Here is a 226,447-nt window from a genome sequence, read left to right as displayed (position 1 = left end):
CCATGTTGCAGGTCCTGTATGGGTCTCTCTGGATACAGAAAATGTTCAACTGCTGCCCTGGCCAGCACATTCCTCAGATCTCTCCCTAATTGAAAACGTCTGGTCAATGGTGGCCGAGCAACTGGCTCGTCACAATACGCCAGTCACTACTCTTGAAGAACTGTGGTATCGTGTTGAAGCTGCATGGGCAGCTGTACCTGTAAACGCCATCCAAGCTCTGTTTGACTCAATGCCCAGGCGTATCAAGGCTGTTTCATGCTTCCCACTGTTGAAGAGCAATTCGGGGATGGCAATTTCATCTTTCAGCAGGATCAAGCACCTGTTCATAATGCACGGCCTGTGGCGGAGTGGTTACATGATAGTAACATCCCTGTAATGGACTGCCTTGCACAGAGTCCTGACCTGAATCCTGTAGAACACATTTGGGATGTTCTGGAACGCCGACTTCGTGCCAGGCCTCACTGGCCGATATCAATACCTCTCCTTAGTGCATGAAGAACGGGCTGCCATTCCCCAAGAAACGTATGCCTGCGAGAGTGGAAGCTGTCATCAAGGCTAAGGGTGGGCCAACATAATATTGAATTCCAGCATTACCGATGGAGGGCGACACGAACTTGTTAGTCATTTTCAGCAAGATGTCCGGATATTCTCGTAAGTTCACACATTGCTGCACCTCCTCAGCCGTCCTATACTGACACCGCAGTTCGTCAGGATTCCACTATAACGCCAGATCGCACTCGTATCCGAACGTGGCGGCTGCGTCTAAGCCTGTGGCCCTTACAGTATGCAACAAATGTTACAGAGTAGTATATAAGACCCACGATAAATCGTACAGAAGGAGCCAGAACGGTGTGAGATTTTGAATTACAATGTGACATAACATCAAATAAAGTTGTGTACACCTGAATCTTTCTTTAACTTTTCACATTATTAGAGAACCATGGTGTTCTCTGGTCCGTTATCACATAAGAAATTTACAGGAAGACAAAACTGCAGCGGAGCAACGAAAATGCTAACATTTTTTTGAATATTTGATATATAAAGTATCCAGTTTATTTTAAGTCCATTCTCCAATTTATGCGGGTTTATGATGCATGGGTTATATATCCTGATAGTTTTACATGACCTGATGATGTCCCAAAAGTGTGGAACATGTTATTAGGCCTAAGTCTGAGGAAACTATTTCTGTTCTGAAATAATTCAAAACCGGTTGCTGTGGCACCCCGTCACAATGGAATGGAAATGGGTTACTCTTGTTTGACAGTTATTATCCCCAGCCATGTGGTTGCACAACTACAGTCAAACACAAGCCTGGCAAGTTAAATCGAAATGGAGTTGCCTTGAAGAGGAAAATTAAGGTATCGCAAGTAGACGAGGTGCTTACTGACGAATTAAAAAGGTCATTAAGACTCCAATGCTAGGTGTACGAAATGTGCTACCTCATCAAATTTTGCTACAAAAGATGACGTTTAATATAAGAAAACACCTCTTGGAGAATAGATAATAGTGCCAAAAGCTAACCGAAAATGCAACAGTCTCACGATAGCATACTGGCATGTCATAATCGGCAAAGCGCTACGTGAGCACCCATCGCAGGCCGTTATTGATGGTCACAGAAAAAGACAGATTTTGAAGAATACGTTCAAAACTGCCTCCCGTGCACTAAGAGAGCGCAAGGACGAAGACCAAAAATACTTCTTCGAACGTTGCCTGAGGCAACAGGCCATAAGGCCTTTTCAATTCATGTCACTCAATTTAATTTCACTTTCCCCTGTAACGGCCCAAAATAACAGTATGTTTCATCTATCTTTGACATCTTCTCTTGGTACATTATTATGATATCTAGTGAAGACATGACCACTGAGACAGCTGTGAAAGCATTCGTCAGTTATTTAGTTGTACCACTTGGAAGTCCAGAAGCTATTATAACACATCAAGGGGCAAACTTTATGTCCAAACTTATTGTACAGGTGTGTCAACTACTCAAAATAAAGAAGTGCGAACTACTCATTTCAACCTAAGAGTATTGGGAGGGTTGAACGGATTCCTAAAACAGCTGTAATAATTTTGTCTTATTATGTAAACAGCCACACTCATACACTACGTTTACATGCAACACATCTTCCGAAAGACGAAAACCGAATTTCGGACCGTTTCTCACTTTCGTGTTAAAATGTTAAGATCTGAAGCGGATTTGCTAGCCCAGTTAAATATGGTGCCTGAAAAATTGCTGTTACAGTTTTGAATTAGTCACTACAATCGTTATTTCTATTCAATTAGACGAGATGTAAGCAGCTTTCGTTTAATATTTCCACTGTGCAAAATGCCACTCCGTCCATATTTAAACGGAAAATGTTTAAAAACAAGACAAAATGTGACAGCCCAAGCACGTTTTAAAACTGGTTGCATTTCAATGGAAAGGAAAATCGATTGCGGAATTGGAGGACTGCAACTAGAAGCGGATTTCCAGAATCGATTTTGAAGGGTTCACATGCCCACCCAGAGCCAATATGTGGAAATCGCTTTACGAAATCCTCATGTAAACAAAGTTGTACCATAATGTTTGCTCCTTGGTATGATATACACTGAAGCGTCAAAAAACTTGTATAGGCACGAGTATTCAAATACATAGCACACTAAGATATGGTATCATATTTTGGGAGAATATCAGTTTGGCAAAATACTTGTTTATGCTTCAAAAGAGGCCAAAAAGGATAATCAGGGGTATGACACCCAGAGAATCATGTAAAAAAGTTTTCAAGGAACTAAAAATCATGACTCTACCACGTATCTATATTGATGAAAGTATATGCTTTATGAAGGCACACCAGGAACATTCTTTGCTAAACAGTCAAGTGCATAACTAGAAAACGAGTAATAGAGATGACTTTCATAGAGAAAGTCACACAAAAGCTATGTATCAAAAAAGTGTTCATTATCAGCCAAAAATTTTATTTAGTCACTACCAAAGGAAATTAATAGTATGCCAAAATTCCGCATATTCAAAAAAAGAACTTAAAAAAATGTTAATCAGCAAGAGTTTTTTATAGTGTCAAGGAATACTTAAATCACCAGCATTCAATATAGAGTAGCTTATTTCCTTCATCATAATGACCCAAAATGCTCATTGAAAATTAAATTGTATTAATCTATTATTCTTATTTAGCATATTATGAATGTTGTTATGAGTATGGTTTCATGTTATATGTAATAATATTTTATTGATGGACATATAATCTTAAATCTTTTCATGTCCCATTTTCTATGTAAGGCAATATATGGCAAATCCAATATCATTTTTATAATGATGAGATACAAGAATGCTCAGTAAATAAATAAAAAATTTAAGCAGGCAGCATACGGCTCTGCTGTCGGAAACGCCTATATAAGAGGCGAAGTGTATGGCGCAGTTGTTAGATCGGTTACTGCTGCAACAATGGTAGGTTATCAAGACTTAAGTGAGTTTGAATATGGTCTTATAGTCGGTGCACGAGCGGTGGGACACAGCGATGAAGTGGGGAGTTTCTCGTACGACCATTTCAGGAGTGTATTGTGACAATCAGGAATCTGGTGAAACATCAAATCTCTGACATCGCTGCGGCCGGATAAAGATCCTGCGAGGACGGAACCAACGACGACAGAAGAGAACCGTTCAACGTGACAGAAGTGCAATCCTTCCGCAAATTGCTGCAGATATCAATGCTGGGCCATCAACAAGTGTCATTGTGCAAACCATTCAACGAAACATCATCCATATGGGCTTTCGTAGCTGAAGGCCCACTTGTGTACCTTGATGACTGCACGACACAAAGCCTTACGCCTCGCCTGGGCCCGTCAGCACCGACATTGGACTGTTGGTAACTGGAAACATGTTGCCTGGTCGGACGAATCTCGTTTCAAATTTTATCGAGCGGATGGCCATGTATGGGTTTGGAGACAACTTCATGAATCCATGGACCCTGCATGTCAGCACGGCACTGTTCAGGCTGGTGGAGGCTCTTTAATGCTGTAGGGCATATGCAGTTGGAGCGATATGGACCCCTGATACGTCTAAATACGACTCTGACAGGTGACACTTACGTAAGCATACTCTTGATCATCTGCACCTATTCAAGTCCATTGTGCATTCCGACAGACATGGAAATGCGACACCCCACACGTCCAGAATTGCTACAGAGTGGCACCAGGAACTCTCTTCTGAGTTTAAACACTTCTGTTGGCCACCAAACTCCCCAGAAATGAACATTTTTGAGCATATCTGGGATGCCTTGCAATGTGCTGTTCAGAAGCGATCTCCACCCCTTCGAACTCTTATGGATTTATGGACAGCCCTGCAAGATTCATGGTGTCAATTCCCTCCAGCACTACTTCAGACATTAGTCGAGTCCATGCCATGTCATGTTGAGGCACTCCTGCGTGCTCGTGGGGCCCCTACATGATATTAGGCAGGTGTACCAGTTTCTTTGGCTCTTCAGTGTAATAGCCTCTGGACTTCCAAGCGGTACTACTAAATGACTGATGAATGCTTTCACAACTATCTTCAATAAGTATCATGATCAGGTACCAAGAGAAACTGTCAATGATACATGAAACTTGGCGGGTCAGTTTCCCTCTGCCATGCACAGTACGATCGCTTGCGGAGTGTCTATGTACATTCAGATGTAGATGTAAATAGGTTGACACACTACGTTTACATGTGGCACATGTTCTGGAAGACGAAAACCGAATTTTAGAAACAGTTTTTCACTGTCACATTTACATGTTAACGCCTGAAGCTGATTTGCTAACCCAGTCAAATATGGCATCTGGAATTCAGCTGTTCCAGTTTCTGTTTTAGTCGACACAACTGCTGCTATTTCTCTTCAGTTTAATATTAGAAGTAGACACCTTAATGCTCAGTGTAATACTTCTACTTCTCCTTCACTGTGCAAAGAATCACTCCGTCTACATTAGCCGAAATTTCTTTAAAACAAGTCGCAACCTGACAGCCCAAGTACATTTAAAAAACAGTTGTGGGTTTAAATGATAGCGAAAATCGATTGTGGAGGTGGAAAACCGATAGCAAGAGGCGGATTTCCAGAATAGATTTTGGAATGTTTAGATGACCAGCCAAAAACGGTAATGGGAAATCGGTTTACGAAATCCGGTAAACATAGTGACAAACACCCAGAAGCAGTATTGGGAAATCGGTTTACGAAATCCGGTTTTGGGAGCCATATATAAGTGGGGTGAGATTGGGATAGGCTACTGCCATTTGTAATGTCATCGTACAACAACATGATAAATGAAGCAACAGGGTTGAATTCCTTTGACGTTTTCACGTACTGCGTTCCACGTCGCCTGCCAATCCCGAATTACAGATCCCAGGTAAGGTTGTGGTCCATTTTGTTCGCTTAACCAAGTATAAAGGCAGCGATGTACCATCAACTGTTGTCAATCCATCAAATCTCAGAAAGATTCGTTGGGTAAAAAAGTTAATGCACACTATGACTGTTACACAGCAACCGACGATTTCACCGTCGCTATTATTTACTTTCCGTCCCACCATACAATTTACGGTCTAGGGATTGATAACGAATTTTGTCGTAAGTCTTAGGTGGGAATAGAGTTGGTGTTTTTGTGTCAACCTACTGTTTAGCCATGTTGATGACTGTGTTGTGTTTTCGCCTCAGCCAGGCCCCGAAAGCTAGAATATTCTGCGTAAGTGTTGCATTTAGGCCATTCTTGTAAATTATCCTCTGTGCCTTATCGTTCTTTAAACATGTTCGTTTGTTATCACTACTGCCAGTACAACACTTCTTCTCCATTGTGTTGTTGCTATGGACAATAGCCTGTCCATTATGGACATCTGGACAAACGATTCTAGCCACACAGCCGAGGGCATTTTGTCCACTGCGTGCCACTGTGTGTTCTAATGTGGTTGTACCTCGATTCCACATGTGCTAATAATGCGTCACTACCTACATATTTTTATGTTACACACACTATGGTATCACAAAATTAACCAGTGTGCCCTTTTCAGACACGTTTTGCTCTTTTTCTTATCCCTCTATCTGCATCTACAACTGAATAGTATTGTCACATGTCATATACTCCAGCCAGTGTAAAATTAATGTGCTCAACGCAAAATACTGAACGCGAAAATCAAGATCTGGCCCTATCTAACTACCCCCTGAAGCAGATATTAGGATGTCTTAATTGTGATATTATTTCCTCCTTCTTGCTCTTTAACATATAAATTACAACCTAAACGTAAATGAATGATTAAGGGAACTAGTAACTACTAAATGATAAATGTTGCCTCTGCTTATACATTCATTGTAGATTTTTAAAAAAACTTTTTATTACAAATGTTTATATTTCATAACTAATATTACTGATCAGTTGCCCAAATCTGCCACTTTTGTGGCTATGCGATCTAATACAAATAACGCTAGATGACTGACATCATCTACGTACCAAACAGTAGAAGACACTACTTTCAAAGATGATCTACAGTGGAAATAAAACTTACGTAATCACAGCTGATTAGCTTTATAGCCCTAATAAGCCGACGCATTTAGCAATATCACCACCGTATTTACTGCTTCCGGTGCGCCAGAGTGATGGTTCTCATACAAGTCTGCGACAATGGAGGAACTCCAGAACAAAATAAACTCTTTCAAACACTAGAACGGCAGAAGGTGGTTCTCTGACTAGTATAATCTAATACTGTCTTCTCCTCTCTGTGTTCTACATCCAAAAAATGCGAACTCCTAGCCACAAGGACGGAATTCAAATAACGCCTCTACGTGCGTATAGACAGAAGAAGTGCTCTCTATCACTGAACTCTGCGTACTCAACGACGACTCCCTACCTGGAGGCGAAGTCCAGAATCGTAGAAATTCGCAACAGCACAGTGCCTAACCGTTCTAACTATAAAATCTCCTGAGAGCAAAGACAGCATGTTCGTCTGTTCCAACAAAAGCTGATACTGAGCGACCGTCAAACATGGGCGCTCAAAACGGAAGATCTCTTCTTTCCACTGCTGGCTTCCCAGAAAGCTCGGCTCCCCTCCCGCGTAACTACAGAAAACGAATCATCTTCTCGAAACCACTGAATATTATCTCTCTACAGATTCTTCCGAACGCAGACCAACCATATTTTGGTCTTTTGTCGTCCAGCACGGAAAGTTTGTGAGGAAATACTTATCCCTGTTAATTAGGAAGGCATACAATGGCACGCTTCTCAGAGTAAAAATCCTCGGAAATAACCCAGCCTGCATGATTTCCGAAGTAACGCTTCCTTGTTCCTCTCTGCTGCATCCAAGATTTTTAGAGTTTCCAGTTATCCTTCTGGCCTAGCTGCAAAATCGCCCAGTCGCGACTCTATTGTACTTCAGCGCTCAGGTGCCCTGACTGTCCGTCTTGGAATATTTCCTGTGTTATAGCTGACCAACATGCCTTTCCCGTCTTTTCCACCCAAGCCTTGAGTCAAGCCTGCTGTTTCATTTCCACTGGTGTATAGACAATAATTCATTATAATAATGAATGTTTTGATAATAAAGACAATCCATCGCCATTCATGCATTAACAACTATTTACGAGGTATATGTCACAATATCTGCCTTCTTCAAATATTTATATATATAAGTTGTACAACCTATCAAATGATACCTAATTCCGGCTGTAAATCACAGCAAAGTATGTAGATGACTGCTTGTAAGGTGAGAAATTATAGCCACCTTACAAGTTTTCACCACTGTCTGGTTCCACGAAGTTATGTTCAGACCTTATTGAAATTTGAAATTTGCGTTGCAAAGGTGCAGATCACAAGCCATCTTCATGGAGAAAGCTACAACGTTGTTTGAGGGATTCTGCAGAAACAACTGCTGCTAAATAAAAGCAATCCAGCACCATTCCACATGCCCAGTCTCCAAGCAGACATGGCCACACAGATCAGTGTGTTTTGTGGACTCCATTCCTATTTGGAATATATTGAAGACAATTTCTCATACATAACAAATTCAACGAGTCTACAAATTAACTGGTTTAATTAACACAACAATGGTTCCAGGACATAACAATCATCCCACATCCCGTTGAGGTTCCACCTGTGTATTTAAATCGGAATTTCATTCCTCACCCATACTGAGTAATGTCATATAATAGTAAATTTCTATTCCAAGCGTACCATTACTATTTCATGGGACCTGAATTTCGGTTCTCCATACAGCTGAAAGAAACTTTAAATGCCAATATTGAACCATTCCTGTGATTCATCCTGGAAATTGACTTCTCTCTCAATGTTCATTCTACCTTATCAGTTCTTCCAGATACTAACAACACTGAATTGTTCAGGTACCTGGATTACATAGTTGATGGCACAGGAGCGCCAAAAACTTTCTCTAGACGAAGTTGCCGCTCATATTATGGCATTGTACAGTATTTTGCATATTATAACTGTTCTCGCAGTTCTACCGCCCTGTTTGCTTTTCCAATACTGTGCATAACTATATGCTGACGTTTTACACGCCATTTATGTAGTAGAACACATACAGCCACTACATCTGATCACGTGCCTTGGCGTAGTTCCAGCTCAAACGTTACGACGACTTTTATTTCCCTATTCTCATGAAGTGTAATTTTGTAATCTCACTGTGGATTGTTTTGTATTTGTCTTACAAACTGTTTGCTTTTACGACTGTCAAACAGTAGCCTTTTATCATTGTGCTGATTTGTTCATGAGATTTTGTCTTATTGCCATGGGTTGTTTTTACAATCTGCCTAATCGGTTTAACTGGACTTAATTACCCATGGAGGTAAAAAAAGAAGGGAGGTGGCCCACACAAACTGGGTTCTCACACGCATATAATATGACGCCACAGCTTGTGGCTTTCTCTAGTGGCATTGTCAGCTACCGTTCACACAGGGTGCAACAAATTTTACATAGTTCCACAATAAAATCAAATGAGCGGATATGAATGTTACAGTGCAGGTTATGGCTATTTAGATCTGCGACAAGAGTTGAACACAAGAAAGACGAAACCCAAATGTAGTATCCTAAACTATATTTCGCTTAGGGATAAATTTGGGGCCACGAACACCTTTATATTAAAAATAACATTTGGAGACGAAAATGCTGTCTGCAGTGACGAACTAACCAAAAGCTGGCATGTAAATATCATCTATAGACATGCCACTCTTCGAAAATTTTAGTATCTTGTTGCATTCGTTGATACGGGCATTTTCAATAGCTAATTTTTAGTCTAACAGCTGCCACATTACATTCTGGAGCTATTTCCTCCATTTAATCCACAATATATAGAATGTTTGGGCTCACAAATAACGAAGTTTATACTACTCGCTTTTTTGGTTACATATATTAAGTTTATTTATTTATTCACTTATCCAAAAATATTTTAAAATTAGTCATTAGTTTGCACACACACACGCACACACCCACTGCTGCTGTTCTTGAAGTTCCAGAAGCTGCGAAAGTGTATCTGCCGACCACTGTTGTCTATCACTTTTTTCAGAAATAAAATGAAAACAAATTGAAAGCGAATGGAGCAAAGCTGCAATTGCTCCACGATAACTGCGACAACATGCTCGTGCTTCGAAACACTGTCACCAGGGAGCAGTGCTGGTAGGAAAGTGACGGAACAAAGTACAACCAAGGCGAACTTCTTGCGGCGTGACCAAAGTTGCGTCTCTTATGTTGCGCCACTAACAACTGGGAATTCACACATGCAGCAGCAGTATGCTATTAGTTGTGGCGACATTTCTATTGCGTGTGTGAACCTGGTTTTACGCTGTACGTTGTTTTGGAGCCAGTGTGGGCGTTGCTTTCTGCCATTTTAAGTAGCCGAAAAAAATTAGTAGAGTACTGTTTACGATTGCCTCTTGTTCATTATTTCCGTCGTTTGCGCGCAACGATTGTTTTGAATACTAAAAATTATACAGCTTGCTTGAATAACATAGTGTCAGGAAGACAATTTCGAACGTTTTACTGTTCTTGAAACCGTATTTGTAGTAATACGTCACATTTGGCCTCATTAACCCTTTCAAACCTGATTTTTTATTTACTTATTAAAAAATATCTGACATCATTTTTACATTCAGGTGACTCTCCTGACAACATTTTTCTAAGAAAAAATTTCAACTGATCTCTAGTTTTCTAGATTTTTAATGTACACAATTGTGTTCATCAGGTCTCGAGCTTTATGTCATACATTACGGAAGTTAACACTATGAATCAAGTATGCCACTCTTTATTTCCATTTAAAACAGAAGAAACAATAAAAATAATTCCCAATTACAGTTCTTATTTAAACAACAATGGTCAAAACACTGATTTTAAAGTTTCGCATGAAACTGCAAAAAAAATTTCTGTCCTTTTTGGAGACATAAATGTACTTTACATTTTCTGCACTGAATTCTAGAACGCCCTGTACATTTTGGAAATTTGTAGCGAATTGGAGCTCCTACATCATGCAAAGGCAAATGATCAATGGAATCAAACTGTATCTCTGTAGCTGCTCATAATTCTTCTCTTCTTCTTGGTATGACTCTCATGTCTGAAGCCAGTTCTTCATAAGACAGACGCCCCCTCTTCTTTTCAGTCACTTTCTTCTGGCACAGTATCAATCCATCTGCTACCCTGATATGAAATGAAAGAAGGTCCATTTGCTTCTTCTTTTGGATAGACAGGTTGTCTGCATCTTGTCTGTATGCCAACCAACTTTGCACGATGGAAAAGTGTACAGCATGAAAAATTATATGGAAAGCCCATTTTCGAGATCTGATGAAAACTCTGTAGTAGCTTGTCAATTGATCAAATAGTTCCACACCATCCATTGCATGATTATATCTTCTCACTATTTCAGGTCTTTCTACTGTCACATATTTATGGTGTTTTTTGTCCCAACACTCAACTTTATCCACTGAGCCTTTACCAACAAAGTTTCAACACAATACAACTGGCCTATAGTCTAACCACTTACACATGGTAATGTCATCAGCACTAGTGATTTCTTCCCAGTAACCTCTGGTTTGTTTCATTATTGTTTTATCATCTGAAAAAGGCAAGTTCTTTCTAGATCTGTTTTGATGGACAGTACCTTATGCATTGATATCTTGATACAAAAGGAAATCTTGCACTATTCCACTCTTTTCACATGAAGACTTTGATTCCCCATGGACTTGGTTTCCCTTTGACATACTGCTTTGCAGAAAACTTCCCAGTGAAAGGAATATTTCCTTCACTGACACCAACATTCTCTTCTATAGGCAGCATTTTCGAATGGCTGAGTAAATTGGCCTGACTTTGTAAAATTTATACTTACACTCCTGGAAATGGAAAAAAGAACACATTGACACCGGTGTGTCAGACCCACCATACTTGCTCTGGACACTGTGAGAGGGCTGTACAAGCAATGATCACACGCACGGCACAGCGTACACACCGGGAACCGCGGTGTTGGCCGTCGATTGGCGCTAGCTGCGCAGCATTTGTGCACCGCCGCCGTCAGTGTCAGCCAGTTTGCCATGGCATACGGAGTTCCATCGCAGTCTTTAATACTGGTAGCATGCCGCGACAGCGTGGACGTGAACCGTATGTGCAGTTGACGGACTTTGAGCGAGGGCGTATAGTGGGCATGCGGGAGGCCGGGTGGACATACCGCCGAATTGCTCAACACGTGGGGCGTGAGGTCTCCACAGTACATCGATGTTGTCGCCAGTGGTCGGCGGAAGGTGCACGTGCCCGTCGACCTGGGACCGGACCGCAGCGACGCACGGATGCACGCCAAGACCGTAGGATCCTACGCAGTGCCGTAGGGGACCACACCGCCACTTCCCAGCAAATTAGGGACACTGTTGCTCCTGGGGTATCGGCGAGGACCATTCGCAACCGTCTCCATGAAGCTGGGCTACGGTCCCGCACACCGTTAGGCCGTCTTCCGCTCACGCCCCAACATCGTGCAGCCCGCCTCCAGTGGTGTCGCAACAGGCGTGAATGGAGGGACGAATGGAGACGTGTCGTCTTCAGCGATGAGAGTCGCTTCTGCCTTGGTGCCAATGATGGTCGTATGCGTGTTTGGCGCCGTGCAGGTGAGCGCCACAATCAGGACTGCATACGACCGAGGCACACAGGGCCAACACCCGGCATCATGGTGTGGGGAGCGATCTCCTACACTGGCCATACACCACTGGTGATCGTCGAGGGGACGCTGAATAGTGCACGGTACATCCAAACCGTCATCGAACCCATCGTTCTACCATTCCTAGGCCGGCAAGGGAACGTGCTGTTCCAACAGGACAATGCACGTCCGCATGTATCCCGTGCCACCCAACGTGCTCTAGAAGGTGTAAGTCAACTACCCTGGCCAGCAAGATCTCCGGATCTGTCCCCCATTGAGCATGTTTGGGACTGGATGAAGCGTCGTCTCACGCGGTCTGCACGTCCAGCACAAACGCTGGTCCAACTGAGGCGCCAGGTGGAAATGGCATGGCAAGCCATTCCACAGGACTACATCCAGCATCTCTACGATTGTCTCCATGGGAGAATAGCAGCCTGCATTGCTGCGAAAGGTGGATATACACTGTACTAGTGCCGACATTGTGCATGCTCTGTTGCCTGTGTCTATGTGCCTGTGGTTCTGTCAGTGTGATCATGTGATGTATCTGACCCCAGGAATGTGTCAATAAAGTTTCCCCTTCCTGGGACAATGAATTCACGGTGTTCTTATTTCAATTTCCAGGAGTGTATTTTCAGGTGGCTTTTCCAGATTGTTCACCAAGTGTAAATTTGTTCATAATTCTAAAAATCTGTCTCGTGACATGTTTTCCCAAAATACATTTACCTTCATGCTTGTATCCCAATACATTTATAATCTGGAAATTTCAATGTGCCAGTCAATATATGCAAACCAAATAGCATCTCTTATGCTTGAGGAGTTGTCTGTTTGAATGAGGTTTTGCCTCGTTGTAATGCATAAATATGAGTATGTGCTGCCATGCTAGTGAACAAATCATCTTTTATATATCTTTTGAAGTATTGCATTGGAGAACACAAGAGAGACTCTTCGAAATTTGGAGCTTTCTATGTTTCTGCAATGGTACTTAGAGGCTTGCGTTTCCATTTTATGGATTCTTTAGGTGTCACCATCATGTTGTCACACAGGTTATTCAATTCTGGGTTGTTTTCAGTGCATAAGAAGTTCATTTCATCATCCACCACCTCACTATCATCTTCATCTTCAGATATGGTGTCTCTACGCACATCATTCACGCCCACTTTATTTGCTCAAACACGTCTTACTATTTGTGGAGCCTGTCTTTCAATACGTGGTACACTGTCATCCTCATCTCCTTTCAAACTAATGTCAGAAACGCCACCATTTTCAATTATGTCCATAATCAAGTCCCAATATTTCTCCACAGAAAGATATTCCTTATCCATATTTGTAAGACAAAAGCCAGCAATATAAAATAAAATCATATGTACAGGTCAGTTATTCTCCTTTATTGCTGCTGATACTGAAATTAATTGAAATATTTCCATACATAACTACTATAACCATGCAAATATAGCTGACACACATTTTAGGTTATTTTTCCTATTTTACACCATTAAGGACCTGTTGTACACAAATGTGTACATTAGTCTTACCTGATACATAACACAAATATGAAGTGAATAAAATTGCTGAAAATTACACTGAAAGAATATCTAATGTTTCCAAAAGAAGGAAATCACACAAAACATTCATAAACAAAACCCACAACATGACTATTATAGCAATAAAGTCAATGAGTAATGGCTTCCCACAGAGAGACAACACCAGAGAGTATATTTTGCTATGTGGTTCACAGACTGCTCACAAGAGAGCAGCAGCTGCTGGAGCATGGCTAAAAGAAACATACACAAATGTGAAAAGTGGGTTTGGATGCACCTGACATTTCTTGTCAGCGAAATATTAGTGAACAAACTTTATGTACACAATTGTGACTACCAGGTCTGAAAGGGTTAACATAACTTGATTTTTGCTGATATATTTCGGATAACCAGAAACAGAAGGAGATAATGTGAAAGGCACGCTTTCCATTTAATTCCACTTTCACTGTCTTATCAATAGCATATGAAACTGGAAATCCAAAACTAATGCTTGTTTGCATAGTAGTATCGATACTGCTTCTTGTTGGTTACCTTTTCAGATTTCAACTCGTACGCACAACGTTTTTAGTGTTCGCGTTTGCAAAAAACCTACCTAGTCGTTCTTTGCTAGCCCATAAATGTATAGAATGAGGAAAGAAGCAAGGCATGTTATCGTATCTTGTGCATGTCAACGTTGTGAATGATTATTGAAGTGTCAACGAAACAGAACTACATAGCGATGTATATCCGTGCAGAACAAAGTTCCTGTTTTATTAGATTGTCAGTGTATTAATCTCACTGAAGTTTATCCATCTTCTCACTTTGAAATCTTATCAATGACGCGTCATTCAGTGTGTGGTCAACAATAGCAAGTTATAGAGTAAAAAGAACAATATAATTTTGTATACATCTTCCAGGATTGTGGAATGTATAAACTGATTAAGGGAATGGTCTCAAACGCTTAAACCCCTTAAAATTGATATTTTTCTTTTTAACATATATGTGAGTAACTTGTTAGTAATGACAGCCTAACCTGTGTAAGATGTCGGCATGCCTTTCGAAAAGTAGCCTGTTTGCATCTTTTCCCAGAATATTTTTTCATGTCAGTTTTTCAGGGATAACCAAACATAGCATATCTGAAATATATGTATACTTGATCATCTGCTTGATTTTACTTTTGAATTTCATCTGGTGGGTTTCAAAGTCTATACCATACTTTGTAATAAGCCAATAGCTAGTTATGTATATTCATGTTCCATAATTATACCATTTGCATGACATATCGTAATGATATGGAAAGAGTCATTATATACTGACATCTGATTTTTTTTGTAAAGATGTGTCCATGCTGACTATTTATTAGGTTTTTACGTTTTTTTAATTAAACACAGACAGATGTTAGACATTAATTCCTACCCATCACCATTTACACATTACAGTAATAGATACTCTTCTGTGGAATAGCAGGAGTTATCAAAGAGAAACATTTTCAGATTAGTCTCAAATTTTACTTTGTTGTGTGTCAGGCATTTTATGGGAAAGTGATAAAAACTTGTGGTTGCAGCATTGTGAACCCCTGTTTGTGTTACAGACTTACGAGGTGTAATGAATGTCGTTTTTGCTACTGGTATTGTAATTATGTACATCATTGTTCCTGTTGAAGTGTAGTGGATTCTTTACAACAAACTTCTTGAAGAAATAATGTATTGTTAAGTGAATAGATTGTTACTCACACGCCGAGCACAGGGCAGGCACGACGAAAAGTATATTCATATAAATGTTCAGGCAAAGCCTTCTTCAGAAATGAAGCACAGCACATACACACAGTTATGCAATAGTACACACAAAAAACAGGCACCCTGACCGCTGTCTCTCGCTGTTCTAGCTAAACTCTTTTCAAAATGAGGAGGAATGTGAACAATGAATAATAATTATCGGCGAGAGGAATTTAGAGCATCAGATGCTGCCCCAATAATAGCACGATCACGTAGCAGTGTGTTGTTTGGGTGGGAGAGCCCAGTGTGGCTCGGATATCGGAGCGTCTGAGACATGGAAGGCAATGAGAAACACAGGAAAGAAGAGAAAGAACGGACACTGGCTAAAGTAAGGAAAATCTAAAGTCAAATGACAGAAATAAAACCATTGCAATAAAAATAAACAGTGCAACAATAATTCATATATACAAAAGGAAATACCGCTTACGAACCTGTAGATTACGTTCAGATCGATTACTACACCTGACAACAATTGAAGCACTCAACACAGTCGAAACTGGGCACAGATACATCAGAGTGACGTCACAGGGATATATCAAAGCGGTGAACCACGGAGATATGAATGCGGTAAACCCAATGTTTTGGGCTAGTGAAGATGGCTGACATCGGTTTCAAGTTTGTGAAATAATGACAACTTGCGAGGTGCCGGGGCTAGCAGTGTATTTAACACTAAATTCTTCTAGAATCTACCTATGTAAATGATGCTCTAAGCCCCCCCTATTCTAACTCCGACTTTTGCTGTTGCACATGGATTAAAAAGATACGCAAACTGACTGTGATCAACCCTGCAAGTGGAGTAGAAAAGAGTTTGGCACCTGCAATAATTTAATTTGATAATAAGTGAGAAATGATAGGGTTGTTCTACCGATTAACAGAATGAAAGTTCTGTCCAAAATAACAATATGATTTATTAAGACTAAACACAAAATAATAAACAAAAACACATGAAACATTTATAATACATCAAATTGGCTCATATTGGATACTCAAACAAACGCTATGAAGGTGAAGTTGCCCTAAACTAGATTGTGAGGTTTATGACGAAGTGGTTTGTGGAGCCAATTCCTTGCCACTCAAATCTTAAGAGAGACACACAGCTAACCCAACATTAATTGCTGCTACTCAAGACAGAACAAAGTTAGAAAAAGACGAACAGGCGCGCTCTGCTGAGCTCTGATTATCACCTAGGAAAATCCCTATCTGCCGGTGCTGCGGACATACATTACCAAACTGTCTTCTTAACTGCCAGAACACGATCTGGCGTACCGGAGGCGATGGCTGGTTGCTTCGACGTCCTCGACCGAAAGGCGAGAGCCGACTAATCCCAAGAGCACCCGTACAAAACCGAACACAGTACATTCCCGCCCCCACGACAGTGGCCGTGGTTAACCGTTCCAATCAGCAACTCGAAAACCGGCGGAAAATTCCACTCCATTGCCGGAACACTACCATTCCACCAATGGAGATTCTTGGCGCCAATTTCTGCGCCGATTTTGCTACGTCACGGAGCTATGCCCTGAGTTAGTCAATCACAGTTACGATTTTGCAGAAAGCGTGGGAATTTGCCCGCGACAACTGCATAGGTACATAAGTCATTCCCACGCCTCGCTGGTAGCCCGCCAGAAAGTGTTTTCGCTAAGTTTCTGGGAAGTAACGGAACCTCTAGCCCAGCCGCTACTTCAGGCCCTTGCGGGCGTGCCTCTTGACAATGTCGGCGTCTGGAAAGCATTCACTCGACTCTCTCACACCCGTCGGCTTACCTTTTCAAAGTCATCAGAGCCCGCCTGTCACCGGACCACCCGGGTGACAAGAGACGCTGCGTGGGAAGTCCGCGTGTGAAGGAATAGCAACTTTCCACTGCATGCAATTAGAGAGCAGAATCGTAAGATAGAAATATGAGAGGGGGCTCATGCCACCTCTCATAGCCCCTACGCCATTTTAGATTGTAATTGGTGAGCGGTTGGCTCACTTAGGAGCAAGGTAGTGAGTCAATCGCCCAAGAACAATCTCGCAAACTGGCTGCACATGCCGCACTCTATAAAGAAAATCACTGCAACTGAAAAATGCAGCTCATAGAGGGAGGATTATTTATGATGTAGCCAACTTCACCTTCTTAATATGGAACACTAACACTCACATCACACATCCATACCCAGGGAGCCCCTTCCAAACACCGATTCACACAGACATTCACTCTCTAAATATGGCCTGGGCATGTGAGCCAAATATGGAGCAATTTATTCTTTACAATCAGAGTTGGAGTGCTCCGCAATTAAATGCCCAAGATGTTACAATTTTAATCATTAAACTAACCTGAACTCACTCACACATGATACTATTTAAGTTAACAATCTCTTTGTGAGCTTTCAGAATCTAATTACAACGTCCGATTCATTCTGTCTCCCTGCAGCAAGAATAACCTTTACAAAATGTTCCCTGAACTGATGGTCCATTCACAATGACAGTGGTGGTATCTGCTTCGGTTTATGGGGACTTCAGACACACTGTTTGCATACACACAACAATAAATACAAAATACAAAAAAAACATGATGTGGAGAACAATACAGTAATTTGTAATAAGAATTACAGTGTAAAACACAAACACATACAAGGTATAACATACATTACAAAAACAACACTAGAGAAAGGAATTTAAGAAAAAAAACAAGGTTCATGGGGCATCAAGTTGTGCGTGCACATTGCACAAAGTTCACGACTGTGCTGAGAATGAGGCACTAAATCACATTGTTAGAAATATTCGAAGCACTTCACAAATTCCACAGTACTGACATCACATAGGGCTAAACGTCGGGTGTTGTTGCTACGTTGTTGCAACGGCAATAGGGTGTGCTGGAGCATCTGCAGTACTCTGTTGAGATTGCACCAAGACCTACGCATATGATCACGGCAGTTCGGTAGGAAGACACAGTGATAGGCTCTCCTCACGTCGATTAATTGTCTCTGAGGTCTACTTGTTGGGATGCATCACTAGTCTAGGTCTCTTCTCTCGCTGGACAGTACTTTACGTTTCCCAATATTGCAGTTCGACGAGGGATGATGGCACGTGGAGTGACTCCACAAGTGTGTGAGGTCATCCATACAGGATTGAACTAGGAGCGACGATTGTTAAAACTGCTCTCTAATAGAGAGGAGAAGGTAGAAATGAGACCATACATTTGTTAGTGTGGCACAATATTGCTTTGTGTATGTAGATCAGCCAATGCTAGTGAGTTGTAAAAACCCAAACAGGTGAGTATATAGCGTCCCTTTCTGTCCTGAGGCACATGAGGCGCAGGTTCTGACACGATATGTGATCTTCTTCGTGTACTCACGACAACGTGGTCTGCCGCAGGGAATCCCTCCAAACGGCTGCCGCGTCCGGAGAGCTAGCAGGCTGTCGCATGTGGGTCACGTGTCAGTGTCAACGGCCAGCCTCACTTTCGCTTGTGGCCCGGCGAGGATCCCGCCTAATCCCTCAGGTATACGGCCCAGTGACTGTCAGCTTGCAGGACCGGACGCTCGCCTTCTGGCAGGTAGCCGAAGACCTCTTGTTTTCGCGCTGGCTGGCCTCTGCATTGCCACGATACCCGTCATCTGCACAGTTCTGACAAAAATCTTATGCCTAACGTTTTCCCATGACCTTCTATGTTATAATAAATTTACATAATGACACATTGATGGTCTGTCATTTCAGACACTCTTATTTTACTTTTATAGCTATTAATCTATGGCTATCATTATAACAAAATAGAGACCGGTCTCACTACTGTACATGGTGTGTGACACTACACTGGATGAACAGCTAAATGTGCGGGCCCGCACCAATATTACTATTAATTATATAGATCGACAGTAGACATGCTCAAGAATTAACTACCATTTGCCAACGATCTACATTCTATGTCTTTTAACTAAATTATGTTGTTATGCAGGTCTAAGTTTTACTGTGCTATAAAGAACATGCAACTATGCTACTTTCGCTCGCCCGTCGTCCCTCCATCTCGGGTCTGTGGTTTGGTGACCTGAAAAATAGCATCTTAACAGGCGCGCTCTGCCGAACACTTGTGGCAGAAAACCGCCACACTATTAAGGATCTGGTTATTGTAAAATCCTAAAGTTTAATTTATCCTAGTATATGGTACTCTCTCTATTATTGTTTTTTTTACCTTATACAACACTCTTACATAATTCCTGTTACGCTGAGATGTCTCGCTGCTCGCCGCTATTGACGACAGTGATGTGCGCGCCGTCCGACATGGCCTCCGAGTTCTCACTACGCCTCACTGAAACTCCAGAGACTGGGTTAGCCATGGCTATACAAGACAATAAATTTATAGTTGCAACTTCTTTTTCTATGTTATGCAGTATTCGCGATCAAAGCACACCTTTCCAGAGGCAATGTAATATGACCAAGCCAGGACTGGTTCCTGTTGAGGATTCCGTCGCCCACCACACATCAGCTACACAGTATGTCACGAATTTCCAAGTATAATTTCTTGGTTATTCATCTGTGACAGTCACAAGCAGCACGCTAAATCCCCAACCAGCCCATTGGCATGGTAGGCTTTATGCCCGCATTTCTACCGTCTGGGCCCTAGGGCACCATTGGAGTCAAACGCTCACAGTTTCACCCCGACTTGCAAGACAACGATGCTGGCGCATCACTGTAAAAACTATACTGCACATGTTCATCCTCGAAATCACGCAATATACCACAATCTTGCAGTGCACTGACGCGTGCCTGCAAGCATTGGTATGAACGTCTCACGAATTGGTTGTGGCCGCTATAGAGCGTATCACGACTTCTCAGAATGCTTCTAAAAGCACGTTCTTGTATGCGCCCGTTTGTCCGACGTCTACTCACTCATCATTATCCCTGAACATGGACACCAGACAGGAAAGGATAAAAACATTGCTCATGAAAAGGTAGTGTCTCCTACTCCATCGACATTGGAAGTCGCGAACATAAACAAAAAAGAGGATAGCAGCAGTAAATTCTTATGCAAGACAACGCAGCGTGTTAACACTTTAGCAATCTTAATCTATTAATGCAACGATTATCGTTCCCCGAAGAAAGGTTCAATATTTGCCTATTTTACTATGTACACCACTTAAACTACTATTATTCCACGAACTTCTTTGTGTGAGAGATGTGGTGGAATCCTATGGACTAGCGCCAATCCCTTGTTAGACTCCCCCTCCTCTGACGTGCATTAGGATTTGCAGGTCTAATTTCAATCTCCTGGTTCTCCTGTTGTCCTCGATTTCGTTCTCTCCAATTACGGTCGCTTTGTCGTTCGTTATTCCTCCTGTCCCAGATTCCTTGTCTAGATTGACCCTGTTCCCTGACGTTCTGGTTTCCGTGTCTCTGGTTTCCATAACCTTGAAAAGCGTAACCTTGATTTCCGTAACCCTGGTTTCCTAACTGACGAGTGCGATTATGCGATCTGTTGTCGTCTTCCCTTGCTGGCCCGTGGTATTTGTTATTTTGCGCCTTCTCCCTGTCCTTTGCGTCTTGTTTATGAAGACTACTTCGAGTTCGCGCAATAGACTCTTGAATGCTTCTATGTCAGATCCACACTTCCCGACAAGTGTCTGTTGATACCTAACAGGCAATTTGGAAAAACAAAATTTAATGATTTCTCCGTTGCTATATGGACTATCTAAAAACTGATTCTTCTTGAGTAAATCATCAAAAAATTTGGTTGCGCTTCTATGCCCGGACACTTCCAGTTAAGGACAAAATATTATTTCCTCTTTAATCCCGTCTTGCGTTTGCTTTGACCAGTAGGTCCGCAGGAATGCACCAACAAATTCCTGATAAGTCCGACACGTCGCTGCCACGCCCCGCATCTTTTCCGCAGCTTGGCCTTCGATGTGTCCACACATGAATTCTAATTTGGCCTGGGTTGGCCATGACGACGGTAATGAATTTGTAAATTGCATCACCCAGCTCTTCGGATGCATCGACCCTCCATTATCTTTGAATTTCTGGAATTTTAGTATCGACAGAAAGTGATTGTGATGAAAATTCTGTCCGATCCTCGCACTGGTGTTGTCACTCGTTTCCGATACTTGCACGTCTGCTGAGTGTCCTGATCTATCTTGCTGATAACTGTGATGTGCTACGTCTGTATCACAGTGGAAGTGGCATTCAGCATTCACTCTTCTAAGTGGGCTGCAATTATTGGAGCTATTACTCGCTGTTTCTGCGTGTGCATTGTTCGTTCCGCACGCTGTCACTGGGCTAGAGCACAGCGGGCTTTTCCTCGGAGGCACAATTCTGTGTACTCCATCATTGGTATCCGAACACGCAGTGCTCTGTGCCCGTTTCGCTCTAGTTTTGCTATCCGACTCTCTACTTCTTTCATTCGTTTCGTGATGTTCGTAACCAAATACCTTGAGTCTTTAAGACCGCTAGGGATTTTGAGTGTGCTTGTGTCGCACGTCTCAAGCGCCCTGCGAGTTGAGAAGTTACTTTTGCGATTTTCATTGCCCCTGTTGCTGCCGTTTTGGCTAGGCCTGCTACTTTTTGTGCTACCATTGACATTTGTTTTGCTTCTTCACATTCTTTCTTTATTGTTAGTAATTCCCCACGAATTTCCCCTATATGCGAAATTATTGCCTCAGTGTCCTTCTTACGCTGTTCGTCAGCTTCTTCCTTCTCCTTCTTACGTTGTTTCTCCTCTTCTTCCTTCTCCCTCTTACGCTGTTCGTCAGCTTCTTCCTTCTCCTTCTTACGTTGTTTCTCCTCTTCTTCCTTCTCCCTCTTACGCTGTTCGTCAGCTTCTTCCTTCTCCTTCTTACGTTGTTTCTCATCTTCTTCCTTCTCCTTCTTACGTTGTTTCTCCTCTTCTTCCTTCTCCCTCTTACGCTGTTCGTCAGCTTCTTCCTTCTCCTTCTTACGTTGTTTGTCAGCTTCTTCTTTCATTGATCGTAGGAAGCTCAGTATTGTGTTTATGTCATCTTTTTGATCCTCTTCAAACGAGGGAGATGTAACTCTGGACACCTGGGCGCTAGAGCTCTGACGTGGCCGAGCTAGCCCCTGTCTGCTCTCGTTAGTTTGATTATAAACTTCTGCTACCGTCTCGACCTGTGTACCTGTCTCTGTTTCATCCTCTACTTCACTATCATAATCACGGCCGCAACGCTGCTCTGAGATCGCGTCCAAATCACCTTCCTCATCACTGACCCTGGCGTCCTGTCCTGCTAAAAATGTGCCCATCTCATCTCCGAACCTATTCCCGTCAGTAAACTGCCCCTTATCCATTATGCTATCCTCTTTTGTTTTAGCTATGCTCGATAATAGTCGTGCCTTCCTTCTCGTGATCACTCATGAAAAACAAATTTATCTAAGAATGCACAATAAAAATAGTCTACTCCCAATATTTTTACACATAAACATAAAATTTCAAAAACGTCGTTCGACCGCTATAACTACATGCACTATTTGTTGTGGTACAGAAACCGCACACGAACCCGACAAAGTGTGATGTGGTACAGGCACAACATAAAAGAAACACAAAAAAGCAATGAACGAACAAAAATATATATACACTGAAAACAAAAACTGTAATCATGTGCAGCTAATAAAAACTAATCGCGGAACTATAAGAAAAAGAACTTGGGTACTAATAATAAAAGTAGAAGAGAAAAAAAATTGAATGTTCCTACTAAGAATACTGTTTGTTAATCAGTGATTCACAGGAAAGATCCGAGGCTATGGGTCGCCATTTTATGCGAGGTGCCGTGGCTAGCAGTGTATTTAACACTAAATTCTTCTAGAATCTACCTATGTAAATGATGCTCTAAGCCCCCCCCCTATTCTAACTCCGACTTTTGCTGTTGCACATGGATTAAAAAGATACGCAAACTGACTGTGATCAACCCTGCAAGTGGAGTAGAAAAGAGTTTGGCACCTGCAATAATTTAATTTGATAATAAGTGAGAAATGATAGGGTTGTTCTACCGATTAACAGAATGAAAGTTCTGTCCAAAATAACAATATGATTTATTAAGACTAAACACAAAATAATAAACAAAAACACATGAAACATTTATAATACATCAAATTGGCTCATATTGGATACTCAAACAAACGCTATGAAGGTGAAGTTGCCCTAAACTAGATTGTGAGGTTTATGACGAAGTGGTTTGTGGAGCCAATTCCTTGCCACTCAAATCTTAAGAGAGACACACAGCTAACCCAACATTAATTGCTGCTACTCAAGACAGAACAAAGTTAGAAAAAGACGAACAGGCGCGCTCTGCTGAGCTCTGATTATCACCTAGGAAAATCCCTATCTGCCGGTGCTGCGGACATACATTACCAAACTGTCTTCTTAACTGCCAGAACACGATCTGGCGTACCGGAGGCGATGACTGGTTGCTTCGACTACTCCTAAGAGCACCCATACAAAACCGAACACAGAACATTCCCGCCCCCACGACAGTGGCCGTGGTTAACCGTTCCAATCAGCAACTCGAAAATCGGCGGAAAATTCCACTCCATTGCCGGAACACTACCATTCCACCAATGGAGATTCTTGGCGCCAATTTCTGCGCCGATTTTGCTACGTCACGGAGCTACGCCCTGAGTAAGCCAATCACAGTTACGATTTTGCAGAAAGCGCGGGAATTTGCCTGCCACAACTGCATGGGTACACAAGTCATTCCCACGCCTCGCTGGTAGCCCGCCAGAAAGTGTTTTCGCTAAGTTTCTGGGAAGTAACGGAACCTCTAGCCCAGCCGCTACTTCAGGCCCTTGTGGGCGTGCCTCTTGACAATGTCGGCGTCTGGAAAGCATTCACTCGACTCTCTCACACCCGTCGGCTTACCTTTTCAAAGTCATCAGAGCCCGCCTGTCACCGGACCACCCGGGTGACGAGAGACGCTGCGTGGGAAGTCCGCGTGTGAAGGAATAGCAACTTTCCACCGCATGCAATTAGAGAGGAGAATCGTAAGATAGAAATATGATAGGGGGCTCATGCCACCTCTCAAACTCCCTCCTTTTTTTTACCTCAATGTAAATTACCTTGCTTTTGCAAACACTAAATTTGGATCAAAGGACTCGTCCTTCAGGTGTTTGTTGTAAATGATTTGTCCTTTGTTTATAAGAAGCATCAATACAGTGAGAAGCATTATATTTTGCAGTTGTCATTTTATGGTTTTATTAGTCAAATATTTAATTGCCTACGTCATTCTGGCTGAAGCCCAGAAAGACTTAATCAAGTAGTTGACTTGGTGCCCTACACACAACAATATAATTTCAGTTTGTTTCACTTTTATTGGGTCATTTACATAATTATATAGAGAATGTAATAGCTAGTGATAGCGAACTCTAAATATATCTGACTTATAATGTTCCCCTCCTCCCTGATTACAGTTAAAACGAACTGCCATGTTTCAAAATTCTGTTCTGTGGTTTTGGTTTGCCTTATCGCTGGGTTGGTAAACAAATGGTGCCAACTTGGTGGTTACCCAGTCATAGTGAGGACACTGGGCACTGTGTGGTCATGTCATTCTAAAGCAGATCAACCACAGTCTGATGAGGAGGCCTTTCAATGTCAAGCAGTTACTATTCTTTTACAAACTACATTAGGTTGTATACCTCCTCTAATAAAGCTAGAAACCAATCATTCATTTCATTCATTAACAAAAAAGAGTAAAAAATTTTTAAAAAACCATCGTATAAGCACGTATTGCTTATTTTTACGTTATATCCTCATCCTTGCCATATGAGTGTTTCAGCTGTTGATACTTCTCAAAACTGTCTCTGAATCCAGCTTTCCATCATAGTCTTGTGTTGACAATTGCAGTCACCCAGTCACCACATGGTCAAGTAACAATTAGACTCGCATTCCAAGATTTGAAATGTCAAAGGAAATTAAAATATTGGATCAGTAAATCAAAATCAAATATCGATAGCCCCCATATTTATGGTCCCATTGAGATTGTAGAGTTCACCCATAGGATGTACAGGTGGTGACAGACCCTGAATATGAGTAATCCTTATTATTTAAATTTTACAAAGAGTCCGCCTATTTCGTCCATCGCCTCTACACTGATGCTACAACAATCGACAGGTTCACGCCGGAATAGTACAAATCGTAGTCAGCAAAGCCACTTTCGCAATCAAATCACATCGCCAGATTATCTGACTGGTGAGACTGTGGGCTATTGGAGCCAAGACCAGAAAAATCTCTCTTCTGTTCCGAACTACCGTGTAGAACTGATGCTTAGTTCCTTCATATTTGAATTTTTCCATCTCCTTCAAGATGGGTCTGGGGCTGCTAAAGTTCTTCTCTCATCTTCCGGGAATCATCGCCTTATAGTCCCTCCCCTCCCCCCCCCCCCCCACTTGCAAATAAACTGATGGTTTTTTTCTAAACCTGTGCACTGTGCATTAATTACAAGACCACACCACTTCCCAGTTGTGAACACACCTCTGAAAGGGTATACAGGGCAGATACAGGGCAGGGGCGTAGCTACCGCCATATAAATGATATGGGGTCCCCGGTCTACAGTGGTTCTGACGTGTAGAAGCGAAAATTCGTAAAATCTTTTCCACAGTCTTACTCAAGGTTAACGCTGAAGTCTTAGGCCGTACCCTAAGCGCTTAATTAACTGGACATCCAAATGTTGGCAACACTGAACATCTCAGATTTCCTGCAGCACAAATCAGTGAACAACAATGATTATGGTATTTCTCCATTTCAGTTGAATGAGAACAATTTATACACATTTATTTCAGTCTGCCCACACAGTTCATGACATTGAAATGTTCTAAATCTAAGTGACTATTTTGTGGTTGATACGTTTAGTTGTGAAAGAAATGAGTGAAATAAAAAGTGATTACTCCAATGGAGCTAAGAAAATAAGAAATAAACAGTAGAAGGAGGGAGTTATAAGGAAATTGCCACAATTTCTTCATTTTTCCAGCAATCAGATTCTGTGAGTGGTTTACTTTGCAATGATAAATATTAATAACTTATCTCTTACCTCAGGAAAAATACTTCTTGTTTATAATTTAGGTCACATTATGTACGGTTATGTACATTCTACGATGTGTAATGTAGATTTCATAAGTATTATTACACCTCATCGCGAACCTGTAAAACATACATAGTTTTGTTTGAATTATGATATCAAACCATAAGGTTAGGTGAAAGGTGCGCATGCGATGCCTGTCGCTTGAGAGCAGTGGCGTGTGAAAAGTTTCATCCAAGTCTATTGTCTAGTCGAACAAATTCCACTACGTAAACACATGTTAGCAGAGTGTTTGTATACAAACATTATGCACCTTTATAGGAAAATACATTCTGTAATTTTATATACACAAGTTTTCCCATACTGTATGTACATGGATGTTTAATTTTACGTGCTTCGTGCAGTGTATATTAATTAAACAAATTTTTTATTATACACAATGAAACATTAAATTTGTTTACAACAATGAGCTTATGTCAGGAAAAGGTCTCTTCCAGCCAACACATCTGGCATGGAAAGGGGATGAAAAATAAAATCAGTCAATGTAGATTTTATTAAGTACACATTTAATAAAATAAAATTTTAATTAATATAGTATAGCATTACTGTTTAACCTCGTTAGCTCGAAATTGTTCAAGACGAACTCCTGGTTAACATGAAAAAAAAATTTGTCCAAACAGAAATACATTAGTTCTAATAGCAAATTTTAATGGTTGACACGAATTTCAGGTAAGACGAATTTTGCTCTTTTTCAGTCCCAAACGTAATTAAATTTCATTTTAACACAAACTTTCAATATTACAATTTTTTTCCTAACTGAATGCAAGAAATGTAACTACAGAGCTACCTACCCATTGTTGAATAGATTCAAACGTATCGGTATTGTGGGTGGGAAGCGCCAATTAGCAGCCCATATGGTATGTTTTACAGATATTTGCACTTTGTCACACATAATAAAAACACAAGAAGAACTGATACCTCCAATAGCAAAAAAAAAAAAAAAATAGTTCCTTGAGAGAACTGGTTGATGGAAAATTTGTTGTAATTAAGGACGATAATCGAATTTTTGGAGAAAGATCGATGAATTTGTGAATTATTGGTTAGATGGAAACGTCTGTATCAGCAATATAAATTCCAGGATGCTATTTTAGATGTGCTGACTTTGCTGGTTACATACTCCCCAAGGCCATTAGTTTCGTGTTTTTGCTGCCACAAATATTTGTTTTTAATGTTGATGAGCCTTGGTAAACATCATAGGTGAATATGCTCACATTTTTCACGAATGGAGACTATGGAAAAATAGCTCACCAAAGAAACGAAAGGCACATTTTATATCGAAAAAGAATGGGAACATTACAGTATACATACATAAGTAACACTTTGCAAAAGTGTAACGTGAAGGAACAGAAATATCTCTCAATATACACCAAATTCACAGAGGAGTACAAATGGGAAGACCACAAATACAGAGAGGTCAGTCAACGCAAATTGCAGTTTTGCAGCTATTTCAAATTGATATATGTGTGAAATGTTTTTGGAAACAAATCGCTAAAACTCTTTCGTAACACACAGGCCAATCACTGTTACATTCACCGGTGCCTGCGAAGTGGCGAATTGTGTTTTACATTACGTTTAAAAATAAGTGTACTACTTTCAGTCGCTGGTGCGGACTTGGTCCTCTCTGTTCCAAAAAAATCTTCCCTCGGAGGTGCCGAAATACCGTTCCGGCGGATTCCCATCCAAATTAAGCCCAATACTCCACTATTTTGTTCACATATTGACGATCCCCCTACGTTCTGAAGGAATCTCGCCTGTGATGCTTAAATCTTTTCGTGGCGCCTTGAATAATCAGCAAGTCTATGCAGCGATCATTTGTCTTGTGTTACAGTATCAGTTACGCCGTATATGTTTTATTCTTGTTATTATCGCTTTGTTGGGGGCTAAGTTGGATTTATAATATTACTAGGTGGGCGTGGAAACTTTTCCTGGCACATTATCTATTACTTTTTCGAGGTCTCAAGGGCACGTAACAGGATTTTATAAGCTTTATAAGTACTGTATTTTAAATATCAGTCTTCTCTTACTTTACTCATGAAATATCTGTATGCAAACGGTCTTACTTCAATGTCATATTCTTTGGTAGAAAAATGTATCACATACGAGTATTAATGACTCTGCAAAGAAAGTGCTTCCTTGAAATATCACTTGATGTAGTCGAATCTGCACCACAACAGCCATGCGGGAGGACAATTTCACTTCTTCCACCTCACCGTCGTTCATCCACCTTTTGCACCTTGTACCCCCCTCCATAGTGATCTTAAGACTCAACAATGTCTAAAATGTGGCCCACTTGGAGTTGTATGTCATCAAGGAGGCTCATGAAACAATTTGTGTTTGCCAAGCTTGGTTTAAAGATTAATTAAAAAATTAAAGTTATGTTTAATTAACATTTTTAGCCCTACAGTTTTGAATAATTTCAAAAAATTCTCAATATTAATTTAACTTCGTTTTATTTTTAGAGTCATTTGGAACACATTGGCTACCAGAGGTTTGGGAAATAGAAGAAACCCATACTGAAGATCTTAATAAGTCTCAGGAATCTCATAATATATCTTTGTCAGATAGAGGAAATTTTGGTGACAGCCTTGCTGAATGCAAACGAAAAATAATTTTTAAATTGGGCTTATTTAAACCAAAAGGATCGTTTCCAAAGGAGCATGAAACTAAGCAATGTCTTTCAGCCTATCATTTCTCATATTTCAATAAGGCTGGTATAAAAATTTCAAAGCCATGGCTACGTTACTCTAATAGTTTAAACAAATGCCATTGTCGCTTCTGTTGGTTGTCTGCAGATGGTCAAAGCGAATCATACCCCTCCATATGGGGTAGCGGTTTTCTGTTAGAAGCAATTTTACAGAATATATATCTGACCATGAAAACTCGCAACAGCATATTAAATCGACTTTATCTTTTAATAGTTGGTTACAAGGTAGTACCATCGATACTTTACTACAAAGTGAAATCAATAGTAAAATTACTTTCTGGTGAGATGTATTGCATCATGTTATTAATATCATAATTACTTTAGATTCATGTAATTTTCCTTGAAGAGGCCATAATTCTGAATTTGAAATTTCATCGCAATTTTATGTTTACTATCGAATTATGATCCTATTTTAAAAGAACTTCTTTCAAAGCAAAAATATGAAATAAATTACATAAGCCCCACGATTCAAAATGAGATTCTTAATTTACTTGCTGCTGCACTTAGAGAAAATATTGTTTTAGAAATTAAATAAACTCCACTTCTAGCCATTATTTTGGATATAACTCAAGACGTGTCAAAAACTGATACATGTCAGTATCATAAAAGATGATAGTGTGCCTAAAGTAATAAAAATTTGCAAGTCCCTTTTGGGATTTGTATATCAGTAGCTGATTGTAGTGCAGAAGAGCTTAAAACTGAAATTTTAATACTATAAAAGAATATGGAATTGATTTGTCCAAATGTAGAAGGCAGGGCTACGATGGAGCAAATGTTGTGTCAGATGTATATGGAAGATTACAAGCCCTTATAAAAGAACTTGCACCAAATGCCGATTATATTCCTTGTGTGGCACATGCATTAAATTTAGTTTCAAATAATGCAAAATGTGTTCCTGAAGTGTCAATTTTTTTCGATAATTTAGAAAAAATGTATACCTTTTTTGGCAATAGTATAAAATGCTGGTCAATGCTGAGTAACAATAAATATTTAAAATATAAAATTATCCTTAAGACGGTATGCTCTAATAGATGGTCTTGAAGACACGACACTTCATTGGCTATAAAGAAAACTTATTCATTAATAATGAAAACTTTGTAGCAGAGAAATTTAATTTCCACTAAAAAAGACGAATGTGACGAATGCAAAAGTGTAATTAATATTTTAGAGAACTTCCATTTCATAGTGCTTGTCACCTTTTTTAATTCATTATTTGAAATCATTTATCCAGTTTCTAAGACACTGCAACATGAAAATAATGACTTACAGAAAGCTTGTATTTTACTGAGTAATCTTTTGAATACACTGAGCAAAATAAGAAATGAAGATACATTTCATTGTTTGCCAAACGAGTCCATGGACCTAGCAAAAGAGTGAGAGGTAACAACTGTTTTCAAAAACAAAAGACAGAAAATGATTAAGCGATATTTATCAGAAGATGGGAGAATTTCGGACCCAGAATCATACTTCAGAGTAAATGTGTACTATTACTGTTTAGATATATTAATTACTCAAATTAGAACAAAGATTTAAAAGCCTCTGTGGCCTTATTAATACACTTGAAGTATTGCAAGTGGGGAAACTCTTATCATTTTCAAATTAAATAGTAAAAAAGGAAATGGGAAAACTGACTGCTAAAAACAATAAAGACATGTAATTTGATCTGTATGAACAATTAATTTCTTTGAAAATGTGCTTAAAAACCGAAACTCGGAAAATCCATTCTATTAAGGAACATATGGAATTATTAATGATTAAAATCAGTAGCCTAGCACCCAGTTTTCTGGAGGTAATAACAGCATGGTTCCCTTTTTTGACTCTCCCTGTAACAACTGCAATAGCTGAAAGAAGTTTTTCTTAGGACCTCTATGAGCAAGAGCAGCTTTCAGACTTGTCAGTGCTGTTTATAGAGGCAGAACCTCTCGAAAAACTAAAATCGTCTTCGGCTATGGATGATTTAACAAGTAAGTCTGCCGAAAAAAGGTGGGAAAAGTATGTATTTGAACTGTTTACCTAACGTGGCTCCTAGGACCAGTAATTGTAAATAATTACTTACCTATATAGCCTATAGGTAATCAATAAATATTCGTTTTATTCAAAGTGAGAGTTTTTGTTTCTTTTGTGAAAAATCTTTACCCTCCATTTCGGCTTCGCCACAGTAGAGTAAAATGGCGTGCAGCAAATTTTGATACAGGGTCCATCTGAGGCAAGCTACGCCACTGTTACAGAGGGTCTCAACCAAAGGCTTCATTGACTTTGTGATGGTCTTGGCTGCAGATTTTTGGAGATGCATTATCATATGGGGAATTGTAGGACTCCTTTTGCAGCTACCTGAGTAACAGAGTACTTGTGGAGAACATGTGGGGGCATTTTATGCTGTGCAATAGTTTGAGGTACTCTGATGAATACTCACCAGTCGATATACAGACAGTGGATTCAGACTGCATTCCGAAAAGACACTTAGACTCTCAAAAATTTATCATGAAATTGCTGAAATATTCGTAACAAAGTTCCTGAATTTACTGCCATCCAGGAAATTTCTCACATTCAGATTGTTGTTGGGACCGAGTGCTGGCTGAAACCTGAAACAGAAAGCTCTGACTATTTAGATATATAAGATATATATCGGACAGATATATTAGATAGCTTAGGAGGGGAAGTGTTCACTGCAGCTGACGAGAGTATCGTCTCTATTGAGGTTCAAACTGTGTGACAGTGAAGTTATCTGGTCTTGTGTAAGAGGTCTCGATGAAACCAAGTTAATTGTTAAATTTTTTACCAGCCCCCAGATACCGCTGCGACAGTTTCAGCGTCATTCAAAAAAAGTCTTTTCTGGTAACTGTCATAAGCAACTAGTTCAGCAGCCCACACACAGTGGAAATATCTTACGCTTTGTAGCGAGAAACAGGCTGGACCTTATCGATGGCACCAATATAAAGACAGGGATTAGTGATCATGATGTTACCATAGCGACAATGGTTACGAAAATCAATAAATCAATCAAGAAGGGTAGGAGAGGCTAGAAAGAGCAGATAAGCAGTAGTTAGCATTTCTCTTAGACAATGAATGACTTAATTTAATTCCAGTGTGATGGATGTAGAGGAATTACGGGTGATGCTTTGGAGAATGCTTTGGAGAAGTATGTATCGAGTAAATGGATTAAGGACAGATAAGACCTATCATGGTTTAACAACGAAATTCGGAAAATTCTGAGGAAGCAAAGTCTGTTGCACTCTCGGTCCAAAACAGAGCGAGCAAATGACACAGGCAAAGAGTAGTAGACATCAGTGTGTCTGTGGAAAGATCTGAGCGAGAAGCATACAACTACCTCCGTCATACTTTAGCAACGATACGGCTGAGAACCTGAAAAAATTCTGGTGCTATGTAAAATCGCTAATCAGGTCTAAGGCTTCCTTCCATCCACTAGTTGACCAGTCAGGCGTAACAGTTGAAGACACCAAAACGAAAGCTGAAGTTTTAAATTTCGCAGTTAAGAAATCGCTTACACGGGAGAATCATACAAACATATCGTCGTTTGACCAACGCACAGAGTCTCATATGGATGACATAGTAATACGCATCCCTAGTGTAGAGAAACAACTGAGTTGAAAATAGGCAGATTCCATATTCCTAGATTTCTGGAAAGCATTCGCCATGATACACCACTGCAGATTGTTAACGAAAGTACGAACATGCGAAACAGGCTCCCAGATATGTTACCGGCTCGAACACTTCGTAAGTAACAGACCCCAGTTTTCATCGGAGACAGGCGTAACATCAAGGGTGTCCCAGAGAAGTGTGATAGTTGTTTGCTGATGATGCAGTGGCGTAGAGGAATGTGTCGAAGATCATTAACTGTGTGATGATTCAAGATGAACTTGACAAAATTTCTAGTTGGTTTGATGAATGACAGCTGGCTCTAAATGCTAAAACGAAGTAAGTTAATGCCGACGACTAGCAAACACAAACCCTTAATGTGCAGAAACGCGTTAGTAGTGTCAGATAAATATCCCTAATATTGGTTTTCTGCAGAATTCTTGAACGTATTTTCAGTTCGAATATAATAAATTTCCTAGAGAACAGAAAGCGCAAATCCACGAATCAGCACAGGTTTAAAAGCACCACTCACACGTAACTCAGCTAACCCTTTTCTCACATGATATACTGTGAACTGTGGATGAAGGGCAACAGGCAAATTCCATGTTTATACACTCCTGGAAATGGAAAAAAGAACACATTGACACCGGTGTGTCAGACCCACCATACTTGCTCCGGACACTGCGAGAGGGCTGTACAAGCAATGATCACACGCACGGCACAGCGGACACACCAGGAACCGCGGTGTTGGCCGTCGAATGGCGCTAGCTGCGCAGCATTTGTGCACCGCCGCCGTCAGTGTCAGCCAGTTTGCCGTGGCATACGGAGCTCCATCGCAGTCTTTAACACTGGTAGCATGCCGCGACAGCGTGGACGTGAACCGTATGTGCAGTTGACGGACTTTGAGCGAGGGCGTATAGTGGGCATGCGGGAGGCCGGGTGGACGTACTGCCGAATTGCTCAACACGTGGGGCGTGAGGTCTCCACAGTACATCGATGTTGTCGCCAGTGGTCGGCGGAAGGTGCACGTGCCCGTCGACCTGGGACCGGACCGCAGCGACGCACGGATGCACGCCAAGACCGTAGGATCCTACGCAGCGCCGTAGGGGACCGCACCGCCACTTCCCAGCAAATTAGGGACACTGTTGCTCCTGGGGTATCGGCGAGGACCATTCGCAACCGTCTCCATGAAGATGGGCTACGGTCCCGCACACCGTTAGGCCGTCTTCCGCTCACGCCCCAACATCGTGCAGCCCGCCTCCAGTGGTGTCGCGACAGGCGTGAATGGAGGGACGAATGGAGACGTGTCGTCTTCAGCGATGAGAGTCGCTTCTGCCTTGGTGCCAATGATGGTCGTATGCGTGTTTGGCGCCGTGCAGGTGAGCGCCACAATCAGGACTGCATACGACCGAGGCACACAGGGCCAACACCCGGCATCATGGTGTGGGGAGCGATCTCCTACACTGGCCGTACACCACTGGTGATCGTCGAGGGGACACTGAATAGTGCACGGTACATCCAAACCGTCATCGAACCCATCGTTCTACCATTCCTAGACCGGCAAGGGAACTTGCTGTTCCAACAGGACAATGCACGTCCGCATGTATCCCGTGCCACCCAACGTGCTCTAGAAGGTGTAAGTCAACTACCCTGGCCAGCAAGATCTCCGGATCTGTCCCCCATTGAGCATGTCTGGGACTGGATGAAGCGTCGTCTCACGCGGTCTGCACGTCCAGCACGAACGCTGGTCCAACTGAGGCGCCAGGTGGAAATGGCATGGCAAGCCGTTCCACAGGACTACATCCAGCATCTCTACGATCGTCTCCATGGGAGAATAGCAGCCTGCATTGCTGCGAAAGGTGGATATACACTGTACTAGTGCCGACATTGTGCATGCTCTGTTGCCTGTGTCTATGTGCCTGTGGTTCTGTCAGTGTGATCATGTGATGTATCTGACCCCAGGAATGTGTCAATAAAGTTTCCCCTTCCTGGGACAATGAATTCACGGTGTTCTTATTTCAATTTCCAGGAGTGTAGATTTCCGAAAAGCGTTTGACACAGTGTCCCACAGCTGTTGTTAACGAAGGCACAAGCATATGGAATAGGTTCCCAGATATATGAGTGGCTCAAGGACTTCTTTAGCAATAGAACCCAGTATGTTGTCCTCGATGGTGAATGTTCATCGGAGACAAGATATAGTCAGGAGTGCCCAAGGTTAAGCGATAGGACCGCTGTTATTTTCTACATACATAAATGATCTGGCATACGTGGTGGACAGCAATCTGCAGTTATTTGCTGATGATACTGTGATGTACGGGAAAGTGCCGAAGTTTATCGGCAAAAAAGCCATTATTACACTCATGGGTTGCATGAGTGCCTCTAAATGCTATGTGAATTGAGAAAAGCGCCACAGACGTGGTAGCGCTTTATGGGCAGAGTGCTTTTCGAGATCAGTTGCTACTAAGTGTACCCTTATGAAATTTTAGATTTATCTGCAGACTTCTACAGTCATGGGCGATACCTTGAGCTCGTTCTCTCCATGATGCAGGGGTGGTAGTTAAAGGCCAGTTCACACTGGCCATCATTGCACCATCACATCACGGCACTGCCACGTCAAGGTGTATTCACACAGTCCGTCATGTTATGGCACGTCAAGTCAATTCAAGTCACGTGACATCAACTCGCACGGCTGTCCTCAACTGTATTTTCGCCGGAATTGCGATCTACACAAGATGACTTTCAACTCTTTTTATGAGCGAAATGTACATACCTAACAGGGCTTATATGCGTGTGTGGCGTCTCTGGCCCAGAGTGCCCTATCCTTGGCACCTTCCTTCTTTGGACTAGTGTTCTTGTGTGAACTTTCGGTGCACAGATGTGTAACAGCCATTCTTTGTTATATGTGTGAGTGACCAATAAATGTATATTCAATATTAAGTGTGTTATCTCTCAACTAATCTTCTGTGATAAACACAGTGGTGACCCCAACACCGTCGTCGTCTCATCCAGCGTTATTTGTGATTGTTTTCGTCATTCACCCACATTGTGTGCCAGACTGCATTGTTTCCACCATAGTGGATCTACCAGTGTCTTTTGGTGCAAGTGTAACAGGCCCCATCAACTCTGCCACTTGCAACCACGAGTGGACAAGTGTACCGCCTTCGAACTTGGTTATAAGTGAACAGTTATTTATGCCCAGAACCTTGCCCAGTACGACATGGCGGCCGCGTAGCGTGGCAGCACAGCAATAGCCACAACATGGACAGTGCACACTTTCTAACCACAACATGCAGGACCTTCCAGTTAAAGACATTGAGGTTTATCCTTCATGTACATTCTTACCTTCAGGATGGCTTGACATGCCAGCAAAGTTGTAGGACTGTGAATCGAACATTTCTATGCACAGGGTAGCACATTCTCATTTACACAGTGTCGCAGCACCCCCCCCCCCTCCTCCACATGCACCGGCCATTCCACCCGCGCCATTTACCGTGTCAGCACCCCATGGCACTGCCACAACCATCCTCCACCCGTTGTTGCAACGGCATCAGCCATTACACCAGTACTGCATTCTTCATCGGGCTTGCCGACTGGACACGCCTTGCCGGCTTATATGCCCGCCACCTCTGTATTGTGTTCTGCATATGGCCACAGCGCCACCCAGACCTTGGGCAATGCACTGTTTACTGCTACCACACTTCAAACGTAGGAGGCATTCTGCACTGCCCACACTGATCTCTATCTGCCGCTGCTGCCTCAACACGTGTTACCAGGCAGGTTCCCTAATTTACCTGCACTGCAAAAAAGACAACCCAAAAACTTGGTTTGCTTTAGTGGACCACCTCCTGGATATCCACAGCATTTCCAACAACGGCGCCTGTTTTGTCTGCCTGGTGAGCCATCTCCACACACATACGGACCTCATCAGCGACTTACTCCTCTCGCCGCGTGCCTCACAGAAATATTCCACACCCAAATCAATGCTTATCGAGTGCCTTTCCTACCCTCCGGTGGAGGCTGTCTATCACATTATTCATGAGGAGCATGTTGATGACTGCACCCCTCTGCTACTTTGGTGGTGCCTACATGCATTAATCGATGACGAAGCATTGCCTGGCGGCGCCCTTTGCAGGTTATGGATGGTCAAAATGCCTTCGGGTTGGCAGCTACATATACCGTCTCATGTCGCTGACCAACACGAGATTCGATTACACACGGCGGATTGGGCTTATGCTATCATTTGTCACCGACACTGCCTATCACGAACGACATCTCCACTATCCTCAGTTGGCACATCTGCAACTATGGTTCCGCACCCTGTCAGCAGAGGCCGATGCGCTTGCCTCGCGGCCTAGCGGCCTACACTTTCTCATTGACACTGGTGCCGACGTTAGCATCATCCCAGACAAGCATGCTGATGATGCGCTATCCCCCTCTACCCTCGCCTTGATCGCCGCCAACCGTTCTCCCATTGTGGTCCATGGCTCCACCAAGATGTTGCTTGACTTCTCACGTGTTAACACCTTCCCTTGGACCTTCGATGCTGCCGACGTGGATGAACCTGTGATCTGATTGGATATTCTACACCATTACGAACTTTCACCAGACCTGCAGGCCGCCGCACTCTGCCACACATCTACCTCTGCAGTTACTTGCACACCCGAGTTCAGCAGCACATCACTCTCTGCCTCCTTGGCTACGCTTTCCCTTGTCGAGTGCATAACCACACGGCTCTCTGATCTGTCGTACGTGCCCTCCCAGATCGACGAACCCCACACCCAGAACATTGACTTACGCACCCGCCTCACCTCTGCCTCCCTCAAATTGTCACATGCACGGCATAATATACATCGCCTATCCACAGCCCTGCAGCAAGATGGCCCAGCACACGCCTCTGCAGCGTCTTCTCGCCAACCTGCTCCAGTGTCGAGCAGTCTACCACCTGCTGCTTTTTTCGCATCACCACAGACGAATCTCCAAGACGCACCAGCCTGCACCTCTCCAGATTCTTCACGCCACTTCACTCTTGCATCGCGCCTTCCGTCGCCGACTGCAGCCGACGCCCCACCTACATTGCCCCAGTTCATCAAGGTCAGTGAACCGACATTGTCTGTGGATACCTTCTTGGCCCCTCATGCTGACTTCCCTAATCGAGTATCGGCCATCAGTAATGGCACTTGCCGTAAGATTCGCACCACCAGTGGCCCACCCGTTCGTTATAAGGCCAGGCACCTTAACACTTCCAAACTTCTGTGCCCTAAGGAGATCGTTCAGGATCTGTTGGCTTCAGGCGTCCTCCACCCCCTCTGATAGCAACTGGTTTTCCCCTATTCACCTTGTTCCCAAAAAGGACGGCTCCTTATGCATGTGCGGGGCCCAATATTTCATGCCGTTGCTTCATGGTCCTATCTTTTTCTCCATATTAGATTGGTCCAAAGCGTATCACCAGATTTCTAAGCATATTCTGAAGGTGACAATCATCAAACCCTTCATCCTCTTTGAATACTGTTACCTGCCTTATGGATTGAAAAATGCTGCGCAGTCATGTCAACGGTTCATTGATTCCATTTTGCTTCATCTGCCTTCTGCTTACTCTTTCTTAGACGATATCCTTATATTTTCTTCCTTTGCTGAGGAGCATCAAGTCCACCTCGCTTCAGTCCATTCGGTCCTTGCTGCCAATGGTGTGGTAAATAAATGTCGTGTGACGCAGGCTCCCGTCAGGTACGCTGTTCGCCGGGTGCAAGTCTGTCGATTTGATGACACTTCGGCGACTTGCGCGTCGATGGGGATGAAATGATGATGATTAGGACAACACAACACCCTGTCCCTGCGTGGAGAAAATCTCCGACCCAGCCGGGAATCGAACCCGGGCCCTTAGGATTGACATTCTGTCGCGCTGACCACTCAGCTACCGGGGGCGGACAATGGTGTGGTGATCAACCATGATAAATCTCAACTATGTTCCATATCTGTTACCTTCCTCAGCCATTCCGACTCTACCGATGGCCTCTGACTGACGAGTTCTCGTGTCTAAATCATACTTAAACTTCCTCTTCCTGAGGATTATGCTCAGCACCATCGTTTTCTGGGTATGGCAAACTTTTACTGCCACCATATTCCTCAAGCTGCCTCCTTCCAAATTGGCGGTCATCGATGCTCTCTGGTAAGAAAACCACTGGAAAACAGAAGTTGGAGTGGACCCACTATGCTTGACACTTTTGGTAACCTTAAAACTGCCCTAGCCAAAGCCATCACATTCACCCACTCTGACCCTGTGGCCCATATCTCGATCATGACTGATGCCAATGGCTTAGCTGTTGGCGCTGTTATACAGCAGCACACCACCGACTCCAACCAGCCCCTCTGCTTCTTTTCCAAGAAACTAGCTACAAGCCTCTGCAAGTGGTCGGCATTCAACTGTGATCTGCTCGCAGTGTATGAAATGATTAAACATTTTCGTAGTGACCTCGAAGGGCGATGCTTCACGATCTCTACCGATCACAAGCCACTCTTGGACGCTATTCAAAATCCCGCTAAAGACCTTCTACGCAGGCGTTTCCGCCATATGAGCTACGTTTGTCAGCACTCTTCCAATGCATGCTATACCCGTGGTGCAGAGAATGTTGTGGCAGACTACCTTTCCCACATCTGTGTGCTAACCGCACTGCTAGACTTGGGGGAGCTACCCCAACTAAAAGCCAACAATGACGATATACAGCAACATAGATCAGACAATGGCTCATCACTCTCTGTCCAGCCCCATATACTACTTGGTTTGGCACTCCCTGTCCTTTGTGACACCTCTACGGGCACACTTCACCCCCTGGTCCCCACTGCCCTTCGTCATAGCATCTTTACCGCCTTGTATGGCTTAGCTCACCCTGGGACGTGGGCCATGACAAGGCTGGTTACGGAGTACTTTGTCTGGCATGATGTGAAGCACGACTGTTGCACTTGGAGCCATGCATGCATTCTGTGCCAATGCAGCAAGGTCGGCAAGCACGCCCAACGTCCTTTGGGCAAGTCTGACATCCTGAAGGGGCGTTCCCAGCACGTCGATATCGACGTCGTTCGTCCCCTTCCTCCATCCGAGAGCTAGATATATCTTATCAGTCATCGACCATGTGACCCACTGGGTTGAAGCGGTCCCCCTTACTGACATCATAGCCGAGACCGTCGCCTGTTCCTTCATCTCAGGGTGGGTTGCTCGCTTCGTCTGACCCCTGTCTCTCACTACCGACCAGGGACGCCAATCTGCGTCTGCCTTTTTCGCACGACTCCGCGAACTCTGCGATGTCGCCAAGTTTCATACCCTCAGGCGAATGGCCTCATCGAGCGGTGGTACCACACAATCAAGACCGCCCTAATGTGCCATGGAGGCCTATGGTTGGAAGCCCTCCTGTGGGTCTTGCTGGGTATTCATGCGGCTCATAAAGAAGATCTTAATGCCTTGCTCGCTGAGGTTCTGTACAGTGAGCCTCTCCTTCTCTCCATCGAGTTCATCGAGGATCACCTTCCACCACATACGAGGATCTCCCAGCCCTGGTCGAGCATGTCTGCAAGCATGTCACACACCTCTGCACCAACATGTCCCGCCCCCACACCACCACCCTCCTGTGTTAATCCACAAGTACTAGGACCTAGCTATGTGCGACTTTGTTATGCTGAGGGATGACACTGTGTGGGCAGCCCTTCAGACGCCCTATTTGAGCCCTCACCTTGTGATACATCGGGGTACCAACACGTTCGTAACCCATCTCCATGGACAGACACATATACTGTGTTTACATGGGCTCCCAAAACCGGAATTCGTAAATCGATTTCCCAGTTCCGCTTCTGGTTGGTCATGTAAACACTCCACAATCGAATCTGGAAATCCGCTTCTAGTTGGTGGTTTTCCAGTTCCGCAAGCTGTTTTTGCACCCATGTAAACGATCAACCGATTTTGAAGCGGTATTAGGCTGTCAGATTGCTTGGATTTCTTGTTATCTGTGAAATGTTGGGACCGACGGAGGTTCGAGTCCTCCCTTGGGCATGGGTGTGTGTGTTTGTTCTTAGGATAATTTAGGTTAAGTAGTGTGTAGGCTTAGGGACTGATGACTTTTTATTTATTTATTGTATTTTTTTTGCATGGAGACACCAACTGGTGTCTTTTGCAAATGTCATAGCATTTTTTTACAAGTTTAGTACTATATATATATATATATATATATATATATATATATATACAATAATTTATTTTAGTTTAATATTAATATTCACTTAAAGAGTATAAACACTTGTCAATCAAGAAATGTTTCAGTTTCACTTTGAATAAGTTCCCTTTGTGGCACCTTATAGAGCTCAGTAATCTGTTGTACCATATTTGACCACTAATGCATGGACTATGGTCTGTTGTTTTTAATTTTGTTCTTTGTCTGTAGTAGCAGTCTTTATTTCTTGTATTATAGGCATGCATATCAGAGCACTTTGTTTCTTTGATTTGACGTGTCACAAAAAATATAATTAATTTGTAAAGATACAGTGAGTAGACTGTGAGGTATTTATGATGAACAAAGATTTCCCTGCATGAATCTCTATACCCTAATCCATGGATAATTCTGATTGCTCTTTTCTGTAGGGTTAGTATTAGGTTAATATGTATGTCGGCAGCACAACTCCATATCTCTATCCCGTAATTAATCTGTGCAAAAATGGTTCTATAATAAATTGTTTTTAATGTCTGATGTGGAACTACTTTTGATAACTGGCTGACCTTAGCAGTTAAGTCCCATAAGATTTAACACACATTCGAACAAATGTCGCGAAATATGGCCGAAGCAAACGCATCTTCAGCGAAGAAGAAATGCTGGACAGAGCAGGAGGTGATCCATATGCTCTATCTAATAGACGAAAAGCACATATTACATTTGTTGGATGGCAAGAGATTCAGGAATGCGGATATTTTTGCTGAGCTAGCAAAAGCCATGGCTGACGGCGACGGTTGATTTACTTTTTAGATAATAATAATATGCATGATTTAAAACTAAAAATTTTATTTGCGTTTAAATTGGATGTAACTCGAAATGTTACTGTATTTCAGATCGAAGTGGAAATCTCTGAAGAGAGACTTCAACGACGCCAAGAAGCGAAATACCATAAGTGGTAATGATCGTTCAGATTTTCCGTTCTACGATGAAATGGCATGTCTCCTTGACGAGAGGCCGTCAGCTTTATTGCTAGAACGTGGTGTAGATTCTACATCATGTGGAGAAGGTAAAAGTTTGGCTATGGTAAGGATTCAGCAGTTTCGTTACTTTTATATTTATGATATTAAATTGAACGCTACGTCTTACATTTCTCTACTGCACAGAATCTGCAGAAACACAAAAACCGAAACTTCAACATCAGAACCGCAACATGAGGTTGTATTTACAGTTTCTCCAGATGACTCGCCGAATTTTACGGTTTCTGCAACCAGCAGACCAGCAAAAAGTGAGTGCTGCTTACATTTGAAAGCTTGCCTGTTGAAAATGAGTTTTGTGAGTGATAGACAGTAGTGGATGTCTTCATGGCGTCACTGTATATCTGTTGGTTGTAGTGGCTTATTATAATTACACAATGCTCATACTATATTACTTTGCGATCACCCCCTCCCCTCAACTTGCATTTTTCGTTGTTTCTGAATAGTGTATGTGTATAATAAGCATAAAATGCTCATAATTTACGTGACCGTTGTCTATCATAATTTTTCTGTTGACAATATTATAAATTTATTTCACTAACTCAAAGCCAAATTCACACATTCTGAACTAACCTAGATCTCGGGCTACATTACCGGCTACACTGGTTTCAAAACTAAGATTTCAGTGGGACAGGTTGAGGTGGATTCGGATATCACATTCCAGGTGTCATGCTTGCTTAATACTCATTGATATTTTGGTTCAAAGCCATGCTATTGGTCTCACAAAAAATTATATATATATTCAACATCATACTTCTTATTCAGGACGAAAATCTGATACTGACAAACCAGGTTATGCTGGGGCTCTTGCAGCATTGCAAAGGATGTCCGTGCAAACCATCTGGAAATCCAAAAGTATCGGCAAAAAGCGTAAGTCTTTTTCTTTTAATCAATATGTGACTGTTAAAATTGTGTACAACTCAAGTAATCGGAATCCTTTGGCAGACAACCCCCTTTTCATTACAATTAATTCTACAAAGCATTAATGTAGTGAAAAACTGGCATGAATGTGTATTTAACTTACATGGCACAAATCTATGAAGGGAATACCTATGTGGAATTTCACCATCACAGTCAGGACAGTTACACCACATTTTTCAACAGTCAAAAGGTGAAAAATAAAAAGTAAACATAGAAATAAATAATTTCATTGATGCTCCTTCTGTTAAAATATAAATATCAAAAGTTTTCAAAGTGAGTTGTTAATCATCATTAAAACTTTGTCACAGAAGGGACAGTATACATTTTACAAGAACTCTGAATTTTGCACACATTTTATTTTGAAAACATTTCATCTTCATGATGAAAATATCTATGAATGTTACTTCTTCTTCTGTTTCAACATCCTTGGGGTATGTTGACTCGCACTTCTTTGTGTGATGTTCTTTCCCTAGTGCCCAGTATCTCTCCATTCTTGTATTGTGACTGTGCATATCACAATACCGCTAGAAAAGATCTTTATCATCAGCAACAAAGCCCATTGTGGAGTAAATGTACTGGGAAGTGAGTGTAAGTATTCCTAGGACCTTAAAAAGACTTCTGCAAGATGTACAGTTATCCACTTTACGCAATATTCTTACCGCTCGCTTCTGTTGCAAAAAAACTTTATTTACTTTAGGTGCACTTCCCCAGAAGATAATTCCATATGGCGAAAATATGCAAAACAAGCCAACACTCTTGTCTTTAGGTCAACACAATGGGAGATGCTTCTAAGAGCATATCATGCTGAACTAAGTTTCTTGATTAGTTTATCTATGTGTTGACTCCACTTTAACTTGTTATCCAGCTGTACCCCAAGGAATTTTACACACTGTGGTTCATTCAATGTTTGACCATTAAAGTCTGCTTCTGGTGTTACTATGTTGTTTGTCTGAAATTGCATAATGTGTCTTTGTGAGGTTAAGACTTAAACTGTTAGCTGTAAATCACCTATAGGCCTGTTCAGCTTGCTAAGGTTCAATCTAGGATATAGCTGGATCTTCAATTCGGAACACATCTGCTGAGTTCTCTATATAACTCATACACAAAATCTTTTCCCTGTTTCCTTCTGTCTAGTTATCTTTCTTTCAGTCTATTTGCAGTCATCCTCCTTAGTTTTCCCATATGATCCAGTGACATCTTCAACATTTAAACATGGTCATTTACATATTACCTATTGTTTTATTGGTAACTGGATGTTTTTATTGGTTTTCCTTATTTGTAACCTAAAATAAACACAACTAATATTGTTGAGATAGAGAACAAACTTTCTCATGTTTTGTGTCACAGGTGAAAAACTAAATTAAGTGCATAGTCATTTTTGTGAATTTGCTGCATATTTAATACTTCCCTTTTTTTTAAACTGAAGTTCAAGTGAAAGATAAACTTTCGAATTGAAATAACTATGACTGCAATGTAAAAGCCAATTGTATTCTCCACCCTCATCTACAGAAGTACCAAGTGTAACTACATTACAAGAAATTTAGTGACTTTAATAATTTTTGCAGTACAGTAAAATATAACTTTTGTAGATTGAGAAAACAAGTTAAATTTAGAAAACTTATGGCTGTTTGATGAGGAATTGTCCCTTTACACACTCCAAATTGCTTACAAAATAAGTAAAATTTTATTTTGTTTATTACCAGCATAACTGTGCATTTGTTTATAATACAAATTTAACATTAAAAGTTCGTCATCAATACTGTGCTAATTTCTGTAAAATGTTACAGGTTATCAGAGGAATTTGAGAAAGGCAGATAGTGTGAGAAACAGCTGTTGGAGAATATCCAAAGTTGGCATGCGGAAGAGACAAAAGAATTAGTAAACTCATTTTTAGTGGCCTTCACGCCATTAGTGGGCAGAACACTCAACCCCACTGCATGCCCTACCAGCAAACACCACCGTTCTTTCCACAGACTGTTTTCTTTCTACCCAACCATCCTTTCTCCAACTCGATCCCGTTCCCCATCCACCTCCAAAGTCAAGTCCACCTCCGGTGCCCACTCCACATCTGGTGCCCCATCCACCTCCAGTGCCCCAACCACCTCCAGTTACAGACAGTGAGCTTTTTGTACACTGTAAATTGAAGTACAGCAAATAAAAAAGTTATTGAAATTGTACGTTTTCATTTTATAGCTACCAAATTTGATATGATTTACAAGTATTTATACAATCTTAATTACAATGTGCTTATTGAAATTGTAATCAAGATCTCCTTAATGGATAACTGGAAACGCAATATGTCTTTAGACAGTCTCTTATCTTTTCAGCATCATGGTTAGCTTCTGAGCAAGTATATTCAGTGGGTTGAAGGAACATTTCATTTCCCCTGTCCACATCATTTAGCCAGTTTTCCCTGAAGTTATCTTTGTGCAGAACACTCAATCCCACTTCATACCCTACCAGCAAACACCACCGTTCTTTCCACAGACTGTTTTTTGTTATGGAGTACACAACATGTAGCAAGAAGTTGAGGCACAAATTGATTGTTTATATCTACACTTTGTAAGACGTATGCGTTGCCGGCGATGGGCGAGGCATGGCAGAGTCTCTGACCAGAGAGTAGTATGTAGTTAGTTGTTGCTTGTCGCTAGTCGGCATTAGTCTTCAGAAGTCTTCAGTAGTCTGCGTGAGTCAGCGGTAGTCGACAGTAGTCGGCGCATGCCTGCGCATGTCGGCAGTCTGCTCTGGTCGGGACTCTGGAGGATGAGTATTATTGTAGAAGGTAAAGAAGCAGCCTTGCGCATATCTAGTAATGTATATTAACTGTCATTAATTTCTTTAAAAAATGCCCCAATAATAATTTTTATAATATAAAGTAATTTTTTTAAGAAAAGCATTCATTTCAATTTAAAGAATATTTCCAATGCATGATCATTCATTCCAAGAATCAAAAACCAATATAGCCCAGCATTGCACGAAGCTGTGGCAAAAAGTTTTTACGTAAGAGTAGATATATTTGCAGTTTTTATTGAGGTAAGAATTTTTGCTTTTTTTCATTCAGAGTACAGGGCCTAGGCGCAGCGCTGCTGTCATCATAAAATTTACCAGGTTACTGAATTTTTTTTATTATTTCCGGGTTTAGGAATTGAATTTTGTGGTTACATTAAATGTGAATGCATTTCTGCACAGAGATTATAAATGGGAGCCAATTTTGTTCAGAGGTTACAATATATAAAATTCATTTAATTATTATTTTTGTGCAGGGGTTACACTTGGTTCATGGTTACTCATTTAAAATATTTTTGTGGGGAGGTTACACTTGGTTCATGATTACTATAACTAGGTGAATTATGTTACTACTATGCCATTCGTTTGCTCCTGTTTTGAATGATGACTTTTGATGGTTTGTAACTGGCCAATGAGTGCCAATGATTACTATAACTAAGTGAATTATGTTAATACTATGCCATTCATTAACTCCTGTTTTCAATGATGACTTCTGATGTTTTGTAACTGGCTAATGATTACTATAACTAAGTGAATTATGTTAATACTATGCCATTCATTAGCTCCTGTTTTCAATGATGACTTCTGATGTTTTGTAACTGGCCAATGAGTGCCAATGATTACTATAGCTAAGTGAATTATGTTAATACTATGCCATTCATTAGCTCCTGTTTTCAATGATGACTTCTGATGTTTTGTAACTGGCCAATGAGTGCCAATGATTACTATAACTAAGTGAATTATGTTAATACTATGCCATTCATTAGCTCCTGTTTTGAATGATGACTTCTGATGTTTTGTAACTGGTCAATGAGTGCCAATGATTACTATAACTAAGCGAATTATGTTAATACTATGCCATTCATTAGCTCCTGTTTTGAATGATGACTTCTGATGGTTTGTAACTGGCCAATGATTACTATAACTAAGTGAATTATGTTAATACTATGCCATTCATTAGCTCCTATTTTCAATGATGACTTCTGATGGTTTGTAACTGGCCAATGATTGCCAATGTTCACTGTAATCAGATGATTTATGAACATTATTCTGTAATACTTCATACATGGTACAGAAATGTTCAGTAACTGGGCGATGAGTGCCACCAATTACTCAAATCAGTTGTTAGACTAGTGTAATTCTCAATGAAGACTAGTATGTGACTTAATGTCCTTCACCTTCTGACCTAATTACCAGAAATTACTGCAATATCCGTTTGTCCTGTCTATCCTCATGATAATGGAGCACTATATTTGGTTTTTGCACTAATTCTACGTTGGTGTACCTTACAAGAACGTGGTGTTGACACGACATGCTGTCCACCACCTTGAGCGATGGAGATGTTATTATGGTCCCACTGTTTGGTGTACCTAATGTACTACCAAAATGATAACATGGAATATTACTACGACATTTCAGAGTCTTGGCTACACTGATTAATACTTCAAGGAAAAGAACTTCAGATTGTCTCAATTGGTGTTGTGCTTCTGTAGAAAGATATGGACTTTCAGTGCACCTGCGTGCAACCTAAAGTGCTACAACCATGATGCACTCCTTCCCTTTCCTATCCTAGTTCTTGTAAAACAGTAAAAAAAAAAAGGTATATACAGTGCGTGTGCACTTTTGTCATTTTGTTAACATGATTTGTATTCATTGCATATACATTTTGTGATTTGCTGATATGTTCTGAACTACAGTGCGTGTGCACTTTTGTCATTTTGTTAACATGATGTGTACTCATTGCATATACATTTTGTGATTTGGTGATATGTTTTGAACTACAGTGCGTGTGCACTTTTGTCATTTTGTTAACATGATTTGTATTCATTACATATACATTTTGTGATTAGCTGATATGTTCTGAACTACAGTGCGTATGCACTTTTTGTCAGTTGTTAATATGATTTGTACTCATTACCTACACATTTGTGATTTCCTGATATGTTCAGTACTACAGTGCGTGTGCACTTTATGTCATTTGTTACTATGATTTGTACTCATTGTGTATACATTTTGTCTTTGCTTGGTATGTTCTGTACTCAGTGCACGTGCACTATATTTTATTTCATGTTCTGCACTTATATATATGTATATATTATGTGATTGTAAACTTAGTTAATTAAGAAAAAATTGTTGCTCATGGCAAGTCCAATTGACTCACCATCGTTGCCAAATTTTTGCCCCCCAGAGGAGGGTTATGTAAGACGTATGCATTGCTGGCGATGGGCGAGGCATGGCAGAGTCTCTGGCCAGAGAGTAGTATGTAGTTAGTTGTTGCTTGTCGCTAGTCGGCATTAGTCTTCAGTAGTCTTCAGTAGTCTGCGTGAGTCGGCGGTAGTCGACAGTAGTCGGCGCGTGCCTGCGCGTGTCGGCAGTCTGCTCTGATCGGGACTCTGGAGGATGAGTATTATTGTAGAAGGTAAAGAAGCAGCCTTGCACATATCTAGTAATGTATATTAACTGTCATTAATTTCTTTAAAAAAAATAAACACCAAAACTTTCTTCTTCAGGTGATACAGTCCCTATATACAGTTTCATGAGCCATGGCAGGAAGGTATATGCTGCATCTCCAAGCAGGAATTTTGGCACAACAGTCCCATTGATTGTGAATGGTGTCTAAGGAAAAAAAGTTACATTAATAGACAATATTACAATAGAGATTGTTTAAATACTTCAAAAAAGTAATAACTTTCAACTTAGCATAAATTATCATGTTGTTGCATGTGAAAAATAACTACTTGGTATATACTGAATTACTGATATAACACGTATTACTTCTATTTGGAATATACATTAGGCAATCCACGAGTGAGCCTGCCTATGAGTGAAATTTCAAAATACGAAAGTCGTGGCTGTGAGTAATTTTAATGAAATCCTAAGGCACTGCGATTACATATAGAGGACAAACATTGGGTAATCTTTTTATTTCTTTTGTTTATCACCATGATCTTAGGCAAGTTACACTTGTGATAGCTGGTAGAATGTGTTTTTCAAGTTAGCAATGATTTTCCACCATTGAGGAACTGTTCATTGTTAAGACTTGTTTACAGTAGAGCAGTCGTTATAATAACACTCTAGAAAATCTGAAAGCTGGTAAGAATTTCTATTTCACATTAGATTTCTCTTTTACATTCCAAGTTGTCTTGCCTGTCACTAAAATCTTACATTAATTTTGTGTGTATGCTCAATTTTTTTGGAAAGAAAAGAAATACGTTAATTTCATTGCGTCATGCTCGAGAAATACATGCAGCACTCCATCTGCAGGCCACAAGTGGCCCATCGGGACCATCTGACTGCCGTGTCATCCTCAGCTGAGGATGCGGATAGGAGGGGCGTGTGGTCAGCACACCGCTATCCCAGTCGTTGTGATGGTATTCTTTGACCAGAGCCGGAGTAGCTCCTCACGAGACTGAGTGCACCCCGAAAAATGACAACAGCACATGGCGACCTGGATGGTTACCCATCCAAGCGCCATCCACGCCCGACAGGACTTAACTTCGGTGATCTAACGGGAACCGGTGTATCCACTGCAGCAAGGCCGTTGCCCTTTAGAACTACAGAAGTCCACAAAATAAATTTTAATTCAAATTGTTTGTATATGAAAAAATGCTGACTGATGGGACAATTTAAACGAAATGATAAAGCTACAACCTAACCACTAAAGCACAGAAACAAGACATATCTCTTCATCTCTTCTGCACTTTTATCTTTGAAGAATGTTTTCTGAAGTGTTCAAAGTGTATTAAGTTAAATTTGACATTTATTTTTCACTATATTTTGTTTTTATGGCGTTACTATGGAACTGCCTGTGAAACATTAGTCAAAAATGTCAGTAGGTTTGCTGATTTAAAAGTTAATAGTTTCACTGTTGCTATTTGGAATTGCAAATGCTTTAGGCCTATATGTAACAACTGCTGCTACTTTATATGGGATTACTGTAAATTATCTATGCTCAAGACATGCACTTCTTTTTACTATTTTATTTTTGAACAAGTTCTCTGGGACCTATAACTACACTTTTTTTTACTTACCAAAAAAATTAGTTCCAATTTGATATGAAATAATTCATGACTTAATATTTATATGATTTGGAAACATGCAATAGAATCTTATCACTTGACTGAACAAATGTAAATCATTCACAAGGAAGTAAGTGCATGAAACTGCATGTTATAGCCACTGAGGAAATTACACTGATTGCTACATTAACTATTGGGTATGTACAAAACTATATCTTACTTCTGGCATCAACCTGTTGGCTATTTTATACGGTTGTGAATCCTTCAGTACTGATGCATCATGAACATTTCTGGTATGGCTGATATTGATGCTCCTAAACCTGTACAAAGACAAAATTTTGTATATTGCTTTTAGACAACTGTAATATCAATTTCATTTACATTAGTTCACATTCATTTACCAATTTGACAGTCAACAACTGCTCAAAGAACAAGTGATGTCCATCCCTTCCTGTTCACAAAATCTGAATATACCTCCTGAGGAGCTAATACAGTCAGTGCCATCGATTGCTCCTGCGACCTGTTGGAAGCCTGTCATTTTGGAAAACTCATTACTGAATCTCTCAGCTCCCTCAGCATCTGGCATTTTTATAATTTTTGTCAGCAAAGCAGTATTCACAGCCTTAATAAACGAATACAAGCGTTGTGCTCAGAGATTTTATGCACACCAAACTGATTTGCAACTACTCTGTACTCTACACTGCTATTGCCACTCTCTTCTCTAGTGTCAGCGGTTCACGAATTAAATCCGCAGCAGGCGATAATGCACTTGATAATTCGAAGTAAAGGCATCGGAATGTTTCTTTCGTCATGCGGAAATTTTCAAGCCACTCGGACTCCCCAAAATGCTGCAATACAGTTACGTTCCACCAGTGATCACTTCGCACTTTCTTCCACACACTGCGCGATCTCTGTGAGTGAAAAAAATATAAATTCTGGTGGAATATATTGTGTTGATAATATTCGGAGGCATCGCCTTTTAAACAACCTCCTCCTCTTCCGGAAAAGTTTACTTGCGTTTATTTGATATTCATATTCCCTCTTTATCAAAAACATAACAAATACGCTGATCATATCAGTTACGAACACTGAAGCTGTCATCCAGCTTTCATACTAGTACAAGCAACAAACGCAACAGCTGACTGCCAGCGGCCAGTCGTATAAAACAAATGACGATCGGAAATCCGATTTTCGACAGGGACAGCAAAATAAATTCAACCCGCACATGTAAACGCGACACCGAAAAACGGATTACGAGATTTGGTTTTCGTCTTCCGGAAGATGTGCCACATGTAAACGTAGCAACACAGTCTCAGTTAAAAGACTTAAACGGGCGTAGCCCCTCAATGACGACCTTCCTCCCAAAGCAGCCGCCTTGCCTTCATCCAATTCGTCTCCACACGCCATCTCCTCTCACGTGCAGCAGTTGGAACAACCGGGCTGCAGCACTGCTGACACTACTGACCTCACTTACCGCGCCAGTCGCCACCTACACCCGCCATGTTGGCAATAAGATTACAACTTCATCTCGTGAGCCTTCTCTCCATGGAGGTAAAAATAAGAGGAGTTGTCATGACGTCACAAACTTAAAGCCGACCCAAGTGAAGATCTGCCATGTTAGCTACCCCAAAACATTCGCTTCTGGTGGTTTGGTTCTGTGTAGCCGTGAAGTGTTTTGATAAAAAATGCCAGCTTGCGCCGCTTACGGGTGTACTAATTGTTCTGATTGTAGTCTAAAGTTTAAACAATTCACATTTCATTCATAAATGGACTTATTTAAGCTCTATTTTCTTATATATACTTGAAATTCTGATATGCTGTAAAGTTTTGCAGTATGGTTTTATTTATGTGATTTGACTGTAGATTACCAATCAATCCAACGCAAAAGAGCTCTCTGGAGGTGAGCAATACACTCAGTTTTCATTGTTTGGTTATTCCCAAGTAACTGGAAAGTCCTGGCAACGAATATCCTGGAAATGGGGACTAATGTTTTAAAATGCGATGATTTAATATAAAAGTAATGTAACTACATGTAGTTAATTAAGTCTTCAGTAAAATTTGTGGAACACCTGTTACAGTGGTTAAATTGTAAGTACTTAAAGGGTTACAAATATTTTGTTAAAGCAAAGTTCCCTATCCCTATTTAGATCATTTCATTAATCACTGTGTTGTCGTGTTACCCTGTAAATTGCTGTTATTTGCCACACTAATTGTCACTTGGTAGGTACAATTTAAAAACAAAGCAGATGTGTAAACTACAGTGGGCCTGACAATCTTAAATTCCATTCTTTTCCTTCGTAATTTAACGAATCTTTCACTTTGTTGACATGACGGCTGGCTTGTTTATATCATCCCTGCATACATCTATGGGACACCAAAGGAAATAAGGTAAATTTCATGCAAACCTGAACATTTAAAATTTGCATTTGATGTGGAAATGCAACGAATACTAATCTGTGCCTCCAAACTATCAATAATTGATTTTGGAGTTCGGGCTTTATCAATTATCGACACAAACACAAGCGAAAAAAAATGGTTCAAATGGCTCTGAGCACTATGGGACTCAACATCTTAGGTCATAAGTCCCCTAGAACTTAGAACTACTTAAACCTAACTAACCTAAGGACATCACGCACACCCATGCCCGAGGCAGGATTCGAACCTGCGACCGTAGCAGTCCCGCGGTTTCGGACTGCAGCGCCAGAACCGCTAGACCACCGCGGCCGGCAACACAAGCGAATGAAAGTGAATAGAAATGGATTACGAAAGCACGCTTTTCATAGCACATACTTCTCTTATCGGTTATTCGAAGTGTATAAACAAAAAGGAATTACATTCAATACTGAGGCCAGAAGCGTCACATTTTCGTGTCGTATTACTGTATCGATACGCATTTTAAGACCATAAAAACGTTTGAACTCGCGTTCCTTATGCTGTGCTGTTCACTAAAAATTGTAATATTTACTATATAAAATAAATATCGCGTGCATACGACAGAAATAACGAACAAGAAGCATTGTAAACAATCGTCTGCTAATGTTTTGGGGGATCCAAGATGGCGGCAGGCCCCGCCCACTGGCTTCAAAACAACGTACCGCCATCTCCCCTTATTCTAACTCCATGCTTCTATCCGCCATGCTCCGCACTACCGTTGCCTTACCTATCTTTCGCACCTTCCTTCTTTCAGCTATTGTTCTTGTGTGAATTTTCTGTTCGCAGGTGTGTAACAGCCATTCTCTGTTATATGAGTATGTACGAGTGAGCAATAAATGTGTATTCAATATTAAGTGTGTTATCTCTCAAATAATCTTCTGTGATAACCACATGTGGATACTGGATTCTACATTTGTAGGAAATGGCATTTTTGGACTGAAATGGTTTGCAGTTTGCAGGAATAGTTTGTATGTTAGAGAAGGAAGACACAAAAAGAAAACAGTGCAAAAAATAGTGTGTGTCCGAAGAATGTCATTACGTGGTAGAGAAGGGAAATTTCACACACTATACAAGGAGCTTGAAGAAGAGGGCATTTTATATTTTAGAAAGTCAGAGCATCAGTTGTTTTTCGTTTGTTACATCAAATTGCTCTCAGAATTACTGAAAGGAACACAGTGTGATGAACTGCTATTATATTCCACGAAAAACTGTTTTGTTGAGGTTAAGTTTAGTCGCCAGTCCAGTGAAAATTTTTGAGCAATAGTCATATCTCCATCAACATATTTCACTTCAAGATTTATAGTTTTTTTTTTACATCTTGTATTTTGCTTTCAATAGTTCAAGTGCCTTATTTGTATTGAGATTAGCTGGTGAAATTACATAAATATTGGCCACTGATGGTTGCAAAATTGTTTTGCCCATAGTCCAGAGAACTACTTAGCAATAAATAAGCCTGCCATAAACACATATTTAAACAAACAACTCCAATATATTACTTCGTTTATAGTTTGGAAATAATACATTTTGCCACTATTGCCGCATGAGAAGGTTTCAGTCTACTTCTTTATCAGACATCACAACTGCCTGACAACATGCAAATAAATTCCACCCACTAATCAATCTCATTCTACGCCCAGCAGTTTCTTCGCTTCAAGTCGCAACTATATTGCAGTCCATTTCATTGTAAAATACTAAATACAGTACCAGTATGTTAAAAATACACTTTATAAATGTTATATAGGACCATCTAATTTAGTGTGATATGGTTCCGATTGCTGCCTCACTGCTCCAGTTAATCTTTTGTCATTTATTATAGATTTTACCAAAATAAATAACAAAAGGGAACAATTTATAAGAAATAACAGCCAACAAACAATTGATATCAATGACAAAAACCATGAAGAAACGAAATATGATCTGTGCATGGCTGTGTGTTAGGAGGAATCGAACTTGAGAACTACATCATCAACATCGGATGGACGACTTCGGGTCTCAGATCCTTCTTCCCAAGAAACCTTGTTGGTGCCATGACGTGACGTGACATGACGTGATGGGCTGACTAGTCACAATGCCGCCATTTGAAATGTGCTGCAGAACGTCTTAGCGGGATGTGCCATGATGTGATGTAATAGCCAGTGTGAACTGGCCTTAATAGTGACAATTCACAATTACAGAATCAGGAAGCTACATTTCTTGGACACAATCTCGATGCAGAGGGGATCAAGCGAACACCAGCCCATGCTGAATTTGTTCACCAGTTGTCACCACCACGAGCTTATCATGACATTCGCAGGTTCGTTGATACCTCGAATTTCTACTGACGAACTACATGCAGCAAAAGTCGAGGTAGCCCTGATTGACACTCTGGAGGACCCACACATACAACGAAAATGAACGCTAGTATGGAGCACAGACACGCAAATGGTTTTCAGTCACTCTACAGAATGTCTTGCAATGGCAGATTCAGTGGCACACCCTATACCAAACACTCAGATTACCATCCCTTAGTTGCTGGCGCAGACCTCCAGCAAGGAGTGGCAAGTGCTAGACCTTTCAGATTCCTTCCAGCAAATAACAGCATCTGAAACAAGCAGCATTCAAATACAGTTAGCCATATACAAGCCCCTGTCATTCTTTTGGGATGATATAGATGGGAGCTACATCGTGATCTCTGGCTCTGAGCACTACGGGACTTATTAGCTGAGGTCATCAGTCGCCTAGAACTAAGAACTACTTAAACCTAACTAACCTGAGGAAATCACACACATCCAGGCAGGATTCGAACCTGTGACTGAAGCGATTGCACGGTTCCAGACTGAAGTGCCTAGATCCGCTCGCCCACATCATAATCTACAACGATCACAAACTGCTGGTAGATGCCATGCATCAGCCATCAGTGCTTGTCAACCCCTTGCAATTCTGTCACCTTGACCTAATCGCCCATTAACCTACCGACATCTGGCATCTGCATGGGGAGGATAACATTGTCACAAATGACCCTTCATGAGTGCAGACCACCTCCCTCACACGGGATTATAGCAGATTAGCAGACGAACTAGAGCAGGACCCAACTATTCAAGCTTTACTCATGCACAGTTCTTCCAACCAGAGAATCGAATGGCGGTTGACCCTGGGGTTGGAGGCCAGTGTCCTTTGCGACATGTCACAGCATAGATCTGACAGATCCTACAGATGTCAGTGTGATGGACAATCTTTGATTGTCTAAACTACCTCACACACCCAGGAGTTCGCCTATGATCCAGCTTGTCACTGAGCACTTTGCTTGACTGGGCATTTGATGCAACTGCCATGAATAATACACACTTGCCTTTATTTTCGGTGAAGCAAGTTGGATCGACGCGTGCAGACGCCCCTTGCTAGTTTAGAAATACGTCATGGACACTTCCACTATGTACACTTCGACATCACTGAACCTCTGCCAAAGTGAGAAGGGTACAAGTACCTTCTCTTCACGGTAGACTGGGTTTCATGTGGGGCGGAAGCTGTTCCACTAACAGAAAGCATGGCAGAATCCATGACCAACACCTTCATAATGGCATGGTTATCATGTTTTGGTTGCCTGGTGTGTTATAATAATAAAGAGAAAAACATGTATGGATGGACAGAAGTTTAAAGGATAATATAATTGCATTGTTAAAAATGTTCTGCTTGTATGAATTTAGCCTAATCGGACTTCCTCTCTCACATTTCAATTGTAGACGCAGGCAGCCGACTTCAAGGACACCAGTGCATGTCAAAAATTAAAAACAAATCGTCCTTACTTTCTCCTCAATTTTTGCCTTTTTGCTTTATGTGTTCCCCATCATGATTCATGTAAACAGAAAAATACAGACAATTAGTTTTTATGACTCATAACAATGTCATAGAAATTTCTTACTATAACAATAGTTAACAAACACTACTTACAACTGGTGCCCAGAAGTCCTGGCACTCAGGTCGCCAGTTGTGTTATAATCATAAAAAAATGGAAAAAAATTATTTAAAGTATATTACAAATGTATTATTAGAAATGCTCTGCTAGTACAAATTTAGGCTGATCGGACTTTCTCTCTTACATTTCAATTTTAGATGCAGGCAGCCGATTTCAAGAACACGAGTGCACATTAAAAATAAGAAAATCCTCCTTGCTTTGTTCCACTTCACTTCTATAAAAAATACTTAATACTGATATCAAGTCTTCTCTTATTTCGAAACATATATGATACAAAACACTCGTAGCTCTTCATTATTCGAGCAGCACGTCTTAACAGAACTTCTACATACCAGAGAGTGAGAAACAGAAACATGTACAACGAAAATTGAATGATGAGTTTTTTTTGTTTTGATTTGTCCGTACCTTATTGCGTATTCATAATTAATGTCTTTCACAATGCTTATGGTCGAACGCTGTTTCATTTTTTTGTTTTTAATAAATTTCAACTTTACCATATCCGGGGCGTTTTTCGCCATGTACCTACACACTGGCTGCTGTCACCACAGTCGTACCAAGGCAAATCATTGCCAGAGCAATGGCATGGTGGAACAAAGGCACCACACAATGAAGACAGCATTCATATGCCGTGGTGCCACATGGACTAAGGCTCTTCCATGGATACTTCTCGGTGTCTGCATGGCACTCAGTGACGACCTAAAAGCCTCACTGTATGATGGTCTTCATTAACGGACTAAAACGTGTGTGGACCCTCAGCATTGCAGAGGATGTGAATGACCTTCAAGACGACAACAGTCCAGAGTCTCACATATGACCAGATCGTGACCCACTGGACTGTTGATGTCCGAGACTTTCAACCAGAAGAAGTCGCAGTCAAACTGCTCGACACACATGCAGCTCTAGACGCTACGATCGAGACAATCGCTACTGGTCTCATAAGAATGTTCCACCAACTGACAACAATGGATTTCACTGCAGCGTCTTCATGAATCTCAATGGCATGTGAACTCACGATACCCTGCCAGTTACCTCTCCAAGCAGCTCGCTTCCGCATCTGCCACCACTCACAGACGATGCAGCATTGTTGTCAGCAGAGGCAGAACAACACAGCTCCCACTACCTCACGCTACGATTAGCCACATCCCCTCCACCATGACTCAGGCTGTACATTATGTGGTTGAAAAAAAATGCTGAAATTTGTAAAACTTGTGTTCGATAATTATAGGTAAATTTCTTTCCACCACACAAAGAAAGGTTAACTGCATATAGTTAATGGAAAAAATATACAAATCGTCATGTAACATTCGCAATTTGCCACGAAAACAAAGCACAATTATAAAACAAAGATTAAGGAGACACACAAACATGAAACCCTCTACTAGAACATGAGTGAGTGCAGCGGAAATACGTTAACTTTCGACGATAGCCGTAGAGTATGATGTTAGCAGACTAGGACACTCAAAATTTTCTGCCTGACACACCTTGACATGACGTTATGTAACGTGAATGTCCGTTGATGGCCATTGTGAATGCATTGTGAAATGCATTGTGAGATGTTTAGAGGTGACGTGACAAAGGCTAGTGTGAAGAAGCCTTTACGCACAATGTGGTCATCAGGTCTTTTCTGTTATAGTAAATTCTAAATAACTGTTCAACTTGAGATACTTGACCTCGCCTGCGGAAGAACATACAGTGGTAAAAAACCAAGTTTTCATGGAACATTTGCAGATTGCCATGAAAACCAACCACAGTAATAAAACAAATATTTAAAAAATTCACAAACGCTTGTGAACGCTACCTAAACAGCTTAATTTTCGATGTTAACCGATGACGACACAGTCAAAACTTTCTGCCCAACACACCTTGAAGCGACATGACGGTCCATTGGTGTCCTGTTTGAACGCTGCCATTTGTAATGCATTGTGGAATTTTTCGAAGTGTTCTGACGTGGTGGCCAGTGTGAATTGACCTATACTGGATGTAATTACAATACGTCAAGGTTTCGATGGTATCTTGTTCATGCTGGATCTTGTAGAGCTCCACACCGTCACTGCAGTGTCACGTCAACATGTATTTAGACTGCCATGTTAGGTCACGTCAAATCAATTCAAGACGCTTGATTTCAATTTGAATGGCTGTGGTCACCTATTTTCTATCGATAAAAAATAACACAGAACCAATAAGCAGGAACGGTAAACAAGCAGGAAAACAATACGTAGAGACCCCAACCTAATAAAAGCACGACGAAACCAAGTATTGGAGACGAGAGCATGGCTATTTGTATGAAGGAGACTTAGGGGTTACGTGGTCAACAACGAAAAATGACGTCAGCCGTCAGCTTCATCGCTCCGCGACGTGACACGACTGACAATGTGAATTCCACCATTTGAAATACATTGTGTAATATTTTGACATGGCGTGACGTGACGAGACATCACGTGACGTGACGGCAAGTGTGAACTGGGATAAATGTCGGTGCCGTGACGTGCGTAACGGGCAGTTTGAATGCGGCTATTCCGAATACCTTATGGAATATTTTGAAGTGTATGATGTGACGTGACGTGACGACCAGTTCAGAATGAATTGGCCTCGACCCGCTATCGATAAAGAACTATCGAAATATCGATGATTGAAATTCGTATTGGCATGGTCTTGTCGATAACCGTTTGTTTGCGATTTGTGGTGAACGTCATAAGTCTTGTTATCGTGTAGAAGAGTCACTTTTTCGAATTCAAAGATGTCCTTGGAAATGGTACAGATTGTTTTTGTTTACTTGAACCCTTACGTACTAGCCAGTAAGGGTGTATATTTATGATTGTCGTACTTTAATAAGAGAAATTATACCAAAGTATATCGTACGTCAGCGAGATGGTGCAGTAGACAGGACTCGCATTCGGGAGGACAATCTACAAACTCGCGTCCGGCCATAATGCTTTAGGATTACTATGATTTCCTTAAATCGCTTAATGCAGGAAAATGTCGGGGTGGTTCTTTTGAAAGAGCACGGCCGACTTCCTTCTCCGTCGTTCCCTAATCCGATGAGACCGATACTTTGCTGTTTGGTCCCCTCCTTCAAATCAACTATCAGTAGCTAGGCTCGCCAGGCTTTTTTAAAAAGCGTGTTTTTATAATTTTCTCTTTTTTTTTCGGGGAGAGCGTTTAGCACCATTGAACCATATGCTAAGACTCGTATTTTCCTTTATTTTGCCATGGATCTTATCTAATCTGCCATTTCGTGATACTTTAAAACAAAAAGTTGTAAAATTTTTTCTACTGTTTTGTCTGCAAGTTATCATTTTTCATAATAGTACCTACTTTCTCAGCTGTAATGTTTCATAATGCTTCACTAATCGCCTGATTTGTGTATCAGTACTGAATTCACACATTATAACCTACTTTTGTTGCAATAAGTACCATTGTAATAAACCATTATATGTTTTTTTGCAGTTAGTCTCATTCACAGATAGTGTGAGGCAAAGAAAGTAGTTCTTTTTTATTTATAAGTGAGCCAGACATTTTCTAAATACACTATCATCCAGAAATTTTCTAAATACACTATCATTTTGCCTAAAGTTATGCATTGGTCTCCCTTCCCCCCCCCCCCCCCCCCCCCCCCTCCCACCTCCATGAAATCTTGGTTGTGGTGACAATCTGATCTGTAGTGCAGCCCGAGGTCTAGATTAGCTTGCAAAATGGCAATCTGGTTGTCAACTGGCAAAGCCAATGAATGGGAAAGCAACAAATCTGGTTGTGGTCACAAATTGACCAGTAGGGAAGCCTAATGTTCTCAACATTCAGGCCATTTTAAAAATGCAAGGGGGTTCCAGTCTTTAACTTTTACTGTCATTGGATGTAATAGGCGTAGAGCTCCCTCTGCCATCTCCTAGAATTTAAAAGTGACCTCCACGTTATGAACATACTCTCTGCAAACCACTGTATAGTGCATGGTGGTGGTAGTTTGTACCATTGCTGGTCATTTCCTTTCTTGTCCCACTTTCAAATGGAGTTAGGAAAACAACTGCCTGTGCATAAGTCCTACCCTCCCACAGTTGTGCTGGTGGCCCGTACATGTGATGTGTTGTAGGCAGTAGAATCATTCTGAAGTTTTTTTCAGATATGCTGCTTCACTAAACCTTGTAAATATTTTGACAGAGTACCTGTTCATCAAGCTCTACGTGTACACATATGCTCTGCAGCTAAATCATAGAGATATATATGGCTGTGAGTACTTTTTATTGTGTCACATTTTTACGTTTCTCCTCATTCCATCACATATATAATTCACGATAAATGGTTGCTTATACCCCCTCCATGTGTTAGGTTGTTATTAATTCTGATATTATTCTCACGGTCTAATTCAGAATTGTATGTCAGTGGCTAAAGAATCTCAACAGATTCTGCTCCATATTCTTGCAATTTTATTAACTTGTTTCAGTAAAGCATCATCTTTGCTCTTACCTTGAAGGGTATGTTGGTAATGTGTGCCGGGACTGACGAAGAAAAGCTTAGATGGAAGGACAACTGATTTGTGAAGCCAGTAAGAACAGTGTTTTAGTTTCAGTCATGGGATAAACAAATATTGCATTTTAACATAACATCCTTTGGCATAGTGTGTATCATAGGGGGGGGGGGGGGGGGAGTGGTGAGATTTAATCCATTTTATTGTCACGGTCTAACTCAGAACCGTATGTCAGGGCTAAAGAATCTCAACAGATTCTGCTCCATATTCTTGCAATTTATTCAGTTTTACAAAGGGCTGTCAGTGCTCTTACCTTGTAGTGTTTGTTGGTAAGATTTTATTTTTTTAAACAGGAGGTGTAAACTTCAGAGAGGAACTAAAATTTCTAATAAATAATCAGGTTTTAACTCTTTCTGACCATATTTTTAATTCAGTCCTTTGCCATTTAGTATCATAAAAAATTGAAAATTGAAAGTTATGCTTAGTGGATCAAGTCTCACTATGTGCTAGACACTTGGAGAGACTTGATCTGCCACTTTATTGTGGTAAATAAAACAATTCATTATTAAAACCAAATTTTATTTTGACAGTAAGATATAAAAGAAGGAACTGAGTTTTATAAATGAAAGAAATTAACATAAAAAACTTAAAAAACATAATTATCCATGATCTCATTGATTGAAGTGCAATTTGTAGCCTACAAAACATGTTATGAGATCTTCAAAAAGTCTCTAAGTTATCAAATATGTGCATTAAATACTTGAAGTGACTGACAATAAAATTAGAATTAGAATGTTTAGTGTATCCAAGCTGATATAAAAGACAAAGTACCTTCATACAAAGAAAAGAAGTACACTTCTTGAAATGATCAATAATAGTTGCCTCTGTTTCAAATATTTAACATGACAAAATTATAAACAAACATGCTAATATTGAATATTAAAGTCCCTGAACTGGGCACTGTTAAAAGTGAAACTTGTAGCTCTGTCATTCTTTGAAGAAAGTGCTGGAGATGGAATCACTCACTTCTTTCAGTGTCACATGTATATCTTCAGCTTCTGTCCTTTTGAACCATTGGGCCTCTATCTTTCTCACACATTTTACAGTGAAGTTCTCTTCATCAGGAACATTAATAATCTCTCCAACTTAATGTTTTTCAGTTTTCTTTGCTTGGAAGGTTGCAATGATAGATTTTCCAATGCCTGGTTCATCATCTAATAATTCAGTAGAATCACTGCTACTCAAACTCTCCAAGTCATTATCAGACTCACGTGAAGAGAGTTTTCACTTTCAGAAGTTTTTACTTTAGGCTTATTCTTTTGTTTCTCATTTTCTAAATTCAGTCTCTTAGGTCGCCCCACAGGTTTCAGTCTTCATGCATTTCGTGCTTTGAGTTGTTCTTCAAGTTTATGTTTTATCAGAGTGGTCATTAGGATCACTGTAGATGCTTGTTTCCTTCCGTATCTAGCTGCAATGCGACCTGCTGCCTTGAGGTGTGGTCTAATTCTGGAAGATGAATGTGTTCATACTGAAACATACTCTCTTGGAAAATCACAGATTTCCACGGATTCTAAGTGGTCTGTTGTGTATACAGACAAAAATTCATCATCTGTAAATACATCAGAGTTAAAGGGGCATATGCCTGAAACCCAAAAATCACTGATCCTTTTGCTTGGGTGTAAAAGCTTTGGGGAAAGCTCTACCAAACATCTCTGATGTCATAGAGAGAGATCGTTTTCCCTGGTTGTGCTGTCATCTAGTCTCCTGCAGTGGAATTATAATATGTCTTCATTGGACCATACACCGACCTATCAGGAGGTTGCATTTTATGCGATGTGTGGGGACGAATTGTCAAAAGGGTAATTCCATTTTCTTTCACAAAATGTAAAGATTCCAAACTAATATGACTATCATGATTGTCGATGTTCATGACTTCATGTTCAGCAGTGCACCTCACATATTTTTGAAAATGTTTTAAAAACAGAACAAAATTATCAGCCCTCATCCAACTGCTGGAATGAGTAGAACCATTGGTTCCAGGAAGAGCTCCATGCAGCATCCTATCCTGCCAGTTCACACGTGGAAAGATCACGAGTGGGGGGATGTGGCATCCTATAGCATTTATTGCACAGCATTCATTTACAAGTTTGCCTCGCTCGGCAGAAGTCACTTTTCCTACCTGTTTCCCTCCTCTTACAGACACAATTTTTCCTGCTTTGTGGACTGTAGTAAAATCCATTTCATCTATGTTCCAAATAGGTTCTGGTCCAAGGACTTCCCCAGTGATAATCTGGTGAAGATTATCAAAAAACTGTGTTAACATTGTGTCTATTAAAGCTTCTTCCTTTGTTTAAACTGGTTCCTTCTGGTGTATGAAGAGAGAGTTCAGAATGCCTTCTCATGAAACCTCTGAACCAGTTATTTTGAACTTTGCTGTCTCTCTCTCTTCCAATTTTTAGGAATTTTCTTTTTGTTTTCAGAAGGAAATTCATATGCAAGTTCACACATCTCTTTTTGCACTCAGGCCCTATTGTAATTTGCTTGCTGTTTTCAAATATTCACGTGAAGAATATATTGTTCCTCAGTGGAAAACGCTTGAGACTTACGTAATGTGGGACAATAAGAAATTTCAGTATCTTGATTTAATTGCTTCCTAACGTAATATTTTAATGTCATCAGTTAGCCTTGAAATTACTTTGATGCTTTTCTCTCCAAGGCAAGCCATGACTGCAAATTCCATAATTCTAGAGTCAATTTTTTTCCTAGCTTTGGCTCCCTCTTTTCATTTTATATATGAGACAAGTGTTTCTGCAATATGAAGAAAAATTATGATAATTTTTGTTTTAATTTACTAGGCCTAAGTTTCATTTTCATAATTTAAAGCATTATATTACAATAAAATGTCTATATAATGTGATTTGTTGGGTGTTATAAGCCTCAGTGTAATGTGATGGCAGGAAAACAATTAAATCTTTGGGAAACATATGAAGAGGGTCACATCAATCCCTGGATCACTATGTTCTTGAAGGTCAAGCCTTGCTACAAGACATGAGTAAACAAAATTGCTTCTGAGTGCTCCCTAACCTACAGTTAGCTTTTATTTTTTGTTATACTTTGTGTCTTAAAATATTAAATTCGATAAGAAACAGTTACCACCATCATTGCTTATGGAATTAATATGTATAAATATATGGATTCAACAGCAAAAATGTTTAATTTCCCAAAATGGCCAAAGTAATGGGAGGAACAAGTCTTCCCACTGATCAAGTCTCACCACTCTCCCCTAATGTGATAGAACTGAAATTTTGCAGAAAAACAGGTATACACAGAAACATATATGAAATTATTTAACACAAGTATTATCATTATTATATTCTTGCAGTTATGATCTGTCTAAGCAACAAAATGAGAATTACGGTACACAGGTTTCGCTTCCTTGTATTTATGAAACGTCGTGTATTACAGACTGCTATTGATGCTTCATAAATGAAAGGAAGTGAAATGTGTATCAGATGTAAACAAATGGCCTTTTGCCCAGTCACGCAAGCAGACCACATCTCCAAGAAAATAAAAATATAGAAGCAACTAAGGAATTCCAGAAAACATAAAAATGATGGTAACACCAACATTTTATTGAAAACATCTCATCACACCAGGGCTTATGCACTGTTGGTGCATTCTTCATAAAATTGTAAATAAATCCTCCTTTTGACTGTGTCTTCTGTGCAACATGTATTCAAACAAATAACTGTCAAAAAGTTTTTTTGCATTGTCTGGTTCCATGAAGAGATCTTATGGCTGACCAGGGGCCTTCTGCATTATTTGAGTGTACAGCCATTTTGGGAAACTTAAATGTCACTTTGTGATGAACAGAAAATGCTTGAACCCTTCATCATTTAAGCATTTGTATGACCAACAGCATTCAGAAATTACTGTTGTTCCTAGAAGAATGTACTCTTTGACAATACTGAGCAGCACATCGTTTGTACATCTTCGAACAACTTCGAAGAAACACTTGTTGGTTCCTCTTCAGATTCCTTCAAAAACCTAGATCCTATTTTTGTGCCTCTGCCATTTTTTTGTCCTTCAAACACAGACTTGTACCACCATATTTCCTGCTTTCTTTGAAACACATTCAGAGGCAAACACATTCGGAGCCCATGGCTGAAAATGCAATTGAGTGAAATCGAATTGTCTGTTCAAAAGAGAGTGCTTTCTCAGGCTGAAGTAATCTGTTCAATATTTCTCACTGGCTGCTTACAAGAACATCAAATGCAGCATAAAAGTCTGTGGTAGTCATTTAAGATGATTAGAGATTGAGAAACTCAGGTCAGAAAATTAGAAGGCAATGTCTGTGAAAGTATACATGATGTTAGTAATTTATTTATTTATTTTGGGTTGGTGGGTCATAAACCCCAGTACACTGCTCTTGCTCTATCCCTTTTCCATGTGCTCTGGTTAGAAGAATATCTGCAGCACACAAGAGTGGTATTAATTGAACTTACATTAATACATATCTTTCACTGCCAATACTGCCATAGGTTGAGACACATCACACTTACGTAGACCTTGGCCTCTGCTACAGATCAGTCTTACACTAGAACTAGTTTTCTTGTTTCACATTTATTGGCTTAGCCATCTAGCAGCCAAACTCTTGTCTTCCCACCTAATCTAGACTTTGCTAGGCTACAGATCATAATAGAAATGTCAGTATGCTGTATAGCAAAAACTGAAGAAAGGGCTGTTTACCCAATGCATGTAATTTGTTCATGTCAGTCACCAGAAGTGAAATAGCATATTCTGATGTTTATTTATATCATGAACACCAGTTTCTGGCCAAAACAGTGTGTGTAGAAGTAAGGCGAGTTATTCATTTGTATGGCTAACAGCTCACAATTCCCTCTACAGACGCCTGTCTCCATTTGGGTACCACCAACCATACAAGTACAAATATTGCCAACATTTGCACTGTGCCACAAACGAGCAGTACATTGATGGGCCATATTATAATTTAGCCCTTGTTTGTGAGAGATATGTACTGAGCTCTTTCAGCATTTCTGCTTCTATTAGGTGATTTTACACAGCTGTTTTCTGAATCTCTGTTGTAGACAAACTGTAGTTTCCCAGTTTCTATCCAATGAGCTGAAGACTTCATTTCCTTTATCTGTCACTGAGTCTCTAATATCACTACACTTCAGATCTGCACACTTTGCTATTCCCCATATGACACGATTGACTCTAATTGTGACTCATTGACCATGTAGTTAAATGCTATTACATTTTGTAGTTACCTGTATTTCTTAGTCCTCAGGAATGACTTGTCAAGTTGTTTAAACCTGTCTGTTGTTACATTGTCATTTTTTTAAGTGCACTGCTTTACATTTCTCTTCTTCAGGTGATGTAGTAGGCTTCTGTTAGTAAACCCAAGCAGGTGTAAACTGTTATGAAACATGAGTGTGAATGTGCCAATCAACAGTTTCTGTGTCAGGCACCCAGATAACAGTGCGTTCTATTGATAGGTAGCAAACAAAACTAGTGGGTGCTCTGCCAAATCCGAATACAGGGAATTCTGAATTCGTCAGTCTCTTGGTCAGTGTTCCATGCAGCAGTGTCATCAGCCCTCATCATGAGGTATGATGGGAAGCAAGAGGGCATTTCAGCTGCTGGGTCTATGCAGTCAGTGAGAGAGCAGTAGACATATGAAATCTTTCGAAGTGATGGTGTCACGTTTTCGTGTTATTATGTCACTACCTCTGAAATAGTCACATGTTTGGAAGAAACGGAAAATATTTTGACAACAAAGATTATTAATATAATTTAAGCCACCATATAGCGGAGATGCTGAGTCACAGATAGGCACAACAAAAATACTCTCACAATTAAACTTTACACACACACACACACACACACACACACACACACACACACACACACACACGGAACTGCAGTCTCAGGCAACTGAAACCACACAGCGAGCAGCAGCACCAGTTCATGATGGGAGTGGTGACTAGGTGGGGGTAAGGAGGAGGCTGGGGTGGTGAGGGGGAGGGATAGTATGGTAAGGGTGGCAGACAGTGAAGTGCAGCAGGTTAGGCAGGGTAGAGGTGGGGATGGGGGGGGGGGATAGTCACTGTCCTCATCCATCCAGCCCCTTCCTTGTTCCCATTCCAGCACTACACAGCTGTCATTCCACCGCCACACCCTGTCTTTTTATTTCTCTCCTTTTCCACTACTTCCTTCCCCGTCCCCTCCCCACCTCTCCCCTGCCCTCTGTCTAACCTGCTGCACTTCACTGTTCGCCACCCCACCATACTACCCCTCCCCTCCTCACCCAGTCTGCTCTTTACCCCTACCCAGTCGCCACTCCCATCATGCACTGGTGCTGCTGCTCGCAGTGTGGTTTCAGTTGCCTGAGACTACAGGTGTGTGTGTGTGTGTGTGTGTGTGTGTGTGTGGTTGACGAAGGCGTTAATGGCCAAAAGCTTAAATTATGAGGGTCTTTTTGTTGTGCCTATCTGCAACTCAGCATATCCGCTATATTTTGCAAAAACAGACATAATATCTGCAGGGATACCGCAATCACTTTTTTATGCAGTGTTACTTACAATCCGTCTTGATTGCAAAATATTTATTCACATGACCGGTTTCGGTTCCTCTAGAACCATCTTCAGATTTCGGTTACAGGAGTAACCCGTCCGCACACAGCAACCTTCACATGCTGCTACATGTGACGCAGCATGTGAAGGTTGCTGAGTGTGGAGGGGTTACTCCTGTAACCAAAATTTGCAGATCTGAAGATGGTTCTAGAGGAACCAAAACCGGTCATGTGAATAAATAATTTGCAATCAAGACGGATTACAAGTAACATTGCGTATCCGCTATATGGTGAGTAGCATTTTTCCTTCTCATAATATTGTTACATTCTATCCTGAATTTTCCATTATTTGACATTCCAACCTAACATAGCCTTGGGCTAAGCTACAGATCAGTCTGTCACTGCAAAAAGGTATTTTAGCTTTCACATTTGTTGGTTTCACCACATTGCAACCAAACTGTCACAATCCAACTTAACCTAAACCTCATGGTAAGCTACAGATCAGCTTGTCACCACAACCAGCTTTCACATTTGTTGGCTTCACAACTTGCAACCAAATTATCACACTTCAACCTAACCACGTCTGAATTCATGACATACTCTGAAAAAAAAGGTCAAGCATTTGTGACAACGAATATTATAAATGTAATTACTGCTTGGGTCACAATAATTTACAATTGAAGCTGTGCTATTGGGTCCATCCCCAATCACAACCTCACAATTCGTGACATATTCGGGGGGGGGGGGGGCGGACAGTCAAATATTTATTATGACAGCAAAGAAGATGGTGGTTTCTAGTTTGGCACTAGAAATTCATTTTATTGCCTTTCATTGATTGTATGAAAGTATCATCACATTTTCTATGCGAAACTGATGTGGGACCAGCTTACAAGCAGTAGCGAAACACTGCTGTGACTGTTGCTGGCTCTGTTGTAGATTTTAGCCCTCTTGCTGTCAACCAATGTGCCCATCACTGGGAACTATTCCTTGCTTTGTGTACATTTTGTATCTCATTTAGTTAAATTTTCTTTTGTGTGTGTTTGGCAGCATGACCACAGAAAGGGAAAGCAATAGCAAGGGCCATAGCATTTTTGGACTCCATCCTATGTCCTGTATTCAGGCAGTGCTCAGCAACTTCAGAGTTCAAACTCTGTGTACAAGTGCCCTCATACACTGCTGAAGTGAGTAATGACAAATGGTTTCACAGTATGCATTGGCCTTAGCGATATTAGAAAAATCTTCAGCAGAACTCTTTCTTTTGTTTAAAAGTATTTTTAGACTGACCTTGTGTGATGTAAACAAGTCTAGATACTTGAAAATAGCCTAAGGCCGAAATTTTACATTTGTACACCAAATAAAGAGAATGGCAGCAGAATGCTGCACAAATCATTCAAAAAATTTATCACAGTTGCAGACTGTATCTCTATGAAGATCATAGAATCACTGCCCTACAAGACACAGGGTAAAGTCCTGCAGTATCAATACTTCAAAGTGAAGATATTGAACACCACAGAAGCCATCAAGTTTAAATGCTTCCTTTTTGGACATTTAAAATGGCCTAAGACTGAAATTGTACATTCATATATCAAATAAAGAAATGGCAGTTGAAGGCGGCATGAAATCATTCAAAAAATCTGCAGACCTTCTCACTATGAACATTATAGATTCATCATAGTTGGGCATCTGCTCTTCCAACCTTTTTAATCTCTCTAATTAATTTGATTTGGCAAGATACCAAGGCTGTGTGGATCAAATAATGCCCTTTTGAGCTTCCTCCTCTACATGAGTCTGTTTTCAAATTTCGTATCGTTATTCTCAGTTGCTGTTTGTGTCCCCTGTTACTTGATTTACACTGACAAGCCAAAAAATTATGACCATTGCCCACTGCACTAAGGAAAGTACATAAGCAGAACACAGACAAATGGGGAATGATTCTAGTGATGATTGTGACAAAGGATGGATTGCTGTGGACCAGCACTAGGAAATGAGAATCTTATCAATGGTGATTCTGGTTGGCTGTTTATGTACTGATGTTGTGAGCAGCTATAGAAAATGATAAAAAGATAGTGAAACCACGATTAGGTAACAAGGTGCTGGGTGTCCATACTTCATCACAGAACATGAAGGTTGGAGGATAGGCAACAGTCTGTGACAGATTCAATGTCAGAGTACAATGCTAGTGTAGGCAGAAGTGTTTTGAAACACACAGTTCAGTGCACATTGTTGAACTGGAGATGCACAGCAGGGGACTCCTATATGTTCTTTTGTTGGCCCAGTGACATTGTATTTTTAATTGCAATGGGTGTGGGATCATAGACTGGACTTTGCATCGGTGGAAACATGTAGTCCAGACAGATAAACCACTGGATCAGTGGCTGAGCCTGGATATGGTGTCATCCAGCAGAATGGTTGCTCCAGGCATGCACCACTACACGAACACAGGCCAGTGAGGTCAATATTGTACTATGGGGCACATTCATCTGCACTTCTGTGGAACCTGTGGTAGGCTACTAATCGAAGGTAGTATGACAGCTGTGTACTGCAGTTACATTATTGCAGACCACATGTATCCATCACATTTGATATATTCCTCGGTGGCAGTGGAATCTTTCAGCAGGATAACTGCCTGCATCACAAGGCCGAAACTGTGCTTCAGTAGTTTTTAGGAGCATGATAGTGAACTCGTGTTAATATCTTGGCCATCAAATTCACTTGACCTGAACCTGATGGAACACATCTGGGATAATATCGGGAGCCAGTTGCATGCCCACAAACCAGTGGGCTGTAATATATAGGAACTGTGTGATGTGTGCATAATCTTGTGCCACATATCTCTGGAAACTTACTGAGGTGTTATCGAATCCATACTGTGTGGGATGGCTGCTTATTGTATTCTGAGGGTGAACCAGCACACTATTAAGCAGGTGGTCCCAGTATTTTGGTTTATCAATGTATATAGTCATTCTATATTAAATTATTTTCACACCCTAAATATTGATTATTGCCTCTAACACAAAAGTTTTTTGCTTGTATATAAGTATTATTGCAAAAGATGTTTTTGTCCATATGTGACATTATATACTGAAATGATGAAAGCCATGGGATCCCTTCTAATATCATGTAGACCTCCTTTTGTCAGGCGTAGTGCAGCAACTCAATTTGGCATGGACTTAACAAGTAGTTGGAAGTTCTCTGCAGAAATATTTAGCCATGCTCCACCATAGCTGTTCATAATTGTGAAAGTGTTGCCAGTGCCAGATTTTGTGCATGAACTGACTCTTGATTGTATCCTGTAAATGTTCGATGGAATTCATGTTGGGTGATCTGGGATTGTCATCTGGTGATGTGGCACATTGTCATCCAAACAAATTGCATCGCTCATTTGGGAAATGAAGTCCATGAATGGCTGTAAATGGTCTCCAATTAGCCGAACATAAGCATTTCCAGTCAGCGATTGATTCAGTTAGACCAGATGGCCCAGTCAATTCCATCTAAACACAGCCCATACCATTATGGAGCATTCACCAGCTAGCAGTGCCTCGTTGACAACTTGGGTCCATGTTTTTGTGGGGTCTGTGTTACATTCGAGCTCTTCCATCAGCTCTTACCAAATGAAATTGGGACTCATCTGACCAGGCCATCATTTTCCAGTCATTGAGGGTCGAACCAATATTCTCAATAAGCTCAGGAAAGGCGTTGCAGGTGATATCGTGCTGTTAGCTAATGCACTCATATCAGGTGTCTGCTACTATAGCTCATTACCCCATATTTTGACACACTGTCCTAACAGATGCATTTGTTGTGCATCCCACATTGATTTTTATAGTAATTTCATACACTGTTGCTTGTCAGTTAGCACTGACAACTCTATGCAAACATTCTGCTGCTCTTGGTCATTAAGTGAAGGCTGTAGGCCACTGCATTGTCTATGCCAAGAGGTAATACCTGAAATTTGTTATTCTCGGCACACACTTGTCATTGTGAATATCAGAATATTGAATTCCCTAATTATTTCCAAAATGGAATGTCCCATGCATCTAGCTCCAACTACCATTCTGTGTTAAAGTCTGTTAATCCCACCGTGTGGCCATAATCATATTGGAAACCTTTTCATACGAATCAACTGAGTACAAATAACTGCTCTGCCAGTTGCCCTTTTATACCTTGTGTGGGTGATACTACCACTGTCTGTGTATGTGTATATCGCTATCCCATGTTTTTTTTATCAACTCAGTGTATATTAATTATTTACAAACTCATGAGAAATGGAATTAGATCCAGGTACAAAGTAGTATGATCCAGTTTTGCCCTGGTGTTGTTTGCAAGGGATTGCAGTACTGACTACATGAGGCTCGACAGTGTCAGAAACCGTCTTAAAATATAACTCGTCATGTGCTGCCCACAACTTGTGGAAATTGACTGTAGTTCTGCCCATGGCAAGCACACCCTGCACAATGATTTCTTAGATATACTCAGTGAAATTGAAGCCAGCTGACCAAATAAGAATCTGCATGTCTGTTGAGTGTTTCTCAAACCATTCTGACAGAGGTTGTAAGCAATAGGACAGCATTGTCTTACCAAAGCTATGGGTTATCTGCAATGGAGCTGCAAGTCAACAAACATATGCACATGATTGGAGAATGGGTTACTGTGTTATTCATCTATCATAGACAATAACAGATTTCTTAGTGTGCCATTCACATCCCACATAAATATCCTCCACATTTGAAATATTGACCTCCTGCCTGAATAGTACCCTTTTGTAAAGCAGAGCACATCCCCTTATGTCATTTTAAATAATATTCAAAGTCCCCCATTGGTTGAGTTGACCTTTTTGCATTGTTTGAGTATCTAATGACAGTGTTCCTACACTCATGCTAATCTCTGCTAAAAGTCTAGAATAGAGTGAGCGGTGTACTTACGTGTTTGGTGCAGGAATGTTGTCAGTGCTTTCCATGAGATATGATGGGAAAGGAGGTGTGTCAGCCGTTTTTGTTACACAGCCAATGAGAGAGCAGCAGGCAGAGGACGTATTTTGAAGTAATACATTTGGAAGACAGGGTGAAACATTGCTGCAAATGAGGATTATAAATGTAACTGCTTGTTATTTCAGCTGCAGCTGTTGAAACTGTGCTAGTATCTGCAGACTATGACAGCTTCAGAACCCATGATATATTTAAAAAAAAAAGTAGTGAAATATTTCTCTGCTCTGTGTTGCTACGCAAACAATCGTGTGAGCACACTAAGTGTATTAATGTTTCTTGATTAAATCATGGAAGGAGGTAGCTGGATCAATGTTTTCAACTAAATCATGAGAAAAGGTGGATGGATCAATGTTTTTAATTAAATTGTGGGAGAAGGTGGGTGGATCAGTGTTTATTGATATATAGGTCCACCTGCTTTCAGACGATTTGATTAAAAGCCATTGATCATGTACTTACTCAGTGTATTTGCATAGATCGGTTGTGTAATAATTTCACCACTACATTTGATACATTTTTGTGTCTCTGCAATTTATCCATGAGACGTTAACCAACGACCTTACACTTATAGGATTTGCTGCCATAATCACAAAATATTTCTCTCCAAACTCACTAATACATCAAAACACAGCATACAGGACAATGGTTTCAATTTTGGCACTAGAAATACATTGCCTCTGTTCTTGTCTCTCATTGGTTATGTCAAAGAATCATCCAATTGGCTACGCAAAACTGACACATTGCCAACCTATGAGCAGCAGATAAGAACTGCCCTGACTGCTGCTGGCCTTGATCTAGACTTTATCCCTAAACCCTGGCCCGGTAATGAGCTGAGCTTTTTTGCCCTTTAATGGGGAGCTGGTTGTGGTTGCTATGTATGCTCACTGAGTGTTGTTGTTGGTCTGGTATTGCTTTGGCTTCTCTGTTCACTATTACAAGCCATGACAGCCATCAGTAATCTCTACCATCAACACCTTATTGCTTACAGCAACTGACTGTGGCAACAGCAGTTTGCCTCAAATCCAAGTAATCACAGTAGATCCATGATACAGTTCATTGTGAAAACCCCAGTGCTTGCACAACCTCAGAGATGAAGTGTCCCATGTGTTGGACACACACAAACTGAGTGTAATCAGTTTTGTTGCTGTCACACTTCTTACTCATCCTGTACGTAATGTCACATAGATGGGTAGGATAAGCAGTCACTACAAAAAAACTATAGATCTGAATTTCAGCGATGTTTCGCATGGTGTGCTCTTTATAATTGGCCACGTTTTCAAATTTCATTAATAAGGAATGTCTTCCAAAACAAACAATCCCAGCTGATGCGTAATGAATGCATGTGGCTCATTTTTATGAGAATGCTGAAATGATTGATGTGTAAAATTATAGCTCAGTATTCTTAACATATTGAAAAGTTGTCAAGTTACCAGTCGGGTGACAATGTTGAAAAACTGCAGTGTTTCAATGAGTGTCTTCTTGTGAAGATGATGTGTATGGAAGTTGTCTAAATGCTGCAGTTTTCCAACACTGCTGCTAAGCAGGACTAGTGTGCTTTTCATCAACAGTGTATGCTGGCAAAGTCTACATGCATACCAGTATCCTCAACAGCTGATACTGGAACATATTCAAAGCTGAAATACATTGATTTTCGTTGGTAAAGAAAAATAAATTCTATAACAATCTGCTTGAATCTGGGGAAAATATTAATTGTAGCTCACATTCTGTACACACAATTCAGGAAGTGCATGAATCAGGTCTGTATTTTAGTGCTCAGTATCTTGTAAGCTGTGGATGCAGAAGTAGATGTAAGCTTATATTTTCCTGTGTTTGCTGAAGATTCACTCTGTGAAGTGATAACAGAAGTACCATTATTCTCAGTTTCTTCCTAATCAAAGAACTGTGCAAAATCCTTAGCCGAGAGGAATCATAAAAACTGAGGATCACATTTTGCATACTGCAAGAAAATCCTATAAAAAAGATTATTGGAGAAATTTGGTGATGATGTGAATAACATGTGCAGATCTATAATTATAGATCTTATGCCAAAATTATAATTTCTTTGCCACAGTTTTTTATTTTATTTTTGATTGGAAGGTTGTTATGTTACTATGGCTGCGAGTATATGTTCTTTGTTTATCTGATTTTCAGTTCATCATGAAATGTTTAAAATATGATAAGTCAGCAGACATGTGCAAAATAATTGACGCAAAAGTCAAGAAATATTATCATGCGTGTAATGCTGCTTATACATCGTCTGAAACCTTCAAGAAGCTTCTGCAAACAAGAATGGAACTCATAGACAAGGATCCTAAGAATCTTTATGTGTATATCAAAGAAGTTGTCGATGAACTGAAACTGAGAGTTAAGAAAGATCCACCAAGGAAAAAAATAAAACTTGAAACAGATTCACCGGAGAGTAGCAACCTAGAAAAGCCAACTGACGAAGTAAAGACAGTTAAAGAAGAACCACATTTTCAAGAGAGAGCTGCAAAGAAATTGAGCAAAATGCTGCATGTAAGTAATTTTATAAATACTATAAGAAAAAAAAGAAACAGTAAAACTGTTTTAACAGTAATAATACCCATACCCTGCCCCCCTCTCTCCCCATCATATAGCATATTTTAAAGCCTTGTTTCATAAGCTGCCCATTTGTGAACGGTTCCAGAAAGCAATGGGAAGTACCACTATTCAAACATCACAGTTCTACTTGCTTGCACTTTCAATGCGTTTCTGTGTAGCTGGTCATCTATTTTGGTTTTATGATCAATCAGCCACATACAGCTACTTTAGTCCTCTCTTATCATTAGCTTTTCTATTTCTTATCTTAAATTTTAAAACTCACATAGTGCTAACTTTTGTGTGTGTGGGGAGAGGGGAAGGTGGTGTTAAAGAAAAAGTTGCATGTCTATTCTAGCAAAAAGGTTTTACTTTTTATCGTTTATAACATGCATGATAAGCTCTTCAGATGATACAAATCTTGACTTTTATGCTCAAAGAATTTATCATTATATTGCCCTAAAACAATTTCAACACAGCAGAAAAAAGTGGCATTTTTAACGAGTTGACTGCTGGCTATAAGACATGAAACTCATAGCAAATATATGTGTCTTACATGTTGTAACAGTTTCCTGCCTTTCTGACTGTGTTTCAATGCTACAATATTTAACAACGTTTAAGGCAAGATCCAGTGACACTGTCCACTAAGATATTGTGTTTTATTGCAGATCATGTTAAGGTTTGGTTTCATGCCATTAAAAACTTTCTCATTTTCGTAGTTTTAATATATATATATTCTCTAGGGAGATTGCAGTCTGCAGCTTCAGCACATGATACATTGTGGCTGCTTGAGTGGCCTTTCACAGCTGTCCCAGGGCTGCTTTGGCAGCCTATCCCACCCACACTTTTATTTACGAGCTACCCCGCCCCCGCCTCCCTTTCTGCAGCACCTTAACAGACCTGCTGATGGGTGCCTTGTGTCGCTCCTCGCCATACAGAGTTCTACATAAGCTGCAAGTTTTGGATAGCCCATAATAACAACAAACCAAGTCCCTTCGCAGATTGGGATGTTATATGAAAATTAAATCAGGCAGCGTCACTATGAAATCCAATATATCCAGACAGGCAAGATGGGCAACAATGCCCTAAAGCAATTTTCAAACTTCAGAAAGGATGGCATCTTGTACATCAAGTGAAAGGTTATTGCACTTCTACCAAAGACTATTTTATTCTACTGAAGTTAAAAGCATTCCAGTTGTAGTGCTATACTAGCATTACAGTAGTGGTTAGTTTGCTGACAAAGTGGCCTTTTCATTAAGACTACAGTGAAGTCAACGTATAGGGTTATTCTAAATGATGGACCCATTTTCAAAACTTTATATTTATTCAAGTACAAATCCAAAATGAACAAGCTTTATACCAACGAAAAGAGGAAGTTTCAAAGTCTTTTTGGTAATGTTTGATATCAATTTAATAAATTTAATAATTTGTAATTAATTCATTTTTAATAATTATTTAATAATTAGAAATGTGATAAATCTTCAGTGTGGCCACCGTTGGCTGCACGCCTAACATCAAAATGGTAGCCAAATGCATCCCACACACGAGAAAGCGTATCTGCTGTTACTGAGTACAAGGCAGCAGTGGTCAGGTTCCGCAGATCGTTCAGAGTGCTTGGTAGAGGTGGGACGTAAACAGCTTCCTTCACATAACCCCATAAGAAATAGCTGCAGGGTGTGAGGTCAGTAGAGCTTGGTGGCCAGAAGTGCAGAGCCAGGTCCTCAAGCCCCTGCAACTGATCCAGTGTTGAGGAAGGTAGTCATTCAAAAAGCCTCATACATCACAGTGCCAATGGGGCAGAGCTCCACCCTATTGGAAAATGAAGTCCGGAGAATCTTCCATAACTTAAGGAAACAACCATTGTTCTGACATGTCCAGGTACATGATTCCCTTTACAGTTCTTTCAGCAAAGAAAAATGGTTCATTAACCTTTGTATGGGATACAGCACCGAACACATTGATCTTCAATGAGTCTCTTTCAAGTTGCAATAGTGAATGTGGATTTTCCAAACCCCATATGTAAACATTGTGTCTGTTGACTTTTCTTCTAAGGTGGAATGTCGCTTCATCACTAAAAATTACATGCTGTGGAAATGCATCATCCTCCATCTTTGCTGGCACATAATCACAAAATATAAGACATCATTGGGGTTGAGAGCCTACACAAGTTGTAATTGGTAGGACTTGTACAGCAAACACCGTCTCAGAACTTTCCATACAGTTGGTTTTCCAAGTTCTCAACTGGCTCTGTTGGTAGACATACTGGGACTGCACACAAAACTTCATGAATCCATTGGACATCATACTCTGACATACACGGTCGGCCTGTGCTTTTTCCAGTGCACACACTCCCAGTCTGTTTAAATTGCTTAAACCAACGGCTAATGCTTTTGCGAGTTGTTGGTTGAATACTGAATTTGGTCCAAAATGCCTGATGCACTACAATTTGCAACTCAATTTTCACGAACTGAAGAATGCAGAAAACCTTGTGCTTCACAGTCACCATCTCACTCACAACTGACAGTGAAACGGAACATGGCCCTATTGCCACATGAACTCTACAAGCTGCTTCTGAAACCATCACTGCCTGCCTGCCAAAAGCTTTGAAACATCCTCTTTTCATTGGTATAAAACTTGTTTGTTTTGGATTTGTACTTAAATATGTAGGAATTTTCGAAAATGGGTCCATCATTTACAATAACCCTGTATATCCAAGTGGACCATGAAATTTCCTGAGCCAAGCTGACCCACAACTGTCGTAACTTCTCTGGGATATCCTGGATACCAGTGCTGGGATGGAGTGTATGTCCAAGCTGGTCCCACACATGTTCTAGTGGGAACAGTTCTGGGGATCTTGCTGGTCATGGCAGAACCTCAAACAACACATAGACATTTCATAGATACATGTACCATGTGTGGAAATTGTCCTAGGACAGTCATTGCCCTATTGAAAAATTGCACCATGATACTGTTGCACAAGACATGACATATGAGTAAACAGGATATCTGTGATTACTGTTATGCCATCTGAGATCATTTAATAATTACCAGCCATCACCTGAAGTTACACCCGAAGATCCCCCACATTGTGATACCAGGAGTAATTCTGTTGTCTCTCCAAAACCTTAGAAGGTTGATATCTCTCCCAAGTCTCCACTGTACTCACTGACAAGGGTCATCTGGGGTAGTGCAGAACCACGATTCATTGCTGAATACATTGCAACACCATTCATGAGCAGTTCAGGCTTCCTAGTCACAGCACCACTTCCAGACAGCTATTCATGGTGTGGTGTTGATGACAGCCTGTGCATGGAGTGGTGATTCCCTACTTTGTCGAATGCTAGTCTCTAACCAATGGTGTGGAGTGACTACACACTTGCAGGAAGTCCATTGCTTGCTCTCGGATTTCAGGTGCGTACATGAAGGCGTTTCAGTGTGCTTTATGCAAAATATGGTGATACTCCCTTGTGATGTTCACTTATGACTGGAGTCTTGATGATGAGTATGCCTGCCCAACATTCCCATGTAGCCCAACATTGGACCACTCATCACAGCCAAACGCCCCACAAATCTGATAACCACACTATTCAACCAGCTGACTGGAGACCCACAGTGAGGCTGCTTCCAAACTCTGTCAGATACTGATAGTGCTGTCTCACCAGAGTACACAGCACCTCCATTTCCTTCACAGTGATTATTCACGATCTTGGGCTGTTCATCACCCTGTATCCCTACAAGGTCTGGTAATGCCACTAAAATTAAATAACACTAATTCACACTGGTGGATGTTCTACCTGTTGCAGAGAATTGCAACTCTAAATCATTTACATAATTTAAACTACCAACCACTGGCTCACAGGGCACTTGTGTGAGTCGTTTTATGCGGCTGTAATGGTGTTCACATTCCGATGTTAACAATGGATGTGCTCCTCTGTTCATCTGTCTTCAGAAGCATCCTTCATTCTGTAGATTTTATTCCTCTCCCATTCTGGAACTAATCAGTCTTGAAGGGTCTCGGCTGGAATAAAAGGAATTATAGACAGCAGTTCAAGTCAGCTTTCCTTGGTATTGGGGTAGGTCTTGTAGCAAAAAACCAAATACGCTCACAAGTTCAAGAAATGTGTTGACCCATTTAAGAAGTTCATTATGGGTTATCAGAATTTTATTAATTGTTGATGATTTGGAAGTTTACCACCCACTGACTTACTGGATTCAATGTGAGAACTAGATTCCATTCAATAGTTTTTCTACCACAGTAATGATTAAAACATCATCACAGTTGTTGTTCCATATACACTGGTCACTTTTTTCTTTCAGAAGCCGCTTTCACCATCCACAAAGTTATTTATACAGTAAATAGCCCCCATAGTCCAAATTTGAATGGTACAACCTTGATATAGTGCAGACTGTATATATACATATACTGTTATTGTCACCAACACTTCTTCGCTGTCTTTACACTATGAAACAACTTGTTCTGTTCTGGCCAGTGTAACATCCACAGAAAAAAATCAGTTTGTTGAATTGTTGCTGACATTTTGACACAAAAAAAAAAAAAAAAAACTGCGCAGTTACACACGCCATTACATCTGCAGCCCCCCTCAGCGCTCGTGACTCTTTTGTGAATATATGCGTTTGGCCCCAAGCTATTGCAGCATCTACTTCCTTTTCTGTGCTGCAATCTCTCAACTCTGTAGTGCCTTCCTTCTCTTGCTCTCTATGTCTTGGTGGCAGCCTTTGATGTCAGCCCAGCTATTCCCTAGGTTCTGTTTTCCTTTCTTGTAACATTCTTTCAAACACCACCTTTTGGCCGGAGTAGTCTGTGTTCCTCTTTTGGGTTTGACCTTCATTTCCCAAATTTTTCTGTAGTGTGGACCGATTGTGGAAGAACACCTTAAATAGCTTGCATTTGGGAGGATGATAGTTCAAACCCGCGTCCGGCCATCCTGATTTAGGTTTTCTGTGATTTCCCTAAATTGCTTCAGGCAATTGCTGGGATGGTTCCTTTGAAAGGGCTCAGTGAGCTTCCTCCCCATCATTCCTGATTAGACGGAAGACCTCGCTGCTTGGTCTCATTCCCCAAATAAATCAACCAACCAACCAACCAACCTTAAATAGCACCTACAACATGCAGTGTTAAAGACCTGCTGTGCACAGCTCCTGTGTAGGCTATTATTGGCACTTCATAGCCAACACGGTAGCCAATTCGACATGGTGGGGTAGTTATGTGCCCTTGTGGTTGAGCCCCCTAACTGCTGATGCCTAAGCTGCTAGCTCCTCACTCACACCAAGGAGTAGATACCCATCTTTGTGAAGCATCAGGACTCCCAGCAGCAGCCTTTGTGCCAGATGGCCTTTGCTGTGGCTAGGCAGTGTCCTTGGGTAGAGCCCTTGATTGGAGTAGTTGGCATCAGGGTGGATGTTTCGCACATGAAACGTTAAATTTTATGAAAAAAATGGCCATTCTGACCTGGCTGTCTCTTCAGATAGGAATTGAAACTTCAATGCAGTCCGTAATCCTCTAATCAACAACTTTTCCAGGTTTGAAGGTGTTCCTAGCAAAGGGTCAGTTGCTGCTGAACACCTGGCTAACCACTTTTCCACAGAATTGATGTCCTCTTTTTATCTGGCTATCTTTGTACTGCGGAAACGACAAGTTGAAGAAATCCTCGTATGTTTCAATGTTTCATGTTCATCCTCCCCCTCCCCCCCCCCCCCCTCCCCCTGCCAGCCAAGCCAAATCTTATAATAAACCTTTCGTTGACTGGGAACTGCTTCAAGCTTTTGCCTCATCTCAAGATACTGCCCCAGGCCCATATCCAGTTCGTAATCAGATAATCCAACATGGCAAGGTAGTATTGTCATCCCATTCCTTAAACCAGGCAAAAATCCAATGCCTCTGTGCAGCTACCAATTGGTTAGCCTTACCAATGTGTTCTGTAAACTGCTTGAAAGGATGGTTGCCCACAGATTATGTCGGGTTCTTCAGTCTCGGGGCCTTTTGTCCCCATATTAGTGTGGTTTCCAGGAGGGACAATCCATAGCTGACCATCTGGCCCACCTGGGAACAGCAATCAAACAGGCTTTTTCTAAATGCCAACACATCATTGCAGTATTTCTGACCTACATAAAGTGTATGACAGTGTGTGGCATCATCACAGTGTACCTACCCTCCATGACTGGGGTTTTGAGGCTCGCTATGAATTTTTATTCATCAGTTTTTACCCCAACAGTTGTTCTGGGTTGGAGATGGTGCTTCACTAGCTCTCCATGGGCCCAAGAGAATGGTGTCCCACAGGGCTCTGTCCTGAGTATCCCACTCTACCGCATCATCATCAATGGACTAGTGCCCTCTATTGGATCACTGCTCACCCCTGTGCTGTATGCCAATGACTTTTACATTTGGTACAGATACCAGTCAGTAGCTCCAACTGAACACAGATTCCAAGGCGCCATCTTATGAGCTTCTGTTTGGGCCATTTCCAAGGCTTCCAGTTCTCTCACAAAAACGCATGTCATGCATTTATGTTGTCCTACCACAGTCCATCTTGACCCAGAACTTACTTAGATAATCAGTCTTGGGAAGTTGTTGCACAGTCCAATTTCTTGGGCCTCCTTTTTAATAAAAAGCTGACTTGAATCAGTCTTGGGAAGTTGTTGCACAGTCCAATTTCTTGGGCCTCCTTTTTAATAAAAAGCTGACTTGACTGCATCATCGTCATCAGTTGAAGACTAATTGTATACAGAAACTTAACACTCTCTGCTTCCCTGCCCATACCTTTTGGGATGTGAATTATGCCATTCTTCTCCATATTTACCAGGCCATGATCTTATTCTGACCGGACTGTGATGCCAGATTTGTGACTTAGTGGCATCTTTGGCTTTGAAATTATTAGATCCAGTCCATTGCATGGAGTTCATATGGCCACTGGAGCCATCTGGACTAGTCTTGTAGGCAGTCTCCTTGCCGAAGCAGGGATATTATATCTTCAGTTCTGATTGTACCAACTCATACTCTCCTATGCAGTCACCATTTGACAATTCCATAATTGTCCAATGTATCTCACTCTTTGCTTATGAGGGGCGTCGACGTTGTGATACCCATCGTCAGGTGGGATTACCAGTTGGAATGTGCCTAGCAGCCGTCTTGTCAGCATTTTTGCCTCTCCTTCACCTGCTTCTGCCTGCTCTCCCATCCCTTTCTTATTGTGTTTTAATGGCTCTTGGATGGAGTTTGTGTTCTTTTCTGCTGCACCCTATTTCCTATTTCAGACCTAGTACTTTGCTGAACAGTGGGTGCTTACTTGACTTAGAAGGAAACAGTCTTGGGACAGAATTGGATGCAATAAAAAATATTGCCATAAAAATGGCTATACAACCAAAGCAACTGATAATTTAGACACACAAATACATAAATATAAGACAACAAATTGCCATTTTAAGAAAGAAGAGAAAATATTTGACATCACCCCACACCCATGCCCTGTATCACAAAATTGTTAACCTCTTCAAAAAAACCAACAGTTGCATTCTCCACTAATAATAAATTTGGACATTCACTAGTCTACAACATAACAACAGAAAACCAAAAGTTCAACTGTAATGGGGTGTATAAAGTATCATGCTCCACTTGTCCTGCCTACTACGTGGGGAAAACAGACAGACATTTCAAAATATTTTTCCAAGAACATACAAATGTTTATTTGTTGACTTTTTTGGTATCGGATGATGGCACCACAAATTTGTTTAGTCTGGATGTTTTCAATGTATTTGCTTTTTCCGTTGTGGATATGGTGCACCTCTTGTCCAACCAGCTCCTTTGCCATTAGTTAGATTTTCTGTGTTCTGAATTCCCATCTCTTTTCTCGGATGAGTTAGGTTGTGCCATTAATTTTGCAGCTCACATTACTCTGAAATGTATGGCACACACTTTCCACGTGCTAGCCCTATTGATGAAGTGAAGTCAGAATTGGACAGGCCGACATCATTGGGGGTTGTACAGCCTATTGCATTGAGTGAATGGTCAATCCCCATCATGTTTCCTAAAAAACTGAATGGTCAGCTTCATCTCTGCGGCAACTTTTGAAGTTTTGGTTAATGCTCAGTCTATCATTGACGCCTACCCTTTGCCTCATCCAGATGATTTATTGGCTGCTTTGCCGGGGACCAATTTTTCTTCAGTATTTATCTATCTTAAGTCTGTTTACAGGTTCCAGTGGATGAGGGCTCTAAACAGCTCCTTGTGATTAGCAAGCCCGTGTGTCCCATTCAGAGTGGCTAGTGCCCTGTCGATATTTCAGCGTTCTTAAGAACAATTGATTTTTCCGTTCCAGGATGCATCAACTATCTCGATGACATTGTAGTGTTGGGTGCGTCCATGGAAGAGCATTTTCATATTTTACACACCTTGTTCATGGTCAACATACAACAGTGTTGAAATACGGTTTGGCCAAGTCATACTTTTTTCAGTTGTCTATTGTGTATTTGGGGTTTGAGGTTTCCTGAGATAGTGTTAAACCATTACATCATCATGTCATTGCAGCCACAGCTCTGCCTCACCCTACAAATGTCAAAGAACTCCAAGCATGTTTAAGTGACATTGCTTACTATCACAAATTTATGCTGGGTATAGCCGTATTGGCCCACTTGTTCTGTAAGTTGCTCCACAAGAACATTCCATTTCAGTGGATGCTTGCCTGTGAGTGCTTTTGAAATCTAAATTACATTCTGCTTCTTGTTTGGCTACTTTCTATCCTGGCCATCATCTGGTTGTGGCTATGGACGCCTCTTAGTATGGACATGAGGCAGGACAGTTCCGAATGCCCGAAAGCTTATGCTTCAAAAATGCTCAACTCTACTCCCAAGTTGAAAATGAAGCACTTGCTAATAAGCCCTGAGAAGTTCCATGTGCTCTTGTATGGGTCTGAGTTTGTTTAGGTTTAACCTTAGTACTGACCGCAAGCCCTTGGTTTCATTGTTTAATCCTTCTGCTTCATTGCCTGACAAAGCAGCACATAGTCTTCAGCGGTGGTTGTTGTTTCTGTCTTGCTACAACAATGAAATACATTTTCAGTCTTCTGTGCAACATGCTGATGCCAGTACACTGTCCTGGCTTCTGGTGGGGCAGGATCCTCCTTTTGATCAGGATGCACTCCTTTGTTTTCACTTTGGTGTTGAGGTGCAACATACAGTGGAAGGGTTTCCTATTACGGGCTCGCATATCGCAGCTGCCATCACTGTTGATCCAATTTTGTGCATGTTGTTCACCTCATTCAGCATGGTTGGCTAGACATGCCTCAGGACAGGGCTTTTGATCCTTTGCAGAACTGTTTTGCCCTACGTCACTCCCTTTCAGTGTTTGACGATGCTGTTCTCTTAGCTACATAGGGCCTGTTGGCTGAGGTTGTGATCCCGGCTGCCTGCAGAGGGATGTGCTTCAGCTCTCACATCAGGTACATTGGGTGCTCTTTGCATACCAAGTTATTGGCCATTTGGCATGTGTTTTGGCCCTGCATCGATGGTGGGATTGTACATCATGTTTTGGTGTGTTCTCAGTGTGCTCCCCAACAGGCTGCACAGCAGGTGACACGCTCTCTGCTATGATTCAGACCCTCTCCAACATTTCTTTTAGGGATGGATTGCCTTATGTGCCTGAGATGGATAACAATCTGCAGTTTGTGTCTCAGGCCTTCCATGATTTCCGCGTCCATCAAGGCATTCACCACGTGACTTCTGCTCCTTTTCACCCCCAATTTAATGCAAGGTGGAATATCTCATCTACAGGTTGAAGGTTCAGATGTAGAAGAACGTCACGGACTTCTCCACAGGCAGTGGAGACAGGGGCTTTGACTATTGACTGTTCCAGGAACCATTGAAAATTCGCAGGAGTTGAAGCACTTCCAAATAGCAATCTTTGAAATTAGAACAAACCTAAGTGAGTGTTTATCACAAAGTATCACTTGGACTGTTCGTCATCGGTAACTGTACGTAAGCCTCTCACAAATCTTTGTTTGAAAAGTATCTGCCCTATCCTAGTCTGTCCATCACTTTTACCATGTAAGGAAGAGGAAAAGAATCCACTACAGTTTGTGGGTTTACTGTTGCCTTAAAGTCAGAACACAGATGTAAAACACCTGATGGCTTCTTCAGAATGACAGTCTGATGCTCATTGGCTTGCAGAAACTGGTTGGATAATCCCATTGTCTTGCCATCTTTGCAATTCCTGATCAACTTGCTCACGTATTGCATGGGGACAGGTCGTACATAAAAAAAGTCATGGCTCTGTGTTTTCCTTCACAGCGATGTGTGCCTCAACGTCTTTTGCCCCGCGCTACAGCTGATTCAGATAGTTCCTTGTAGTTGCTACACAAGTCAGAAACGTTAGTGTTGGACACAACAACACTGATTTGTAACACATTGTACTGAATCCATAAATTGAACAAACTGAGTATGTTTGCACTGTTTCTAGAAATGAGTGCATGAAAAGAAACACATTTAGTCACTCCCTGAAAAGTTGCTGTCAAACTACAAATGCCAAGGACAGGTATTTCTTGTCAGTTTTAGGCAGGCAAAACATAAGTAGGCTGCTGTAGTGGCGAGCTACCAATTCTGGCATAAGTGTCATTATTTATCAGGGAAATAGAAGTACCAGTGTCCATCTGTAACTTTATTATCTGTTCTTTCATCTTTTAATGAAAAAAAAAAAAAATTGGGGAAACATCTGACAATTTTGCTAGCTATGGCAGTACCTCAACATCTTGCAACAGTTCATAGAGCTAAGTGCCACGTGAGAATGACCACTGTCATTTTGAAAAGCGGTACCATGATATTGTCATATGGGAGTAAAATGTGAAGACATGGAGTGTTTGTAACAAATCATTGTGCCATCATGGTTCCCACAGACACTACCGTCCATGATCAGAAGTCATACCCCATGGCTCCCCATAGCATGATAGCTACAGTAACACCACTTTGCCTCTCCTAAATGTTGGAAGAACTGCGCCCTCTGCCCAAGTCACTGCTGTTCTTGCTGATGATCATCATCAGGTGTACAGCAGAATTGTGATTCATCGCTGAACACAGTGCTACACCATACATCAGTAGTCCATGCTTCTCAGTCATGACACCACTGTAAATGCAGCTGTTTGTGTGCTGATGTTAACAGCACCCTACTACATGTGGGACAGTAAGTCCTTAGACCCATTGCTGCCAGACTCCAACCAATGGTGCAGCATGGCACAGCCTGTTGCAGGGAGTCAGTTGCTTGTTGTCAGATGGTAGGCACAGATGAGAAGGGGTTACGATGGGTTCTGTGCGCACTATATCGATCCTACCTTGTGGTAGTCAGACACGGTCAGTTTGAAGCTTGACAATGAGTATGCTTGGCGACATGTTCCCATGCAGCCCAATAGGGCAACACTGTCACATCCAAATGCTGCCAAAATCTGGATCCAGTCGACCAACAGGATCCCCATGATTAAACCCCTTTTAAACTCTAACACATACTGACAACACAAGAGTACAAAGCACCTCTGCATCCTTCAGAGTTCAGCTTTTCTCTGTGTTCATCACACTTATACATGACGTCCCAGAAGAAATGGTCAATATTGAAGGATATGACAGAAATGATCATTTGAAGCAAAAAGTGTAGTGAATGTGGGCTCTAGAATGAATACCTTAAGAGCTATGAGCATTACTTCATCTTCAATACTGTGAATGAAACATATTCTCTTGTACTGCAGGCTTTTTGCTTTCCACACTTTGAGAGGTGGTAGTATGGAAAAAAACTGCAGTAAATGGGACTCTAAAATACATACCTTAATATCAGTGAGCATTTGTTCATCTGTGTTCCATCAAACACATCTCTTCTACTGAACAATTGTTAATTGCTCTCAAGGATGCATTTTAGAGCCCATGTTAACTACACATTTCTTTCTTGTTTTGGTCCATACTACTACTGCCAAAATACAGAAAGCTAAGGGCTTGCAGTAGAATAGATTTGTTTCACATTATTGAAGATGAAGAAATGCTCAAAGCTCTCTAGGTGTGCACTTTAGAACCCATATGTACTAGACAGTTTAGCATTGAATGACCATTCATTTATTACCCCTGAATATTGACCATTCCTCTTGGGATACCCATGTACCGTACCAGACCTGGTAATGACACTAAACACAAACGAAACTAATGAACTCTGGTGGCCACAGAGAGCTGTGACTCTCAATCATTTACATATCCACCGATGGTGTGTAATGTATGAAGTTACACTGACACTTGACCATGTCCTCTGGGTGCTTCACATTCTTGTTAGGCAGTGTATTTGTAATGATCCACTTGTTCTTTTGGCATTGAAACACTATAGAAGCTGAATATTCAGTGCGCATTTCTTAGATTTTATTTATCTTCTTATCTCTGCTTGTGACTACAATAATTAGCATTGTATTTGCTGATCCAAAGATGTAAGTGAAATCTGAGCAGATGGTGTTTACAACCCCTCTCCCGTTCTGTAACACTTTTCAGCTGTCCTTACTTTCTGAGACCATGCACTCAGTTCAGTTGATAGCACATATTTTGAGACCTCAAGAAGTCACTAAATTCCTATTGGAGGGAAATGTGTAGGGTAAAAGTCATAGAGGGTGATCAAGAGATGAATACAGTAAACAGATTCCAAAGGATGTAGGTTGCAGTAGTTATTCAGACATTAAGAGGCCTGCACAGGATAGAGTAGCATGGAGAGCTGCATGAAACTAGTCTTCGGACTGAAGACCATGCACATGCTTGCTCTCGCACTTGCATGTCGCCCTCCCTCCCCACCACACACACACACACACACACACACACACACACACACACACACAGTCTTCCCCTATTTCTGTTTCTTAGATGTTAAGTTTCACTTTGCGTTTTCCTTTGCTCTTGTAGTATCATCAGTTTCTTATTTTGGCTGGCAGATTGTTCTGCCAATTTCACAAAATTCTCAATTTCTTGTTTGGCTGGCAGATTTGTTCTGCCAATTTCACAAAATTCACCCACAGGCTCTGAGTCAATAGTGTTCAGATCAAGAAAGATTATCCTCATTCACCTAGCATTGACACAGATGTAACTACCATCCATTCACATGCAGTTTACTTACTTTAAGTTTTTGCTTGCTGGGAAATTGATGATTGGATTATATGCAATTGCAGGCATAATTTTGATGAAATTTCTCTTCTTACATTTTACAGTGCCTTCAGAGAAGAATCACAAAACTAGAACAAAAAGAAGTAGACTGGGATGAAGAAAACGACTCCACGTACATACAGTTGCAAAGGTGAGTTTTATGTTTTTTTTTTTGGGGGGGGGGGGGAGGTAGGGGGCCAAGCAGTGAGCTCATCGGTCCTGTCAGATCAGGGAAGGCATATGAGACGGAGAGGGAGAGGGGGGGGGGGGAGAGAGAGAGAGAGAGAGAGAGAGAGAGAGAGAGAAGGTTGGGATATGTTTTAACACAGCATATGTAAAAAAAATTTTAATGGCTTTTGCGGCCACTTGATGATGTATTACCTGTTGGATTTGTCTCAGGATCTTTGGCCTGTGTTTGTACAATGATTTTTCTAATGTTTTGTCAGCATGAATGGCAAGAATTGTCGGGGATTCACCCCCTGCCATCAGCAATGGCAGGTAGGCGCCACATTATACTGCATTAGGGAGCTTTGTTTCACACTTCAGTCTGTAAATATGAAGTGTGTAATCAGTTACAAAGGCTGGGTAGCTAAGTGGGTAACTGTCTGGTTAGACTCCAAAGATTTATGATATAATACTCAGTTGATCTTGGGACTTTTTTCTGTCAGTTAGTGCCTTGTTCATGTCTAACAGCAATTTGTGTATGAGAGAAGTAAATTTCCAGTCACCATTAATCAATAATTCTGACCTCTTTTGTTTAAATTGCGAAGTCAGAATAACCATGTATGTCTTTGTTGATGTAGAATTTGTTTCCTTCTGCAACTTCTTCTGTGCTGGAAGCTGAATAGATCTGTCATAAAATTCAATCTTCCAAGAAATGATGTAGAGCGTTTCTTCTTTAAGAAAAATATATTGGCCACCTCTTTACAGTACTGGCACCTCATACAGTATTTTCTGGCAAACAAGCTGTATCTATTAAAATTTCATATGATATTAATTGACATTCATTCTCACTTGAATGACAATTACAGAAAAGTGACAGCAGAAACTGCTTGTGCTCTTCCTGTGGTGTCATTGTTATTGTCACAGCAGTTCTTCTTTCATGGCACACACCATACCTCCAAGGCAGGACCCAAAAACAAGAAATAAACGACCCAAACAGCAGGTTCTACGAAATGGTAGTGAAAGTGCTATCATCATCCCAGCTTCCGGATACACACATCTATCTGCTCCAGAATACATGCACATAAAGGAAATAATTTTCTGAACAGCATACTATACTATATTATTACTTAAATGAAACTTTTATGGTGGCGCTCATTATTTGTTGTTTTAGTAGTTACTGTGCAATGTACAACTTCACCAACCTGCATTGTTGCAATGAGCCGGAACATTTGTGACTGAGTAACAATTAATCCACAGTTCATCTCAAATACATTGAGATATATTCAGAACATTAGCACATATACACACTTGCACATTTAAAATAGTTCACTGACATAATAGTTTTCATTACTATAGCACCCCAGCGAAAGGAGGAGCAGCTATGAGCTGGATTGGTGCAAGTGCGTAGTGAGGTGAGGGAGAGCCTGGGAGGCTCCAGAGAAAGGTGGCTGCAAAGTTAACAGTTTGTGTATGGAAGCATCTTTGCTGTGTGCTACACCAAATCAGTGGCCATGTGGCCACAGAGTTCCGCTGCTTGCACACCCTAGTTGCTAATGCAGAGTCTCCATTGTATGCTCATTACGCAAACCAGCAGCATAGCCTCCATGCCAGTGGTGTCTACCCTCGACACTGCTGTACCTGCTGCAGCCCTGGATGGTGCCTCAGTTGTGTCACAGTGTGGGGAAGCCCACCACGATGAGATACCCATCCTGGGATGGGGGAAGATGGCTGGTGTGTCTCCTGGACAGGTGTTAGATGTGCTGCTGGAGCAGGGGTGGATTGGCCTCTGTGTCATGGCACTAAGTCTGGGAGGGACCTGCTGTATAGAGCTGTTGCCTTGCCATGGCTTTTAATGGGCTGCTTCTACTGGCACTTCCATCTGACAGCCTCGATGGGCACAGTCTCATTGTCCAGGTAGAGCTGTGAGATGAATAATTTCATTACAAAATGTCCATTACTTATAGTCGGCAGCGTGTGCTTGTTGTGCATATGTGCCGCTAGCAGTCATGAGCCCTAAAACACCACTGCTACTGCCATGGTGGAAAACTGCCTTGTCTCTTGCTGCACGAGTATGTGCAATACCAGTGAGTCCGCTGCTTCAGACAACCTGCCTCACAACGTTGTGTCAGCCTTGTTGAATTATTGCAGCAACAATATCCCGTGCCCGTCTGTTGTCGCTGCTGCTGCAATACACTGCTCTAGCTCACACTCATATGTCCATATATAGTCGGCACACTGCATTACATATGTAGCCAAGACATTACTTGTATCTGCCCAATTGATGTACTACAAAGTTACACAGTTGTGAGTCAGAATGATTGTTTGATCACCACTATAGTATTTTGTGATAGTACAGGGTGCAACGATGTTCTTGGTGCGTTAAGCACATTGCATAGTAAAGCAATACTTTTCACAGTAACAAATGTCCAGTCACTAATGACAAAGTAAAGCACTCAGTGTAAGAGAGTTCACCATGAATGATACATTCCTTGACTCAAAAAACCACATCCCAAGCCAAACTTGACCTAGGTTAATACCAACAATTTAAACTGCATGACAGGCATTCTGCAGCCCCATTGCACTTAACTGTGTACCATTCGTTACAACATTCTTGTCTCAGAAACACCAACAACAGTGCCCACTCACCTGGGTAGTGATGTTGTACATTCCAAAAGGTAAGCAAAGTAAAATTGGGGACTGACTGACTGCTTACGAAATTAGAAATGGAAAGCCAAACTCCCATTGTTAAAAATAAATCTGCTCTTATGGTGTGTGCCTTCAACAAGCTGAAGAACATTCCTTTCAAGAATTACCAGTAAGTGCAACAAATACTGCATCTCATTGTGTTTATGTCCTTATTTTTTATGTGATTAAAAAAATTAAAACATCTTAGAGACCACTGAACTCATTTAAATAACAAATAAAAACAAACATATGGAAATATTTAATACAAAACAAAACCTTTCCTGTGTAACACCATCAGTACTAAAAATTTAGTGATGATTTTTAATATGTCAAATGAATTATAATTTGGGCATGTGTTTTTTACACCGATAATCCTATAAGTTTCCTCCTGCAAAGGATGAAACCATTTCCTTTACCATGAAACTGCTTTTGCCTTTAATAGACTTTCTTACTCAAGAGTAAAAAATGAAGAAAAGAATCACACTTTCGTAGTGGTGTAATATGGGGCTCTGCAGAATAACATGTTACATTTTTATCCTCTTATGCTGATGCACATGTAAACTGCAAATGTAGTCTGGGTAAACTGAAAATGTAGTCTGGGTAAACTGAAACTGTAGTCTGGGTATTTGTAAGTGTGGAACATCCCACTGTGTGCACTTTGGTTTAGCATATGTGCAAATGAGGTGTAAAAGCCGCCAGCTCCGGAGATTGACAAGGCGCTACGGTGATTACATGTCTCCACCTACTGGAGAGGCTTGCTTATCCTTTGGTGTTGCCTTGGTAGTCCCAGAGAATAGGGGCCACTGGCAAGAATGTAAACGTTTGAACAGTTGAGTGTCAGATTTGTGAACTGTAATTCCGACTTGGCTGTCAGATGTCAAAGCGTCAGAGATATGCCACAGCTTATGAAACATCTGCATCACTCATCATTGTAAAAGTAAAAGTACTGTATAAATATTGCTCTTACAATACAGAAGAGTTATTGAAAAATAGTTTACACCATTTAGTACTTTGGACAGAGAGAAGTGTTCTTCCAGCATACACCCCCACTACAGAAGGTGAAGAAATTACATGCACCGTATACCATGAAGGGAGCAAACTTCTAGAATGGTGCTTCACACACACACACACACACACACACACACACACACACACACACACACACACACACTGGCCACTGGCAGACCCTTTAGAAGTGGAATACACCACATCACGTCTTTCCATTAACATCTTGTGAAATGACCACAGAAGGAAAATGAATGAAATTTGAATTCGTATAGAATCTTACTGTCACACATCCCTCCCACGTACTATGAGAACTATTTGTGAAGTTGTAATTATCACCTTGAAACAATCAAGTTGTCACAATGAAACTAAGTGATGTTGTCAGCCCTTGTCTACATATTCACCCTTGCTGTGTCACATTTTTCCCAGTGGTAGATGACTTGGGAGAGATCTGGTTGTAGAAGTCTACATTTTGGCTGTTCTGGAAGGGTTACACCTTGAAAATCATGTTGTTATCTTTCAGGAAATGACATGCATACCATGGTTTCATCATCCTAGGAAAGAGCAAGAAATCTGCGAATGCCATTTCAGGATGTGAATGAGGCAGAATGCAAAATTTGGTAGCCCAGGCAAAATGCAAAATTTGGTAGCCCAAAGAAGTAGCAGGTGTAACTGAATCCAGTACATAATGATCTGGAGCATCAAGGCAAAATGCAAAATTTGGTAGCCCAAAGAAGTAGCAGGTGTAACTGAATCCAGTACATAATGATCTGGAACATCATCATGGAATAAAAATTGCTCCGTTGATAGCTTCCTGTGAAGATTCAGCTTGACAGCCCCCCCTGAAATGTCATTGGGAGATTTCTGCAGTATGCTTCTGTGTTGGTTTGCCCCTTATGAGCGTAATCTGTTAGCACCACACCATGCTACTCCCATAAAACACTTAATATCATGTTGCACATTGATGGTTGGATCTTCACCCTTGTCACAGTAGTGAATCCACAGTTTTCCATTGCTTGCATGACCCATTTTTATAGGGTGGTCATACCGATACAATCAACACTTATACATTATGTTTACATGGCTAAAGAAGTCATCTGGATTGAGCTACCACCATTGCAGTATGTTTGTTCCTGCCTCGGTTCAATAGATTTTTTGAATGGATGTGAACAATCAAACAGCTCAGTGGGCAATGACTTTTCTTATGTTCAAAATGCCCGGCAAGATGTTGAAAACTGATCAGTGACTGATTTTCACTATTTTTACTACCACCGCAAGTGCAATACACCAGTATTGGAGCATTTGTGTCTCCATTTCCCTTGCAATTCCCAGTTATTCACAGAGGGATGGTCTGCCACATTGTTATTCATCATTCAGGCTCCTTTGACTGCACTGGAAATGTCTGTGCCACCTAAATACTGTACAATATGATGGTACATTGCTGAAGTACATTGCCATCGGAATTGTTGCAATGTCGTTCTCCAAATTCAGAGAATTAATTATTCCACAGTACTCCAGTTTATGAATGGCTTGTGCTGTTTTGTTTTGACTCGTCTGGTGGCAAGCCAGTGTACTGTGTTAGTGAATAGAAAAGGAAAGGAAGAACATTTTAGTGGTATTTGAAATACCCTCTATTTGTAGAGTTTAGACATACGTGTAGATACAGATATCATTGTTACATGTAGATATAGATTTCACTGTTACTATGTCAAATGAATGCACGCTCTTGGGATTTCGAGCATATTGATCTGTGCTGTACAATATCTTTCTGTATATTATCTTACTGGGGACTGTTGAGTATTATTGTGAGACTGTCCTGCTGACTAAAGAAATATGAGATGAATTGTATGGCTTGCCTGTGAGACTTCTGTGTAGGTAGCCACTTTGGTAAAGGTCCACACTGACAACAATTATGAAGAACCATTCAGATTTATTTTGCTTGGAGCTTCCTTTGTGGATGAACTACTTTTTGTGGTACTCTTCCAGTAATTGTAATGTACCTACCTCAAAAATAAATTTACTCGCAGGAAAATTAAAGAGACCTTTAAAGAGACCTTTGGAGAGAAGAGAACCACTTGTATGAATATCAAGAGCTCAGATGGCAACCCAGTTCTAAGCAAAGAAGGGAAGGCAGAAAGGTGGAAGGAGTATATAGAGGGTTTATACAAGGGCGATGTACTTGAGGACAATATTATGGAAATGGAAGAGGATGTAGATGAAGACGAAATGGGAGATAAGATACTGCGTGAAGAGTTTGACAGAGCACTGAAAGACCTGAGTCGAAACAAGGCCCCGGGAGTAGACAACATTCCATTTGAACTACTGATGGCCTCGGGAGAGCCAGTCATGACAAAACTCTACCATCTGGTGAGCACGATGTATGAGACAGGCGAAATACCCTCAGACTTCAAGAAGAATATAATAATTCCAATCCCAAAGAAAGCAGGTGTTGACAGATGTGAAAATTACCGAACTATCAGTTTAATAAGTCACAGCTGCAAAATACTAACGCGAATTCTTTACAGACGAATGGAAAAACTGGTAGAAGCCGACCTCGGGGAAGATCAGTTTGGATTCCGTAGAAATGTTGGAACACGTGAGGCAATACTGACCTTACGACTTATCTTAGAAGAAAGATTAAGAAAAGGCAAACCTACGTTTCTAGCATTTGTAGACTTAGAGAAAGCTTTTGACAATGTTAACTGGAATACTCTCTTTCAAATTCTGAAGGTGGCGGGGGTAAAATATAGGGAACGAAAGGCTATTTACAGTTTGTACAGAAACCAGATGGCAGTTATAAGAGTCGAGGGGCACGAAAGGGAAGCAGTGGTTGGGAAAGGAGTAAGACAGGGTTGTAGCCTCTCCCCGATGTTATTCAATCTGTATATTGAGCAAGCAGTAAAGGAAACAAAAGAAAAATTCGGAGTAGGTATTAAAATTCATGGAGAAGAAGTAAAAACTTTGAGGTTCACCGATGACATTGTAATTCTGTCAGAGACAGCAAAGGACTTGGAAGAGCAGTTGAACGGAATGGACAGTGTCTTGAAAGGAGGATATAAGATGAACATCAACAAAAGCAAAACGAGGATAATGGAATGTAGTCAAATTAAGTCGGGTGATGCTGAGGGAATTAGATTAGGAAATGAGACACTTAAAGTAGTAAAGGAGTTTTGCTATTTAGGGAGTAAAATAACCGATGATGGTCGAAGTAGAGAGGATATAAAATGTAGACTGGCAATGGCAAGGAAAGCGTTTCTCAAGAAGAGGAATTTGTTAACATCGAGTATAGATTTAAGTGTCAGGAAGTCGTTTCTGAAAGTATTTGTATGGAGTGTAGCCATGTATGGAAGTGAAACATGGACGATAACTAGTTTGGACAAGAAGAGAATAGAAGCTTTCGAAATGTGGTGCTACAGAAGAATGCTGAAGATAAGGTGGGTAGATCACGTAACTAATGAGGAGGTATTGAATAGGATTGGGGAGAAGAGAAGTTTGTGGCACAACTTGACTAGAAGAAGGGATCGGTTGGTAGGACATGTTTTGAGGCATCAAGGGATCACAAATTTAGCATTGGAGGGCAGTGTGGAGGGTAAAAATCGTAGAGGGAGACCAAGAGATGAATACACTAAGCAGATTCAGAAGGATGTAGGTTGCAGTAGATACTGGGAGATGAAGAAGCTTGCACAGGATAGAGTAGCATGGAGAGCTGCATCAAACCAGTCTCAGGACTGAAGACCACAGCAACAACAACAACCTCATTGTCTCAACCCTTCAGATAGTTGTGATAGACACCAGTGATTAACGAAAAGTCATGTAACCAAAGATTGTTAAATGTTTTTGCCTGTCTCTAAGTGTACTTTATTTGTTTATGTAGGTCATCAGCTTCTTTGTTGAGGATATCTGTTTCTGCAGTTTGTCTTACATCTTTCAGCAATTTTCTAATCATGTGATCCCCTGTGCATTAACTGCATTGTGTGCTGTCCAGTGAAATAAATGTGACCACCCGTCAAAAGCCTAAATAACCACCTTTTGCAGTGCAAGACATGCAAGAAGAGAGTCAGTGAGGTTCTGGAAGATACCAACAGGGATGTGGAATCACACTAACCCCAATGCCGTGGCCAGGTGCTGTAGGTTTCATGTTTGAGGAGCCACGGCATGAAAGCCTGATTGGGGTGGCCCCAAAAATCCTTGATTGGGTTTAAATCTGGGGAGTTTGGTGGCCAGAGGATTATGGTAAACTGATCCTAGTGCTCTTGGAACTGCACACGTACATTGCGGGCTGTGTGACATGTTGCATTGTCCTGCTGGTAGATGCCATCATGCCGAGGAAAAATAAACTGCAAGTGGGGTTGGACACGGTCCCCAAGGATAGATTTATACTTATGTTGATCCATTGTGCCTTCCACGATGACAAGACCGCCCAGGCAACACCATGAAAACATTTCCCAGACCATAACACTCGCTCCTGGTTGTAGGTTGTGTGCTATTAGACATTTCATGCAGTACACACCAACAGTCATCTGTTCAGTGGAGCATAAAATGTGATTCATGTGAAAAGGCCACCGGTTGCCACTCTGTGGATGTCCAGTTGTGATATTGGCTGTCACCAGTGAACAACAGTCACCGTGGATGCGTGAACCAGGCACCTGCTGTGGAGGCCCAATGCAGCAATGTTTGCTGAACGGTTCTTGAGGAGACAGTTGGTAGCCTCTTGGTTCATCTGGGCAATCAGCTGTTCAACTGTCACACGTTTGTTCACCCATACACATCTCCTCAGCTATCATCTGCCCTTGTCCTCTACGGTATCTAGTGCACCACAATTGCCTTAGTGCCAGTTTTGGATAGTGCCATTTTGTCGTGCACAGTATACCTTAACCATGGCGACAAGTGAACAGTTTACAAACTTAGCCATTTCAGAAATGCTTCCACCCTCGGCCAGAAAGCCATTGATAATACCCTTTTGGACATCAGCTAAATTGCTCCATTTCTTCATTATGACAATGGCTGCACTGTTATGGCATCCCTCTGACACGCTTTATGTACTCTTCACTGGAAGTGCTATCATCTTTCGTCTGTGAGTGGTTATTGCATGTTGATGTTGAAAGTAGACATTGGTCATGTTACTGTGACTAGACCATGTATGTGAACAGCTACAGTTAGAGAAACAGATGTTATACACGAGTTGATACATAAAACGCCTATAAACTATGAAAATCTTTCAGATTTTTGGAACTTTGTGTGGCTATGAATTGTCATACAGGATTCAACAGCATTATGAAGTAATACAAAAAACATGATACTGTAATGTTCCTCTTTTCAACTCCACTTTGGCTGAAGTGAAGACACTCTCATTCCTTGTAACAGTTACTCATTATTAAAACTTGCAACATGAAATTAGACTGGTTGCTGTTTTTGTGTATTTTTTGGAAAGCACAACAATGGTTCACAACCTAGCCATTCGCAAAGCTCTTACAGATTAACATGATCTCTCTCTCTCTCTCTCTCTCTCTCTCTCTTGCTTCTTCATCTGTGTGTTTGGTGATGTATTCACTTACTGTAAAGAAAGTTTACATAGCTATTTTCTTCCCATCCCCTGTTCTCTTTAATTGTGGTGAATGAACTTCATTGATGAAGAGCCATGTGTTTAACCACTGCCATCAAATTGTTCCAGCCATTTTCTATGACTATATCGATGTTGCATGTCATTTAAGAGTCTGCCTCCCCAGCTGAATGGTCAGCATAGGTGGTTGTCATGCAGAGGACCCATGTTTGATTCCTGATACTGCCAAGGAGTTTTTCTTGGTGGGAGGATGGTACAGGGTACACTGAGTCTCGTGATATCAATTGAGTAGCTACTTGATTGAGTAGTAGTAGCACCATTGTCTGGAAAGTTTGCAAAACAGCTAGAAGAGCAGTTTGCTAACCACATGCCTCACCATACCTCATCTGCATGATGCCACAAAGCACAGGATAAATAGTGGTTGGTACACATTCCTTGGGCCTTCAAGGTTGGACGAGGAGCTCATTTTTATATCAATTGTGACCTACTAGGACTATTCAGAAAATAAGAAATTCAGCCTTCAGTTGCAAGGTAAAATTTTTTTAGTTTACCTAGGTTTCGATGCCAATAATGATAACTTCTTCAGAACAAAAAGTAAATTATTTTGAGTGCCAAACATTGCCCATGTCACAGAATAAAACTAATACAGAATGAAGATGCATAATCATAAGATTATGTCTGTCAGTACTAAAAACAATAAGAAAAATGTAGATGGAGCTACACCGGGCCATCCTCTGACCAATTTAAGGCAAGCATAATTTGAGATATCTTGGCGTCCTTCTTCAACTCAGCAAAGAGATCCTGGAGTGCAGTGAGACAGTCACTATCTTCATCAAAGTCTTGATGGTCTTGCACAGGGTTTCTTGAGAGACAGTCGGCATCTTGGTGTTTTCTCCCACTTTTTTACACTATGGTAATGTCATACTCTTGAAGACGTAGTGCCCACCTGACAAGTCATCCTGTTGGATCCTTAAGACCTGTCAACCAACAGAGTGAAAGATGGTCTGTAACAACTGTGAACGGCTGTCCATAGAGATAATGTCGAAATCTGCATGTGGCCCAGATCACAGCAAGACATTCTCTTTCTGTAGTTGAATAGTTCCTCTCAGCGTTTGTAAGTGTCCTAGAAGCATAGGCTATAACCTTCTCTTTTCCATCTGAAATTTGCACCAGAGCAACACCGATCTCATACCCATTGGCATCTGTGTGTAGTTCTGTAAGTGCTCTCTCATCATACAGACCAAGTACAGGGTCAGTCGTCAGAGCTTTTCACAGCACATTGAAAGAATCTTGTTGAGCACCACCCCAGATAAATTTAGTATCGGCTTTAAGAACTCTTGGAGTGGCCTGGCTTTGATACAAAAGTCTTTGATAAAACGACGGTAATAACAATATAATCCGAGGAAACTTCTCACATCTCTAATACTTTTAGGAATAGGAAATTCTGTTACAGCTCTCACCTTTTCTGGGTCTGACTGCACACCTTCGTTTGACACAAGGTGTTCAAGTATTTTGATTTCTTGTGTGGCAAAGAGACACTTTCTTGGATTAAGTTTCAGTCCACCTTGTTGGAGACTCTTAAGAATGGGCTCAGTCTTTTTATATGTTCATCAAAGGTCTCTGAGAACACTATAATGTCATCTAAATAACAAAGACACATTGTCCACTTCAGGTGACATAGAAGATTATCCATCATCCATTCAAAAGTTGCTGGTGAATTACTGAAACCAAACGGCATTACCTTAAACTCATACAGGCCCTCAGGGGTGATGAATGCAGTTTTCTCATGATCAACCTCATCTACTTCGATTTGCCAGTATCTTGAGTACATGTCCATGGTTGAGAAAAACTTAGCTCCCTTCAGACAATCTAGTGTATCGTCAATTCGTGGGAGAGGGTAAAAGTCCTTTTCAGTTATCTTATTAAGCTTCCTGTAATCAACACAAAAGCACCAACTGCCATCCTTTCTTCTGATGAGGACCAATGGTGATGATCATGGGCTCTGGAAAGGCTGAATGATGTCACTTTTCATCATTTTCTCTACCTCATCATGAATTATCTGACACTCCGTTGCTGACACATGGTATGCTCTCTGGCTTATTGGTTGATGGTCTCCAGTGCTAATCCGGTGCTTCACCGTCGATTTGTCTAATTTGTTCTTCACCTGTGGACTGAAACATTCAGAGAACTTTTGAAGAATAGCAAGTAGCTTCTCCTGTTGTTCCTTAGTGAGATCTGGTGATCGTCGAGCTAGAAGATCTTGTCCCATAGTGCCCACAGACTCGGCATGGGAGGTTTCTATGACACTCAGCTGTTCTTCAATTAATGGCTAAGTGTTTGCTTCGCACATGCGTCTTGGAAGGATCTGTGGTTCTCAGTGACAATTAACTATCCACAAATCACCGAATCCGTTCTTAACTAAGATGACAGAGGCTGGGATGACCAAGTTATTCATCAGTGGTATGCTTCTCTTACATTCCACTACAAGCTCCTTGGGTTGATGCATGGCATGACACATGACAGCTACCTTTCTAGCACTGACTGCAGGGATAATCACTTCAGCCAGCACACATAGTCTCCACACTCTCAGATGCGAATCTTCCTGTCCACAGCATCTCATCTCATCTAGCATAATCTTCGAGCAAACACAATCTACAATTGCCTGATAAGCTTTCAAAAAGTCTCATCCGAGAATGACATCATGACTACACTCTTGTAAGACGATGAATTCTAAGGGCCTTCTATGGCCACTTATACCCACACCAATGATACATCTTCCTGTAGGTTTTACATGTTTCCCGTTAGTCACCTTCAGCAGAGATGTTTTGTTGTCGATGAATATGGTTTTCTGCAACTGGCGACGGTACTTCTCCGAAATGACTGAATATGATGCTCCAAGGTCCACAAGAGCTTGGGCTGGTCGGCCATCCAAGAAGATATCGACCTAGTTACTTATCATTTTTGTAGCGATCGATGGCGGAGAATTTTCTCTTTGGTGGCCTCACTTCCAAGGAAGGTTGCACCCTTTAGTTTTCCAGGTTGCAGCGGCTAGATGATCAGCTGGAGCTTCTGAACGGCGATGGAGACCTGGATAGGTGTGTTGGGGAGCATCGTCTCCAGCGGTCAGCTTGCAGCAATGGTGACCTACGTTGTCCTGCAGCCACATCTTCTTGTTCGTCTTCGTCGTCCTGGAGTTGGTGTCAGCTAAGATTGGTCTGCTGTCTTGTGGTGCGGGTGTCATCAAATATCTGCCACCTTTCTCGACAATAGTGCACCATATGTCCCGGTCGTCCACAGTGGAAACATACTGGTTGGTTATCCTGGGTCCTCCAGACATCCGTCTTCCTTGGTGCCCAAACAGGTTCCTCACATAACTTCACCTGGGACTTGACTTTTTCACTGTTTTAAAGGGAAATGAAGGACGAGAGATTGGGTTCAATGTATGTTTGACTTCCTCCCTTATGACCTCTTGAAGCGTCTTGGTTTTGTGCTCACCGTGCAATTCAAGTACCTTTTGAACTTCCTCTCTCACTATCTGACGAAGAACACTTGTGAAATCAGTTTCTTCCTCCAACACAGACATCGATACAACGTTTGGAAGCCATTCAAACTTCTTGCGTTTAATTCTTTTTTGATGCATTGTCTCGATATACTGGCACCATTTTATGAAGTCGTCTGCTGTCGAAATGTCCTTCATGAGTAGGGCTTGATACATGTCCTCAGCAACACCCTTCATGAGATGTGCAATCTTATCTTCCTCCTTCATTCTAGGATCCACTACTTTACACAGCGCCAAGACGTCTTGAATGTAGGATGTTGTACTTTCTCCTGGACGCTGTGCCCAGCACTTAAATTTATCTTCAGCCTTGCACTTCTATTGTTGTGTGTCTAAATACTTGCGCAATTCAGACTGGAATACTTCCCAGCTGAACTTCTCCTCATTGTTCTCATACCCTTGCTTGGCAGTGCCCTCAAAGTAGACAAATACGTTAGCCAAACACATAGTGGCATCCCATTTGTTAAATTTGGCTATACGCTCATATACCTTCAGCCATTTGTTTGGATCTTGGCCATCATCACCAGAGAACCTGGAAGGATGTCTCATGTGGTGGCACACAGTTGCTGTCATTGCAACGTTCTCTTCTTCTTCGATCTCCGATAGATTGCAATCTGTTGAATATGGCTCGAACTTGGGTTTCTCGTCACGTAAACGGCGGTTCTGTCATAGCCTGATGGGAGCCATTGTGTGGTCGATAGTGTGCGGAATCATAAGTTCCAGTACCCAGCGCCTCCACCAGAATAATGTCACATAGAAAAAGGTGTAATTGGACAAGTGATGAACACTAACTTCACTCAACGAAGGTTTATGCAGCACTTGCACATACAAGAGTGCGGAGTGAACTGACTCCGGCCCGAACACACACAGTATATATACAGTTACAGAACATTCCAGCACAATGATTCTTGACATTTGTGGATACTTCTAGAATGTACTCGAACTGAATATAGAAATTAAAATTTTACAGTCCAGATGAGTTTCGAACTCACGACCCTGCATGCAACAGTTTAGTATCATAACCAGTACACCTCTGTGCTACTTAGCTTCTTCTGCGACAATTTTATATATCAAACATATGACACTTATTGTGAAACCCAGTTCTATTTTTACAGTTACTATAATGTCCTTGTATCCCTAAGTTGATAAGAAACATTCATGTAGCAATCTTTTATGGATAAGTGTAGATAAATGAAAAAATAAAATAAAATAAATAAAAACCATAATCAGGTTTCTAACACTGGACGCGGAAGTGACAGACCGCAGTGATAGCCGCTAGGCCTCCATTTGGGTTGAGCATATCGCATGCTAAAAGACTTCTAAATTACATCAAAAATTTTGGTGATCTTTTCTCAGAAATGAATGAATATATACAGATAAACAGACACACATGTTCACTTATTTTGGCCCCTGTTCCGCTGAGGGAAGCTGATTGGAAGTTGGGTTATGGCACTGGTCATGTTCTCTTCATGAAATTGCCTTACTTAAATTGTGTGTCATCACCTTAATAAAATAATGGCAGATAGTGGAAGGAAACTGTGTCAAATTTTTTGGTTGACACTACAGCTGCATAACATGGAGCCTGGTAGTACTATAGAACCACATTCATAGTCGTGCAAACATCACTATCACTACATGTACATGTAGCACACAAAATGAGGTACAACAAATAATTACAGTGATAATAGCAGTAATAATAATAATAATAATAATAATAATAGTCTTTAAAAATATGATAATACTTTAAAACAACTATGGTGGCATTTTGATTGAAGTCAAAGTAATACTCAACTGTGTGAAAAGAATTTAGTGTGTTGTTCAGTGTTATTCCGGAGCCAGCAGCAGCAGCAATTTTATATGGAATGTAACATTCTACTCTCAGAATTACTAACTGATTACATTGTCATTCATATTAAATTCATTCACAGATTTTGAGAAGGTTTATGCAGTTACTGACCTATTTTCACATCATCAAAGCTCACATGGAAGACAGTATTAATCAAGTTTAGCCCCCTCTGCTTGAAGTGTTATATTTGATTAGATAAGGTAATTGGTTGTCTTTAGTTGTGGCGTTCATTACTGTTGTAACTATAAAATACCTACTGTTGGTGTAGGCTTTTCGTTATATTGATTATTTGGGAATGCCAACATTAACATTAAAGTTAATGTTTACTTTGTTTAGAATTAAAAGGAAGAGAGTTAAGTGTACTACATACAAAGTACTTAGCTCTGATTCTGCAGTTATCCATTGTTAGATCCAGGCACTCTCACCAGAGGCAGTTGACAGTAGATGGCACCTCAGCAGGATGGCACCTCAGCAGGAAGCCAGCAGATCCTTGTGGGCAAATGCCCTTTTGTATTTTATTGCACAGACTCTGGCCAACCTCTCTCATACATATTACCAGTCTGTAACATTCTGATTATGTTACACATGTCACACCATGACTCAAATGTTTTTGGGTTTTCATAACTGTGTTTCTTATTGTGTTTTGAGTTAGAACACAAGTGTCAATGAGAATAAGTTCTGTATTCAATTTCAGTGACTGTTTTATCATGTAATTTCTCCATGGTGGTGGTACTTTAGTCACTTCTACACCAGCAGCAACTTACTATGACCACTTTGGAAAAACTCGAGGCTATGTTGTCTGTTTAGGCTCCACTGTCTCAGGTGCATCTGCTGCTGTTTCTGCCTTATGTGAACCCTGCTGAAGATGGGAAGCTTATGAAAAATGGTTCCACAGGTACTTTGTTGCATTTAGGGTGACAATGATGATACTTGTAACGCATTGTTTTTGCCATGGATTCCTCCTCGCATGTATCTGTTGTCATGTTAGTTGGTCCCCCTTGCAGTAACTGTTTTCCCTTTCCTTTGATGAAATGTGTAATTTGTTGTCTTCCTGTCTTTGCAAGCACAGTCATGGAACTGCTACTCACATAGAGTTTTACCAGTGCCTCAAGCAGCCACATCAATCTTATTGGGTTTGGGCAGTGTAGCTACAGGATCTGATCCGCTTTATTGCTAAAACCTCAAAGAGTCCTATGCCAACTCCATGGTTCACAATGTGATCACCACCTTGCACCCAACTGGAATTTCATCAGAAGGCCCTTCAATGTGAAGATCTGTCCTTGGAAGTTTTCAACATTGCTCAATCCTTCGAGGTCTCCCATTCAGCGGGCCACCAAATGAAAGTGTGGGGGAACATTATGTCATTGATAGTGAACAACAACTGCACATAGCAACAGGCTCACCAAGCTAAGAGGGAGTCGATGCCATGCAAACCAGGAAATGTGGTCGCCCCAGACAAACACAGTGTGCATTGTATGATAAAGTGTCACAAGAAAGGCAACATTGCACCAGTTTGCCATTTTCAGCCTTCCTCTGAACCAATGGACATGAACAGTCATACTATCTCATTGTTACCTGCAGGTAAAGATAAGCCCTTTATCGAAATGTCTCTGGCGAACAAACCATTGTTGCTACAAATGGACACCAGAGTGGCTGTTTTGTTCCTCATATCTCAAATGTGTGCATGGCTGGGCTTCCCACAGTTGGCTCTCATCACATGCTGTCTGGTAAACTACAGTAAACAGCATAGTCCTGTTCTTGGTCTATTTGCTTGTTAGTGATCCCTGTACTGAGAATTAGTTTGGATTTGATGCATTTTTTGCTTTTGAATTTTCTATTACTGACTGTGCATCATGTGTCAGCTCACATTCATGATCAAGAGTTGGATTCATTGTGCTTTGAATTTTTGGACTTGTTTACTGAGATTTAGGGGTGTGTGAACAATTTAACAGCACATATCAAGCTTAAACCTTCAGCTCAGCTTTTTCTGGGCACAGCCTATACCTGCATCCTTATGAGAACAAGTTAAGTCTGTGCAAACAAGTTAAGTTTGAATAGATCTGCTGATAACGCTTGGCGTCATTCGACCTGTTTCAACAAGTGAATGGGCTACACTATTAGTTCTGGAGAAAAAACTGACTTTTGGCATCTTCGAAGGTACCATAAATACACAGTCTGTTATTGACCCTGTGCCTTGAACTGATAAGTTACTTGCAAAATTGGCTGAGGGCCAATTCTTTTCTAAAACTGACTTAGTTGAAGCCTTCCTGTAGGTTCCATTAGATAATACACCGAAACAGCTGCTTGTTGTGAACACGTCTTTTGGGCTTTATTACTATCAGTGTTTAATGTGTGGGGTGGCTAGTGCCCCGGTTGTATTTCACTGCTTTTTGAAGCGACTTACGGCTGATATTCCTTGCTGCGTCAGATACCTTGATGATATTGTCATCACTGGTGCTACATTACCTCTATTGTCTCTTTATGATTTTGCACAATGCAACTCAAGAACAAGTTATGCTCCACGCTTTGCCTTATGGCTTTCCAACCTGGTAAGTATTTAGTCTTGTCCACGGATGCATCCCAGTATGGGGTGGAAGCAGTTGTGGCTCATCATCATGCAAATGACTCTGAGAAAGCACTTTTGTGTCCAAAATGCTCATTGCAGCTCAACTGCATTATAGGAATTTTTAAAGAGAAGCCCTTGTGATTGTTTATGCCATACTTGTGGAAGATGCTCTTACATTCTTCTTCAGTTCTTACTGAACGGGGACAAAAACCTGCCAAACTCTTCCACAGTCAGCAGCTGTGAACACTGCTCCATCTCTTGTTGCTGGACAGATGTCCTGCAGTGCTACCACCATCATCATGGTGTGCACCTGGTACTCCAGTTTTGGCCTGACTGTTCAGATGACACATGCGTTGGCTTGCAGGCATTGTCCACAGGCAGTGCAGATATGGTGCACCTTGATTAGTGCCTTTGGTGTGCCACTCCAATCAGCTGAAGCCTCAAGGTGACCCACCTCACTAGCACCTCTTCCACCAGCATGGCCATATGCTGTGGGCAGCATACCACCCAGGCTGTGCCTGCCCACCATCCTGACGTGATCTTCCTTTGCACCCCTAGTGGCTCAGCCATACACAGGTGACATAGCTCAACCTCTTGTTGCTCTTGCAGTGCCTGCTCATGCAGGAAGGAGGGCTGCTGAGGCTTTATTTGCACACTTGCAGTTGCCTCCTTAGCTGCCGCAGGTGCCTCCTCCACTCATGCCTGCCTACCGCCCCCCGTACCATTGCCCCCTACACTACCTCTGCATGCTGCGGCACCCCCAACTCTTGAGTCCCCAGCTCTGCGTTTGTTGTCAACATGTCTGCAGTCTGTGAGGAGCTGGGTTCTTCTGCCTGCTCTCCAGGTGGGGGAGGAAAACACGTGGGTCTGTGCTCATGCCATTGCTACTCCTATTCATGAATTCATGTGGACCGGTAGCTGCTTGCACACAGGACAACCACATCTGACACTATGGTTGTGTCAACCATCAGAGTGTCACGGAGGAGCCAACATCTGGGCACTCTTCTCCCCCAAGGAGGGAGAGGTATAGTAACTCACACATTACTACATGTCTGCCACTATGGTTGCGGCAGATAGCATGTCTGCATAACACACCATTCAGCAGCTCCAGGCACTACCCCCAGAGACAGCCGACAGTGGACAATGCCTCATTCATCTGCAACAGGAACCAGCAGTCCCTGGCAGTCAAAAACCCTTTATATTGTCTTGCATCAGCTTTTTCCAGCATCTTTTGTACATACTACAAAAACTGCAATTTTCAGATTAGGTTATGCAAGTCACACCATAACTCAAATAGAAGTTGTTCGTTTTCCTTAAATACTTTTTTCTTATTGTGTTTGAAATTGGAACAACTTACACAATCTGAAGCACAGTGATAAATAAACTGACACACCTACAGTACACCACTTGCATGATCTGAATATTTTTGAAGCTGTTAACATCACCAGTAATATCTGGTGTAGGTTGTTTTTCCATAGATTTAAGCTAGTGATGGACCACTGTGTTCTGCTGCATTATTGATTGAGAGAACGGCCATTATATGTGTTGTTACCTTAGCTTCCCAAAACAGTCTTCTGAACTACAGTTCTTTGCCCTTACAGAGTGCAATTGACTATTAAGTATCTCTGACATACAACATACTGTCAACTTCTCCTAAGTGCAGTTCTCTCATAGTAAATGTCGACAGAAATTTACTCTGTGTTCTTATAGTTCATACTGCATATTCAGCTTTCTTTTTTTTAAAAAAAAAGTGACATCTAACAGCCTGGAATGCCTGTGAAAAAAGAAATTAAATCCATTTTTAAATATATTTGCAAGCTGGAATATGTAAGCCACTCACATAAGAAAGTTAACTTTTATTGAAATTGGTGGAATTAAATTTCTACAAGTAATTGTTGCGATCACTGTGTCTTGGCATCAATCTCCATTAGCCTGTGTCCTCCACGTGCCTCGGGGCACATCCCATCTCTTTGCACTTTTGCCCACCCCTTTTGTGCCTACCCCGACCCTAACTAGTTTCTTCCTTCCCTTGTTTTAATTTTCTATGTATGCAACTCATTATCCATGCTCTGTGTCTTCTTGCATTGTGTTCTCTACCATCTGAGCTAGGTAGTGCAGTTTCAACACATGGGCCTCGCATTCAGGAGGATGATGGCTCAAACCCATGTCTGGCTATCGATATTTAGGTTTTGCGTGATTTCTCGAAATTGCTCAAGGCAAATGCTGGGATGGTTCTTTTGAAAGGGCACTTCTGATTTCCTGCTCCAGCCTTCCATAGTCTGAGCTTGTGCTCCGTCTCTAATGACCTCGTTGTCAACGGGTACTCTACCATCTTTAAAATAGATTTCTCAGCAGTATCTTGGCGCCCTGCTTCTTCCCCTAACCCCCCTCCCCTTTTTCCCAGTGTTGATGCAACTTTTACAGTTCTGCTGCACTAGCTTCTCCTCCTCCTTCCCTGCTACACTGACATGGAACCCCCCCCCCCCCCCCTGCTATCTCTCTCTCTCTCTCTCTCTCTCTCTCTCTCTCTCTGTGTGTGTGTGTGTGTGTGTGTGTGTGTGTGTGTGTGTGTGTGGTCTACTGAAAATTGTTACAGCTCTGAAAATATTGCTACCATATTATTATTTTGTTTCAGGTATAAAGAGCGTGCAGTAGCAGTGTACAAAAAGCTGCAACAGTATGAATGTGGTTTCATACCAAAACTTCAGGAGAGAAGAGCAGTAACGTATACAGGTAGGCATTTACCACATTACCCTCCTGATCTATTACTTTATTTCTATGGCTACATACTGCAGAAGAGTGCATTCTGTAATCTACAGATTTGGCGAAAACTTTGTTTACTGTTCAGACTGTCTATTTCAACTTCTGCTGGCCATACAGTTCCATCATTTTGTGCTGTCTCAATGTGAATCGCCCCCAGGGGCTCAGCATTCATTTGCTGAGTACGGGCTTGGCGACCCCGGGGTCCTGAGCTGGGGACTGGTCAGTGCCGCCAGTCTCCTGTCACCGTAACCCCCGGACATGCTGCAGCGACCACCGTATGGCGCGGCGGTGGAATGTTGTGTGCTGCGGGGAATGGTAATCTTGGCTTGACCGCCTGGATTGCGAGGAAGGACAACCTCTATAAAAACCCCTCAATCTTCCGGTGTGCTCCGCGCCTATGAGATGCATGGCTGTTGGGGTGGAACAGTCGCAAGCGGGCAACCTCTGGGGCACCTGCCGCACCCCAGTTGTATCAGGCTTACTCAGGCACGCGGGGCTCTGTCTGAGCGGACCTTTAGTTCCCTAGCTGCTCGTGGGACCACAATGGACCCTTCGACCTCTACGTTTCCCCCTACCAGTGGATTGGGTTGGCCACTGGTAGGAAAACACACCCAATCGAAAAAGCGACTTCGTGCTGGGAGTCCTCCAGCGCCTGGTGTTGATCGAGATTTATCAGACTGTCGTAACAGAGCACATGCTGATAATCAGAATGTGTTTTTGATTATTAAACGGAAGGAGGGTAGCTTTGAGAGGGTTTCTCCCTTTTACATCCACAAGGGTCTTGAGGGGATTGCAGGAACACTTAAATCTGTGAAGCGACTTCGCAATGGGACTCTGTTAGTTGAGACTTCCAGTTCCCGTCAAGTCGCTTCTCTTCGGAAGGCAACCTGTCTCGGAGAGTACGCTATCGAGACCGAGCTCCACTCCACTCTGAACTATAGTAAGGGTGTTGTGACATGTAGGGACTTGGTGGATATCCCCACAGATGAGTTAAAATCTGAATGGGCTGATGACGGTATTGTTGACTTGCAGCATATTATGAAACGAGTCGATGGGAACCTAGTCAAATCCGACTCGTTTATTCTCACGTTCAGTTGCCCGAGACTCCCAGAGCATGTTAAAGCGGGGTTCCTACGTTTGCCAGTAAGGCCATATTTCCCCAACCCAATGCGCTGTTTTAAATGTCAGCGCTTTGGGCATACTACGTTGGGGTGCAATGGGATAGCCACTTGTGGTAAATGTGGTCAGCTTGCCCATGAAGGAGCCGATTGTTCATCGCCTGTGACGTGCGTGAATTGCTCTGGGAGTCACCCTGTCTGGAGCCGGGTCTGCCCCATCTATCTCGAAGAACGGAAGATACAGGAGATTAAAACATCTAAGCGCATCCCCTATGGTGAGGCCAAGAAGCTCTTTAAGGCCATGCAACCTCCTGTGTTTACAACATCTTTCGCTTCCGCTCTGAAGAAACCGGTACAAATGGCCACTGTTGCTACGCAAACGGAGGTTACTAGTGTTAGCACTAATACCTGCGTTTGCCAGTGCACTTGTGCTGCTGCGGTTGTTTTGCAACCTGCGGCTCTCCCTGCAACGTCGGACAAGGCTGTGGTTGCTGACATTGGGGTACTTCCTGCCTCTCCCCCTATGGCGCCTTATGCCCAGGCGAGTAAAGCTCCACCTGTTGACAAGGCTGTGCATTCTAAGCCCTCCAAGACAAAGCCGCCGAAGGTGAAGGTTTTGCCACCTGAGGAGACTAGTCAGGATCGGTCCGATGACGAGGCCATCGTACTGTCTGACATCTCCCGTGGGTCGTCATCGGAGCTGATGGACATTGATGTTGACCGGGGGCGATCTTCTCGCCCCAGGAATAAATCTCCGGCGGGTACGGGCTCTCCTCTGAAGCACAGAGGAAGGGTGAAAGTTCAGCCACCCTAATCACTGGCTCCCATATTACAGTGGAACCTGAATGGGTTCAGGACGCATGTGGCCGAATTACAACTCCTTATACGAGAGTGCCCTTTGTGCTTATGTCTCCAAGAGACACATTTTCGGGCCACTGATGCTCCTTCTTTACGGGATCATCGGAAAGATGATCTGACGGGGCAAAGGGCAAAGGGTGGTGTTGCGGTTTTTGTCCGTGACATGCACCCCTCATCTGAGCTCCCTCTCGTTACAGACTTGCAAGCAGTTGAAGTTGACCTACTTGTGGGTCGGAGGCTCACAGTCTGTTCGGTCTACTTACCTCCTCAGGATGTGATAGACTCTGAGGCTCTCACAGACCTTATTAGCCAACTCCCCCGCCCATTTCTTCTGCTGGGGGACTTCAATGCTCATCATGTCTTATGGGGCTCTCCGACTACTTGCCCCAGGGGTCGCATTCTGGAAAGCCTCATGATGTCTGAAGAACTGTGCATCCTCAACTCTGGTGACCCCACTCATTTCTGTACTGCTTCCGGGTCGTCATCGGCTATTGACCTTTCCTTTTGCTCTCCAGCACTCGCGGATTCTGCTCTGTGGGAGGTTGTTGCTGACCTCCATTCTAGTGACCACTTCCCCCTTTGGATTCGCCTCCTGGATGAGGCTGTGGCATTTTCAGTGCCGCCTCAGTGGCACCTCTGCAGAGCTGACTGGACGCTTTTCAGCCAACTGGCTGTTTTGGAACACCGTGCCAGCGTCCACGAATGGGTAGACCATGTTACAGCCGTGATCTCCCATGCTGCTGAATTGTCCATTCCACGGTCATCCGGTAATCCCAAGAGGCGTCCTGTCCCTTGGTGGACCACTGAGTGCCGCTCCGCCATCCGAGCCTGCCGTGCAGCTCTGCGCTGCTTCAAGTGCCGTCCCTCAGCTGACAATCTTGCGGCCTTTCGGGTGGCAAGGGCCAAAGCGCGGCGAGTGATTAAAGAGAGCAAACGACGGTCATGGCAATTGTTCTTGAACTCCATCTCCCGCTCCACTAATTCTACGAAAGTATGGGAAGCCATCAGGAGGATTTCTGGGAAACGCAGCCCCCTACCTGTCACGGCATTGCTGCATCAGGGATGTCTCCTCACGGCGCCGGGAGACATTGCCCAGACACTGGCCATGCATTTTGCGGAATCTACCGCCACAATTAACTGTGATCCAGATTTCTGCTGCTACCGAACTGCTATCGAGAGGGGTCACTTGGACTTGCGGTCTTCAAATTCTGAACCCTACAACTGCCCCTTCACAATGTGGGAACTGGATTCGGCGCTGTCTGTGGCTCATGATACTGCGCCTGGTCATGATCAAATCCAGTACAGCATGCTGCAGCACTTGTTGCTGCCATCCAAGGAAGTTCTCCTGAGTTGTTTTAATATGATATGGTTATCCGGCACATACCCTGACTCGTGGAGGGAGGCGGTTTTGATTCCTCTCCTCAAACCGGGGAAGGACCGAACGCATCCCAGCAGTTATCGAAGTATTGCTTTGACGAGCTGTGTCGGGAAGACGTTGGAACACATGGTCAACCGTTGCCTGGTTTGGCTGCTCGAGACCAGGCAGCTCCTTAGCCCCTCTCAGTGTGGCTTTCGGCGTTGTCGTTCCACTGTCGACAACTTGACCCTGCTTGAGGCGGCCATCCAGCAGGCCTTCCTACGTAACCAGCATTGTCTTGGTGTCTTCTTTGACATTCATAAGGCGTATGACACTACTTGGCGCCGCCATATCCTCAATCAACTCCATGAGTGGGGCTTTCGTCGCCGTCTCCCCATCTTCAATCGGTCCTTTCTTTCCCACCGCCTCTTTCGTTATAGGGTTGGTAATGTGCTATCTGATTTGTTTGTGCAGGAGAATGGTGTTCCTCAGGGAAGCGTTTTAAGTGTCACCCTCTTTGCCGTCGCCATTAACGGTATCACGTCCACTATCCGGAGTCCTGTCCAATGCTCCTTGTTTGTGGATGATTTTGCTGGTTTCTGTTCTTCCTCCACTCTTGTCACTGCTAGTCGGCAGTTGCAGCTTACGATACAGCGATTAGAGGCATAGACTGCGAAGACGGGTTTTACCTTTTCTGCAGAAAAATGTGTGTGTGTTCATTTTAATCGTTTTTGACGTCTTTTTACCTCCCGTGAATTGCGTCTGAGGGACACCATTCTTCCTTTTAGCGACACTGTGCGGTTCCTGGGCCTCACTTTTGATTCCAAGTTGTCGTGGTTGCCTCACCTTAAAGACCTCAAGGAGCGGGCCCTGAAGGCACTGAATATTTTGAAGTGTCTGAGCCATCGGTCCTGGGGAGCAGATCGGGCGCGTCTGCTGCAGTTCTATAGGGCTTTCGTCCAGTCGCGTCTTGACTATGGTTGCACCGTGTATGGGTCAGCAAGGCTTTCGTATCTGAAGATTCTTGATGCAGTACACCATGAGGGTATCAGGCTGGCCACTGGTGCCTTCCGTACCAGTCCCATCCCCAGCCTGTGTGCTGAGGCAGGGGAACCGCCGCTCGCCATCCGGCGGAAACTCCTCATGGTGCGACGGGTGTGTCAATTCCTTGCCTGTCGTACCTCCCCTGCGTACCCTACCGTTGCCCGACCGCCTATGGAACGTCTCTTTTCCAGTCGTCCCAGGGCAACGAGACCATTTGGGATTCGTGCCAAGCATTTGCTTGAGTCCCTTGGTGTGGAACGTGTGGCCCCCCAACGACAAGGTTTTACTTGCCTGCCTCCCTGGTTGCTCCAGAGGCCCAGCGTCCTTTTAGACTTGTCGGAGTACCGGAGGAGCTGCACTCCTGCGTTTGTTTTTATCTCCTTATTTTATGATATTTTAAACCAGCATCCCGACCATGTACCAGTATTTACGGATGGCTCTAAACAGGGGGACTCTGTCGGTTGTGCTGTTGTTTTCCCTGATCGAGTCAAGTTACGGCTTCCTGCGGCGTTTACCATCTTTGATGCCGAATTGTTTGCGATCTTGCGGGCATTGGAGCAGATGAGGTGTGTTCCCAGTCGTAAGTTCCTTGCTACACTTGTACCCAGCGGATACGGTCGTCCAGAACATCCATGATGCCCTCCTCCACCTGCAACGGCAGGGGAAGGGGGTGTCCTTCTGCTGGGTGCCGGGGCACGTGGGTATTGAGGGAAACGAACTGGCGGATGTGGCTGCCAAAGATGCATGTTCCCTCCCTCACGTTGTTGAATGTGCCGTCCCCCTCCATGGTGTTACCTCCCTCCTGCGTTTTCGTGTTATGCGTCAGTGGGAAGAGGAGTGGCTGGCAGTCGGTGACGACAAGCTGCGTCTGGTCAAGGCTACCACGCGGCCATGGCGTACGTCCTACCAGTCATGCAGGCGGGATGAGGTTCTCCTCACTCGCCTCCGCATCGGGCACAGTCCCTTCACGCATGGTTTTTGACTCCGGCGGGAGGACCCCCCAATCTGCAGTTCTTGTGGTGTCCAGATTACTGTCCGCCACATTTTACTTGACTGTCTTTTATTCTCTGACCAGAGGGAGGTGGTTTCCTTGCCACCGGATTTGCCCTCTATTTTACAAGATGACGCAACGACTGTAGTTAAGGTCTTACGGTTTTGTGTCCTGTCCAATTTGTTGCCTCGGATTTTAGGGAGAGGGTTTTAATGTACTGCTGGGTGACTGGCTCACCCAGGTTTTAGGTAAGAGGTCAGCCAGTCACGATTACCTCCTTGTTTCCCTTCGGTTTCTGTTCTCTTTTCCTTGTGTTTCCCTTCCTTTTTAGTGTGTCCCTTCTCCTCTCGTTTTGCCTCTATGTGGGAGGATTTGGGACTGCGTCAGGTCTGTGTGTTTTAGCCGTTCTCCTTGTTCGCTGTTTGTCTTAGTCCCTTCACTGCATGTGTTCCTGTTTTTATGCGTTTGGGCACTGATGACCACGCTGTTTAGCGCCCGTAAACTTTAAACACACACACACTCAATGTGAATCTTCCAGAATTAGCCTATAGATGAAGAAAATATACCAGTATACAGTGGAGAAGAAACAGGCTGGTAATAAGCCCAGAGAAGGGCACGGGACATTGAATCAAGCAAAATTTTCCTAATAACCATAGGTTGCATATCCACCATTGTAGAACTCCAGCCATAAAGTTACTGCCAATCAGTTACAAGTACATGGAACTCTCTCCAGTAAGCAAACATACTGGGTGTCGAGGTGTGTGGCTTTGTTTGAGTAACAATGGGATCGCACTTGCTCGTAATTAGTGATTTTGTCCAAATTTATGATGTACACAGGGCTTTGCCAGAAGCAAAAGTGACAGAGGTAGGAACTCCAGATGGACAGGCATTTAGAAAAAATACTGTTATTAGTGAGGTTCAGGCAAAGCATGAGCCATATTTTTGCCTGGACACCAGGCAGCAATTGATGCAGTAGAAAGAGTGCAGAATGGTAATCCGAGGGTCATGAGATCAGATACGGACGGAGAATTTTTTTTAAAGTACTTACACTGCAAATAAACTGAGATAATGTTCAATATATTGTATTTGATGTGATGAAATCCCATGTGTAGGAGAATAGATTTCTTGTGGTAATTGACTCGTGGGGAGGACGAACAATTCACAATTATACAATGAGATTTTTCAATATGTAGGATGATTGACACTGTAGGGTTACATGCTGACTAGGCAAACGACATTTCTCACTCCCTATTTATGACAAGGAAAGATGATCTTGACAAAATAGTAAAGTGGTATTAGGTAGGGAAAAGTCATGAAACATGTGCTGTGCGCAGTCGTTTTGTTTCATGTTTGTGCAGAGTGGAATGGAGAGGTATGTGGGTCAAGTAATTGGCAAATGCTGAGTAAATATCTTCACCTACTGTGGGTGTGGCCTTTCATGTTTTGAAGTCACAACTTGGCAGTGTCTTGACTGTCAAGGAGTAGACACCCTCTCCAAGAATGAAAAAAGCAGTGAACAAAAGAAGTTCTAAAATGAAATGTCACTTCAAGGCACATGTTATAATTAATTTATATTGTATCTGCTCCAAGGTACAAAGTAATCATCATTTTTCCTTTCACCAATAACTGCTGGAAAGGAGAAGGCACACATATGGTTCTACAGAGATACTGCTTTGCAGGACCTGCACATAAAAAAGATAATTAACAGTGACTGAGGTGCATTAAAGGTTAATTAACACATAGTACTTTGGGTGACATATCAATTGTGAATATTCTGATTCAGCTTCAGACACGAATAGGTGCAAGAAATATTTCATCATCATGCAGTATTAAAGTGATTGTTGCCCAAAATACACTATACCATTGCAACTCTGCAATGTCCAATTTTAACATTAGCTAAAGAATTTGGTTAAGAAGTTTCAAAACTGCTGTTACCTAATCAAGAGTGAAAAATAAATCACATTTAGAAAAGACTGCATCAAAATACATGTCATTGTATTTATTATTGCCAATATTTGGTGAAATGATGTGTTACATGTGGTTTCCTGCCAAAATGTGTGATGAAAGAGAACCTTTTATGAATGTAAACCAAATATGCTTGGGAACAGTGTGTGCGTGTGTGTGTGTGTGTGTGGGGGGGGGGGGGGGGGGGGGGGGGGGGAAGGGTAGATTCCAGTATAGGGAATTTACACCACAACCCTTTTATTACCATACTGTACTCTTTTTCACTGCACTAACTGCTGCTTGGAAATTGTGCTAACATAAATTACCAGTGCCTCACCTAAGCTGCACCAACCAAAAATGCTATATTTTGTAAACGCTTGGCCATCTGGAGCTCTTGCTTCTGTTGCTTTAATATCTGATCAGTTGGTGATGACAAGTAGTTGCAGTCCCTTATAAGCTTTACTCCTTAGAATAAAAGTTCACCCATGCCCTCTGTACTTCAATAAGAATTGAAACATGTGACCTTTAGATTTAAGTATTAATAACGTGTTACCTTAGAGTGCCACTTGCTGACTGCCTTACTGCAGTACTGCTTCTGCAGTACTGCTTGTTATCTTAACAGATTAATGGCATTATGGTCCTTTAATTGGTTAAAGGTCAAGCTTTACCCAATAAAGATCACAGAGAATTTGTGACACATTGTATCTAAAACCAGTAATATGTGTAACACAGATTGAAACAAGTAATAAATGTCTATTAAAAGGATTTTTACAGAATTCAGCTTTTAGTGATGTTTGATGCATGGCTCAGTAGCTGAGGTCCTACACGCTAACTAACTTAACAAAGTGAAAGAGATCATAAGAAGTTCAGTATCTAACAATTTAAGTCTGGCTCTGATTGTGAATATCACATACACACTCGACGTTGACTGTTTCACAATAACTTGTATATAGCATCCAGCTGTTATGGCAGCAACTGATGCTCTGCGTTGGTTGGTGGTAACTGTAGCTGTCGATGAACCCTAAATGCTAGCAACTGGTGAACTGATACAGGAACTGCAAGTGGCCGAGTGTGTGTGGTGTGTCTCCATTTATCCATGACCAGCAGAATGGTGTTCATCTGCCCTCTGTTTTGCAGAAAAGGAAAGTAGTTCCAGGTGTCACTGTCCTCTGTGGCAGCTGACATTACTATATTCACATTGACTGGATTATTTGAATACCGCCCGCATCTCGTGGTCGTGCGGTAGCGTTCTCGCTTCCCACGCCCGGGTTCCCGGGTTCGATTCCCGGCGGGGTCAGGGATTTTCTCTGCCTCGTGATGGCTGGGTGTTGTGTGATGTCCTTAGGTTAGTTAGGTTTAAGTAGTTCTAAGTTCTAGGGGGCTGATGACCATAGATGTTTAGTCCCATAGTGCTCAGAGCCATTTTTTTATTTGAATACCTTGTGGCAGGAGCATAAATTGGCTCCAGTTTATGAGCACCATCTGTGACAACTGCTCAGAACTGAGAAGTGCCTGGCATGAAGAGTGCTTTGATGGTGGTGCTGTGTACCACATGACTATGTAATGGCAAACTGTTCACGTGAAACCATTGTCTTCAGCAAATCTAATTATTAACTGTGCTTTTTAATATAACACGGCAGTAAGTTGAACTGCTAAGTATGGTTGAGTTCAAAAATCAATTAACAAAGTCTTTGTATCCTGCAAGGATGTCTCTGACATTAGGACATCAAACATTTGGTACATAAATTTGCATTACACTGTGTCCTAATCAGCATACAATTAAAATCGCCAAGTGCTTACCAGTCTTCTTCTTATGGCTGTCTGCAGCTCAGCATCTCCCCTACATGACGAGTATCAATTTATATATTTTATATATCTAAAAACAAAGATGATGTGACTTACCAAACGAAAGTGCTGGCAGGTCGATAGACACACAAACAAACAGAATCATACACACAAAATTCAAGCTTTCGCAACCAACGGTTGCTTCATCAGGAAAGAGGGAAGGAGAGGGAAAGACGAAAGGATGTGGGTTTTAAGGGAGAGGGTAAGAAGTCATTCCAATCCCGGGAGCGGAAAGACTTACCGTAGGGGGAAAAAAGGACAGGTAGGGGGAAAAAAGGACAGGTATACACTCTCACACACACCCATATCCATCCGCACATACACAGACACAAGCAGACATTTGTAAAGGCAAAGAGTTTGGGCAGAGATGTCAGTTGAGGCGGAAGTGCAGAGGCAAAGATGTTGTTGAAAGACAGGTGAGGTATGAGCGGCGGCAACTTGAAATTAGCGGAGGTTGAAGCCTGGCGGATAACGAGAAGAGAGGATATACTGAAGGGCAAGTTCACATCTCCGGAGTTCTGACAGGTTGGTGTTAGTGGGAAGTATCCAGATAACCCGGACGGTGTAACACTGTGCCAAGATGTGCTGGCCGTGCACCAAGGCATGTTTAGCCACAGGGTGATCCTCATTACCAACACACACTGTCTGCCTGTGTCCATTAATGCGAATGGACAGTTTGTTGCTGGTCATTCCCACATAGAAAGCTTCACAGTGTAGGCAGGTCAGTTGGTAAATCACGTGGGTGCTGTCACACGTGGCTCTGCCTTTGATCGTGTACATCTTCCGGGTTACAGGACTGGAGTAGGTGGTGGTGTGAGGGTGCATGGGACAGGTTTTACACCGGAGGTGGTTACAAGGGTAGGAGCCAGAGGGTAGGGAAGGTGGTTTGGGGATTTCATAGGGATGAACTAAGAGATTACGAAGGTTAGGTGGACGGCGGAAAGACACTCTTGGTGGAGTGGGGAGGATTTCATGAAGGATGGATCTCATTTCAGGGCAGGATTTGAGGAAGTCGTATCCCTGCTGGAGAGCCACATTCAGAGTCTGATCCAGTCCCGGAAAGTATCCTGTCACAAGTGGGGCACTTTTGTGGTTCTTCTGTGGGAGGTTCTGGGTTTGAGGGGATGAGGAAGTGGCTCTGGTTATTTCCTTCTGTACCAGGTCAGGACGGCCAGAGCTACTTCCTCATCCCCTCAAACCCAGAACCTCACACAGAAGAACCACAAAAGTGCCCCACTTGTGACCTACCCTCCCGACCTGGTACAGAAGCAAATAACCAGAGCCACTTCCTCATCCCCTCAAACCCAGAACCTCCCACAGAAGAACCACAAAAGTGCCCCACTTGTGACCTACCCTCCTGACCTAGTACAGAAGCAAATAACCAGAGCCACTTTCTCATCCCCTCATACCCAGAACCTCCCGCAGAAGAACCACAAAAGTGCCCCACTTGTGACCTACCCTCCTGACCTGGTACAGAAGCAAATAACCAGAGCCACTTCCTCATCCCCTCAAACCCAGAACCTCCCACGGAAGAACCACAAAAGTGCCCCACTTGTCACCTACCCTCCCGACCTAGTACAGAAGCAAATAACCAGAGCCACTTCCTCTCAAACCCAGAACCTCACACAGAAGAACCACAAAACTGCCCCACTTGTGACACTACTCTCCTGACCTGGTACAGAAGGAAATAACCAGAGCCACTTCCTCATCCCCTCAAACCCAGAACCTCCCACAGAAGAACCACAAAAGTGCCTCACTTGTGACAGGATACTTTCCGGGACTGGATCAGACTCTGAATGTGGCTCTCTAGCAGGGATATGACTTCCTCAAATCCTGCCCTGAAATGAGATCCATCCTTCATGAAATCCTTCCCACTCCACCAAGAGTGTCTTTCCGCCGTCCACCTAACCTTCGTAACCTCTTAGTTTATACATATGAAATCCCCAAACCACCTTCCCTACCCTCTGGCTCCTACCCTTGTAACTGCCCCTGGTGTAAAACCTGTCCCATGCACACTCCCACCACCACCTACTCCAGTCCTGTAACCCGGAAGGTGTACACGATCAAAGGCAGAGCCACGTGTGACAGCACCCACGTGATTTACCAACTGACCTGCCTACACTGTGAAGCTTTCTATGTGGGAATGACCAGCAACAAACTGTCCATTCACATGAATGGACACAGGCAGACAATGTTTGTTGGTAATGAGGATCACCCTGTGGCTAAACATGCCTTGGTGCATGGCCTGCACATCTTGGTACAGTGTTACACCGTCCAGGTTACCTGGATACTTCCCACTAACACCAACCTGTCAGAACTCTGGAGATGGGAACTTGCCCTTCAGTATATCCTCTCTTCTCGTTATCCGCCAGGCCTCAACCTCCGCTAATTTCAAGTTGCCGCCGCTCATACCTCACCTGTCTTTCAACAACATCATTGTCTCTGTACTTCCGCCTCGACTGACATCTCTGCCCAAACTCTTTGTCTTTACAAATGTCTGCTTGTGTCTGTGTATGTGCGGATGGATATGGGTGTGTGTGAGAGTGTATACCTGTCCTTTTTTCCCCTTACCTGTCCTTTTTTCCCCCTAAGGTAAGTCTTTCCACTCCCGGGATTGGAATGACTCCTTACCCTCTCCCTTAAAACCCACATCCTTTCGTCTTTCCCTCTCCTTCCCTCTTTCCTGATGAAGCAACCATTGGTTGCGAAAGCTTGAATTTTGTGTGTATCATTGTGTTTGTTTGTGTGTCAATCGACCTGCCAGCGCTTTCGTTTGGTAAGTCACATCATCTTTGTCTTTAGATATATTTTTCCCACGTGGAATGTTTCCCTCTATTATATCCATATGATTAATTTATATATTTTGTAATACTGTCATTATTCCATCTTGGATTTTCCATTGTTTAAAATCAAATATTTGTTTTATCCATTCCTAGCACTGTGATAATACTCACAACACCCTTACACAATTTGATTTGGCTACCTGTAGTTGTTCGAGTTTGAAAAGAAACTAACAGAATGCTTATAGAATCTGAGATTCTGTGCAACATTAGGAGACAAAATGTTAGGGAGGAAATGTGCTGTAGATCACGATATACGCCCGTATAAATAAAATTAACAACAGTATCAATATTGGCCACTGAAAGCCTGCATTGTATGATTGCATTTATATTGCTGCTGAGATGGTGCAGTGGTTAGCACAGTGGACTCTCATTTGGGAGGACAAAGCTTCAAATGCCTTTTCAACCTTCCTGATATAGGTTTTCCATTATTTCCCTACATCACTCCAGGCAAATGTCAGGATGGTTCCTTTGAAAGGCATGGCCAGTTTCGTTCCCCATCCTTGAATCATTCCAAGCTTGTGCTCCGTTTCTAATGGCCTCAATGTTGAAGGGATAAAGGGACATTAAACACTAATCTTCCTTCCTCCACATGTATACACTCTAAGAAATAAAGAAAAGGATGCACCACAAATGAGTTATGCAAACAGGTTTCAGTGGAAAATGCAAAATTGTAAACTTTGGTGGCCGATTGATGAACATGTGCTGCTGCAGCACAATTGCATCTTGCTGCTGGCAAAGATAGTAAACAGGCACAAGTTGATATGAGACCATAAAATATTTGTGAGTTTCGTTCTGTGTACTCAATTGGACACTAACTATGCCTCTCAGACAGGCACACAAACAGTACACGCAGATTTCATCATTAGAGCGATGACGTGTAGTTGCCCTCAAAGAAGCTGGTTGGAGTAATTGGCAAATCACTCAACATTTGAAGAGGAGTGATACCTCTGATGATCTCAGCAGGAATGAGTGAACCATGGTGGTACACAGTGTCAAGAAGGCAGTGGTTGACCATGAGAGATGACAGAACGTGGGGACCAACCAGGCATCAGAGAGGCACTCAGAACCCCGGATTCATTGTTACCATTGATCTGGTGTGCAACTGGTTCTTCAATGACCACAAGGACCATTAATAGGTGGCTCACAGAAAGGGGGCAGAGTTCTTGGCATCCCTTGCACTGACTATCATTGACCTCTGTAAACCAACAATCCCATTTGCAGTGGTGTTAGACACCTAGGGCCTGGAATCTCTTTGTTGGAGTAGAACTGTCTTTAGTGAGGAGTCCTGCTTTGAATTGAGTCCCGATGACCAGTGAAGACTTGTCTGGACAGAGGTGGGATACGAACCTGAATGTCACTCAGCATAGAGCCCGACAACCAGGAGATATGGTCTAGGGTGCCATTTCAGTACATAGCAGATCCCCTTCGGTTATTATCCATGGCACCCTAACGACACAGCAGTGCATTGGAGATATTGTATGCCCCATTTTGTTGCCCTTGATGGCAATTCAGCCTGGGCTTACATTTCAGCAAGATAATGCTTGCTTGCACACTGCTAGAGTTTCTACTGCTTGTCTTTGTGCTTGCCAAACCCTTTTTGCCAGATCTCTCCCCAATGTAGTACTTTTGGAGTGTTATGGTCAGGGCCCTCCAGCCAGCTTGGAATTTTGATGATCTAACTCACCAGTTGCACAGATTTTGACATGATATCCCTCAGAAGAGCAGCCAAGAATTCTTAACGCAGTACCAAATTATTGCTTGCATAAGGGCCAGTGGCAGAACAACATGTTATTGACTTGTTCGATTTGTGAAACGTTTTTCTGTTAAATAAATCATCCAGTTATTCGTATGTGTACAGAACGTCAACTGATTTCCATCTCAGTCAGATAATACCTTCATGGTGCAGTGTTTCTTTTGTCTTATGTATTTGCATTTCAGTTCACTCTAAAACCCCAAGTAAATTTTTTGTGAAATGTTGGAAATTTAAGCTTACTGTATTAGCATAGCACTAACATTTTTGAAACAAATGTAATATCCAATTTAATTATTTTGTGCCTTTATAATTATATTAATAGTAATGGTGATTTTTAATGTTAACTAGCCATTTCCCTGTGTCCTCACCAGCATACACGTTTGACATATGTAATGCACACATCTCCTCCTCCCCTCTCTCTGACCACCTCCTCCTTCCCCCAATCTTCTCTCCTTCTTTCTGTTCAGGACCCCTCCGCCTGCTCCCACTCTCTGTCCATCTCCTCCTCTCCCTTTCTCTATCTGTCCATCTCTTCCCTCCCCCCTCTTGGTCCATCTCCTCCTCCCCCATTTGTCAGTTATCTCCTCCCACCTGGAGGCCCATCTCATCTTACCTCCTCTCTGTCAATCATTTCCTCTCTCCTCTCTGTTAATTTCCTCCTCCTAACTCTCAATCATCTCATCCTACTTCTCTTCCCACTCCTCCTCCTCCTCCTCCTCCTCCTCCTCCTCCTCCACCACCTCACCCTCTCAGTCCATCTCCTCTTCCCACCCTCTTTATGTCCACCACCTTCACACCTTTCTTTCTGTCCATCCCCTCCTCCCCTCTCTCTGTCTGTCCAACTCCTCCCCCTCTCAACCTGTCCGTCTTCTCTTCCCCCGTATTACTGTTTATATACTCATCCCCCCTCTCTCACTGTCCCCCCCCTCCACTTTGTCCATCCCCTCCTTACTCCTCCATCCATTCCCTCCTGCCCTCTCCCTTCGTGCCATCTCTCTCTCTCTCTCTCTCTCTCTCCAATCTGTCTTGTATGCATCTAAACCATCCCCCACTCATGCCCGTCTCTCCAGTCCGTCTTGTATGCATCTAAACCATCCCCCACTCATGCCCGTCCACAAATGTAACCCCTGCAAAACAGGTCTGTTAGAATGCCATTACCACTACAGCCCAACACCACACACCTGTTGTGATGCTGTGATGTGTAGGCTGCCTGCAAAGCAAGTCAATGAGACAGTTCAATACTAATCTCACATAACACACCTATCATGCACGGCAGCCTACAGGCGCTTACCACATATACTGCACACATCTCCTCCACTTCTCTTAGCCCGTCTTGTCCTCCCTCCTTCTTTCCATCTCCTCCTACCTCCTCTCTTTGTCCATCTGCTCCTACCCCGTATCTATGTTCAATCCTCCACAGTCCTCTTACTGGCCAACTCCTTCCCCCCTCTCAGTTCATCTCCTCTCTCCCTCTGTCTGTCTCACCTTCCCCTGTCTCTGTGCATCCCTTCCTCCCCGTCTCTCTGTTCATCTCCTCTTCTCCCTCTACATGCCCATCCTCTCCTCCTCCACACTCTCACAGTACATCTTGTCCGATCACTTCTCTCCCTCTTTGTCCTTCCCCCCTTTCCTATCCGTCTCCTCCTCCCCTTTCCTGCCCAACCCCTCCTCCCACTTCTCTCTCTGTCCATCTCTGCCTGCCCCCTCTCTCTACCCATCTCCTCCTGCTCCCCTTTTCGTACCCACCCTCCTGTCACCTCTCTCTGTTGATCCCCTCCTCTATCCATCTCAGATGTCATCCCGCTTAACTGAGTGGTAAAGTGTTTGCCTACCATACAACGGGCCCGGGTTCGAGTCCTGGCGAGGTTGGAGATTTTCTCCACGCATGGATGGGGTGTTGTGTTGTCATCATCATCATCATCATCATCATCATCATCACTGATGCACAAGTCGCCCGATGCGACATCACCTGAAATAAGACTTGCAACCCAATGGTCGCCACACAAATAGGCCCTCCAAATGGAGGGGGGGGGGGGAGGAGGAGACAACACGCTATTCCAACACCACATACCTGTTGTGCAGGGCAGCCTACATGTCAGATACTGGATAACTGTGTCATGCCCCTGACGTGTAGACTGGCGTGCAAAGCTGTAGGTGAGGCAGGCCAATACTATTCATACAGGGCAGCCTATATGCCGGGGAGCAGGTGTTCGCCCGTATCTCTGATCCTATTGCAGCTAGGGGGCTATAAACCCTGCATTATTGATGCTTGTGAATTTTTCTGTTTGTTTGCCAAATTTGGTTGAAATCAATCCAGGAGTACATTACCAACATGCTTACATACATACGTACATACTTACATTCTACTTTAAATGTACACTAGCCTTCCCCCTGTGACTTTGCTGACATGTATATTTGACGCATGTATTGCACATATATGCTCCCCCCCCCCCCTCCCCTCTGTGTCCTTCCTCTTTCTACTTCTCTCTCTCAGTCCACCTCACTCTCCAATCTCCAACATTTGTTTTACTTATCCTCCTCCCCACCCTCTGCCTAATATCGTCTTCCCACCCCTCACTCTCGATTTCCTACTGCCCCCTTCTTCCTTTTCCTCCTGCATCTCCCCCTCTCTGTCCATCTCTTCCTTCCCCTGTCTCATTTTCTCCTTTCTTTCTGTGTATCTCCTCCTCCCTCTCTCACTTGGTCTGTCTGTTCCTTCCTCCTCTCTGTCCATCTCCTCATCCTGTCGTTCTACCCACTTCCTCCTCTTTCCGTCCACATCTTTTTGCCCCCCCCCCCCCCACTCTCTGTCCATTTTCTCCTCACTCTCTGCTCTGCCAAGCTTCTCCTCACTCTCTCTCTGCAAATTACCTCCTCCCCTTTGTGTCCGTCTCTTCCTCCCCGCCTTTCTGTCCATCTCTTCCTGTCCACCCTTCTGCCCATCTCTTCCTCCCCATATTTCTGCCCATCTCCTTCTCTCACCTTCTCTACCCATCACCTCTCTCTCTCCCTCTCTCTCCCCCCCTCTCTACCCCCCTCTCTACCCCCTCTCTGTCCCCCCCTCTCTGTCCCCCCCTCTCTGTCCCCCCTCTCTGTCCCCCCTCTCTGTCCCCCCTCTCTGTCCCCCCTCTCTGTCCCCCCTCTCTGTCCCCCCTCTCTGTCCCCCCCTCTCTCTCCCTCTCTCTGTCTGTCTGTCCAAACCCTCCTCTATCCATTTCAGCATTCCCCCAGCACTGCTCATCGACAAGTGTAGCCCATTCAAAACAGGTTGATAAAGTGGGCCAATACTAGTTCCACAGCACATCTGTTGTGCAGGATAGCCTTCCTGTCAGGGATTGAAAACTATTTCTTGCCTCTGAAATGTAGACTGCCCTGCAAAGCATGTCAATAAGGCAGGATGATACTACTGTCACAACATATCTATTGTGGAGGACAGCCTGTAGTACAGGCACTGAAAAATAATTTTTTCGTGCATCTCAACTCCTGTTGGAGCTAGGAGGTTGTAAATCCTACAGTGCTGATATTCGTAAAGCTTACTGTTTGTGTGCCAAATTTGGTTGAAACCAATCCAAAGATTTGAGAGTAATCTTTGACATGCATACAGACATACATACACTATGTGATCAAAAGTATCCGGACACCCCCAAAAACATATATTTTTCATATTAGGTGCATTGTGCTGCCACCTTCTACCAGTTACTCCATATCAGTGACCTCAGTAGTTATTAGACATTGTGAGAGAGCAGAATGAGGTGTACCGCAGAACTCGAGGACTTTGAATGTCATGAGGTGATTGGGTGTCACTTGTGTCATACATCTGTATATGAGATTTCCACACTCCTAAACATCCCAGGTCCACTGTTTCCGATGTGATAGTGAAGTGGAAACATGACGCGACACATACAGCACAAAAGCCTACAGGCCAACCTCATCTGTTGACTGTCAGAGACCACCGACAGTTGAAAAGGGCTGTAATGTGTAATAGGCAGACATCTATCCAGACCTTCACACAGGAATTCCAATCTGCATCAGGAACCACTGCAAGTACTATGACAGGCGGGAGGTGAGAAAACTTGGATTTCATGGCCGAGCGGCTGCTCATAAGCCACACATTGTGCCAGTAAATGCCAGACAACGCCTCCCTTGGTGTAAGGAGCATAAACGTTGGACGATTGAACAGTGGAAAAACATTGTGTGGAGTGACGTATCATGGTACACAATGTGGCGATCCAATGGCAGTGTGTGGGTATGGCGAATGCCCGATAAACATTATCTGCCAGTGTGTGTAGTGCCAATAGTAAAATTTGGAGCCAGTAATGTTATGGTGTCATTGTGTTTCTCATGGAAGGGGCTTGCACCCCTTGTTGTTTTCTGTGACGCTATCACAGCAAAGGCCTACATTGATGTTTTAAGCACCTTCTTGCTTCCCACTGTTGAAGAGCAATTTGGGGATGGTGATTGCATCTTTCAACATGATCGAGGACCTGTTCTTAATGCACGGACTGTGGTGGAGTGGTTGCATGACAATAACATCCCTGTAACGGACTATCCTGCACAGAGTCCTGACCTGAGTCCTATACAACATCTTTGGCATATTTTGGAATGCCAACTTCGTGACAGGCCTCACCGACAGACATTGATAACCCTCCTCAGTGCAGCACTCTGTGAAGAATGGGCTGCCATTCCCCAAGACACCTTCCAGCACCTGATTGAATGTATGCCTGCGAGAGTGGAAGCTATCATCAAGGCAAGGGTGGACCAACACCATATTGAATTCCACCATTACCGATGGAGGGCGCCACTAACTTTTAAGTCATTTTCAGCCCGGTGTCCGAATAATTTTGATCACATAGTGTATGTACAGGAGAAGAAGCTAGAAATAACCTTTGCTTCATAATTTAGCTACTAAATGAACAGAAGCTGTTGTCAGCATGAAACAGCACTTTACTGTTGGCTGTGCTGCAGTAGAGTATTTGGAAATTTAAGGAAAGCTTATTAACACAAAAAGGCAGACTGCATCAAAGTACAAGGTTTTATTAGTTTTGATAGTGTTTAAGCCTCAGATCCATTAATGTGTATTATTTACCCAGAAGGAATAATTTCGATTATAACCCATTGCAATTTGAGAATTGGTTTCTTCATGCAAATAAAATACATTAGGTGATTGCCACAGAAGTAACCATCATGGAAGTGCATTCAAAAGCTCCGAAACAGATGGCAGCTTGTGTGCCTGAAGTCTCACACTGCTTGATTTTCCAAGTACCATTTGTATTTTTGATTATCCGTGTCTTACTGGTGTCATTGCTGTTAGTTTGTTTATTAGTCTAAATTGTTAATAATAAAAGAAACTGAGTGATGTTTTTCAGAAATACTAGAAACTATACCAAGGTTGCTGCATTACTGCAATTTGTCATAGAACAAAAGTGTAGATAATTAGTACAGAATTTTCACAACCAGAGATTTCTTTTATAATGTCTGGTGCCAATATCAGTTTACATCTACTTTCAGAGCCCATCGGACAGATTTTGCAGCTATGTACTTGATCTTAATTTACATAATGTCTGTTGAATATCAGCTGAGGTAAATGATGCAAATTATAATTTTTTAATACATAGGTCCACAATAACATTAAAAATGACGTATGTGTACTTGTTTTAAACATGGGTCCTATGATGTTATCTCTAAAAGTACCGTCTCTGTATACTCGAAGACTTGACTCACCAGTCTCCGCCACTGTCAATTTAACTGAAAATTCCTAACTTAAGGCTGTAGTCCAAATATTGCGTAATTCAATGGGTGGCCTAATGTAGACTACAGTGAGTATGTTTCAAACTCTTTCAGATACCGATAACACTGTCTTACATGAGTACGCATCACATGTACTTCATAGTGATCACTCCAAGTTCACATTCCTCGTATACCCTACCAGCGCCGGTAATAACAGTAAATGTGAACCACACTATTGCACTGTGGCGACCATTCTGTCACAGAGAATTGCTGCTTTTTAATCATTTACATGCCATTCAGTAACTTGTACATGTACAAAGTTACTTTGGTACGTCTAACCATCACAAAGGTAGATTGGCATGTAGTGCAACAAGCACAGTGTAACACCTTCATGTCTGCACCTGCCTTCTGAGAACAAGTAATGGACTTGCAGCATTCAGTGTCACACCGCACCATTAGTTGGAGACTAGCAGCAGCTGACTAAGGAATTACTGTCGCATGCATAGGCTGCCAATACCACAACACAAACAACTGCATTTGGAGTAGTGCTGTGATTGGGACTTGTGATGAATTGGGGTTCTGCACTCCCCCGGATGACAACTCTCAGCGAGTATGTTGGCGACTTTGGGGGAATCCAAGTCTTCTGGTGTTTCAGAAAGGCAAAGTGGACCAGCAAGATCCACAGATCTGTCCCCAATAGATCATGTGTGGGACCAGCTTGAGCATTTAACACTGTCCGGTTGCCAGAATCCAGAGCCTCAAAGATCAGTTACAACAGTTTCAGACCAGCTTGTCTCGAGAGGATACAATGGCTCAATGATGCACTTCCCACTCGCATCATTGCATGGATACCCCAGCTACACCTATTGCAGGCCAGGTGTGATGTGACCATTCATAGTCTGTGGTCCTGGCTGTGGCTGAGCAATGTCAGGGCTTACACAGCAGGCTGACACGACCTGCTGAGAGTGGGATGCTGGTTCCTGCCCTGCCATGGCAAGTGATGGATGCAGACATCCAGGAAGTGAATTCTGGCCGTTGGTTGGCTTGAGGCGATGGTGGCTAGGAGGGCATCAGCTTGCACCCCTTGTCAGGTGGTTCTGTCAGGATGATGGCAGAGTGTTAGTGACCTCACGGCAGAGGCTGACTCTATGACCGTTGATAACTCAGTGATTTGACGCATGTTGAGCCTGACCATATGGTCAGTATTTGTCAAATAAGTCGGATCTGACATTGTGGTTGCAGAGGTCATGTATGCCGCATGCTAGAGTGTTCTTGGTTGTGGTGCCTGTCCGGGCACTAACCCACAGGTGATATAGCACAGAATTTGAGTGCACACTCCTGCTGTTGACAGGGTGAAAACAGCTAACTCTCAAGATCAGATGACCTCTAACAAAATTGTGTTTTGTGAGACTGTACAGGGTATAAGATGAAAATTAAATGATGCATTATATACAACTGCAAATTGGCTACAAAAAAGGAAAAGTGATGTCTGGAAAAAGTTTGATGTTACAGTACACACTGCAGACCAAAAACATACCATGTTTTACAACAGTCTTCAAAATTTTTTACACCTGTGCATGTATACATACATGTGCATATATATATATACAAAATATACACATACATACTGTAAGGCTTTTGTCAAAATGCTGACCCGATGCTGCAGTCCTCAATATTCTACCCATACTTTATCATATAGTTTGATAATGCCCAAGGGGGCTAAATTAGCTAACCACTAGATTGTGAAATAAAGTGATTATTTAAAAGCAAAACAGCACACACAGGGAATGATTTCACTCGAGAGTGTATGATAAAAGCAGTGCCTCTCACATTATTTTTGACAGTATGCTCATATTAGGAAAATTTGGCTTTTGTGTGCAGAGGAGCATTTATACTAAGAGGAGTAGAAAGGAGACATTGCTTACCTGATGCACTGTCTGTGCAGTTGGAAGACTTTCTGCACTTCTAGGACATTGAATGTTACGTTGGCCTTTCCACTTTGACTCTAGCTATTTTTTATTTTATTTTTTATTTTTAGTGACATTCGGGTAAGGGGTGAGAAAGAAGAGGAAGTGGGAGAATACAAGGTCTACCTGTCAGGAGTCAAAGCAGGAATAGCACAATGGGGTGTAGGGCTTTACATCAGGAAAGAAATGGAACCCAGCGTAGTTGCAATAAGGTATGTAAACGAACGACTGATGTGGATAGATTTGACAGTGTCTAGCAAGAAAATTAGGATTGTGTCAGTATATTTGCATTGTGAAGGGACAGATCAAGATAAGATGGATAGTTTTTATGAGGCACTCAGTGATGTAGTTGTTAGAGTAAAGGACAAGGATAGTGTTCTGCTCATGGGTGATTTTAACGCCAGGATTGGAAATCGAACAGAAGGGTATGAAAAGGTTATGGGTAAATTTGGAGAGGATATGGAGGCCAACAGGAACGGGAAACAACTCTTGGATTTCTGTGCCAGTATGGGCTTAGTAATCACAAACTCCTTTTTTAAACATAAGAACATTCACCGGTATACTTGGGAAGGCAGGGGAACCAGATCTGTCATTGACTATATAATAACAGATCAGGAATTCAGGAAGGCTGTGAGGGACGCACGTGTATTCAGGAGATTCTTTGATGACACTGATCATTATTTAATCTGCAGTGAAATTGGGATTGTGAGGCCGAAAGTGCAGGAGGTCAGGTCCATATGTAGGAGGACAAGAGTGGAGAAACTTCAGGATAAGGAAATCAGGCACAAGTACACAACAGCGATCAGAAAGGTACCAGTTAGTTGAATGTAGTCAATTACAGTCATTGGAAAAGGAATGGACAAGGTACAGGGACACAGTACTAGAAGTGGCTAAAGAATGTCTTGGAACAATAGTGTGTAAAAGTAGGATGAAGCAAACAGCTTGGTGGAATGATACAGTCAAGGCAGCCTGTAAAAGGAAAAAGAAGTCGTATCAAAAATGGCTATATACCAGAACCCAGGTAGACAGAGAAAGTTATGTTGAAGAAAGAAACAAAGCCAAACAGATAATTGCAGCATCGAAGAAGAAATCGTGAGAAGACTTTGGAAACAGGTTGGAGACTATGGGTCAAGCTGCTGGAAAACCATTCTGGAGTGTAATTAGCAGTCTTCGAAAGGGAGGTAAGAAGGAAATGACAAGTATTTTGGACAGGTCAGGAAAACTGCTGGTGAATCCTATGGATGCCTTGGGCAGATGGAGGGAATATTTTGAAGAGTTGCTCAATGTAGGTGAAAATGCGATCAGTAATGTTTCAAATTTCGAGGTAGAATGGGATAGGAATGATGATGGAAATAGGATCACATTTGAGGAAGTGGAAAAAATGGTCAATAGATTGCAGTGCAATAAAGTGGCTGGGGTGGATGAAATTAAGTCTGACCTCATCAAATACAGTGTAATGTCAGGTCTTAAATGGCTACACAGGATAATTGAAATGGCCTGGGAGTCGGGACAGGTTCCATCAGACTGGACAAAAGCAGTAATCACACCAATCTTTAAACATGGAAACAGAAAAGATTGTAACAACTACAGAGTTATCTCTTTAATCAGCGTTGTGGGTAAAATCTTCTCAGGTATTGTTGAAAGGAAAGTGCGAGTATTAGTTGAGGACCAATTGGATGAAAATCAGTGTGGGTTTAGGCCTCTTAGAGGTTGTCAGGACCAGATCTTTAGCTTACGGCAAATAATGGAGAAGTGTTATGAGTGGAACAGGGAATTGTATCTATGCTTTATAGATCTAGAAAAGGCATATGACCGGGTTCCTAGGAGGAAGTTATTGTCTGTTCTACAAGATTATGGAATAGGAGGCAAACTTTTGCAAGCAATTAAAGGTCTTTACATGGATAGCCACGCAGCAGTTAGAGTTGACGGTAAATTGAGTTCATGGTTCAGAGTAGTTTCAGGGGTAAGACAAGGCTGCAACCATTGTTGTTCATATTATTTATGGATCATATGTTGAAAACAATAGACTGGCTGGGTGAGATTAAGATATGTGAACACAAAATAAGCAGCCTTGCATATGCAGATGACTTAGTTGTGATGGCAGATTCGATTGAAAGTTTGCAGAGTAATATTGCAGAGCTAGATCAGAATGTAAGGACTATGGTATGAAGATTAGCATCTCCAAAACGAAAGTAATGTCAGTGGGAAAGAAATATAAACAGATTGAGTGCCAAATAGGAGGAACAAAGTTAGAACAGGTGGACGGTTTCAAGTACTTAGGATGCATATTCTCACAGGATGGCAACATAGTGAAAGAACTGGAAGCGAGGTGTAGCAAAGCTAATGCAGTGAGCGCTCAGCTACGATCTACTCTCTTCTGCAAGAAGGAAGTCAGTACCAAGACTAAGTTATCTGTGCACCGTTCAATCTTTCGACCAACTTTGTTGTATGGGAGCGAAAGCTGGGTGGATTCAGGTTACCTTATCAACAAGTTTGAGGTTACGGATATGACAGTAGCTAGGATGATTGCAGGTACTAGTAGATGGGAACAATGGCAGGAGGGTGTCCACAATGAGGAAATCAAAGAAAAACTGGGAATGAACTCTATAGATGTAGCAGTCAGGGCGAACAGGCTTAGATGGTGGGGTCATGTTACACGCATGGGAGAAGCAAGGTTACCCAAGAGACTCATGGATTCAGCAGTAGAGGGTAGGAGGAGTCAGGGCAGACCGAGGAGAAGGTACCTGGATTCGGTTAAGAATGATTTTGAAGTAATAGGTATAACATCAGAAGAGGCACCAATGTTAGCACTGAATAGGGGATCTTGGAGGAACTGTATAAGGGGGGCTATGCTCCAGACTGAACGCTGAAAGGCATAATCAGTCTTATATGATGATGATGATGATGATGATGATGATATTTTTTATTTTTCATTTAGATGTCTTATTTCTGTCCAAGCTATTTTGTTCTCTTTTCTTCTTTAATAACCATCTTTACTTCTTACTCCAAGAACTCCAAGACTTTCACTTACAGTCTGTAATATTTTTAAGTATTTTCTCTTGATTGCATGATTTTTATTTTTTATTCAGACTGTGTAAAGGAGGAGGGTACTGCACTGAGAGATGACAGACAGGCACAATGAGATGTGCACTGGTTTGACAGGTTATGCAGCAAGGTGCGATGTGAATCCCAATGCAGGAGAGCACAGTTTGTGATGAGGTAACGTGAGGAGTGGTCTGTTAGACCAGCAGATGACACGTCAGGGTCTGTTATTGGTGGAGTATCAGTGCCAGTAGGTAAGCTGGCTACTATAAGGGTAGCACTTAGGCTGAAGATTTACTGTGAGTGGTTTTCTCCAGGTGGATGGACATTGCTGGTCCACATGCGGTGGAAAGGTGTCGCCATACCACAAACTCAGAGACCGCAAATTATTTCATGGCTGCTGCATAAGTAAAAACCATACTGATAAAGACACAGAATAGACAATACCACCAAATGAAAGATGAAGATGAGGTGAGGAAGCATGTCTAAACACCCAGTGTGTTGGTGTAACAGTACTTTAGATGTTTGTAATGAAATTTTTGAATGTAACTATCACCTTTAATAACTCCTAAATGCCTTAAGTGATCTTAAAGAGTGAGGTGCCCACAGATAACACTTGAGTAGCACCATCAAAAAACATCTTCAGAATTTTTATTAAAGCAATTTCAGTTGTGAACCAGAATATTGATTCGAAGGGCTAAGACATACATTTAAGTGCAAAACAAATTGAATAATATTAAATGTAACGGCACTGTTAGGTAATAAACTACAATAATTATCTGTAGATATTTACTTCTCTTAATTTTTAATATAAATAATAATAAAGAGTATGTAAATAGTACTAATGTTGACTATCTCCTTGAATAAGGTGGAAATAAATAAAAAACCAATAACCCCAACAAAACGCTAATATTGCCACAGAAAAGCTGGTGAATTTCTTACTGTAACTCATGTATAACGCTTACAGAAATGTTAAGTTTAATGTAATTTTAATTCACTGTAAGGTCCATGTGCAACAAACGAAAGATGTTACAATGCATTTAGTAATATAGACAGTGGAACTGGTGTATTTTCACACCTCAGAGAATCAGCTCAAGTTTAAGTCATGTAGAGTATGTGTGTAGGTTTTATAATAATATGTAGAATTTGCTTAATTTTGTGAGTTTTGCAATGATATACTGAATCTTTATAAGGGCAATGACCATGTTGGCCGAGCAGTTTGCTTTCACAGATCAATGTGTTTAAAATTTTTCAGGTGAAAAATGTAGTGAATTGTAAAATTTCCTCAGGAGCTTAGGAAGTTAGAGAAGTTTTTGAAAGTTGTTAGGAAAGACAATTAGTATTTTGCAATGTGATGATTCTTTTCTGAATTTGAAAGTGAGTCGCATTGCAACAAACAGTTCTTGTAGGAAATTTAATATAGTGTAATTTTTACTGCAAAACATTTCGACAAGATGGCAGGATTTTTGAGATACTCAAGAAGACATAAAAAAGGTGGTGAACTGCTGCTCCCCCTCCCAGCCCTCATACCCAATCACTCAGGATATTTGGTATGTTGTTCATGACACTCCCTCCTACCACTGTACAAAAGCCTGCAACTGCACGTATTTCTTCCCCGAACCAAAATGTTTTGGAGTTTGTTGATTGGGCACTGATCACCTCATTGTTGAGCACCCCATCTCGCACACGCACACACGCGCGCGCATACACACACACACACACACACACACACACACACACACACACACACACACACACACACATATTGACTGGGCTAACAATGGTGCTCTCCAGTAATTGTGAGTGATCATTTCAAGTGATATCACCCAATTTTGGAGTAGGCATGCCCTGAATGGGGCCTATGCAGCTTCAGACAGTATACAAAATTACACACTCTGCATTTCATTTGCGCTGGTGAGTTGTGTTGGACAGTGAGCATCCCACCCCTTCCCCAGTGACATGAGACTTTGGCAACCAATTTTTATCTTTCCTTTTATATGTTTGAAAACAACATATGTGGATGATTGAGATGTATGACTGGAATAAAGCATGGGAACACATATGACCTTTGTGGCTGCTAAGGGACAAGACCAGTCATTTCCAAGTCATTATTGTTTCAACCCATCACATCCAAGCAATCATCGTATAACTAATTCCCAGTCACTAATCAGTTACCGTAATGCAATACTAGCCAATACCTGTACAGTGAATGCCATACTTTAGTGTGTAGTATTAAAGTACATACTAATTGGCAGTAGCCATTTGACATTTAAGGTGTGCACAGATAGTGACATTCCCTCTGAAAGCAATATTTCTGAGTTGGAATTCTCACTGTTGTTAGACTTCTTAATAGTACTGTGAACACAGGTAGTAGTTTCAGCACTCATTCGACTGGATGCTTAATTTTATTGTTTTGTATCTTATTAGTAATGCTACGTAATCTCTCTTTCCTTATAAGCTAAGCATTGTTCACGAACATTAAACATCAAACATCCTGGCTATAGAAATGTATATTTTATAATGCTTTTTTTCATATTGATAAGGTACTATATTTAATTTTCAAGGATGTTGTAATTTTTAAGATTTTACTTCATTTTCACATTTTTATTTGTATCATCCATTAATGACGACAATTCATTCCTTTAATACTGGCAAGAACAAGCAATCCAGGTGACTCTAGGACAAACACAAACATGTTACTCAAGGGTGCATTCATACATGTTGAAAATGTAGTAGTCTGGTGGTTCACAATAATTTATCCATTTTAATTGTTGTTGATCTCTGTGGTTGTGGATTGTATTATTTTATTTTCAGAAATACAGCAATATTAATATTGTACCAAACGTAACGTTCACATGTGAAATTTCATGTGTTCATTTTTTAGAGTCACTTTGAAATGTAAGCAAAATATCGAAGTGCATGTTCCAGTTGTTTCAGCAAATGGTGAAATGTGTAACTACAAACATCTGTTGTTCAACAATAGACATTTCTTTGCTTTCAAGAACTGCTGCATGCTGACTGTCATACAGTGCAATAACTCTATGATCATTATGCAACAATTTTTGTAGTTCTACAATGAATGAGATTTCTCAATGAAAAACATGGAGATGTTAAATTAATTACACTTTGTGTAATTTCAATTTCAGACTACTACAATTTTTTTCATTACACTAGTTCATATTATAACTCACTTTTTATACCTTTATTACATCATTTTATTGATGTTTTAGCTCATTTTATAGTCAGCTTTCCAGATATTTTAGGTGATCACCCAAAAATTTGGGCCCTTTGGTTACTGCTCCGTTTTCATATCCATAAACTAGATGAATTCTCACTAGGGGCAACTGCCCCATGCCCCTCCTGGCCCCCACGGATGCCCGTGTGGAGCACAGAAACACATAACAGAAACCAGCATTCACACTAATTACTCAAAAGCTAGTGTGAATGCTGTTTTCTGTTACGTGTTTCTGTGCTCCACGCATAGCTTGACAATAGGTGAGTAATTGCCTCTCCCTTATTCTACGTAAAGAACTGAGAGACATATTATAAGATATTCTAGATACATGCTGTCTTACTGAATATAGTACTTACATGATATTATATAATAGAGGGAAACATTCCACGTGGGAAAAATATATCTAAAAACAAAGATGATGAGACTTACCAAACGAAAGCGCTGGCAGGTCGATAGACACACAAACAAACACAAACATACACACAAAATTTGAGCTTTCGCAACCCCTGGTTGCTTCGTCAGGAAAGAGGGAAGGAGAGGGAAGGATGAAAGGATGTGGGCTTTAAGGGAGAGGGGAAGGAGTCATTCCAATCCCGGGAGCGGAAAGACTTACCTTAGGGGGGAAAAAAGGACAGGTATACACTCGCGCACACACACACGTACATGTTCATACACAGGTGTCAAACTAACATACACACAGAGTGCAAATTTAGAGAAACAAGAGATGGTACTATAACGAACAAACAATACATCAAATTTAAAATGTACTAACAAAATACACAATCATATATATATATAACAATTACAACATGGTATGTTAAATACATATCCTATAGTCTGATTGAAATTACTTGATAGTTGACACTTCACATGTTGGAGGTGTCTTCCTGGGTCTGACCCTTTTATTATGCATTTCATCACACATGATAAACACACCAAAAACAAACATTTCATACACACCACTAACCCAAGACTACTGGATTATTTTGCACAAGATGTGATTTGGCGTCACATATTCAATTATCATCAGAGATTGGCTTACAGTAGGTTAACTTCATATGACAGGACATGAAACCGAACTTCTTGAAGGCAGCAAATGGTAATTGCAACTTGTTCTATAGATAAATATAACCTGAATGCCTTCCACAGTGCATTGGTAATGTTGCAGTTTGTGGGTTCAGATCCTGTTGGGTGATAATTTTTTTATTTTTAAATCTTTTATTATAAAGGCTCTGATTATTCAATTTATTTTTATTTATTTTTAATCTTTCATCCCATCATTTTAATCGTCCTATGACTTTTATGTTTGCTCCTATTTTTCGTCGTATCATTCTTTTTTGGTTTGGAATCTGCCTGTTTCACCTATTACCTGTAAATGCGTTCCAACCAGGACTGCTCATTGGTTGGTATTGCATCAGCTGGCATAGCAAAAACAAGGTGTTACAATTCACCTTTTGCACTGAAACTGAATTTTTGTGTTTTGAATATGCTTGTACAGGTCAGCTTTAATTTCTGTGAGCAAAGCAAACGTCATAAATAATTTTGCTGCAGACTACTGACCACTCTTTTTCTTGGATAATTGGACATCAAGAGGTTGTGAAACTTCCTGGCAGATTAAAACTGTGTGCCCGACTGAGACTCGAACTCGGGACCCTTGCCTTTCGCGGGCAAGTGCTCTACCAACTGAGCTACCAAAGCACGACTCACGCCCGGTACTCACAGCTTTACTTCTGCCAGTATCTCGTCTCCTACCTTCCAAACTTTACAGAAGCTCTCCTGCGAACCTTGCAGAACTAGCACTCCTGAAAGAAAGGATACTGCAGAGACATGGCTTAGCCACAGCATGGGGAATGTTTCCAGAATGAGATTTTCACTCTGCAGTGGAGTGTGCGCTGATATGAAACTTCCTGGCAGATTAAAACTGTGTGCCCGACCGAGACTCGAACTCGGGGCCACTGCCTTTCGCGGGCAAGTGCTCTACCATCTGAGCTACCGAAGCACGACTCACTCCCGGTACTCACAGCTTTACTTCTGCCAGTGTCTTGTCTCCTACCTTCCAAACTTTACAGAAGCTCTCCTGCGACATTTGGTCGGGCACACAGTTTTAATCTGCCAGGAAGTTTCATATCAGTGCACACTCCGCTGCAGAGTGAAAATCTCATTCTGGATCAAGAGGTTGTCATTGCATTAGTACACGAGTGTAAATTCAGGGCTACAAAACACATTGTCTGTCACAGTTCAGTCATTTGACTTTAAAATCAGCTGTGGGCAGAGCCTCTTCCATTTCTGTCACATGTGGTGGCAGCAGCTTCCAGCATCATTCTGTGTTACATGAACAGCATTTCAGCACTTGTTAAGTGATATGCCACGTTTGCCTGTCACCTTTAACCGAGCAGTAGCCGATGTGACAGCATTGCAGTGCAAAGCGACAGATGTCAACTATCAAGTAAATTTAAATGGAGTCCATATGTTCTAGTCTTTATTGTTACAACCTTTGAGGGTGGTGCAGTACTTAATATATATATGTGTCTAAAAAGAAAGATGATGAGACTTACCAAACAAAAGCGCTGGCAGGTCGATAGACACACAAACAAACACAAACATACACACAAAATTCAAGCTTTCGCAGCAAACGGTTGCTTCGTCAGGAAAGAGGGAAGGAGAGGGAAAGATGAAAGGATGTGGGCTTTAAGGGAGAGGGGAAGGAGTCATTCCAATCCTGGGAGCGGAAAGACTTACCTTAGGGGGGAAAAAAGGACAGGTATACACTCGCGCACGCACACACACACACACACACACACACACACACACACACACACACACACACATATCCATCCGCACATACACAGACACAAGCAGACATTTGTAAAGGCAAAGAGGCCTGTACTGGAAGTTCCATCTTCTGAAAGTAAGTATTGGTCAGATGATGTGTCAACTGTGTGCCAAGTGGAATTTCTGTTTTTGTGCAACTAATAGTGAATTTGTTGATCACAGCACTTACAATTTCCAACAGTTTAAATTTTTTGGCTTCAATCATCCTGTTGAAAAACTATGTCAAGCTTTTTTGGTGTAGTGTTGCTGTCTTATGACAGTAGCTATACTCGCAATGTGACTGAAAGGTGTGTGTGTGTTGTTGTTAGTTATATTGTATATCTCTTGTTATTTAGTTACTGTAGCAGATATTGTAACTAAAACTTATTATGTTACAACTTATTTTCCCTTAAAGAGAAGTGCATGTGATCTACATTTATCATAAACTGACTCTATTTTCAAGTTTACTCACAGCCGTAACTAACCTTAAAAAGTTTTTGGTTTTTCTATTGCCTTATCTTGTTTTTTATATTTGCTTCAATTCTTGTAGGGAATTAGTAATTTTTTAGCTGTACAAATTAAAATATAGTCAGCAGGCTTAGTTTAAAGTTATTTGTTCCTGTAATACATGGAACCAGCCAAAATGCAGCCCCACTGTGAATGCTGTTCTTGAACATGGGATGAGTTAGTTGACGTATGTCAATGGCTGGAAATTATCCTGACTACTGTCAAACAATTGGCAGCTGCTGCGAATCAGTGTGTCAAAAGACCTCATGAGACTTATGTATCTGTGGTATTGGTACCAAAGGTGCCTCAGGTACTATCTTCTCCTGTTGATCCTGTCTCATCTACAGAAAGTACAGGTTCTGTCATTGCTCGTCCACTTGGCTGCAAGTGGTGGCTCAGTGGTAGATCTAGGCATCTTGTACGGGGTGAATGGGGGCCAGGGAGGACTCAGGGTGCTATACCCATCCCACTAACCAACAAGTTCAGTGTGCTGTCTTTCACTAAAACTGAAACTGAGCCAGCAGGACTCACCTCACCTGTTTTGGGGAAATTTGTTGTGTCCAGTATTAAGTGGAGGCAAATGCAAAAGTGTAGAAGTCTATTAATCATTGGCAGTTCAAATGTATGGTGAATGGCAGCAATGGATAGGAAAGGGCACCAGGTCCACTCAATGTGTATACTGTGGGGCCTTATTCAACTTTTTGAAGAGGCTATTCTAGCAGCCATTGAGGGAACAGGGTGCGACCAGCTGCAGATTGTGACACACATTGGAACAAATAATGCCTGTTGTCTGGGCTGTAAGATGATACTTGGATCATTCCAGTGACTGGCAGAGAAGGTTGAGCAAGACCAGCCTTGCGTAAGGAGTTTGAACAAAACTCACAATTTGCAGCATTGTCCCCAGAACTGATCATGACCCTTTTGGTTCTGAGTCAAGTGGAAGGACTTAAACAGAGACTTCGGTGGTTCTGTGGTAAGCTTGGCTGCAACTTCCTGGACTTGCTCCATAGGGTTGACTGTGTGTGGGGTGTGCACAATGTTTTTTTTTTACATTAGGCAACTCTCCATCCAGTCCAGAGAATGATAGCTGTAGTAAACCCAGAAGTATCAATGTAAGATGCAGAAAAATGCCTAGCACGGGAGAGAGTTTTAAAATCCTAATGGTTAACTGCCAAAGCATTCACAACAAAGTGCCAGAGTTTGAACTTCTCTGAAAAGCAGTGAAGCTCTCACAATACTAGGTACAGAAAACTGGTTGAAACCTGAAATTGACAGCAGTGAGATTTTTGGGGAAAATTTAAGTGTGTGTGTGTGTGTGTGTGTGTGTGTGTGTGTGTGTGTGTGTGTGTGTGTGTGTGTGTGTGTGTATCTCAAAAGCATGGGCTAATGGGAAATGGAGATGGTGTATTTGTTGCAGTAGATAAGAATCTCAAATATACTGAGATAGAAATTGAAGCTGCATGTCAGATTGTTTGGGCAAGACTCAGTATAAGGATGTGCATAAAATGGTAATTGGATCCTTCGGTTGCCCACCAGACTTGTCCCCTGATGTAACGGAAAACTTTAGAGAGAACCTCAGTTTGCTTGTACGTAAGTTACCCAATCATATTGTAATCATTGGTGGAGACTGTAATATCCAGCAATCAATTGGGGAAATTACTGTTTTGTTAGTAGTGGGTGTGATAAGACATTGTGTCAAGCATTACTTAATGTCTTCTCCGAAAACTATGTAGAATAGGTAACTCGGAATCCCACTCGTGATGAAAATATATTGGACCTAATGACTACAAACAGATCCGACCTCTTTGAGGATGTCAAAATCGAAACTGGCATCAGTGACTATGATGCGATTCTACAGTAATGATTACCAAAGTGTGAAGGACAACCTAAACAAGCCGAAAGATATATATGTTACGTAAACAAGATAAAAAATCAGTAGTGTCATATCTTGGTGAGGAACTTGAAACCTTCAGCAAAGGGCAGTACCAGCTGCAGATTGTGGCACACATTGTAACAAATAATGCCTTTTGTCTGGGCTCCAGTTTGAAAGAATGTTGACCGTGCACAGAATAGATAAGTACGTAGTAGAACAGTTCGCAGTGGAAGGGACTTTCTGTGGTATACAGTCGTTGTTAAGAAACTTCTACAGAAACAGAGATGATTGCATAATATGTATAAAACAAGATAGAGAGATGCTGAATGAAACACATTTGTCTATGAAGAGAATAATGTGTGAAGCCTTCAGTGATCATAGCAGAATGTTGTCAAATAATCTTTCATAAAAACCAAAGAAATTCTGGTCATATGTAAAGGCTGTTAGCAGCAGCAGCATCCAGTCTCTAGCGAATGAGACAGGAAATTGAGGGCAGCAAAGCAAAATTTGAAATGCTTAATTCTGTTTTCAGATGTTCCATTACAAAGGAAAACCTATAAGAACTGCCCCAGAAGAATTGTCCCAATTAATCCTTGTCTTACTGAAAAGATGAAAAGAAAGATGAACACAAGGTGACAACACTGGAGAAGGAATGCCAACAAAAGAAACTCCAACCAAAGAGAATTGTGAAAGAAGAAAAGGAGAAAAATTGGGAAATATTCACCCAGAAACTAGAGCAGGATAGTGAAGGGAACCAAAAACTGCTATATGGGTTATTGAAAAGTAAAAGATCTGGTAGAAAAGACATCAAAGCAATTGAAACAGAGGATAGGGATATCCTCAGGAACATGGAAGGTGTCAGAGAAGAGATGAAGAATTATTTTGAAATCTTACTGAATGGGGAAGGTGCACAAGAAAGTGACACTGAAGTCATTGAATTAGAGGAGGAGCAGGATCCAATTTCTTGGTTAGAAACTGAGAATTCCCTGAAACAGTTGAAAAGTGGGAAGGTGGCGGGAGTAAATGAGCTGACAGCAGATATGATTAAAGCTGCAGTAATCTATGGAATACAATGGTCATACCAGATGCTGGGGGTGATATGGAAAGAAAACAAAATGCTGGATGAACGGGAAAAAGAAATTACAATACCATTGTTCAAGAAAGGTAGTAGAAAGAAATGCACCAACTACCAAGGAATCACACTGTTATTACACTGCCTTAAGATATTGGGAAAGGTCTTAGGAAAAAGATTGCAGAAAATTTTAGAACACCAATTAGAGGAACAACAACATGGGTTCAGAAGTAATAGGTATAGAGCTCATTTTCTACCTCTGTCAGTTAATGGAGAAGTACTGGGAAAAAGGAAAGGACTTGATAGCAGTATTCATGGATTTGGAAAAAAGCATATGACAGTGTACCAAGGGATAAAATATGGGAATGCTTGAGAAAACTTAATGTTCCTGATTCATTAATTAAAAAAGTCCAGATGCTGTACAATGGTTGTGAGAGCAGTGTACAAGTAGGAGGTGGAAGATCAAAATGGTTTAAGACAAAGAGAGGTGTTCAGCAAGGCAGTTCGCTTTCCCCTTTATTCTTCATTACACTTATGGACACAATCATCAAAGAAATCAAGGAAGAAGAAAATGAAGATCTCAATACTTTTGTTTTTGCTGATGACATTGCCAATTTGGGGAGAGACGGAAATGAAGGTTCAGAGGATACTAGATTACTGGAACACAAAATTTAAAAAAATCAATTTAACTGTGAGTAGGAGCAAGACAGTGGCAATGAAGATGAGTTCTAGGTGACTGATGACCTCAGAAGTTAAGTCGCATAGTGCTCAGAGTCATTTTGAATGAAGATGAGCAGGACATCAACACCTTGTTACATCATACTGGAGGGGTAGAATGTTGAATGTGTGAAAAGCTTCAATTATCTGGGTAGCATCATATCACACAATGGAAGTTCCAGACCAGTCTTAAGCAGAATAACAAAAGGATCTAGCTTCTTCCACCAAGTACAAAATCTAATCTGGGACAAGGAAGTCCCTCAAAGAGCCAAACAGACCATGTATAAAACTTATCTCGTACCAATCATGATGTATAGTCTAGAGGCCTGTGTCATAAATAAGAGAGAAGAGAGTCAAATAAATACAAGCATGTAAAATGAAGTTCCTTTGGTCAGCTACAAAAAACTAGGAGAGACAGAGCCAGGAATGATTATGTAAGGAGAGACTGCAGGTGACACTGACTACAGAGGAGAGGATGAGTGCTTTGAGATTGAAGTGGTTTAGTCATGTGAAGCGAGTGCACTGAATGCCGTGCCAGTATTTGGAGATGGAGGTACCAGGAAGAAGACCAATTGGTGGCCTAGAACGAGATGGACAGACCAGGTTAAAAAAGATCTGAAGGGGAGAGAAGTAACATGGGATTTAGTGCAGAGGGAAAAACTGTACCAGGACAGAAACCAATGGAGGCATGTCGTTCACCAAGTTCCTACCTGGCTCGCTGGAAGGAAATCCTGGTGATGATGACAATCACTGAAAAGATGAGTGGAATAAGTAATAATGTCAGTGGTGTTAAGAAATAGCTGAAATCATTAAAATTGAACAAAGATCTAGGGCCTGATAGGTTCCCTGTCAGATTCTATACTGAATTTGCAGCTAAATTAGCACCTCTTATAATTGTAATGTATCATAGGTCCCTCAAACAAAAAACTGTGCCCAATGGTTGGAACAAAGCAGAGGTTACACCTGTGTACAAGAAGGGTAATAGAAGTGATCCACAAAACTCCCATTCAGTATCCTTGGTGTCGAGTTATTGTAGAATCTGGAACATATTCTATGCTCAAAGATGAGAAGGTACCTCAAACAGAATGACCTCCTCTGTGTGTCAACTTTTTATTCAAATCCCCATCTTCCCCACATACTTAACGTTTTAGTAATCTCAATGAAAGGAATCTGGATAACACAAAATTGCAAGTCTAAGATGGTCATTCACGTAGGAAAAAAGAATGAAATGGCAAAGAAAAATCTGTATAACTCAGGATAGCTAGTATAAATATGATAACTAAAGGTACATTGACGAACAAATCAGTATAGAATGTAATGTGATATAGGAGTTGCAGTATGTTAGCATCTTCTCTCATGGTGGTTGGCAGGGTAAGAGCAATTTTCTAAACAAATTCTCTGCAAAGTGAAGCAGTTGCTAGCATGAATGAATGTTGCTTTTATTGGTTTAGTGCACTCATCCATGGAAACAAATGGCAACACACCAACCATGGCAGCAGGTGGTGCTACACTTGCGTTTTAAGAAGAGTGTGGGCTGATGCAGGAGTTGCTCGCATTGCCACCTGCGCCGCCTTCGCCAGTCAACCTGCATGCTGTTCATTCATTTCTTTCGTCAGTTGACTCGACTGAATCGAGTTATCGAGTAGTTGTACTTTCCTATGTAGTACGCACATCAACAACATCGTATTTTATATGTTTCTGTCTGGCACATAGATAGCTAACACATATCTATGAGTAAAGTCACAGCCATTCGAGTTATCTCAATACGTTATTCTGTCTGGCATTTGTTCGAGAAAAGTCACGAATATTGTACTGTTTTCTTGTACAGAGAACCTTCAATACGTAGCGTTATAAATATGGACTATTCACTGAATAGGAAGCTAGTTCACATTCAGAAGCAGAAACATTAAGACTGAAGAATGAATAAGTAAAAGGTCCTAGTTGTAGCCAGTGCAAGTGTGAAGATTAGTCAAGAGTGAAAGTGATCAGTAGAGTGTTAAGTATTAATAATAGTAATTCGTAGTAATTTCTCAGTAAAAATATTGTTACAAGACTTCTAACAATATATTTACTAATAACGTAACAATATTTTTCTATACCTAACTTGTAATACGAGTTAGGTCTGGGAAACTATTGATGCGTATATCTCCGGTAATAGTGGCTTTCGAGAAGATTCCTAAAAACGCATGTTAGTATATAGGCCCTCTATCGAATCCACTAGAAAGGAATGGAATCAACAATAAAAGTTCCACACATGTAAATTGCCGTATGATATCATCATTGGAAACTCAGCCTTATATGTCCTAAGGCACATATTGGTTTCTCGATTTAACTGTAGTTATTTGTTCACACTGCATAAAAGTCTGGAAGCAAACATTTTAGCTGTGAATGTTCCCGAAACAACTGAGCCACATATATAAGGGAAGCAGAGTTGCTGCCAGGTAGTCAGTTCGAAAGCTACAGTTGTCGCAATAACTTGGAAGTGATAAAAAGTGAACAACTGTGATTATTGGCTATTACCATGGACTTCAGTGAGTGTTGTGCTTAGTGATATTAGAAATCCACGGAGTGTGACTGTGTGTTTTAGTGTTAAGTGTACTAGTGTTGCATTTTTCAGTGTGAATAAAGTGTTTATTCAAGAATAATTGGCATCTAATTTACCTCTGTCACAACAATATAATAAAATGGATCTCTGGTCACCATTCAGCCGCAAAAACACTACCAGATGTACAGGCAGAGCCCAGCACTTCGTCGAAACTTCCACAAAAAAGTTCATTGACTGATACTTTTAATCCCATGGATATTGGCAGTTATTTGGATATATTAGAGTCAGAAAATATTACTGATGCTATAAAACACAAGCTTCTCACAGCTTCAAGGAAAGCTTAAAAAGGTATCTTGTCTACTTCCAAGTACAACAAGAAGGGATGGGTTGAATGCCAACAAGTGCACGATAATCACTTTGAACAGTATCCATGGCTGGTGTTCTCACAAGTTGAAAAGGGACTTCTTTGCATTAACTATTCAATTTTTGTGAATAATAAAATGGTTGGAGGAAAGAAATCCATCATAGCCAAGAAACTTGTGACTGAACCACTCACAAAATTTGCCAAACTTACTGGTAAAGATGGTGACCTTGAGACCCGCACTCAGCTCAAGTACCATGTTGAAGCATCAAAAGATGCAAAATTATTTTGAGTGACACAAGACAACCACGAACTTGAGGTCATAAATCATTTGTCAACACAGAGAATGGAAAGCATTAGTGAAAACAGAGACTGTCTTGTACCTATAATAAAAACAATCAAATTTCACGGAAAGCAAAATATTCCTCTTTGGGAGCATACAGATGATGGGAGTCTATTAGAAAACAAAAATGATCGTGAAAGTATAGTGAGTAATGAGGGAAACTCTAGAGCTCTTCTAAGGTTTATAATTGATGCTGGAGACTTACAACTAAAACATCACCTTGAGACCACTAAAGCAAACACCACTTACATAAGTAAAACAACTTGTAACAAACTTATTTCCTGCCGTGAAACAGTGATATTATCAAGAATAGTGGAGGAAATCAAAGATTCTTGTTACTAAAGCATAATCCTCGATGAGACTATGGACATTGGGCACGTTGCCCAACTGAGTTTAGCTGCAAGATATGTTGATGGTGATGGCAAATTACACAAAAGGTTTTTGGGTTTTGTTGGCATCCATAAAGACAATGATTGTAGTGGAAACATTGATGATGAACCTCAACAGAGTCAAGATGAAGAGTGTACTGTTACTGGTGAAGTATTAGGTACTACGATTCTAAGGAGAACGGAAAGCCTTTCTCTGTCTCTGGAGAACTGTGTGGGTATAGGCTGTGGTGGTTGCTCAGTTAATATGTCAGAATTGAAAGGAGCTTACAATAAAAAAGAAAGCTATCAATGCGCAAGTAGCACCGTGTCAAAGTCATTGGCTCAACCTCGCTGTCTCTCGCAGTTGCAAAGTTACAAGTTTGAGAAACTCACTTGGTACTATTGAAGAAGCAGTATCATTCTTTATAGCATCTAGAAAGTGGTTCGCAACGTTGAAGAGTCACCTAAAACACTCGCTGCAGTCACATTGTCAAACGAGATGGGTTGAGCGACATGATGATGTTATTCAATTCGCAACTGATCTCATATCAGTTTGCAAAGTTCTTAAAGAAATAAAATGTTGGAAAGATAGAACTGACGACTGCCAAAGCTAATATTCTCCTCCGAGCTCTCTCTAATTGCGAGTTTATTATCACTGTTTACACTGGGTGCATATACATTCAGCAAAATCTTACAATACCCTAGCTTGGATGTTGCGATGGCAAAAGCAAAATTAGATTCGACCCTCAAGGTGTTTGCTGAAGAAAATATTTATCATTTAAAATTCAACATACTTTTGCCCTCACAACTACTGAAACATGGTGGTAATGATGATCTGGCACATAAATTAAATCACTGCTTCTCTGAACTACAGTTCTTTGAAGAACTCTTTGTGATTAAAAAGAGACTATAGGGAGAGATTCTTCAGTATATGCAAATGAGCATAAATGCCCTTAATGTTCGTGATTCTGTTATGCAAGCATTGTCTGTGTGTCCTAGATCTGACTCTCCTACTTTGTACACAATGTACAAAATATTTGCTTGTCTACCTGCATATGTTGCTGCAGTAGAAAGAAGTTTTTAACGTTGTGGCGTACAAAGGCATGGCTGAGGTCGACAATAAAGGAGGATTGTCTTAATGGCTTACCTCTGTTGAACACTCACCCTGACATTGATTGTCCTATTGATAATGTAATTAACCAATTTGTCAGGAAGAAAAGGCACCTAGAATTCATCATTTAAGGAAGAGAACCTTGATTGTAACTTTTTTATATCATAAGATGGCATTGTCATGTATATGTGCATAATCAGTGTGCTCCCTGCCGCCGTTGGATAAGCAGCTGCAGCAGCAAGTCGTATACTCCTAGCTCACTCATTTGTTACATAGTTTAATTCTTAATTTCTTTGCGTGTTTTTGGTACTTGCATTGTTTAATTCATAAATTTCGGGCGTATTATAGTATTTGAGAGTTGTAGCATCGCGTTTTAGTACCTGAATAGTGTAAATTCGCGTAGTCGTCTGTCATCTGTTTTTGTTTTGAACGGCCAGTGTCGGTTGGTCACAGTCAGTGTGCTCCCTGCCGCCGTTGGATAAGCAGCTGCAGCAGCAAGTTGTATACTCCTAGCTCACTCATTTGTTACATAGTTTAATTCTTAATTTCTTTGCGTGTTTTTGGTACTTGCATTGTTTAATTCATAAATTTCGGGCGTATTATAGTATTTGAGAGTTGTAGCATCACGTTTTAGTACTCGAATAGTGTTAAATCGCGTAGTCTCCTTCTGCCGCCGAGCAGTGTGTCAGCAGTGCACAAGTGGCAGCATTACTGCATTTACTAGGCAATCTTGTATTTTAATAACCGCTTCAATTTTGTGTCGTTTTGTTTGCGCTCTCTGTAGATTAGTTCAGACGTTCTTTGCACAAGTTTTTAGCATGGATAGGGACTGCAACTGCTGTGTTCGGATGCAGGCTGAGTTGGCATCCCTTCGCTCCCAGCTTCAGGCAGTGTTGGCTTCGGTCACACAGCTTGAGGCTGTTGCCAATGGGCATCACTGTGGGGGTCCGGATGGGGGTTTGTCGGGGACGGCCAGCTCGTCCCACGCATCCCCCGATCGGACTACGACTGTGGTTGCCCGGGATACTGCCCGCATTGAGGCTGATCCCTCACCTGTGGTAGAGTGGGAGGTCGTCTCAAGGTGTGGCAGGGGGCGAAAGACATTCCAGAGGGCTGAACGGAAGGCCTCTCCAGTTTGTCTGACGAACCGGTTTCAGGCTCTGTCTCAGGCTGATACTGATCTTCAGCCTGACATGGCTGCTTGTCCTGTTCCAGAGGTTGCCCCTCAGTCTGCAAGATCCGGGCAGTCGCAGAGGGTGGGCTTACTGGTAGTTGGGAGCTCCAACGTCAGGTGCGTAATGGGGCCCCTTAGGGATATGGCAGCAAGGGAGGGGAAGAAAACCAAAGTGCACTCCGTGTGCATACCGGGGGGAGTCATTCCAGATGTGGAAAGGGTCCTTCCGGATGCCATGAAGGGTACAGGGTGCACCCATCTGCAGGTGGTCGCTCATGTCGGCACCAATGATGTGTGTCGCTATGGATCGGAGGAAATCCTCTCTGGCTTCCGGCGGCTATCTGATTTGGTGAAGACTGCCAGTCTCGCTAGCGGGATGAAAGCAGAGCTCACCATCTGCAGCATCGTCGACAGGACTGACTGCGGACCTTTGGTACAGAGCCGAGTGGAGGGTCTGAATCAGAGGCTGAGACGGTTCTGCGACCATGTGGGCTGCAGATTCCTCGACTTGCGCCATAGGGTGGTGGGGTTTCGGGTTCCGCTGGATAGGTCAGGAGTCCACTACATGCAACAAGCGGCTACATGGGTAGCAGGGGTTGTGTGGCGTGGGCTGGGCGGTTTTTTAGGTTAGATGGCCTCGGGCAAGTGCAGAAAGGGCAACAGCCTCAACGGGTGCGGGGCAAAGTCAGGACATGCGGGGACCAAGCAGCAATCGGTATTGTAATTGTAAACTGTCGAAGCTGCGTTGGTAAAGTACCGGAACTTCAAGCGCTGATAGAAAGCACCGAAGCTGAAATCGTTATAGGTACAGAAAGCTGGCTGAAGCCAGAGATAAATTCTGCCGAAATTTTTACAAAGGCACAGACGGTGTTTAGAAAGGATAGATTGCATGCAACCGGTGGTGGAGTGTTCGTCGCTGTTAGTAGTAGTTTATCCTGTAGTGAAGTAGAAGTGGATAGTTCCTGTGAATTATTATGGGTGGAGGTTACACTCAACAACCGAGCTAGGTTAATAATTGGCTCCTTTTACCGACCCCCCGACTCAGCAGCATTAGTGGCAGAACAACTGACAGAAAATTTGGAATACATTTCACATAAATTTTCTCAGCATGTTATGGTCTTAGGTGGAGATTTCAATTTACCAGATATAGACTGGGACACTCAGATGTTTAGGACGGGTGGTAGGGACAGAGCATCGAGTGACATTATACTGAGTGCACTATCCGAAAATTACCTCGAGCAATTAAACAGAGAACCGACTCGTGGAGATAACATCTTGGACCTACTGATAACAAACAGACCCGAACTTTTCGACTCTGTAAGTGCAGAACAGGGAATCAGTGATCATAAGGCCGTTGCAGCATCCCTGAATATGGAAGTTAATAGGAATATAAAAAAAGGGAGGAAGGTTTATCTGTTTAGCAAGAGTAATAGAAGGCAGATTTCAGACTACCTAACAGATCAAAACGAAAATTTCTGTTCCGACACTGACAATGTTGAGTGTTTATGGAAAAAGTTCAAGGCAATCGTAAAATGCGTTTTAGACAGGTACGTGCCGAGCAAACTGTGAGGGACGGGAAAAACCCACCGTGGTACAACAACAAAGTTAGGAAACTACTGCGAAAGCAAAGAGAGCTTCACTCCAAGTTTAAACGCAGCCAAAACCTCTCAGACAAACAGAAGCTAAACGATGTCGAAGTTAGCGTAAGGAGGGCTATGCGTGAAGCGTTCAGTGAATTCGAAAGTAAAATACTAGGTACCGACTTGACAGAAAATCCTAGGAAGTTCTGGTCTTACGTTAAATCAGTAAGTGGCTCGAAACATCATGTCCAGACACTCCGGGATGATGATGGCATTGAAACAGAGGATGACAAGCGTAAAGCTGAAATACTAAACACCTTTTTCCAAAGCTGTTTCACAGAGGAAGACCGCACTGCAGTTCCTTCTCTAAATCCTCGCACCAACGAAAAAATGGCTGACATTGAAATAAGTGTCCAAGGAATAGAAAAGCAACTGGAATCACTCAACAGAGGAAAGACCACTGGACCTGACGGGATACCAATTCGATTCTACACAGAGTACGCGAAAGAACTTGCCCCCCTTCTAACAGCCGTGTACCGCAAGTCTCTAGAGGAACAGAAGGTTCCAAATGATTGGAAAAGAGCACAGGTAGTCCCAGTCTTCAAGAAGGGTCGTCGAGCAGATGCGCAAAACTATAGACCTATCTCTCTGACGTTGATCTGTTGTAGAATTTTAGAACATGTCTTTTGCTCGAGTATCATGTCGTTTTTGGAAACTCAGAATCTACTATGTAGGAATCAACATGGATTCCGGAAACAGCGATCGTGTGAAACCCAACTCGCTTTATTTGTTCATGAGACCCAGAAAATATTAGATACAGGCTCCCAGGTAGATGCCATTTTCCTTGACTTCCGGAAGGCGTTCGATACAGTTCCGCACTGTCGCCTGATAAACAAAGTAAGAGCCTACGGAATATCAGACCAGCTGTGTGGCTGGATTGAAGAGTTTTTAGCAAACAGAACACAGCATGTTGTTCTCAATGGAGAGACATCTACAGACGTTAAAGTAACCTCTGGCGTGCCACAGGGGAGTGTTATGGGACCATTGCTTTTCACAATATATATAAATGACCTAGTAGATAGTGTCGGAAGTTCCATACGGCTTTTCGCGGATGATGCTGTAGTATACAGAGAAGTTGCAGCATTAGAAAATTGTAGCGAAATGCAGGAAGAGATGCAGCGGATAGGCACTTGGTGCAGGGAGTGGCAACTGACCCTTAACATAGACAAATGTAATGTATTGCGAATACATAGAAAGAAGGATCCTTTATTGTATGATTATATGATAGCGGAACAAACACTGGTAGCAGTTACTTCTGTAAAATATCTGGGAGTATGCGTGCGGAACGATTTGAAGTGGAATGATCATATAAAATTAATTGTTGGTAAGGCGGGTACCAGGTTGAGATTCATTGGGAGAGTCCTTAGAAAATGTAGTCCATCAACAAAGGAGGTGGCTTACAAAACACTTGTTCGACCTATACTTGAGTATTGCTCATCAGTGTGGGATCCGTACCAGATCGGGTTGACGGAGGAGATAGAGAAGATCCAAAGAAGAGCGGCGCGTTTCGTCACAGGGTTATTTGGTAACCGTGATAGCGTTACGGAGATGTTTAACAAACTCAAGTGGCAGACTCTGCAAGAGAGGCGCTCTGCATCGCGGTGTAGCTTGCTCGCCAGGTTTCGAGAGGGTGCGTTTCTGGATGAGGTATCGAATATATTGCTTCCCCCTACTTATACCTCCCGAGGAGATCACGAATGTAAAATTAGAGAGATTAGAGCGCGCACAGAGGCTTTCAGACAGTCGTTCTTCCCGCGAACCATACGCGACTGGAACAGGAAAGGGAGATAATGACAGTGGCACGTAAAGTGCCCTCCGCCACACACCGTTGGGTGGCTTGCGGAGTATAAATGTAGATGTAGATGTAGATGAATAAAACTTTGTTGAACTTTTCATGTGACTTGATTATTTTTTATTACAGTAAAAGTAAAGGTAGCTCAACATATCTTTAGTGTCCCCTCCTTGAGGTTTTTGTGTATCTGCCACTAGCCTGATGGAACTAACTGAATTGACAGAAATGCCGTTGACTCATTTCTGGTCACTACTACTGTTAGCTACCAGACAACTCAGTGTTTAAGGCCTCTGTATTGTCAATAAAGGAAGTTATTTCAAACTCAGTTACATATAATATTTCAGTGACTGTTAACTCCTCATGCTATAGTAGATGTCAGTGGATTGAACACATTGTTGTCTACCAGTTAATGTTGGCAGTGTGAGTACTGAGTCTACTTGGAGTCAGTGCTTAGTATAAACAACAGCTAACATTGCAATATGAAAATTTTGCGCTGATTAGGGGTATATGAATATACAATCAGGAAAAACTAGTCTTATGAGGCACTTCATTTGTATAGTATGTGTAGTGTCAAAGTCACTATTATTAATAAGTATATGGCAGTTGATAACTAGACACCAAATAGCAATAGTGTTGAATGGCAGACAGGTTTAGGAATAATAATATGCTTTGCTGTCAGGGCAGCACATTTCACATTGCACGTGTTGCTCATGAACCTTATAGTGAATTAAAATTACATTAAATTTATTGCTACCATAAGTGTTATATTTGAATCAGGGTAAAAATTTCACCACCTTCTGTGTGGCGATGTTAAGTTTTTGCCGTGGTCCTTGGTTTTTGATTTATTTACATCTTATTCAGTGAGACAGTCAATATTAGCATTATTTACTGTTGTCTATATTACACATAATGAGAATTTATGGTTTACAGATCATTATTGCAGTTTCTTATCTAACAGTGCAGCTACATTTATTATATTGTGCTTTATTTTGCATTAAATACGTTTTTCAGTCCTTGGAATCAACATTACAGTACATAACTCAAATTTCGTTACTTTATATTAAACTCTGAAACTGTTTTTCAGTAGCTGTCCTCAAGCATTACCTGTGGACATGTTGTTCTTTAAGATCACTTAAGGTGCCTAGAAGTTATTAACTTTTAAAGGTAATAGCTACATTCATAACTTTCATTGTCACTATCTAAAGTACTATTACATCCATAGATAGGGTGTTTAGATATGGTTCCTCACCTCATTTATGTCTTTCATGTGGTGCTATTGTCTAGTCAGCATATTTATTGCTATGGATTTCACTTATGCGGTGGCCTTGAAAAGATTTGCGTCTCTGAGTTTGTACCTTGGTGGCACCCTAACATCATGCACGGGCCAGCAGCGGCTACTTGTCTGGTGAAAACCACTCACAGTAACCCCATTAGCCTTCTTGCAGCTCTTACAACAGTCAGCTTACTTCATGGCACTCATATTCCACCAACATCAGAGTTCATCTACCATCTGCTTGTCTGAAAATGTGTGAGTGTGTTGTCTACTTCAGAAGGAGGACTTTTAGCCGAAAGCTTGCATTTTTAGCAGTCTTTTTGTTGTTCCTGCTGTAACTCAACATCTCCTCAATGTTGTGAGTAGCAGTTTATCCTTTTCAGAATATTACAATTATAGTCTTTGTGATGTATCAGTATTAGGAAGACCTATGCATCCTGCCATCATTGCACATAACAAATACTCCAACTACATAATGTGAACACCAGTAAAATGTAATAGTAAACAGGTTTCATGAAATCATTAACATCCAGTGACTTTCAGTTTTGATGTCTGTAAATGGGAATTTACTGTGGAGTCCAACAGACGAGATGAAGAAAATGCACTTGTTTGAACATTGCCATGGCAGAAAGCATTTGACAAGTCAAACATAAGGGAAGGAGGTAACTTGTGATAGAAATAAACAAAAATAAAAAAGAAATAATAGATGTGACATAAGTAGTAGCTGAAGATCAAAACAAAAATAATAATGCCTGTCTGAAAGGTGGTGGTGGTGGTGGAAAGTGAGGATAAGAAGTGACAGAAGGTAGGGTGAGGAAAAATGAGGGGGGGGGGACAAAGAAGAAGTAGGATTGATAAAAACAAATACAAAAAGAGGTAAGAAGTAAAACAAGTGTATGACATTAATTGAGGTACTTTTGGAATGGACCTAAGCACATGCTGAGCAGCAAGTTCTGCCAGCAAAATTCCTCATTCCCTGAAGTGCATAGACTGGGAAGAAATATGGAAATAATTAATACCATGAAACAGCCGCAACGGAGCCCCTACTATTATGAAGCAGAGCATTCAGTATTTTTTGCGTGTCTATATTATTAGTTTTGCTCGTGTAATGTCAGTCTAGAAAGCTGAACATGAAATTAAGTCATTGTGGATACTAATGAGTGGTCTTCTTCTTCTTCTTCTTCCTTTTTTTTTTTAATCTATACCTTTCCCTTGTCCTCTGCTGTAGAAGTCCACACAAAATAACTCCATTTTACAGCACCTAGTGACTCATTTTTACATTACATTGAGCTGGAGTATTTCATTTAAAAATTCATTTCACTGCTATTTCTGGAATATGATTTGTCTTACTTAGGTCACCAACTTCAACTAGGGTTGAATAAAATTTAGTTGGAAAAATGTTGTGTGTGTTTCAGGAACTGCATTTCCAAGTGTCAACCGTGCTATTGAAAAGTATGTGAATAAAACAGGACAGTTCCCTGATTATCAAGATGTTTTGAAACTTCTCAAGTCTGCATATGAGGAGGAGAAAATGAATATTTCTCCTGAGAGGCTAAGGAACCAAGGTCAGTACCAAATATTATTCATAATAAATTGAAGGTAATTACTATTTATTACTTAGTCATTTGTGCCAAGTTAGAGCTGTATTCTGTACCATGACTTGTGCTCAGACACTTTTGATCGGCAGATATACATAGTACTAAAATAAGATGAAGCACAAAACATTTCTTAAATCTTTGTTAAGTCAAAGGTGAATGCTAGTGTGGGTTGGATGAAAGTCTTAACTAGTCACAATCATAACTTCTCACTTACTTGTTTATCTGAATGAAATTCTGATAAAAGAAATTTGGAATATTGCTGTTAATGCCTGTGAAAGACATACTCCATCTGGACAAGACTACATTGAGGATTTGTACCAAAGGAATTATTTCATTCCTACTACTCAAAGGTTAGAAGTACCAGATTACATTAGCTATGTATGTAGGACTTATAAATGTGCAGAAGGACAAATAAACAGTAATTCTACCAAATGAGAAGGGCAGTGTTACAGTCTTACGTCACTTGTGGACTGCAACAAGAAGATTTTAGGCTTGTTGAATAAGAATGCCCTCAGGATGGTGATCATCATTATCACCAATAAAATTAGGATAATGATGGTATTGATCAAGATGATTAGTTCGTGCAATATGCCATGCTCAGTGCTTGATGTCATTAATGGTGTTAAAAATATTAGCAGACTTGTCACCTCAACTATACGAGCTCTCTAAGTTACACAAGGAAGGTATTCCCTAAAAGCAAAAGTTAGTTGTATTGGCATGCTGACATACTATCTGACAAAGTATTGTAAGCAAATTCTCAGTTGATTCTGGGTGTAGGACATCACAGGAAGATTTGATGCAGCAGCTACCAGAGACTGTGGTCGTGTGTGTGTTGTCTATTTTTGACAAAGGCCTTGTTGGCTGAAAGCTAATTTTGTGACAGTCTTTTTATTGTGCCTATCTGCGACTCAGCATCTCCACTATAGGGTGAGTAGCAACTATCCTTTTCATAATATTGTTACATTTCTGACTGGACAACAGTAATGCAGGGTACAAAATAAGCTGAGCACTTATTTGCAATTGCTTAAATAATACTGTTTCATTGGCGGCTCGCCAGAGCATGCGAGGGGCCAACTCAGGTGGCCTGTATAAGCAGGCCTGTGAACTGTATGGATGAGTGATGTCTGTCGTGGATGAAGGTAGATCACCCTGTCTATGAGATTCTACCTTTCTGAATTCTTATCCGTCATTACTGAGGAGATTGACAAAAGTAGTACTTCTCTCTTCATGCAGGCATTTGTGTTAATCCATTTCCTGTTTGACAGAAAATATTATGAACAAACCAATGAGGTTGTGATGGGTAGCTCACTTTATTATCTTCTGTGGTGAACCAAACCAATAACATTTCTTCAAACATCTTAATACTAAACTCATGATGGAATTTGGAGAATAGGACCAGCTTGACTTGCAAGTTTAAACAGGTCAGACAGGTCCCAAGGAAACAGTGTAACTAAAAAATTCTAAGCACACTGACCTCTGTCTTCATATATTACACCATCAGCATTCATCACAAAGAACTGTCATGTTGATGAACCTTATTCATACAGCTCAACCACTAAAACCCAAGGAAAAAGCACAAAAAAATTATGATACCTACAAATAGATATCCAAAGAAAAGCTCTTACTACCTGATGATCAGTGGGACACTAAACCCATTTTAGTCCTCTCAAAAGAAATGAGTACTCAGGTCAATAAATTGAGCAGATGATGCATCCAAAATTGAATACACCTTCCGAAAAGATTGAGATGTGCCTTATGCAAGTTCCAAAACTTGAGACACGGAATTAGAAAAACCACGATGGCTGTGGGATCAGTTGTGGTTTGATGATGGCTCCATGTTCAGATGGTGTTTACGTGTGGCAGATGTTGTTATTGGCAGGTATGCCCACAAGTAGTGGAATTTTCACTTATTCAAGTGTGTATTTTCTGGAAGACAGTAAATGTAAATAAAGCAGAGCAAATGTGTAAAGTTTCCAGTGTAATTTGTTGCTGCCAGTGTGGAGGCATGGTCACTCTCCCTTTGGTGGAAAGTGCAAATCAGTGCACACATCATGTCAGCAAGCTGCACATCAGTGAGTAGTGGCATGTGGACAACAGGACTGCATCAGGCACTTGCTGTCAGCTGCACTACCACTGCAGCCAGCCACAGTCGGTGCGATTTGAACCACCCCGGCATGCACAGCACTTCTTTTGATGACTCGGTGATCAGTGATGTAGGTAAGACAGTGGCACAGCTCAGTGTGGAGAAACCATACACTACAGTGGATTTGCCATAAAATGGGGAAATGGATGTAACAAGGATTGCTACCCTTAAAGGATTGGCACCAATCACTTGACTAATTCAAATGATAATGCCTAGGAGAAAGCTGCAACAATTAGAGAAGTGATGAATATACAACAGCAGTATGAGGATTTGATGGATTTTATTGAAAATGAATTTTCTGCACAAAAAATGACACAGGCTATTTATATGAATTAAAGTAGAATTAAAGGAGAAAATATCACATTGGGCAATAGAGCAAGCGTTATTAATTGGATAGCTGGAACAACTACAAAATTTAATGACAGATAGAGATAAATTGACAAAAACCAAAGAAAACATATCCAAATGCATTACTAACAATGCCACCTAGTGGAGAGACAGCCAAAACATATCCTGCTGTTAACATTGCAGCAGCACAAACTATGCAATGGAATCGTGGGACTGATGACCTCGTCTTTTAGTCCCATAACCCTCTCCCTCCTCGATTCGTCAATCAGTCACAAACTATACACCAAAATACTTTGCTCATTAAGTTGAGAACAAATGAAGAGGTGAACATAGAGGAACAAAAACTAACGAGCTTATTAAACCCTGCCAAAGAGAAAATGTGTATAAAGAGGATCAAGCAAACTAACAATGTAGTCATCCTGGAAACAGCAACACAAAGTGACACGGAAAGAATAATGAACAACAGAAAGGTACAAAAGACGCTGATATGTGAACAACCTAAGAAAAAAGAGACCTTTAATGATACAGTACAACATCCCAGAGAACACAGATGCAAAGACACTAAAAGCCTCAATATACAAGGGGCATCAACACTTTTTTCCTCAAGCAGTTTTGGTTGAAAAAATGTGGAAATTGTTGAGGGACAGTGTGGAATATTCCTGCTTCAGCCTCCGTAGTTTCATAAAGTTCTGCTAGATTGCAGCACCGTACATAGCTTTCAAAATGGCATCTGTAACAGACCTGTGTTCCAAGCAGAGATCTGTCATTGAGTTTCTTTTGGCAGAAAACTGGAGCATTACAGATATTTATGGGTGCTTGCAGAATGTCCACAGAGACCTGGCAGTGAACAGTAAATCAGTAAATCATTGGGTGAGTTATCTGTCACCATGACAACAAGGTCGAGCAAACCTGTACAATGTCCCACTTGCCAGCAGCCACATGTAGCTGTGATTCCTACAATCTTGGAACATGAAGTCACTCTCTTTCTTGGTGATCAATGGATTACGATCAAACACCTCGCTGTACAACTGGACATCTATGTTGGTAATGCTGCACACACATCCATGAGTTGGGATAATCAAAGGTGTGAGCCTGCCGATTTCCTCGCCGTCTAACAGAAGACCATAAAGAGCAGTGAAGGACCATCTTTGCAGAATTACTTGTGTGTTATGAGGCTGACCATGACAATTTTTTGTCGAATATTGTCACAGGCAATGAAACTAGGTTCATCACTTTGAACCAGAAACATAACAACTGTCCATGCAGTGGTGCCACACTACCTCTCCTCCGAAGAAAAAGTTTAAAGCTGCACCCTGAGCCAGTAAAGTCGTGGTAATGGTTTTCTGCGACCCCAAAGGGGTTGTTCTGTTTAATGTCGACTGTCTTGGTGCAACGATCAACGTGGAAGTGTATTGTGCTACCCTGAGGAAACTGAAGAAAGGACTTGAGTGTGTTCATCGCCACAAAAGTGTAAATGAATTTCTCCTTCTCCATGACAACACACGGCTTCACACAAGCCTGTACACCCAAGAGGAGCTTACTATAGTTCATTGGACTGTTCTTCCTCATCCATCCTACAGCCCGGATCTCACACTTTCCGACTTCATCTGTTTGGCACTCCACAAGAAGCAATATAGGGATGATGGGGAGGTTATTGATGCAGCAAGACATTGGCTCTGATGTCAACCAGTATAGTGGTACTATTCAGGCACACAGGCCCTCCCAGTAAGCTAGAATAAGGCTGTCACATTGGACAGAAATTATGTTGAAGTATAGAATTTTGTAGCCAAAAGAGTGGGGAATAATATGGTATTGGAATCCTAAGAAAACCAACCAGCACTTAGAAAAAAGTGTGTTGCATTACATATTGAATGCCCCTCACAAATACAAAACTTTGAAGGGGAACTGACCAAGTAAAGCTTTGACAGTGGCTTTACAGTATGATTCAGGACAGGACCAGTGGGAAGAAAAGTGTTTGATCAAGTTACTGAAATGAGCCCCGAGGATAGAACGACTCTCATGAAGTGACAAAAAATATATATTGGAGTCCGTTCCATTTCAGTGAAAAACTATTTAGTACTGAGATGGTGTGCCCAATGCCATGATCTTGGTCATCTGAAAAATGCTGTCATAAACAATTAATAATTTGTGGACACTGTGGGAAAGAAGGCCAAACCAGGAAAGACTGCTGTAAAATCAAACAAGAGGGCAATATGTGTGTCTTATAAGTATAGGGGTAAAAATGGCATGGGAAACAGGGATGAATGTTATATGTCCCAAACCCTCCTGACAAGGCAGATTTTAAGAATGGACTATGGATTGGTGTCTCAAAAAATTAGAAAACAGTGAGGACTCTAATGACACCACTGCAGGCTGTCTATGTAAGAAACAAAGAAACATAAATCACCATTGAGGAGGAGGAGACATGCTGAAAGACTGAGGAATGTCTGGCAAACAGTGAGCAGCAAACACCATAGAAAAGAGCATGAAAGAAGTTTTTGGCAAAAATTCAGATCAATGTGGTACAACAGGGAACCTAGATCAAAGGCAGAAGTAGAACTGACGTGTGAAACAGGCGAGCAGAAACTGGGAACTGGGCAGCTGTGTGTAGAACCCAAGGAAAATATAGTGTTGCCTACAGAAACAAAAGAAAATTTGCCAGTGTAGGATATGAATCTGCAACAAAAACAGTATGAGGCTCAGAGCCACTTTGTACATGGAACAAATACATTCTACAGAGAGGTAAACAACAGATAGAGACTGTGACAGGTCTGTGACAGATTTATGAAAGCATAGAGGAAGTGATGTAACTCACTAGACTGAAGAACCAGTGACACTTATTATAGCATTAATACATCTAGTAAGGAATATGCAGCCAGAAATAGAATATATTACTTTTCCTGTACCTGATTTCATATATGGCATCCATCTCTAGGTGAACAGTCTGCCAGCAGAATTGGAAAAACTAGAGAAGTTATTGAAACAGGTTCCTGCCAGAAGAAATAAATAATTCTCCTTAGACACATTATGTAAGTGCTTTGTGATGACACATGGTCTTGTAGCATGGGATTACATATGAGAATGGCCAGATTGTCAAATATATGCCCATCACCCGTAATGGAAATAAAAATAGGAGAGCTTTATGCCTTGAGAAATGCCAGTGTATTGCATGAGACTAGAAGAGTGGCAGAAGAGTTGGAGTTAGTTGTATTGTGCCTCTATACTAAGGCCGGAAAGGTCCCCAATATGCCAGTAACTACCCAGATAGTCACCCAAGGGCAATTTCCTATGGCAGCAACAATAGAATTTAACAAGGCCATCATACTGACAAATATATTATACTGTTGTTCAGAACATATACTCTGTGTGGAAGTGTTAACAGGAAGGGAGAATTGCAACCTGTGTTTAGTGTATTTCCAATTTAGTGACTAGATCAGTGAGTATCTGCTAAAGTTATAGAATATTTCACTTAGGATGAATGAAGCCACTTCTGTATGCCATTGGTGCACACGCAAAGTCAGTATTACGGCATAGCGGCCTGGCTGATGGTTGTGGAAGACAACTAGAAGAAACCATCATAGAACTCAACCTACAGGCATTGAATATGACTGACAGTCTGGCAGTGTATGAAGGGAGGGTTGGAGCAGCACCAAACATAGTTGTTACTCTACCAAATATGGCAGCAACACACTGAGTGAAAGACTGGAAGGTAGAGAGTGGAATGACATCAGGCGATCACAATATCACAAACTATATCATCACTGGAAGGGAAATTCAAGATACTGCAGAAAACATGTGCATGAAGCTCAGATACATCATCAAGGAAGCTAACTGGGAAGAGAATCAAAACTCTCCAACCCAACAGTACCACTACTACCTGTTCTTACAATGGCTACAGTAAGGCATCTGTTACCATGACTAAAAGTATTGTTATTAACAATACTAAAATTACAATTACAACCTACAAATGTGCATGGCTATCAAGGAATCAAATGAAGAGTGGCACTGGAGCGAGTGTCGCAAAAAATAAATGAAAAGAGTTGCCACTACATCAATCCTTAATGGCCCACATGTATTTATAGGCTGTAATTTTAATTTTAGTATTGTTAATAATGTTACTTTTAATCATGGTAATAGTTGTTTTACTGTAGCTGTGGTAAGAACAGATAGTAGTGCTACATTATGGACAACAGAAATGGACCAATGGAAACAATTCGTGGAGTCCAGTCCCTGGGGAATCCATACAAAACAGTCTGTCAGGGGCAGTAACAGAAATTTCTGAATTGTCAGCTTCCCTGCTTGTGGAAACACTGTTTCCTGACAATGAAGAAGAAGATAAGACAGAAGATCAGTGTAGATCAGTGAGATAAGGATATCATGTAGAACAAAGTGGAAATTTTATCAAAATGTTAGTAGTTGTGACAATCAAGCTACAGTGCCCATTACAAACAGTATTGTAAGGTGCTTAAAAATGTTATTAGGAAGGCAAAAAGTATGTGGTATACAAATAGAATAGCTGATTCACAGAATAAAATAAAACTAAATGGCCAGTTGTGAAGGAAGTGTCTGATCAGCAGCACAAGGTTGATGATATACAGTCAGTTCATAGTAAAAATATTTTTGTTCCTCATAAGTCAGATATAAGTACAGTATTTAACAATCACTTTCTGAGCATTGCTGGTGAATCAAATAAAGTAGCAGATCTACATTTCAGCCAGAAACGAGCCATTCTCAATGTACTAGCATTTTCGATCATTGCATGTAATGCCTGTTGGTCGTCAATGAACTGTGGAAGAAGCCCGACCAACAGGCATTACATGCATTGATCAAAAATGATAGTGCATTGAGAATGGCTAGTTTCTAGCTGAAATCTAGATCTGCCAATAACATTTCAAAAGGATAACTGATAGCTGAAATCTATTATTTACAAGTCAATAACAGTCGCTGTGTGTAACAGCCTCTGAATGGAGGGTAACCTGATGAATTTCTGGGGTGTATCCCAGGGCTCAGTGTTGGGGCCACCCCTGTTCCTTATTTACATAAATGATATGCCTCTTGTGTTGCGGGTAATTCTAAAGTATTTCTGTGTGCTCATGCTTGGTAGTAAAGGATGTTTTGTGCAACATTGGGTCTGTTTCAAATAGTGCAGTTCATGACATAAGTTCGTGACTTGTAGTAGAAAATAACTAACACTAAATCACAATAAGACTCAGTTTTTACAGTTTCTAACACACAATTCGACAAAACCCGAAAGTTTAAGTTCGCAGAATGGGCATATCCTCTTGAGGTTCACCAAGGGGGCCACCAAGCTTAACATCCTTATCCACCAGATAAGGATGCACAAAGGTTTGTAATTTAATCCAGGACATTGCTCCAAAGACTAATGATCAGGGACTTAATGCCATCACCCCTTCTGTCTCCTCTGCTGAAAGGCAATGGCAAAATTGTCAACAGGATGCAGCATACCCAGACGGTCACCCATCCAAGTTCTGGTCATGTTCAATAGCGGTTATCTTCGGTGATCTGATGGGAACCAATTTATCCACCTCAGCATAGCCACTGATGAGATTCCGGTACAAGCAATACATAACATGCAGCACTTGATAAACTAAGGTATTGCTCCAGAATACTTCATCAATAGTGTTTAGACAACTTGTCTTTAGCAGTTAGTCACCAATTTTGATTGTTATATGAATGTTCCCTTTCATATGACCCAGTATGGAGTGGTTAATGTAATTATAGTTGCAGACAGTAATACTTGGCAAGTCAATAGCATTATGTAAGCTGCATTTGCCTACCTTGTGGTCACATGAGTTTGCATTGGCAGGGTTCAGGCTTGGTGAACTTGGGTTCCAGAGTTGAGATTGGAGAGCCCACATGTCTTGTGTAAACATAGGGTATATTCAAACTTTACTCAACATTGTGGAACACAGTACAATGAAGTACAAAAATCATAAATACCTCCTAATATGTCAGACCTCCTTTTGCATGACATAGTGCAGCAGTTCAACATGGTGCGGACTCAATAAGTCGTTGGAAGTCCCCTGAAGAAATATTGAGCCATCCCTAATTGTGAAAGTGTTGTGGGAACAGAATCTTGTGCATGAACTGAGCTATTGATTATGTCCCATAAGTGTTCGATGGGATTCACATTGGGCAATCTGGAGGCCAAACAATTGTGGTCAGGTGACATGGTGCATTGTCATCCATAAAAATTCCATCATTGTTTGCGAACATGAAGTCCATGAATGACTGCAGATGGTCTCCAGGTAGACAAATATAACCATGACAATCAGTTCAGTTAGACCAGAGGCCCCATTGCAAATGCAGCCCACATGATTAGGTAGCCATCATCAGTTTGCACAGTGCCTTGTTAACAATGTGGATCTACGGCTTCGTGGGCTCTGTGCCACACTCAAATCCTACCTGAGACTCTTACAAACTGAAATCAGGACTCATCTGACCGGGCCATGGTTTTCCAGTCATCTAGGACCCAGCTAACATGGTCATGAGTCCAGAAGAGGCACTCCAGCTAATGTTGTGCTGCTAGCACAGGCACTCACAGTTGTTGTCTGCTGTCATAACCCATTAACACTGAATTTCGATAAACTCTCGTAATAGATATATTCATTGTACATCCAACATTGATTTCTGCAGTTATTTCATGCAGTGTTAGTTGTCTGTTAGCACTGACAGCTTGTCAAACACTGTTGCCCCTGGTCGTTAAGTGTAGGCCGTCAGCCACAGCTTGTCCATGGGAAGAGGTAATGCCTGAAATTTGGTATATTGTGATGATTTCACAAATGGAGTATCTCGTGTACCTAGCTCCAACTATCATTCCGCATTCGGAGTCTGTTAATTCTTGTTGTGCGGCCATAATCATGTTGGAAACTTTTTCACATGAATCAACTGAGTGCAAACGACAGCACTACCAATGCACTGCCCCTTTATTCCTTGTGTAGGTGATTATATGATACCCACCACCTGTATGTGTATATATATATATATATATATATATATATATATATATATATATATATATATCATGACTTTTGTCATTTCAGTGTGTATCACAGGGAGAGGGGATTTGGCTTATGTACTTTGATGATTTACCTCAATTTTGAGAATGAAAACTGGTAAATGTGTTTGAGAACAGTGGCAACTCATGCAAAATTTTACCAGTGAGCTACATCATCACAAAAATAAACAGACTGTTTCACTATTTTGTCATGATAGATGCGACTTAATATTGTTGTGATATTAGCTTTACCTAATGGATTAAGATAAAATACTTTGTTTATATGTTTATGATTTCTGCTGTGGTGTTTTAATTACTGCATTATTGTGTCTTAGGTCTTGCTCTCCCTCAACACCCCATGCGTCATTGTTACCTAAAACAAACATGGGAAGCTAAAAAGTGTGTCGCAAACATCATACCTGCAGATTCAACTCTATTCATACTACTAATAGTTACAACATGCAGACAGCTGGACATGTACTGGCCACAGAAATGTATCCACAGATCAGCCTGACCTTATTTTCAACTATATTGAATGGGCCGATATTTAACGTTGTCTCTTCTGAAGAGTTATTCTTTATATTTTGCAGGTACATATTTTCAAAAAGTACAAATGAGCAGTAATAGCTTTTTCTCTCATCAAGATTCATGTTGGAAATGTCAATTTCAGGCTACTTTTTGTATTTGGATATGTTGCACTTAGTTTCTGTTGTCAAGACAACCAGAGATGCTCGTGTGTATTACTAAACAGTCAAGCATGCAATATCATTAAGCATACCTCTGATTCTTGCAGTGTGACTGTCAAAATATTTTACTTTCAGTAAACTTTAATAACCTTCAATCATTTTCAGATTAACTTTAACTGTTCCCAGTGTTTTCAGTAAACTCACTCACAGTTATGAGAATAAATTTATCACGTCTTAAACAAAACGTCGCCAATAGCAGTGTTTTTTTCTTTTCACAATAACTATCTTCTCCGTTGGTTTATAATTCTTCACAGTACATATAGGATGGTACATGTTTCCATCGAATGACTTACTTCAGTGGAATACAGGCATGAACAAAATTACAGAAGTAACCAGTTTTTTCATATTAACAATGTTATAAATAAAATAGAAAGAAACATTCCACATGGGTAAAATATATTAAAAACAAAGATTCCATGACTTACCAAACGGGAAAGCGCTGGTAGATAGGCACAATAAAAAACACACAAACACACACACAAAATTTCGAGCTTTTGCAACCCCCGGTTGCTTCGTCAAGAAAGAGGGAAGGAGAGGGAAAGATGAAAGGATGTGGGTTTTAAGGGAGAGGGTAAGGAGTCATTCCAATACCGGGAGCGGAAAGACTTACCTTAGGGGGAAAAAAGGACAGGTATACACTCGCGCGCACGCGCACACACACACACACACACACACACACACACACACACACACACACACACACACATCTATCCACACATATACAGACACAAGCAGACCTATTTTGGTCTTTAAATATGTCTGCTTGTGTCTGTATATGTGTGGATAGATATATGTGTGTGTGTGTGTGTGTGTGTGTGTGTGTGTGTGTGTGTGTGTGTGTACCTGTCCTTTTTTCCCCCTAAGGTAAGTCATTCCGCTCCCGGGATTGGAATGACTCCTTACCCTCTCCCTTAAAACCCACATCCTTTCATCTTTCCCTCTCCTCCCCTCTTTCCTGACGAAGCAACCGGGGGTTGCAAAAGCTCGAAATTTTGTGTGTGTGTTTGTTTGTTTTTTATTGTGCCTATCTACCAGCACTTTCCCGTTTGGTAAGTCATGGGATCTTTGTTTTTAACAATGTTATAATTTATTCTGTGTCGAATCTGCTGGCCCAATGAAGTCTTCCTCTGGTTCTTTGGTGTGGCGATGCTGTCGGCTCGGTGTGTACAGCAACCAACTTCCGAAGCTACCATTACTGTGCTGCTTCCAGTCTGCTGGCATTATTTCAGCATTCTCAGACACATTGAACACAAGAGCACAAAGAAAAACACTACACACAGTATGTCTTTCACATAATTTTAACCTATTACATTTATGAATATTAACCATGAAGCTCGTTAACTACATATTACTTTCAATATTCACTCAAGAATATCAGCACACAGTACATCATCCACAGCAGGCAGTCCTTTCCAATGCTCCATATTTATGGATGATTTTGCAGTCTTCTGCTCTTTCATATCACAAGACCAAGTTGTCAGTTGCAACTTACGGTGAAGAGGTTGGAGGGGTGGACTGCAAAGATTGCTTTCATGTTTTATGCAGAGACCTGTTCATTTTAATCATTCTCGTTGTCTTTTTGCTGTACATGAATTGTGTATGTGGGACACAATTCTCCATTTTAAAGTCTGTTTGTGGTTTCAAGGCCTCATTTTTTAACTCCAAACTGTCACGGTTATCACACCTAAAGAGCCTGAGGATAAGGGAGCCACAGCTCTTGGGAAGCAGACAGAATGCTTCTGCTGTAGCTTTGTAGGTTCTTCATGGGATTGTGATTGGACTATGGGTGCAGATCATAAGGGTCAGCGAGGTCTTCTTACTCCGAAGATCATTGGCACTATATGCCCTGAGGGTATCAGATTGGCCATGGGTGCTTACAGGATCAGCCCCATACATCTACATCTACATCTACATTTATACTCCGCAAGCCACCCAACGGTGTGTGGCGGAGGGCACTTTACGTGCCAATGTCATTACCTCCCTTTCCTGTTCCAGTCGCGTATGGTTGGCGGGAAGAACGACTGTCTGAAAGCCTCCGTGCGCACTCTAATCTCTCTAATTTTACATTTGTGATCTGCTCAGGAGGTATAAGTAGGGGGAAGCAATATATTCGATACCTCATCCAGAAACGCACCCTCTTGAAACCTGGCGAGCAAGCTACACCGCGATGCAGAGCGCCTCTCTTGCAGAGTCTGCCACTTGAGTTTGCTAAACATCTCCGTAACGCTATCACGGTTACCAAATAACCCTGTGATGAAACGCGCCGCTCTTCTTTGGATCTCCTCTATCTCCTCCGTCAACCCGATCTGGTACGGATCCCACACTGATGAGCAATACTCAAGTATAGGTCGAATGAGTGTTTTGTAAGCCACCTCCTTTGTTGATGGACTACATTTTCTAAGGACTCTCCCAATGAATCTCAACCTGGTACCCGCCTTACCAACAATTAATTTTATATGATCATTCCACTTCATATCGTTCCGCACGCATACTCCCAGATATTTTACAGAAGTAACTGCTACCAGTGTTTGTTCCGCTATCATATAATCATACAATAAAGGATCCTTCTTTCTATGTATTCGCAATACATTACATTTGTCTATGTTAAGGGTCAGTTGCCACTCCCTGCACCAAGTGCCTATCCGCTGCATCTCTTCCTGCATTTCGCTACAATTTTCTAATGCTGCAACTTCTCTGTATACTACAGCATCATCCGCGAAAAGCCGTATGGAACTTCCGACACTATCTACTAGGTCATTTATATATATTGTGAAAAGCAATGGTCCCATAACACTCCCCTGTGGCACGCCAGAGGTTACTTTAACGTCTGTAGACGTCTCTCCGTTGATAACAACCTGCTGTGTTCTGTTTGCTAAAAACTCTTCAATCCAGCCACACAGCTGGTCTGATATTCCATAGGCTCTTACTTTGTTTATCAGGCGACAGTGCGGAACTGTATCGAACGCCTTCCGGAAGTCAAGAAAAATAGCATCTACCTGGGAGCCTGTATCTAATATTTTCTGGGTCTCATGAACAAATAAAGCAAGTTGGGTCTCACACGATCGCTGTTTCCGGAATCCATGTTGATTCCTACATAGTAGATTCTGAGTTTCCAAAAACGACATGATACTCGAGCAAAATACCCAGTCTCTGTGCTGAGGCTGGTGAACCACCACTTACCATCCAGTGGCAACTCTTTCAGGCGTGTAAGTTCCTCACTACTCCTCATTCACCAGCATACCATACCATTGTTTGCCCATCTATGGGAATACATCTCAATTGCTCACAGGCAATGAGGCCATTAGCGATCAGCACAAAGTGTGTGCTGCAATCCCGTGGTGTGGATCACATGGCACACCAAATCGAGAATTTCAACCGCCTGCCACCCTGGTTACTGCAGAGGCCCAGAGTAATTTTGGATTTAGTTCAGTACAGGAGAGGTTGCACTTCTGTATGCAGTTTTAATACATTCTTTTATAACGTTTTAATTGACTCTGTAGCTGTAGTTATGGATGGATCTAAACAGGGGGACTCTGTTGGTTACCATGTTGTTTTCCCTGATCATGACCTCAAGATCCAAGTGACTTTACTCTCATCGACGTGGAATTATATGTGATCTTGCAGTCACTGGAGCAAATGAGAGATGTTTTGAGCGCTAAATTCCTTGTCTGTTCAAATTCCCTGAGTTCCTCTTACTCTCTACAATGCCTGTACCCAGCAGATAAAGTAGTCCAGAGTATCCAGGACATCCTCCTCAAATGAAAAGGCTTGGGAAAGAGGTGTCTCTCTGCGGGTGCCAAGGTACATAGGTGTTTCAGGGAACGAAAGGAGGGAGGTGACAACCAAGGATATGTGTTGTGATCCGCAGACCCAGCATTGTGTATCAGTAAATTGTGCACATGATATGACGTGGGTGGACTGACTGTCCACCAGGCTGAGCATCCGACTCTTTGTGGAACTTCTATGTTTTCCATAATCATTTTTCCCTGTTGGATGGTGTTAATCTCTTTTTGACGGAAGGGGGTACTCCCCTTGTTGTTGTTCCAGTGCCACTGCCCTGCAAGGTTCTCACCCTGTTACATCGAGGTGACTGCACTAGACATTTGGCATGTCGGCATGTGTTCTATTCTGGCATTGATTGTGAGGTGAAGTGCCTGGTCACAGGCTGCAACCAGTGTTCCAAACAACAGGCCGCACAGCACACAGTTTTTTCCTCTTGGCCAGTGCCCATGCTATTGGAGTGAATCTCTATAGGCTTTGCTGGACCTTTCTTGGATATCTTTTGGTTGTTGGTTGTTGCTGTCTTTTCCAAGTTACCAAATGTTGTTCATTGTCTGTATTCCATGGCAGATGCGACAGTCAAGCTGCTGCCAGAGATTTTTTTCTATCAAAGGCCTACCTTGTACAGTAGTTTTGGACAGCGGTCCTAAATTTTTGGCTCATTCCTTTAGATTTTTGCTCACACAATGGCATCCACCATGGCATGGTGCCTCCCTTTCATCTGCAATCCAATGGCAAGGCAGAATATCTTTTGTGGTCCTTAAAAACACAAATGTGCAGAGACATCAAGGAATTCCCAACAGAAGAGGAGTTTTGCACTGCTGGCAGCCACACCTCTTCCCCCCAGTCAGTCACCTCTGTAGCAGCTACAAAGGGATTGTGATTTCTGCTGGGAATCGTGGTCTAAGCCTGAGGCTTCAGACAACACCAATTTTGGAGTCCAGGCATCATCCACAGTCACCGTGGGCACCATGTGTTCATGGTGGACATTGACGAGTGCCTTGTGGCCTGCCACTCCAATCAGTTATGCCCTCAGGTGCACAGTGATGCCACTCAGCAGACCGCCATGCTGGCACCTCTTCCACTGGCATTGCCGTTTGCACCCTTGCACCCTCCTGAGGTGATTTCCAGCTGCTCCACCAGTGGCCTGGCTGCACCCAACCAATGTGGCTCGGCCTCTCAGTGCTTCTGCAGTGCCTTATTTTGCAGGGCTGGTGTGGGGAGTTGGGGGAATGGCTGCCAGGTCATCAGCAGCATTCCCACAGGCACCTCCTATGCTGGTGCCTGCATCTCCTACATGGACTACATTATCTTCAGACACCACAGCTTCCCAGCTCACGGCACCTCTCAGAAAGTGCTATGTTGACATGACCTGTGCCTGCAGGGTGCTGGGGTTGTCCACTGGCTTTTCTGGATGGGGAGGAAGACTCGTGTGTGTCTGCTCTCATGCCACTTTCGCTCCTGCTTGCTAGTTCACATAGACTGGGACCTGTTTGGACCCAGGACAACTGCTTCTGACAGTATGGATGTGTCAACCATCATAGTTTTGCAGGGGAGCCTACATCTGGGCACTCTTCTTCCCAAGAAAGTAGGAGTGTAGTTACTCATGCATTACAACTGCACCACCACTGCTGCAGCACATGTTACTTTTGAGTAGCACGCTGTTGAGTGGCTCCAGGCACCACCACCAAAGGCCTCCAACCGTGGTCTGCAGTCACCTGCAAGAGGAAGCCAGTGGCCCCTAGTGGGAAATGCCATTTATATTTTCATGAACTGCCCGTAATTTCATAATGCGCCACTGGTTTCTGTTTATTGTGAAGAGAATGCTACAAAAGATGTGTGTGTCTACAGTGTGCTGTCGCACATTTGCATATGGTCAGTGGCTGCCACGGAATACTTGAACAACTGTCATACAATGGAAACTCCCAGTTGTAATAACTGTTGTAATAGCCAAATTCAGAATAGCCCTTCTGAGCACTCCCCATACCCCTGTGTGACGTCACATCCACCTCCTACAGAGGGCGTGAGCAACAATGACACAATAATGAGTAATGTGGTGCACATTATTGTGGAGAATGACGTCAACTATTGATTTTATTTACATGAAGGGTGTGCCTTGTATTATCACACCACTCAGATCTCAGAGGTGATTCAAACATTTATAACATTATTAATCTCAAGGTGTGCTATGTGTTAATGGTGTGGATGACTGTAGAAGCAAACCAGTCATTTGCAATCAACCAGTGAGATACCTACTGCACAGAAGTTGTATTAGGCTTATCAAGTAAGTGGAGCTCCATCTGAATCAACTGTCCTTTCCCTAGCATCTTGTGGGTCCAAAGTGACTTATATTTTTCAAAACAAAAAATCCTCTAGTGGATTGAGTGGATCGTGTGTGTGTGTGTGTGTGTGTGTGTGTGTGTGTGTGTGTGTGTAAACTCTGGTAGAAAAACTCAAGCAGAAAACTGAGATATTATTTTAAACCCTTTGATTATGTGCTTATCTTTTGCGAATATTTCGTGTACACAGTGAGTGGTCACGGGCTTGTCTGTGCTTAGCCCAACAGAAGCAGTACCTCCATGAAATCAGCCATGTCATGTAACAACTATGCTGCCGTCACTGCACTACTTTTTATATCAGTATGACAACCAGCCAGCTGTCCATCACCATCAGAATGAATGGCTACCACCAAAGTGTGGCCAAAAACAAAGTTGACCATAGAGTGGCACAAGAGGCAGTAGAGCACATTCTGCATGATTTCAAAGGCAGTTTCACAACCAGGGCCATCTGGATCCTACCTTCCACCACCAGCATTTCTCAACTACACAGATGGGAGTTACACATACTTTGCTCCCAGAATATTGCTGGCCTCATTCTGTGTTGACCCATAGTCTACACACCCTCCAACCAAAAGTTTGCCCTTCTTCTGTCCATCAACCCCTACCAGTTCACATTTCCACATCACCTTCATCATTGGCCAGCTCTCCACGAGCTCCGGCACCCATGCATAACATGTCTAGCCCATACACTTGCCACCCATCCCTCCTGCATGCCTAGACAGCAATCCTGCTGCCTCCTTTCAGCTGCTTGCTACCCAATCTCCAGTCCCTCCACACCCAGTGCACTTGTCAAACTGTAGTCACAGAATAGTGCATCCTGCTGGCACTATGTAGGGGCACTGACTGTGTGTGTGTGTGTGTGTGTGTGTGGGGGGGGGGGGGGGGGGGGGGGGGGTCGGGGGGTGGGGGGGGGGGTGCTTCACGGGTACAGTAACACAAGAGAGAACTGATTCGACTCAACACTTCTGCTATTCAGTGAGTGGTTTCCATTACTCCTAAATTTTTTGCGTAAGACATAAACATGCTGACTAAGTTATCTTTTACAGCTAAAGCAGCATTCCAGACCATTGGAGAGCAACTGCAGCGGCAGCGACAATTCTCTACGTGGAATGCACACTCGTATTATTTGGGTGATAACAGGGATCCAGCTGAAGACGACCAGGAGCTGGATGAGAAACTTAGAGAGAACAAGAAGGAGTTTGGGAGTCGTATAAATGAGGTTGAAATCATTCCTTCCAAACTGTTAAATATATTTATCTTTATATTTTTTAGTAATATGCATGGCTCAGATGTTAAATACTTCAAATTGGTTGTTTTGAATGACTGTAATTCCTTTGATCAATAACAGGTTGCAAACTCCGAATACCCGAAGATGTTTGAATTCATAAGAGATGTTCTACTACAACACATAACTATCATAATATTGAATATAATAGAGGGAAACATTCTACGTGGGAAAAATATATTTAAAAAGAAAGATGATGAGACTTACCAAACAAAAGCGCTGGCAGGTCGATAGACACACAAACAAACACAAACATACACACAAAATTCTAGCTTTCGCAACCAACGGTTGCCTCGTCAGGAAAGAGGGAAGGAGAAGGAAAGACAAAAGGATATGGGTTTTAAGGGAGAGGGTAAGGAGTCATTCCAATTACAAATGTCTGCTTGTGTCTGTGTATATGCGGATGGATATGTGTGTGTGTGTGCGAGTGTATACCTGTCCTTTTTTCCCCCTAAGGTAAGTCTTTCCGCTCCCGGGATTGGAATGACTCCTTACCCTCTCCCTTAAAACCCATATCCTTTTGTCTTTCCTTCTCCTTCCCTCTTTCCTGACGAGGCAACCGTTGGTTGCGAAAGCTAGAATTTTGTGTGTATGTTTGTGTTTGTTTGTGTGTCTATCGACCTGCCAGCGCTTTTGTTTGGTAAGTCTCATCATCTTTCTTTTTAAATATATCATAATATTGATTTATAAATGATGCCATATAGCTACATCTTCAGCGATGGGTTACTAGCTTGTGCACTCTTTTGTCTTTTACTTATTTTCATTTTTACCGGTATAGACATGTAAAATATGAATCATGATTACAGAGCTCTTGTGCCTAATCAGTAATTGCCTACTGCTTAATTGATAATGGTTTGTAGGACTTATAGCAGCACAAATGGAACAATGTGTTGAAGAGGTAGCTTAGAGAAACAACTGCTGCCTTCTTATAGGAACCTACATGTGAGAGAAAGAAAAGATAAGGGAAAAATATATATAGACCATAGAGTGTAAGGAAGAATGACCCACATAGAGTGTTGAATTAAAAGAGAGACAGTGCTGAGACCCAAGGTTCTGGGTGACTTATTCTTAACTACATCAGATTTCAGTCCCCCACCCCCAATGATGGTGCCACCTGTTCTGAAAGTTCGAGGTTCATTGCCTTTTTCAATTTGTATTTATGAAGGCCACACTCATGCTGTACCTATTTTGGTGCTCGATCAGTAGGCACTCTTCTTCTGTGTCGTAGTGCATATCATAACTTTGTCCTGTGAATGTGGACATTTAGTGCCGAAATGTCCCTGGACGGATGACACAGTTGTCTAGTACGGTATATAGAAATTTGCAACAAACAATAGAAGGCACATGATGAATTAACAGTAATGTGGAAAGGGCAGATTGCAACTCACCACATGGATGAGGCACTGGCAGGCACAAGGGAAAAGTATACTAGAAATATTTCAACTTTCGGACAAAGTGCTTCTTCAGAAGTAGAAAAGTCACACACATTTACATAACAATAACTCACGCACCCATGGTGATTGTCTCCTGGTGCTAATTGCAAGCATCTGATTTTAAACAAATGCCAGTTCAAATCTTCAAACATAAGAGATACAGTTCCTGTTCTTGGAGTGCTCTGCAGTGATCAGCATAGAAAGGTGTCTTCAGGTTAGACCTTTTCTTTTTAAATTTGTTAGAATAGTATTAACTGTGTCGTATAACAATTTATTTTATGCATACGTATCTACACTGAGTCAACATTTGACCCTCTCTGTCTTGAGCCATGTACAGCTCGTTACTTATATGCTGGTTTCTAGTGTAGGATCACCCAGTCCTAAATAAATTTGCAAGCTCAAAGAATTACAGAAATTTATTTAAATGAATCTGATACCCCACACATTCTACACATGGTTAATATTACCACCACATCTATCATGTGTTTCAGCAGTGTGTAGTTGAGGTTCATGTGTGCCTTCACATTTCAAGAACTTCAACTGGAGCCTTAGGAAGGAGCTGTGTCTGCACCATTCTCAAAAAATGATGAAACATACTATAGGCTGGACTTTGAAAGTACATTTCCTTAAGTTGTTTGCTAAACAGGCAGATAGAACTCAACAGAATACAGCACTATAGATACAGAGGAGGATGTGACACTTATAACAGGCAATCACAATATCCACCGTGCCAGTGATGAGAGCTGTATTGTGGATGTAACCATCTTCATGGTGATTAAGTATTTCATAAATGAGACACCTGAGCAGCTTTTACTTTACACTGCAATTTTGCTGAAGCTCTTAAAGCAGTCATGAAAGAATGAATTTCTTTGAAGAGTTATTTATAATACTTTCAGTGATCATTGTCAAAAATCGTAATAGAAAGTTCTGGTACAATGTAAATAATTTGGAATGAAGGTAAGATCATGGCTACATTGTGCCATACAAATGTATGTATAACTTCAAAAATACAGTTCCTGAAGTTGTTTGATAAACAGATGGATAGAACTCATCAGAATACAGAGGTATTCATTGCATTGCCAAAGCCTCATAATTATTTTATTCCATTCTCATTTTGACACTATAAATACTAACTCACAAGGAAGTATAAATGCTTTTAAATGTGTATCTCAGTACTTCCTATATTCTTTTTGATCCATTATGAAGTCGTAGGGAACTAAGAATGGGAAGCAATCATGAAAAGATGGAACCCAAACTGGATTTTCCTACAGACACGTTGAAGTTGCCATGAGGTCATGCTTTGTCATATAGCCCAATTTTATAGCCCTAAAACTTTCAGAGAGCAATGTGTGAATTATAATGTCCCTGCCACAGTGTATGGGGCTGAACAGTCATTGTATGAGGGTAGTTATAAAGTTTTAATGGTCATCTAAAAAAAAATCAGGTCAATTTTTTGTCTGTTTGCAAGTGCATGTCAGCAAACCTGATACACATTAAAATCTCTGCGTAACAGTATTGTAGCACACTGCTAGAGGAGCCAAAACAAAATGACGTAGCACGTTCATAAGGTGGAATATTGTGTTGTAATTTGTTCTCCACGTTTGAAAGTAGACAATGCTGCAAAAGTCCAAGCTGAGTGATGGAGGTGTATGGCAACAGTCGACCGTCATGCAAAACAGTGATTAGGTGGCGTAGATGCTTCTGTTTTGGTCAAAAAGTCTGAATGCCAAAGAGCAAAGTGGCAGACCATCTCTACATGAAGAATGAGGAGTCTCAGGAGAACTGGAAGCCATACTGTTCAAAAAGATAATTCTATCAGATTTGAGGAAATAGTGGTAAAAGTGAAAATCAGTCAGTGAGTTTTCAACATCTTGCATGACATTTTGTGAATGAAGGAGGTCACTGCCTCCTGTGGCTGCACACATCCGTTCAAAAAGCTCTTGAAATTGGCAGTGGCAGAAATGCTGCATCTTTGTTAGCTCAAGCCAGATGACTTATTTGGCTGCCTGATCACCATGTGTGAGTTCTGGGCCACCAAGACAATCGAGCAGAAACAGGTGAATTAACACTACTGAAATAGGTGGAGAACCAACCATAATCAGACAAGGTAATGCTGGGTACTTGTTGGGACAGCCACGACTTGGAGCTAATAGGTAATGCTTGTAAGGGGCAAACTGTCATAGGAGCATACTACCAAACTCTGCTGATGACTTTATTGGACAAAGTGTCACAAACTGCTGTCCAAGTGTGTGTTTATGCTTCATTAGAACACCCCACTCATTCTGCACAGAACACAGCAGTCATGCTGTTTCTTTGTGCTATCAAATTTTGCCTCACACTCTGTATGCTCCTGACATGACACCCAGTACTCTCTTCATATTTTATTAAGAAAGAAACATTCCACTGCAGACATTTCCAGGATAGGGACAAGCTGATTTTTTTGGGGTGGAACGTTTTCTGAAAGCCAAAATGCCGGATTGTACAATGAAGGTATTCACCAAATCATCCTTTGTTGGGAAACGTCAAATTGAAGGACGAATATATAAAGAAGGATGAACACTGTCACCAAGTTTAATGGTGTCAACATGATTATTTTGCGGTGATAATTGAAACGACTGTCTCACACATGTGATTCTGAAGTCACTGGAGTGAGTGTGATGTAACTTCTAGATGTGTTCTCAGATTCCGTGTTTGCCCTTCAGAGGATTCAGCAAATGTTCTCAGAAAACAGAATGATTTAGAATGTCAAGGATAAACTAATATTGTTACAGTGAGAAAAACAGGAAGGAAGATTGTGATATTCCTGCTGGATGACTAGGTACATGAGAATGGGCAAGCCAGGGGCAATAATGGGGAAAGTTTTCTGATACAGTATGGCATTCCATTATCAACTATTACCTCATACCCAAAGAGAAGAGTAATATCCTGTGAGGGAAAAAATGAAAAAAGAAAATGCAACACCCTCGGGGACAAGGTCATTTTACTGACAAGTGAGATAGTATGACAACATATTGACACCAAATGAAATATACGTCACACAAAAGGGTTTCCAGACAGTTGCATCAATACATTATCAATAGATTATCCCAAGCATCTTGTGCCTTTTGTTGCAGCTTGGCAATCATTCTTCCAGGCTTGACCCAGATGTGTTCAGTAGATGAGAGATCTGGTGATTTTACTGCCTAAGTCAGTTGTAAACCATGAAGAGTATGTTGCGTTGCAGTAGCTGTATGTGCACATGCATTGTCCTTTTGAAAAAGCACATCATCTTCCTATCAAAGAAATGGCAGTAGAATAGGGATAACAGCCTGTGCAGTGTATCAGGCACTGGTGTCTTTACCCTGCAGAAATACCACACGTGACTGTGAGTCATAACTGTTGACCCCCTCCCATACTTTAAGCCTGGGATTGGATCTTTGTGTCGTGAGTGAATGCACTCTGGAATAAACAGCTCACCAGGTCTACACCACACTTGTGTTCACCCATTGCTTGCATACAGACAAAACCTGATCTAATCAATGAAGGCAACAGAGTGCTGTTCCACTCTCCTGTAAACTCTTTCATGACGCCAGAGTAGCCATTTTTGGTATTGTCGTGGTGTCAGTGGTAGCCTGGCCAGAGGCACACTTGATTGTAACCCTGCTGTAAGCAGACAGTTCCCGTTGTCCCTGATGACACAGCAGGTGCAATATGTGCCTGGATTTCATCTGTGGAAGATGTTTGGTGAACCACTGCTGCTCACACAGGGCATCGATCTTGACATGCATCTATATGATATAGACATCCAGAACCTGACCTACAAGTGTGGGAATGTTGCATAGACCACTTCTGGAAGCAATGACACCACTGATACATTGTGTCCAACATACACAGTAATCTGTTAAAACCTCTCTCCATCCAGGTTTCCACAGGCCCTCAGTGTGACCCTGTTCAAATGACTGAAGCTGTTCAACAGTAGCACATACTTATTGGGGGGTGCATGGGTAATAACCTAGAATGAATGTTGCAAACACTGTTCACCTTTAAACTGAGCACAGTTACTGCCTGCAGTGTCAAAGCAGAGGGTGTGCAGAGAGGCCTCCTGAGTGCAGTCTGATGCTGTTGACCCTGACAAATGAATCACTAACACTTCATCCCCTTAGTACGCACATATTATATCCTGAGCCACTGAACACAGTACTTGAGGATGTTGCAATCCCCCTCCCTGCCAGGGTATGTTAAAGGGAGAGTGACTGAGTGGGGATCCAAAACAGTGAGCTACGTCAGGTGAAGTGAATTACAAAGCTATAGTGGATGTTACTCGGGTCACTCTGCTGTAAAGAAGTCACGCTGGCATGAATGAGGACGGATATGACACTGCTCTGAGAGACATAATCACCTCGTCCAGGAAAAAGACACTCCAGTTTGCAGTGTTTGTGAAGTTCTGATTGACTGCATTTTATTTTCATAAAAGAGGGCAGCAGTTTACGTAGATAAATGACTCTCCATTGTAGGTAAATTGCAATGATTGTGGGAAAAGGTTTTGTGTGTTCTCTGGGCCTCAAAAAATTTGGTAGGATATCTGGCCTGCCATATGTGTCTTAATCATTTGGTTTCCTTGTGATTAAGCAGGGTCTGCCTTCTCACAAGAATACAATTTTTTTTTTTGTATAATCCCTAAGCACGTTTCACAGTTATGGTATCTTCAGCATGTGCTTTGTTTTATTGTTTCTGAAAAGTATACATACAAATTTTATGTAGTTTAGGAATATGTCAACATCAGATTTTATGATTACATATGTACTTTACTTTTGTTGTTGTTGTTAAGTGTGGCCGGCCTATGGTTGCTAACATAAATCAGCTGCAGGTCTATATTAATACAGCATGGTGTCATTTGCAACACAGGAATATTCTAGACATCTGTACTGAATTGTAGTTTTGGATATAACGTCTAAACCATGTATTCCAGTAAAATAGTGTCATATGCCCTTTTTTGTGCTTACTATTGCTGTAACTGACTGTCCTGAGCTGTACTTTATTAATTGTCTACTAATGTGTTACGTTGTTGTTGTTGCTGCTGCTTCTGCCACATATATATGCATATGTGTGGATGGATATGTGTGTGTGTGCGAGTGTGTATCCGTCCTTTTTTCCCCCTAAGGTAACTCTTTCCGCTCCCGGGACTGGAATGACTCCTTACCCTCTCCCTTAAAACCCACATCCTTTCGTCTTTCCCTCTCCTTCCCTCTTTCCTGATGAGGCAACAGTTTGTTGCGAAAGCTTGAATTTTGTGTGTATGTTTGTGTTCGTTTGTGTGTCTGTCGACCTGCCAGCACTTTCATTTGGTAAGTCACATCATCTTTGTTTTTAGATGTATTATTAATTACATAGCCTTGGCTGCAAATACGTTTACTTGACTTCACTGTTGTTGGTGCACTGATGATTAATATTTTAAACTGTTGACTTCAATGAAGTCCAAACAAGCTTTATAAAATTTGCATTAGGAAAAGTGAGCAGGTTGAATCAGCATTAACATTCTAAGGTTGTATTGCAAGGGCCGCATTGACATCCTGTATAGGTCTTTCTGCATTACATTTTCTGTCATTTCTGTGTGTGTATCTACTTCTGCATTTGTACTCTGCAAATTATCACATGTGGAGGCCAATCAATTATAATTTTCCTCCACTTCGGTTCCATCTGAAAATGGTGTGTAGAGAGACATGTTGCCTCTAGGCCACTGTATAAACTCCATTATCTCACATTTTAAAGGTGAGATCCTTATGCACTATGTTTATGGCTGAAGTCATATGTTTCTTGGCTATTTTTATCCAGTGTGTGGTCAATTTTTTAGGAGTAACTGTTTCCATAGTGTAAACTACGTTTGCTCCAGCATGTCCCACAATGGTTTATCGTACACACAATATCTAATCAAAAGTGTCTGGACACCTATCAGTGGAGAATGCCATGGGGTGTGTCCACCCAATGGCTTTATGACAGCTTTAACTCTGCCGGGGATGCTTTCAGTGATATGCCTGGATGCCTGTGGAGGAATGGGACCCCATTCTTTTTCAAGAGGTGAATCCAGAGATGATAGTGATGTTGGACACTGGGATCTGCAGTGAAGTTGATGTTCTGGCTCATCCCAAAGGTGTTAATAGGTTGGGCCTGCCGGCAGGCCTGTCCATTTCAGGAATGTTGTTATCCACAAACCATTGCCTCGCAGGTGCTACTTAATAACAGGTTACATTGTCATGCTAATACGAACAATCATTGCCTCCTAAGTGTTCCTCTATTATATGCAGTACATGATGCTGTGAAGTGTGTTCATATCCCTCTGCATTTAGCATTCTCTTACATGCAGTAAGGGGACAATTTTGGCATCTGACAGTGATTTGGATTCCCCACCCAGCACGGACATGGACGTGTCAGAGGTACTAAGGCTGTGAACAGCAACTGCGGGCTGCTATCGTAAGGGGAGCCACTGTCAAAATACGAGTGTCATGTGGCACCACCCAGTGGCAAATTTTTGCTGCTGAGTCTGTGGCCTGGGCTCGTGGCACAGATCACCACACTTGTACTTTGTAGCTACTCGTATCGCACCATTGCACAGCCTAGTTGATTCAGTTTGTTTTCTGGACTCAAGTGTTTACTGATTCGAAACTGTTGTATTTCTACACTGACTTCATGGAGTCTCAAACTTGTTACTAGTTAATTCACTTTGTGAACTCAGTCAGTTGTGGACATATAGGAATGTGTGTTTGTTTCCTTGCGGTTTAGTGTACCCACCAGAGCAAGTGACAATAAATAGGCGACCTATGCCATGCAGGATAGAAAAGTCCACACCCTAATCTGGAAAAAAAAAGAAAGAAAACCATAACGCCACCTCTTCTGTACTTCACTATTGGCACTACACACGATGGGTGTGGCTTATGAGAAGCTGCATGACCTTTCTACTCACACTTTTTAACTCCCTGTGCACAGTCACAGCACTAGCTGGATTGCTGGTAGCATTTGAAACTCAAAAGTGATATCTTCTACTGATGAAATGTCTTACAACCATTTTCCGCAACACTAGAGGGTCATGTCTTTCAGTACATGAGGTTTGTCTGATCTTGGTTTAGTTGTGGTTGTTCCTCCATGTTACCACTGCACAATTGCATCAGCAACAGTTGATCTGGGCAGCTTTCGAAGTGTTGTAATGTCACTATTGGAGTTGTTACTCAAGTGACATTCGATGCCTAGTCCAGGTTCAAAGTTGTGGAGCTCTCCTGACCAACCTGTTCCGCTGTTACTACTCATCTTTCAACAACACAGTACTTCCTGCCTTCTCTTATTCTGGTGAATGCGCCCCTTGTGACATCTAGTGGTCAATTTTGCATTACATACTTTTGATCAGATAGTGTATCTATGACACTCTCCTGCTCAGTGAGCATCCCAGACAGAGAAAGAGTAGTAACAAATGGATGAGGCAGTATGTTTGTAAATGACCTTTTCATATATTTTCTAACAAAGAGACCACCCAGCAATTGTATTTTTGTATTTTTTTTTAAATTTATGGTACGTAAAGTTCAAAACTCAAACATCAGTTACACAAAGCTGTTCAATGCAGCTCTGAAAAATTCTTTGTAAAATCTGCCAAACTTCACGAACTATAATTCTCTAAAATGAAAGTGATTTTCATGGTGGGTACAGTGGCTCACTGGGCTGTTTCAGAGAATTGTAATCAGGTAATCTCACTATGGACTCCACCCTCCCCCCGAATACTTACATCATTTAATATAAAATTCATCAAATTTTCTAATTAACACATATCTAATCACTATTCTTATGAAAAATGCAAGTCTTTTTGTTTCTATCATATATCAAATGAAAAGTTTCAGTTTTCATTGCAAATATAAGTTCTTAATTATTGATGTAATATAAAATATTTTATTTATTCTCATATCAGAAATATACATCCAGTTATGACTGTATTACTTTTGTCCAGAACTCATCCACTTCCAGTGCATTTTCTGTTCCTCGATGAAGTTTCATCTTTTGGGCAGGCAGTTAGACATAGCTAGCATTGAAGCATGTGATGAACAGTTTGGTCTTCTCCACAGTCACAATGAATATCATCTTGATCAGTGTAGCCCCATCTTTCAAATTCACTTTGATCTGCCAACTCTAGATCTCAATCTATTCAGGAACTTCTAAGTCATTCATTTTTCATCATAGTCAGAAGGTAAAGTTTCAGAAACTCTTTTCTACTCAGAAGGAAGGTAGGTCATAGCCCTTGATAGTTGCAGCCTACTTTTTTCAGCCATGGTTCTAAGTGCCGTCGATGTTCTAAGGAAACTCCTCCTTGACTTCAGTCATTGCAGATGCAGTTCGTGCACATACAGAGGCTGGATTCTTTTTTGCTCCACTGTCTTTCTTTCCTCATTTGCAGCTATTTCTCTTTGAACAGCAGTTGGTGCTATTCTTGTGAGGTGGTGAAGCCATTTGACTGGACTATATTTAAAGTAACCTGTTATGATTCAGCAAGCATCATGGAGAGCTATGTCCACCTGTTTGCCATGTGTTGAATTATACCAAACAGGTCATGCATACTCTGCTGCAGAAAAGCATAGTACCATTGCAGAAATTTGTGTAGAATGAGGCTGGCTAGCCCACTGTAATATGGACAGTTTCCATAGAAGATTGTTACTAGTGGAGGCTTTTGACATGGCGTTGCATGAATGCTTCTTGAAAGTAAGGGATCTATCAAGTGTCATTCCTAGATATTTTGCGGTATCATATTGTTTCAGTTTGACACCTGACCAAACTGTCTTTAATTTGCAAATAGCTTCCCTGGTTCTCCTTATTGTAATTCACGCTATAAAAATGAATGCACATACAACACTTTTAATTATTAAATATATATAAATTAAAAGTTCACAATTTGTCCTGCACTTTTTTTCTGTTTAGGTAATTGTTATATATTTGCTTTTCTTTACAGGTTATTGACAAATTTGCTGATCAAACAAAAGACATGGCACCAGAAGAGGTTGCTGATGATGAAATAGCAAGCAAATCAGAGGATGATGAAGAGGATGGTAGTGAAAAAGAGACTGTTGATGGAAGTGAAGCAGAAGATGACTTTGTTGATAAGATTTTGGCAGGTTAGTGTGTGCCAGACAATGTTATGAAGTGTTATCACGCATGTTGGAAATGAAACCTATATACTGGAATAAATTAGTCAAAGAGATAATTAATATCAAATAGGAAACACTTTCTAACATTCTGCAAAATGGTATGTATTTGGACATGAAGTAGTTTACAGCTTCTTGAGCCACTATTAGGTGAAAACATATGTTGCAACACAGATCAAATATCTGCTTGTGTCTGTATATGTGTGGATGGATATGTGTGTGTGTGCGAGTGTATACCCGTCCTTTTTTCCCCCTAAGGTAAGTCTTTCCGCTCCCGGGACTGGAATGACTCCTTACCCTCTCCCTTAAAACCCACATCCTTTCGTCTTTCCCTCTCCTTCCCTCTTTCCTGATGAGGCAACAGTTTGTTGTGAAAGCTTGAATTTTGTGTGTATGTTTGTGTTCGTTTGTGTGTCTGTCGACCTGCCAGCACTTTCATTTGGTAAGTCACATCATCTTTGTTTTTAGGTATATTTTTCCTTCGTGGAATGTTTCCTTCTATTATAACCATTTGTTTCTAAGCTGTACTGACCTACTATGATTCTAGAGACATGTACCCAAATTCCTGGAATGTTTGTTTTGAGGCCGTCTTGATAAGAACCCCAAAAATTAGAAGAGTACTCTGTCACATTAACATTTTATACATGGTCTTCTTAACAGATGGAATACATTTATGCTGTCATCCTTGCTAGTACTGATTTCACTTGTTCATTCTATTTCATATTTCTTCATAGTAGAAGCGGTGATAAAAAATTTCCATCTGAGAGCATTGCTGCAGCATATATGCAACATAGTGCAACTCCAATGTGGGTATATAAGGACCAACATTTTGGCAAGTGAATACTGTGGGAATCGCGTCTTTCCAATGTGCGTGTGGTAAATGCAGAAACTTGAACTATGGTGACATCATTACCAGATGTTCCAAACAGGACCAACATGCTGTTATTGTTTTTCTGGCTGGTGAAGGACAAACACCAGCAGGTATCCATCGGAGAATGAAGAACATGAAGGAGCAGCATGTATGTCAAAAACCACCATTGTGGAATGGGTGCTGCTGCTTCATGATAACATGTGTCCATACATCAAAAATCTCGTAATGCAGAAGTTATGTCAATTCAAGTGAGAGATACTTGTGCACATCCCCTGCAGTCCTCATTTCTCCCCATTTGATTATCATGCCTTTGGGCCCTAAAATGGGTCTTGAAAGGTCAATGATTCCTGTGGAACGGCGATGTGCAGCGAGCAGTTACATACTTCTTCATGCAGCAGGATGCAGTGTTTTACCAAAAGGGTACCTTCAACTTGGTGTGTCAAAGGAACGATTGCCTTAGTGGTCAAAGGAATTTTGGCTGATGGGCAAATTGGTTAGGACTGTATGGCCTTTGAATGGAACTTTTTGATTGCCCCTTATATTACGTCTTAGATACCGGGACAATGTTCTAATGCAAGGCATTCAATTCTGCGCATTAAAGGGTACAAAACCAGTGATGAATTTAAAGCACGAGGAGGCAGAATCTTGATAAAAATTAAAACTGAAAAACAAAAGAAAAAAAAGCATTTTAGAGTTTCTTCAGCAACATAGTTCAGTTCTTGTGTTGCATGATATTACAAGCCTTGGAGAGAGACAAATCAGCAAGTTAACATACTCTGCTTATTTTCCATATGGAATTGTATTCTTGGGTAACTCATCTTTAAGAAAGAAAGTAATGGAAAAAATTGTTGCTATTCAGTCCAACATTTTAGAGCCAAATCTAGTATCCACATCTGCATAGATACAGCTCTAGCCATCGGCACATGGTGGAGGGTACCCTGTATCACTGTTGGTTATTTCCTTTCTTGTTCCACTCACAGATAGTGAGGGAGGGAAAAAGTCTATCTATATACCCCCGTTTGAGCTTAATTTCTCATATCTTATCTTCATGGGCGTTACGCGAATGTATGTTAGTGGCAGTAGAATCATTAAGCAGTCAGCTTCAATGCTGGTTCTCTAAATTTTCTCAATACTGTTGCTCAAAAAGAACATCACTTCCCCTGCAGCGATTCCCGTTTGAGTTCCTGAAGAATTTCCATAACACTTACGTGTTGTTCAAGTTTAACAGTAACAAATCCAGCAGCCCGCCTCTGAATTGCTTCGATGTCTTGCTTTAATCCAACCTGGTATGGATCCCAAACACTTGAGCAGTTATCAAGAGCAGGTAGCATCAGTGTTCATATTTAGTTTCCATTGCAGTTTCGTAAATTCTCCCAATAAACTGAAGTCGAGCATTTGCCTTCCATACTAGTCTTCACATGCTCATTCCATTTCGTATTGCTTATTTATACAAAGTGACTGTGTGACACAGAACAGTACATTTGTTGTATCTGAACATTATGGGTTTGTTTTTCCTACTCATCCATATTAACTTACATTTTTCTACATTTACAGCTAGCTGCCATTCATCACACCAACTAGAAATTTTGTCTCAGTCATCTTGTATTCTCCTACAAGTCACTCAATTTCAACACCTTACTGTACACCACAGTGCCATCAGCAAACAACCTCAGATAGCTGCCCACCCTGTCTGCCAAATCATTTATGTATAGCCAAATCATTTATGTATATAGACGACAAAAGCAGTCCTATCACACTTCCCTGGGGCACTACTGATGATACCCTTGTCTCTGACAAACATTTGCATCGAGGACAACATACTGGGTTCTATAACTTAAAAAGTCTTTGAGCCACTCACATATCTGTGAACCTATTCCATATGCTCACACCTTTGTTAAAAGCGTGCAGTGGGGCGGCAAGTCACATGCTTTTGGAAATATAGAAATATGGGATCTGCCTGTTGTGAGAAAAGGGCAAGCTGAGTTTCACACAAGCAGTGCTTTCTAAAACTATGCTGATTTGTAGACATAAGCTCCTCAGTTTCAAGAAAATTTATTATATTCAAACTAAGAATATGTTCACTTACTGTGCAACAAACTGAAGTTTGGGATATTAGTCTGTAATTATGTGGGTCCGTTTGTGAACCCTTCTTAGGAACAGGAGCCACCTGCGCTTTTTTTGAGTCACTTTGGACTTTGCGTTGGGAAAGAGATTCGCAATAAATGCAAGCTAGGTGAGTGGCCAGTGCTGTAGGGTATTCTTTGTCAAACCAAACTGGGATTCCATCCGGATCTACTGACTTATTTGTTTTCGAATCTTTCAATCATTTCTCTGTGCCAGGGATACCTATTACTGTGTCATCCATGCAGAAGTCTGTCTGGTGTTCAAATAATGGTCTGTTTGTACGATTCTCCTGTGTAAACGATTTCTTGAATGCAAAGTTAAAACTTTGGCTTTCGTTTTGCTATCTTCAACTGCCACACCAGACTGGTCAACGAGCAATTGGATGGAAGTCTTAGGTGCGCTTAGCGACTTGACATAGGACCAGAAGTTTCTCAGGTTCTCTGCTAGATCTTTTGCTAAGGTATGACAGTGGTAATTGTTGTATGCTTCACACTTAGATCTTTTCGCAGATGCACCAGTCTCTACTAAACGACTCTTATCATCATTTGTGCATTCTCTGTTGAAATGAGAGTGCAACAGCCTCTGCTTCCTCAGCATCTTCTGAATTTTGTTATTAAAACATGTTGAGTGTTTACTGATGTTAATCCACTTACCAGGCACATGACTTTCCATACCATGATTTACAGTCTGCTTAAACTTTGCCAATAATTCCTCTATATGATGTCAGTTCACTGTCTCAGTGATATACTAACATCTGCTAATGTGCTCTTTCTACCAAAGACACTGTACTAGCCTTGTTGACTGATTTATTAACTTCCGTAACCATAGTTGCTACAAAGACATCATGCTCACTAATACCCATTTGTATACTGGTGTCGATAAGGTTCGGCCTATTGCTTGTAGCTACAAGGTCTCAGATATTTCCATTGCAAGTGGGCTGCCGAACTAGCTGCTCAAGATGGTTTTTAGAAAATGTGTTCAAAAGTACTCTGGACGATGGTCTGTCTGCACCCTCTGCAATGAATCCATAGACACCCAGTCTATACTTGGTATGTTAAAGTAACCTCCAACTGATTTTGCAAGATCTGGGTATTTACACACTGCTGGCCATAGACTTTCTTTGAATGACTCTAAAACTGTCACAGCAGAATGGTGTGCCTGGTAAAAACATCCAATAAGTAACTTGTTTTCACCTACACCTGTTATACGTGACCAGATAACTTCACTGCCACACTCAATAGAGACAATATTTTTATCAACTGCAGTGAACACTCTCCCCTCCTGTGGCCTCTAATCTGTCTTTCCAATATACATTCCATCACATTAAATCAGTTTGGATTCCAGGAAGCCAACAAATCTGTCAAAAAATTTCCTTATCTATGTATACAGGATTTTTTATGATGTTTTGATTGTGTAAACCACTCCCTAATGCTCTATAAAGTACTAACATACAAAATTAACATTGTTGTCTTTGATGATTTTTGTTTCATGGGTATTAGGCCATGGTCTGTGGCATAGTTCTCTTCTAAAATGTTCTTCTTCCAATGCTGGAGACATCATCAGAGGCTATAATGACTCATGAAGCTTTTACAATCAATCTCAAACAATTGAACCATGGCCTCAAGCTCACAAATCCAAGGAAGCATATACTGGCTGTGGAAGTCTACATTATATGATTAGCAGTAGTGTTTTGAAGTAGTTCAGATTGTATTTAACATACAAAAGCAAAATGTGGTTGCAGCGTTATGCACAGGAAATTTATTCTTGGACAGAAAAAAATATGTTGCAGGGAGTCCTACGACGTTCCATTTTAGACCCAATCCTGTTTTTATTTTTAATAGGTGATACACCTTGAAATATGGTATTACGGCTGAGACACAAAGTTGAAATATGCTCACTATTTTTATTTGCTTAAATTTGGCATATTTCGTGACAGTACCTTTTCCGTTAGATGTTTACAAGGCGATATTGGTCTTGGCTTCAGTTGTCTAGTGGAAGTATGATTCCACAATGCATCTTTGTCGGCTGCAGAAATGACCTGGTTCAATGCGTTTGCCTCATTTTTGGTGCTTCAAATACCATTTCTTCGAATGTAGTTTCTTCTTAAAGTTTATATAAAAAAAGTGATAACATAATTCATTCTTTCTGTTCACTAACAAATTGTTTATGACGGCGACCTGCACATTGTTCTACCGTCAACACACACCAAGAGTTAACTGCCGACTGAGTACAGTCAAAGACGACTCCAGCATCAAAGCCATTTTACAAAACACACAAGCTTCCACTTGTAATCAGTCTCTTTGCTATTCTTCGACACATTTACTAATAGTAATCAGTATGCTTTCACTCTCAAAAATATAAGTAAATTAGCATATAATAAGGCAAATTATAATAAAAATTCTGACAAAAATATAAGAAAACATTCACAATTTGGTATCGACAAATCCGGTAAAAAATAACACATCTCCCAGATCCATTACAACTGCTCCCCAGGGCTTTTGTTGTTATGAACATATACAACAAAATACCGACCACTCTCAGTAATGGATCTGTATTACACAATTAGTACATTAATGATGCAGTCTGATAACCTCTTCCAAATTTGGACTCTTTGAATCTGTGGACTTGTTACTGGCTGTTGGTTGCAATGATCCTTCCCCATCAATCTCATACACAAAAAATTCAAGTAAAGAAATTATTTGACATGACAAATATATATGGTATAAAACATACATGAGAAATATTCTAACATACAGCATACAGATTGAAAATAATAGAAAGGTAAAACTCATTTCCTAGAATAAGATTTAAGTTTTTTTATATTAATGTTAATTTCATTATGCTTACATATTGTACAGTAAAAATGATACTGGACATATATAGTGTAGTGTTTTTTTAAAATATATTTGTCTTTTATATATATCTAAAAAGAAAGATGATGAGACTTACCAAACAAAAACGCTGGCAGGTCGATAGACACACAAAAAAACACAAACATACACACAAAATTCTAGCTTTCGCAACCAACGGTTGCCTCGTCAGGAAAGAGGGAAGGAGAGGGAAAGACAAAAGGATTTGGGTTTTAAGGGAGAGGGTAAGGAGTCATTCCAATCCCGGGAGCGGAAAGACTTACCTTAGGGGGAAAAAAGGACAGGTATACACTCGCACACACACACATATCCATCCGCATATACACATCCGCTTGTGTCTGTGTATATGCGGATGGATATGTGTGTGTGTGCGAGTGTATACCTGTCCTTTTTTCCCCCTAAGGTAAGTCTTTCCGCTCCCGGGATTGGAATGACTCCTTACCCTCTCCCTTAAAACCCAAATCCTTTTGTCTTTCCCTCTCCTTCCCTCTTTCCTGACGAGGCAACCGTTGGTTGCGAAAGCTAGAATTTTGTGTGTATGTTTGTGTTTTTTTGTGTGTCTATCGACCTGCCAGCGCTTTTGTTTGGTAAGTCTCATCATCTTTCTTTTTAGATATATATTTCCCACGTGGAATGTTTCCCTCTATTATATTCATGTCTTTTATACATATATTTTTTTACTTCTGATTTTTTAATTTTATTTTTTTACTCATGTTTTTTTTCTTTTGTATATATTTTTTGCTTATAATTTTCTTTAAAAATTTTTTTTGCTAATGTGTTTTTTTTTTGTGCTTATGATTTTCTTCTTTTAGTACAGCTAAAGATACATCAGTATTATCTAAATTTGTTTGCAACTATTTATGTACACTTGCCTCTCTACTACAATATTACTACAAGTCACATTCTTGTGAAGAGTACTTTCGCTCCCCACAACATCAGTATAAACAACAATAAATTGCTCATATATCATGAGGCTTTATCTAAAATTGGTTTTGAAACTTATACCTTTGCATGCATGTCCTGACATGCATGCCTTCACCCACAGGGAAGACTTAGCTTCCAAAAATTAGAAAAATTAAGAAATGCTCACTAGGGAGACTTTTTTTTGTTGTAAAAAAAGTAAAAATAAATCTCTCTCTCATTTTTTTTTGTTACAACAGTGTTTTTTCATCAGTTTCAATTAACATGTGACTTCAAATTATTAATTTATACAATCAAATATACATACTTGGTTGTACAGGTAGTTTTGTTCTAACAAGCATATTCCAGTGGAGTACTTTTGTTTTAGATGATAATAGGTTATTTAAATTTTTAAATTATGATTTCTGTTTATATAGTTTCAAAGAGACAACATTCCTGAGACCAAATAATTTCTTTGACTTAGGATACACCAAACGATAAGCATTAGGGTGTGGATTTTCTATGACTTCAAAAGGCCCAATATAGATATCAAAGAATTTTTTAATTTCTGAAGTTAACATTTTTGATTTTTCATGAGATTTGACCAGAACAAGATCCCCAACTTTGAAAGTGGTTAATTTTACCCTATTGTTATGTCTTTTATTCCTCTTTTCCCCTTGTTTCCTCATAGTTTCCCTGACAATATCTTCTCTCTCTTGCATAGTTAAAGGTGTACATTTAGGAAATTCAATAAGTTCTGATATAAGATTTGGAGGTCTAATATTAAACATAATGTCATACGGTGAAAATCCTGTGGAACTATGTTGTAGGCTATTCATAATATCTTCAAAATTTCGAATGTGCTCAAACCAGGTTGGATGTTTATGGCTACAATAGGTTCTACAGAGTCTCCCAATTTCCCTCATATATCTTTCTGCAGGATTGGTGGACAGAGAATAAACAGATATAAGTATATGCTTCAATTTTGATCTTTCAATAAACTTTTTCCAAATTTTAAAGGTGAACTGTGAACCATTATCTGATAATATAGCTTTTGGTTTACCCACCTGTGCGAAATACTCTCTTTCAATTTTTATTGTAATTTCATAGCTAGTAGCTTTTTTCACTGGATATAGTTTAATTAATTTTGAAAATACATCTACCATAACAAATATGTAACAGTGACCACCTTTACTATTTGGTAACATTCCATATAAGTCCACTGCGATAAGATCTAAAGGTTTTTCCGGAATAATGTTTTGCATCTCTCCACCAAATCTTTGATTGCTCACTTTAACTCTCTGACATTTGTCACAGGTTGCCAATTCTTTTCTTACCTTCTTTCCAATATTGTAAAAATAAACATTTTCTTGTATCTTTTGAATGCACTTCTGTATCCCACAATGACCAAAACTTTCATGTATGTAAATGATCAGCTTATCAGCATCTGCCTCTGGCCAACACAGTTTCCAATTATCAGAATCTACATCTGTTCTCCGAAATAAAATCCCCTTATGTAATTTGTCAAATTTATCAAGTTTCTCATACCCCTTCTTGCCTAAACATTCTTTGATTAATTTCCAACTCTGATCCAAATTTTGATTTTTTCTAATTTTTTTACACATAGCTCTAATTGTTTTCTCATTTTTCACCCTTTTCAAGTATCTAATTTTAAATTGCTTTTCCTCCTCTTGTTCAAAAATGACCTTTTCTTGCCCAATTGGTAACCTTGAAAGTGAATCAGCTACTACATTCTCAGAACCTTTTATGTGTTTGATTTCAAAGTCAAACTGTTGCAGAAATATTGCCCATCTGGTCAATCTACTGTGGTATAATTTGCTCTCTTGTAAGTAACTCAAAGCTTTGTGATCCGAAAATACTATGGTTTTATGTCCAATAAGGCAAATTCTAAATTTTGTAAAAGCCCAATGAATTGCCAAAAGTTCCTTCTCTGTGACTGTATAATTTTTCTCATGCTTGAGCAACATTCTGCTTCCAAATGCTATGGTACAATGTATCTTAACTCCATTCTCTACTCTTTCTTGAAATAACTCTGTTCCAAGCCCATAATTACTGCTATCAGTGTTCAAACAAAATGGTAAATTAAAATCAGGTCTGTGTAATAAGTGTTGCTTCCTCAACTCTTGTTTAATTTTATCAAACTCTTCCTGACAACTTTTATCCCAAACCCAAACAGTGTTTTTCTTAAGTAACTGACTTAAACATGGTGCATTGAGACTCTGATCACTTATATGTTTTCGGTAATAACCGCATTACCCAAAGAACGACTTTAATTGTTTTTTAGTCTTAGGAATAGGAATTTCTGAAATAGCTTTAATTTTTTCTGGATCTGCCAAAATTCCCTTGTCTGTGACAACATGACCCAAAAATTTTAATTCAGAAACTGCAAATTTACATTTCTCTAATTTCAATGTCATCCCCCCTTTTCTAAGTTTTTCACAAACTGACTTCAAAATCGAAAAATGTTCCTCCCAATTTTGCCCTGTAACCAAAATGTCATCTACATAAATTATCAGTTTAGACACAAGTTCTTGCCCCAGTACATGTTCCAAAGCTCTTATAAATTCGGAAACAGAAGAATTTAACCCAAATGGCACAACACAATATTGGTAACTCTTACCATTGTACAAGAAGGCAGTATATTTCCTAGAATTAACCGAAAGTGGTACCTGATGAAAACCCGAAGTTAGATCCAAACTTGACATATATTTTATATCTGTAAACTTATAGAGTAACTCATCAATATTTTCGGGATGGTCTGTCTGTCTGAACAAAATTTTGTTTAAGTGTCTAGAGTCCAAAACCAACCTTACTCCACCATCTTTTTTCGAAACTACTACTAGAGGATTATTATATGCACTGATACTCCTTTCTATTATACACTCCTGGAAATTGAAATAAGAACACCGTGAATTCATTGTCCCAGGAAGGGGAAACTTTATTGACACATTCCTGGGGTCAGATACATCACATGATCACACTGACAGAACCACAGGCACATAGACACAGGCAACAGAGCATGCACAATGTCGGCACTAGTACAGAGTATATCCACCTTTCGCAGCAATGCAGGCTGCTATTCTCCCATGGAGACGATCGTAGAGATGCTGGATGTAGTCCTGTGGAACGACTTGCCATGCCATTTCCACCTGGCGCCTCAGTTGGACCAGCGTTCGTACTGGACGTGCAGATCGCGTGAGACAACGCTTCATCCAGTCCCAAACATGCTCAATGGGGGACAGATCCGGAGATCTTGCTGGCCAGGGTAGTTGACGTACACCTTCTAGAGCACGTTGGGTGGCACGGGATACATGCGGACGTGCATTGTCCTGTTGGAACAGCAAGTTCCCTTGCCTGTCTAGGAATGGTAGAACGATGGGTTCGATGACGGTTTGGATGTACCGTGCACTATTCAGTGTCCCCTCGACGATCACCAGTGGTGTACGGCCAGTGTAGGAGATCGCTCCCCACACCATGATGCCGGGTGTTGGCCCTGTGTGCCTCGGTCGTATGCAGTCCTGATTGTGGCGCTCACCTGCACGGCGCCAAACACGCATACGACCATCATTGGCACCAAGGCAGAAGCGACTCTCATCGCTGAAGACGACACGTCTCCATTCGTCCCTCCATTCACGCCTGTCGCGACACCACTGGAGGCGGGCTGCACGATGTTGGGGCGTGAGCGGAAGACGGCCTAACGGTGTGCGGGACCGTAGCCCAGCTTCATGGAGACGGTTGCGAATGGTCCTCGCCGATACCCCAGGAGCAACAGTGTCCCTAATTTGCTGGGAAGTGGCGGTGCGGTCCCCTACGGCACTGCGTAGGATCCTACGGTCTTGGCCTGCATCCGTGCATCGCTGCGGTCCGGTCCCAGGTCGACCGGCACGTGCACCTTCCGCCGACCACTGGCGACAACATCGATGTACTGTGGAGACCTCACGCTCCACGTGTTGAGCAATTCGGCGGTACGTCCACCCGGCCTCCCGCATGCCCACTATACGCCCTCGCTCAAAGTCCGTCAACTGCACATACGGTTCACGTCCACGCTGTCGCGGCATGCTACCAGTGTTAAAGACTGCGATGGAGCTCCGTATGCCACGGCAAACTGGCTGACACTGACGGCGGTGGTGCACAAATGCTGCGCAGCTAGCGCCATTCGACGGCCAACACCGCGGTTCCCGGTGTGTCCGCTGTGCCGTGCGTGTGATCATTGCTTGTACAGCCCTCTCGCAGTGTCCGGAGCAAGTATGGTGGGTCTGACACACCGGTGTCAATTTGTTCTTTTTTCCATTTCCAGGAGTGTATTACATCCTTCCATCTTTTTCAGCTCTTTCTCAACAGCAGGTCTTTTTGATATTGCAATACTGTATGGTTTTATGAAAAATGGTTCATGAGGTTTTACCTGAAGCTCACACTGATAACCCTTTACCCTACCAGGTATGTCACTGAAAACATCACTGTATTCCCACAGCAGATTTTCTAACTGTTGTTTTTGCTCCCCAGATAAATTTTATGTTTCTGAAATTTTCAAATTTACTAAATTCCCAAATTCAACTTCATCAGTATCAAATCTATGAGTTTCAATATTCTCCAATCTATTTTCTTTTAGTAAATTGATACTGTTAAAATTTCCATTACTCTGATCACCAAGTGTGTTCACAAAATTTGTCTGAATGTATTCCCTTTCACTAGTTTCTATCAAAAGTTTTCTTCCAACCCAATCAAATGCTGTATTTACTTTTACTATCCAATTCATACCCAAAAGAAAATCCTCATTAAATTCCTGAATTACGAAACATCCATGTGTGAACAACTTGCCTTCAATTAAAAATGTCACTAAAGCCTGGCTTTTTACCAAGTTACTGCTCTTCCCAGTAGCACCTTCTATCTTTACCTTAACAACTGGCATTTCAACATAATCTTTCCCCGCTTTCAATTTCTTGCTTAACCTTTCAGATATTCCCGAGACCTCACTTCCTGTATCAATTAAACATTTACCAATCCATGACCAAATTTGAACTTTTATATAAGGACTGCAAAATTGATCACTTTTCTCAGAACCTGTATCCTCATGTAATAAATCACTTTCAATTTCCCCAAACCTATACTTATCAGAATCATATGGTATATCATTACATGTATTATTTGTCACAGTTATAAAATTTGCACAAGATACAAAATTGTCATTAGTAGTCTCTATTATCTCAAATAGCCAAGAATTTTCATCCAAATCACATTGTATACTATTGAAGTACTTATCCTTCAGCTTTTCAAAAATAAAATATCTCATATTTTTCCACCACTCAGGACATACAGTTTCACATACGTTAATAAGCATCTTTCTAAAGTTCTTGTCAAAAGAAATAGTTTCACTGTTCAGCCATAGATTCATAAGAAATGTGTGTGTGTCATTAGTATCTGTAAAAGTTTCACTTAGGCTAGAAGTTATACATGTGTCATCATTATTTGTGTAGTCAGATTCTTTACCAACAACATCAAAATTCACACTTTCACATACACCCAGCTTGTGAGCCTTATTCATCCTGGTAACATCCCTGGGAATTTCTATAACATTTTCACTATTTAATCCATATTCAACCATGTGTATACCCAACTCCCTATTTAAACTAATGAAACACCTTCCCTCATCATCATCATCAATACCATTACCATCATTGTCAACTTTATCATCATCATCATTATCATTATACATATTCAGGTCGTACACATTCAAGTTATCACCTAAAATATTATTTCCCCTTTCTAAAGTTACCAGATCCCATTCACCAATATTTTCATTCTCACAGCATGCATTCTCTCTTTCATTCACACACGTCTCTGAACTACTACAAATTACATCATCTGACAAAGTGTTGTTCTTTACTGCCCAAGTGTAAAACTCTGTCAAATTAAATGAATCACAATTACTTTTATCTACTGTATGTTCTTGTGTACTGAAAATTTTATCTTTGTCAATATCATCATTATTTTCCTCTTGAAATTTCTTCAATAATAACAACTAATGACCTCACGTGATAGCTTAGGTTTGGAACTGTCATGTTTGGGTTTATGATAGTCACATCCATTGGTCCTTTCATCGTGCTCACCTTCTGCCTCAACCTTGCGGACCTTCAAGGGGGCGTCTCTCGTTTTTTATTTCCTGAATTACAACTTGTTCCTGCTTGAACTGCTGATTGTGGTTCTGCCAATGTCTCTGATCAACATTTCTGTTCCCATTCCTATGCCAGACATTACCTGATTGTTGGTAGTTTCTATTGTACTGATCTCTAGCAAAATTTCTGTGATTTTGATCCCTAAAGTGTTCTCTATTTTGTTGATTATTTCCGCGAAAATGTTGTTCTTGTTTTGGATGAAAATTATTGTCCTTCTTTTGAAAATTGTTATATCCCCCTGAATTTTGACTGACCATGATAATTGTTTTGTTCCCTTTTTTGAAAGTTATCATTTCCCCAATTTTGACCATTACCTTTCTGAGTAAGCCCACTGTGTGTTCTTGTTGTTACCCTATCGAACTTTTCAATATAATTGAGAAACTGCTCTACATTACTATCAGGACAATGAACTAAACTCAACTGCATTGCTGATGGCAATCTTCTCTTTAAGGTATCAATTTTGATCAAGTCATCCAAACATTTTGTTAAATGAATAAGTTTTTGAAGTTCAGTTTTGCAAAATTGTTTCATGATCCCATCTGATTCTCTATAGTTTCTCCCATTCAAAAATTCACTTTTGATTCTAGTTTGTTTAAGATCATCCCAAAAATTTTCCAGAAATTTTGATTCAAATTCTGAAAAGGTCATCCCCAAAGTTACAGTCTGGTTTGCCCAAGTCAAAACTTCCCCTTCCAAGAATTTTTTCACAAATTTAATTTTCATATCATCTGGTGAGTGAGGTAAAAAACAATCCTTACAATATTGTATAAAATCAACGGGATGTAAGGGTCCATCTAGCGAAAAGTGCTTCACTGGAATATTAGATACAAGATTGCATGTGCTGACATTGTGATTTTTGCTTTGAAATTCAATGTCAAAACTTTCAAGTTTTTCGCTAAGTTCTTTGACATATTTTTTGTTTTCTAAATCATTGCATTCTACTTTTTTTTCTTGAGTAACCAAACGATTGTCAGTTTCTTGTTGTACATTTTTTACTAAAACTTTTGTGTTCTCATCCAAATTTTTAATTTCCCCTTTTATCTCATTAAAATCAATTAAATTTCTTTCCCTATCTGCCAGTAACTCATTTTTTACAGTATTAATTTCATCGCTCAATTTAGCATCAATTTCATTTACTTTTGCTTCCACAGATTCAATTTTTTCCTCAACACTGCCAACTCTGTTTGAAAGATCACCCACTTGGGTATTGACTGCTTGGACTTGCAACAAAATGTTATCAATTTTTTCATCCCAGTAAGTCTTATTGTCGTCAACTGATTGTTTAATTTCTTTCGTGAAATTTACAAGAAAACTTTTTAAATCAAACTGATCCGTTCTTTCTGTTTCATTTGACCTGTCTTGATTTTCGAAGTCTATTAAATTACTATTTTCTACTTTAGGCACAATACTCTCGAAAATCTCATAAGTCATTGTGAAGAAAAAAAATTTATACACAACAATACAAAACAAGATAAAAAGATTGTTTTAACAAAATACAAGGGTTTCGTGACTTATCTGGAACACTCTTCTACTGTTGCAAATCCACATTTTCCATCCATGTGATTGTTGACCAAAATTCTTGAAATTACTTCTTCTGCCGTGAGCTACATTTCTTGCTGAAACATTTCTTCTCCAAAACTTTTACTTCTTGATGAACACAAATACTGTAACACACATTCTGAAAAAACTGGTATTAACACACAAAAATTTTCTTCCTCGTAGCACTGTCGAAGATCACGTGAACACAATATCCCGGCTGAGCCCCCAGTTGAAATATGGTATCCCGGCTGAGACACAAAGTTGAAACCATCATCATCATCTTGGACAGTTTCCAACCACTGGCTGGGTCTGTCGGGAACACAAGCCTCTCCATCGTGTTCTGTCTTTCCACCATTCCCCCTCTTCCACCTTCATCCAGTTCTCTCCTCTTCTCATCACACATTCCTTCACTCCCTTCACCCATCTATCCCTTGGTCTTCCTCTGGGCCTCTTCCCCTCCAGTTGCAGATCAAACATCCTCTTTGGAATTCTTCCCTCATCCATTCTCTTCATGTGTCCATACCACTGCAGTCTTGATTTTTCTATCCTGTCCTGTACTGGTTCCTCCTTTAGTCTTTCCCTCACATACACATTTCGCAATCTGTCTCATCTTGTTACACCCAACCTGCTCCTCTGGAACTTCATTTCACTAGCCTGTATTCTACTTTTGTCGCTTTTGTGCATTACCCATGTCTCACTTCCGTATGCCAATATGGGGACAAAGTAGGTTCGGTTATATAATTCCCTTGGATTTCTGTGGCACCTCCTTTCTCCAAATAAGCCCCCTAATGCATTTGTAGAACTGCCCTGCTTTTCTGCACCTTTCATTTATTTCCATTGCGTTTCCCCCCTTACTTTCAATCACGCTTCCCAGGTACTTGAAGTACTCTACCACTTGTAGTTTTTCCCCTCCACAAGTTATATCCACATTTGGCCTATTCTTCTTCCTTGTTGTGACGATTATTTCACTTTTCTTAGCAGAGAAATGCGTTCCATATTGTGCTGCCGTTGCCTCCCATGCATCTAACTGCTCTTGCACCTCCTTCTCGCAATTTACCCATAACATCAGGTCATCGGCAAAAAGCACTGCTTTCATTTTATCATCTCCAATTGCATCTGATACTTGCTGTAGGATTTCATCCATAACAATAATAAACAATAAAGGCGGAAGTGCACTTCCCTGTCGCAGCCCATTTTCCAGCTTGAACCATGCAGTACGTTCCCTCCCCACTTTCACACAACTCTCACTTCCCTCATACATTTTTCTGACTTTTCGTGTTATCTCTTCATCTATCCCTTTTGCGTTCAGCACAACCCAGAGCTTGTCTCTACAGATACTGTCATACGCCTTCTCAATATCCAAAAAGGCCATGATTAAGTCCTTCCTGTACTCATAGTGCCTCTCCTGCAGTTGCCTTACCGCAAATACGAGGTCCGTTGTTGATCTTCCCAGTCTGAAACCGTATTGCTCCTCTTGCAGTCTACTTTCAACACTGCTTCTTATTCTCTTCTCCAGGATCTTTTCATAGATTTTTCCACAGTGGCATAGCAGGATGATTCCTCTGTAGTTCTCACATCTCCTTTTATCCTCTTTCTTGAAGATTGGGACTATAATTCCTTTCTTCCAATCCTCAGGAATTCTATTCTCCTTCCACACCACCCTCAGCACTCTGTATAGCCACTGGGTTCCTACTTCTTCTGCTGCTCGTATCATATCCACTGTTACTTCGTCCCAACCTGGTGCCTTGAAAGTTGAAAGTTGAAATATGCTCACTATTTTTATTTACTTAAATTTGGCATATTTCGTGACAGTACCTTTTCCGTTAGATGTTTACAAGGCGATATTGGTCTTGGCTTCAGTTGGCTAGTGGAAGTATGATTCCACAATGCATCTTTGTCGGCTGCAGAAATGACCTGGTTCAATGTGTTTGCCTCATTTTTGGTGCTTCAAATACCATTTCTTCGAATGTAGTTTCTTCTTAAAGTTTATATAAAAAAAGTGATAACATAATTCATTCTTTCTGTTCACTAACAAATTGTTTATGACGGCGACCTGCACATTGTTCTACCGTCAACACACGCCAAGAGTTAACTGCCGACTGAGTACAGTCAAAGACGACTCCAGCGTCAAAGACATTTTACACAACACACAAGCTTCCACTTGTAATCAGTCTCTTTGCTATTCTTCGACACATTTACTAATAGTAATCAGTATGCTTTCACTCTCAAAAATATAAGTAAATTAGCATATAATAAGGCAAATTATAATAAAAAAATTCTGACAAAAATATAAGAAAACATTCACAATTTGGTATCGACAAATCCGGTAAAAAATAACACATCTCCCAGATCCATTACAACCTCTGTATATAATCCCTATTCAGTTTTGTTTTCAAATGACACATTTAAACTCATTGAAGTGAAACCACTAAGCAAGTTCTCCAAGGGTCAGTGACACACTAAACTGCTTAGAATATTACAGGTAGTGTGATCTAAATGGTTGAAAATTAAACATGACAAAGACTTGACTAAAACAATATAAAACTAAACAAAAAAATCAAATAATTTTCAAATTACCTGTAGAAATCAGAGACTTGGGAGGAAAATTCTGTCAAATTCCTGGGGATATTTGTGAAAAAAAAAAATACCATGGTCTTCTCACATAAACTACTTGACAGATAAAACAGTTTTGCATTCACAATGAAATTTATTATGCTATAAACAAAGAAAATTCTATGTTGCTATTTCACAGATCAATATGCTATTTCCGGACTTCTCAGTACATGGATGTGAAAATTTATAATAAATTAAAAGTGAAAGACTTTCACTGTATGAAACTAGGTGTGCTGAAAAGAAAGTTACCTGATATAATTGATGCAGAAATATTATTAGTTATTCACAGAATTTTTAAATAATGATAAAGCTGTGTTCGTTAAGTAATGTAATAAAGTTGTGTTGACGGTTGTAAATTCTGATTAATTTAGGTTTTTCCAACACTTTCTATGTCTCTGTTATATTACATACACTGATGTGTGTTCTGTACACTAAATCAATTATTATGAGTAATAAAATTGTGATTTTGATTGCTCAAAAGAGTGCAATAAGAATAACAGGTAGTGCTCTTCCCAGCCATCTTTTAACCAGCTGTTCAAAGAGTTACGTATATTAATTACAGCATCACAGTAAATATTTTTTTCTCATGGAAAATATTCACTAGAGTACAGAAAGTATATTGTCTTGTAATTACAATACTGGAAGGAAAACAAATGTACATCATTATTACTCATTAAATTGGCTTTAACTCAGAAGAGATGAATAATGCTGCTTCTAAAATCTTTGATCACATACCCAGTGATATTAACTGCCTGACAGATAACAAATTGGAAAGGAAGCTGAAAAAGCTCTTTCTGGGCAGTTCCTGAGAAGAATCTTTATTTAGAAACTTGTTGCTTATTTAATCCAAAAGTGTTACATACCTTCCAGTGTTATTAAAGTAAACATTGTTTTCTACATTGTACGGAAAGACAGATTGCTACTTACCGTAAAGAAGACATGTGAAGTTGCACATAGGCACAATTAAAAGACACTTGCATAAAGTTTTCAGTCACAATATTTGTCACCAAAAGAGAAACACACATGATTCATACACACAAGCAAGCATACCTCATGCTCGCCTGACTACCAACTCCAGCACCTTGCACCGGCATTGCGGTGTGAGATGCTAGAGTTGGTGGTCATGTGTGCATGAGGTGTGCTTGCTTGTGTGTATGAATGGTGTGTGTTTGTCTCTTGCTGACAAGCTGTTTCTGAAAGCTTTATGTAAGAGTCTTTTAATTGTACCTGTCTGCAACCTAAGGCATGTTCTATACACTAAGTAGCAATCTATCTTTTCCTACATTGCTGATATTCCTACCTGGAATTTTCATGTTTAAATATTGTTTTCTGTTATGCATTTCCACACAAAAGTTCTGTGACAATACTTGTATGTATACCAGGATCAGAATAATAAAGTGATTGGGAGTTGAGCATGGGAAGAGGTGAATTTTTTTTTGCTCTTAATATTATCCACTCATGCGTAATAGCTATGGCAGCAACAGTTATGTGATGACATTCTGAATACGTTCACACACTCTCCTGTAATGTGCTTCGTAGGATTGTAACATCTTTATCATTTTTCTGCCCACTTTTACTGCGGCTTTAGAGATTTGTTTCATAAAATAAACTTGGCACACAGAGAAACAAACCACACAGTAAAATAAAACCACAGAGGTAATGTTTCCATCCACAAGAAGCATCTGCAGCTGCTAGTGGTAACTGTTATGTGAGGTAGGAGATTGATATAATGCTGCAAAGAACTGAAGAGGTGACCACACTAATTCTCGGATTGGTTACTCTGCTGCTGTCCCGTAAACAATTAACTATCAATCAGTTTGTTATCCTGCTCTGATCTAGGTATAGACAACAGAACCATCAGCAAACAATCTGTGTGTGCTGGAGACCCTGGTTGATGTATTGTTTCTATATATAACTTTTCCATTACACTTCCTTGAAACTCTTTGAGCATATACAAGAGACCATCCATCCCATCCCACTTCCCCCTCCTTCCTCCCCTTTCCTCCTCTCTGTGACAGGCACCAGTTTTGTAGCTGTATCCCAAATTTTGCGAAGGTAATTTAAGACATGTGTCCCAGATTTAACAGTTATGAAACAGTTTATCTCGAATTAGGTATTTATTTTGTCTGTATCAATATGTTTTACTATCATCATCTTAGAAGGTACTAATAAAATATAAATTAATGTATTTTTGTGACAAGTAATATTTTCCATTTATTACATTTAATTGAGATCTCTTGTTTTTTTTATATTAAATCTTTTTAATGTGTCCCAAATTTGGTCTGTTGCAAATTTAGGTTTAGAAAATTGCTCACTTCACCTGTGAAACACTTTGGAAATTTAGTAAGATAAAACCTGCCTCTCTGCTCATCTGCACTTACTATTTGCAAGGTGCTGTATATGAAAAAGATGGGCTATTTTTATCTTATTTAAGATTATACAAATTGTACTAGTTTGTTAAATGTAGTCTCTTTTCCTCCAAAAATGTAGTTTTATTTGAATTTGAATTGCATCAAGGATAACCACTTCGAGGCATATTAATCCTTACAGTGTATTTAGAGACCTTTTCTTTATTTTATTGGGTTTACATTGTTTAAAGTTGTTCAAAAACAGAAATATAAATGGTGTATGTGATATATGTTTCAATACTTCCATTCAAACTAGTTTTGCAATATGGATATAAGCTGTTTAACTCCTTAAATGGATATTTTGACTCTGATTTTGCATAAAATCAATTTTTTAAATGTGGCAGTCAATTCTTACCTAATTCTTGAGATTAATCAAATTTGCAGCAACTGAATTAACAATCCTTTACTTTCATTCATATATAAGTGAGAGAGAGTAGTTGTTTTGAAACTATTTCAAAATATAATTTGTGCGATATCAAATACTGTTTTAATTTAACAACATCATGAAAAGGAAAGTTGCTACTTACCATATAACGGAGATGATGAGTCATCTAGAGGCACAAAAAGAACTGTCACAAATAAAGCTTTTGGCCATTAAGGGCTTAGTCAGAAATAGGTGAGACAGACACACACACACACACACACACACACACACACACACACACACACACAAAACTCTCAGGCAACTGAAACCACAATGCGAGCAGCAGCGCCAGTGCGTGATGGGAGTGGTGACTGGGTAGGGGTAAGGAGGAGGCTGGGGTAGGGATGGTGATGGATAGTAGGGTAGGGGTGATGGACAGTGAAGTGCTGCAGGTTAGACGGAGGGCAGGGAAGAGGTAGGGAGAGGGGGCGGAGTAGCAGAAAAGGAGAGAAGTAAAAATACAGGGTGCGATAGTGGAATGAGGGCTGTGTAGTGCTGGAATGGGAACGGAAGGGGCTGGATGGGTGAGGACAGTGACTAACAAAGGTTGAGGCCAGAAAGGTTACAGAACGTAGGGTGTGTTGGAGGGAAAGTTCCCACCTGTGAAATTCAGAAAAGCTGGTGTTCGTGGAAAGGATCCATATGGCACAGGCTATGAAGGAATCACTGAAATGAAGGATGTCATGTTTGGCAGCATGCTCAGCAACAAGGTGGTGTTTCTTGGCCATAGTTTGTCAGTGACAATTAATGCAGACAGACAGTTTGTTGGTTGTCGTGTCCACATAGAATGCAACACAGTGGTTGCAGCTTAGCTTGTAGATCACATGACTGGTTTCACAGGTAGCCCTGCCTTTGATGGATAGGTGATGTAATTTTTTGCATTTTTTTCCACCATCATGGATCCTTGCTTCTTTCAGCTGCATCAATACAGAAAAGTTTCCTTATCCCTAGCCAGAACTCAGTCCCACATACAGTTCCTGTGTTGTTGCTTGGCTCATGAAAACCCCCCAAATGGTCTTACATCAAATTACCCATCTCTGGCTGCCACCCCTCCTTCCACAATGGCCTCCACCTGTTCAGATTCCGCCAATCCTAGGTCCTCACCGAGATAGTCCTACAAAACTGTGCCCTAACCTCCTTGCAGTACCTTGCCTCCCTCCAAAAAATTGCAGTTTATTATGTAACAGTGCTGATACATTTATTATATTATGATTTATTTTGCATTAAATGTGTTTTTTAGTCCATGGCATCAATATACCAGTCACATAACTCAAATTTTATTACCCTAACAGGAACTCTGAAGCTGTTTTTCAGTAACTGTTCTCAAGCACTACCTGTGGACACTTTGTTCTGTAAGATCACTTAAAGTGCTTAGAAGTTATTAATTTTTAAAAGTAATAGATAGATTCATAACTTTCATTGTCAGTGTCTATTACAGCTCAGGGTTCCATCTGTAAAATTCTCCTGCTATGCAATCCCAAATTCCTGGAACCCATAACCCATAACAAACATGCCATCCAGAAAATAGAGCAGCATGCACACTGCCACCTCAAAAAGGGCTCCATCCTGCTCACATCCTACTCCTGCCTCGGGAGTACCAATGTCTACCACCTCTACAGCCACCTCCAAACCTCCCCCACATCCCCTCATAACTGAAAACCCTGTCTTGCAGACCTACTACACTTAACCCCACCCTCCAAAACTCCCTCCCACCATCACACAGAATCCAGAACTTAAACAGACCTGTAACACAATCATGAACTTTTCCTCAAAAGCCTTAGCTCCACAGAAATATTAGTCCTTTCCAAAGGCCTCACCTTTTGCCCCACTCCCAAATTCAATCATGCAGGACTTGTTAAAGACCTTAACTCCTTCTCCCAGTCCCTACAGTGGAAACACTTTTTCACCATCAACTGTACCAATCAGACTCAACCAGAGATCAATGTTGGACCCTGCCTTACTCAATTCACTCCTCCATCCACCCGTGATCCACCCCGACTGCCCCAAATCACCCCTTGTTAACTTTCCAGAATTTTTTAACCTCAAACATTGCCTCGCCATCACTCCCCAAATCCCTCAACATGCAAAGTAACCTTACATCCTCAGAAAGAACCACAGTCCACCATCTAAAACCTGATCCTGATCTCTTATAATCCTACCTGCAGATAAAGGCTGCATTACTGTTGTTTTAAACCACAAGGATTACCTGAGAGGACGACTCCGTCAGCTGTCAGATACTTCCATCTACAAAACTTGCCACAGTGACCCCAATCCAGAAATCCAGCAGGATTTCCAGTCATTCTTCAAATCCTTAGGCCCATCCCAGAACCTCTCCCCAGAGTCCATATCTCTGCACACCCCTACCTCTCCCTGCATTCCTACCTTCTACATGCTTCCTAAAGTCCATAAACCCAACCACCCAGGATGCTCCATTGTGACTGGTTACTGTGTCCCCACTAAGAGAATCTCTGCTCTTGTAGCTACCCTCCTACATAAAAGATGTCAACCATTTCATTCACCGACTCTCCACAGTTCCTGTCCCTTTATCACATGGTGCCTTGCTCATCACTGTTGATGCCATGTCCATTTACACTAACATCCCTAATGCATGTGGCCTTACTGCTATTGAATACTGATGGATGGATTCCAAACCAACAACCTCCTTTCTAGCCGCCATGACCAACTATACCCTCACCCACAATTACTTCTCCTTTAAAGTTATTACCTACAAATAAATCGGGGTACAGCTATGGGCACCTGCATGGCACCATCCTGAGGCAATCTATTCATGGGCCACCTAGAGTCCTAAACACCCAGAATCTTAATCCCTCACCTGATTCAGATTTATTGATGACTTCTTTGCGACCTGGATTGAGAGTGGGGACGCCTATCCACATTCCTCCACAACCTCAACAAATTCTTCCCCATTTGCTTCACCTGGTCTTATTCAACCCAACAAGCCGCCTTCCTAAATGTTGACCACCTCAAAGACGGCTACATCAGTACCTCTGTCCACATCAAACCTACTAACCACCAGCAATACCTCCACTTCGACAACTGCCACCCGTTCCATGATAAGAAGTCCCTTTCATGCATCCTAGCCACTCGTGGGTGTCGTGTGTGCAGTGTTGAGCTGTCACTCTTGAAATGTACTGAAGGTCTCACTGAAGCCTTCACGGTCCATAATTATCCTTCCAACCTTGTATAAAAGCAAATCTCTCGTCCCTTATCTTTCCAGTCTCTCACCACCTTCCAAAGTCACACCATCCGTCCACAGAGGAGCATTCTCCTCATATCTCAGTACTACCCAAGACTGGAATAACTGAATTACATTCTCCGCCAGGGTTTCGACTACCTCTCGCCGTACCCTGAAATGGGAAATGTCCTGCTCACTATCCTTCCCACTCCTCCCACAGCAATATTCTGCTGTCCACCGAACCTACACAGGCCAAGAAACATCACCTTGTTGCTGAGCATGCTGCCAAACATGACATCCTTCATTTCAGTGATTGCTTCATAGCTTGTTCCGCATGGATCCTTCCCACCAACACCAGCTTTCCTGAACTGCGCAGGTGGGAACTTTCCCTCCAATACATCCTACGTTCCTGTAAACCTCCTGGCCTCAAACTTAGTTAGTCACTGTCCTCACCCACCCCGCCCCTCGCCTGTTCCCATTCCAGCATTACACAGCCCTCATTCCACCATCACACAGCCCTCATTCCACCATCACACCCAGTCTTTTTACTTCTCTCCTTTTCCACTCCCCCTCCCCCCCCCCCCTCCCCACCTGCCCCCTGCACCACTTCACTGTCTGCCATCCCTACCTACTATCCTTCCCCCTCCCTGCCTCAGCCTCCTCCTTACCCCCACCCAGTTGCCACTCCCATAATCCACTGGTGCTGCTGCTCGCATTGTGGTTTCAGTTGCCTGAGAGTGCAATTGTGTGTGTGTGTGTGTGTGTGTGTGTGTGTGTGTGAGAATGACTGTCGTCTGTTTTTGATGAAGGCCTTACTAGTTGAAAGCTTTATTTGTGACAGTTTTTTTGTTGTACCTCTCTGCAACTCTGCATCTCCATTATGCAGTGAGTAGCAACTTTCCTTTTCATAATATTGTTACATTCTATCCTGGATTTTCCATTGTTTGATTACGGTTTTAATTTAATGATGCAACTTTGAAGTTGAAATGTAATCTTTTTCTTTTCTTGTTTCTCCGTGTATTTATAAAATTAAACAAAGACAAGACGTAAATTGGTAAGCGTGTTATCAAACAATTTAAATTTTTGGCAACTGCAGTAAGAAGCCTTCCACTCTTACAAGTGCATGGCAATTAATTAATCTTCATTGTCGACAGATATAGCGAAAAGCCACAAACTAGCCAATTTTGTGCATTGAATATGGATATAAATAATGACAAATCATTAAAATATGATTTGTTTTAATGTTATATAAAAACAGAAATAATATTTACTGACTGAACATTCAAGACATTCTCCAGCTTCACCTAAAGAGATAGGAAGTCATGTTTGCGAAGGAAACATGGGTGTACCTAACTGCTAGTTGTATGGGTGATTATGCTAAACACGGTAGTCTTATGTTTGTTATGATAGTACAAAAAAAGGCCAATGGAAACATTGTTATGGGAGATCTGCTTTCAGTGTGAAAGTTTTGTATACTGTGTGCTCCACAGCTTGTCAATATTTGTAAAAAGACACTGTTCATCATGAGTTGCATGTGGTCCGGCGGTTACAGATTTTTACATGCCGCTCGGGATGTACAGCACGATGTCTTTTAACGGAGATGAGTCCCTACTGTTGTTAATCCATAGTGAACTTTCCATTTTTTGAAAGTTATGAAACTGATACCATCATAAAAACAAAGATGATGTAACTTACAAAACGAAAGCGTTGGTATGTTGATAGAGACACTAACAAACACAAAAACACACACAAAATTCAAGCTTTCGCAACCCACGGTTGCTTCATCAGGAAAGAGGGAAGGTTCCTTCTTTCCTGATGAAGCAACCGTGGGTTTCAAAAGCTTGAATTTTGTCTGTGTTTTTGTGTTTGTTAGTGTCTCTATCAACATACCAACGCTTTCATTTGGTAAGTTACATCATCTTTGTTTTTAGATATATTTTTCCCACGTGGAATGTTTCCCTCTATTATATTGATACAGTAATGAAATACTGCACTAGTTATGTATGTTTTCATGCTTAGCATGACGAGTTTTGAGAATTTTTTGTCATTGTCAAGTGCAAATATGTGTTTTGTATGGTGTTTGAATACGTGTTATTCTGCGTCTCATGCACTGTAGTTGTCTTTTTGAGGTTATCAGGTACTGTACCTCAGTTATGTAGAAAACCACACTCACACACACAAACTATCACTCTCATTGTTTGTTTGTGTAACATCACAAAAAATACATTCGTAAATGCTGCACTTGACAATGAGAATAAATTCTCGAAACACGTTTTGCCCAGCATGAATACAATACGTAACCAGCACTGTGTTTACACTAAAAACATATGAGCAACACAAAGTGAAAGACTGTGTCAACTAGCACTCCACGTGACCATATGCTGAAACACGCTAAATGTAGTTCGGCAGAGCTGTCACGATGATCACAATAATCACGAAACTGCATTTGCGCAGTAGAGACAGTTAGGAAATGGTTATGATTGGTCACATTATCTTCATTCGAATGACCCTAGTTACTCCCATCAGCCACCACACCATTAGAACTTGGCAGTGGCAAGAGATATGGCACAAATTGTTATAACTTTTACTCGTTTACCAGTTCAAATGTGCTGAGTAGAGTGCCCTCGCATCAAGAAACTTAACCACTTAATATTTGTAAACACTACTGGATGGCCAACATCATGCCAGCATCATATTTTGTCCACAAACATTTTTTTGTAATGCATAAATTGGGGGAAAATTATAAATATGTTGACGCAAAATCAGGTGCAAATTAACGTTGTAGGCATAGGAAATTTGAGAGGACCGATAAAAAAAATATCGTAAATGGCGGGAAAACATTGATTCCGGGAACGTATAAATGGGGTTATACTGTACGCTCTTCGCATCAAAAAAGTAAATCAGCATTGTTTTGATGTTTTATTGACTTGACAACATTTTTTTGAATGGGGTGGTGAAGATGTCTTCCATTGGCTTGACAGTAGCTTTATTTCTTGGTTGTACCCATAGCACCTTGACTCCTCACCAGTAACGACCTTTGACAGAAAATCTGGATCTGTTTCAAGCTGCTGTTTCAAAGCACAACATGTTTCAACTCGACATTCCTTTCGATTGTCAGTCAGAACCTGAGGAACAAACTTGACAGCAATCCTTGTCATTCCCAAATTTTCTGTTAAAATTCGTTGAACTGAGCTCCAAGATCCACTAATCACTGGCAGTTCGTCAGTTGTCTGTCGATGGTCTTTCAGCTCTAATTTTTTCAGTATTTTTGACGATTTGGGCAGATGATGGATGTCCAGAATGCGATTTGTCATCAATAGACATGTCACCATTTTTAAATTGAGCAAACCACTCGTACACTTTAGTTTTTTGTATAGCATCATCTTGGTAAGGTGTTTTCAACATTAAAACAATTTCAGCAGCATTTTTACCAAGTAGAAAACAAAATTTCACAGCTGCACATTGTTCACCTGCCATCATGAGAAACAAAACAAGAACAAAACAGCACTAGCAAAAACAGTCACTGGGGATGAACAGAACAAGCCAGGTTGACAACACAGGCAGCTCTGAACTGTAATGAGTTGTGCTATACAAGCCTAGCGGAAGAAATGCGTACTACACAAGCTCCCCACCCAAGCAGTGTTATTCCAGGTTTTTTTTTTACCCTCTCATACACTGATCAGCCCCAAAAGTATGACCACCTACTTAATAGTCTATATGTCCATCTTTGGCTCGAATAACAGCAGCAATGCATCATGGCATGGAAGCAATGGTGGGTCACTGGAGGGAGTTGGCAGCACATCTGCAGACACAAGGCACCCAATTCCCGTAATTTCTGGGGAGGGTGGTCAATAAGTTCTGATGCCATGTTCTGATCTGGTGAGTTGGGGACCAGCAGATCAATTGGAACTCACCACTGTGTTCCTAAAACTGTTCCATCATACTCCTGGCCTTGTGACATGGTGCATTCCCTGTTGTAAAATGCCACTGCTGTCAGGAAATATGATTGTCATGAACGGGTGTACTTGGTTTGCAACCAGTGTGTGATACTCTTGAGCTGTGATTGTGCCTTGCATGAGCTTCATTGGACCCATGGATGCCCACGTGAATGTTCCCCAGAGCATAATGCAGCCGCTGCCAGCTTGTGTCTGTTCTCAGTACAGGTGTCAAGTAGCTGTTCCCCTGGAAGATATTGGATTCATGCTCTCCCATTGGCATGATGAAGAAGGTATCGGGATTCACCAGACCATGCAATGCTCTGCCACAGTGCCAACATCCAGTGCCAATGGTTACATGCCCATTTCAGTTGTAGTTGCCAATGGTCACATGCCCATTTCAGTTGTAATTGCCAATGTCATGGTGGTAACATCAGAACATGCATGTGTCGTTGGCTGTGGAGGCCCATCCTTTGGAGCGTTCAGTGCACTTTATGTTCAGACACACTTGTACTCTGTCCAGCATTAAAGTCTGTTGATAGTTCTGCCACAGTTCACCACCTGTGCTGTTTTATCAGTCTGCCCAGCATACGATGCTCAACATCTGTAGTGTGAGTGGCCGCCCAACCCCATGACGGTGGACATGGTTTCACCACATGTTGAAGAACTCATCACAGCACTCCTTGAATACTCCTCAAGTCATGCACTTTCCAAAATGCTCATACCAAGCCTCTGAGCCATCACAATATGCCCTCAGTCAAACTCAGGTAGATTGCGTGCCTTTCTCATCCTACATATGGACAGCACACTCACTGATACCACATGCACCATACGTGTGTCTGAGTAACAGTCATTATACAGGGTGAATCACATAAGCCATAACACCCCTTTTATTACACGAAAGGTTACACATATTGATGCAGTTTTCAGCAAATTTTAGAGCATTCAGGGGCATGTGTTTTTTTGTTTGGTTAATGTTTTTAGCGCTGGTATCAATGGAGATATTGAAGCAAGTATTTTTTAAATAGAACTGTATACCTTTTATAACTGCATTTAATAACTCTTGAGAAGACAATTACAGTGATATAGCATTTGTTAATGTTGTCATTGAAACTTGTCATACAAAAATTAAAGAAATGTCATAGAATTTGAGAGCACGGTGGCCGATATTGACATTAGTGGTGCAAACACTGCCAAGTAGAGCTCTCATGCTATGCTGTGACAGAATGTCAACACATTTGCCTGTTTACTTACCTGCACTGCAGGCCACTGGGCCACTCATTTCTGCTTCAACGTTCATAGTGTGCATACATACAACAATGAGGAGAAGTTAGATATGCTAATTTTATACAGTAACTGTAAAAGAAATGCCATAAAAACAGTACAGTGGTATAGGGCTATATATCCAGATAGCCAGTGTCCGATGCACCAGGCAGTTGCACAAATTATTAAGAAGTTGGTTCGGACAGGCTGCTTGAATATCAGAAAGAGAATGAGAAAGAGGACTGCAACTGACAGACAACACAAAGAAGCTGTTCTAGCTACATCGCTAATGAATCCACACAGTGCTACGAGACATATTGCCAAGGAATATGGAATCAGCCAGACAAGTGACATTCACAGTCTGCATCAACAGAATTTCCATCCTCATCATCTATCACTTCATCAGGCACTTGACAACGGTGTATATCAAACATCATACAGAATTTTATTGGTTTGCCTTTCAGCAACTGAGATGACCCTATGTTTTTTGCAACATGTGCTCTTTATCGATGAAGCAACGTTTACTAACCACAGTACAGCAAAAAATCCACACTAGCTTCCTCAGGTTCAACATCAGTGGCCATGGAGTGTAAACGTAAGGTGCGTCATCATAGGTAATTACATTGTGGGACCTGACTCTACCTCAGGCATTCTAAATGGACATTCGTACACACTGTTGTTATGTGCTAACATTCAGCATTAAACAATGTTTCAAGTGAAGAATATTTATTTTGCAATGTACTGGTGATCACCGAAGTATTTTTAATGAAATGTTTAGTTTAACAAATGTATCCTGTATGATATAATTTATAGCAGTGTAGGTAGAGACAGTTGTCCAACAGCATGCATTTTACCTCTAAGCAGCTCACAGCCATGTACAGAAGACAGAGGTCATATATTCCTTCTAACATTTAGATATTTAATTCAGAAGTTGCTTTCTGCAACATATTGATATGCTAGACACTAGCCTATGTCATATTTCATAATAACAACATTTGTATGGCTTCATATGGTCTCTCTACAGGGTCTTTTTTATTTAGTTTTGTTATTTTTTAAATTTGAAAACACTCTGCTACCTGTCAGGCACATTATTTGCATGAGAAGAGTTTTATAACTGCACATTCACCCCTTTCTGTGCCAAAGTTAATTTATTAAAAGGGTAATGAAGATTATTTTTCTTTCTTTTCTTATCATTTTGAATATCTCTATTGCTGCTGAACTTAGATGGATTCCTGGTGACAGATTTCATAAGTGAATTAATGTACTGTGAGGTTGTGATTAATATTCACAGCTGCTTAAAGAGCTACTGCTACCTGCAAGATGTACATGTGTGAGCTCCCCACATGGTTGTAATTACTTTCCTTTATTTAATCAATACCTTTTGCTTGAGCGAGGTGTTATCCCAGAATGTTATTCTATAAGACATTAATGAATAGAAAATATGAAAAATTTGTCAACTTACTGGCTTCTGTAGCCACAAATTTTGCAGTTATTTTTATGGAAAAAGTAGTCAAACCTAAATGTCTGAGCAGCTCTACTATGTGGTTTTTCTAGTTTAAGTTTTCATCAGTATGGACACGTTATAATTTACAGTTTTCTACCCTGTTTATAATTTCTTATAAATATATTATGTGAATAGGAGGTGGGATAATTTTGACAATACAAAATTGAATAAACTGCTCTTTTTCTTTTTTTTAGTTTAAGGCTAGGTAATTAATGCAAAACCATTCCATATTTTTCAGAAAAATGTCATTTACTCATTTCTGTGTTGATGCGTCTTTGCTTGGCTTCACAAGTATGCTTGTATTATGTGGGAACAGGACTAATTCTGTCTCTGGATTCAAATAAAATGACAGATTGTTAATGTAAAATAAGAACAGTAGTGGGCCAGTGACCAAGTGCTGTGGGATTCTCATTGTAATTTCTCCCTCTGCTAAGGTGGCAGGGGTAAAGTACAGGGAGTGGAAGATTGTCTACAACTTGTTTGGAAACCAGACTGCAATTTATTAGTCGAAGGATACGAAAGAGGAGGTGCAGTTAAGAGTGAGACAGGGTTTCAGCTGCCCCCAGTGTTATTCAGTCTTCACATTCAGGTTCAATCTGTACATTGAACAGGCAGTAAAGAAAACCAAGGACAAATTTAGAAAGGACATTAAAGTTCAAGGAAAAGAAATAAAAATATTTGAGATTTTCTGATGACACTATAATTCAGTTAAAGACACCAAAGGACTTGGAGGAAACATTGAATGGAATTGTTAGTTTCTTAAAAATAGGTTACAAGATGACATCACGAAAGAAAAACAAGGGTAATGAAATACAGTTGAATTAATACTGAGGGGATTAGATTAAAAAATGAGCTACTAAAAGCCGTAAATGAGTTTTGATATTTGGACAGCAATGCAACTGATGATGGCTAAAATGATTACGATATTAAATGAAGACTTGGCGACAACAACAAAAGCATTTTTGAAAAAGAGGGATTTGTTAACACCGAATATAAACTTAATGTGTTAGGAAGTCTTTTCTGAAAGAATTTGTCTGGAGTTTACCCCTGTACAGAAATAAAATATTGATGATATACAGTTCAGAAAGAACAGAATAGAAGCTTAGAAATGTGAGACTACAGAAGAATGCTGGGAATTAAATGAGTAATTTGAATAACAAATGGATGTAGGCTTGTAGTGGTTACGTAGGGATGAAAAGACTACTTGCACAGGATAGGCCAGCATGGAGAGCTGCTTCAAACCAGGTTTTGAACTGAAGACCATAGCAACAACAAATGTGCTTAATGACAGGTGCTGGTGTGCCAACCAGCCTGGTTGTATTTTTTGGGTGGTTTTCCATATCCACCTAGGTAAATACTGGGCTGGTTCCCACATCCCACCTCAGATACATGACGTTATAACACCTATACCCCAACAGAACAAATAGTCCTGTCATGGGAAAAGCTACATTTAACACTACTGGTGTCGCGATAATGCGTGAACTACACAGTTTCCCAATAACAGGACTTTCAGACTGTCACAAGGAGGTTACACACAACACAATCACGGACTATTGGTATCAAATATGGCCTAAGCATGCAGTAGGTGTTACCCTCTGAGAGGAGTTTTGGATTTGACTGTTTTTCCTAACAGAAGAAAGGTAACTTCGTAATGATAGTAGTTGGCAGATTGCAGAAAGACTAAATTTGGCAAGAAATTTCAGTAACAGATGATTGGTGAATGAAATACTAGTACGGTTGCGAGCCTAATTAGGCATAATAATGTGAAAACATTATTCTGAAAGAATCTATTCTTACTATTGCAAGAGGACTTTTCATTAATTTCTGATTAGTGAAGTGCAATGAATACACACAAATGGATGAACTACAAAGTGGGTAGTAGCAGTAATCACTTTCACAGATAAGTCATAGAATTACAATTGAGACCTTTCCTTTCATATATCACAGTCATTACCTCTACCTTTAACTAATTCAGCCTAAACTTGTTTTTCAGAACCCACACAAGACAAAATAGCACATGATAGTAGCCCAGCTTGATTAACACACATTTACAGTACATATGCTATAAGACAACACTGTATACAAACCTTTTAAATTTATTCTTTCAATAATCACTTCAGGTCTCTGGTTGCAAAACAACTGTTCAAATTGATTTCTTTCTGGTATAAAAGAATGAAATGTAATCCCATAAACTGTCTTTTCATCATATGAGCAAACTATACACACTTACAGAAACAATGTGGTATTATGGTAAAAGTCAGATTACTCCCTCGCTTGAGATCTTTAATCTTGCAGTGTTTCAAAACTACTAGCATTGACAATACTCTCTACTACTTTAAACATGACTTCAAGTGAAAGTTCAGCTTCCATCAACATCTAAACCAACTGCTTTTTGATACCACTTGTGAAGCAAGTGAATTTTACTGACACTTTTTAAAGCAAATGAACATTAAAACACTTTTCCCCAGGTAATACTCTTGCCTGGTTTCATATTTAAGTTCAGTTCATAGTTAAGATTCAAAATGATCAGACATAAAGAGTTTGTTTTTATCTACATATGAAACAGGTAATTTTACCAAGCACATTAAGTGTACTAGCACAAAACTTTGACACACACATTTAAAGCAGTATGAAGCTCTTGAAACTTTGTAATACGTCTCTCATTGAGTGCCTTTCTTTGTCTATGCAACAGTTAATTTAATCAACAACATATTATTAATTTCTCATTCAATTCCAGGCATTCTTGTATAAATCAAGAATTTAACTAGTTATTTTTATGAAGGATACTCAGATTTCGTCACTTACAAGGAGAGTTTCCTATTTGGATAAGTGCACAGGACATACTCATTCTTCAAACACAGTTTTTCAATATTAGAATTATAATTTCGCAAAACCAAACACAAAATTACTGGTTCATACAGTTATACAGTTCTGACCTTTCGCATGTGTGATGAAGTGGTTGCGGCGAGCATGTGGCTGTTACGTTGGCATTAATAAGCTCTATTTACTTCTTCTTGGTGTCATTAATATCATTTTTAGAGCCTTTCCCAAAGCTAGAGCACTATTTTTAACCACAAATTACATCCGAGGCCATTTCATCTCGATTGCAGTACTGTAAGCCTTGCTCAGCACTTGCACTGTTCATTCATCAGTTACTGGCTGCCGACTCAATACTGTGCTCTCTCATTTGCCACCCAGGCTCATGTCAACTCACTTCCATTGCAGAGGGGAATTACTCTTGGTTTTACTTTATATAATGCAAAGTCCCTAGGTATGAACCAGCTGTTACATAGTTACAAACAGACATATTTTAAAAAATCTCATCATTTAAACATATTAAGAAGTTATCAAAAAATATCCATAATTAAATGATATTGCCCTCCAAGTAATACAAAGAACTTAACTCACAAAGAGTAAATATTTCACACAACTCTACTTCTTTATAGTAGATCAAAGACATTTCATAATAATATACCTAAAAACAAAGATGATGTGACTTACCAAATGAAAGTGCTGGCAGGTCGACAGACACACAAACGAACACAAACATACACACAAAATTCAGGCTTTCGCAACAAACAGTTGCCTCATCAGGAAAGAGGGAAGGAGAGGGAAAGACGGAAGGATGTGGGTTTTAAGGGAGAGGGTAAGGAGTCATTCCAGTCCCGGGAGCGGAAAGACTTACCTTAGGGGGAAAAAAGGACGGGTATACACTCGCGCACACACACACATATCCATCCACACATATACAGACACGTGTTTGTTGCGAAAGCTTGAATTTTGTGTGTATGTTTGTGTTCGTTTGTGTGTCTGTCGACCTGCCAGCACTTTCATTTGGTAAGTCACATCATCTTTGTTTTTAGGTATATTTTTCCTTCGTGGAATGTTTCCTTCTATTATAAACATTTCATAATAAAGAATACACATTTTACATTACTCAGAATTAATCAGTACAAATTATTTACAATATCAATAGTAGTGTTACAACATGCAGACACATTGAAAACAGATGTAACATTTGCCCATGCGATTCCACTAGGTGCGGACAGAAGAGGTACATGAATTTCTCCCTGGCGAGGGGGAGTTGGGGGGAGGGGGAGTTGGCAGTAGCAGTAGCTTTGAAATGTCTTTGGAAGTGGTGCTTCCCATCATAATAAGAGGAGGAAGGACACACTTCCTAATCCTGGTTCAAACAGCTCAAAATATTATTTCCTAACTCTCCTAGAAATAGTTTTTATCACTGGCTGCAAACTGTAAAGCAGTCTGGACTTGGTAGAAATATTGGAGCACACAACCAGTGTAAGGTATTTACACATCTATCAAACACTGGAAACTCCAGATTGGAATATAAACAGTATTAGGAAAGGGATAGATTGCTGTTCACCATAAGATGACCTGTTGAGTTGCAGACAGGCACAATGAAAATACTGTTACACATTGTAGCTTTGGGACAGAATATTCTCCAGGAAGAAAACTACACACACACACACACACACACACACACACACACACACACACACACACACAAAAAATCAAGCTACACGTCTATCACATTTGGCATGACTAACAATAGTGAGAAACAGCAGGAGTCTGGAAACGGGGATACAACAGTGATTTTCTGCTGTTGTCTGCTTATTCCAAGACATTTGAGGATGAGGAAGACATTATCCAATGTCAGTCAGTGGAATATTTCTCTTTAGTTTTTCTAGTGTCTTGTTAAATTTTGTGATATCAAGTTTTACATAAAACTGCTTTTGAACCACTTTCACAATTTCATGTGGTTGTAAAATGGCTAAAATCTCATCCAAATGATGGGTCCATTAATTTCAGTGTTTGAGAGTGTAGATTATTATGTGGAGCAAAATAGCCCACGAGGAAATGAATTAATGACTCGGCAAACGGCTGTCTGATGAATTCCAAGCAGATATCTGCTATATGTGTTATTCACAGAAATATTCAAATAAATTGCTACATATCTCTGTACTATCCATCTTACTGTATTCATTTAACTGATTCACATTATGAATGAGCTAGAAAAATTTCAGACCTGAGGACATCATCAAATCCCACTTTAAGCATGTTTGAGGTCAGTTATTTTTATTGTATCAAAATAACTTACACACAATTCCAGATGGGAAACAATCAAACCATTTTCATATTGAGCACAATACAAACTTTGTCAGTGTCATGTGCTAACACTCAAGAGGTGTTAGACACACAATTAAATAGTGACCAATTCATACCAAGTCCTCGATAAGACAAACATGCATCCTCAAATATCATATTCAGCTATAGTGCTCCAGACATTTAAAGGGGCAATAGGTATGATGAATGATGTAGTTACCCTCTCTTAAGTGCTGACAGCTTAGTTTATTTGTACTCCTGTATAAATCTAAATCTACACCTACGTCTACATACATATACTCTACAAGTCCCCATATGGTGCATGGCAGTGGCACTTTGTACCACTACTAATCATTCCCATTCCTGCTCTACTTGCAGATGAAGTGAGGGAAACATCACTGTCGTTGTTCCATACAAGCCCTGATTTCTATCACTTTGTCTTTGTCGTCCTTACTTAAGATATATGTTGAAGGCATAGAATCATTCTGCAGTCTGCGAATGCTAGTACTCTGAACTTATCTGGTGGGGATCCCCAAAGCTCGATCAGTGCCCGAGAATGTGTCGCTCTAGTGTTCCGTAAGCAGTCTCCATGAAGGAGGAGCTACACTATCCTAGAGTTGTCCCAGTAAAGTGAAGCTGACCATTTGCTTTTTGTTCAGGTAATCACAAGTGCTTGTTCCATTTCATGTCGATTTGCAATATTTTGCCTAGATATTTAATAAATGTCACTGTGTCAAGCACACAACTGTACTGCATTTGAACAGTGTTGGATTTTTTATCCTACTCATCTGCATTAACTTAAACTTTTCCAAATTTAGAGCAAGGTTTCATTTGTCACTAAACAGTAAAACAGCTTTGTGTGGGATGTATAATTTTTTTTTTACTTAATGCTCTCTCTCTCTCTCTCTCTCTCTCTCTCTCTCTCTCTCTCTCTCTTTATTTCTAGGCCTTTGTTGGGATTCATTTTGTAATGTTCCTTACACTTCAATTAGAAGTGCTTGATATTTTGGAAAATGAGTGAAAATATTTTATTTCAGTTCTCAATATGCAACATTTTTGATAGGTTAAACTGTGCTGAACCAGAACCCCTGCCCCATCTTATGTGAACCACTTGCACACACCTTCCAGATGAATAACCTCCCTCCATTCTCCTAAGAACTCTCCGAGAATAGAACTAGAGGAAATCTGCAATAAAATTTGTATTTCATAAGTTAGTATAGAGAGTGGATATATTGATTTACCTTGGAGGTGGTTCACAGGAAAAACTACAGTCAGTTCACTTTCCATAAGAATTTTTCTAATTTTATGGTAGCAGTAATTACAAGAGCTACTTGTCAAAGGAAGATTGTTTGTTGGTTCTGCTGTGAGCATACCATCTCAGCATGTTAAAAGGAAGGTTGAAAGTGGTGTTTGATATCTTTCATGTGGTATTTCCCAGCTGGGATTTTAGACCATTTCTGTGATCTTCCTATGCTGGATGAATAAACCCTTGACAAATTCTCTGTGGGTTTCATCTGTCACTCCCATTAATCCAGCATGGTTCAGTTCCCAGACTGCCAAACAATAATGAAGAACTAATCAGACAGAAGTTTTGTCAATGCTCTCCTCCATTGAGTGATTAGGCTTCCTTAGGATTCTTCTACTGAAGATGTTTTCCATCCCGAAGGCAGATTTGTATGGTCATTGCTCTCTGAGTCACTCCTGATGATTGAACCTTTAGTCAGATGTTAGAATTTGCCTGGAATTCGGATCCTTGCATTTTGTTGGCAAAGTGCTACTATACTATCCAGTCACATTAATGTGACCACTTGTCAAAAGCCTGGATAAACTCCTTTTGCAGTATGGAACGCAGCCCGATTGAGGTGGTCCCATAGATTCTTGATCAGGTTAAAATACAGGGAATTTGGTGGCCAGGGGAGAATGGTCAACTCATGTTGGTGCTCTTCGAACCACGTATATACCTGCACGCTGTGTCTCAAATTGCATTGTCCTGCTGGTGAATGCCATCATGCTGAGGAAGAACAAACTGTATGTAGGGGTGGATGGACATGGTCGCTTTTGTTGATCCACCAATGGAATGCTATGAAAACATTCCCCAAACCATAATGCTCCCTTCTGATTGCACGATGTTTGCTTCCAGACATTTCATGCTGTACACACCAATGGCCATCTGCCTGATGGTGCATAAAATGTGATTAATCTGTAAAGGCCATGTGTTGCCACTCCTTGGATGTGCAGTTGCAGTATTGGTGTGCAAATTGCAGCCCCTGTTGCTTATGAGTAACAGTCAGCATGGGTGCATGAATTAACCTGCTGTGGTGACCCATATGCAGTATCTTTCACTAAACAGTGTTGAAGAGACTCTGTTGGTAGCCTCTTTGTTCATCTGAGCGGTCAGTGCTCAACAGTTTCATGTCTGTTCACCCGTTCATATTTCGGCAGTCATCGTCGCCCATGGTGCAACACAGTTGCCGTGGTGCTGGTTTTGGTTGGCACCATTTTTCCACACACAGTATAATTTAATTACAGCAGCATGCAAACAGTTTACAAACTTAACCATTTCTATAGGTCTTGCACCCTAGGCCTGAAAGCCAATCATAATGTCTATTTGGATGTCAGATAAAGAACTCTGTTTCTGCATTATGACGATGACAGCAGTGTTTCCAGTGACCCTGTGACTCACTTTATATACCCTCCAATGTCAGTGCTGCCACCTGCTGTTTGTAAGTGGTTATTGCGTATTGAAGCTGAAAATAGGTGATGGCCACTTTAATGTGACTGGACCATGTAATTGCAATATGTGAGTATGCCTCATTGACCAAATCAAAGTTTCAGCTTGCTACTTGGAGGGAGTTTTAACCTTAACAACAGTGGTGTTATCAGAATAAAGCACAAGTTATTTACAATTAACTCACAGAAAGTAACTGTTCTTGGCTTGTCTGGAAATACGCAAAATGAAAAACTTCTGGAGATGGATACCTTGTGGTCAATACAGCATTCTGAAAGATTGTTCAGTAACTCACACATCAGTACAAGAGAAATATGACTGGGAGGGACAAGAGAAATATGACTGGGAGGGACTTGGATGTGAACCATGCTCTTGGTGCACCCATAAGCTGTTGGCTCATCCACTGAAAGCACAGCTAGAAGTTGAGCAGTGAGTGAAGACAGTACTGCATCAGGCAGGTAGGAAAGTCTGTGCATTTAGCCATATGTCGATGATAGTTAATAATAAAGTCCAAATCACGGTCCAAGAAAATCATGCAGTGCAGGGTTGTCATCAAAGGACATACCAGAGAGCTTGCTGTAAACGTTGGCTTGTTGTGGTTGGGGAAGCTGGGTCACGGTGAGCACAGAAATCGCTTAATATTTTTATTTCATCTACAGTAACTGCAATAGAAAGTTGAAACTCTACGAGTCACATAATTACATTAGTTGTTTCTGTAATTTTTCTCTTTGTTCTCACATTAACAGTTTTGGGACAAATACTGGTAAAGCTCTGTCTCTTGTGCCCACTGTCCACCATGTAGGGATAGAGTGAGAAATTGCTTGGGACACTATGAGCACACATTTGGGAAGGTAAATTATGACGTAAAGACTTCTTTTCTCCTAATTAACACATTTATTTCGTTGTTAGACATATATTTTCACATGTTTACTGAACATTGTAATGGTACAAAGAGACTTTTTTTTGTGGATTATTCTGCATAGTGAAATGGTTGCCACTTTTATGTGATTTCTTCAGGCAGGACACTTGTGTAATTTTTTTCTCATTGTTGGTAGAAGTGATTATGGCAACAAAGTGCCGAAATGGGATCTGTTTTTTTGCAATGTATTCCCCTTCACCACTACATAATCATCTTGTTTGAGATCTTCAGTGAGCATTGTGAATGTATTGTGATCTCTATCACTACTACAAAAATCAGTGTCGTCCATTGTCTGTGTCATCCAACTCGATTTGCATTTCTGCCCGAGAGTCATTACTTTAAAAAATAAGCTGCATTTTGGCTCTGGCTGTTTGTTTCTCAGGGATCATATCTTTTGCAGTTCCCTTTGCTTCCTTCTACTTTTGTTCAACAAGTATTTGTTTTTCTGGGATGTCTGTCAAGATTCATGTTTTGCCCCTTTTCCTTCTGGCAATTGAACTTTACTTTGGTTGTGCCTTTCTGGGTGGACTAGTTTCTTGAGGTTTGACACACAAGCATGATGCTCTACTGGTATCATCTCTTGAAGGCCAAGGTGTAGCCTTTTATTGCAATTTCCTGGACTCGTCTGAAGGTTGATAAAACACTTTCATAATCAACTTTATCATTAATTGCATCATAGTTCTCTTTCTCATTTTCCTCAGTTGTTTCGTGCTGCATTACAGAAGCAGACAGGAAATCTTGCTCTGTAAAAATATTTGTGTCAAGAGGGTAGATGCTTATGCACTGGAATCCTGATATGATATTGGATACTGTGAATGCCATCAGATATGCTCTTCCAGTTAAGTGCTGCAACATTTTTGAATCTGATAGTCTTTTCAGGGTTAATTTTCATAAAGTTGCCACAAGCCCTGTAATAAAACCTCTTAAAAGGACCATAAAGACCATAAACAGTTCTGTCTAGAAGTTGTAGTTTGTGGCTATAATGAGATTGGAGTGTCAGAATAGTCACACCATTCTGCATTTCTATGTCCATACAATCTATATTGAGATGGCTTCCATGATTGTCATAAATCAACAAAACTGGGTTGTTAGGAGATGCACTAGAACATTTAACAACATGGTTCATGTAATTACGTGAACAAAATTTCCCCCCATCATCTACCCTGGCTTCTGAGCTAACCTTACTGTTTATGGTGGTACGCCATGTAGTGTGTGTTCTGGATAATGAACTGTAGGGAATATTATTGCAGGTGAAATAGAATTCCTCAATGCAGTTACACAAGAAGTTAGGGTAACAAGTTGGCCATGTCCAATTGGTGTACAGCATACTACCTACTTTTTTGCTGGTGTCTGCATAAGAACGCTCCCACATCCTGGGGGCTGGCACTAGTTGTTCATGATAATGATGTAGGCTGTAGCTTCCTCAAACTCAGTGAATGATGTTGTTTCAAAAGCCTGGACCAGCTCGTTTATTTGTCTCCCAATTTTCAAGCATTCTGATATTACTGCGAGCTGCTGTCTCATATGCCAGCTTAGCAAGCTGTGTAATGGTATACCATGCAGCATGTCAGCAGATACTTCAGCATACTCTTGTAAAAGTGATTTTGCTTCAATGTAAAAACTTGTTTAAAATTATACTTTGGATAAAATCGAACTTCTTCAAAGGCTGGTGCAGCCTTTGCTTTGTTTACATATCTGGAAAAATAAATTTGTGAATTAGTGTAGCTTTTAGAGTTATATACATGTTTCATATTGCAGTTTCAAATTTGGCTATAGATAAATTACGCTAGTGTGCTGTGCAAGTGTCTGTTTAGGAATTCCGTATTCTTTAGATGCTGCAAGCACAGTGTAACTGTCTTTTAGGAAAGCTTGTACAACTTCTTTCATCCTGTCTTCAGGTGTCATACGATATTAGTTTTCCTTTTCCTATTCTGCATCATATTTCTTGAAACATGAGAGAGGAAAGAGGAGAAGACTACAGGACAATAATTTTAATGATAGTGAAACACACTGGGCAGTATGTCCAATGTGCCCCTAGCATCAGTTGCCCATTGTGCCCCATACATAAAGTATGCAAAACTTACTACATAATAAAATTAGAAGTACTTGTATGATCAATTTCAGTGCTTCAATATCCTTTCCAAATTTACTGCATTCACATTTAATGCTTTTGACTTTCATGGACAATAAGTTGTACAAGTAGAAATGTTTTTATTTCATGGAAATCCTTGCAAAAAATGAGGTTCAGACACACTTGCGACTTTTTGCCAGTAGTGCAGCCAGTGGCCATCTTGAAAAATCAGTTGGTGTTACCAACATATGAATACCTTACCTTGGTGAAATCACAATACCCTACTCTCACCTATAGACGTTTTTAATAATGAACTTATCATTGTGCCCCTATGCTCACTGTACGAGTGAGACTGTGGTGGTCCGTGGCAACCCTTAAATCTACTGTGAAAGTTTTGGTATGTGATATGGCACTGTGATTGTGTCTTTCTATGGTGTGCCCTAAAGACCTCATTGGACTTAATTATCGATTGATTTGTCAATATGTCCAGTGTGATTACAAGAAATATCATTAGACAGTTCTTCTTGTATCCTGTGTTTACTTAGCAGTGGGGAAACCTGAAAATATCAAGTCTTTTTGCCAATTTATACAAAGTATTTTTAATTTAGTTTGTTAGTCAGTTACATTCAGGATGTTGTATGTTTATCAAGTTCTGAGGGTACCAGTGGTATTTCTGTTCTCCGGAATCAACTGATTTTATGGCAGACTGATATACAGAATTTTGTAACAGCTAAAGAAAAAAAAAATCTATTTGTTATTAATGTTACTGACTGTTTAAATCATGGTGTGCTTGAAATATGAAAGTCAGTGTTGTGTTACTCTTAGAACACCACCTGTCATCCCTTCTCTGTCCAGTATTTACAATGTATATATAGTTTTGAAATAATCATTATACTTATTTGAGATACTTATTTTTTTTTCTATACACATTATTATTATTATTTTCATTATTATCATCCATTGTTTGTTTCTATACACAGTTATTTCTGTGATTTGTGCTGGACTGTATACCTCTTCGTAATGTGACTTGTACATACAGCTGTACAAAATGAACAAAGGATGAACAAATGTTATAATAATAAAAGTTGCAGATTTTTCAATAACAATGCATTTCTACTTGGCTAGAAAAACTAGACAGTTAAGATGTAACATTTGAGGGTTGTTTAACCAGAAAAGGATATTTAATTAGCAAATTTGCTTATTCAGAATTTTGAGAAAAACTTTTGAAGCCTTATTGTTTTTTATTAATTGTTTCAGATATGGATAACAATGACAATGATACCAGTGAAAATGAAGAAGAATCCAATGAGGAGAGTGGTGGCAATGTGGATGGAGAAGACCTACAGACAGAGGAAACTGTGTGTGAAGATAATAACAGCAAACAAGCAGAAAATGAAGAAGAAATTGTGGTAATTCATGAACAAAAATCAGAACATAATAGTGACAATAAGGCAAAGTTACTTCGTGAAGCAGAAAGGAGCAAAAAGAATGAAAAATGTAATTTGCTTCAGGAATCACCAGGAAGAGAACTTAAAGAGAGAGTGGTAATTGCCACAGCTTCAATCAAAGTTGAAGCACATGGTATGCCACATAAAATCGATGTTAGGGTGTCAAATTTTTCTTCTGAAATGAGACCATCTAAACTGCAGGACAGACATAATGGTATGCTGCAAAAATGTGAACAGTCCAAGAATAATACATCAGAATTTCATTCACATGAATCAAAACAGGTGGAAAGGCACTTAACAACACATCCAGAGATTGATAATGACAGTGATAACGATGTCATTATCTTAGAGTGACAGTAAGCCAGTGTTTTTACCCATTGGGGATGACATTTGAATACCAACCAAATATTTAACATCAACAGTGCTTGCTTTGCACATGAAGGTTATTTACTCTTTAGTTGTAAGTTTTTAATATGTATACAGTTTATATACATTTGGTGCAGCAAGAAAGGGCACATATATTATTTTTTGCCGTTTGTAATCAGGTGTGATTTTTTATTTGTGATTTGTACAGAAAATTTTATTAGACTCGATTTATATATTGAAAGTATAGGTTCTTGAAAACAGTCCTATATTTATATAAAGGGCTTGTACTGAATTAAATAAAATACCGCCATTCTGTCTAACAGAAGGTGGCATAATGGGATGGTGAAAAGTTCTCAGCCTGGCAGTGAAAGTTTTCTGTTTCTGTTAAATCAAAAATGCTCTTTATGCTTTGACATAGTCGTATTTTAAGTCAGTACCCTCTCTGTTATGTTATTCTAATCCGTTTACAGCTCCCATAACGTGTTTGGTGGATTTGAAACATTTTACAGTAACAAACTTCTTCAGATGTGGGAAAAGATTAGTCAGCATCATACTTTTCACCCATTTGCTGTTCAT

The 226,447-nt window shown here is 41.0% G+C and overlaps 1 protein-coding gene across 1 annotated transcript; it reads left to right on the top strand.

The window, feature by feature from the left end:
- Nucleotides 1-58,862: 58,862 nt before the first annotated feature.
- LOC126091962 (death domain-associated protein 6-like) lies at nucleotides 58,863-226,211 on the top strand. Its single transcript, XM_049907311.1, has 8 exons — nucleotides 58,863-59,074; nucleotides 74,510-74,875; nucleotides 88,141-88,226; nucleotides 108,094-108,191; nucleotides 154,948-155,097; nucleotides 172,551-172,723; nucleotides 183,182-183,344; nucleotides 225,315-226,211. Exons 1-8 carry the CDS (start codon nucleotides 59,060-59,062, stop codon nucleotides 225,857-225,859), a joined length of 1,596 nt encoding a protein of 531 aa, XP_049763268.1. The 5' UTR covers nucleotides 58,863-59,059; the 3' UTR covers nucleotides 225,860-226,211.
- The last annotated feature ends 236 nt before the right edge of the window (nucleotides 226,212-226,447 follow it).

This window comes from Schistocerca cancellata, chromosome 7, assembly GCF_023864275.1.
Source record: "Schistocerca cancellata isolate TAMUIC-IGC-003103 chromosome 7, iqSchCanc2.1, whole genome shotgun sequence".
Classification (NCBI taxonomy): domain Eukaryota; kingdom Metazoa; phylum Arthropoda; class Insecta; order Orthoptera; family Acrididae; genus Schistocerca; species Schistocerca cancellata.
Note: the sequence above shows the minus strand (reverse complement) of the source record. Positions and strands in the feature narration are given on the sequence as shown.

Coding starts and splice junctions, on each gene's coding strand:
- LOC126091962 (XM_049907311.1), top strand. Junction 88,227..108,093: donor ACGTACATACAGTTGCAAAG/GTGAGTTTTATG, acceptor ATTTTGTTTCAG/GTATAAAGAGCGTGCAGTAG. Junction 172,724..183,181: donor TTGGGAGTCGTATAAATGAG/GTTGAAATCATT, acceptor TTTTCTTTACAG/GTTATTGACAAATTTGCTGA.